Consider the following 244,137-nt stretch of genomic DNA (forward strand, 5'->3'; position numbering starts at 1 on the left):
ACAAGATCCCTTTATCTTGGTTCAAGCCAACTTGTGCTCGGTGCTGTGGTTACGGTTTAGAGAAAGTATCTGGAACTCAGTAATTTATTTGGTTGTGCCATTGTCTCAGTGCAATTAAATAGCAAAAGCCAAATTAGGTGGCAACATTTTCCGGATTGCACAAGAAAAACACTAAGTTGCAAGCATAAAATACATTTGTGCTAACAGTGCAGATCAGACTGCGTATTCTAAAATTTAGTACGTGTAATATTAATATTTTATATTGTACTTTAATCATTTCAGCAATGTGGTTTACCACAGAGCAAAAGCATATAGCTGGAGGTTTACCTGAGGACATGCTAAGGATAGGAGGATGCCAACAAATAGGATAGATCTAATACTCTGCTGAAGGTGTACTTAGGAGTTTATTGCCTTTTGAAAGCTGATGTTTACTTTGTCCATACTGCTGTTTTGAAGTGGGGAATAATTTGAAGAGATTTTAATCTCTTCAGTAATTTGAAGAGATTTTAATCCTGCAAGTAGACACTCATGTCATCTTCTTAAACATAACTCTGTGACTTAAATTCATCGGATCATTGAGGTGCATTTTTAAACACTGTACTATAACAACTTTCTAAAAAGTTGTTGTATGGTTAGATTTTCCTCATAGAGTTCAGGAATGGGTAATGAGTGGCTAAAAATTATATGTATCTGTTTTTCTTGTGGGCTTGGGGTTTTTGTTAGAAGCAGTCATATAAAACAGATATTGTCTCATTTAAATTTTAAGAAATAATTTGTTTGAAAGAGGATGTTAAGGGAATGTGTGCCAGCCTGAGTCAATCTGATGGGAGAATCTGGCATTTTAACATCCCTTGGCATTCAGAATGCATTTCGGCATATAGCTAGAACAAGACTCAGTTAACAAAATCTACTTACTTGAAAACTAGGATCACTTTATATAAACAAACAGCAATTGTCATGCTCACCTTTGAGTCTTACCTTGGAAAAGGTATATGGATACTTCACCTGGATAACTCCAATCACATTACCTTTCAACAAGCAATGAGGTGGGTAAGGATTGACACGTTTGGTGGTTTGGCCATATGAACTGGCAGAAAGTTTTATTAGCTTTGGAAGAGTATATTTACAAGTTGGTGTGCTTAATATTGAAACCCTACAGTCAGATATTTGGAGCCAAACCTAGATGTGACAAGCAGAAAGTTCCACATGTTAAGGTATAGAAATGCCCTAATTGCGTAGGAAGATGGGAGTGGGTGCTAACATGTGATTTCCTCCCTGTCGCTTCTCCTGCCCAGCATTTCTTTCCTTGGCTGGACTAAGAGCGTAGCAGGAGAGGGCTGCAGGGAGAGCTGAGAACCCTTTTGCAATTTAAATGGTCTCCATCCACAAACACACACACCTTCCTACTCACTTAGGGAAGTCATGTATCTAAACATACACATCTGCTGGCATGACTTCTAGCTTGGCCCTTAAGTCTAGGTGGGCCTGTCTCTGCAAGGGTATTAAAAATCAAGCTGCAAATATTTTCCTCTTAAGTGCAGTTACGAAGTTGAAAAGGAGCCTTAAAAGTTGCAATTGTAGTGATAGATTCACACATGGCTTAGCATCAGGGGCAGCTCTGCAAGAAGGGACGTCTGAGGCTCCTGCCTCTGGCCACCACATCTCGATCTCTGGAAGCCGGAGCAGCTAATTCTCTTTCCCTCCTTAGGTGCTGCAGCGCCAGTCCAGGGCGTGGGGCAAGGCCAATGCCCTTGTGCCCTCCACTGGGACCTGCCATTTGAGATCGCCTCCACTTCTTGCTCATTGTAGAGACAGCCATATTTAACATTTCAGAAACCAAAATGACCTTTGAGTGGAAGGAACCAGCTAACAGTCATCAGTTCTTTGGTTGAACTAAAGGGTTATAAGTTGTGGACTATTCTGTCAGAAAACAAAGCGGTATATATTTCTCACCTTAGTATTTTTAGGGCAATGTTAAAAATGCTTATATATTTCAGTTCCTCATCTGTATGCCAATAATAATTATATATACACAGATTCTAAAATTTATATAAATATGTGTGTGTGTGTTTCATAATAAGTCTTATTCAGAATCTAAGCATGATATTAGTAAAATTATGTACTTACATTATTACCTAAAATTGGCCATGGATACTTTGAGATGAACATTTTTGCTTCATTATTCTGGCAATGATCTTGGGATTACTTCTACTTTGTTGAGATGGAGAACGCAAGAATCTAGTGTGAAAGCTGTAGCTTGAAGAGATTTAGGAGAAATGACAGCTTTTATCCTGCTGTATGTTTCGCACAATGAAACACTTCTGTCAGTGGGTGGGGGTGGTGTTTTCTGCTGATTTTCCCCAACTTGGTCCTAGGAACAAAATTCCAGAGGGCTCAGTGGGCTGCATTGGGAGGGAGAAGCAGGAAAGGCGTGTTCCGCACTCTCGTAGGATACAAGCCAACACATTAAAAGTGGAAAAGAAGAATCCAACATGTGTCTGATCACTACCTTATGATAACATTTCTCCAAGTAAATTATGATAAAGTGCTATTTTGAAATGGTTAAAAGGTACAACATTCAAATAGGTACTGTAAGGTCAACAGCAGCACCAGTATATGGATAAGAGAAACTATTTGTTAGTTTGCATGAACAATTTTATGCAATGAACGGCTGCATGAACAATTTTATGCCTCTTCCACATCCTACCTTATGCCTTGACTCTTAGCAATCAATGTTTCATGCACTTTTGGCAACGGAGCAAACCCATCTCACCATCAAACTATACATGTTGCTTGCTGCCGCTTCTCAGTTCAAATGGATTTGTAATATTCATTTCATTAACCACGTTAAACCTTGGGCGGGGGGAGGATGGAATCATGCTAATACTGTATGTTTGTGAATTGAGAAGTGTCATTGTTGCACATACAAGTCCTGTGTGTTTGTCTGGTATAATAATCACTGTTACATGAAAGATACCTTTTTGCAGTTATCTGTGAACAACATACAATAAAAGTCTAACAAAGATGCATTCCCTGTTATTTATTAATATCCTTATAACCATGGTGAATTCAGTAGCAAATCTCACAAGAAATAACAAGGGGAGAGTGGCCCTTCTTATGCCAGGAGGTTCATTGAGTTGGGGAATACTCTCTTGGCAAGGTTCTGCTTGAATGTAGCGTTGTGAGCCAGCATCCTTAAGACTAGCATCACTATACTTCTGTTAATACAGCCCAATATTGCATTTGCCTTTTTAGCTACTGCATCATACTGCTGACTCATGTACAGTGTTTGGTCTACTAAGATCCCTAGATTCTTTTCATACACACTACTGCTAAGATAAGTCTCTCCTATCCTATATGCATTTGATTTTTCCTACCTAAATGTAGAGCTTTACATTTAACTCTGTTGAAATGCCTATTAGTTTTAACCCAATTCTCCAGCCTGTCAAGATCATCCTGTATCCTGGCTCGGTCGAAGGAGGAGGAGGGAGACTTAAGGGAGACTCAAACCGGCTTACAATCACTTCCCCCTCCCCACAACAGACACCCTGTGAGGTAGGTGGGGCTGAGTGAGCTCTAATAGAGTTGTAACTTGTCCAAGGTCACCCAGCAGGCTTTGTGTGTAGGAGTGGGGAATCAAACCAGGTTCTTCAGATTAGAGTCCACCGCTCTACTGTATTTGCTATTCCTCCCAATTCAGTATCTGCAAATTTAATAAGCATCCGCTGAATTCCTTCATCCAAAGCATTCATAAAGAGGTTGAACAACAAAGGCCCAGGGCAGATCCCTGAGTCACTTCACTCATCTATAAACGCAGGCCCTTAACAGGCAACACCTCATGTTTTCTGTCTATTGACTGGTCTTTGGGATCTCCTCAGCCACTTCAGCTGGGTTTTATTGACCCTGGTACTGGCTGGAGAGGGATGGCTCTCCTCTTGTTATGTCAAGACCCCAGGCACTTGTCTGTTGCTACAAAGCCTCCCTTTGCTGTGGAGCCTGCTCGTTTTGTTACTACAAAACCTCCATTTGCTGCTGGAACTCAGCTTCAGGCAGAGATGCAAAACAGATAAAAGGAAGTATTTCTTCATATGATGTATAGTTAAATTGTGGAACTCCCTGCCCCAGGATGTGGTGATGGCTGCCAACTTGGAAGGCTTTAAGAGGGGAGTGGACATGTTCATGGTGGATAGAGCTATAACTGGCTACTAGTAAAAATTAATTCTAGTCATACTGCATACCTATTCTCTCCAGGGTAGAGAGAATAGGTATGCAGCATGACTAGAATTATTACCTAGGATCAGAGAATTAATACCTAGGATCAGAGAATTCTAGCATGACTAGAATTAATACCTAGGATCAGAGAAGCATGCCTATTATATTGGGTGCTGTGGAACACAGGCAGGATAATGCCGCTGCAGTTGTCTTGGTGTGAACAGACTGGTGGACTTGATGGACCTTGGTCTGATCCAGCATGGCTTTTCTTATGTTCTTACTGGAACAGCACCCTCATTTGTTCAATCCAGAGCTGGCTAACCTATCTGAGATAGCATAACTATTTCTGTTATAACTGCCAAGATCATGAAGTCTGAGTTGATAAGTAGGAGTGCAAACTGCCTATTAATTAACATCCTTGTCCCTGGAGTTTCATTAGGTTTATATGATATTTACAAAGTCCAGTCCATGAACGTGAGCTGAGGGCTCTAAGTGCTAATGGAATACAAGTAATAAACTGCTGTAATTACCTCTGGGAATGTAAGCTTCCATCAGTATCGGGATTTGCACTGGTGTGGGAATGATTCTTAAAGCTTGAAATGTGTCAGAACATGTCCAAAAGCTATGTACTATTTTACGGGAACTCCTTTCACAGAGATGGCGGTACCAAACCTCAGCATCTTGAATAAACAAAACAAGGAGTATACACCACATCAGATGTATTAAATATCTGTCTGTTAGCACACTGAAAGAAGCAATGCCATTCAGAGCCATTTAAAGTTGCACACACTAAAAGTACATTCTGTTAATATTCCAATCCTCTCCCCCTCCCATTTTGTGGCTGCATATAGGTTTCACTCTGTGTTTAATCAGTATGCTGCACCAATGGAAAACATTTACCAGCTGTTAAATTGTAGCATAGATACGGTTTAAAAGCTTATTTTGTATTCAGCCTTCATACATTCCTGTCAGATTGCTAAAACAGAAGCTAATGGATTCTACCACATTTAGTATATACACACACACACAAAACTGAAAGCAACTGAATAATGAGGAAGTGATTTTAGTCCCGTATGCTAGCATTCCCATAACTATTGTGTGTAATTTTGAACAAGATCCAAAATGTTCTGTGGGCTGTACATTTATACAAGGTCAGACCATGCTCCATCAATGAGCAGGTGCAGGTTGGGAGAAGGCTAACATAGGTTCAAAGCCCCCATTCCCTTCCTCCATTTTCCTCCATAGCTACCCTATCCTCCAGACTCAGCTGCAACACGGCGGGGAGCTGGAATGTTAAGAGGAGGCATTCAGAGCTGTGCCTTGCTGCAGCTGACTGGCAGCTCTACTGCTGCCCACCTGAAGCTGTAGAGAGGAGACAGGCAGCTCAGCCAGCCCTTTAGCTGGGAAATACAGTTACTATGCAAATTGCCAAGCCAGGCTCAGGGCCTCTGCTTAAAAGCTTGCTATGGCTGCCCTTCAAATACTAGTGCACCTGTTGTTTTCACCACCTACTGGGTTGTTGTTGTTGTTTTTTAATCATGGAGACAGAGAACATTAATTCTTTCTCCACTCCTCTCTGGCTATTCTTATTCAGAAGAGATTCTTGTGGTTGATATATTATTATTATTATTATTAATGTTGTTTATAGGACACCTTTCTCACGAAGACTCAAGGCAGACTACACAATGTGAGCCACTGGAATCAACAGAATAAGACATCTGATAAGTGAAGTGATAGGAGTAGGATTTCTGAAATCTGAGTGAAAGCAACACATAAGTATTAGACATGATATGTAAAAATTGGATGTGAGGGCGACCTGGCTGCGACATCTGTCACCCCACTGATCGCCAGGGTTGATTCGGCTGATCTGACTGGCTAGGCGGATGTCCCCTGCCTCCCTCACCGCTCCATGTGCATCCCTCCCAAAGCTGCGTGCTCGGTGGAAGAGGACAACCATCCCAGATAGGAGATATGTAAGAATACCAAAAAGTAGAATTACATAGGTATATCATAATGTAGTGAGAGTAAAGATAATACATATGGTAAAAGAAAAGGGGGCCCTGATAATCTTAGTTGGTGCATAAATCCATCTCTGACAGCTGAACTAGACAGGAACGAACTGGAGGGATCCAAACCATGGTTTGCAAATCCATTGCAAATCAAGGTTTGGAGGCAGTTTTTAACTGTATTTCCCCCATTCTTTCATCTTGGCAAACTGTAGTTATTGCATACCCTGTAAGCAGGGATGTTATTTGCCAGGTAATGTAATTTACCTCCACCTCATCAATAGCTTCACCAGCCTATTTCTGCATATTAAGCCTCTATTGAAGGGGCAGGGAATTTTGTTCTCCAGGTTGTTAGCAACCAACCAGCAAGAAAAGATGGATCCGAGCACAAGTGAAGGGAGCGGGAAAGCCCCTTTCCTTTCCCAGCACTCCAGCCATAGCAACTAGCAGATGGCAGGTGCTGGCAGGTGCTGCCTGTATGAATTGTAGGTATCAGATGTTCTGTAGTGCAGTCAGTCTCTTAATCTAGAACCATATGGACAACATAGTTGAAATTCTGCTGCACTCCTAGCTGCTGAGTTATTAAAGCAGCTCTAAAAACCAATGCATAATTTCAAGCACATGTAACAGTTTAAGGAACCGGAAGTGTTTTTGCTTGATAAATATGGCAAGAAATGGCTTAATACTAAGTCATTAATAACTCACTTTGGCAAAGAGTTTTCTGAAGACATTATTACTAATTTAAGCATATTATAAAACTGGGAATTAATATATTACAGAAGTATCTGAGAAGAATGTTAAACTTAGAGGCTAACATTAAAATGTCATATTTTTTTTCAGTTCAAAATGAACAGCATTTATTCAAAACATTTTAAGAGTCCAAATCATGTATTGTCTCAAACAGCCCTATAAATTAGGCCTGTATGTATGTATGTATGTATGTATGTATATGTGTATGTGTGTGTATGTATGTATGTATGTATGTATTTGGCTATTTCTACTTTGTTTTTCTCCCCAGTGGCTTACAACATTGTGCTTACCCTCCTCTATTGTACCCTCACAACAACTTTGTAAGGTAGATGAGGCTGAGAGAAAATGGCTGACCAAAGGTCACCTAGCAAGCTCCATTACAAATCTGTTTCCAGTTGGTTAACTGGACTATATTTATGTCCTTGCAATTTGGTTGCTTCATTGGAGTTAAGACAGGATAGACATTTTTGAAATAAATAAAATAATAAATAAATTGCTGTGCTACACCAGATGTGAGAAGCCGTCTGCTACTGGAAGGGGCAGTTGGGTACATACATAAAGAGGTAAAAAGTGCTGAACATTGAACTGAACTATGCTGTACTCTCCTTCCCTACTCAAAGGCTCATCACATCAGGGTCAAATAAATGATGTAACAATGGAAAACTTGTGGGTTTTTTCTAAACTTGGGGGCTCCAAGTTGGATCTGGCCTGTGGCACAGAATGAAGTGGTTTAGTACTTGTTTCCTCCCCTCACATTTTTTTTCAGTTGTCAGTCATAATCCAATCAATCATAAAAGTGAAATTCTATACACAGTTACATCTTCTAAGCCTGTTGAAATGCTTAGGACTGCACTGTGAGGCTGCTATTCACTTTGTAGAGAAAATACACAGGAAAACAACTGTACAGAGGCTTTTGAAATGATGGGAAGGTCACAGTGTGTCTTTGACACTCCGCTCTCCATGGCTCTCCTCATTGTATGTGGGAACATCCAGCTGTTTCATATATTAAAAGAGGGTTTTGTAATTTGGAAAAAAAATCAGCTTTAGAGTGATACATTATTTGTCATATGTCAAATCTGGAGAGTTCTGTTTTGGAAGAAATAAATATGCTAGTTATTTGAATATAGCTTACAACTACTTTTAAGGAACAGTTTTGAAAGAACAACAAGGTGAGATATGCTGCCAAAAGTCACAAAAGGTGTGTACAGTTATTAAAAAATTAGGCTGTCACCACTTTCTCAGAATAAGTATTAAAGTGCTACAGCAATTACCTTAATTTTTTTTAAAGCCCTCAGAAGTTCTTCTGATGGTGTGCAGTGGGGAAAATGGCAGCTGTGAGGGGCTGACAGAAAGAAAATGGTGCCAGTGTGGATGGGAATTCTGAAAATGTATACCTTCCTGTTCACAGCTAACTTGCTAACATGGACTGTGTTCTTTCAGAAAAGATCATAGTTAACCAGGTTGAGAAAGAGCATGCCAAAGACAGGAAAATTGTGGAAAGTGAATGACAGAAGGACATTATTGTATGGCTGCTTCCAAAAACAGCACTCCAGTTTGGAGCTGAGATGGAGAAAAACTTCCATATGGATACAGCTCTTGTACTTAATAATTTTGCACTTGGATTGTTCACCTAACCGCTGTTTTAGAATACATCCTGTTGTGTATGCAGCCAGAAGCAAGGCTCATGTTGAGCTTGAAGTTTTCCCCAGGCTCCTTCGCCTGCCTTTCCCATTGGACTACAGACTATAGCCACCCAATCACGGACTTGGTTTTGCCTACTTTCTCATTGGACCGTGGACCACAGCCACCCAATCACAGTTGGGTTGGGCATATAAGTCGGGGTGTCGTGTGTTACAGTTCAGTTCCGTCTTGAGTTCAGCAGGGCTCCGTTCAGTTCGACTCAGTTCAGCACAGTTCAGTTCTTGGTTGTTAATAAAGTGGTCGTTGTTGGAACTCCGTCTCCGGCCTCGTGTATCACCCACGCATATGTAATACATCCTGTCTCCTGAATGTGATAAGAAACATTGTGCCTTCAGGAACAGGGATCAGTCGTGGTTTCCCCCAAAATAAAATAGAGAGTGTGAGCTGTAAAAGGAATTATGTGGACTGTTCAGGGCTGCAGGAATAGTTAGCAATAAAGGTAAATGAAATACAATATACAAGCACAGAAACAGCTTATTAATTACTCATGTATACAATAATAGCATTATAGATCAATGCCTGGATACTGAGTAAAATGCACACCATAAATGATACCATTCAAATAAACTTGATTTGTTTCCCTCAGGATTAAACTTCTGTATGACTGATGCTGTAAAATGTTGTCCTTTAGCCAAACCAATTATTTAGTAAAATGCTGAAAGCCACAGAGATGCTAGCAAATTGAAAGACCATAGATTCATTCCGAAAGCTTTTATGCCCCCATTAATGCTTCATTCTCTTCCGTATTGATTTTTCCTTTCCCCGTAGCTTCTTAGATTTACATCAGGAAAAAACCGCCTGTTGTCTTGGATATGGCCAAGAACATAGGGGAATAGCTGCAGGTCTTGACTCAAAAATTATGGAGGTTACTTCTACCATAGAGTAGTCACTTTCTTCAGGGAAAATGAACTCTATAGTCTGGAGATCAGTTTTAATTCCAGGAAAACTCCAGTGTCAAAAGCTCACTCCAAATCTATAAACGCGACATATAGTTTACCTTTAGATGAAAAGGCATATTTTTTAACTAAATAGGCTAAGATCAAGCAATGGTCTCGAGGAGCAAAGTCCTTCCTAAAACCAATTTGTTCATGTCCTAATATGTTGTTAGAGGTTACCCATTCCTCTAATTTGAGATATAAATATGAGGTGTATAACTTCCCCACCAAAGAAAGGAGGCTAATAGGACAGTAGTTTGCTGGATCTGTCTTGGAGCCTTTCCTGTAATTTGGCACAGTGATAGAATGTTTCCAGATTGGGGGGAATCTTTCCCGTATTGTTGATTTCAGAGAAAACGGGCTAAAATCACAGCCCAGGGTGTTGTATTTATCTTAAATTATTAGGTACCAAGCCCAGGCCTGGAGCCTTTCCTGGGTATAAATGCTTAATCATACAAATTACTTCCTGCTTAATAATAGCAGGCCAAGAGGTCAATCGGAGTTGATACACATGATGAATGATCTTCAGATGAGAACATTTTCTTAAAGAATAGTATCCATTCTGATGTGGAAATGCAGGATGAGGGAAAGGGTCTGCTGTTCAGATTTCTGGAAGTCAATGACCAGAACAGGCTACAGTCATTATTATCAGCTGCAGAAATCAAAAGATCCCACACCCCATACATTTCCTCTCTTTTTTTCTTGTTTAATGTAATTCTGTATCTACTTTTAAGGCTCAACAAATCCCGAAGAACTCCCAACATGTTGTTCCTTTTAAACTCATGATGTTTATGGCGGATTGCTTTCTTTACAAATTTACACTCTCCATCAAACCAGCTAGTAGATCTATTTTCTTTTAAGTACTTAAGTATGGCTTGATATATAAAGATGCAAAAACATTCAATAGAGAATACAAAAGTGTGATCTTCTGAGTTACTCATTAAAAGTTTTCTTTGTCTTTCTTTGAATTCTTGAGAGTTAAACAAGCTGATTACTGCCTCCTCAACAGCTGGAGACCATCAAGTTCAATATGCAGATGATTGTTTATCGGTCAGTTTGCTCAAATGTCTATCACATGTGGTTATTTACAGAGGTATGAAGATTGAGGGAAATTGGGAGATAATCCCCTCCTATATAATCTTCCACTTTAACTCTTTCAACTAGATCTAGGTAGTCTGCTGCTATAATAAAATATTTGATCAAACTAACCCCCCTATATCTGATGAAGGTAAAGTCCCATTTCCCATCAATTCCTTTTTGTCCATTCAGAATAACCAACCCTCTTTGAGGGGGTGTTGATTCAGTTAAGTAAATTAATGGAGTTTTTGAAGCCTGTCTCTTTACTGATTCGAACTTACAACTGGTATTTTTGTGTGTTTTTGCTACTTTTGATGGTTTCAAAGAAATTTAATGGGGAGCAAAGGAGTAATAACAGTATTTTTAAGGAGACATTGATGGTAGATGCCATGACTAATTAGCCATTCCCGGTTAGATAAAATTAAAGATGGAAGTTTTGAAGAATGAATAAAAGCATTAATCTACAAGAGTGGGGGTTACTGGATAAATGATCATAATGTTTTTAATCAATTAAAGCTGGATGCAGATTTAGGAGGAATGCTAAATCTTCCTTTATGAGCCATTTATTGTTCCAGTTAACATCCAGCACAATACAGCAAAAGTCTGGTACAGAGGAAGGTTCTTTCATAATATTCTGGATTTTCTCCTGTTTCTTCATTAAGATACAGTTTGATACTTGAATTGAAAGCTGATCTATTTTTTCATAAATTTTATTTAAAGTATCTGCAATTAGGACAGTTTGTGATCCCAGCAGGCTCAATACTGAGTCACCATTTTTCGCTGTATCAAATTGTTGAGATATAGTCTGAAACTCACAGTGATCTATAGCTTCCTCCTTAGTCAAGGGGTCAAGACAGGGGACTGTGGACATTGTTTATATAGTTTTGCAGAGAGAGTTGATCTGGGGCTGACTGCAAATCTTCAGAATGGTTTTCAAAATCATAGTAGTATCTAAAGGGGTCGTCCACCCTACTTTGTTTGGGAGAGGGAGGTGTATGGTCATCAAAAGGGCAATTACGCTTACGATTCATAATAAAACTTGAACCTTTCATGTAATTTCAAGTCCCCTAAACAACTAGATATATTAAAATGTATTAAAATTTTCTAATTTAATTTTGATTGAATTTTACTTTAAGAAGTGCCTGTGCCTTAAGAGAAATAAGTTTGGCCTGGAAAAAAAGAAAGGAGATAACAATAGTATGGTAAAAATATAAAATATATAAATATATATGAGGGAATATATGAGAGAAAACTCTCCCTTCTCTATCCCTAATTCTACAGTGCTAAAATCCTAACCCTTAGAAGGAAAATTAAAAGTCTGCCTGCAAAATGATTAAAATCCTTATCAATATTGACACAAACTAATGAGGCGGGATAGGTACGGAAACAAAGTAAAACAAGGGAGATGACAAAACAAAGTAAAACCAAGTGAAATACTGCTTTCTCAAGTTAAAGATAGAGCAAAGTTAACAGCAGTTTTCGCAAGGTTTTCCTTCCATCGTCTTCATGTCACGCTGCCACACCCTAATGAAGGGGAAAAGGGGGATGGGAGATGAGTTAGGGTTATTATAACAGCTAATAACAAGCTAAACACTTAAAACTTGCTAAGTTACAAACAAAACACCTAAAAGTTATATGCTTGTCTCTAAGGCCAAAGTTACAACATTCTTCTCAATGTCTAAATACACAAAAGATTAGGTAAGGAACTGATAAGGCAGCAACAGTAAAGATTGTTTCCCTTAGTAGTAAATTACCAGCCAGCTCAATACCAGCTGGAAATCAGCAGATATCAGCAGAGCAGAATGGAAAAACAAAATCTAGACAAAATAAAACAAAATTTAAGTTATGTAAAACAACATAAAGCAAAATAACTCAGTACGTAAAGCTGAGTGCAATGTTTCCTTCACAATTAAATTCTAGAGTTTTACCAGTACACTGTTTCTGCTGCCAGAATTGTGAATGCCAAACACTGGAAGTCTGACACAACTCCAGATATCATAGGGTGGACTGATAAACTTTTTGACTTCACTTTGATGGCCAGGTTAACGCAATTGGTGAATCAGAAATCAATAGAAGAATCTGAACTGAAATTGCAACCTTTTAATGGTTATTATGCAAATAGCAAATAAAAATTCTTTAAAATAGTAGATGAAACTTGAAGTAACTATATTCAATGATGTATTAAGTGTAAGGTATGTTTAGTCTATGATTACAATGCAAACAGTAAATAAAAATTCTCCAGAACAGTAGATGAAACTTGTAGTAAGAATATCCAATGATGCATTAAGAGTTGTGTATGTTTAGCCTAATTGAAGGAGTAACAAGACGTTCTTAGGACTATTTTTTAATGAATATTGAATGATTATTAAGAGTTTGATATACTTAAGCCACTTGAAAGAGCTCTAAGATGTTTAGGCTATAGAGTAAGATTTGATTTTGATAAATTAAAAAAATGTTAATATTATATTTGGTTAAGGCTCGGAAGAAACAATTTTGTGTTATATGATCCCCTTTCTAACCTTCCTTTTCTTTATCCTAAAAACTTTAAAAATATATTTTTTAAAAGGAGTCAGTTCCCAGGAAATGAGACTGTGTGTTCAAGAAACATTTTAAGGAAGCAGAAAAACTGGGAGAAGATAATTTCAGCAAAGAAGATGAAATGGAAACATGAGACAGAACACTGAAGAGCCAAGCTTGCCAAAGAACCAGTCCCCCAACTCAGTGAGACTTAAAAGAGATCACTAGAGTACCTTCTGGGAGCCAAGGAAACAGGCCTTCAGATGTATGTGTTGACTGTTCACTTATGATATCACTCATTGTGAGTATCAGTGGGTAACTCCAAGGATGCCATCCCATCCTCTGCTCCTTTAGGAAAGAGTGAGATATAACTGATAAATAAATCAAGGGAAGAAAATAGTTTGAGAGAATTTTCCAGACATTTGATTTCTAAATTAAACAGGCATATACTTCCAGACATCTTTTATTTTTGAGAGCAGCCAATGAATGACCTTTTAACTTTCTTTTGATAGGCTTTTTGATGAGCTCTTCCAATGTCTCATTATAGAGTGAGTTTTACATTTAATCAATAATTTCCATTGCTCTTCTTTGAAACCTCTGTAGTATTTCCAATATCTTTCCAGAAATGCATTCACAGAGCAGGAGATGTGATATTGCTGTGAGAGCCATAACATCTCAGTATGCTATCAAGCCATCACATTATCAATTTCCATAGGAGTCATCATATACTAAAATGTGCATATATCTGCCAGTTGAAGGTAACACTTCATTGATGATGAAAAGGAAGGAGAACAGGAGGAACAGGAAGACATTTCTCTCCCTCTGACCTCTTTGAATTCTGTAAATTAAGCTCCACAGAAATTCATTTATTCATTGATTTTACATTGTTTTAATTGTCCAAACAAATGAAACAAATGTAGATTTTGTTTTGTTTCATTTTATTCATTTGGAAACAAATGCATGTCCCTGTCAAATTATTGTGGTGTGGAATTTGTGGCAAGTGCAGTCATCAATGAAGCTATCCCTGATGAATCCTTGATTCAAACTATGATTTATGTTAGTTGTGCTGTTGCCACTGAAAATGGCAACCATGCGTGTAGTTTTCCCCTTCCCCTCTGCAACATCTAGTACAATGTAACTGTATCCTAATGTCATGATGTTATGTGTTTGTCCACCTGTGTTCAACATCATTGACTGGTGAGGAGGGACAGGTCATAATGTCAGGACATGGGTAAGTTGTACTAGGCATTATGGAGGAAACTAGAAACATAGCTGCTGTTTTGGCAGCAACTGTGTGCTTTGCTTAAAGTCTAATTGGGTCCTTAGAGAGAGGCATGGCTCTTAGGCTAGGAACATGATAGTATTTCAGTGCTAAAAGTGATCTGAAAAAAGGATTTTTGCTGGTATTGTAGGTAAACATGGTTCCACGTTTTTTCAAAAATCTGCAATGTTAGACAAGAGGTGAGAGTAGTGTTAACGCCAAGCAGAGGGGTCTCCTTTTATTGGGGGAAATTAACTGGAGACTGGTAGAGTTTTGCAAGAGGTTGGTGTAGGGCTCTTTAAAACCAATTTTTACACGAATGAGCACACAAGTGGAAAAGGTTCCCAATAAAGAAGCATTTTGTAAATTTGAAGGGTTTTATTAAAAACAGTCCTATTCATCTGCTCATACACACAAAATTCCCAATACACACAGAGCTCAGAAAGTAAAGGTATGAGGGGATGGTCACAAGCACTGAAGGTACCCAGGGGAAAATATATTTACCTTCTGTGGAGCGAGGTTCCAGATAGAGGCAGCTGCAATACTTGCAAGGAAAGGAAAATGTATCATGGCACCTGTCTTGGATCCAGGAAAACTGTTAGCAATTTGCGAATGGGGATATATTTATACCCATGGAAGGAGTTGGAGACTATGGCAGTTACCGCACTACTCATTTTCAATATTTAATAAAATGTCTTCTCTTTGTGTGTTCACATCCAAAACTTCCCTTGGGTTTTGAAAATGATTTCACAGCGCTGATTGTCCATGCTTTCTTTTTTTAAAAAAATATTTTTATTAATTTTTTTCAGGGTACAGAATAAAAAGAGGGAAATGGGGAAATAGAAAAATAATAATTTAAAAAAATAGAACAATAGAACAGTCTCATGTACCGTGACCAGTATCATTCATATCTCATCTCTTACCCCCCGTGCTTTGCTTAAAATTTTATAAAACAAAAGACATTGGTGATACTTATGTTCATTTTCTACTCCTTTGGCTTTTACATTATCTTTGCATCTTTACATCTTTTATCTTTACATCTTAGTTCTAGAAAACTTATATAAAGCTAATTTATTCTTAAGTATTATTGTTCTCTGTTATAGTTATCAACTGCATCAAAGTTATATTTATCATCACTTCTAATTAGCATCATCCTTATTTAATCCAATCTAGTTTGCACATTTCATCACCCGTATCTATCATAGAATGGTTGCCGTCTTTGGTTATAGTCCTCTATCATTCTTTTTTGTAACAGACTCAAGAGTCTTGCCATGTTTGCAAGTTCATACATTTTTGTAATCCATTCTGTTATTTCTGGTGTGTTCATGGCTTTCCAATTCTTTGTGAATAAGATTCTCGCCGCAGCCATCACATGTTGGAAAAGTTCTTTATGTACTGGTTGTATTTAACATTCTGGGCAATAGCTGCTCAGAGAAGCAATGAGACACTGTGGTTGCAATCCTAAGAATAATTCCCATGAGTACGCCCTAACAAATAAAATAGGACTTACTTCTGAATAGAGAGTCTCAGGATTGTTTCCTGTGCATATTTCTTTGCATTGCTTAGCTACATGCATGCAAGGAGGGAAAAATACCTCTGTTATTTTATCGATATCCTCATTCAAGGAGCACAGGGTAAGCTAGAGTGGGATCCCCAATGTGATGCCCATGGGTGCCATGACACCCACTGACACCTTCCTGGTGCCTTCCAAGTGTTTTTACAAAGTGGGCAGGGTCAGGTAGGGCTTTTGCCTAGCAGAGCTTCTGATTGGCCATTTCAGATCTGATTTTGTAAAGTTGCTTCAGCAGCAGGTGCCACCACAACACAAGGATGTTCATTATGTGACTGAAGGTAAGCTGTGTGTATGCAATAAAAAAATTTCTAACAATATGTTCATTGTAAAAGTGTGTGTGTGTGTGTAAAGCGCCATCAAGTCGCAGCCAACTTATGGCGACCCCTTTTGGGGTTTTCATGGCAAGAGACTAACAGAGGTGGTTTGCCAGTGCCTTCCTCTGCACAGCAACCCTGGACTTCCTTGGTGGTCTCCCATCCAAATACTAACCAGGGCTGACCCTGCTTAGCTTCTGAGATCTGACGAGATCAAGCTAGCCTGGGCCATCCAGGTCAGGGTTCATTGTAAGAGGCAGTCTGTTAATCAGTGCTTCTGCCTGAAATGTTGAAGAGTTACTATCAGTTACACATATTCTGTTTGCCTGACATTTTGCGATTGGCTCTGCCTCCTGCAGCTGCCATTTTGTGATTGTGCCCACTACCTTGAGTCAGAATTCCAAAGGTTCCTGCAGGCTTGAAAAGGCTGGGGACAACTGGGCTAGATAGTTTTCTGCCCCCCCCCATTTTGTTCTTACAACTACTCTGTGATGTAAATTAAGAGAGAGATAATAGCCCATAGTTCATCCCATGAGCTTTAGATTGGGGATTTAAACTCCTCTCTTCCATGTTAGTCTAACATTCTAAACACTATACCACAATGACCACTGAAGGAGGGAAGCTTTGGGAAGCCAAATTAATTCCTCATTGCCTCTGCTCCAATGGATGATGTCATACTGCCCCAGTATATGTTCTCAGCAACTAGTATTAGTTGGCAGTGACAACTGGGCTACCAGTAAGCTCAACTCTATACCTGCTTACTCAGTAGTAAATCCCATGGAATTCAGTGCAACTTACTTCCGGTTAGGTGTGCATAGGATTACAACCTGAAATGTCACAGCATTATGAAAAAGAAGTAATGTTTTATGCAGAACTTCAGTGAGGGTTTACTGTGAAACCATAGTGAAATGTGAAATAGTATGTGAAACCATACCCAGTGTACAGCTTGCTAATTCACTTACGGTTACATAAAGCCTGTCATGAATTGCCAGCTACATTGTATTTACTGGGGATGTAAGAGGATTGTGCTGTGACACATATGAGGATAACAGTGCAATTTTATTCACCCATCAGTAAACCTCTTATTGTTTTTCTCTGTTGTACATTGTGACTAATCATCCTAATGTCTATTATTAACAGAGAATTGCTGGAGTGGAAGCAAACCCACATCTGCTTTCAAAAGAATGCAGCTATTTAGGCTTTGTATCAGCATTACTTTGAAAGCTAGGGTGACAGACGTCCAGCAGATTGATTCAAAAGGAAGTGAACCAGAGACCCACATAGAACTACAGAAGATACTTACTGGAAAAGTACCAGGGTTTAGTCAATGCGTATAACTCAGCATATCGGCAGTGCAATTCTAAACAAGAGTTGCACCCTTCTGAGCCTGTTGACTTCAATGGTTTTAGAATAGTCTAACTCTACTTTAGGATGGCACTTGTACATCAGCTGTTTTGAAAGACCTTTTCCTTTTGTTGTAGTATAATGTGGTGCATGGCATTGGCGTATGGCCTGCAGCATTGAAGCCACAAGTGGCACAGGTAGCCCTGGAACAGGAACCAAGGATGCATAAACTTGTTTAACAGCATATAGTCATGCTTCTTGGCATGACTTGGCATTGTAAGATACTTCTTTAAGAAACACAGTTTATATCATTCTATAGAATCAATTCCATCCAGAAGAGCTGGTTATCATGTATCTAAAAGGGGTATTCATGGCTATTAGTTGGAATGGATGCTGGTCATGCTGCATACCTGTTCTCTCTAGTATCAGAGGAGCATGCCTATTATTTTGGGTGCGGTGGAACATGGGCAGGATGGTGCTGCTGCAGTCGTCTTGTTTGTGGCTTCCTAGAGGCCCTGACCTGGATGGCCCAGGCTAGCCTGATCTCATCAGGTCTCAGAAGCTAAGCAGGGTCAGCCCTGGTTAGTATTTGGATGGGAGACCACCAAGGAAGGCCAAGGTTGCTATACAGAGGAAGGCACTGGCAAACCACCTCTGTTAGTCTCTTGCCTTGAAAACCCCATAAGGGGTCGCCATAAGTCGGCTGCGACTTGACGGCACTTTACACACACACACACAGAGGCACCTGGTTGGCCAATGTGTGAGCAGACTGCTGGACTTGATGGGCCTTGGTCTGATCCAGCAGGGCCTTTCTTATGTTCTTATCTATAACAACACCCAGGCACAGTGAAGATTGCCTTCTGTTTCATCAATCCAAATGAAGTACAACATAGGAAAACCTGTGCTTATGACTGCTTCTCCAGCACTGCATTTTTGCTGGTTCATATATGAGACTTGCCCTTGGGATGGGGTGGGATAAAAGCCCTATAAGTGAACAGAGGCAAAGCACACACAGCTAGGATGTTTTGTATTATTGCACTTTGCTTAAATAAAATAATAATGCTTTGCATTTCTATAGCACTTTTGTTGTTCAGAAACCTTTGCAGACATTATCTGATAACCCTTACAATGGCCCTGCAAATCAGCCAGTGTTGTTCTCATATTGCAGATGGGTAGTTGGAGAGTGCCTAAGGCCACCTTGTGAGCTCCTGGGAGAAGTGAAATTTGAACCAGGGGCTTCCTGGATCACAGGTAATTCCTTCTCTTAGCTACTTCAGCTCAATAGGAAACCCTGGAATGGCAATATCACATTGCTTAGATGGTTTGTGCCAGGTACCCTAAAGGATGTGACCACCTAGATCTGCCAGGCAGCAGTGGCATTAAATAGTCAACTCCAGATTCTTTGAGTTTCCTAGGTTGGGACTGGGCTGGGGTAAGTATGTCCAATGACTTGGCAGAGCGGGACTATAAAGTGCTATGAAGTGTCTTGGTTCCTGGCGGTGCTTTCGATTTAAAGGTCAAGGTCCCCTGTAAATAAGAGGGATCAGGTCATACTCAAAGCTATGCTATTAGCAAGCAAAGCAGTAATAGCTCTGGGTTGGAAGGATAAAAGTAAATGGACTATAGAAATCTGGCACAACTATCTGTTTGAATTTATACAGTCGGATATCGTCGAGACGATGCGCCAGAAGACTTAATGGGAAGACAAGAGCAGGGAAATCATGAGTAGATGGAAGACCTATTTAGATGGATATCAGTGGAAGGAAGAAAAGACATTCAGTGGAAGATACAGACTTTGTGCCCGTGGCTGGGGACACGAGACTAAAAATTACCGGAGAAGGAGTGGGGCTAGGGAGGGGAGGGGAGGGAACGAGAAAAGTATGTTATACAAACATTGTACATAGAATAAGAAATATATAATTGAAATGTGTATAAAAAGAAACATTTAAAAAAAAGGTCCCCTTTGCAAGCACCGGGTCATCCCTGACCCATGACGTCACATCCTGACATTTCCAAGGCAGACTTTGTTTTGCGGGGTGGTTTGCCAGTGCCTTCCCCAGCCCGCTATAACCTTGCTTGGGTGGGTAAGGGTTAATGAACGGGGCAGCCGGCCTTGCAGAGTTTTGCGTCCACCCTCGGCGAGGATACTTCTGCACCAAGCGGGGGGGGGGGGGGAGAGAGATTCCAGAACGGCATGAAAACTCCAGAACTCAATTTTTCGGTACCACTGTGAAGGGCGCTTCTCCGCCCACTTGGGCAGCGCGCTCCCAACCTGCTCAGGGGCACTCCTCCCAGCCACGAAAGCTCACACCCTGCCAGAGAAACATGTTCGTTCGTCTTTAAGGGGCCACTGGGCTCGGGCTCTTTCCTCCCAGCCGGAAACGTCAACCCGCGCCGAATAACGCCCAGGGAGTCACTCCGACGGCAGACCCCGCGCGCCGTCGGGAATCACTCCGGAAGGGAGGGCGCTCCAGAAAAGACCCCCCCTCTCCTCCCCTCCCCCCTCCTCCTCCTCCCCCCCCCCCATCGGCGTTTCCTTCCGCACTTACTTGGGACGCACAAAAACCGTCTCCGGGGACGCTGACGGTGGGCGGGACCCTTCGGAGACGGAAACCTCCCCTTTAAGCTGAGGGGGGGGGGGAAGACGGGTTCCGCGCGCCGGCACAATCCGGCGGGGCGCCTCCTCCAATCCCCTCGGTCCCAGGGAGCCGCCGGCCCGCCTCCCCTTTAAGGCTGAGGCGCTGAGGCAGCGGGCGCGCTGTCCCTCCCTCCCTCAGTGGCCAGGAGGGGCGGGGCGAGGATCCGCCTGCCCCGCCCCTGCCGCCTTCCGGGCTGCGTGGAGCCCCTTCGCAGGCCGCGCAGGCAGGTGGCTGGCTGGCTGGCTGGCTGGCTGGCTGGCCGGCCTGTCTGACTCCCTGCCTGCCTGAGGCCTGCTGGGCGGGAAGGCGGCTCCTTGTCCCGCGCCTGAGGCCGCTGCGGGGATGTGCCGTTGCCATGGCGAGGAGGCTCTTCCCGGCGGCCTGGCTCAGGAAGCCCTACTACAGCCAGGTAGGTAGGCGGGGGGGGCGGGGCAGGCCGGCGGGCGGCTCGGGAGGGGCCGAGGGGGGCTGCGGCGGGAGAGGCGCCGGCTGGGGCACTGCGGGGGGGGGGGAGAAGGGCCTCGTCGTCGGCGGGGAGGGGGCGAGGGCCGGGAGAGGCGGGGACGCTGGCTAGGGAGACGGGGCCTGCGCGTCTTGTGTGTATGCGTGCGGGCGTGTTCACGTGCAAACTCTGCACGGGCCGGGAAGGATGTTGGCTGCCGCCGAAGAAGGCGCCCACCCGTTCGACCAGTCCTTTCGAGCTGCTTTTTCCAAGCGTTTCAGACATTAAAATATTGTCGAAGGCTTTCACGGGAAGAGTTCATCGGTTCTTGTGGGTTATCCGGGCTGTGTGACCGCGGTCTTGGTATTTTCTTTCCTGACGTTTCGCCAGCAGCTGTGGCAGGCATCTTCAGAGCAGTAACACTGAAGGACAGTGTCTCTCAGTGTCAAGTGTGTAGGAAGAGTAATATATAGTCAGAAAGGGGTTGGGTTTGAGCTGAATCATTGTCCTGCAAAAAGTATCAAAGGTAATGTGCGAATCATTGTCCTGTAAGTATCAAGATAATGTGCTAGTGAGGGTGTGGTATGTTAATATGGAACCATTGTATCCTGAAGATACTGCAGACTTGGCCAACCTGAGAAATCAGCAGTGGCTGAACATGGACCGACACAAACAGGACACAGGGTCTTATTCCAAGACACTGAAATACTGGACAATTCTACCAACTATTTTGTCAGATTGCACAGAGAAGCCATTGAAATTCATAAACATCAGCACAACTTTAACAGAAGAGAGTTTAAGAATGAATAAGGCTTGGCTTCCTGTCCTGAAAACCTCCAGACTAACAAAGACTACAGTCCACAATAGCCATGCGGATTAGCTTTGGATTCCACACATTAACAGATCACTTCAGGATACAATAGTTCCATATTAACATACCACACCCTCATTAGCACATTATCGTGATACTTACAGGACAAGCACATTATGTTTGATACTTTTTGCAGGACAATGGTTCAGTTCAACCCAACCCCTTTCTGACTATATATTACTCTTCCTACACACTTGACACTGAGAGGCACTGTCCTTCAGTGTTACTCCTCTGAAGATGCCGGCCACAGCTGCTGGTGAAACGTCAGGAAAGTAAATACCAAGACCACGGTCATACAGCCCGGATAACCTACAAGAACCAATTTCAGACATTGCCAAAGGGAAAGTCATGATTTCGAATGGGCAGGTCGCGGGTGGTTGGATTTTTTTTTTTTTTTTTAAGTAGGCCTTGTGAATGAGATCAAACTGACAGGCCAACCCTTCCGCATGCCTTTTTCCTCCTTCCAAATCTTCTGTTCCCGCATCTCTTTTTCCTCCAAGTTCTGGCTTATTTTGGAGTGATGCAAGCTGGTAATGCATGTCCCTGAACCTTTGCCTTACTCCGCACCCATCCCCCCTTGCTATGTTCGAGTAGTCATGTAATTTACGTTTTGTAGCTTTTCTTACCACAAACGTGTACCATTCTTCAGATGTCCTATTTGCATACACTGGTTTGCTTGCCTCTGCAGTTCAGTAGCATTTGGAAATATGTTGCCCTGGCAGGCTGCAGCTGGAGGTTAGCTGTTGTTTAGGACCTTTGTAAGATTAGAGGGTTAAATGGAAAATGCTAACCCTGCAGAGAAGCTAGTGTAGAAATGATAAAAAGTGCTCCTGTTTTATCGGTCTCCACATCTATCTGTCTGTGTCAATATGGAGAGATGAAAGAAATACACTACTGGTCTGTGCTCTCAATCTCTCATTCTGGTGAGAAGTTCCATGAATTGCAGTGCCAGGTTTAATATCCTTGTTATGCTCTACTTTACAGCAAAGATTATAAACATAAGTGAATGCAAAGAGGCACTCCTATAAGGCAATGGATTTGCTACCCTCCATAACAGTTCCTCCATATCAAGAGAGGTCTTGAACCCCAAGGTACTTTACTTTTTCCAAGGTGTGATGGGAATCTTATTTAGGGAAACAGATTCCTCACCTGCCAAGTAGTCATCTACTACTGTTTGTTCTCACTGATGAGCCATCAGTTATTATTAAGCAGTACTTATTAACAATACTGTGTGTTCTTCTTATCACTTATCCACCCTAATGTCTAGACAGCACTGACCGTGATGGACCAATGGTCTAATTCAGGAGAAGGCAGCTTCATGTATTCATGGCTATGTCTGATTAATCACAAGTTTGTGGGAAAATGCTGCATGAGTGCTTGTAAGAATCATGCAGAAATCTGGGCAGCATGACATAAAGTGGGCAAACATTCTCAGAAAACTGTCAAGTGTAAAAGACGTGTGGCCATTAGGGATAGCATGGACATAATCCAATAGCCCATGACACTGTCAGTCACAGCACTCACTATGGCAAAGTGGTGGGGCAGAACAGGCGGAGACTGCATTTCCCCCTAGTTAACAGCATTTTGATGATTTTGAACTATCGGATAGTCTTTAGGAAGGACACCTGGATCACTTGTGTCAATTATAAAGTTGCTATGCCTGCTGCATATCACTGACTACTAAAGTCATTGTCACATCAAAGGAAAAAGTTTTATTAGCAACTACTGTTCATTTAATTTTTCCATGAGATGACTGCAAATCAATTGTTTTATGATGTGCCCCAATATTCTTTAACATGTTCTAGTTATCCTGACCCAAGTTCCCATTCCTAACCCCAGATGTATATATTTTGTCATTTTTTAAAATATAATTTTTATTGTTTTTTTCAAAAATACAGAAAAGAAAAGGGATAATAGGTAAAAGGGTAAAACTGCCATCAAAATAGGTAAAAATAGGTAAAATCCCAGATGTATATATTTTGTCTTATCTCATTTTAGTTTGACACCCTATTGGTTCTTAAACATCCTTGTACTTTTTAATCCCCCCCTCCTCCTCAGTGTTAGCCATATAACAATTGTTGGTGATGAGGAGGGGGGAAGTAACGTAGATCCTGTTTAGACTATGTGTTCTCTAAAAAGCTGTGCAGACACTGCTAAAAAGAGTGATATATTTACATGCAAGGTCAGATGAAAGTAATTCTCTGCATGGGGAGCAAGATACTTCGATTGCTTCTTTTGTAAGTCTGTCCTAAAAATAAACAGCATTAACAAAGATCTATATTTTGCTCAAGGCAAGAACTGTCTCTGGTTTCTGTAACCAATGCTTCTCATTCTGTATGTGTCTATGTACATTTACATATGGTATAAGCAGGGGTCGATGTAAATATATTATTCTAAAATGACTGAGCATAGATATTTCATTTGTTTGTACAGCCAAAATAATTGTTACACTGTTCAAAAAGTAAGACTATTTTTTATGAAAGGTGGTGATTGTTCTGGTTGTGCCTTTGTCCTCTATTTTGTATCATGGTTTGCTTTTCTTCTGGCATAGATTGTAAATCTAACATAATTAAATCTCTTCATCATTCCCTGTTCTCTTAGCTTGTTCTGAAATCTGTGTCCTTGGAATTGTTTCAAGCCCCTTTTTTCTCTTCTTCTACAAAAGACTTCTGTAAGTCCCCTAATCCAATGAAGCATTGCAACAATCTTTCACAGTCACTTATACCATTCTGTTAAGATAGATATTTGCTTCCTTTTTTGTATTTTAAACTGTTTTATAAAATCCTAATTGATCCTTTTAACCAACAAATGCACTTGGTGCAGTATCCGTTTCTGTAATGCATTAAAGGTTCTCTGGCAAGTATGCAGTCAGTATTGCAAGCATGCTGATCTAGTATACAGCTGCTGTTGTGGTGAACTCCAAAAGAATGAACAGGGTTTTAATATGGTAAGTATGCTTGAGATAATGAGCATGCTTTCAAACTCATAGAGCTACTTTGGGTAATAATGGTTTCAAAACAGAATAATACAGCTTTGCAGAAGATAAAAGCATAGTGATGAGATCTGTTTATGACATTGGACTATCGTAGATATAAGGCTGCTGCCAAATCAGCCTTTGTTGCTCTTAAGCAATGATCCTAAAAATCTAATGAGGGGAAAGTAGGCACCATTACCTATTGTTTATGATAGGGAAATGGTCTTCGTTGTAAGCTGCTGAACAGTTTATTGTTGTACTGGTGACTTCTCTGTGTGTTAAGTGCCATCAAGTCGCTTCCGACTCATGGCGACCCTATGAATCAATGTCCTCCAAAATGTCCTACCTTTGACAGCCTTGCTCGGATCTTGCAAATTGAGGGCTGTGGCTTCCTTTATTGAGTCAATCCATCTCTTATTGGGTCTTCCTCTTTTCCTGCTGCCCTCAACTTTTCCTAGCATGACTGACTTTTATAGTGACTCTTGTCGTCTCTTAATGTGACCAAAATACGATAGCCTCAGTTTAGTCATTTTAGCTTCTAAGGTCAATTCAGGCTTGATTTGATCTATAACTCACCGATTTGTTTTTTGGCCGTCCACGATTATCCGTAACACTCCTCCAACACCACATTTCAAAGAAATCTACTTTCTTCCTATTGTCTACACTTGGGTTAATAATGGTTTGGATGTAGGAGAGCTGGCGTCTTACCAATAGTTTAAGTATAACTGTAATCATGCTCATCCCTATTGAATGTCTTAAAGTTCTTAACTCTCTGTTCAGATGTAAATTGACTCATGTTCTCAATTTTCTGTTCATAGATTGTGGGGCAAAAAGTCCTATTAAATCTCTTTCCAGTGTTTGTGTGTTTTAAGGGGTAATAAAGTAAATGGTTTTAGAGGTGCTGACCTATGACTGAAGGTGTCCGGACTGATTAAAGTTCATCCAGTTTGACTAGCTAACTGTGCTATCCTATGCTGAGTTACTGCAGTCAGATTTTATAACTAACTTACATTTATGCGAATTGATGTGACTTGTCATGGATTGAGACTTTGGCACTATATTGAGTGGTATAGGGTTTTATTTGGAGGCTGTATTACAAAGATGGTTACGTATATTATTTGCAGTGGTGCATTCTAAGCATTGGTTGGTTTTTACCATTACCACCCCAAATGAGCAGCTAATAAAAGCATACTTGTGCCTCCCTCCTGCCTGCTTTCTTGTGCTACTCCTGAAAACACCATAGAATTGTGGAGGATTTTCTGCATGGAGCACTGGCTGTTGCTTACCTTTTCTGTTGTACAGAAGGTTATCAGCATCCCAAGCATTGCTGTGTTGCCTTGGCATGGGGGAAACTTTTTTTTCCTGGCAGAGAGCTCAAAGGCAGCAGTAGTACCAGGGGTAGAGGAAGGTAGGGCAACCAAAGTATGCATTAAATTGCAAGGCTACTTTAAATTTTATAGTCCAATAATATTCTTAAATATTACTTTAATGTACTGTGCAACATTTAATCTCATTTTCTCTCTAGTACTAGTATCAGTGCATTTTTTGGAGCCCATCCAGGATCAACCTTTCCTAGAAGTGGTACTGCTTGAGATGCATTTCACTTGATGAATAACTAATTACCATTCAGGTCACACTGTTTAGCAGGATATTGACTCTATAGATGCCTTGTTAGGTGTCCTTATGTTTTTCTTTTATACTCTTGTTTTCTGGTCCATTTCCAAGAGGAGGAGGAGAAGAGCATATGCTGGTTCTGAAACTGTTCTATTTGTATGTTGAAGTAATCTCGAAATACTTGTTCTTCTACATTGCCATGTCATGACTGCTTAAAGCTTTCTTGAGAGATGATAGTTAATTTTTATAGTTGATTTTTGGGAGACTAACTACACAATATAGCATTGGATGATGTCTAGAATTCTTAATTGCTGGGGCTAAATTTGTGTAGGGGTGATATGCTCCCTGCTTTCAGCCATACTAATCCATCTAAGGATACACCAACAATGGGAGTGCTTTGCCATTTGGTTTCTGTGACATCTCCATTCTCAGAAATGTTTTCATGCCTTGAAAACTTGTTGGGTTCCATTTCTGTTTGTTTGTTTTTTAAGATCAATTCAGATATCTGTCCATTGTTTTCCATGCATGGAAGATGGCAGATTTTCCTGAGTGGATGAGTTTTCACCAAATGAAATCAAAATATCAGGAAACCAAGTCCACCCTTTCTCCTGAAGACTCAGCAAGTTTCAAATGAATTAGACAAAGGGGTCTGATTTTTATAGCACCTGCATATAGCCCCTCCAGTGGTATGGTTGACATTACTAGGTTGTGTAATGGACCCTGCAAGAAGTTCAGATCCCAGCTCTGTTCACATATTGATTTGGTAAACCTTATTTCCTGTGCAATTATTTCTGTTAGATGCTGTGTTGTTGCTAGTGACTTTTTGTCTTTAATATAGACCTAAAACCTTTAGTGACTTTGATCTAGGCCTAAAACCTGTAAGAGAAGAATTTATTTACTTCCTTTCCCCCCAAGGGGACTCAGAGTGGCTTACAGTATTCTCCCGTTCTCCATTTTATCCTCACAACAGGTACGTTAGGCTGAGAGAGTGTAACTGGCTCAAGGTCACCCAGCAAGCTTCCATGACAGAGTAGAGATTCAAACCCGGGTCTCCCATAACTTAGTCGGACACACTAACTATACTATAGTATACTACTATCATAAACTATAAAAAGTGTGCATGCTGATAGTGATAAATTCTGCGTGGAATTTATCACACATACTTATTATCATAGTAGAAGTACAGTATGAAATTTGTGCTGACATTTTTTCCTCATCCCTCTTGTCTTTTCCTCTTTCTACTTCAAGGTTCGCTTCTCTTATATGAGAATGAAGTATCTCTTCTTTTCATGGCTAGGAGTATTTATTGGCAGCTGGATTATTTATGTTCAGTATTCATCTTACACGGAACTTTGCAGAGGACATGACTGCAAGAAAATAATAGTAAGTATAATGGCTGAAATATTTTAAAAATTTCTAAACACTTTTGCAGATTGATCCTGTTTGCTCAGAAGTAAGCCTCATTGAGTTCAGTGCGATTTGATCCCAAGTAATATCCATTTTATTCAGTAGTTGTCTCAAGTAGGTATATCAAAACAAAGACTATAAACTGTTTAGTCTAGAACCATTAGTACCATTAACACCAGTTTGACGACTGTGTAGCTTGCTGATTGCAACCAGGTTTAGTGTCTTGACTGTGGTCCTTGTGCCAATAGCATTTATCCTCCTTTGTAAATATGGGTGGTTGCACCAGACGGGGGATACAAAAAGAGTGAATGTGACACTAGGCGGAGGTCTATTGCTGATGGATCTTGGGCGGGGGGAGGAAATACCAAGTGTCCTAATGCAAGGACTGGATCAGATGGCCAGGAACCAGTTGAGATCGAACAGATCCCACATGATAACTTGAAACTGAAACACTTCAAATGCTAGTCCTGTCTAATTTAATATAGATTATATGTAGCCTATATGTAGGAAAAGATCTACCTTCAAGCATTCAGAATAATCAGCAAAAGTCTTCTTTATCATGGAATTATTAGGTGATCCTCAGGTGGTCTGACATTTGCTTCTTTCCCCCCTCCCCCCCACAGTGTGATAAATATAAGACTGGAGTTATTGATGGATCAGCATGTAGTAGTCTGTGTACAAGGCAAACACTGTATTTTGGAAAATGTTTGTCAACCAAACCTAACAACCAGGTATGACTTTATTTTTGCCAAATTCAGAAAATATTAAATGATAAAATTGCAAAGATGCTCAATTCCTGTATTACTGTTAAAATAGATGTAAAATACGTTCCAAGGTCTTTGTGTTAAACAAGCTTCTTCGTATTGCTAACCTCCAATGTTTCAAAATTACATTCTGATAAACCTGGCCAACCTGACCACAATGATTACGTAATGCCATTTATATATCCTTACTGTGAAACAGAAAAATCTGAGTGTTTTATCTTCTCAGCCTAACCTACCTGGCCCAGTGTCACCCAGTGAGTTTCATGGCAGTGCAGGGATTTGAAACCAGGTCTTGCAGATCCTAGTTGGACCCTGTAGCCACTGCAGCACACCAGCTCGTCCCATTGTTTAGCCACAGCCAACATCCGCTGGAGCAGGGCCTCAAACTTAGTATGCTTTAAAATATCTTCAGTAACATGTTATAAAGATGATGCATTCATTTAAGACAACTTAACACCTGTTGACTCCTAAATCTGAGTCTTTTTTGTCTCAGGAACAGGCAATTAATTATGATACTTTTGCAAAGTTTTTGACTGATAAAATATTACAGATTAACTGTGATCTGGATACCAGTTGTAACATAGGTCTGTAAGGCAAAATGTCTAATATGTTGCCTGATCTAATTTTGGACCATTTTGACCCAGGGCTCTCGAGGGGCCACTGTTGGGCCCTGGACCCTTGCCCATCCTGGCTGCTGAAATCAAGTAAGGTCCACATCTATGAGCCCTTTGTGTCTATCATAAATTAATCACTAACTCAGGGCGCATTCCCTCAGCCCCTCAAAGAGTCAGCTGTCTGTTCACTACTTTAAAAACCATCCCTGCAGAAAAATGATGCCCCCAATTATCACTTGGTCTGCAATGTGCCCTTTCTAGACAAAATAATTGAGAGAGCAGTAGCAGAATAACTCCAGGTCTTCTTGGATAACTCAACTGCTCTGGACCCTTGTCAGTTCAGGCCAGGCTATAGAATAGAAACAACCTTGTTGGCTTTAGTTAACTACCTCCGTTGGAATGTGGACCAAGGCCTTGGCTGTTTGTTGCTCCTACTGGATTAATCTGCAGCCTTTGATACAGTGGACTATGCCATCTTGTTGATGTGTTTGGAGGCAGAAGTTAGTATCAGGGATATGCTTTGGACTAATTCAGATCTCTTTAGCTCAATCTCCTGGTGATGTGATAGAGGTCTTGAATAGCTGCCAGGCTGCTTTGGTTAAATGGCTAACAGTAAACCAATTGAGACCAAATGCTGGAAAGACAAATGTAATGCTGGCCGGAGATCTTGAAGGACATTTGGCTACTCACTTTTGATAGGGTTCAGCTGACCTTTTCTGACTCAGTTAAAATCCTAGAGGTTATACTGGATCAAACATTACTGCCAGAAAAGCAAGTTAATGCAGCTGTAAATAATGCTTTCTTTCAATTCAGTCTAGCACAGAAGAGAACATGGTCGATCTGGCCACCTGGATTCATGCCATGGTAACATTGAGACTAGATTACCTAATGCACTCTACATAGGTCTCCACTTGAAGATGATTTGGAGACTCCAGTTGGTGCAGAATGGCATAGCTTGGTTATTATCAGGAGCTGGGTGGATCATGCATAATTCCATTCTGCAGTCACTCCATTGGCTGCCCATCATTTACCAGGCTCAATTCAAGTTATTGGCTACATAAAGCCCTTCATGGCCTTGGTCCTTGATGTCTGTGAGACTGCCTGTCCCCCCCTATGCTCCGCCATGTCAGCTTTGCTTAACTGAGGAGGGCCTTTTGCAGGTACCACCCTGCAAAAGGGCAAAACCAACAACTGTCTGTACGTAGGCATTCTGTGTTGCGCCTCCCACACCTTATGGAATGGTTGACCTGACAAGGCTTTTCAGCAAACCTTGCAAAACCAAATTATTCAGGAGGGCTTTTTAAAAGACAGGGCTGTATTATAATGAAATAGCTTCAAAAGATGCTTTGGTAAAGGGATAGAGACTGTGGAGTATATGTCTGTGCATACTGTCCATTGCTTTAAGTATGATCCTACTAAATAATTTCTGTATTGTTTAAATTTATGAACTATGCATGATATGGCTATAGTAGGAAGAGACATATAAATGAGAACCTTAGCTTTGGTTTTGATTTGATTTGCACAGTCAATTAGGTGAAATCATAACTTGATTTTTTAAAATATTTGTATCATGTGTTTATATCCCTCCACTCCACCCCATTTACAAATCAATAAAACATACATGTACTGTCTCACATAATTCCTAGGGTAGTTACTTGGAAAAATGTTAATCGGAACTCTGAAACTGCCAAACTTGGCTAATACTGTATTAGTAATAGCACCCTTTCATTGTTACCAATTTTATGAAACAATCTGTTCTTTTTGCATGTGCATATCACAGCAGGTACAATTTTCTGCATGTGATAAAAGGGGAAATGCCTCTTCTAGAATGGCATCAGTGTCCACCCCGTGTTTTGTAAGTGCTTGTATTAAAAACTGAAATTCTTTTTCAAGTCTGCAGCTAATTGATCAAAGCACCTATTTAATCAATCAAAAGGTTTTTCTTCTTCTTTAAACTGACTTAATTAACTAAATATTGCAGTCCTAATGAGAGAGAGTTCTTTAGTGTCAAAAAAGATTTCCTCCTAGAATCTCCTAGGATTTTCATTTTGTCCCCTCTGTCTTGTTCAGATGTACCTGGGAGTCTGGGGTAATCTACAAGGTGTTCTAAAATGCCAGATGGAAGAAACTGCCCATATTGATCTCGGAACTGAACTGGAACCAAGGAAGGAAACTGTTCTATTTGATAAACCAACTAGAGGAACCACTGTTCAGAAATTCAAGGAGATGGTCTATGGGCTTTTTAAAGTAAGTATATTTTCCACATGAAGCCTGCTGGGTGATCTTGGCCCAGTCACAGTTCTCTCAGAACTCTTTCAGCCCACGTGGGGGCAGGCAATGGCAAACCACCTCTTCCCTTGAAAACCCTATGGAGTCACCATAAGTCAGCTGTGACTTGACAACACTTTCCACCATATGTGTCCCCCAATGTCCCTAGTGGTGACAGACTGGTAGGCTCAGTATCTAATGGACCTGATTGTAATGCTGAGGTATCTGTGGCCCAGCCTGTTACCTATTTTGTGAGCAGGGAAAGTGACAGGAGAAAGCAAAAAGGCAAGGTATTGGAGCATGGATGTGTTGCATATAGTGTCCTGTCACACACGTTCTGCTTGTCTGGAGATTTGTAATTGTTTATCTCCAGTAGAGTTACCTTGGGTTACAGAAAATTCTGGCCTGACTTTTCTGGTATTATTTTGTGACATTCCCTTAAACCAGAAGTTCTTGAAGCAATATACGACTAGATTTTCAGAATATTCTCTTAAAACATTTCCTTTTCTAATCTTAATACTTACTGCATGTGGAAACTGCGTACCATTAAATAGTTGTGTAACTGGCATTCTCCCCTGAGGCAAGGGCATCCTGATCTGTAAGCTGTGGGTTGTTTTCCTCTCCATCCGGGTAGGCAGGACCAAAACTTTGACTTCCTGTCTCCCTTGGCGGGAAAACAGCCTGCAGGAAGCCAGTTTTTGTCCTGCCTCATCGGGTAGAGCAGTCACCCTCGCACAGCTCTGTGCCTACGATTCAGATAGGATTAGATAGGAGAGTGTTTGTTACGTCTTTCTTACCTTCTCTCAACGTGAGTTACTTCCATTTCTTACCACTATCTTCATTCCATTCTAATACCTACCCTTTGTGTGTCTTCTTTGTCTCTTCTCGTATGGCATAAAGCAGAGTAGAATTCAAAATGGCCGACGCCTTTAATATCAGGGAGGACAATCTTCTTTCTGAGAATGATTATCAGAGTGGGCTGGTTCAGAACCTCCCAAAAGCTTCCGGCTCTCTCAACGGCCGTGATTACGGACCATTAGGGACTTTGCCGCAATCGGAAGATCCCCCGATTATGGAGCCGACACAGGTGCAGCCAAAAACAAAAAAGGCACAAAAAGCCGTGCCGCTGCTCCAGGGCGGCAAGAGAAAAAGATGCGGCAACAAGATGAGCGCCGGACAGAAAGCCAGGTGCAGCACGTCCGACTCTTCTCACAACTTCCCCAACTATCAGGCAGCCTTGGAGACGGCGGCGACTGTATTCCCGACGGGAACGGGTAATGCTGCAGCGGGGTTCTTCCCACCGGGAGTTGGCAACCCCCCCCCCTCAGTCGGCGGCGGGCGGCCATTTTCTATCTTGGGAAAACGCTGGTGATCTCATTAACTGTGTCCTTCAGCGTCAATGGTTAGCCTTCCAAGCATACCAGGCGCGTTAACCCCCCAACCCCTGGTTGGCCCCCGGGGTTCCCCCTCCTTCCCCTTTAGTTCAAGCTCCTTCCCCTGTAGTCCAAGCTCATGCAGAGGAGGTTTATGGTTCCAGTAGCTTAGTGAACCCCAGAACCTCCACATGGCCCACAAAGGTGGCCATGAAGGCAGCAACTGCTACCCCCAGGGAAATACACGCAGATACTTCCAAGCCAACTGCCTCCTCCCTCGAGGATGAAGGGGAGGAGAAAGAGGAAGGCGAGTTTGACTCGGATGAAGAGCCCCCCAACCTATAGATCAGCATAATAGGCTTTTCTCAGGGGAGGACTATCAAGGGCTACTGGCTAAGTCCATTTTAGCTCTTGACCTGAATGAGGACATAGAATCTGCCGAGGAACCCAAGTCCAATCGGAAGCAGGGAGTCAAGGAATGCTTTTCTAGATCACAACAACACACCAATTCGGTCCCCTTCCCTGAGTTCTTCATTAGGGCAGTTAGGGAGGAGTGGGAAAACCCTTCCTCCAATAGACAGGTCCCACCCAACATTAAGAAATTGTACACTCTAGCGCCTCACGCCATGACCATGCTCAAAGTACCCCTCGTGGACGCCCCGGTGCTGGATCTCCAGTCCCTGGGCCTCGTACCAGAGGATGGAGTGGGTTCCTTAAGGGACCAACTAGATAGAAAATCAGATTTCTTAGCTAGAAAAGCACATGAGGCCTCAGCCTTAGCCATACAGGCTAGCGCCACCACCTCCATCTTTGCCAGGTCATCATATCTCTGGATCAAAAAGATTTTACAGCTTGTTCCCGAGGACAACCTCAGAGTAATCGGTGGACTTGAAAGGATTTTAAACGCCACCACCCTAATGGCTGACGCCTCACTTGACACGATGTCATTCATGGCAAGATCAGTGTCATCGGTTACCTCACTGAGGCGAGCCCTCTGGTTAAGAGCTTGGCCAGCTGATTTCAAGGCCAATACCACCCTGATGTCTTACCCAGTTAAAAAGGGCGCCTATTCGGGGAGAAACTCGACAGCATTCTTGTCAAAACTAAAGATAAAAAACAGGTGCTCCCAATGCAACTTAAGAAGGATCACAGACCTTCATACCAGTCCTTTTGTCCCTCAAGGCCATCACCCCGATTCAGACCTAACTTTCGGAGAGGCTCCTGGGGGCCCTCTAGAGGCTCATGGGGCACCCGACCCTTTCGAAGGGGAAGGAGGTTCCAGAGTACACAAGGACCACAATCCAGAACGGATAGGGGAGATAAGTTTCCCAAAAATAACCCACAGTGACGCCAATCACCTTCAGGTAGGAGGGAGACTTCAGGAGTTCACTGCAAGGTGGACTCTGTCCAATCCGGACAAGTGGGTCTCCAAAATTATCACACAGGGCTACCTTCTAGAATTTTCATCCCAGCCTTCAGACCGATTCATATATTTCCCCAACCTCACACAGGAAGGGAAAACACAGCATAACCCTTACAGCATACAGTAGCTACTTCACATCAGGGCCATTGAGCCGGTCTCCGCCCTCCAAAGGGGCCAGGGAGTATACTCCATTTTCTTTACAGTCCCCAAGAAAAACGGGGACTGGAGGGCCATCCTCAACTTAAAATACATCAACAAGAGGATGGCTCACAAACATTTCAGAATGGAGACAGTCAAGTCAACCGTGGAGTCCCTTCTCCCTGGTACCTTTATGACGGCTGTAGACCTTACAGAAGCATACTTCCATATACCCATCCACCCTTCCCACAGGTGTTATCTGCGCTTTGCATACGGACACAGTCACTACCAATTCAGGGCCCTTCCCTTCGGCCTTACTTCCGCCCCCGGGGTCTTCACCAAGAGCCTGGTCACCATCATAGCTGTCCTCAGACAGGAAGGAATCCAGGTACATCTGTACCTGGACGATATCCTGATCTGTGCCCCGACTCTAGACCTGTCCAGGATACACACTGCCAGGGTCATTCAGATACTCCAAGAGCATGGCTACATGATAAATTTCCGCAAAAGCTCCCTCACACCATCACAAACCATGATTCACCTGGGAGTGCGGATCAGCTCAAGAAACAACTCACTGTCCCTACCCAAAGAAAGGGTGGACAAACTTGTTGCACTGTCATCTGCCACAGCCAGACTAAAGACTGCCAGGCTCATGTCACTAGCAAGGCTCATGGAGCTGATGGTGGCCTGTATAGCAGTCGTCCCATGGGCCAGATTCCACTCACAACCACTACAGTGGCTTCTTCGACTGCATCCACTAGACATTGCCAAGAAAAAGATCAAGACAATCCCCATTTCCCCTCAGGTCAGACAGAGCCTTCGCTGGTGGTCCAATCCATCGAACCTTTATAAGGCAACTCAATACATACGCAAAGAGCTCATTCAGGTCTTTACAGCCGCCAGCCTAACAGGTTGGGGAGCCACCCTGGGCGATCAGTTAGCCCAGGGACGTTGGTCACAACTAGAGTCGAGCCTTCACATCAATTTACTGGAACTCAGAGTGGTAAGGCTAGCCCTGTTAGAGTTTGCACCAATTCTCAAACATCACCACGTCCTCATAAGGACGGACAATATTTTGACCAAAGCTTATGTCAACAAGCAGGGAGGGGCCAGGTCCTCCTCCCTCCACAAGAAGGCATCAAAGATATTCACGTGGGCCCAGGTAAACATTCCCTCAATTCGCGCAGAACATATCAAGGGAATCCTCAATGTACAATCCGATTGGCTAAGCCGCCAAATAGTAGATGAGGGAGAATGGGAATTAGATCAGGAAACATTTCATCAAATTACAGAAAAATTTTGGCACCCCTTTTGTAGATTTATTTGCTTCAGAATTAAACCACAAGGTACCAAAATATTACTCAAGGTTCTTCCATCCAAAGGCGGAAGGCACAGATGCTCTTCTGAGCTCATGGCCCAGGGGCCTCCTTTATGCTTTCCCTCCCATTCCCGTTCTTCCCAAGGTCCTACGCAAAATTCACCAACAAAGGGCCAACGTAATTCTAATAGCGCCTTATTGGCCACGCAGACCATGGTTTGTGAACCTCAAGAGAATGTCTTACCAGGAACCATGGCAAATACCACTAAAGCGGGCCATTTTACACCAGGGTCCCCTGATGCACCCAGACCCTCAATGGTTTTGTTTGACCGCCTGGCACTTGAAAGGCGGTCTCTTCTAAATCGAGGCTATTCCAACGATGTGATCAATACCATTATAGAAGCCCGTAGACCTTCCGCTCGCCGCATGTACAACACATCCTGGAAGGCCTTTGTTAGATGGGCCAGGTGAAAGAAGGTTAACCCACTCCTACCGGACTTATCCACCATTCTAGAGTTCCTGCAAGAGGAAGTAAGACTTAAACTGTCAGCTCCACTCTAAGAAGGCAGGTTGCAGCATTGTCAACGGTACTACCCTTTTCAGAAGGGTGTCCCATAGCAAGACAGAGACATATCACAACATTTTTAAAGGGAGTTTCCCAAACTCGTCCCCCAGTAATTCACAGGTTCCCTTCCTGGAATCTTAACCTTGTCCTGAAGGCCCTTACTACCATGCCCTTCGACCCACTTAGGACAGTTCCACTAAAGTTCCTTCACATGAAGGTACTCTTCTTAACTGCCATTACTTCGGCAAGAAGAGTTTCGGAACTCAGAGCTCTGTATCAGAAAAGGCCTCTGCATCTTTCATAAGGACAAAGTGGTGCTGATTCCAGACCCTACCTTCCAGCCTAAAGTAAACTCCCGTTTCCACAGGGCTCAGGAAATTAGCCTCCCATCATCCTGTCCCAAGCCATCAGGAGCGAGGGAAAAATCATGGCATTCTTTGGACTTGCGGAGAGCTATCCAAATATTCATCGATCGCACAGCAGAGTTTAGGCAGACTGACTTCATGTTTGTAGGGATTTCAAACCCCATCAAAGGGAAAAGAATGTCAACAGCTTCCATTAGCTACACTATTAGACAGTGCATCTCGGAGGCCTACAAGGCCACTGGTACTCCAGTCCCAGGTGGAATCACGGCACACTCTCTCTGAAGCATGGCTACGACGGCAGCGTTCGACAAGCAGGCCCCGGTAGAGGAGATCTGTCGGGCAGCTACCTGGTCCTCAGTGTCGACTTTTGTTAAACACTATAGAATCAATGTTTGGTCCTCAGCACAGGCGGCCTTCGGCCGTAGGGTTCTCCAAAACGTCATTGAATAAACTACTCCCCACCCATATGGGAGCTCTATGAAGTCCCACAGCTTACAGATCAGGATGCCCTTGCCTCAGGGGAGAAAATAGAGCCTTGGATACTTACCGTAGAGGCTCATTCTCTTCTGAGGCGAAGGGCATCCTGCCCACCCGGGTTTCAATCAGCGACGTATTAGGATAAACTAAGTACTGTTAATTATCAGTGACGGTCATTAGCTCAGGTTCCGCTATTTAGGACCTTATAGGTTTCTCCTGTTATAGTTCTCTTGTTAATTTAAGTTCTAACAAAGCTTTTCTTGTGAGTTCGTTTTTGTTACTGTCAACTTAGCTAGACTAGACGGTAACTGGCTTCCTGCAGGCTGTTTTCCCGCCAAGGGAGACAGGAAGTCAAAGTTTTGGTCCTGCCTACCCGGATGGAGAGGAAAACAACTCACAGCTTATAGATCAGGATGCCCTTCGCCTCAGAAGAGAATGAGCCTCTACGGTAAGTATCCAAGGCTCCATTTCGTGGAACTGAGACCAAACTGTACTTAAGCTGCTTGTTGTCTCTCACTGTTGAGATTGGGGAATTATGGTATGACTTTTAATGTGTTGTTATCATGTATACCATTCTAAAGTTAATTCATTACATGTTTTTCCTGACCTATCTTCATGCTTGAACACTTGAAATGTTTGAATATCACCATGGCATATAGTTCCTTCATCCTTGGTCAAATAATCAGAATATTACAAATTGTGCTTTTTTGATATCTGTTAATGTTAGAAATGGCGATTTGTAAAGTGGCCTAAATAATTCACTTGAGAAACTTCAGTAACACAGAAGAGTCTCTTGCTTTCCTGTGATTGACCAGGGCTTATATCAAGGTTTTATTAATGTCTTCCCGTGGTTCCCAGTTATGTATAGTGTTGGTATCAAGCAGCAGTTTAGTTGCTGGAAGAAATAAATGCATATGATATTTGACTATGTATACATGACTTCTTTCTAGGCAAAACTAGGTGAGCAGGGAAACCTTCCTGATTTGGTTAATCTCGTCTTGTCTGTTGCGGATGGAAACAAAGATGGTAGAGTTTCCTTGCCGGAAGCAAAGTCAGCATGGGCCCTTCTTCAGTTAAATGAGTTTTTGCTAATGGTAATCCTTCAGGATAAAGAACATACCCCCAAATTATTGGGCTTCTGTGGGGATCTTTATGTGATGGAAAAAGTTGAATATACCTCTCTCTTTGGAATAAGCCTTCCATGGATCATAGAACTTTTCATTCCCTCTGGTTTCAGAAGAAGCATAGACCAGTGGTTTACTCCATCATGGCCAAGAAAGGCAAAAATAGCCATAGGGCTGCTTGAATTTGTGGAAGACATTTTCCATGGACCTTATGGGAATTTTCTTATGTGTGATACAAGTGCCAAAAACTTGGGTTATAATGACAAATACGACTTGAAAATGGTGGATATGAGAAAAATAGTGCCAGAAATGAACTTGAAAGAACTAATTAAAGATCGTCACTGTGAGTCTGACCTGGATTGTGTGTATGGATCAGATTGTAGGACTGTGTGTGACCAAAGTAAAATGAAATGTACTACAGAAATAATTCATCCAAATTTAGCAAAAGTGTGCCATTTACTCAAGGACTACTTGCTTCGTGGGGCTCCTTTGGAAATACATGAAGAGCTAGAGAAACAGCTGTATTCTTGCATTGCCCTGAAAGTCTCGGCTAACCAGATGGAGATGGAGCATTCCTTAATACTCAACAACTTAAAAACTTTACTGTGGAAAAAAATATCTCATACAAATGATTCTTAGCTTGTCTCTGACAGAAACACGGCTACTGCTGTAGGAACTGACCACTTTGTCAAACACAATTTCAACATATTTTAAATACTCCATTTAGCTTCACTTTCATCAGTACTCCTTCAGTCACTGCCACCCCAGTGATTTTTCCAGTTGAAAAAATTGTGTGTTCTCTAGCATCTATTTTGACAGAGGCTACTGATGTTACAGCACTCCCATGTGGGGAGAAAGAATGCAGGCTCCATGTTCTCCTCCTGCCCTTACCCAAATTAATATTTTTACTACAGACATTTTGTTGATCATATTTACTGGGCTCCATCAAACTTAATGATTTGAACCAAACTTGCACATTCAGAAAAAGCATGGGTTCAGAGCTTCTGCAGCTGTCCTGTTTCAAAATATGAATACAGGATAAAGTTTGAATACTTGGCCATTTCCACAATTCCTGCAAAGAGAAGGTTTGTAAACCTCCCTGGTGTGCTGTCTTTCCACAGGCAGGGAGTTTTGAAATAGGAGACTGCTGAAACTCATGAGTCCTACCTGCACTCTTAAGTAATCCAGCCCCAAGAGGGCTTCAGTCCTTTAATACTGTGAGAAGCTGCATTCTTCCACCCACCCACCCCCCGCCACAATGGGTTGTGGCTATTTCAGAAGTTTCTTTTGGAGTCTCAGTTTTTACACATACTTAGCCTGAAGACCCACCGCTATTAGAATCTAACATAGTAGAATCCAAGCTGCTGTTTGTAAATGAAATGAATATTTTCAAGGTTGTCTACTAATTTTAGCAGGGCAGAATTTGCACATTAGTGATTTTTAAGAGAAAATCAATATGATGATTGAAAAACGTTTTAAAGAAACTAGGTTTTTGGAACCTGATTTTGTTAGCTGTTTACATTTGTGCACACATTTACCTCATGCATACATTGAATGTTACTATGTTAGACGTTTCCTAGTTAAACATGCATTGTACCATGCTTGCAGTTAAAATTGAAAAGCATGTTGCACGTACACACACACAGTGTAGCAGCAATATTTATTGATACCTACATAAAACAGATGAATTACGCAAATTTATAATAAAAGAGTTAAGGGGTACACAGTTTTGAAGCCAAGGATTTGGGGGGGGCGCTTTAAAATGAATTTTGTATGCAATTAAATTATTTTAGTGCAATTAATAGTCCAATCATAGTTGTTGCTATTTGAGGTGAAATATTTAAAACCACAGGACATGGTCTGGTCAAAGGTCTAATAGCCTGTTCTCATGCATGTTTTCTCCGAAACTTCCACGGAATTCAATAGGAATGTGCATAGGACTGAGGACTAAACCAGGTTGGCTTCAACAGAGAAGAAGTTCTGTGCTTAACCCTCTGAAATCAGAGGAACAATCGTGCTTAATACTGACTGGCTCTTTCCCATAACTACCAGCCACATTGGTAAACTATGCCATAGTTGTTGGATCCAAGTATTTTCATCCAAAAGCCAAAATCAGTGAAGTGCTCTATCTTAGTGAATTGTGGGTCATTTTTGTGTGTCCTGAAATTGTGGGTATTCGATTAACTTCAAAGGTTCCCATCTGGTAAGGACAATCTTCTCAGTGGAGGAAGGGGACCACTGGATCCAACTCACTATTTTAAAATTGAATTTTGAATGAATGTTGTGTAATGTCTAAACTTGTTCTGGGACCAGGGCAGCCTGGTTTTTCAACCAGGGTTTGCCTTACATTAGGGGCGCTGGGTGTTCTGAATTGAAACTTTATCTTTGCTTTACTTGCAAAGCAGCAAATAAGACAATTATCAGATACATATATGTTTAAGAGCACTTCTCCTAGTTCAATTTTTGGAACTGTTTGGTACTTTTTTGAATATTTTGTATATTTCACAGGGCTACAAGCATGGCCTCCACTTCCGAACAAATATAACAACTTTGATTACAAATAGATAACCTTGGTGTCCTTTTAGCTTCTAGCTATCAACACTGCAGTTCGGTCCAGGTGGATAGTTCGCTAAATCTGCTCAAATGACCTGTAATTGTTCTGCAGAACTCTAGTGAACCACTTGTGCGTATGAGCCTTGATACTAACACATATTCTCACCTCTTCACTTGCTACATCGGTATTTCTATTACAAGGGGGAGAAGCTAAATAAAATTCCTTCATTTTAAAGTTTCTCTGCCTTTTTAAATTTAACATGTCATAACTTGGTCTAACTACATAATGAACATGCACTCATAAAACAATGGTCTGTGATCCCTATATTAAATAAATGTGAAATACTAATTTGTTTTACAATCATATGCATTGTTGCCTTGTATAAGTATTTTTTACTAAACCCAGTCTTGCACAATGTCCACTTTGAGTTTTTAAATTTACAAATATTCTTCAAGAGTTTAATATTTGCAACTACTAAGGAGCCCACATCTTCCCAGGCATATGTTCATGCCAAGTAGATCTGAATGTCAGTATTGTTACAATCATTGCTCAGTGGGGAGGGGGAATATTGAGCCAAATATTTCTAGACATTTGAAATAATTTTGGAGTAACAACTTGTTAACGAAGCAGTTTGTACTGTTTTATTTTGATTGCTGTTACACCATCTTCAAGAGTTTTCATTTTGAATATGAATTGTTTACAATAAACTGGAATTATTTCCCCTTTTCAGAAGTATTGTTCATTTGATAAGCCTTAGAAAGACAAAGAATATGACTTTATAGTAGAGTGAAAAAGAGAACAAATATTCCTTTTTGTCTGAATACACGGAAGCATTGGAGTTGTAAATATGAGGTACCAGTCCTGAGGAAACTGCTTTTTCAGAGGGCAGCCATGTTGGTTTGCGATAGAACAGCTACATTACAGTCCAGTAGCACCTTAGAGATCAAGATTTTCGGGGTATAAGCTTTCAAGAGTCAATGCTCCCTTCATCAGAGTCAATGGTCTTGTTAATTCAATGCTCCTTTTAGGCATTAAGCTAAGCATTTATTTTGATCTTTTACTAGCTTAGTGTTTTTTGTGTATGTGGCTTCATAGTAATCAAAACTGTACATAAGGTTTATTAGGCCCCACTAAATGACACGTAACAGGGTGTAAACATCATCATCATGATGGATGTTACACACACACACACACACACAAAAGATTAAAAATAGGAAAGTTCTTCAAGACATGATGGTCTTGAGCAAGTCAAGTCTGTATTGTGTGCAGAGCTATGATTCTTGAAATCCTCCTTTTCTTTACTGGATGATTTCAGATATCATTAACAAGTTGTTAGCCGCTTGGTCAATCCCAAAATAACATTCAAAAAGCAGAATACACTCCACACATACTTTTATTAGGACCAGCTAAATAACACACAACTCTGTTTGAGGTTGCATGGTCACTGGCACTCTCAAGTGTCATCCTCTTGTGCCCCTCCCCAAATCTCACCAGTGAGTTACCAAGAGTGCTTGTCTATGTTTTTCTGTGGGTATCCCAACCCCTTTTTGATAGGGAACTCTTTGGTTCTGTTACCAGTTAGGGTCCCTATCCTTTCCCCGTTCCCTGAATCACTAGGCGGTGGGGTGTGCATGAGGATGAGAACAAACTCCCTTCTCTCTCTCCCTTAGCTCAGACTATAGGCGAAAACGCATGGCCGCTTTAGCCTCCTTTATTCCGTTTCAGCCAGGATCGAAAGCACATTGGGCGAAAACTCATGCGTTCAGAAAAATTTGATCCTGGCTGAAACGGAATAAAGGAGGCTAAAGCAACGATGCGTTTTCGCCCTATCTATCTAGCTTGGCTAGGCCTTGATAATCCTGTGTGATTGAGTGACTAGGTGCAGAGAAAAGCTGCAGAAGTGCCTTGTTGGATCAGTCCAATGGTCCATCTAGTCGAGCATCCTGTTTCATTCAGTGGCCAACCAACTGTTCTGGAGGGCCATACCACAGGGCAGAGAGTCCATGGCCTTCCCCTAATGCTGTCTCTTAGTGCTGGTCTGCAGAGGCTTACTGTCACTGAATGAAGCAGTTCTCTTTGGTTATGCTGGGTAGTAGCCATTGATAGGCCTCTCCACATAAATCTTTTTTAAAGCTTGTGGCTATTATTGTGTACTTTGGCAGTGAATTCCACAATTTAGTTTATGGTCCACATTACAAAATTTGAAACACAGATTAGGTGTAAGATCAGGGGTGTGTGTGTTTGTGTGTGTGTGTGTAAAGTGCAGTCAAGTCGCAGCCGACTTATGGCGACCCCTTTTTGGGGTTTTCATGGCAAGAGACTAACAGAGGTGGTTTGCCAGTGCCTTCCTCTGCACAGCAACCCTGGACTTCCTTGGTGGTCTCCCATCCAAATACTAACCAGGGCCGACCCTGCTTAGCTTCTGAGATCTGTTGAGATCAGGCTAGCCTGGGCCATCCAGGTCAGGGCTAAGATCAGTTATACATAATATTAAAGCCTTCTCTCTAACCCCAACATTCAGCATGGGTATACTTTTTGACTGTCATGCCAATACCTGTGATGGGTAAGGAAAACAGGCCAAAGTGATTACAACACCCTAAATAATCTTCTGGTACTTTTCCTAGTACACCACAAAAGTCCCAGTAGGAATTTTTTTTTAAAAAAATAGATGGGATAGTCTCTGGGGCTGGGGTATAAACTTCCTCTCAGCCTGGATTGATAACTGAAGGGTAAAACTGTTCTGTTGCTAAGGTAATTCTCACTGCCCTACCAGTCTGTCAGTGACACTCAAGGTAAGTGGAAGGCAATGAGATCACAGTAATTAAAGTGTATAATTCTATCAAGTGTATCTGTATTTTTTTAATAGTAGGCCACATGATCAGAAATTAATGTGTGCTAGCCATATTGTTTTATTAGCAATGGTGGTGACATGTTACTTCTAAAAATCCATATTTTTAATAATGAATATATAAGCAGTCCAAAACACTTTACAATCAACTTTATTTGTACAAAAGGGCACAGTTAACAGGCCTAGTGCTAGGCGTTGGTCAATAATAGTAATACATTTTATTTATATCCTGTCCTTCCCTGGCAAAGCCAGGCTCAGTGCAGCTAAAATCAGTATATATAAACAAACATAAAAGCAGTGATAAAAAATATTCATAACAGTTTAAAATATTAGATTAAAACAGTGTTGAAGATAATAGTACATCAAGTGGCATCTTATCCATTCCTACTAAGAAGTGATGTTCTTCCAGTGGCTTCAACTATCTTTTGGATGTCCTGCTTCAGGAGGTAGGAGATGAACAGGAAAAGGGACAGGGGACAGGAATAGGAAAATGGGGAAGGGGAGGTCGGGGGGAGGGGAAGCCAGTTTCCAGTGGTACCCGTTGCTGCCCTCAACCATAGGCCTGCGAAACATTGCAAATAAGACCGCCACCCTGCAGCGTTTTTTGTACTGTAGGGTGTGGACCTGACTTGTGTGATTGAGACCTGGGTGAGAGAGGGCGAGACAGTCGCCTTGAAAGAGCTTGCTCCCCCACGTATCTCGGTCCTCCATCAGTCTCGGTCTTTGGTCAGGGGTGTGGGGGTACCGATACTCATCCAGAAGGCGTTCTCTGTCAGGGCTCTACCTGCCTCAGAGATCTCCAGCATTGAGAGTGTTGGTCTGGGAAGTTGAGGAGACCGTGGTTTTCTGGCTGGTATACTGGTCACCCAATGCACCAGCAGATACCCTGCTGAGCCTGGTTGAGGCGGTTGCGGGGTGGAGTTTCCCAGGCTTATAGTCCTGAGGGATTTCAGTGTCCATGCTGGTTCCATCTTGTCTTCTCAGGAGTTGGATCTAGTGTGATCCATGCTGGTGCTGGGGCTCTCCCAGATTGTATTAGGTCCCACACACCAAGCAGGCCACACATTGGTCTGATCTTTGGGTCAGGGATAGATGTAGGTCTGATATCCATGGGGAGGGTGCCATGGTCAGACCACTTGGCCCTGAACGCCCAGATTGACTTCTTGGCCTCTCCCTATTTGGGCATCGAGCGGATTTATGCTCACCAGTGGAGGCTCATGGATCCAGTAGGATTCCAGAGCGCTCTGTGGGATCCGATTCCTTAGATGAGCTTGTGGAGGACTGGCATGGCTGTCTCCGCAGCCATCAACAAAATCACTCCCCAATGCCCTCTTTGCCAGGCCCCATGGTATACAATGGAGCTCCAGGGTAAGAAATGGGAGCTTAGATGGCTAGAGCGAGTTTGACGGTGAACTCATGATCAAGCTGCAAGAACATCTTATAGGACGCTTATAGGATAGCCTATGAGGTGGCAATGAAGGCCACTAAGAAACAGTATTATGCGACCTCCAATGTGTTCGCTAGCTCTTGCCCAGCTCAATTGTTTAGAATAATTAGGTCTCTTACGTCCCTTGAGGAGGGACAATCAAATTCTAATTTGGCTATTAACTGTGAGGCTTTTGCGAGCTATTTCGCAGATAAAATCATGTCGCTCCACCATGACCTCCCTGCCAATATTGCCAATATTGATACAATTAATGAACTGGAGGCCTCTTGGCCATCTTCTGGTCCCACATTGGACCACTTCAGTCAGCTCGCCCAGGCCGATGCAGACAGGATCCACCTGCCTCCTGGACCCGTGCCAATCCTGGCTGGTCAAGGCCAGTGGGGATGCGGTGTGATCATTAACTTGTCCTTTAGCACAGGGGTCTTCCCAGGGAGTTTGAAGGAGGCAGTGGTGTGACCACTCTTTAAAAAACAAATCTTTAGATCCTAGTACACATCAAGCCCTGAAATTAAGCCAGAAATATGTCTGATTACTGGGGGTTTTTTTTTTTAAGTCTAAGTTAGTTGAATACGTTATTTAAAGGCTATTACCATTTGAATTACAATTTCCCTTTTGTCATTAAGCCTACATAACGCCCCAGATACATGATGCAATTGTAACGGAATTAGAACAGTTCAAATAAATGTTTTGTTAAAAAAATTAGGTGAGGTGCACCCTAGGGTCAAGTCCATGGGCTATGTCGGACACCAATATACTAGATAGGCAATATAATTATCCACCTAATCCTAGGTTTCAGGCAGCCGACTCAAGGTTGACTCAGCCTTCCATCCTTCCAAGGTCAGTAAAATGAGTACCCAGCTTGCTGGGGGTAATGTGTAGACAACTGGGGAAGGCAATGGCAAACCACCCTGTAAAAATAGTCGGCCTGGTAAACATCGTGATGTGATATCACCCCGTGGGTCAGTAATGACCAAGTGCTTGCACAGGTGCACTACCTTTACCTTTTTAATGCTAGATACTACTTTTGATTTTTACAAACTGAGGCTGCAGTTCGAAATACAGTTGCTTAGAAATTGGTTTCACTGAAATTAAAAACTTAAAAAAAACAATTACTGAACATTTCTGATACTATAAATAAAACTTGTGCAAAAGTCAGACTCTGTTCTTTTAACATTTAGACCATACTGTCCCCTAGTGTAACACATTGCTATGTAATTGCTTATACTCAAGTTTATATATAAAACTCCACTGAGGAAAACATAGAAGCCTAATAAAACTGTGTCATTCCAAGGGGCATCTCCATCAGTATGTTGCAGTAAGCAGTAGTATAAGCTCACTCATTCCTTTGTTCAGTTCTCAATTTGCAATCAATGCCCTGTCACTTCAATAAATGATTTTTTAAAATGAAGTTTGTTAGAATTGCATGTTTCATCTCTTCTCCTGTCACCTTGATTTCATTTTTGTAAAAAACATATGTAATAAAGAGGTTTTTGATAGAGGAGGGGCTACATGACTCTATCATTTATAGCCAGGCCCATGTTGCCTGTGCATGCATCCCTTGTACTGTCCCTTTACCCTACTAGGGCAAAAAGCTGCCAAGGGAGAATTAAAAGAGATTCAAGAAATCATGTTAGAATGCATGGCTAGGAAATTTAACTAAACTACCACAGTAAGCAGCTGCATTTAAAAAATGCAACAGTATAGGATCATTCTAGAAGATATCTGTTCTACATAAAATACACCAAATCTTATCAGTACTGTTCTGGCGTGTGTGGATTTACCATGTACAAAATGGGCTTTTGTTTAAGATGTGATGTGTCTTTCACTAGCACATTCTCTTCTGGTGTTTTTATTTAGGGGGGAGGTGCCTTTCAACTATAGCTTTGGTGTGCCAAGAAATTGAGTCCAATTTAGTACTAAGAAACTAAAAACATTGGTTCAGGTTTGGGCCTACAGCAAAATAAGAGTTTAAGATGGAAAATAACTGTGCAGTACTTGGAATTCAGCAAGCGTTGACATTTTGCAACTGAGATAAGATTCCAGATGCAGGGAAGAGGCAACCTTGACTCCCTAATCTCCAAGGCCAAGAGCTATGGCAGTGCATCCTAAACTAATTAGCCACATTCCGTTCAATTTAGCGAAAATTATGAACCTTGTCACCTGTGAGAAATGGGAAGGGCGTGGACTACAGCTGAGCCCTCACCATTTATCACACTTTGGTCACCTGGCTAGCAACAGGGCAACATAATTCATCGACATAATCAGCCACGGATCTGATTGATCAAGAGCTCAGGCCATACTCAGATCCTCTGACCATAAAAGTTTAGCATTTCCAGACTACTTTTGTTCTTGGTGCCTAAGCTATAGTTCCTTGATCCAACTTCAGACCTTGTGATTGCTTTATGGGCCAGACAGACTTTCTGCTCATGCTGACTCTGGAAAGAGTGGACTTCAACTACTGGAAGATTTCAGCAAGAAGGATAACATCTGGTAAACTGAACTGTTATTACTGTGTACTTAGTCCTTTTGATCTAGTTTTGATTCCTCATTGCTTAATGTTCTCTTTGAAAATATTCTTGCACAATTTCAATAAATCCCTTTAATTATGTCTCATGTTTTTGTCTTCAGGTGGCTTCAATCTAATTCCAGTACCTAGGCTAAAGCGGCTACACCTACCAGGTTGTTTTGTGAAACTCACACTGCAAGTGGTCTATCTTGCAGGGGTGACTTTCTTAACTTAAATCCCAGGAAGGCTGGAAGCTTGCCCCTTGGCTTCTGGTTGTTTGAGTAGTGCAAATGGGCTGGTGGAAGCTACCAAGACTGAGGTGTGAGGACTCACATCCCAGGGTTTAATAATTTTGTTTTGCTAGCCTATCCAAGAGAATTCTCTTGGACTAGAGGTTCTTGACATGGAGTATTTTCCCTAAGACTGAAATTATTTTGTACTTCCCATCCTATAAAAACATGTTAGCTAAAATGTCAATGGAAAGAACAAGTAACTACACCCACTATACAGAACGGCACAGGAAAGGGTAACAAACTTACATAGCCACTCCAGGATAGGATTTCCACTGCTTTTGTAGGATATGGGTTGCTGAGCCTTACAATAACATATCAATACATCCTCTACTTCAGTGGTCTTCAACCCCTGGGGCCAGCACCCTCCGCTGGATCACAAACCCCAATACAGCCACTTTGTGGAAGGATTGGCTTGCCTAGAGAACAAGGGTGGCATACTTCTTGCATACTAGGAAGTGCAGGGCAATGACATGAGGTCACTCGGTGGTGAACTTTCTTCCATTGCTCTGCCTTTTTATTTGCTCCTCACTATATAGTATACCTCCTGCTTGGTTTGCATTTCATATTCCTTGCACTTTTGGTCTGCTGCCATTCAAAGGGAGGGTGAAGCATGCTGTAAATTCACTGAATACTTTGCTGCCCTGTAAAGCTAAGAGCCCCTTGTGTGGGTGGCATAAAGATTCTAATAAAGCTGCTTTAGTGCTGCTGTAGTGTCACTGATGCAGCCCACAGCATACTCAACCCCAATTATAGAACCACTTTCAGCGTTTAAACAAATAGTATAGCATTCACATGGAGGTGCAGTGGACTCACAGCTGCTCCAGCATACACCATTCAATACTGGTAGTACAAGGAAGCTTTAGATGGGGGAATGTAGGATTATGGGGTAGGTGAGCCATAACAGAGACACAATGGATACAGCTTTTAGGTGGTGGGAAATCAAAAATTGTAGGGATGGCTCAGAGCAGCAGCTGTGCTGCTTCACATTTTGGGACAGGCAAGATATGGAAAAGTGGTACAATGGAAATGGACGGGGTCTTTATTTTTTTAAGTGGTTAACCCATCACTGTTCCTGTCACTGGCTGTTTTACCATAAAGTGTAGAAAATTTCAAATGGAAAGTTAAAGCAATAGCTTCACAAGAAGATGCACATGAGATATACCTATGAATAAAATGAAAAAGCAAAGGAAGGAATCCTTTATGTCAAAAAGCACATCTTGCTCACACTTCCAGTAAGGCATAAAAGACTCACTTTCCCCACAGGCGAACACTTAAAATGGATGCGGAATTGACATTACCTCAAGTTTGCTTACATAAATCAGTTGTAGTTAACATTGTGCAGCCTCTCCCCCACTGCCAGGTTGTTGATCTTGTGATACTTAGAGGGGTTTCAAATGTTTAATAGGGATAGTCGCAACAATAAAATTAATTCCATCTTCTCATCGGTAATTTTTTATACCAGAATGAAGTGGCAAAGGCAGGAAAACCAGCAGGTTCAGCAATCCATTTAAAGAAGCTATGATTCCATGTCAGTAAATCAACATTAACAACACTGGTTCAATAAATTTATTGTTTTTTCCAAAATCTTCATAGAAAATTATGGAATGAATCTTAACTATCGGCTGCACGCTCCTGGGCCCTAAGGAAGCTGGCTTTCTTCTGAGCCACCCGATCTTTCTTCTGGGCAAGGGACAATTTGGGACGGTTCCACCTGCACAACAAAGAGTTCAGTGTTACTGCCAATCAATTTTTTAAAAACCTGACAAGCAAATCTGAGCTGTCACTCCAACCATTAAATCTGTCGGATGCCAAAGCACGGTTCTCTAAGAGAACCCACATTGGCTTTGTCTCCTCTGTCATCCAATTCTATGTAGCATCAGTGCTCATAATTACTTACAGTGCGTCATGTAGTTTGGCTTTTGTCAGTTTACAAGTTACTATATGCTAAATAAACAACACTGTAATCTATCAATGTAATTTATCCCCAGAACAAGCTGGCATTGTGTAAATAAGGCCTGCTGTGCCTCATGCACAAATTGTAGCTGTGTTCAACATTTTAGCTGTGTTAACATCTTTGGGATATTGTATGTCTTAACAGGAAGGGAAGGAGGTGACTACTACTATCCCTTTTTATGTCAGAAACCACAGGGTGTGGCTGTTAGCAAGTCCACGCAAGATTTCTCCTACCCACCTTCAAGTACACAGCAGTACCAACCCTAAGCCACTTAAGAGTAGACAGCCGTTAGGCCTCAAAGAGAGACGGGCATATCTGTTCAACCAAGTATTTATTGCTAGACTGACCAATCTCTGATCAGAGGAGCCCTCCCTATATTCAGGTATTTACTCGCTCTCCTTTCCCTAAGCAAATCATACATCGGGGGTGTCGAGCTCATTTGTTAGGAGGCTCGGATATGACATAAATGTCACTTGGTAGGGCTCTGTGTAAATAAATACATACATACCATAAAATGTAATGCCAGATACTGGAGATACAAACTTTACAAAAGACACAGGCAAAGTCAATTAATGATATTGCTTTTTACTTAAAACACAAACAAGTTTACAACAATAACGTTCTTACAGTATTTTCTTTTATTTAGCAGTGTTATTGTTATTTTGTAAAGCATGTTTGTATTTTAAGTAAAAAATAAAGTAAAAAAATATTAATTGATTTAAAAAGTGTCTTCTATGAAGTTTGTTTCTCTAGTTCCTGCCATTAATTTTGTTAAAAAATTTATACTGGGGGATAGATGCCTTGGCTGGTGAACCTGCAGCAGGCCCACCAGCCCATATCTGGACTAGGGGAGGACTGGCTGCCTTGACTGGTGAGCCTGCCACTCTATCCCAGTCCAGAAAGACAGGGAGAAAGAGAGAGAGAAGAGAAATAAAGAGGGAGAAAGAGAGAAAGAAACAGACAGGAGAGAGGGAGGGTGGGTGAGGGAAGGAAGGGAGACAGAGAGAAAGAGAGAGAGAAAGAGAGAGAAAGAGAATAGAGAGAAAAAAACAATGAAAGAGGGAGAAAAAGACAAAGAGGGAGGGGTGAAGGATGTCGGCTGGGCTTGCGGAGCCGCTCTGGCCCCTGCGACCCTGGGAAGGGAGGGGGGAAGGCTTCTGGCTGGCGCGCAGGGCTACAGCGGCCCTGGGAAGCCCAGAAAAGGTCGGGGAGGGGGAAAGGGGGACTAGCTGCCTCAGCTCCGTGGGCTGGAGAAAAGCCCTCCATGGGCAGCATGTTTGACACCCCTGTCATACATCCATAAACTAACCAATGAACAAGCTTGTACTGCAAAAGCTGCTGAATGATCAGAGTGATACCCAATGCAGTAGGCATGGAGACCACTATTAACAGTTTGTAAGATACTTTGAATCAGCATGAAGCCCAGGGCACTTATGGCATAGTTATGAATTAGGGTATATCACAGAAACATCTAAGAGAACAGGATAGATGCTTTTTGAGCAACACCTGTTAGATGCACTTTCTACTAACAACTCAGAAATGCCATATCCATCATGTTATTCTGTTTTAGACACTGGTGAGGGATGGTCCACAGACCACCAGTATTGCTAACTGTTACACAGGAACCTCTTGTGTGTGAGTGTGTGTGTAGGGGGGTCCATCATACCTTTTCTTTTTGACTTCTCTCTTGGGTTTCTTTTCATGGACTGGATTCTCACGTATTCCTGCGTGGGCTTTTTTATACATTTCTTCCATCTGAAAACACCATAATATTTGCAAATCATTCAGCAAGTCTGCCTTACAGACTTTGTAATGGATTTCTAGAGATAAAGCTTTACAGTGAACTCGAGGCGTGACCTCATCAACCCACCTCAAATCTATTCCAAACAAGGGTACAGAACCAGTCCAAGAATACTTCAGTACAGAATAATCAGCATGCTGGATTTTCCTCCAACATTTTAAATAGACCAGAGGCCTGCAGTTAGAAGAGCTTTTATACATTACATTAAAAAGGGAAGACAAATTTTATTTACTAACACAGGCATCATGCATGTATTCTAATTGAAGAGCCAGGGTTAAACTTTCAGTGGCAAACCAGGTAAAGTGTGAAACAGCCTTAAGTCACTGACTGAAGGCAACCTGCATAAACCATCTCTGCAGCAGCAAAGTTACAAAGAGTGTGGTAACCAATTTGGCCCACAGCAGAGTCAGCGTGGTGTAGTGGTTAAGGTGTCAGATGAGGACCTGGGAAACCCAGGTTCAAATCCACACTCATGCCATGAAAGCTTGCTGGATGACCTTGGGCCAGTTACACCCACTCTCAGCCCTGAACCTGGCTTGGATGAGAGACCCCCAAAGAATACCTGGGTCATGATGCGGAGGCAGACAATGGCAAACCCCACCTCTGATGGTTTCTTACCTTGAAAACCATATGGGGTCACCATAAGTCAGCTGTGACTTGACAGCCAAAAAAAAAAAAAAGAGCGAGAGACTCTCAATTTTCCCACAGCTCCATCCTCTTTATATACTGAGAATGGAGGGAAAAAGGAATGCTTGGAGCATAGATACCTGACCTCAGTTCTAAATGAGCCACAAAGATCACTCATTTACATTTTCCTATACAATACAGACTCAAACTAGGACCTGTTTTGAATTCCATCCACGATTAGCAGGAAACAATTAACATCTTACCATGTCGGGCGTCACATTGTTCTTTATATACTGGGAGAACTGTTTTTTGTAAGCATCTTCATCCTCCTCCATCAAGTAACGCATGTAATCTGCAACATTCTGGCCCATAATGTGCTTGCGGTGGACCTCTGCGTTAAATTCTTTGCTCTCGGAGTCATAGCCGGGGAAGCGCTTGGTACTGTGAGGCAGAAGTAGAGCAAACTTTAGCAAGGTGTGGGAAAGACACTGTATAGAACAGTCATCTCGTTCTGTTTTTCCAAGCTAACAGCAAGAGTCAAAAGTCTCAGCCACCATCAGTCCCGTCTTGAAACACCGACATCCATCATACACATACCAAGGACCAACTACAGAATGCTCAGGAAGTGGGATATCATCACACAGTAGCCGAGTTAAAAAGAAACAATAAAAAAGTGGACTATTTATGTTCTGGCTATCCTTTTTACCAAAGTGTGAAACTCATACAAATACAACCAGACTTTTGCTAATTATGGCAAAAGTCAAATGCATCTACGATAAGCAGGTTCTACAATTAGGTTTCTGACTAAACTGGGTAAGCAAAGATCTGTACTTCCTTAAGGAGTTATCTGAACAAAGGGAAAAAAAGGTTACCTGTGTGGGATTGACAGACCACCATCCACGGCTCCTTTGAGAGCTCCAAAGACCTTGTTCCCAGTGGTAGTTCGTGCCAGACCGGCATCCAAGTAGCACGTAAACGCACCAGGTTGACCGTCCACACTTTCCACGTTGTATTCATCACCAGTTACTTCAACTTGGCCTTCATAGATCTTGTCAAGGCCAAATTTGTTCAGCAGCTACAAGAGAATTTTTTTCCAACAGATCTGGGATTTTGCTGAAACAGCTATAGATTTTTCAGTGAAAACTTTCTATACTGCATCAGATACAAGTAAGCAGACTGAAATCCCTCTTAAGAGCCTACTGTGGCTGGCTGTAAGAAAAATACAGAGAGCAAGCAAGAACAAACGCCAAGCCCTTCAAACCCAAGCATGGAAGAAATAGTTCAAGTTTACAGAAATTAACAATATCCTAGTAAATAGCCTTGTTCAGGGCACGACAAAAAATCCTCTGAAACTGCATTTTACGATTCTTGGTTGCCCCACTCCCTGTAATTTTCCCAGACCTACTCTGTGGCAATTAGTGATGCAGGGGATTGTCAACAAGGTATGGGATATACCTTGTGAGGCCACCCTCTTCCATTATAGCAGTATTAAGTTATTAAAGGAAATGAAGCCTGCCACAATTTCCCCCTATGGTACACAATGCCAAGGACTGCAAGGAAGGAAGACTATCTCAGTGGCTACAGAGAAGTGAAGCCCCCCACTGAACAAATTCTGTTTTTGCTGTAAGACCTGATTGTACTTTTATCACAGAAACATTTAGCAGCAACAGGAACACAAATTCCTTGATCCCAATGTTTATTTCTTGATCTTTTTAATAACGTGCTGGCTTAATACATACAAGCAATGTATTTATACCTGTCAACATTTAAGAAGGCAGACTATCCATTTTCTACATCTGTTTTTCTAAGGCAGCATTATGAAAACTGCATTGTCAGTGGGACTGTGATTCTTGAAATGGCACATTCTAATTGGTGTCCCACAAGAGTCTGAGGCGGCTTTCAACAGATACATACCCTGCGGGCCAGCAGCAGGCCCGTGCAATAGGCAGCAGCATAGTTGGTCAAGCCTACTTTCACGCCGTACTTTGGCAGCTCGTGAGCATATGCTGCACAGACAATCATGTCACCTTCAATTCTGGCATATGCGATCTGACAACAAAAGCAGTGTTAGTGGCCGCAAACCCCAATCCACAGTAAAATGCAACACTGTATTACCTGCTAAACAAGAGGATTCCCACCAAACCTAGCAGACCACAAATGGTCATTTCCCGAGTCAGTCGAAAAATTGCTGGTGACAGTGTCGATCCACTCAGGGAAAAAACGATCCCCTCTCAACACAGCGATTTGTAAATATAACGAGAGACATATGTTTCTTTACTTCTGCAATCTCAGTTACAGGGACTGTGGGTACCTGTAAGTACTGGGAATAGGTTTTTTGTACGTTGGTCCATGGCAAAATCCAAAAACATAAGTTACGTAATGCCTCTTATTCAGACCGACCAAAATAACACAACACAGTGCACAAGCTTTTGAGTTCTCCAGAAATTATCAAATCGGATGTTTAAAAAGAACTTTAGGGCTTCTCAGCATCCTCTGCAGGATGCTTTACTGGATTCATGGGCACAGGTGTGTCTGGCTGGGGTCAGGCTGAGCCCTTGGGATGCTGAGAACAAGCTGCAAAAAAGTATATTCAGCTAAATGGCTAACAACCAATAGTTGATCAAACATCCTTGCCACAAATTTCATTTACTCTGCCCCCGCCAACATTGCAAGAGCACCCGCCTTTCCCCAACCATGATAGCTCCCACCTCCTTCCTCTATTGCTGTGGCAGTTTCTAATGTATCAAAGCAGAGCTCTACAGAAGATTGCACATGCACGCTCTCCTAGGTCTAAAGATCAAAAGCTCAGTGAGTGAGGGTGTGCATACATGAGCACATGCAGCTGCAACAGCGCTGCACTTGATTTCTCCAACACAGAAGAAAGGAGGGAGATGCTGCTGCCTGCTACTCAGCTATCTCCTAAGCAGCTATTTCCTCAAGCTACTCAACAGGCAACAATATTTCCCATAGCTGTGGAAGGCACACAAGCAATCCTGTGTCACAATGTAATACAGGAAACAGTTCTCCCATTTAAGATAAGCATAATGTTGCGTTCGTATTCCAGATCTGGCATCACAAACTATAGGACATTCATAAACGTAGTTAAACAAGAAAATAAGAAATGTGCCAAAGACGTACATTTCATTTAATAAGATAGAAGAATCAAGTCCACCCTTAACGCAAGCAGTTTACTGATGACAAGTCACCAAAAGTAACTTTGACAGTTTTTTAAAATATCTATTTTGCAAACTCTTTCTTCAAGTAGGTGAGCATAATTAAACAATAATGCAACCTCAATAGACAGGATGAAAGACCTATAGTTTCACAAATCACTTACACCAGCTTAGATATATTACTCAGAATGACACCTGAAAACATACATCCCACTCCTTAATGAATTCACAAAGGGAACAAATACACTATAAACCAACAGTTGTTTGTCTTGGGCTTCAAAAAGATCCACCATGGAAGCCCAGTTTGGGACAGACACACAGAACTGTGTTAGTGACTACCAACCCTTCCACAAAACTACAATTCTCATGCTCACCTACTTGAAAGGTTTGCAAAACAGATATTTTAAAAAACTGTCAAAGTTACTTTGACTGTCATTTGACTGGAGCACAGACAGTTCCAGATTTGAAACAGGCTTATATTTACTGTGAAGGATTGCCCTAAGGCCAGTGATAACTAGCTTGTGGGTTAATGCTTCAAACAGTTGCTTTTGCAACAGTGTAATGCAATAGGCAACATCCAATCAATTTCCTATCTATGCACTTAGCTTGTTTTCCAGACGTCTCTCTTAAATGGAGACAGAATTGGAAGAGCAGCTTTTAGAAGAATTAGGAAGATGCTATGCCAGGATTTATGAAGGCTTAATTTTGATTTTGCTCCCTCAGCATTTTCTGCAGATGGGTAGTTTTTTCCCCTAGTGAAAACCACATGCACTCTTTTCAAACACAACATGCGTCAAGAAAACACTAGCAATCTGACATCAGTACAGGATGTCTAAGATGCATAAAAAAGTAAGTGGTGTAACACAGAGCTCAGCGTCGGCTTAAGGGAGCTACAACAGTCCCCTAGACTGCTCCAAGAGCACTTTTACACTTACTCTAAAGCTTTCTTTGTGGAGAGAATACTGAAAGCAGTTCCACAAGCACATCATTTAAGAGAAACTCAACTCTGCTTCCTATGCCAGCTAAGGTATGCTTCGCGTCTTACAGAACTCCTACATGGAAGTCATTTCTGTGAAAAAGATTGATGATGCAACCCCTCACAGTATGGTGAAGGACAGAACAGCAACCTTACCTGGCAAATTATATCTCTGTTGGTGACACGTACAATCATCCTATATTTAGGAGTGTTGTACTTGTTTTTATCTTGAATCACCAAACGTTTCCGAGCATAATAATCCGTCTTTCCCTCTGAAAGAAAAAAGTACCAGAGCATATTTAGAAACTGCAGACTCAGGTCTTCATCTAGTTAAATGGACTGAAAGATGCCAAAAAAAGTGAACCGTACCTCTCCTTCTTCTGAATTTTACTTGATACCTCTTGAAGTAGGCCTTATTCTTGACAACTTTGACGAACCCCTGGACCAGACAGAACACAAAAGTGTTAATATCAAAGACGAATTCCTGAACCGGAAGAACTAAATGCAATAAAAAGCTTTTGAAGCTGACAAATGTAAAACAACTTTCTTGGCAAGTTATCAGTCAATTCTTTAGACATGTGGTCTTAAAACGCATATGCTGAATTAGATGCACCTTTTTCACTGCTGTAACACTGGGAATAATCCACAATACTCAATTTCACATGGAGCTAAACCAGTTTTCCAATTTTTTTTGTTAACTTGTACTCCAAAACCCACAAATGTTTAGTGAGCTGTAAGTATGTATAAACCTTTAATGGGCAAACACGGCTTCCCAGCACAAGTATCAATCAACACACAGTCCCAAAGCACTAATGTCAAGGACGAAACACTGGTCAATGCTACGTCACAAGGGACCAAACGGTAGATCTATAAGAAACCAGGAGCCCAGAAATCAAAGTTATCCAAGACTCCAGACCTATATCCCAGCCTCTGGAAGAAAGGGCAGGTTTTCCCTGCCATTCTGTAAAGCTGCTTCACATGTACTACCTTCAGCATAAGGAAGGCAGCTTAAAGCGAAGGAACATCACTTCCCATCCTGCATTTGTCATTTGTAGGCTCTCTCATTTGAGTACATTCATGCTGTGTTATCTTTGCGCTGCATTTACTTCTAGACTGTATAACAACATCCACACTAGAGCAAATATCTTGACATGGCAGCTGAAGCCAACTTTCACTAGTGAAACGACACTCAGCAATGAACCACTCTTTAGTTCTGACTTTGTAATCACTTGTTTGTAAATATTAATTTGTCTCCATAAACCTTTCTTACTTTTATTTTTAAGGTAAGCATATATTTGAAAATGTAATGGGCGAATAAGCCTGAAGGGAATGCGCGTTTCATGCACTGCAAAGAACGTAACTTGCACATGCCACAAAACAAACCAAGAAACCTTTGCAACTCTCCCCCCTCCACCAAAAAAAACTTTTAAAACCAAGAAGAGATCTTGCAGTGCCAGCTTCCATAGGCTTGCACAAAAGCTTTACACCAACCTGTCCTTAGGTCTTTTAACACCCCTTTCTATTTTTTGCTGAAACACCTCAACGCCATCTACCCTTCTGGGCTTTCTAACAAGTTTGCACAAACTGGAACAGAACTGCGGTCATGCCTCCCGAAAGACTCAATAACGGAGACCTGCGATGCCCTCGGGTCACCCCCCAATTTAACCCACCCCATTACGTCCATCCACCCCTTTCCCCGAAGCAGGAGCACAAACTAGGCCGGCCGCCATGTGTGCCTTTCAAGGCGTTCAGGGCCTGCACTCTCTGCCTCTCCAGATGTCAAAGGGGAAGGGGCAAAGCCGCTCTATTTGGGGCGGGTGGGGGGCTTGAAAGAAGAGGCCATGGCCCGAGAAAGGATCGCAATTGGGGAGCAGAAGCAGGAGCCCGGAAGCGGAGGAAGTCCAAGCGCCAACCCCGGGAATGTAAGCTCGGACGAGAAGGTGGACGGGGGGGGGGGAGGCCGTTCTCCTTGCAAAAGCAATAGCCGCAAGCGGGCAGCGCAGCCATTAGGCCACGCTGGAAGCGGCTTCCGCAGCCAGGGCCGCCACTTCCCAATCCGACTCCATCCGACCGGCTGGAGACAAACAGGAGCCGGCGGCGGCTCCAGAACGCCGAACCGGGTCTTCCCTCCCCTGCCCGGCCGGTTTGGACCCGGTACTGACCATGGTTCTCGGTCCGGCCCGCTTTCGCTGTCGAGCGCGGCCCGCTCGGCGAAACGTCTGCAGCCGTGAGCGCTGAAGGAAAAGGCCGAGGCCGCTGCGCAGGCGCAACACGTCACCGGCCTGACAACGCGGAGCCGACCCGGCAAGAGAGGCTCTGGCGGAAGAGGAGGGTGCTGCCCCGCAGAGGCCTGGAAGAGAGCGAGCAGCCGGCTCCTTGCCTCCTGCTTGGCGGCGGGTTGGACGTCGTGGCCTTCAGCAGACAGCCGTCTCCTGCCCCCTAGCGGCGGTTCGCGTTAAGCAGCCTCAACGCTGACAGGCACGTTCCTCGTTAAATCCGCACCTTTCCAAAATAACCAAGGGCGAAACCGCACGGTCGCTTTAGCCTCCTTTATTCCCTGTTTCAGCCAGGATCGAATGCATGCCTTTCGCCGAACGTGCGTTCGATCCTGGCTGAATCCTGGCTGAAACACGGAATAAAGGAGGCTAAAGCGACCGTGCGGTTTCGCCCTAACGTAAGAACATAAAGATCATGATTTCTCCACACCCATCTCTCCCCTGGACATCACAGACTCTTCTGCACACCACACCTAATCCCATCACGCCTGCTATTCACATGTACGTACTGTTAACATTTACATACTAATGCCTGTCTGAATTCACTCTCCTCTACTTAAAGACAGATGGATTCACATTCTAGCTGTATGTGAAGAAGTGAACTGTGGCTCACGAAACCTCACACCCTGCCAGAAAATATTTTTGTTAGTCTTTAAGGTGCTACTGGACTCTTGCTCTTTTCTACTACTGCAGACAGACTAACACGGCTACCCGCTGGGAATAAGAACATAAGAAAGGCCCTGCTGGATCAGACCCAGGCCCATCAAGTCCAGCAGTCTGTTCACACAGTGGCCAACCAGGTGCCTCTAGGAAGCCACTAACAAGACGAAATCATTGTGGTGTAAGCGTTTGTGAACCAGAGCCTGCTATTTATTTATTTATTTATTTATTCACTCATCCATGCACTTATACCCCCACCTTCCTTCCTTCCTATCCCTGCCTCTACATGTGAATGCCTGAAGCTGCCACTGATCTGTCAAAAGCCAGTATTGCATATTCTGACTGGCAGGCCTTTTCGAGGGCTGGAGGAAGAGACCTTTTAACTTCACCTGCTACCTGATCCTTTTAGTTGGATCAATCCCCGTTCCTTCTGCATGCCCTACCACCGAGCCATAGCCCCTCCCCAAAAATAGCTGCAAGGAGAGACAGGCATGCAGCTGCAGCTGGTGGAGTGAGTTTTGTCCCACAAAATGCTTATGCCTCAGTAAATGTAGGGAACAGCAGCCATCCTCTATTAGTCTTGCTAAACCCAGAGGACAGGAATACTTTAGGAGCTGTCAAATACATGACAGCCAATGTGGTGTCGTGGTTAGGGTGCTGGGCTAGGATCTTGGAGATCCTCTGCCATGGAAGCTTGCTGGGTGACCTTAGGGCAGTCACATGCTTTCAAAGCCTACCTACCTCAGAGGGTTGTCATAAGGATACAATGGAGGGCAGGGGAACAATGAAGGACAGGGGGGAAAGATAGGGTGTAAATGAAAGATATAAACATGTTTAAGCGCCACTCCCTGTCTGAGCATGTGTCCTCAGTCAAACTTTTCAGTTCAAGTCAAGCATCCCATGACCCACCTTTTGGCAATGAAAAACTGCAGAGACACAGGGCTACGGTAACATTATCACTGAAGGGAACCAAAAAAAAACAAACAAACCCAGAAACGTAAGGACAAAGGAAACCCAAACCCAGTGAGGTAACTTAATACCATGTCAATGTGGCAGCAGGGAGAATACAGTTAAATCCTCTCCCAGGAGATGCTGCCAATTACTAGCCTAACCCAGCCACTGTTGATGTGATCATGCAGGCTACAGCATATATTTATGGGACTTCAATTGGCATCCAGTAAACAATCATTCTGAAAAGTGCAAACTCAGCAGAAGTAGAACAAACGAGCCAATTTGAAAGACCCCCGCCTACCACGCATGACAGTAAGTCAGGTACAGTGGCAAGTACAATCTCCACCTATAGCAGCATCCCAACAAACACAGCCCATGACAAGCAGTCTGAGAACTGAGCTTTAATCAAGGCCCAGCCTCAATAAAAGGAACAGAGTGGCACAACAGAAACGTTATACAAATGCAAGGCTTTTATATCACATAGCAGTTCTCAAGATAGCATTTGAACCTTACTGCAGAGTCATCTCACAGTACAATCCTGTCCAACAGCGTTTGCCCACTGGGTGAAAGCATTGCTCCTGCCATCCTCAGAGAAATCACAGCCTTCTACATTCTTTGACGTCAATGGGATTAGAAGGGTGTAACTCTTCCTAGAAGTATGCTGTGTGTGAATCCCCTGGTACCAGTGGAACACAAATATATGCCAATGCAGTAAATTTGCACTGGAATAGCATTACTATCACATTGATAGTTGGAACACATGAACGACAGAAAATGAGTAATAGAATCCTATGTTTCCCTCCAAATGACTTGTAGGACTTCTCTGTGTTTCCAAGGGCCTTTGGAAGACACTAAAGCAAAGATGATTGATTTATCACAAGGTGATCTTCAAGGACTGTCTCCAAATGGCAAATTCAAAATGCCTTGAGAGATCATAATGTCTTTTCCTGACATTAACACCTAAAAGGATTCTACATGCATACCATATTCAACACAATCAGTTATTGAGTGTAAACATTACAATAAACAAACAAACAAATAAAAAAAATACCAAGACTACGGTCACATAGCCCGGATAACCTACAAGAACCAATGAACTCTGACTGTGAAAGCCTTTGACAATATTTTAAACAAATAACAATTTATTATCTGGTTGATTTAGTGTAATTAGTATAAAGTACTGTGTAACTAGTATAAAGGATTGTGAAACATGTCATTTTTATTAATTTTATCATATCTAAAAACAGTCTTTTTGGGGAAATTCCTCAGTGAAATGACAATCAATAACCATTATCCAGTTCATAACAAGTTTTATTCTTGAATTATTGTGTATGTAAAGTGCTGTCAAGTTGCAACTGACTTACGGTGATCCAGCAAGGGGCTTCCAAGGCAAATGATTAATCAGTGGTGGTTTGCCATTGCCTTCCAAGTACCGACCCTGCTTAGCTTCTGAGATCTGATAAAATTGGGCCACTTTCCATCCCTAAAGAAGATTCACATTTGTGATTGGACCCTATGGTCCATTTTCAGTGACGAAAGGGCATTTCCATTTGCAAAGGAGAGGGGATTTCTGCTGATTTCCCCTTTCCACTTTTACCTTTAAACCCCTAAACTATCTGGGACCATCGTATCTGCAGGACCGCCCCTCCCAATATACCCCCCAAAGAGTGCTGCGTTCAGCTGGAACCAACCTGCCGGTGGTCCCTGGCCCAAAACATATCTCGCTGTCCTCAACCAGAGCCAGGGCTTTCTTGGCCCTGGACCTGGCCTGGTGGAACTCTCTGTCGAGTGAGACCTGGGCCTTGCAGGACTTGATTCAGTTCTGCAGGGCCTGTAAGACGGAGATGTTCTGTCAGGCCTATGGGTGAGGACAGTGACGGCTGTACATCAATTGGCCTCCTCTGCTGGACCCCTCTAGGATTTATGCCCCCTGTTGTTTTGCTATGTCCCCTGCTGCTCACCCATATGATAAGGGTTGCCAGGTCCCCCCTCTCCTCCAGCGGGAGGTTTTGGGGCGGAGGTGAGGCAAAGATCACACGTGTAGCTGCGCCGACGCAATCACGTCACTTCCAGTTTACACCCAGAAGTGCTGCATCACAAGGGGCCTTTTACCACTCAAACTGGGAGTTTGAGTGGTAAAAGGCCCATTGTGATGCGGCGCTTCCGGGTGTAACCGGAAGTGAAGTGGCTTGGCGGGTAGGGGTACACGTGTTGCCCACCAACCCTCAGCTGGTCGACGGGCAGCCAGGTGGATTGGTGGGGGTTTGCCCACCTCCACCTGGCACTTGGCAACCCTAGAGAAGGGGATTTACTATTTCAGCACCATCTGTTAGGATTAGGTTTTTAAATGTTACTATGTTCTAAGTATGTTTGATATTTATTAACAAAAATGACTGTATAGGATTGTTTGCTGCCCTGAGCCCGACTTCGGCCAGGAAAGGGCAGGGTAGAAATTGGGGGGGGGGAGAATAAAGATCCCTGCACTGCTCAAAACAGTCCCCTGCACTACAGAAAGGAAAATTCAAGACAGTGGACAGAAGGGAAAGCCCTACTTTTGCAAGTTTCACTGAACTCTAAATATTACAGGATCTAAGGCAGTATTTTTGAGACATGCTTATTTTATTAATTTTGTTGCCTCCCAAACCAGGTTCTGAACAGGATTTCCGGTGTTGGCCAAAAACAAGTGTTGCAGCTGTTAGCTAGTATAGTGCAGCCTTATGATATTCTGGGTATGTACCATGTTCTTGCCAGAATTACATGGGTCATTCTTTTCCAAGTGGCTGCGGGGTGGGTCCTGTAAACCTAGGCCTATGATGGATTGTTAGAGAACATTAATGATGTTCCTTCTTTTCATACCATCTACTCAAGAACATACAGAACTGAATGACCCATAATGTCTACTTGATAGCCAAATGCAGAATTTGGCAGTTGGGGGGTTACTTTGAATCATGGAATGAAGGCAGCACAACATCTTTATCATGGAACTAAGTTTCACCATAGCAAAACAGAATTTTAGAAATGCCCTTGCACCATAATCCCTACATGACTGGCTGGACTTTTAATCTTCCAATGCAAGAAATATTTAGGATATGTCAGGGGTTATCTGGGATGATTTCTCAGGGGAGCAGAGCATGACTTGCTCAAACTGCAAGGACCCTAGGATCTAAGAGTAGCATTAGAGAGCTGCTGCTCTATCCCTCAAGCATTCCTCCCATGAGGAAATGGGGGATTGTTCCAGTGTCTCCAGTCAGCAGTAGGTCTTCGGCTGGACTTTAGTAGTTGCCTGACCATGACTTCTGATATGAACACTGGGTAGGGTTGCCAACCTCCAGGTAATAGCTGGAGATCTCCTGCTATTACAACTGATCTCCAGCTGACAGAGATCAGTTCCCCTGGAGAAAACGGCCGCCTTGCCAATTGGAGTCTATGGCATTGAAGTCCCTCCCCTTCCCAAGCCCCTCCCTCCTCAGGCTTCACCCCAAAAACCTCCCGCCAGTGGTGAAGAGGGACCTGGCAACCCTACTGATCATTCATTCATGGCTAAGCATGCAACTGCTCCACCAAAATGTGTCCAAGAAGCATATGTTTTGCTCTTCTGTGAAGAGCTCCTGAAAGCTGAGATCTTCATTTACTTTAAAGATTTATTCCTTGCTTTTCAATCAGGTGTTCCTCAAAATACCTTACAAACAACAGATTATGTTTTAAAAAATTATTCAGCATCCCTTTGAATTCTGTATTTTACCAAGGTATACAATCTTACACATACCTGAGTGAGGGCCACTGAGCACATGGAACTTAGTCATAAAATGCCTAGGTTTAGGTTGTACAGTACCCATCAGAATCACACACAGCACACCACCTCTTTTTACTGACAAACACCAAGGCCTGGTGATACTGTTATGATTGCCTAGCAAACCCCACAATGACCATTGAAAGGGCATTCATTTCTTAAAGCTACAAGCGCTGCTTCTATTATATGGGAGAGAATTAAAAACTTGGGGCTTTTTCAGGTTTGTATAAAGATATGTTTGTCTGTCCATGGCTTCAGTCTCTGGATATAGGTATCCACAGATCTGGCCACGTTGAGAATTAGATATACTGAAGAAACAAATGTGACATAAGATATAGTAAAACCTCTCTCTCCCCTAAAGAAGCAGAAACAATTAATATTTACTTTAAAAAATTCCAGTAATACAGAAACTACTCTCAGGGCGAAAACACATGGTTGCTTTAGCCTCCTTTATTCCTTGTTTCAGCCAGGATTGAATGCATGCATTTTGCCAAACGTGCGTTTGATCCTGGCTGAATCCTGGTTGAAACAGGAAATAAAGGAGGCTAAAGTGACCGTGCGTTTTCGCCCTCAGTCTGTATGAAGTGCATGTTTAGTGAGAAATATTATTCTGAATTCAATGGTGCTTACTCCTAAGTAAGCAAGGATGGGATTGCAGCCACCTAGCTAACTCTGTGTGCTTTTACCCAGGAGTAAGCCCCATTGAGTTCCTGCTCTAAATTCAGTATGCAGACTGAGGTGTATAACCTTTAAAAAGTTATTATTTTATTCCTATATCAACTCAACTCAGTGCTGCAGACAGGAACTCTAGAAAGAAGTCTATAGGCAAAATTCAGTGATGCTGCCAGCTCCACCCCTCAGAGGGAGTTATAAATGTAAACCAAGCCCACTTTTCTCCTCCACTCACCCAACCTTGTCTAGGAAAAGACTTGTGTCTAGCATGGCTGCTTTCTCCAGGCGCCGTCGTAGTTGTCCACAGGTAAAAGAATATTTCAAATAGCCATTTTTTCTATCAAACTCTTTAAAATTAATAAATGTTTTTCTGTAGTTGCTCTTAGTCCTAAATAGTTAGTTTTTGAAAAAAATTATAAGTACCCCATGGGTATATTGGGATGATGAAAAATAACCCAGTTATTTAAAATTCTTTTTTTTCCTGCAGAGGTAGCTTTAAACTTACTAATGAAAAGACCACATACCTCTGAGTTTAAAGTAATCTTGTCATCTAAGTGTAGCTGTTAGCAATATAAGCACACATGTGCATGTAATAATAATATGTCGCCAGTATTTAATACTGCCTTGTAGGCTGATTCTTTGGTGATGAGATGGGAGTAACATCAAAAGTGTTTTCTAAAATAACAAGGACTCTTTGGCCTTTAGTAGAGGTCAGACAAGTTTGTGTTGCTGTTTCGTGAAAAAGGGGAATGATTTGAACCAGTTATAAAGTCACCCTTGAAATAATAGCTTGATAAAACATCCTTATTTGTAGCAATTCACAAAAACATCAAGAGTGTGTATTGTCATGACAATAAACAATTAAACTGTTAAAGAATTCACCATGTTTATCACATTAATCATCCACCTTTTAACCAGCTGATTACATTTAGACAAATGTGCAAGTCTTGATACAGTTCTTTTTGCAGATACTTTGGCAGACACAGGAATAATGAGAGTTTATCTTAATAAATAAAAGCTACCAGTCACCTTTGATATCCCTCATACAATAATGTAACAGAGCCAAAGTAGCTTCAAGAAATAAATATGTTCTAAACAAGGATAAACGGTTTGCCCTATTTGCCCTAGATTTTTGCTTTAAGTAGTAACTTTCTGCAGGCATTGGGAAGTGATAATGTATAGCATCAAGCTATTTTAAAGGCATAGGCACTGACCTCACTGTGTGTTCCCTTGGCAACTCTATCTTTAATTTAAGGGCTTTCCAATTATACTTTACTCTTGCTCAGTGATCAGTAAAACCTGTTGTTGATTAATTTACTGATTCAGTTTTTTAGAGCTTCCAGTACTAATACAGTAATCTCTGGATGAAATACTCAACCCATAGGTTAAAGAGCTAATCCAGTTGTTGAAACATATATCTGCTCTATGAAGGCTTGTGCCTTCTTGGTGCCACAGCATTTTTGAGGCTTTTTTTGCTACATCAGTCAAATTTGGTGACTGTTCAGGAAACTGCTTGTAGATAATCTGTGGAGTGAAATAGAACTTGCTCACTAAAACACTGTCTATGATAGGATCTTCTGTTACTTAACAGTAGTACAATCCTATGCAGCATTACTTAACTCAAGGATCATTGATTTCAATTGGCTAAGACTGGAATGAGCCAGCATGGCATACTGATTAAGAACCAGATTTGATTCCCCATTCCTCCACATGAAGCCTGCTGGGTGACCTTGGGCCACTCACAGTTCTCTCTGAACTCTCTCAGCCCACACAGAAAAAGGCAATGACAAACCATCTCCAAGCATTCTCTTGCCTTGAAAACCCTACAGGGTCACCATAGGTTAGCTGTGACTTGATAGCACTTTCCTCCACCACCACTAGGGTTATCAGCTCTGGGTTGGGAAATACCTGGAGATTTTGGGGGTGGAGCCTGAGGAGGGCAGAGTTTGGAGAGGGGAGGGACTTCGATGCCATAGAGTTAAATTGCCAAAGCAGCCATTTTCTCCAGGTGAACTGATCTCTATCAGCTGGAGATAAGTTGTAAAAGCAGGAGATCTCCAGCCATCACCTGGAGGCTGGCAACCCTAACCACCACAAGACTGGACTAACTCTGTATAGGATTTCACTGTTACTCGACTAGTTGTGCATAAGAGAGCAATCTGAACTGCAGCAACTAATTAAAGTATAGTTGACTTGCTTCCCATCCTTGTGTTAATATTATAAGGTGTGTCTGTTTTCCCCATCAGTAAAGATGTTATTTAGGTACTTAATAAAATATACTATGAATGTAGATTGAGGAAGACTTCAAATAACTGGAGAATTTTTGGTTACTAGAATTCATTGCCAGAGGATGTAGTGATGACCATAAGGACAGACGACTTTAAAGGGGAACTAGATAAATCATAGGAGCCCTGTGGCGCAGAGTGGTAAGCTGCAGTATTGCAGTCCAAAGCTCTGCTCACGACTTGAGTTCGATCCCAAAGGAAGTTGGTTTCAGGTAGCCGGCTCAAGATTGACTCAGCCCTCCATCCTTCCGAGGTCGGTAAAATGAGTACCCAGCTTGCTGGGGGTAAAGGGAAGATGACTGGCGAAGGCACTGGCAAACCACCCCATAAACAAAGTCTGCCTAGTAAACGTCGGGATGTGACGTCACCCCATGGGTCAGGAATGACCCGGTGCATGCACAGGGGACCTTTACCTTTAGATAAATCATGGTGGAAAGATCCATCAGTGGCTACTAGCCATGAGGAAACCTCCATGATCAAATGCAGTAAACCTCTGAATACCAATGCTGGGAGGTAATGCTAGGGGAAGGCCTTGGCCTCTATGCCCTGTTAGCTGGACTAAATGGACCATTGGTCTGATCCAGCAGGGCTCATGTTCTTATGAAACTTGTTCTAGAGTTATAGTAGAATTAGACTTTTATTTTGGACCATTTATGTTTCAAAGAAATAAAAAATGCTTGAGTTCGTCAGAGCTATTTATCTATTAGGCCATTCCTATGCCACTTTAACCAAAATGTCATAGTTAGGCTGGGCTAGCTATCATAGGCCCCAAGCTGCAAGCTGTGGTCAAAGAATGAAGGAGCCAATAGCGGTTTTGCTCGCCTGTGGCCAGAACTATGTTTAAGAACCTACAAGAAGAAAAGAAAACATAGCCTGTTCTGGTGCTGTCAGCAGGATCTTTTCAGTTCCCTTTCCTACCAGCTGTTTTGTCAGACTAAGACTAAAAACAAAAAGCAGGACAACATCCTTTTTATCTCTGACTCTTTTGTTTCAGCTTAAATCGGATGAATTAAAAAACATTCTTCTAGTTTACTAGTAAAGAGTTTTGTGGATTTTGGACTTCCCCCCAATGTATCAGTCATCAACAATTTTGTCAAACCTTGTTTCTTCCAGGGGACATCCTCTGAATAAGAGAAGATTAACCCAGTTATGAAGTTGGTGCTGCTAAAGGCATGACATTTATAACATTGTAAAAGTAAATGGATAGAACAGTGGATGCATGTGCTAAAGACCTAGTAAAAGTGTTTTATAGCCATTGCTTAGAAATGCACACTCATGAAATATTAGTGATACTTCCAGAAAGTAAAACCAACTATAATTCACGTGAATTATATGCCAACAACATTAAAAGATACATGCCAAATGCTGTCAAAAATACAAGCTGTCATTTGACAATCTTGCCCAAAATTTGCTCAGTTTTGCGCCATTTGGATATGCACTGCAGAATATCTCTTCTGCCAAGAGGAGATATTTTATCTTATTTATCTTATTTTAGAAAGTGTTATCTATCTCTTCAGAGCTTGAATTTGCCCCAGCAATTGTGCTTACTGATGCATGCAGAAGATTCTTGCTGGGTAATCCAATCAGATATGTCCTTTATCACCAACTTTTGGGAATTTTGTGAGAAAGTGAACCAGCATGCGATAATGTAGACTTGGACTTTAAAGAGGCCAGGGTACCTCACCAAAGACTCATGAGTAAGCTTAGCCTTTATGAAATAACAAGATGGGTCCTGTTATGGATTAAAAATTGGTCAAGTGACAGGAAGCAGAGAGTAGGAATAAATGGACAGTTCTCCCGATGGAGGGAAGTAAGTAGACAGGTCCCACAAAGATCAGTATTTGGGACAGTGCTATTTAATTTGTTGAGGAGGCAACATCAAGGGAAGGCCTTGGCCTCTGTGCCCCTGGCTGGCCACTTAAACGGGTTGCTGGACTAGATGGATCACTGGTTTAATCCACCAGGGCTCTTCTTATGTTCTTAAATGCTCTTGTCATTTTGGATTGCTCCTACAGCATACTTGCCTTCTTCCATAAGAGTTCCTGCTGTGGGGCTGTATGGGTGTTTATAACTTAGTTGCACTGTCTCCCCTGGTTTTACATTTTTCTTGCAACTTAACCAGTGTTAAGGAACATCTGCTTTCTTCCCTGGGTCAGTGTCTTGCTATAGTTGCCTAATTACTGTGGGGGGGTGCAGGAAGGTGATTGTCTTGAGAAATAAGGAAGTTGCTGATTGGACTGGATGGCTGGAAAATTTGGGTCAAATTTCAGGAGCAAAGATTGCCATTGGAATGGGGGACTGGAAACAGGAGACCTATGTACAATTTAATGGCTCCATGAAGTGCATCCTTCAGAAAAGGGGGCATTGGGAGAATATACTTCTTTGTAGCTGAAGAACCAATTTCTAATTTACTGTGAACTTTTCCACATTGTATTTCTAATGGCATGAAAGCTGTAGTCATAAACATACTTACCATGGCTTGTCACAGGGCCTGCTTCCAAGTATTAATTTTTAAGTGGAGTTGCAATGTTTAATTGATTTGGTTAATTAGATTAACCAATTTGGGTCAATAAATGATGCCCATGATTAATTTGGTAGCAGTAGGATTATAAGGCTGTGCCTGGCATCTTGTGGTGTTGTGCTTGCCATGATGTCACTTCCAGGAAAAACGGGAAATGACATGTTGTTCTAGGAATCCCTAGACACTCTATGGTAAGGCTATAGAGTGTCTAGGGATTCCTAGAACAACATGTCATTTCCCGTTTTTCCTGGAAGTGACATCATGGCAAGCACAACACCACAAGATGCCAGGCACAGCCTGATTTGTTTCTGGCAATTCCTAGAGCTATGTGATGTCACTTTCGAGTGTCCTCTGGACATGGTCTCATGCCATGCACAATGCTGGCAGTTTAAAAAAAAATTCTCCTAGGTGGAGAGTCTCCTGCTAGCAACCCTTATTGCCTGGCAGAAAAAAGCTGTGGGCATCATTTGTAGCATGACATCACTTCTGGATAAATACAGCAATTGTGGAAAGAGCAAATTCTTTCTCACGCAGGAGGGAATGCATCTTCTAAGATGGTTCCTTCTTTGAAATGTGTGTGCAACATGAAAAACAGTGGAAAGGTTAGGACTAGGTTTTGTGTTAGAAATAATTAGAAAAATTGGTTATTGACCTGACATAGGTGGCTTTAAAGTGAGATTAGACAAATTTATAGAGGATAGATCCATCAATAGCAATTAGCCTTGATGGCTAAATGGAACCTCCATGTTTAGTAGTATGCTGAAGGGAAATGAACTTGGCCTTTGCTTGTGGGCTTTTCCAGGGCAATTGGATGCAATAACAAACAGGATGCTGGATTACATGAACCATTGATCTCATCAAGGACTCCCATATAGTTAAAGAGTTGTTTCAGGAGATGATAGAATCACAAGTATGCAGTTTGTAGTAGTTTTAAAATGGAATACAGGATATGTTGCAGATATAATAATAGCCTGTGCTTGGTAGAAAAAGAAGAAGAGTTGGTTTTTATATGCTGATTTTCTCTACCTTTTTAATGAGAATCAAACCAGCTAAAAATCTCCTTCCTTTCCTCTCCGCACAACAGACACCATGTGAGGTAGGTGAGGCTGAGAGAGCTCTAAGACAACTGTGACTAGCCCAAGGTCACTCAGTTGGCTTCATGTGTAGGAGTGGGGAAGCCTACCTGGTTCTCCAGATTAGAGCATGCCACTCATGTGGAGGAGTGGGGAATCAAACCTGGTTCTCCAGATTGGAGTCCACCACTCTTAACCACTGTACCTCGCTTCCGACCTATGGTGACCCTATGAATTAATGTCCCCCAAAATGTCTTTATGGGTTGTTTATGCATGGGTACTTTCACTCACGATCGCCCCCCGGTCTGCCTCAGTTGTTCCTTGGAGTTATGCATGAGTTTTCTGTCCATTACAGATGACCTTGTGGCCAGCCCTCACAAATCCTGGGACATCCCGTTCCTCTATTAACCTGATTCTTCAATATTTTCTGAGATCAGCCCGGGTGAAGTCCCCATGTATAAGGCAAAGCGCAGGACATGGAAGCTTGGGGGAGTGATGTTTCTCTCACAGAAAGCACTACAGCCAATTACAAAGTAGCGTGTCAAGGGGCGGAGATTCAAATGCTTCTTGCTTCCTAGGAGTTAGTTCTCTCTGAGCAGGCATTTAAAAACGAGGCTTGGGTTCCCCCCCCCATTCCTTTAAGAGAGCTCTGTTTTGTTTTCTTTTAATGCTTTTTAACAGGGCAGTTGGGTTTCCATGGTGGGGGGATTTTTCTCTCACAGTAAGCACTACAGCCAATTACAAAGCAGCGTTTCAAGGGGCAGGGACTCAAATGCTTTGTGATTTGAGCTTGGAGACTGCTGGTGCATTGATTGGCAACAGGAAAGTGTGGGTTCAGTGAGTGACGAACCTCATGTAAAACTCCTATGCGTAAATGACCACTGTTAACAGCCTTGCTCAGCTCCTGCAAACTGAGGGCTGTGGCTTCCTTTATGGAGTCGTTCTAACTCCTGTTGGATCTTCCTCTTTTCCTGCTGCCTTCAACTTTTCCTAGCATGATTATCTTTTCCAGTGACTGTTGGCTTCTCAGAATGGGGCCAAAGTACAATAGCCTCAGTTTAGTAATTTTAGCTTCTAGGGAGAGGCCAGGCTTGATTTGATCTTGTCTTGTTGGCAGTCCACAGTACCTGTAAAACTCTCATCCAACACCATATTTCAAAGAAATCTATATTCTTCCTGTCAGCTTTCTTCACTGTCCAATTTTCACACCCATACATAGTAATGGGGAATACTATGATATGAATTAATTTGATCTTGGTCATCAGTGACAAATCCTTACAATTAAGAATCTTTTCTGGCTCCTTCACGGCTTCCCTTCCCAGTCTCAATCTCCTTCTGATTTCCTGGTTGCAGTCTCCCTTTTGGTTAATGATGGGACCAAGGAACAGAAAACTGTTTACAACTTTACTTTAATACTTCTGTGTTACTACAAAACCCTAGCACTGCAATCTGGTTTGGGATTGCCCCTGTCCTAAACCAGGCTGGCACTGCGACAGGCTGCCCTCTGCTATACTCATTTGCCTCACAAACAAAAAATTTCTAGCTACGAGCTTTTGGACTGCACATTTCCGCATGCTCTCAAATAGGGATGCACAGGACAGGACTGCATCCTTAGACATGTGTAGTAATTTCTACATTGCTCCTGTCACTGCTAGCTGTAGATGTGGTGGTCAATAGGTCTGATGTGTGATTTGCGCAGAACGAGGCTTATCTATCCAACCCATGTTGCCTGAGGCTAAAGAAATCCAGGAGAACTAGCAGAAGAACGACCTCCTTTCCCCTGCAAGTCCAGGCTTGCGATTGTGCAAATACTCTGTTCCATAAATGGTTACAGTGAGCTTGGAGGGGGGGGCTTCAGGTGGGAGAGCTCACTTTCTCCCATCCTAGACCCCACCTTCCCTGGAAAACGGCCTTTCTTGATCACATGCAATAAGATGAAGCGGGAAAGCAGAGCTAATGTACACATAGGCCAGAAAATAGCGTAAAAACTATACCATTGAGGTAGGTAGAAAAGAGCAAGAGTCCAGTAGCACCTTAAAGACTAACAAAAATATTTTCTGGCAGGGGATGAGCTTTCGTGAGCCACAGCTCACTTCTTCAGTGAAGAAGTGAGCTGTGGCTCATGAAAGCTCCTACCCTGCCAGAAAATATTCTTGTTAGTCTTTAAGGTGCTACTGGACTCTTGCTCTTTTCTACTACTTGGACCAGAAGGTAAACAATGAGGGGAGAATCATCCCACCTTTCCTCGCTCTAAGCTCTTTTGGGGGGGAGGGCTGGATAATAATGAGATAGATGTGAGGCATTCACTTTAGTACTTTTAAACCTTATCTCTATGCTTGGCACTGCAGATGGGGCTAAGCCTCTTGGCTCCAATTAAATCCTATGGAAAAGACAGGAATGTTCTGTCCTGTGTCTTGAGGCAGTACCAGAGAATTCAGTCTACTGCTGCAGACAGACTAACACGGCTACCCACTGTGAAAAATACCACTGAGGTTCTTGTGGGTGATCCGGGCTGTGTGACCGCGGTCTTGGTATTTTCTTTCCTGGCGTTTCGCCAGCAGCTGTGGCAGGCATCTTCAGAGGAGTAACACTGAAGGACAGTGCCTCTAAGTGTCAAGCGTGTAGGAGGAGTAATATATAGTCAGAAAGGGATGGGTTTGAGCTGAATCATTGTCCTGCAAAAAGTATCACACCGTCACTAGCACATTATCTCGATACTTACAGGACAATGGTTAGCACATTGCAATTTACCTTTGATACTTTTTGCAGGACAGTGATTCAGCTCAACCCAACCCCTTTCTGACTATATATTACTCTTCCTACACGCTTGACACTGAGAGACCCTGTCCTTCAGTGTTCCTCCTCTGAAGATGCCTGCCACAGCTGCTGGCGAAACGTCAGGAAAGAAAATACCAAGGCCACGGTCACACAGCCCGGATCACCCACAAGAACCGATGAACTCCGACCGTGACAGCCTTCGACACCACTGAGGTGTGTGTTTGTGAGAGAGAACGCCACAAAAGCAGTCCCGACCTTTTTCTCTCACGTCTCAGGGAACCTAACGGGGCTTGCTCCCAGATCCGCGCGCCTCCGTTTCCTTTCCCTTTTTAAACACGCACATTTCTTTCCGGCCCAGATCGGAGGGGGAGACCCGGCCCAGCTCGGCGGCCGAGGGGGCCTGCGTGGGGCGTGTGCGCCTGCGCGCGGGGTCCGTTCCAGGGACGCGGCCCGGTTCCTTGAGGGCTCTAGAGCGGGCTGGGCTGGGCTGGGCTGGGCGGAGGAAGGAGGCGGCGGTGGCGGCAAGGGAAGAGACAAGAAGAGGGAAGAGCCGGGAGGTCCGGGGCGGGCGAGTTCCGACCAAGCAGCCGCGGCGACGACGGCGCCGGGCCGGGCCGCACAGGAAACCGATGTCCCCCGGCAAACGCTGCCAAGGTGAGCCCAGGGGAAGGCGGCGGGGCGGCCCCGGCTGAGGGACTGGGGGGCCGAGGGTCAGGAGAGGCTCTGCTCGGCCTCACCGGTCACCGCCGCTCCAGTCTGGGAGGCCGGGGGAGGTGACCCCCCTCCCCTCCCCTCCTTAGTTAAATCTCGGCCACGGAGTGTGTGTGTGTGTGTGTGTGTGTGTGTGTGTGTGGCGGGGGGGGGGAAATAGTGTTAATGGATCCTTTGAGGGAGGCGCCACAGGAACTTTTTATTTATTTATTTATTTATTTTATATATATATATATATATATATATATATATATATATATATATATATATATATATATATATTTATAAATTTTTATATATAAATAATATATATATATATTAAAAAAAATCAGTTCCAAGTGCGGGGAAAGAGCTCTTTTCTAGGCCAAAACAGGCCCGAGGAGGGAAAACAGCAAGACCTGAGAGAAACATCCACTCGCTACCTAAGACCCAACACACATTCCCCCCCCATTTTATTTACACACACACACACACACACACACACACACACATATATATAATGGGGGGGAATGTGTGTTGGGTCTTAGGTAGCGAGTTTCATTGTATTTCAGACAGTCAAGGGTTAAACTGTTTGTAACCAAGCTGACCAGATCAAAAGGTGATGTGACCTGGTGATGGAAGAGTGGGGGGAGTGCCCTGTGGAGGTGGCTGTTCCCTCCTTGGGAGCTTATCCTTGCTCAGGGATAAAGGTTCAGAAGCCGAAGGTCTTCAGAGACCTTCCTGAAATTTCCAGGGTTTTTTTTGCATAAGGGTAGATTATGTGCAGATGGAGAGAGGATGCAGGTCTTAGTTTGGATCCTGGCACAGTTTGGGACTAGGAGGGAAAGAGGCCCCTGAACATGTACAAAGCACCTCTCGTTGCCAAATAGTTGCAACCAGCTCCTGCATACGGGGTGAAGGGACAAGGGCATTCAGGTCATCCTTGAGTTGTGTCAGATATGTTTTTGAAATAGGTTTTCAAACCATGTGGTATTTGGGGGAGGGAGGACTCTGCTGCAGGAGCAGCCACTCTCCCCCCCCCCAAAAAAAGTTTAATGGTTCTTGGCGCGTGTGTGTGTGTGTGTAAAGTGCCGTCAAGTCGCAGCCGACATGGCGACCCCTTTACAGGGTTTTCAAGGCAAGAGATTAACAGAGGTGGTTTGCCAGTGCCTTCCTCTGTATAGCAACCCTGGACTTCTTTGGTGGTCTCTCATCCAAATACTAACCAGGGCTGACCCTGCTTAGCTTCTGAGATCTGACGAGATCAGGCTAGCCTGGTTCATCCAGGTCAGGGCGGTTCCTAGCATTGATGACTTTAATTAATCCACAGTGGAAGGAGTAGGGGAAAGCAGCCATGCCCACCTTTTGCTGCTCCAACATCCCAATAGTATCTTGAAAGAAGGCAATTTTTGAAGAGATTTTCTCTTCAAAAATTTCTCCTAATATATTTCCCCTGTATGATGTTTTAGAAGAAAGATTGGAGGTATTCTAGAAAAGATTAGTGCTGCGATCAGATTCTTGCACGCAGTAGTATACTATATATATGCTCATGCACAGGTACTTATGTATATATGCTCATGCACAGGTACTTTTTAATGCGAGTTTACCCATTTTCCTGAAAAAGATGCTTGAGATTTTTTAGTGATATTCGTATTAACAAGAAATAGAGATTTTATCTTGACTTTCCTCCCAAGAACTCAGGGCAGCATGCATGAACCCTTCCTGCCTACTTTATTTTCACAACAGCCCTGTGTGATAGATTAGATTGAGAAACAGCATCTGATTTAAGGTCACCTACTAAATCACCTACTAAATTTGGCAAAGGGAGGATTTGAACCAGAATCCCTGGCATTCTAGTATGATATTCTAACCACCACACTGGTTCTTTCTGGTGAGGAAGAGCCTAGAAGAACTTGAGACTCCGGGGTTAAAGTTCTTCTGGTTTCTTCCCACCATAGAGCAGTTTGAGACATAGGCTATAGAAACATTGGCCTTTGCTCAGCTCAGGCTCCCAAGGTGGTTTTCCCTGTACAGCCTTTAACCACTCTTCCTTGAGCCAATCTCCACTCTGACACTTTTGCTATACGTTTAAGGTACTATAGGATAAAGAAGGGTTGTAACAGTAGTACTGCTCATCTGTATAAGGAGCTACATACCTGCAGAACAAGCAAGACTCTGCTGGTAATCATGAATATTCCCTGACCTGGGTGGCCCAAGCTTGTCAGAAAGCTAGGCAGGGTTGGCCCTACTTGGTATTTGGATGGGAGATCACCAAGGAATACCAGGGTCACTATGCAGAGGCAGGCAATGGCAAACCACCTTTGAATGTCTCTTGCCTAGAAAACCCTGTGGGGTCATCATAAGTCGGCTGTGACTTGATGACAATGACAACAACAGCAAAGACATAGTATATTCGATCCTTCTGAAGGGAGTTCAAATGGGATGACATAAATGTGTTGATCAGACTTGGGTGTGCCAAACTCTGTGTAGATTTGAGCTGTTCAACTGAAATGCAAGTTGGTGCTAAGATGTGTATTTTTTTTAAAGCTGTGACTATTTCCTGGAGTGTTGGACTCATTGGTCTCTTGCATAAATTTTTGAAGGGGGAGGCTATATTTTGATGATTAAAATAATGTATTTTCTAGTGTGAATAAAGGCTTGTATACCATTTTTTTCTGTTGTATGCAATTTAGGCAAATCTGATACAACTTTCAAATTGACATACTCGATCTTATAAGGCAAAATATTTATTGAGCTTTCATAGACATACTGCCCTGAATTGTGTAACAGACTGAAGCTTTCCTCTGTAAAAAGTGTTTTCAAACAAAATCCCCCATCAGCAACTATTATTCTAGGCTTGCTGTCAGATACCCAAGGACAGCTTTACAGGATGTTTTGTTTGAGGAAGAAGTAATTGTGACTTAAATTCCTCTGATAACTCAGATAAGGGTATACCTTCTGTAAGAATAAATGAGGTTAAAACTTACTGTAGCTGATAATTTAAAGCACAACTGAAATGTATGAGAAAGTAGCTTTTGTATTTTTAGTAATGCAAGCAGCATCTGTATGTTAACCACAGTAAAGCATTTTTGTTGCAACTGTTTTTTAATCTGTTCCCCATTAATTCCTTCCTTCTCTTAGCTCACATCATGGGGCACAATCTTCTCTATAGGACTTCTGGAATCCTCCTTTCTGTTATCAGTGCAGGATGGCTGGCTGCAGTAGGCTGCAAAAGTGAATCCTAGGAGAGGAGGAACAATGCAGTTGCAGTGATGGCAGATACTCTCCCATTCGCAGTACCACTTTTGATGTGTTTGGCCTGGCCTTAGATGTTCACACAAATATGGGAAAGCCACAGATAATGAGTGCTTGAGAAGGGAGCCCTGTTGTATAGAGACAGTAGGATGTTAAAGCTGACTTTCAGAAGAAAACAACTGTCACAAGGTTATGAAAAAGGGTCATCTGGGAAATCTGTCCCACAATGGTTAAAAGACTCACTAAGGTAACAGCACAAGTTAAGATTTCCTTGAGTTTTGTATTTAGGTTTTTACATGTCATGGTTTGGAGCCAAGCTAACGAAGCTCCCAGAAGCTTTGGCAGAATGAAAATCAGATACTTTCGACAGTAATTTACTGTAGGTTTCCTTGACCCAATTTTTACATCTGCATGTATTCTAAGTATTTTCCTGAGACATAGTTCTTTTATATGTTGAAAATTTTAACACTTTTGTAACAAATGTGAATAGATTAGGAACATGTAAAAGGGCAGGAATCACATTCTGTTCATCTAGTTAGTATATTTTTACACAACATGCACACGTATTAAAGTTGTGAATATACAGAGCATAGAATGGTAGAGAATTGAAAACAAAGTTGTATGATTTAAGGTGTCGTAAGGCTCTTATTTATTTCGACTAAGCCTTGTTCCTTCCAGCAAAGTCATGCTAATATCATGGTTATAGTGGGGTAATGTTATATTGGTGTTGCATCGCAGTTGTGCCAGTGTGTATTTGGACTCTGCTGATGTACTGGTAGTCAAGCAGAAAACAAGTGTGCACAGAACAGAAACCGATGTAAGAAACTAACAGCACCATCCCATCCTCAATTTACACCACTGAACAGGAATAGGACAGCTGTGCATCAGCCGAGTCCAAATACATACTGGTGTATTTGTGCCTGCCTAACTAGACCATGTTATCTGATGGACCTTTTTCTTGAAATGTTGGCACTTTTCCTATCCACCTTTGTTTGAGTTTATCCTGCTTAAATGGCTTGTTCAGGACCACGATGATAATTAAATAAATCTATTGATGATTGCAAGTGTAATAATATGCTAAATAAATCTTATTAAATAATTCATCAGGGTCTTAATGTTTGAGTAAAAGTATCATTAAAGTAATAAAACATTAGCTAATGAGTGGGCTTTATAGCTCCATTTGGCTTAAGTGTGCTTCAACTTACTGGATGTAAAACAAAATGTAAGAGAATAAGTAAAAATAGGTTAATGTGATACTACTGGAAATATTGAAGAACTAAATGTGGAATGGGATAATTGATAGCTCTTTAAAGGCATGGAAGAAACTCAGGCTGTTCAAGATATTCTGCATTCCTGTAATTTTCTGGTAACTTGCTTGGCAAAATGCTCTGAACAGCATCATGCATTTAAAGAAATTGTAATAGAAAGCTCATGCTGTAATATAATTTAATAGTTTCAGCTCCTTAATTAGAAAACTGTTAAGTACGTTTAGTATTCCTTCCCCATATCGGAATGCAGTAAGATGACCTCTTCTAATCTTTCTCAGGCTCTCAATAAATACACGCTCACAGTACAAACAAATATAATACTATTGTGAAGTCTAAACTTCACTTGAAGTTTAGTCTTCAACTTTATAGTTCCCTCTCTCTCCCAGTAATGTACATTGCATTTGTAGTTCTTTTTAAATGAAGTACTTGCAAGCTAAATGATATTGGTTTCCTCTCAGAACAGCAACAGAGTTCATTGGAATGTTACATTTTTAAAAAATGGCTATAATTAAATGGAGTAGAGTAACGATTCGTTTGTTTTATGGCAGGCAAGGGCATTTGCTCAGTGTATGTTAAACACATTTGTGGCTTAGTACATCTTTCATCCATTTCTAATTCTGCATTGGATCTTCAGCTTCATATTATTTTACTTTTTATTGTTTGTAGAGCTCCAAATATTTGCTACTTTCTTACATGAATATTTGTTTTAAAATTCTGTACTTCAGAGTGGCATGCAATCAGTCACCCGAAAGCCCTGTGGAATAGATTAGTCTTGCATGTTCTATAATATATAATGATGAGGAATCACGTCTCTCCTTGGACAGCCTTTTCACAAGGCAACAGTAGTTAGTGTCTTTACTGTGGCTGAGCAAACCTTAAGTACACAAGCCCACTGAGCTGATTTTTAATTGGCATGTTGATACTTATGGGGAGAAGCTGAACTTTGTATCCCTTATGTGAGAGGACAGAAATGAACTAAGGCTTATCTAGCTTTTCCATGAAGATGGATGTAGCTGTTAGTTCAGGTGGCACGTTCCATAGGGGATGCTTCTGCTTCCAGTGTTGATCTCCGGAGTAATTTTTTAAGAAGTCCAGAGTGTGGTGTTATGTAAGTAGACAGCAGAATACCAGTGCAAGATACTCTACAATTACTATTATTGTAGCTTTGTCAACAGTGTAATTTGGAATTGTTTGGCCCTGTGACATCTGGCAAGTAGAAATTTGCTTCTTTCACCCTTGCCTATGAGAGCCGGAGTTCAAGGCTTTGCAGCAAATATGTGAGGATGTCCTGGGTGCTTGGAGATTAATCTGATAGTGTGTCTGTATGTGGGGGGCTTCTCTTAAATAGTCTGAAATATTTTTACCGTGATCTCATTTCTTTGCTTTACCTGCTGGGAATCAATGCTATGTTTCCTGCAAGGCACGTCTTCTCAGTTTAGCTGTGTCAGCTAGAATAAAAGATGTTTGCATTGAACTCTGATATAAAATAGTTGAACTCTGATGTGTGGATTCCATTAGCCTCATTAAGTCATGAAAAATGGTATTTGAAAGTATTAGCTTTTGGTAGAAATTTTCTTTCTGGCAGAAATTTTGTTAGTCTTTTGTTAGTCTGGCAGAAATTTTGTTAGTCTTTAAGGTGCTACTGCACTCTTACTCAGTTTTGCACAATTTATGGAAAGCCAGGAGAGTGGGAGCCTTCCTCAGGCATATTATTCCATAAGGTGGTGGCCACAACAGGGAAGGCATGTGTATGGGCAGTTGTTGATTTGCCCATTTGCAGGGTGGCACCTGCAGAAGACCTTGCTCAGATGAGCAAAGCTGTCATAGTGCATAGGGGGGGAGGCTGTCTCTCAGATATGAGGGTCCAAGGCCATGAAGGGCTTTGTATATGATAGCCAGTGCATTAAATTGAGGCCAGTAACTGATGGGCAGCCAGTGGAGTGACTGTAGAATGAAAGTAATATGCATGCTCCATCAAGCTCCCAATAAGAGCCAAGCGGTGGCATTCTGATCCAGCTGGAGTTTCTGAATTGATATTGAGGGGAGCGCAGTGTACTGTGTATTACAATAGTCTAGTCCAGGGGTCTGCAAACTGCGGCTCCTGAGCCGCATGCGGCTCTTTGGCCCGTTGAGTGCCGCTCTCCGAACTTGGTTCGGAGCCCCTGCTCTTGCACCGGCAGCCGGGCACCCCTGAGAGAGAGAGCAAGCAAGCGTGAGAGAGCAGGCGAGCAGGCGCGCTGTCTCTCTCACCCCCCCCAACGTGGAGAATGGCCGGGTCCCCCTTTCCCTTGCGCTCAATGGTTGGGAGGCTAAAGCCTCCCCTCTAGCCGCACGATTGGTGGTTCCTGCCCCCCGCCTATCAGCTGTTGGGCGGAGCAGGCTTCCTTTGGTAGACCTGGCCTCCGGCTGAGTCCCATTGGGAGGCCATGTCTACCCACTGGCTTTCTTGGCGGTAGACCTGGACTCCGAGGAGGAAAAAAGTCCCCCTTCAGAGGCCAGGTCTACCAATTGGCTTCTATGGGCCTCCGGAGGCCAGGTCTACTGCCAAGAAAGCCAATGGGTAGACCTGGCCTCCCAATGGGACTCAGCCGGAGGCCAGATCTACCAATAGGCTTTTATGGCGGTAGACCAGGCCTCCAGACGAGGATTCCAGACAGGGAGGGGGAAATGGCAGGGACTTACAATTTAATTTTTATCAATAAATAAGATCACTATTAAGTATGATATCAAGTTTTATTCAGTGTACCTATAGTTTAATTAGGACTTAAAACTTTAATTAAAGGTTATTAAGTTAATAAACAGTGTACCTACCTATATAGTTTCAGTTTAAGAAATTTGGCTCTCAAAAGAAATCTCAATCGTTGTACTGTTGATATTTGGCTCTTTTGACGAATGAGTTTGCCGACCCCTGGTCTAGTCTCAATGTTACTGTGGCGTGGATCCAGGTGGCCATATCAACCGTATCAAGGTAAGGGGCCATCTTTCGGGCTAGGCTAAGGTGCAAGAAAGCCTTTTTTTGCAGCTACATTAACTTGCTTCTCCAGCAATAACATTGGGTCTAGAATAACCCCAAGGTGCTTAACAAGTCTGCAAGGGTCAACTGAACTCCATCAAAAGAGGGGAGCACATTTTGTCCTTCAAGATCTCTTCCTTCCCACCAGCATTACCTCTGTCTTTTCAGGCTTTAGTTTCAATTAGTTTGCTCTTAGCCAGTTTACCACAGCAGCCAGGCAATGATTTAGGAACTCTACAGCATCACTAGGGGATTTGGATAAGGATATATAGAGCTGAGTGTCATCTGCATATTGATGACAACCATATTGAGGACAATATGCATAGGATTGTATTGTAAGTGGGAGGGGGAGAAACTAGACTTGATACTTGATCAGATTTAATAAATCAACCACAATATTTTACTTCCAATTAGGTTTCCCATCTAAGAGCACAAATATATATATAAGAGAAGTGAGGAAAGGGAACTGGTCCATTAAGCCTATATTGTACATTTTCCCTTGACATTTTATCAGAGCATTCTTCTGTGCAAAGAAAAGCCTTCCTCAGACTGAGCCTCATTGCTTTTGTTCTACAGGACCTCCCTGCAGCTGTAGGAACTCTCTTTCGCAGACAGAGTAGAGACACATTCCCCATGTTCACCTGTGAAACACTGGAGCACCTGTGCACACACATTGAGCTGCTTCCAGTTTTAAACAGGCATAAGCAGGCTCCAGTGGCTGCAAATCTCTACAGTGGACTTCAGGCTGTGTTCTGTAGGCTTGTACTAAGTAGTGATTACGGTAAATAGATTGATCGATGTAACAACTTCTGTATCACACAGACTTAGACACTTCACTTGAAAGTAAGTCCAGCTAACTTGAATGGATCACATAAGAGTGTTTAAGATTGCTACTTGATAATCCAACAATTTTGTAAGGCAGGTCATTCTTGTTCCCATTCTACAGATGGACTGAGACTGAAAACTGCCCTTTTTCTGAGGCCGTCTCCCCTACATATATATCACATAAGGAAGATGAAGTGTAAATGGATAGATGGCATAATACTTGTCAAACAACCATGGGAAGCTGCAATAAAGTTTTGCAGATAGTTACGTTTCTAGAATTTGCTTTGATAAAAAAAAATTGTTGCCATTACAGGATGTCAGCAAAATGTAGCATCTTAGCTTTTTATTGTTTGAGTTATTTAAGATTTTCATCTTAAATAACCACAAGGACTCTTTGTTCACTCACTGCATGTCATTCATGGGACTCTGCAAGATAGCATTAACATAATAACAAATTCTGCAGTGACCAGAGTTTCTGGACAGGCCTACTGCAATATCTCAGTTGCTTGCCCCCAAATACTCAAAAACTGGCCAGGTTCTTTGAATTTATTTTAGTTGTAAAAATCTACACAGTTTAAATTTGAGTGATATATACCTACTGGGAGTTACATTAGTCTCCAGGTAAAATAAAATTAAGAGTACCTTTTATTAAGCTCATGTTATGTACGAGATACTAAAATGTAACATAAAGTGTAATTAGAAGCTTGTTAAGCAAGCAGCTGATATCAGTACTTACTGCATGAAGTGCTTAAATGACCATGGCGCTTTGCATGGTATGCTAGTATTACATGATGTGGTATTGAAATGGCTGTTTCAATACATAACTTTGACCACTTCCACACAGTGATGATTCTTTGCATTGCTTTTTTTGCCATTTGCAAATGCAGAGGTATGTGTATTGGTGATGGAGCTTCCATATCTGAAGGTGCTCTGCATACTTTGTCATCCCGTCCCCCCCCCTCAACTTTCACACATGTGCCGCGTAGACTCTTAGGGTATGGGTGTCATGGCAGTCATTGAATCACAGAGTTGAAAGGAGCCATACAGGCCATCTAGTCCAACCCCCTGCTCAATGCAGGATCAGCCTAGAGCATCCCGGACAAGTGTTCGTGCAGCCGCTGCTTGAAGACTGCCAGAAGACTACTTGAAGACTGCCAGAGACGGGGAGCTCATCACGTCCCTAGGCAGCCAATTCCACTGCTGAACCATGATGACTCAACTTCCTGTTTTTGTTAATCCATGCACTATAGCACTGGAACAGTTTTATTAAAATTTGAAATAGAAAAGTGGCAATAGAACATTATAATGCTATAACACAATGTTGACACACTGATAGTATCATTGCAGCTATCTTGCAGCTTCCTCTCTCCATTTCTTTTCAGGAAATTGGGATGATTAGAGTACAACATCCTCTGGATGCTCCAAAAAAGATGTTCCAGTTTAGTAGCCAATGCAGAGATAAACCTCTATGTACAAACTATTGTCTTTTGATACTTTTTATTGAGTACTTTAAACCAGTATTTTAGATTGCACTCTCTCTAGCTTTGTGGAATCCTTTCCACGCTGATTTGTCTGCCTTGAAACTCTGTGTATCTGCCATGGAACCCTTGCTTGTTCCCAATGGTTCAGGGAAATGTTCTGTGTTCTCAGTTTACAGTGTTTTGCCTAAGCTTGTTAGATTTTCCTGCATGAACTGAGAAAGGGCCCTAGTGCACATGTACTCCTCTGCAGCTTTGCATTGTGGGAGTAACATTTTAGTGCTGGGCAAATCATCATTTGTGGACACCTGTTTACTATTACTAGTACTAAGAACATAATTGAAAATCTGTGCTTGCCTACTTTATTTAAGGAAATGTACAGCAGTGGTTCTTAACCTTTTGTCTGCTACTGCACACCAAGGATGCAATATTTTCATTAAATCCCCCCCCCCCAGTTACCAGTTTAAAGGTCAGGCTCTAACAGTACTCTATATGAGGCTTTTTAAATAGCATGCATGCCTTGAATCTGTCTATCATGTACACATTCAGTGAGACCTTTGTTCTTGATGTCCATCAGACAGCTCCTCAATTTTGTTATTTGTTGACAACTTAAGCCTCCCTGATACCCAAGCAACTCCATTTCTTACTGAGCAGAAGTGTGTTGGTGATTATTGTGTTCCAGATGAAGCAGTGAAATTGGGGGAGGAGGTCAGGCACGGGCATGGAGAAGAGTAACGGAGAAAGGTGCGTGAGTCATCATGTGATTGTTCTTAGGTGATGGAATACAAAAATGGCAGAGATGAGAAAAGATGGACTGTGAGGTGGTAGGTTCCGGAAGCTCATAAGACAAAGAAACAGGTTTTCTAAAGTGTTACCGGTAATCAGACTTAAATAGAAGTTGGCTCATTTGAGAATGTGTTTCTTCCTTGTCTGTCTGTTAAATACATCCTATTTGTCTGCAAATGTTTTGAATGGCCTTGCTTAAGAATTACTTATATATACCCTTTCTATCCATAAATAGCTTGAGGCAGCCTTAATGTTTGACACCTAACTTTAACTCTGACACTTGAGAACCAGAAAGGAGATGATCTGTCTCTCTCTCTCACTCTGCCCCACTTGAGAAGCCAGGGATTAAACCTGGGTGCATAGCAATGTACAGACTGTTTTGAGGAATACTTCTATGTTGGCAAATTCCAGAGGGTAGCTGTATTAGTCTGCTATCCCAGTGTAACAGTCTTGTGACACCTTGAAGACTAACAAATTAATTGAGGCACAAGCCAGAGCATTTGTCTGGAGCTGGAGAATACTCAGCAGCATAAATTGGAAGCAGCAGAATTTTGTGTGCACAATGCTCTCTGTGAATGTATAATGTGAGCCACCTGTAAAATAAAGCAGTAATAATTACATCATGTATCTGAAAAGGCCTGGTTTCCCAACCCCCTGGTCCTTGCAAGGAAGATTTTATTCCCTTGTCCTAGACCAGGAACCTGGAACAAATCCCCTTCTGGTAGTTTGACCGAGACTGGGTTTGGACACCAGTATAAGCCAATCAAGAACATGATCCAAAGGATGTTTTACGAGGAGCAAGACTTCCCCCTCCCATCTGACATTGCTGAGAGCAGCTATGTCAGATCACTTTGAAATGCAAGGTGCGATCTCAAGTTTTTCATTTTGGCTTGGTAATAGTGGAAGGGTTGCAAGAGTTTGATATGGAACCTTCCCCCCCACACACACACACTTACTCTTTACTCTTGAATGACACATCAGGATACAAGCTATTGCTATAAATTTATGACATGGCCAAATGGTGATGTTTAAACTGTCAGGCTGATTGATGCAGAGGTGACCATTTCTTGACAGCTGAAATTTCATATAGAATTACCATTAAACTGTTAATCTCATGTACAAAATGGAAAATTAAATTAATACTTTGGTTTAAATAGCCTGTCCTGCAGGTACAATGCAGTACAGGTTGAGTATACCTTATCTGGACTGCTTGGGACCAGAAGTGGTCCGTATTTCGGATCTTTCCGTATTTTGGAATATTTGCACATACATAAATGAGATACCGGTACCTTGGGGATATATGTTTTATATACACTTTATACACATAGCCTGAATGTAATTTTAAACAATCTTTTAAATAATTTTGTGTACTTCAAATCATCAGAAAGCAAATTGGCGTGCTGCTGAGGGCCTGTGAGTAATGCCTGCATGCTGGCTCAAAAAGTCTGGTTTTCGGATGTCCGGATAAGGGATATTCAACCTATAATACCTGATATCAGATGTCTGGATAAGGGATACACAACATGTAATACCTAATTTGGTAACAGCAGGGTTATATTTAAGTTTTATTTAAGGAAAGGAGAGCAGCAGCATAAACCATCTATCAGAAACAGTTTATGTGAACTAAAACTTTTTTTAGGAAGGGTTAACTGTCTTATATCGTGCTAGGTCTTAAAATAGAGGGTAGCTTTGTATTCTTTGTTGCCAAAGCTTCAACAAGCCCATCAAGTTAATTAAACACATCTGCCATGTTTGTGTTCAATGACTCCACTTGCAATAAAAGATGGTCAAGACAATACTTGTGCGGGCGCCTGTGTTGGAAGAATCCCAGTTGCCTTTTTGCCTAAAACCTGTAATGTAGCATTGAAGATTTCCAGGAATTATACTCTTCCCTGGGATCCTAAAGTACAAATTGAAATTGGATCCACAGTTCACATTTATTCAGTAAAAGAGAAAAATGAAGTAAGACACAGTTGTCCTGCTGACCCATAGCATATAGTTCTATGTTGCCTTTTTTTAAAAGATGGGAATAAGAGTACATTATTAGTTTCAGAGCTCCGATTTCTTTTGTCTTTAGTTCAAAGTTTTGTTTCAATTTTAGCTAGCCATTCATCTTTTAAATTTAATTTCAAGATATTGGATTTTTGAAATGCTTGCACTGAGAATATTAGGCTGCATCAAAGGAAATAGGGAAATCAGTTTTTATTTGTGAATTCCCACTGGATGGGAATTCCCACTGGATGGAACTCTAGTCTGGTTTGGGATGTCTGTCCTGCCATATAAATTATTCTTATGGCTTTCTGTTTTCAACCATGCATTGCTCTGCTACCAAATTTTCCATAATGAAGTTAATGAGATTATTCCTAATGTTTAACACTGGTCTTATGGCTTCATTCTTCATCCGATTTAATTGATAATTTTATATACTATTGTTCTCTAGATATTAATGGCTAGAATACTGGCTAAGAAATCTGTAAGACTTGTGTGTATGTTTCCAATATGTATTTTGTGGCGAAACTAGTTCAAGCTTTTGATATTGCTTTGCATTGATGCTCTGATAATCCTGGAGGGCTTTTGTGTCCCCATTTCATAGGAATTTAAGTTCTTGTTCATGCAGCAGGGACTGGATAGTATTTAGCAACTCCCTGGAAGGCAGTTGGTTCCGGACATCTGATATTTGCCCTACCCCAATTGGAAAGCAGTTGCAGAGAACCCTGAAGAGGCATTGCTCGTGTTTATATAGAATCTTAAAGCTTTCCCCAGGTCACTGACAGAGATGTTTCCGTGCACTATACCAGTCATTACACTATCAGCTCAGTCCTCTGTGGTGAAAGTAGTATGTATGCACTGTATTGCTCATTGTGCTTGTCACTTACATTTATCTGTTGCGTCCCTCTCCTCCTTCACTCTTGAATAGGAACAGGTCATCAATGATTTAGGTACTGCAGCATGTCTAACAAGATATATTTGGCTCAGGTTTTGATTAGTGGACATCCCCCTGATGACATAAAGTTCAACAGCATTACACTGGTGCAGGAGTTTCACTTTAGCCAAGCCATGTGTTCTAAACTTTTTAATGTCAGAAAACCGTATCCTTTTTGCCTGATATGTTTGAAAACTGGCAGGCAGAATCTATTCCACAGTGAATGTGATCTGGCCAAATTTCAGACAGATCAATTGAATCATGGCTGAGTTAACAGCAGCTTAATTTTTTTTTTACCTTGAAGCTATGATTTGCTTAATAGTAAGAATGGTAGCATTTGCAAGTAAGAAGTGACTGTATTTTGCAGTTCTGCAGAAGCTTAAAAATCAAATGAGAATGTTTATATATCATGCAAATTGAAAAATGTATAACCAAACAACTTCCCCATATTTCTAAAAACTAGCTACTAAGAAATAAATGCCCACATTGTTCCTCTAAAAGAAGAGGGAAAGAACATTAGCTGCTATTCTTAAAAAGCCATAGGCACTAGAAATTGTACAGAAGAACTTCTGCTGCTTTTGCATTCAGCCCGTGGCTATTTAAAAAAAGGTTCTGGTGGTGCTGGATTCCATTAATTTAAAAGCAGGGTTGGTACAGAGCAATTTCTGCCTTATCCTCAATTGCCTCTATTGTGTCAAAGAAAACAAATCTCTTGGCTTGTAAAGGAGATCCAGCAGGAAGAAGCATCTTGCATGTAAATACTCCTGGCAAACACAGTCTGAGCTGGGCTGATCTTCTCTATAATCAAATCTACAGAGGTGAGTTGAGACAGCCCTAGACTTTGCCTTTTTCAGTGCTATAGCAGAAGGAGCTGCTGTTTCTAGTGAGCTTTTTACCCTAACCCAAAGATATTTTCTGGAGTTGGATTATCTTTGTGTACATATTTATTGTTCATTTATACCCCACGTTTCTCCTCAGTGGAGACCCAAAATGGCTCACAACATTCTCCCCTTCTCCATTTTATTCTCACAACAGCCTGTAGGTTAGGCTAAGAGGGTCTGGCTTGCTTTTCATAACCTCAGTGAAAGTTCTAATGCCCAAATGAGAAGACAGAAATATACTTGGTGAAATGCTGAAAATGGAACTTGGTGAATGAATGTTGCTTATGCTTAAGGACTAATTGACAGCCATGCTTTGGATAAGGGTTAGTGTGTTGCACAATGATACTGGAGACCCAGGTTTGAATCCCCATTCTGCCATGGAAGCTTGCTGGATGACCTTGGGCCAGTCACGTACTCTCAGCCTAACCTGCCTCGCAGGGTTATGGAGAGGGGAATGATGGAAGCTGCTTAGAGCTAAAGGCAAGGTATAAATGAAGTAAATTTAAAACGCTTTTGTTTAGGTAGAACTGGCAGAGATTATTGCTGCCCAATCTTGTGCCATGTGGCTTTCTAATAAACAAGGTTTCATCTTCAGCTACATGGCTTGTAAGCACTGTCTGTGGGGAGCCCATCTTTCTTCTTGTATGGTATGGATGGTGTAGGTTAGTCTGCAGAGGGTGCTGATGAACATATGGCCCTGGCTTGTGGCACGGGACTAGAAGAGGTAAATTACTTTTAAGTCCACTGTATACTTTGTTTTCCTAACTCGCCTAGTGCTTCAGTATTATAAGGCCTTCTGGATGTGACATTGTGGATGTGCTGTCTGCTTGCTATTGTTTTGTAATTGGAATAAATTGATACTTCAGAATTTCTCATTGCCACTTGCCATATGGTTTCTGTGTTGCGCTACTAAAACTTGACCTTTTCTTCTTTTCTTGGCTGGTTGTGAAATGCATCTAAGCCTTGTAAATAGCCATTCATTTATTCTGTTCTAACAAGTCACCTCTAAGTGGTGAAGAAGAGCTATTATAAATACAAAATTGTTCTTTTCAGGCTGTTGATAAACCACAATTTACTGACCTGCTGGTAAAGCTTCTTTAGTAACTTTTGTGGACTAGTGTATCTGCTAGTCTAAAAGTAGACTACCCTGAATGTGCAAGACTTCTCTGTGTTACTTTATTTGCTTTGTCTCGTTTATTTTATTTTATTAGATTTATATCCCGCCCTTTCCCTACCAAGGTAGGGCTGAGGGCAACTCACATCCAACATTAAACATCCATAAAAGTTAACATACAATATAGTAAATAATTAAAATCTAAAATATATTCTATGTAACAATTTAAAAGAGCCCCGTGGCGCAGAGTGGTAAGCTGCAGTACTGCAGTCCAAGCTCTGCTCACCACCTGAGTTCGATCCCGACAGAAGTTGGTTTCAGGTAGCCGGCTCAAGGTTGACTCAGCCTTCCATCCTTCCGAGGTCAGTGAAATGAGTACCCAGCTTGCTGGGGGTAAAGGGAAGATGACTGGGGAAGGCACTGGCAAACCACCCCGTAAACAAAGTCTGCCTAGTAAACTTCGGGATGTGACGTCACCCCTTGGGTCAGGAATGACCTGGTGCTTGCACAGGGGACCTTTACCTTTTTAACAATTTAAAACTAGGCAGTCTAAAACCAGATGGCTCTATAACAACTTCTGTGTCAGTAGTGGTGGAATTTTCAGATGGAAGCGGATGCACGTCAGTAAGAATACATTACGGATGGAACAAAAATGGTGTGGGGAGGTCAGCTGATGATGGAACCATTGCTGCCCTCAACTATAGGCCTGGCAGAACAACACGGTCTTACAGGGCCTGCAGTACATATCTGAAAATGTGAATATATTTAAGAACCTTACATAGAACAACTAAACATTTAGACAAACTGCCCCTTCCTCTTTTTGCTCTATAAACAACATAAGGCAAATTGTGCATATGTTACTCTATGCAATAACAGAGAAAGAAAGGGGAAAAAAGTTTGCTGGTATGTTGTCGAAGGCTTTCACGATCGGTTCTTGTAGGTTATCCTGGTTGTGTGACCGTGGTCTTGGTATTTTCTTTCCTGACGTTTCGCCCACAGCTGTGGCAGGCATCTTCAGAGGAGATGCCTGCCACAGCTGTGGGCGAAACGTCAGGAAAGAAAATACCAAGACCACGGTCACACAACCCGGATAACCTACAAGAACTGTTGCTGGTATGTGTTGTTATCCAGCTTGAATGCCTATGAGTCTGCTTGCTGTTGCTGATCAGACAGTTGTTAAATACACTTTTATCTTCCACCCCCCCCTTAGGTGGCGACAGACAAGGTTGCAGGAAAACTGAGTTCTACTCTCTCATGGGTGAAGAACACTGTCAGTCAAATGGCCAGTCAGGTGGCAAGTCCATCTGCCTCGTTACACACTACATCCTCCTCTACCACAGTCTCTACTCCAGCAATGTCTCCATCATCACCAGCTGAGTTGAGTCCTGATGACTTAGAGTTATTGGCTAAACTAGAAGAACAAAACAGGTGAGTGGAAACTGGGCCTTGGCACTTTTTAAGAATAAAAAACGTGGTTCTTGGTATTGCAAGATTATATAGTACAGTTTGAAACACAGGCTTGGAAAGGGCCTGGGATCATAGTAGACAGATCAATTAAAGTGTCAACCTAGTGTGCTGCAGCAGTGAAAAAGGCAAACAGTGTTGGGGATTATTTGGAAAGGGATTGAAAATAAAATGGCTGGTATTATAATGTCCCTGTATAGATCTGTGGTGCGGCCTAATTTGGAATACTGTGTGCAGTTCTGGTTACCGTATCTCAAAAAGGACATCGCAGATCTGGAAAAAGTAGAGAAGCGGGCAACCAAGATGATTAGGGAGTTGGAGCACCTTCCCTATGAGAAAAGACTGAAGAGTCTGGGATTACTAAGGGGGGACATGATAGAGTTTTTTAAAATTATGCATGGGATAGAGTTGACAAAGAACTTTTTCTCCCTCTCCCCAAATATGGTAACTTGAGGGCATCCAATAAGCCGATGGGCAGTAGATTCAGGACGGACAAAAGGAAATACTTCTTTATACAGCAAGTGATTAAAATGTGGAATTCTCTACCAGAGAATGTAGTGATGGCCACAGGCATAGACAGGTTTAAAAGGTGATTAGTTTATTGGAGGATAGGTTTATCAGTGGCTACTAGCCATGGTGACTAAAGGGAACTTCCACATTCAAAGGCAGTAAACCTCTGATTACCAGTGCTAGGAGGCAACATCAGGGGCAGGCCTCTGCCCTGTTACTGGACCTCCAGAGGAACTGGCTGGCCACTGTATGAGACAGGATGCTGGACTAGGTGGATCACTGGTTATCCAGCAGGGTTCTTCTAATGTTCATAAGTGCCACTGAGCTCCAAAATGGTTTGGAAGCATAAAATCAACTACCGTATATTTGTGTACCTTTGCACTTGATCTGTCTGATCATCAGCCATGACCCATATACCGTAATTACCTGTATTAGGTGATAAACTCAACTTGGCACTTAGCCAGATGCCTGGGGTGTACCAATTTCTGTGAGCTGCATTGCTTGCAGGTGTGTGATTTTAGGACAGCTGGCAACACAAGTATGTGCAGGTCTGGAAAAAAAATCTTGTGCTTTCTTTGAAAACTGGAATAGCAGTATGCAAGGCTGCAGAGCATTTCCTTTGTTCCTGTTTCCATTTTAGTTCAGAGCCTTTGGGGAAATGTTCCTGGTTATCCCCTAGCCAGGTTATATTCCTTCTATTCAGGCTGAGCCACACACTGCTCCCTGGGCACCCTAATCATAGCTTTACTTGAAAGTATATCAGCATTACAATCTCACCAAAATAAAATAACTTTATTTTGAGGGGGTGGAGTTCCTTATTTTCTTCTCAGTTGATTTGAATAATGTCTTCATTCAGTAAGAGCCTTGTGTTTTAGTATGCGCAGGGAAAGGCTAATACAATGTTGACTTGTGTCCTTATGGTAATGATATATTCAACCATATCACATAAAGCTCAGTTTGTACACAGTGCCTGATTATTTAGCATATGGATCAAAGTTAATTTAGAATAAATGAATTGAGTTGAATAGTATTTCCAGTCAACATTAACTCAATAGCCTTGAAGGTAATTAAATGTCTCTCTTGCCTTAACAGGCAGCAACTATTTTAACTACCCTCTATGTGTACAGGGTGTTCAGCTGTCAGTGATGGAGAACAGAAGACTTTGAATCTTGAAATATCAGAAGGGGTCTTTTAAACTAAACACATGGGCTTCTGCATAGTCCTTTCATGTTTTGGAAGATTTGGTGTACCTGCCAAAGAAAACTAGTGCTGAGTTGGATAAGTGGAAGACTGGGTGCCCTGAGTGCTGAAAAATCTAGGTTCAGTCCCTGGCATCTCTAGTTAAAGAATCTCGGATAGCACGGATAGGCTCTTGTGTCCGTCCGTCCCCCGCCCCCCAGTTGAAACTCTGGATAGGCGCTGCCATAGCAGACAGTACTAGGAAAGATAGGGTAATGGTCCAACTCGATATAATAGATTTCATATGATATGTACATCAGGGTCTGAACAAAGGAGATTTATAGTGAGCAGCAGAATATCTGATGAATGAAGTGGGAATTATTGTAAAACAGGATTTTTTGTAGTCTTGTGTTTTCAAGGTTGCATTTCTGCTGCAGGCATATTACAAGTTGCCAACAAAATACTTATATCTGAACACTTGAAAAATGTAGAACAAAATGGTAAATGCCAGCAAATATGCAGCTATGTACGCAGTCTCCTGCTGCCTTTTTCATCATTAACATTTTCCATTTTTTAAAAAGTTATTTTTGGTAGGTTGACTTTTCTTTTTTCAGTATAAAAGGGCATGTTGCTTATGTTGCTCAGCTCCTAAACCATTTCTGGTTAGGTTTCCGGTTTGTACCAGGGATTTGTTAATTTTACAACTCTGTCTTGGTTTTCTGACTAACACGCTTTGGGCTAGTTGTTTTCACTAAGTATGTCTTCTGAAATGGGGGGATAACCTGCACAATTTAATAGATCTCTTTTCTGTATTTTAAAATTGAAATTGTTCTATACTTCCAGTTTTGCAGTACAACAATGTTAATCAGCTGGCTTATGTGACAGTTCTGCTCCTTAAAAATTTACTGTCTGAGAAATTAATAACTATTTCTTTTCACCAAGCGTTTGAGCTAAAATAGCTCTTCACTACTGTAGTTTTATATTACTCACATCAGGGAAAATTTGCCCTGGGAATGTGAAGAGTTGACAGGAACAGGAAGTATGACAAAGAGAAATGGGGAAACTTTCTCTGGACAAGTAATACAAATCTTTACTTTATTGGTCTACAATATTGGTCTAAGAGAGCTAAGTTCCCCTCTAGAATGTGCTTGAATGGTTCCGTCCTCTAACCACCAAATTATCTGTTTGCGAAAGTAAATCATTGATGAGAATGAAGTTGTTGGTTTCCTGTTATATGCTTAACAGTACGGTATTTAAAAAACTGTAGTTGTCGAAAGAAAGAGCAATGAATTTATCAAGGTAAGGTTTATGCTACAGAAATGTGGTAAAGGTTTCAAAATATTAAAGTTCCCTACAATTCAGTTTTACAAGTTGATACTTGCTTTGTTAAGCACTTTGTTCATTATGTCAACACTCCGTCATGTACTTTCTCAGTTTATCTGGTGTTTGGACTTGTTTACCATGGGAGTTGTAATGGAAGTTCCCTTAAACTTATGCCATTCGGCCTGTGAACCCATAGAATGAAGAGCTTTAATAACTCTGTGACCCAGTAATATTTAAATTAAAACATTGTTGCTATTATGCTGCATGTCTGATGCCCCTTCACCTTTTCTATTTAATACGTATTTGAAAATAATCCCTGAGTTTGCCTGTGTAATTGAAGAATTGTTTAATTTAACAAGAGGCTGCCTAAAAAACTGGATTAGTTAATGTATGAGATTTAAGATTATTTTAAATACCAACATACAGAGGAAGTGCAACATGGAGCAACTCCTACTGTGAGGTCAACCCAGGAGCCTTAATTCCAGCTTCCCCAGAGTAATCTTATACTTCTCAGTTAAGAGCCTGTCTTATCATACAGGTGACTTTGTGCTGTTCTCTACCATTTGGAAATTTAGCAGTCCCTCTAGATTAACAGCAACGTTTAAGCAAACAACTATTACACATCTGTTAGCCTTACTGTAATACTATAATGTTTAATTTATTGATGGTACATCAGTGTTTATATTGCATTTTTTCCACATTTAAAGTATTTTTTAACAGTTGATTTCCATGAATGAAGACAGAGGAAGCTTAGCATATCTGCATCTTTAGTCAATTTATTTAGAGTGTAGTTCTAGTTGAATGCATTGAAAAAAGATTGATTCTGAATACAAACGTATCAAGCAATCCAGGTATGTCTGCAAGTAATGTTTACGAGCTTCCTGAGGTCTTTGATGTTCCTGTACCATGCACAATTATCTCGTAGATTCCCATAACATGCTTTTGACATCTGCTTCCCTGTAGGGGTTATAATTCTGTCTTTGTGAAATTGCTAGCACTTGCAACTTTGCCATTGTAAGGCCTATACTAACCTGAAGCTTCCAATAAAGTTCCTTGTTTCTGCATGACCGTCTGAGCAAGTGATTTTATGGAGTTTGCACAGGGAGGTTGGGAACCCTCACAAACGGTTGGATTGATGGAGTTTTTTATTGATATTGAAGGGTATAATTAGCAGGAGTGAGGATGCTTAACTCTGCCTATACTTGCTGATTCATCCCCATTCTTGGAGCCCAGCTGGGAAAAAATATAGTGTATATGTGTGAGACAAGAGTCACTGGAAAAGACAATCATGCTAGGAAAAGGCAGCAGGAAAAGAGGAAGACCCAACAAGAGATGGACTGACTCTATAAAGGAAGCCACAGCTCTCAGTTTGCAAGACCTGAGCAAGACTGTTAAAGATAGGACGTTTTGGAGGACATTGATTCATAGGGTCGCCATGAGTCGGAAGTGACATGATAGCACTTATGTGTGTGTATATTAAAGCACACTTGAAAGGGGGTATTTGCAGGTGATCCAAGAGTTCACCTATCAGTTGTCTCTGGTTACTTCTATGAGAAGACTTCTTTCACTCCCTGATTTGGTACAGAAAATAGATATCTTCAACTATTTATTTATAGTCCACCTTTCTCACAGGGACTCAAGCTGGATTACACAGTGAGTCAGTACAGTCAACAAAATAGGACATTCAGTAAATATCCCTTATTCTTCTTAATGACCTTTAGCTCCTCATGTACTAATTAATTAAATTTGTTATTTTTCGGTTATTTGAAGTTTCCCTTTTAAAAGTAAGATGCCATTCTAATTCCAGTAATTTACTTATTTGTTTATCAAAACATTTATAGCCCACCTTTTTCGCACTGAGGAGGAGGGCATCTTCAATGTGGGTGTTTTCCTTTGCTTGCTTCGGGAGGCAGGAACCAAACTTCCACTTCCTGTCTCTTGAGGGAAAACATCCCCTTCTTCCTCAGTTTGTTTCCTGCCTCGCTACTGGAGAGCAGCCTTTTTTTGCAGCTCTCTGCCTTTTGCTATTAGGAAACCTATTCTTGTCTGTTTCTAGTCTAATCTACATTTTACTATCTCAAATCTAAGTTCTGTTATACTATTCTGTTATATTTCTAAGTCTAACTCTACTTAGTTTTTAGCGGGGGGAAACTATTCCCGCCAAAACAAAATGGCCACACTAGAGCCTCCACCAGGCCATGGGGAGGGAATCCCTTCACAGTCCCATGGGCAGGAAGGCAGCTGCTGGCTTACTAAGGTGGCATTAAAAGCCCAACCAGGAAACAATCGGAGCACAGTGCTTTTCCCTCTTCTTCTGGGGATGAAGAAGCAGAGAGGGAAGAGGACAAGTTCTCCTCAGTTGAAAACAAGCAGACTAGACTTTTTAACGCAGAGGACTTTCAACCCCTCCTAGCTACAATGCTCGCAGCCCTCGATCTGACTGACGATGCAGAATCTCTCTCTGCAGAGAAGCAGAAAGGGTCAAAAGAATTCTTTCACATGCATGACATCCCCTCAAGGGTTGTACCAGTCCCAGATTACTTTCTAAGTCTGCTAAAGACCGAATGGGAAAAGCCTATGGGCAGTAGACAGTTTCCACCAATCATGAAGAAGTTCTATAATCTGACTAGCAACACCACAGACATATTGAAAATCCCACTAGTGGAAACCCCAATAATTGTGTTGCATTCATCTGATCTAGTTACTGAGGAAGGTCTAATTATGATCAAACACCCAGTGGATAGAAAGGCAGACCTGGTCTGTAAAAAGTCTCACAAAGCCTTGGCCTTAGCTATAAGTGAGTCCATCACCTCGGCCCTGGTTTCAAGAGCAGCTATGGTATGGACAAAAAAACTCTGTCAGCTTATACCCAAGGAAAATAGGAACACCTTAGAAGGCGTATCTCGGTTTTTAAAGGCAGTCTCCTTCCTGGCAGACTCCACTTTAGATACCATGTCCTTTGCAGCTAGGGCCATGGCTACTGGCTCCATGGCCAGAAGGGCCTTGTGGCTACGCCCTTGGCAGGCAGAGCCTATGTCCAAGTCAGTGCTCATGGGCTACCCCTATCAGGAAAGAAAACTCTTCGGTGAAAAATTAGAGAGTATCCTAGTAGAGACCAAGGACAAAAAGAAGTCCTTACCTAAGAATCCATGCAAGGATCAGAAAGGGTTTTCAACCCAGGCGCCCTTTCGTTCCTTTCACACATTACCTCATTACAGTCCAGACCAAAAAAGGAATCAGTGGAGTTCCAACCGTGGTTCCTTTCGTAGGGAAGGGCGATTCTCCAAATCACCCCACTTCTCCAATTTCCAATCTGAATGAGGGGATAAAAATCCCTGTCAATCAAAACAGTGATGCCCTTCCTCAGCCTGTGGGGGGCAGGCTCAGTGTATTCCAGGATCAGTGAATATCCTTCCACCCAGATCCATGGGTACTACAAATAATTACACTGGGTTACCAAATAGAATTTGCCAGGACTCCGCCAGATTGTAAGGTCTTTAGTCCACACTCTGGGAGCAGCGAAAAGCAGCTGAGAACATCTGCAGCAATCCAACACTTATTGGACATCAAAGACATCGAGAGGTGAAACCATCGAAACGCTCATCGGGAATCTATTCAATATTCTTATAGTGCCAAAAAGAGACAGGAATTGGCGTGCCATTCTCAATTTAAAATACCTGAACAAGCACATACGCCAAAAGCGATTCAGAATGGAGACCCTGAAATCAATCACGGAGGCGCTGCGACCAGGAGACTTTCTTACCTCCATCGATCTGACGGAGGCCTACCTCCATATTCCAATTGATCCACTACACTGCAGGTTCTTGTGTTTCCTCCACCAAGACCAATATTTCCAGTTCCAGGCGCTCCCCTTCAGATTGGCATCCATGCCACGGATTTTCATGAAAGTTCTAATAACATTAGTAGCGCTAGCCCACAAAAAGGGCATACGGATCCATCCGTATTTAGACGACATACTGATCTGTGCCCCGTCAAAACACCAGAGCCTATCCCACACAGAATTTGTCTTAAAGATGCTATCAGACCACAGATTCTTTGTGAATCACAAAAAGAGTAAATTCCAACCTTCCCGACACCTGGGAGTTCATATCAATACAATCTCAAACTCTCTCATATTACTAGAGGACAAGGGTACACAAGAAGTGCTCTATCGCCAAGAGAATGATACGCCTCAAAGCAGCTGAGGATAGCAACTGATGGCTTCCTGAAGACCATAGTTGGTACTCAGGGACATATGGAAGAAGACGGTTCTTCAGATATGTGGGATCCAGGTCATGAAAGGCTTTAGAGGTCATAACTGGTACCTTGAATTGAACTAAGGAACAGACTGCCAGCCAATGCAGCTGTTTCAAAATGGAAAGCAAATGTTCCCAGTGGCTAGCCCTTGACAATAGTTGGGCTGCCACATTCTGAACCAGTTGTCATTTCCAGGTTATCTTCAGGAGCAGCCCATGTAGAGCATGTTGCAGTAATCCATCTGTGATGTTACAGAAGCATGGATCAGCATGGCTAGATCGGCTGAGTCTAGGTAATGAGATTGGCTGAATTTAGGTTGGCAGATCAGATGTAGCTGATAGAACATGCTACTGGCCACCAAGCCAACCTGCTTTTTCAAAGAACAAGGCAGGGTCCATGAGCATCCCCACCCCAAGTTCTTAACCTGCTTAATTAAACATTATAAATTTAATTTCTTCTGTTGATGTTGAGGAGTGATCAATAAGGTCAGATCAATAGGTGTTTCTTTGGTTGGTGGTACTGTTTTGCAATGGAGAAGTTGGACTACCATGCATTTCAGTAGGGACCATAGACTCACTGTTTGTATTTACTGCAGATTGCTAGAGACCGACTGCAAATCACTGCGATCAGTAAATGGGTCAAGAAGAAACAGCGGCTCCTCACTTGTATCTAGTTCATCAGCTTCTAGCAACCTCAGCCATCTTGAAGAAGACTCCTGGATCCTCTGGGGGCGAATTGTAAATGAGTGGGAAGATGTACGCAAAAAGAAAGAGAAACAAGTTAAGGTTTGTATTGATCAAACCTTCTTTTTATTTTTTTCAGTTTGCTTTGGATATATTGCCCTCTCTATAATGCCAGATGTGGAAAGATGTCTAATGTAGTCTATTACTTAAAACATAATAGTGGGTGAACATAACTGTAGAGATCTAGACATCCATATGTATGAGGCAAATATTATCTTGGCAGAATGCAATCAGTCTTTATCTTAGCAATTAATGTAATACCTTTGGGGACTCTGTTATTTAGAATGTATTCGGATTAGAGCTTTTTGTTCTCTCAGTTTTTTGGAAACAGAATCTTCAAAGCAATTTTGTATTAGTATGTACTGTTCTGAGAGAAGGGGCTATGAACCAATTCATCCAGGGCCTTCATGGCACTAGAAATAAGTGAAGTGCATTGACATGACAGCCTTGCAGCCCTTGAGTTCTCTATGTTTTCAAGTGAATGTAATTTCTGCCTTATAGCATGGGGGTACTTTTGCTTTGGTTGATTTTATTTACAATTTCCTGCTGTTCAATCCACGTTGGGGACTCAAGGCAATTCATGTTAAAACCACAAATAAATGATAGAAACTGCAAACATAAAACATTTAAAAATGTAGTATAGAGAAAACTACAATAGGAAGCAAGAAAGCAGATTGGAAATGCAGTAGAGAATCGGCAGCAAAGGATTTAAAAATTAACGGAGCCAACCCAAACCCTCTGTGACACGTTGGCTCCAGCCCTGCGCCAGTGGCACTCCTAGACGTGGTTGGGGCCCAGGCCAAAGGAGCTTCCTCAGCCCACTCTCAGTGAGTCGGAGCTATCGTCTCCCCCAGAAGATGTCAGGGTCTTGCCTGTAACAGCAACAGCTAGCAGGACCCGTGGCTACTCCTCCCAGGCTTCAGCTCCTTTTGGCCTTACATATGGGGCCAGCTCCCAAAGCCCCTCCTTAGTCCCGCCCCTGGCTCTGCCCCCTCAGAGGCTATGAAAAGCCCTTCCGGGGAAGTTTGCAGCCTTCCCCCAATAAGCAGCAGGAGGCTGTCTCAGCCTGGCCGTACCCCGCCCTTGCGTGCCCGTCGATCAGCTGTTTGGCGGCGGGCAGGGCTCCTAGCAGCAGCAGCGGGCCTGCTGCATTCTTGGCTGGCTGCCTTGCTTCCCTTCTGGCTGGCACACCTGCTTCCCCTGAACTAAAAGGAGAGGCCGTGGCTCAGTGGTAGAGCATCTGCTTGGCATGCAGAAGGTCCCAGGTTCAATCCCCGGCATCTCCAGTTAAAGCAACTAGGCAAGTAGGTGATGCGAAACACCTCTGCCTGAGACCCTGGAGAGCCGCTGTCAGTCTGAGTAGACAATACTGACTTTGATGGACCAAGGGTCTGATTCAGTATGAGGCAGCTTCATGTGTTCGAGCTTCATCGGTCGGGACTTTGGAGCGTTGGGAGAGAGTGGCTGCCTGTGGAGGAGGCCTGTTGCGACCTTGGGTGAGTCTGGGGGAGTTGGGAGGGCCCAGGACGCTGTGAGTGGGAGGCATCTCAGGACACCCCTGTTCAATGAAAGATTTTGGCCAGCAGTTTTAAAATCTGGAAGACCTTCCTAGCATTTCATGCTGAATGTGCTGTCACTAAGAAAGTCCTGAATGTTTCTGTCTACAAAATCACCTCTAATGGTAATGGAAATTATTTGGGGACCTGAGCAAATCAGAGGACTTATGGAGGGAAGAATAATTCTACATGGCAAAGTTCCCAGGTTCATCCTTCAATATCACCAGATGAAAGTATCCCTTGGATGACATATCTTCTCTTCACCCATTTCAGTCTGGCTGCAGGCCTGGATTTGGGAGGGTTTCAGTGATTTTTGTGATATTGGTTTGGCCAGCATTTAATTTATTTATAAACTGTCTTTTAAATATTTTTCTGTAAGCCCCTATGGACCCCTTTATGGCGGGTAAGTAAGGTAGAAGGTATAGGGAATAAACTCAAGACCCTGGGAATAGACGATAGTATCAGGCTAGCTGGACCATTGGTTTGACTTGGTATAAGTCAGCATCAGTTGTTCATATGAAGTGTGGCCCTGAAAAAAGATGTGCTGTTTCCTTTGCCCACAGTGCTGCTCTGTATTTTAGAGAACATTACATAGCTTCATGAAATCAAATATTGTAGAACAGACCTGTACACGCAAAGTGTCTCTTGGTCACTGAGCTTCAACATCCTTCCTCCACTTTAGAGCTAGGCAGTGATGGTGTTCTTGAAGCTGACTGATGAGGAATAGAGGAACCAGAGGGGCTGTGGCAGTTTGAGTACGTAATGAGCTTTCAGAAGTTGGATGGGAAAGCAAATTAATGCAACAAATATGGGTTGCTTCCTCATGGAGCCCTTCCAATGCGTTCCCTCTCCCTGGCCTGCAGCTGTTCTTTTGGGGGCTTCTGCAGGACATCATGCAGTTGTCCACCTGTGAGAAAGGCAGCCTATAAATAACAGAAATAAAAATAAATAAATAATAGAAGTACTCTGATACTGAAAAATACTCATCAGCTTCTTTCTTCATGCTTTAGGAACTTGTTCGAAAAGGGATACCCCATCACTTCCGAGCAATAGTTTGGCAGCTTTTATGTACAGCTCAAAATATGCCAATTAAGGATCAATATTCAGAACTCTTGAAAATGACCTCACCTTGTGAAAAACTTATAAGAAGGGACATTGCTAGAACATATCCTGAACATGATTTTTTTAAAGAAAAGGACAGTCTTGGACAGGAGGTTTTATTTAATGTAATGAAGGTAAGTCCCATACCTCTTCATTCAAAACTAATATTAAATTCTTACGTTGTTTTGCATTCAGCTGTCATAAAGTGCAGTCATGTTGAAAGGCAGTTACCTTTCGTTGCTTGGGCTGGTAAATCAAGCAACAATATACTACTAGCCCCTCTTCTTGTTTCTAGGGCATATGGCCACTGTTGGGGCAGAATGCTGAACTAGATGGTCCTTTGCCAGATGCCCATTCAGACAGCTCTTGTTCTTGTGTTTCAAAATATGCAAAATTATAAATACAATGGCTTGTTTGACTTGTTTACAGTGTAGTAATAGTTTATGGAAGGCAAGTTACCTTCATTTGAAATATTGTAGTATGTGAGGATTGCTTTGGCAGGTCTACCATCTTGGATACTTTTGATTGCTTTCTTAATTTACAGGAGTGTTCTGTGAGCCCTGAGTTCACAAATCTTAGTCTCAGTGATCTGCCATCTGTATGTTATGTCTTAAAACATTGAGGATTGCAGGTGTTGCTGCATCTGAGATCTGTGAGCTTCTGACTTGCATTTCTATGGTTTATAGAAGGAACTTCCACTAGTGAAGTATTAGAATATAATGTGTGAACAGGCCCTTGGAATTACTTGTTTTCAATGGCATTGCAGTTTTTAGTAGAGCTATGAGATCAAGGGAACAATTAGCCTATTGTTTAAAGTTGGGCCATCTGTTGTAGACATCTAAGACTGCCAAGATAGTGAGCTCATGTAAATTGTCAATTGACTTTACTCCATGAAAATGCACTCAAACATTCCCTGTTGGTTGCAGCTTCCTTTCAGTAAAAGCATCATAGCAAGATGGATTCTCTGTGTATTAAAATTAGATGCATTTATATGAGCTGGCAAGAACACAAATCAAATGTGCAGCTGGGTGGTATGCATGGGTTGTAGAGGCACACTGATGGCAACAAAGGTAGAAATGTCAAAATCTAGTGCTGGTGCCAAAGTATCTGTTGCATAATAATTTAGCCAATCATATTACTAGAGCCGTAATGATGGGGAGCTTTGTATAACTGTAGCAGTAGAAAAGACCAAGAGTCTAGTAGCACCTTAAAGACTAACAAAATTTCTGGCAGGGTATGAGTGGCGTTAAGAAGGCGGCTAAGGGGAGACATGATAGAGGTCTATAAAATTACGCATGATTTAGAGAGAGTGGACAGGGAGAAGTTTTTCTCCCTCTCCCATAATACTAGAACATGAGGTCATCTGTTGAAGCTGGAGGGTGAGAGATTCAAAGCAGATAAAAGGAAGTATTTTTTCACACAACACATAGTTAAATTATGGAACTCCCTGCCCCAGGATGTGGTGATGGCTGCCAACTTGGAAGGCTTTAAGAGGGGAATGGACATATTCATGGAGGAAAGGGGTATTCATGGCTATTAGTTAAAATGGATACTAGTCACGCTGCATACCTATTCTCTCTAGGATCAGAGGAGCATGCTGAACATATTAGGTGCTTTGGAACAAAGGCAGGATGGTGCTGCTGCAGTCATCTCGTTTGTGGCTTCCTAGAGGCACCTGGTTGGCCACTGTGTGAACAGACTGCTGGACTTGATGGGCCTTGGTCTGATCCAGCAGGGCCTTTCTTATGTTCTTATGAGCTTTCGTGAGTCACAGCTCACTTCTTCTAGCTGTATCTGAAGAAGTAAGCTGTGACTCACAAAAGCTCATACCCTGCCAGAAATTTTGTTAGTCTTTAAGGTGCTACTGGACTCTTGCTCTTTTCTAATATTACTAGAGAGTCCTGCCCACAAGTAATGCACTGGTTCAAATTTGATTTTATATATTTGGGAAGGAGGAATAACAGAGCTAAGGAAATAAATTAAGCTTAAGTGGTCTTGTCTTGAAATACAAGAGTACCTTCCATTTAGGCAGGGCCACCAAGAACCGGATAAGATGTATTTGCAGCAGTCAATGATAGGTAGGTATTGATAGTTATTTACTATGGTAAATTTGTGTCTCTGCAATTTAATGGAATATGGTCAGGGTATTGTCTATTCTTCTTTTATATCCTTTTTACGTATTCTGGTATATCTTCTGTATAATTATAAAATAAAAAATATTCATCTTCAGTTTCGTGTAGCATCTCGTTTGTGGCTTGCGCCTGCACACAGGCCTGCCGCTGGAAAAGACTTTTAGCTCCTAGCCACAAGGGGGCACCATAACCCTGTAAGCTAGTCAGATGTTTCCCACCCAAACATCACATGCTCCAGGGAGGTGCCCCCTTTCCCTCAGTTCCTTTTCTGCCACTGCCAAGATCGAACACTTCTTCTAGCTGTTTTCTTCTTCTGACTTTTGTGAGTGTGTGGGCAGTTCTTCTTGCCTAATCTCCCCGATTATGTGTACTCTGCTCAATTGGATTTGCTCTTACAATGTCCCCCAAACCATTATTTTAAAAGTGTTCTGGTTGTGGAACTAAGATGCCACACTCCAACGAGCATGAGGAGTGTATTTTGTGCCTGGGCAAAGCCCACCATGTATCGGCGTACAAGGTGTTCCAGAAGTTCACCAATAAGGCCAGAGGAGACAGGGAGGCCAGACTAAGGGCCGATCTTTGGAAAAGAGCTCTTTTGGCCGCACTCCCTCAGACTGGCTCCAATACCCTTAACTTACCATCCACTTCGAAGTTGGTTCCATCCTCAGTTCTCCCTGTGGTTCTGATGGATTCGACTGGGGCCCGATCAGTTCCGATCGAACCCAAGTCCACCCGACCAGCTCCTCCAGCGATGGAGCAAGCATCGGTGTCTGCTAAGGCGACTTCTTCGCATGAGTGCAATTCCTCGGACAAGAAGCGCTCCAGTTCGGAGCCCTCGTCCAAGAAGCGAAAGCAGAAGCTCAAGCACTTGGAACCTTCTGGGGCCAGGCCTGAGAAGTTGGTTCCACCTACCGGTTCTGAGACACCTCCCACTCCTCCCAAAACACTGTCCATCAGTTCCGCCTCCCCAGTTCCATCGTTCTCCAACATCGACCTTGAGCCCCAACTGTTGGGTCAGTTCAGTCTAGAGCCTTCGTTTGACATGCAGGACTTCCCTTCCTGACAATAGCCACCCTGACAATAGCAGGAAGTAGCCTGCTTTGACCACAACTTCATCAAAGAGACTTGAGAATCTCTACTGCATCAAGCAGGAGTCTGCTGAATTCCTCTCTGTTCACCCACCACTCTCATGTATAGTGGCCACAAAATGCAATCCCATCAGAGATTTGGCCAACATTCAACCCCTGGGGACAGGGAGAGCCATCACCTTAGACACCTTGGGAAGGAAGGCCTACACCTCTGCATCCCTCAATTACAGAATTGCTAACTACCAGGTCATCATGACGGGCTACCAGCTGCATTTATGGGAGAAGCTTAACCCCTCCTGGACCCTTTCACAGAGGATTCCAGAGCCCAGATTCAACAGATTCAAGCTGAGGCTCTTAGAGTATCAAAGCATGAGATCGCAGCTGGCAAGCATGCCACCGAGACATCTGCCAGAGGCCTAGCCACTGCTGTTACCATCTGATGCCACTCGTGGTTACGTAACACCGGCCGTTCTGTAGACCTCCATGCTGAGGTCGAAGACCTTCCATTTGAAGGTTCGACTCTATTTTCTGCTAACACCACCGAATTTCTTACCAACATCAAGAAGGACAAACAGACCGCTAAGTCTTTAGGCATCACTCCAGTACAGCAGCAACAGCCCAGAGACAGATTCAACCAGCACAGCTTTGCCACCCCATTCTTTTGAAATCAACGTCCGTTTCGTCCTCAGTATCCTCCCCGCCAGCTGAGCTATCAGCCCAACTAACAGTCATTCAAGGAGGCCAAGCCTCCTAATAGGCCTAGGTCAAACCCTAACCCTATGCCCCCTAAGGAGCTTTAGCAGCAAGGCCAACATTTCTGACTATCTCAACCTGCACCCTCTGAGCCTATCCCCTTTTTCGATAGGTTAACTCAGTATTTTTCCAAGTGGTCTAAGATTTTCTCGGATTCATGGGTCCTTAAGGTTATCAAGTTTGGTTACCGCCTTGAGTTTAAGAGTGTCCCCCAATGTTCCCCCCATGGTTCTGCCAGAGGTAATCCCTTCCCTGAGCTCACCTTAAAGCTCAGTGAATTGTTGTTGACGGGTGCAGTCCAACAAGTTGCTTATGGTTCCCCTAGTTGGGGGGTTTTCTCTAGAGTATTTGTAGTAGATAAGAAACATGGTGGGCGCAGGCCCATCCTCGATTTGAGAAATTTGAATAAATATTTGTTCATTCCAAAGTTCAGAATGATTTCTTTACCTTCTATAATTGAACTTCTTGTCCCAGGTACCTGGATGGCTGTGCTTGACCTCAAGGACGCCTATTTTCACATCTCTGTTCATCAAACACATATCTACGTTTCAGACAAGGCCCTAACATTTACCAGTACACTGTGTTGCCCTTTGGTCTGGCCACAGCCCCTAGAATTTTCACTAAGTGTATGGCTGTAGTCATGGCACACTTATGCGCCTTAGGTTGTACTATTTTTCCTTATTTGAATGACTTTTGGCACAGTCCTTTCGGCACAGTCTAGAGACCTCCTTTTATCACAAGTTAATTTGGTCGTCTCTACTTGTCTTAGGCTGGGTTTGGTCATTAATTGGGACAAATCTAAGCTTTTTCCTTCTCAACATGTCCAATTTGTAGGTGCTGTTTTGGATTCTATAGCTGGTAGGGCTTTCTTATCTCCTGAGAGAATCCGGACGTTGAAGGATTCTATGGATACTATCCAACACGATCACCATCGATCGGTTTGGTTCATTCAGGGGGTTCTGGGCCTAATGGCCTCGACCACTGCTGTGGTCCCACATGCACATCTCAATATGAGACAGTTGCAATTATGGTTTGTTGCTAAGTACAACCCTTGCTGCCACTCTCCGTATTTCCATTTTTCTATACCCAGGCAAGTGGCCAGATCCCTTTCTTGGTGGTCAGTCGATTCTAACCTAGACTGTGGTATACCTTTCGGTTATTGGTCCCCTCATCATACCCTCATCACTGATGCTTCACTCTTAGGATGGGCGGTTCACTGCCTTGGCCATTCTATTCAGGTGTTTGAGAGCTGAATTCACCTCTTCCTCACATTAACATTCTCGAGCTACGTGCAATCCGATTCGCCCTTCTCACTTTTGCAGATATTCTATAGGGTTCCTGAATTTTGATTCAGATGGACAACACATCTGCCATGTACTATTTGAACAAGCAGGGCAGCACAGGCTCCAGGGCACTGTGCCAGGAGGCTCTGGCCTTATGGCAGGTTGTGGTAGACCACAAGATGTCACTTCAAGCCGTACACATTGCTGGAGTTCAGAACACTCTCGCAGATCAACTCAGCCATACCTTCCAGACCAACCATGAGTGGTCCATATGAGAAGAGTTCTTGGCCCCTCTATTTTTGGAATGGGGGACCCCTCAAGTGGATCTTTTCGCCACTTTCAAAAACAGCAAGGCCCCCCAGTTTTGTTCCCTAGCCGGTTGCGACCCACGCTCCCTAGGGGATGCATTGTTCCAGTGAGGTTGTCACCCACCTCCTTTATGCAATGTGCTAGTTATAATCCCAATGTGGGGCTGCAGGAAACCGAAGATGAAAATAAGTTGCACTTACCTGTAACTGTTGTTCATTGAGGTCATCATGCAGACACACATTCCCTCCCTTCCCTGCTGTTGGCTCCTTACCATGTTTTCCTTCTAGGTTTGGGCTGACGGCTGCATCCAGGAACTGAGAGAAAGGGGTTCCTCCCCGGAGCACGTGACGTTTGGCGGGAAACATCTGATTAGCTCCAAGGTTTATGGTGCCCCCTTGTGGCTAAGAACTAAAAGTCTTTTCCGGCAGCAGGCATGTGCACAGGCGCAGTCCTAATGTGTGTCTGCACGAAGACCTCGATGAACAACAGTTACAGGTATGTGCAACTTAGTTTTTAAAAGCATTTGTGGCCTGCTAAGGTGTGTACAACGGTGAAGCACTGCTTTATATCTTAATCCTTTAGCCAGCTTGTTAATTTCTCAAAGTTGTTATTTCTGGTCCCAAGGCTGAGCTTGGGCCACCTTCAGTCTGTATTTCAGCCATTATCCTTTAAATTTTCATAAACTTAATTTGATACAGTGCTGTATATACTCTATCAAAAAAATCTGTGTCTAGAAAAGCTATTCTGTGACTTGTATAAATTAAGGCAAAGTGCTTACTGTGTATAATTCTGCCTTTGTTAGTCATGAGACATGCAGGGACGCTGCTCTGCATCCAGTCACATAAGTTCATTAAGCTTTGTTATGCTCTTTGAGCATATTTTCATAGCAATAAGTGGAATGTTGTGATTTTCAGGATACATAACACTCTGGATATAGGAAGTGACCCCACTTCCTTTTCTGTTTATGAAAAGAGTTCTGCTTTTCAGTGTCTTACGAGTTTTGTATCTTGTAGGCGTATTCTTTAGTGGATCGTGAGGTTGGCTACTGTCAAGGAAGTGCTTTTATTGTTGGATTGCTGCTTATGCAGGTAGGTAAACTTATGCAGATAGCTAACACTTTTCTTTACATATTATTCTTAAAGCTCTGCTTCATTAAAGAGAGCAGAGGAACCATGAGTAGGGAATTTTTTGGTAATAGCATAATTGATCTTTATATTATTGTGCAATTCTCACAGAAGTTTAGAACCTTCTGAGATGGCTTTTTAAATCCTACCAAGTAGTCATAGCTAGCCCAGGGTAGGTTTCCTAATCAGGATATTTGGCTTCTAGGAAGGCTTGTGAAGTAGCACTTATATCTAATACTGAACCAGGCCCTAGAGTGCGAATTAAAAAATCCACAGGAACAGATACTGTGATTCCCCCCCCCCCTACAAATCCTAGATTGGCAGAAAATCTTAAAAGTCATTGGGGAGGTTAACCCCGCTTCCCCGACAAAAAACCAAAGCAATATATGTAGATTTAAGATACCATAAGATTAAGTTCCGAGATCTTTTTCTCCCTGCTTCACCCTTGCCATCCCAGGAGCCAATGCATCTCTTGGTAACCCCCTTCCATCATCACTAACAGTGGCAACAGGTCTGGCGGGCCTCCTTGCCTTGCTGCTGGGCCCGCTGCAGCTTCTTCTCCCCCCCCCCCCATTGCCACTGTTATCCCCACAGCCACCACAACCCCTGCCCCCAACCATTGCTGACAATGCCCGCGGGCCCAGCACAAGTCCTGGCCTTCTGCAGGTTCTCTCCCCATCACTGTTGCTGATATCACAGTGGCTCCCATCTAACCCCCACCATTGCTGACTAAGCTGATAGGCACAGCACGGCTCCCAGCTACGCAGCCAGGCCCGCCGCAGTTCCCCCACTTTGCCGTGGGGCCACCACAGCTCCCGAGCACCAGCCCATCACTGCCGCAGATGCTTAGAGGAAGTATGTGCATTTTCTGCACATGCAGACAACACTTCTATTTGGGGGGGGGTTAAACCCCCCAATGTATTTTTTAAAAGATTTCAGAGTCCCCCAGGTTTGTAGGAAAATCTATTTAGTGTTACTGTGACCCGACCCACAGATTTAGATATCCGCAGATGGGGGCCATAGTTCACTACTAATATAGGAGTTCTAACTGTTCTTTCCTTCAAAATAGATGCCAGAGGAGGAAGCGTTTTGTGTGTTTGTTAAATTGATGCAAGATTATCGACTTAGAGAACTCTTCAAACCTAGTATGGCGGAGCTGGGCCTTTGTATGTATCAGTTTGAATGCATGATACAGGTATATTTGCAATCAGTTATCTCTTATGCATTGAATAGTTTATAATTTCTTCCTTTTTTGTTTTTTAAAGTTGCAGAAAGTTCCCCCTGTTCTTCCATGTAGACCTTTATCTTGCTAGGTACAAAGATTCACTGCTTTAAAATATTTCACAGAATTATCTTCCTGAAAGTCTTATAAAAAAACCCACCCACTTTACAAATTCATTTTTTATTAGCATTCTTAACTGTTTTATTGTTTCCCCCCTGTAATCTGCCTTGAGTCTCAGTAAGAAAGGTGAGCTATAAATGAAGTTAATTATAACATTCTTTATACCTTTCCAGGAGCAGCTGCCAGAACTTTATGTGCATTTCCAGTCCCAGAGTTTCCATACCTCTATGTATGCATCATCATGGTTTTTGACTATTTTTCTTACTACTTTTCCATTACCAATTGCAACAAGAATATTCGATATCTTTATGTCCGAGGTAAGCCATTGTCTAACATCACTTATGACACAGTGAAGAATTATAATGACCCAAGCTGCTGTTTCTGATGTAAAATGTGGTGGCTGCTTGGGTTAAATGTCTATTACTCATTTTGTGTTGCAGATTCAGTCCCACTTACTGTAAAGTTTAGCTGTGGTGCTGAAACAGTTTCCCTTTCCAGCAAATTCTTAGAAATCAAACCATAACAAACATTCTATAAATATTAGAAATGTTTATCTAATGTTTACATACCTATTTTTTAGGGTTTAGAGATTGTATTTCGGGTTGGCTTGGCACTTCTCCAGATGAATCAAGTAGAATTAATGCAACTTGACATGGAAGGGATGTTACAGGTAAGAAAAGTTTACTGTATCCAATTGCAGCTCACTGGAAAATCTAACTATAGATAATGCTGATATTATTCACTTGTGACTACATGCTGTATTTATGATTTCCTTTTTAGCAATTTCAAAAGGTCATTCCGCGTCAATTCGACAGTGGGCCAGACAAGTTAATCCAAACAGCTTACCAGGTCAAATATAATGCAAAAAAGATGAAAAAGTAAGTATTAACGGTGTGCAAACATTGCCTGTATTTGATGGTGTTACAAAGAGGTAGAGCCTGTAAATCATATGCTGGGTTTTGCTACTGACTTACATCATCTACTGACTTACAATATCTGTGTAGGAAAAGAAGCTGATTCTGAGACTTCTGTAGATGGAGCAGCTTTGAGGAACTAATTTTTACTGCTTTCCCTTTCCCCTCTGCACACCATCCCAGCTGCTATACAGAGCAATATGTCATATTGCGGGTAGTAGCAAAGGGTGGTGGCTGAAATTCTCTCCTTCAGTCACTCCTGCACAAGAGGAGCAAGCTTATATACATGAACAAAACCTTGTGGAAAGGAAGGGAGTATTTCAGCTGATTTTCCCCCCCTTCTTGCTGCAGCCCCCACTGCCTTACATAGTTCTAACTCTGCAGCTGAGGGGCGAGGGAGCAAGGGTGACGGGAAGAATGAGACCACGTTCATTTGGTGAGGAAATGGCCATAACCTTTATTAAACATAATCGCAGGAGCACTGGCATAGCATAGGGCAAGATCCATAATCGGGCGACCTGCCCGTTGGCCAATAGCACAACCCATCACCCCAGCCCACTAGCTGGGGGAGCACTGCAGGATGGCAAGTCCAAGGGTCCCACTTGACTGTCCGCCATTGTGTTGTTCCCTGTTGCCTGAGGGTTGGAATCATGCACCAGCCCCAAAGCTGGGAAGGGCATTTCGGTGAGCTTGCTCCATTTGCAGATGTTTGGATTCAACCCAGTTTATGAAGCAGCCCTAAGTATACCATAAAGATGGTGCTGCATCTTGCCTTTTTAATGCTTTTATTTCACTAGGGTAAGGCATGTGTGTGTAGTGCCGTCAAGTTGCAGCTGACTCACGGCGACCCTGTAGGGTTTTTAAGGCAAGAGACAAACAGAGGTTGCTCGCCATTGCCTGCCTTTGTGCTGACCATGGACTTCCTTGGTGGTCTCCCAGTCCAAGTACTAACTGGGGTCAGCCCTCCTTAACTTCCAAGATCTGACAAGATTGGACTAGCAGGTCAGGGGGTAAGGCATAGGGGAGAATTTTTTTTCTGAGTTACTTTAGTGAACATTCTGGTCACCTTTTAGGCAGCCAGAGAAATGAAAGATTTCAACAGTTAATCTACATGTTGCCTGTTAAGCAAAAACAAGCAATGCTAGTGGCTTGTAATGGGTTTCCATTTTTCTTCAGGTTAGAAAAGGAATATACTACTATAAAAACAAAGGAAATGGAAGAGCAAGTTGAAATTAAAGTAAGTGGAGGATTGTTTTGGTGGGATAAAGCTAAGACTGTCATTATTCAACAAAGTACTTAATTATGGGGTATCTTCTTCAGTTAATGAAAATGTGTGATAATTTATTTGCTTCATTTTTACCCCACGCAAAGTGTGGCTTTAAAAGGTAACTAAGGCTGCATCCAGACATCAGTGAATAGTGTGCTGTTGCTTTACTTTATCAGTCTTTTGCAACTGAATTATCCTGTGTGGACAAGTCAATCCAATTGCAAATAATGGTTACCATACAATTATAGCACAACACCCAATGAAGTGTGACTGCAGTCCAGGATGCTATAATTGTAGAAGCAGATAATATATGTTTATCCAAAATTGTGTATAGTACTTGTGCCTTCAAACAGTTCAAGATTGCATTTAAAGCAAAACTGCAGAAAGATACTTATTTTAATACATGTATATGCTATCTTCTCTCATAGCTCAAGGTGTATGCATAGGATTCATAGGAGGTCTCACATCCCAGGCACTGACATGACAAGTAACTCCTTAGACTCAGCAACAGTATTGTATCAAGAGACTTCCGACCCTAATCTGGGTGTGCACTAAGAAGTGTATTGAGGATGTGGTGTTGTTGTAGATTCCTGTTTTCTTCCCCCTTTCCAATCATTGCTAGCTTTTCAAAAATATCTTCATTTTAAAACTGTTTCCAACTATGTGGTTTGGGAAGCATTGCGAAGCTTGCACATACTCCAAAGTGCAGTAACGCCACTTATTGTAGAAGGCTCATGCTTGGGCCTACTCTGCTCTAATTGTTTAGTATATGTGCTGCCTTTTGTACAACTAATCCAAAGTTAATCAGGTGGCGAGCATGTGGCACAGATATCACAAAACAAAAGAATGCAGATTGCAAAGGAAGAGTGTATGGAGGAGAATGGGCACTGCTTTCACACACTGCACTCTTGTTTCACTATAGCAATCATTTGCAACTGGAGTTTCCTGTGTGAAATGGGAAAATCCAGTTGCAAATGATTGCTATATAGCACTGAGAGTTTAGTAGCCAATGTGTATGAAAGCAGACCTGATGAAAGCAAAAAACAAACCCACTCTACTCTTATTTTCTCGGATTTAGTCTTTTTACCTGAATAAATTGCTCTATTTCAAGCTCAAGGCCGGTCAAAGGAGCTAGTAAATAAATGGCAATGGAATTGCTCTATTTCATGGGGTAATAGTTAATGTGCGCATTAATTTCACTGTGACCTTGTTTCTATAGTAAAAGGGATTTTGCTTGCTTTTCAGAGATTACGAACAGAAAATAGACTTTTAAAACAGCGCATTGATACACTAGAAAAAGTAAGTATTCTAATAATTGAATCTCTCGTTCAAAACTGCCTTCATTCTCTATAAATTTATTTTAGTATTGGTATAGCTGCACTATGATGAATAGCATGACAAAGGGCTACTAACTTTTGCTTACACTGATGTTATCTTAACAGTTGAATACAATGTTGGATTCTAAGATTGTGGGCATCTATCACCTGATATACCGCTAAAGAAATTACAAACACAAAAAGAAGTTCTGTAACACCTTGGATTAGCAGCTTCATTGTGGCATATGTTTATGGGGCTGCTGACAAGTTTAAAAGATATTAAGCTGAAATGTTTATAGAATTAATTACCTTCAGAAGGGATGTCCAGCTTCCTCAGATGAGTTCCCTGTTGAAAGAAAAACTGCTGTGTCACACTGCATTAACTAGTAGTTAATAGGCAAGGTACTTCCATTCTGCCAGCCGTATTTTCACATTGTATTTTCACAATGCAATAAGAAACCAAGCCAGGTGTCAGAAATGATTGGGCAGGCTGTGTGGTAGACTGGTATTTCCCAAGTGTAAAACAACTGCAGAAACTTGCTTTTAGTTTCTTTTCTTTTTTTCTTTTTGGAGCAATACACAATGGAAGCTGTAAGACTATCACTGCATTGACTTGTAGCCTTCTTCCTTAATTCCGTTACAGTTCTCTCAAATTCAAGTCTTGGGTCAGGAAGCTTGGCTAAAAATAAGGAATCTTATTCTTCATCTTTATTTAGATTATGGCTGTTAAAGTGGTTTAGCTTGGATCACGCTGGTTTCCTAGCAAAACAGGAGCAGAACACCCATCCTTTTCCTTAGTTTTCCATAGAGAAGCTGTGGATATTAGAGGGGTTAGCTGCCATGCTGCTTCGGTTGTAGCTGCTAAGCTCCATCATCTGTCCTTTTCATCCCAAGCCTATGGGCATTGCTGTTCATTGCCCACTCTCTTCTCTGTTTGCCCAAAGATGTTACAATAGGGCAAGTGACCAACAAAGGAAATAGCCATTTTATTATAGTTGTTAGGATGAAACAAGTATTGAACAAGAAAGGAATATGAAGAACTTTATCAAAAGTCAAATGCAGGATGTTATGTATGCTTCTGCTGAAAGTGCTGCATACTTGCAGATATGGCATTGTCCCTCATGTTTACTTTGGTTTGGGAATCCCCCATTTTCCCCTACCTAATGAAGTACGGCAATGTATAATAATGGTATGAAATGTGCAGACTGTCTTCCTGTCAGTGAACAGTCTCCTGTCCTTGGGATCCTTAAAATGCTGACCATTAGACAACTGGTAGTCCATTCCTTTGTGCTCATACTAGCTGTTCCTTGATGAAGACTATAAAACCATACATCATGTAGTAGGTTTGCCGTTCCTTCAGCCTTGCTGCTTTTCCTGTCCTATGACTGCAACATTTTGTTCCCCACTGGAATTTTACCTTGTTTTTTTCCCTGCGGGCAACAGCAGCTGGGAAAGAAAACGAATCCATTTAACATCCTGTTCTCTTTGCCGCTGCATTTCTTTCAATAGCATGAGACTGTTTGTATAATACTTTCCTCCTGTAGGCTGGGTGAAGTTGCGGCATACTTTTCCATATTGTAAATAATACAAAATGTTCTCAAATAAGGAGTCAGTCAATTGCTTTCTTTAATGTTTAAAACCCTATGGCTTTCAAATCTGCAAACTTCTATCCCGATCTGGCCTTATCCTAGTAGACTTTTTGGGGTAGTTGGAGCATATTCTTCCCAGCCACCATGAAATATGCATAGGACTTGGTCTTTAACTATTTCTGGTATGAAGTCTCTGAATGGTAGATTTGAAAGACCTCTTAGCAATTAAAGGGTATGGGGCCTTCCAAAGCTTGATCTAGGGCAGTGGTTCCCAACCTGTGGGTCGCGAAGTGTTTTCTGGGGGGGTCATCGCCACGTCGCGCAGGAAAGCAACCCAGAGTGAGGCGAGAAAGAGGAGGAGGGTCACCGAGGCGGCAGCAGACGCCTGTGCCCGGAGCCTCGCTCGCGCCTCCCTTTACCCACAGTCGCGGGGCCGCAGCGACTAGCAGCCGGCCTCCCCTCGCCGCCCCCAGCTGCTCACAGGCGCTTCAGTGCAACTGGCCCGCCGCCGCCCATTGTTTGCCCCCGTCCATCACTCCCAGCGCCCTGCCCCACCCCGCCGACTCACGAGGAGGAGGAGTGAACTCTGGACCGCGTGGCGCGGGGAAAGGCGCGCTCCCTCGTGTCCTCAGGTGATGTAGACGCGCCGTTTTGCATGGAAGGGAGCAGGGGCCCCGGCTTCGGCGGTCGCCCGAGTCATTTGAACTAGTGGTCCCTTTGCTGCAGTTTGACACATTGGCTGGTTTTTTGCCCGACTGGGGCAGATCTCAGGGCGGGCCATTTATGCAGGGTTGGTTTTGACGCTCGCTATTCAAGGTCCTGATGGAAGAGCAGAAAGTCAAACAAATTCCACCAGCACCATCACCACCACCCCGCTCGCCTGCTCCTTCCTTTGCATAGCCGTTAGCAATGGTCGTTTGATAGCTAAGCCGCTGCTGTGATTTTTCATGGTTCCTTCAGTAAATGCTTCGATGCGGGGCGAAGCAAATACAAAAGGTCACCTTAAAGGGGCTCTTAAGAAATGCGAATGAGCCCCGTGGTTCAGGGTGGTAAGCTGCAGTACTGCAGTCCAAGCTCTGCTCATGATCTGCGTTAGATCCCGAGGGAAGTTGGTTTCAGGTAGCTGGCTCAAGGTTGACTCAGCCTTCCATCCTTCCGAGGTCGGTCAAATGAGTACCCAGCTTGCTGGGGGTAAAGTGCAGATGACTGGGGAAGGCACTGGCAAACCACCCCATAAAACAAAGTCTGCCTAGTAAATGTCGGGATGTGACATCACCCCATGGGTCAGGAATGACCCGGTGGTTGTACAGGGGACCTTTACCTTTTACCTATTGAGGATGTTGAAAATGGCATGAGGTTGGCTTTAACAAACACTCAGCCACGAATTTTGAAGCTGGTTACCCAGATACAAGCTCAACCATCACATTAAATATTAATTAATTATTTAATGAAATTAGTTAATTAAATATTACATTGGAATTATATTCTGAAAAATCTATTTTTAATGTGTTTTCTTTATCCTATTGAAAATGTCATTTTATGGCCTTATGCAAATGTTGCGGGGGTCGCAGGTTACTTGGCAATTGTAAAAGGGGGTCGTGACTCGAAAAAGGTTGGGAACCACTGATCTAAGGAGATCAGATTACCTTCTTGTGTTGGAACATATAAAAAGTGTAGATATTTCAAAGAACTTGATTCCTTTATCTCTTTTAGTCATTCCTCAAGTGAAAGAAGCAGCCCAAACCTACCTATAGACCAAGAATAATACTCTTCTCCAGTAGAGGCAGAATTCTAGATCCTTGTGAATGAATGACCTCTGTACTTTAGAGGGACTCCCATTCCTTAGGTGGCAATCTACTACCTTGTGCTTACCAGTGGCACCAAAATAACCTCAGAGAGAGTTACTATGACATGCCCTAGAATTCATGAGGAGGTGCAGAGACAGGTTGCAACCATCAACCCTGTTGAGGCACCGGGGAAAGAAATCTGCTCACAAAGAAGGCGATTCAACTTCTTGTAGAAATAAGCCACTCAACAATGGTCCTGCTTTCTGGTTCAATGGCAGGGGGGGTACTCTCAAAGAATACTCACTTTCCTTTCCTGAGAACAGGAGTTCACGGTAAGAAAATTCATGTGTCCTGTCTTCCCTCCCTCCCCACACACACACTTTCTAATAGAGCCACTGTATACAGGTCACTTAAGGAATGCTTATGAATAGCTTTCAGGGCTTTACGTTTTCTGTATCCTGACAGGGTAACATCGCATTCTTATAAAGAGGGCAGTTTCTTTCAGAGCAGCTCTCTACTTTGGAAGGTTTGCCAGGTGACTAACCTATAATCTTCATTACATTCCTTTTATAAGTTATGTATCAGGTTGCCTGCCTAACCTTTGCTAGGAGACTGCACTTTTGATTCCCAAAGCAGGAGTCACTTAGGTTGTCTTTGTGTAGAAACCTCCATCCCTGGATGGTGATTATTTACTCCACCCCACTCCCTAATGGCCTTCACAGGAAGATTCTTCAAATACATTCTTTCTGTCCTCCTGTGTGGCAGTACTTCTCTTCCCCTTTATTGCCATACTGCCACTCATCCTATTAAGGAGCATGCTGTACTGCCTAACCTCCTTTAGTTTGGGATTGAAAATGCTGGATAGGAATACACAGGCTTCCTTTTTCTCATTCCAGTCTCTAGCACTTCAGCCTTTAGGTGGCTGTTGCTTTACAGGTTTTGTTACAGTTGCCCAGTACTATAAGGCTGTAGGTTAACTGTACCTTCGTTAAAGACTGAAATATATGTACATGAAGCTTATTGTATAAATATGGAAAGTAGGTAGAATTTGGGCATAATTCTCCCCTTGATTTTGTCATTTTGTTATTTTGTTTTCCCTCTTATTCCTATTTGAACATTTCCTTTTTGTTGGAAAGTGGAGGTAGTAAAGCAAAAGGGGATTGAAGTGCAAAGATTAAAATGTTGGGGGGGGGGAAATAGAATATGATGAAAATCCTATTCTTAGGTCATTTCATTTCAATGTGAGTTCAGACTCAACATCAGGATACCTAATTTCTCTACCTGATTTATGCAGATTGAAATACTTCTAACCATGCTGATACATTTTAGTATAATATATGAGCTAGCAGTTGTTGCCCTGGGTCTGTGGGGTTACAGAGCAGTAGGAAAACCATTACCGGTAATATCTAATATCTTTTCAATGTTGAAGTGAACCTCATTAGACAGAAATCTTCTCAGATGCTTTGTTCTCTAGGAAGACTTCTTACTTTCTTTTTAAAATGCTAGTTATCAGGAGCTAAAATGTAAAATCACAAATGGAATTACTACTAGAGCTGGCTGAAATTATAACAGTATAACTAGCATATTTTGGTTGTTCATATCTGCATCACTGAACTGTCATCTCTTAGATTCTGCTATTGCACAAATGTCTCTGTCCTTTGTTAGCAGTACTTTAAATGTGCTCAAATTCTACCTTGTTTCACTTCACTTAGTAACACTTGTGACAGATGAGTGCTGCCTGAAACATTATAATTCCCTCTGCAAAGAACTGCTGTCTAAGGAGAAAGGAAAAGCAATCCCATTTTTAAACAAGTTATGTTGAATTTGGAATGTTCCCTTCCTGAATCAGTCACACCTTCAGTATATTCCCTGTGCTGATGAAATGCTTGGCTGTAGGTTAACTGTACCTTCATTAAAGTTTGAAAGATATATACATGAAGCTTATTGTATAAATATGGAAAGTAGGTAGAATTTGGGCATAATTCTCCACTCTTGATTTTGTCATTTTGTTTTCCCTCTTCTCTTATTCCTATCTGAATGTTTCCTTTTTGTAGGAAAGTGCTTCCTTGGCAGATAGATTGATACAGGTATACTTCTTTAGTATTTCACCCTAAAACTTCTTTCCCACCCTCAAAAAAACTTTGTTTTTAATGCATGTTCACTACATGCATTTTAAATTAAATATCTACCCTAGCTACTTAAAAAAAAACTATTTAATAATCGTTAGAATAAAATTTAAATTCACGCCTGCACGTTACGTCTAATGGCACCTGAAATTCTAGTAATTGGTCAGCTCTAATTCTGCATTAACACTAATTCTGTAGTCCACTGCAAACTGGTAGTAAACATGTGCATGCACAGTGGAGTAATACATGCATGAACAATTTTATTGAATGCAAGTACACAATTGACCTTGCAGTGGGAGGGTACTAAACATTTTAATGTGATGCAGTTACTAAGCTGCTATACTTGACTAAAACTTAAAATACTGGCTTTGATGGTTCAATGCTGATTTGCAAGATTTTAACAATATGGCAGAGTAATTGTATAAAGCTATCAGTCTTTCCTGGATCGGTCCTTCAATTGCTTTAAAAAGAAAATTATGTCCTAAGGGACAAGTGACAAGGGCCCAAGAGGCTGAGGAAAACTACCTCATAAAACGGGAGCTGGCCACCATCAAACAACAGAGTGATGAGGCCATTACTAAACTGGAGCATGCTGAGAATACCATCAGGGAGCTCCAGCAGCAGCAGCAATGGGTAAGGCACCTGGTAGCACTTCATTCTCATTCAATTGTGTTTATTTTTAATGGTCATGACATGGTCTCTGTGTGGTTCTTCCAAATGGATTGCTTGTTGTGCTATTTGCATTCATAAAAAATGGATCAAATTGAACAAGTCTAGTATTCTTAATCATTAGATAACCATATACTTGCAGCCTCTTGCTAACTTTATTTATTCGGGAACTGATACCAATGGGATGTTCTTTCAAGTAAATATTCTTAGGGTCACATCTGGTTGTATGTGCAGCATAGCAATATGTTCATTGTTAGGGAGTCATATTTCTCCTTTTCCTCTTTTCTCCTCTTCCTGTGGAATAGCCAGTGTGTTGTAGTGGCTAGAATGTCAGATTAGGGTGTTAGAGACCCATGTTGAGGTACTCCATTATCAGGCTTCCTGGGTGACCTTGGGTGGTCACATGCTCTCAGCCTAACGTGCCTCACGGTGTTGTGAAAATAAAATGGGGAAGGGAGACCCCTGTATATTATCCTGAGCTCCTTGGATGAAGAGCAGGATGTAAATTAACTAGGTATACTTGAAGTTTGTCTTGAGTTTAAAAAGCAGTTGGGACATACATGTGTCAAAATAGCATTGACAATCCATTTCTTCTGTTTTCCATAGTTAATCTTATTTGTTAGATTCGAGTCCAGTAGCACCTTAGAGACCAACAAGGTTTTCAGGGTATGAGGTTTCGAGAGACAGTGCTTTCTTCATCAGATACCTTGACTCTCGAAAGCTCATACCCCAAAAATCTAAGGTGCTACTGGGCTCGAATCTAGCTGTTCTATTGCAGACCAACATGGCTACCCTTTAAAGCAGTCTTATTTGTGGCACTGATGGCATGTGTTGATTCAGGACATTTATCTACTGGCTTCCTGTGTAACCTGCCCCAAGGATGTTGTAGGCAAGGGTATGAAAATGTGGCCCTGGTATGTCCAGAGCAGCTGTGCGCAGCCATTCCTGTGCAGGTGCAACACAATTTAGGCCTTCTCCTGAACCAAACATTTTGCCTTTCCCAGCTGGGCCATGCTACTCTTCCATAAACCAGTGCCACAGTATCTATTACATAACATTCTGCAGAATATCTTGCACCCTCATTGTATCTTACTCTGAATGTGGCCAAAAAATATGGATTGAAAAATGACCAAAATAAAACTATATTCAAATAGGGGAGAATTTATCTACAGACTTGGTGGAGTTCCCAAGGAAAAGCAACTACTTTGATATTAAAATAATGGTCTTTCACATAAAGGTAGTAATTCCTTTAGATACCCAGCAGGGAGCAGCCAACTGCCTGAATACACCAGAAAAACATTGATCAGTAAAGCTTCTTTGATCCTTTAAGCCCCTCTCCTCTTTTGGCCATAAATAGTCTCAAGATTGCAGGGTAATAAACTCTTGAAATAATTCCTCAATGTAACAACCAGGAAGGGTAACTCACCCATCTCCTGACCTACTATCAGCAGATCCATGTCACCTGTTTTGGATACACTTCTTATATTTATTCAGGTGCCCCTTCTACCATAGGTTAGTTACTCATTCCTATTGCAGCCTGGATCTTGAATTTGCACCAGTAGTGTCCTAGATTGAAAGATGCATGAATAGGAATGCAACGCAAAGTTTGCTGATGGGCAACTAGGTTTGAAGGTTTTGGTCCAATACCTTTGTGGATCTGTACCATATTGGGTAAATACTGGGTTTCCTGTGGCACTCGGCTAAATTCAGGTGCACAAGAAGGGCATTGCAAGCCTCCATTTTTGTTGTTGGTTGTGCCCTAGAACCTTCTTCCAGTACCAAGAGCACAAAATTGCTGGAACCTCCTTGTCAAGACAGGTGGGATATGATTTTCCTCCTTCTGCCTCTTACTCTCTTCCAGAAATTCAGCCTCCATGTTTCCCTAGCCACTCCTACTTCTTAGTTTTTCCCTTTTCCGTTTGCATCTGGTTTGCTGTGGAGTAGCCAAGTGGAAGGAAACAGCTTAGACTAAAAGTAATTTTACTTACTTAGCTTAAATAATACAACGTGAGGGTTGAACCAAACGAGAGGGTTGAACCAAATGAATGGTTTCCATAGGATTGCTATGCACAAATTGCTGCTGTATTGTTGCCATTGAACAGTTCAGTCTTGCTTTCTTATGCTGTTTCACTCCCCCTCTGTACCTTGGTGAAGATAATAAAAAAATTTAAGCCAAAACTATAGTATACTGGGGGAAATGAAATAATGCAATGGTATGTCACAAGATCTCTGCCACCATTTCGAAGGTTGCCTAGCAACCCCACAAACATTGCAGGCAGCCTTAACATAAGAACATAAGAAAAGCCATGCTGGATCAGACCAAGGCCCATCAAGTCCAGCAGTCTGTTCACACAGTGGCCAACCAAGTGCCTCTAAGAAGCCCACAAACAAGACAACTGCAGCAGCCCCATTCTGCCTGTGTTTCACAGCACCTAATATATTCGGCATGCTCCTCTGATCCTGGAGAGTATAGGTATGCATCATGACTAGTATCCATTTTTACTAGTAGCCATGAATAGCCCTCTCTTCCAAGAAACATGTCCACTCCCCTCTTAAAGCCTCCCAAGTTGGCAGCCATCACCACATCCTGGGGCAGGTAGTTCCACAATTTAACTATGCGTTGTGTAAAGAAATATTTCCTTTTATCAGTTTTGAATCTCTCACCCTCCAGCTTCACCTGATCACCCCGCGTTCTAGTATTAAACCACCACCAGGAAAATAGGAACGAGGGGGGAGCAGTGATAATAAAAACAACAGGAAGAGCTGGCAGTGGATGCAGCAGGCAGGCTAGCCGAGCCTGCAAGCAAGGGAAAGAGAGGTATAAGAAGGAAATAAAGGCAGCAGGCAGACAACCAAAGGGACAAGGCCATGACAGAAGCAGTAGAAGGATGAACCATGTGAAGGAAAGAGGATGTAAGCATGCTAGAGTGAGAGAAGCAGCAATTATGAAAGGGGTTGCAGGAAGAAATCAGAAGGTGGAGGATGGTGGGGGAAGCAACAGGGGGCACAAATGAACAGGAAGAAGAAGTAGGAACCTGCAGGTGTAAGGGGGATCTCCCCTTTCACACATGAAGCTGCTTATACTTAGGGTTGCCAACCTCCAGGTACTAGCTGGAGATTTCCCGTTATTACAACTGATCTCCAGCCGATAGAGATCAGTTTCCCTGGAGAAAATGGCCACTTTGGCAATTGAACGTGATGGCATTGAAGCCCCTCCCCAAACCCCGCCCTCCTCAGGCTCCGCCCCAAAAACCTCCAGGTATTTCCCAGTCTGGAGCTTGCAACCCTACTTATACTGAATCAGACCCTTGGTCCATCAAAGTCAGTATTGTCTACTCAGACTGGCAACAGCTTTCCAGGGTCTCAGGCAGAAGTGTTTCACATCACCTACTTGCCTAGTCCCTTTAACTGGAGATGCCAGGGATTGAACCTGGGACCTTCTGCATGCCAAGGAGATGCTCTACCAGTGAGCCACAGCCTCTCCCCCAAATTTATCATGGCTCCCTCCTTGAGCAATTCTGATGTTCAAGTTGTAGCTTATTAAGACTGACAAATGGAAGCTGCCTGATACAGCTTTTTAGATTTGTGACTGTTTCAGGGAAATAATGGTTTCCAAAATTGCAGGGCGCCACCTAGTGGAAATAACAGGAATCATAGCTTTTTAAACTCAGGTTGCAATTCTAAGCATACCTGTGTGTGTGTGTGTGTGTGTGTGAAGTGCCCAAGTCGCAGCCGACTTATGGATCCTGGCCTACACCTTTTACCAGCTCTGGCTTTTTTGCCAGCTACGGCTATTGATCAAAAGGCATGATCTGGCCTTAGTGATCCACATTTTCATCACATCTAAGGTAGACTACTGTAATGTGCTCTACGTGGGGCTGCCTTTGAAAATGGTTTGGAAACTTCAACTGGTCCAATGCAGTGGCCAGGCTATTGTCAGGGGTTGGTCACAGAGTTTATATCACCCCTGTGCTGAAAGATCCAGTAGCACCCCCACACTCCTTCAGGGGGAGTGCCATCTCCTCCAAGACAGGCTGGCTCTGCATTCCCCAAGCAGCTTCTCTATTGACCAACAGCACCATAGTCTTGTTTGGATTGAGCTTCAGTTTATTGGCGCTCATCTATCCCAGTACCTTCTCCAGGCACCTTTTCAGGAGTTCCAACTCTTGTCTGTATAAAGACAGTATAATTTGCATTATGTTAAGCACTGAATCAACACCCTGAGTTATTTCCACAGATGAAAGCTGGTAGACAAATGCACTTGATCTTTATTAGGTTCCATATCACAGTGGGAGTGGAGAATGAGTAGTATTAAGTGTAAATAATTTGGATTACTTCACTGTGCCTGGAGACTGCTAGATATGCAGAGGACTGGAACTGATGAAGGTTCAGTGTTTGGTCTACTAAGACCCCAAGAGCCTTTTCGAACACACCACTGCTAAGACAAGTCTCCCCCATCCTATAATTATGTATTTGTTTTTTTCCTACCTAAATGTAGAACTTTACATTATCTCTGTTGAGATGCATTTTATTAGTTTTGGCCCAATTCTCCAGCCTGACAAGATCATCCTGTATCCTGGCTCTGTCTTCTACCGTGATTGCTACCCCTCCCAATTTAGTATCATCTGCAAATTTAATAAGCATCCCCTTTATTCCTTCATCCAAATCATTTATAAAGATGTTGAACAACACATGGCCCGGGACAGATCCCTGAGGCACTCTACTAGTCACTCCTTTCCAAGTGGTTGAGGAACAAGCACTCTTTGGGTATGATCTGTCAACCAATTACAACCTGTGCCCCCAGGTCCTTCACTTTCTTACCCAGATCCTCATAGTCTCTTTTAATATGTTCTGGGCTGTGTCAGGCAATATCATTTGTTCCCACATGAATGGGCAAGAAAGGGTAATAATCTGTGGGCTTGATGAGTCTTCCTGCCCTTTCTGTCACATCCTGGATGTGTGCATTGAGATACCGTCGTGTTCAGAGTTTCCCCATCCCCAGGTCATTGATAGTCACTTGCAGTGAGTGGGGAAACATCATCAAATTTAACACCTTATGTATGCCACTGGATGTTAGCGAGACCCAGGCAAGATGCACGTTGGCGATTAGCTGCTCATCCTCTAACCTCAGCATTAATAACAATAGGAGAAATACATATCTGTCCGTAACTGTGAAAAGAAGCATCTTACTTATCATGAGTACTCTTTTACACTCTGGTGGTTTTAAGAAGAGGGTAGTTCTAGGTTCCAAATAAAGATGGCCTTGGAGCACAAGGCTGGCCTTTCATTAGTCACCGCAGCAGACTGGCTGACTCAAATTATCTATACTTGGGTGAAAAAAACACACACAATTACTTAACAGCTAGCTGGAGAAGTAAATATATTTAAGTCTTAAAATATGTCTGTCCTGTCATGAAGATTGGGTCAGGTAAACAAAGAGTGCTACTTTCAGAATGAGCTAGAATGTATTGAATCTCAGGTTTGGAGTATTATGAAAAATCATCGAAGGATTGAATTCTTCAAGTTCAATTCAGGCTGATGGTATCTGACTGCTTCTTAGTGGTATCTACAATCCTATGTTTGCATGCAGTGATGCTGTAAGTCTGGGTAGAGATTTGTTAGAAGGACTGCATAGTAAGCTACCATTCTCCAAGTGTCACACCTAATGTCTTTTTTGCGGTGTGGGAGGTGGGGAATCCTGTGTTGTCACTTTTGATTTCTGAGCACGTAGGGCACTAAATATATGTGTTACTGTTTGGGCTTTACTTACGTAATACTAATATTGGATTTGCTCACTTTATAGCATAAATGCAGTTCCCGCTATAGTGAAGACTTCGTGCTGCAGTTGGAAAAAGAGTTGGTGCAAGCGAGGCTGAGTGAAGCAGAATCCCATTGTGCCTTGAAGGAAATGCAAGATAAGGTTCTTGAGATGGAACAGGCAGGTCAAACCAGGATGCTTTGTAGAATGAACCAGAGTTTCTCTCTAGTCAGTCTTATGAGTCCTTGAGACATGGCATAACTTACTATAAAATCCTTTTAAAGAGTGGGTCTCCGTTTTGCTATGCAAACTACTCTAGAAATTTCCTTGACTTGCAGAAGCAGCTTGCCATGTAGCCCCAAATAAAGTGTTGGGAATTCCCATAGATTTCCAGAATTTGTTGTATGATTCTCTGGATTGCTTGCTTTGAATCCTGTGGATCAGCTGAGTTTTTGACAATTTTTTGTCTTTTAAAATTTTTATAATTTTAATTTTTGTCTTAATTAAACATATAAATAAAATCAAATGTAAAGTATAACAACTGATACAGGACAAATAATAAAATGCGTTCTACATTATCTCCTGTCATCTGTTTGTATTCTGCATATTTAATCAATTTCTCAATGTTTTCTTACACGCATTCAAAATAAAAAATAAAAATCATGCAACCTAGGAATACCTCATGCAAAAATATAATATCACTAACACCTGTCATCTAACATTTTCCTGTGGTTTAATGCTATTCTGGAAACTCATGAAAAATTGCCAGTTTCTAATGTAGGCTTTCCCTTCCTATATCTTTTTAAAAATAAGTTAAATTATTTGTCATTGTAATTTGTGAGATCCTTCTCCACTCATCCATGGTGGGGTCACTTTTTGCCTTTTACAAGTGTGTTCCTTGCTGCAGCTTAGCACTACATTTCAAAAAGTACAAACACACACAAGGGAAAAGTTGCATATTGTAATGCACTTTTAAAATTTATTATCCGTTAAATTCTTCCGACATTGCTGTTATCATTAAATAATGCCATCAGGTACACAAAGCTTACTTCTTTTTTATTCTTTCAGCATTGCTCTGAGGCATGTCCAGACACCCTTTGGTATAGGAATATAATTACGCTGTGGTATATCTTTTTTTACCCATATTGCTGGAGTGTTCTTGGCAGTTTTGTTCATGGGACTGTTTATAAGTAATGAGTCATTCTCATGACCTGTTTTATACAGTAAATGCAGTCACAGAACACAGCATTTAGCATGAAATGATTGTGGGATCTCTGATTGCTTTCTTGATTTGTAGGGAGTAAAAACTATAACTGGAAACTAGTACAGAACTCTCAAGCTTGGGTCTAGAAATCCTGCCCTATCTTTCTTTCCACCACTCTTCTTCTCCCCCCCTCCCCATTTCTAATTCCTATGTCTGATGTGGCTTGCAATCTTCAGCTAGAGGAATATCATCTCTAACATTTAAGCTTGTAATGCAACTGTGGAAGTCTCAGATCATCACAAACCTTTTTGCATCTGCCTGCATTAGCATACAAGGCTAACAAGTATATGAGGACAATGTAGACTTCCAGAGAAGTAAATAAATGTCCGCTCTGCAGTATGCAGATGAACAGTGGGCCTGCAAATTATTGATTGGGGGGGGTGTCTACCTGCTTTGGATAAATTCCAATTACTAGCTGTCGTAATGCAGTGCCACCTGTCCAAAAATAATATGTTTTTCCCCTTTTGGAATCCTCATCCTATTTTGCAAGTTGGAGAGGCAGATGAAGGCTAGTTGCATGTTTTTGTTTATGGGACATTGTTTCCAACACACCCTTAGCTGTTCTTTGATCAACATCCTTCTTGTTGACATGTAATACTAAACAGGAAGCATTCGCAAATTGAGGCATCTTCTTCCGGGGAACTTCAAAAAAATGCATACTGTCATAGTATAAAAATGCATTCTAAAAATAGAAGAACATAAGAGTCTTTTACTGCAAACTTATTGGATCATAAATATAATATCAAAGTACCAAAATGCACAGAAAAAATTATGAAATGGAAATGATAAAAATGTATCATTTCAAGAGCATGCCTTTGTCGTGTATAAAATTCACATTCGATGGGAGGCAAGTCAATTCTCCTTTTTTTTAATAGGAAGTTATTCATTCGCATGTAAATGCACATGTGATGAGGACCTGACTTGCAAGCAATATTGGTACCTGTAAGCAGGTGTCTTGTGACAATGTCCCAATAAACTGGAGTGAATTAGAGGGACATACAGTTCTATCTTTTATTTGAGTGTCTAAAGTATGTATTGAGTATATATAAATATTCACAAGAAGGTTGCTAATTACTTCTTCTATTTTAACTAATACTGGTTTTCAGAGTCTTATCACAAGAGGTGCATATAAAGACCTAGCTGATACTCAGTCCTTATGACAAAGGAGGTTTAAGAAATTGTGCCTCTTGAAATATCAGTTGTGACCCTATAGAGGCAGGTCAGCAGCTGCCTTTACCCAAGCCTAGTGCAAAATATACAGGCCTTGTTATAAAATGGAAAGAGGGCTTTTAAATCCGTAATTAATACTAGTTTGGTGTGTGTTTTCTTTATTCTGCTGTGAATACTTAAATGACTTGCTGTCCAGAACAAATATTTCCTACTAGCGGGGAGGGGGGGTTATCTTTGTTTTCTCTACGTTAGGTTTCTGAAGCCCTTTTCTGCCCATGTTTAGTTTCTTGAATGTCATTAAAGGTAATTAGAAATCCAAAAATATACTGTACTTACAGACCAGTTTGGGCAAGATGAGCCTTGAGCCTCTTTCAGTTCTGTTTATGAATCATACAGTGCCAACAACCTCTCTGCGCAGTCAATTTCTTAAGAGGTTATCTTGTTTCAGAGAAATAGTTCTTTGCCTGATGAGAATAATATTGCTAGACTTCAAGAAGAATTGATTGCAGTGAAGCTAAGAGAAGCTGAAGCTCTGATGGGTCTAAAAGAACTTAGACAGCAAGTTAAAGATTTGGAAGAACACTGGCAGGTAAGTCTAGAATGTGTCATGATGATGAGAAAACACTACTATTTAATAATACATTGTATAAATGGGATTTAGAGGGGAGCTGATATGCATGGAGAAAGGGTCCACAAGGAAGGATAGCAAATGAATATAAGAACTGCTCTTAGATGCCAGAAATCACCCCCCGCCAATGTGTTCTGGTCCTTTAGCAGGTATGTAGTGCAACCTAAGCAGTTACTCCCTTCCAAATCCATTTGCTTGCATGGATTTAGAAGGGTGTAGGATTGCACTGGTATTCTTCATTCTTTGTTCATACTTTCTGGGGACGTGAAGATTTCTAAGCAGAAAGGCTTGCAGTCTAGTTCTCAGCCTGTTTACTGAGAAGTATCTTCCACTAGGTACTAAGACTTAATCTCAAGTAAGTCTTTATGAACATTGAAGCTTGGGAACAGCTTCCTTATACGTCTCTCAGAAGTGTACACAATCGGTTTGAAAGATGAATCTGAGGATGGCTCCTTTGTCTTTGCAAGCTTTCATGAGGAGTCTTCGTGGACCAGTTCTATAGTGGGAACATACATGATTTTCAAGATGGGTTCTGTTATTAAAAAATAGCAATGTTTTTAGCGCCATCTAGTTCGCACCAGTGGAAGATGGAAAGATCCTCCTAGAAAGAACACTGTAAATGAATTGCAAGATGAACTCATGACAGTCAGACTTAGAGAAGCAGAAACTCAAGCAGAGCTGAAAGAGGTAAAACAAAGAGTGATGGAAACAGAAACACAGGTAAGAATACAAATGGTTTGAAGAATATTACATGTTAGAAAGTAACGCTATCAATTGTGCTGTGGTACCAACTTTGAAATCTGCCTTTCTTGTGTTCTTGGTTTCTCTTTGAATTCCACTTTCAGCGTGACTCCATTCATTTCCAATAACTGTTCTCTGAATTATCCTCTTAAAAATTAAATGTTAATAAGCAACTAGATTTCCATGGTGAATACCAGTGTGCAACTTGAAGGGCTATCATAGAGGATGGTGCCGAGTTGTTTTCTGTTGCCCCAGAAGGTTGGACCAGAATCAACGGGTTAAAATTAAATCAAAAGAGTTTCCGTCTAGACGTTAGGAAGAATTTTCTAACAGAGTGGTTCCTCAGTGGAACAGGCTTCCTCGGGAGGTGGTAACTTCTCCTTCCCTGGAATTTTTAAAGCAGAGGCTAGATGGCCATCTGTCAGCAATGCTGATTCTATGAGCTTAGGCAGATGATGAGAAGGAGGGCATCTTGGCCATCTTCTGAGCATTTGGGTCACTGGGGGTGTGGGAGGGGAAGGTAGTTGTGAATTTACTTCATTGTGCAGGGGGTTGGACTAGATGATCCTGGTGGTCCCTTCCAACTCTATGATTCTATTCTATGATTCTGTGTTCAGGGTAGAAGGCTCTTTCCAGAATGCAACACCTGAATTGGGGATTGCAATCTTAAATGTATACAAATTATTAATTTTAACGTGCTACTTACTGATAAAAGTGATTACATGTATCTACACTCTTACCAGAGCATGTTGGCCACTTCTCCAAATCACTTCTTCAAAATTCAGGGTCACATTTTACAGTTCTGTGGAATTTCATGGATGAAGGTCTATATTATAGATATTTTGGAATTAACCATTTGAGAACTCTAGTAGTACTAGATATTCTGTTGCATTATAAAAGCACACTCCCTAATGTAGCTTCTGTTTTCCAGACTAGCAAGGTGAATGGTTTAAGTATTATCAGCTCTTGAAAATGTAATGTCTCCTAATTTAAAAAAAGTTGTTTTAGCCTTAAAAAGGTTGACTCACAATGTACCTAGTGTATTTATGTGGTTGGTTGTGGTTATCTATGGAGGCATGGCAGTGTTTTTTGTTTAATATAAAACTGAATGTAAATCCAGAGAAAGTAAATATTGCCAGTATATTCATTCTCTGGTAATGAAAACATTATCAGTTAATCTAACTTAATTAAGTGTCATGTAACAAAGAGCAGCTAGCTTCCTTAACCCCTTCAGCCAGTAGGAGGTGTACTTGTTCTGTTTGATCACAGGCAACTTATGTCCAGCAAGATAGACAGATGTGGGTGCAGAGTATTAAGTACAAATAGCTTACTTTGAATAAAGATTGCTTGCTTGAACATTTCATGTAAACGTTTGTGTGTGTAACATATGCATCTAAAACACATGCTGTTCTATATGAACCTAACTTTTAGTTGAGTCATCCCCCCACCCCAGGAAGGAGAAATCAACATAACTAAACTGATATTTTTGTAGTAACTTTTGTCCACATTCCAAGACTTTCCACAATATATTACTCTGATCAAACCAAATACTTGGCCATTTCAACTTGCAAGCAGTGATGTTCAGTCTATTTATGTAGGTATGTTACTGTTCACAATATGATATTCTGGACGTTAAGAAAAGGAGTGGGAATAATCAGTTTTATGCATAAAAGCCAGCTTCTGAATATTCCACACAATTAAATTCCTATTAATTCACTGTATTTGTGCATGAAACTGAGATAAAGTCCTGTGAGAAACTTATTTCTGTAGTCATAGAATCCATGATCTGCTAGTGGCCATTCTGAAACAATTAGGTCTTATATAAAGAGAAAATATGAGACAAACATTCTGTCTGTATTTGTAATGCAGAGGTGTATGATCTTCCAGGAACTTTGTGGTAGCAGATTCTCCCCTCCACCCCCACACCCCAGTGGCTGTGTGATATCCTGCCAACCCTGTCTGTGCCTGTTGCTACTACTAGCAGCTGCCTCCTAGCACCCATTTTTTTCTTATATTAAGGTGATGTTCATCAAGGATGAGGTTGCACAGCTTAGATGGAACCAAGTACCCATCTACCTTAAGCTGTCTCTGGACTTGATAAGAGGGCAGACCTTATAGATGGCCATGGGGGCACTTTGGTGTGGCAGCTCTTCTGATAGGTATATTCTCTAGTCTTGAAAGTCACTGCTATGGTAGATACAGCTTGACAGACAAGTAGGATTCAAGGATGCGGCAACAACTATTTTTGTCTTTAGTTGTGTTTTGTTGGCAATATCAGGGCAGGCACCCATTGCTAGAGCTAGCTAGAATGCTTGACCATCTATATCTGCTAACATTCTAGGGTGAACACTGAAATTACAGCAATGTGTAAATGCTAAGGGTTTGCTTTGACAGCTGTGCCAGTGCAAGCTATTCTACTCCTCCCAGCCAGGAATGCCCCACTTCATCTACGGGCACAGCATTCTGTTCAAACTGTCGCAGACCCTACTATAGCCCGATATCACAAGTTAAGCGCCAGTGAATTATTGATGCTATATTTTATTATCTACAGGGCCTTTTTAACAACTGATTTTTATGTGTTTATGACTTTTTATTATATATGGTATTTTTATTATTCTGTGAGCGACTCTGAGCCTGGCATCTGCCGGGAAGGGTGGGCTATAAGTCGAATAAAATAAATAAAAATGATAAATAATAACATAATAATAAAAACACAAAGTATACATAAGCCATTAGGTATTTGCTATGACAAATATCCTGGACTTGGGTTAAGGCTAATGTATTCCCCTTTTTTCCTAAATGTCAGAACCAGATAAATAGTAACCATTTACGGAGGGCAGAACAAGAGATTGCCAGTCTGCAAGAGAAGGTCCAGTATCTTTCTGCACAAAACAAAGGACTTCTGGCTCAGCTTACTGAAACAAAGAGAAAGCAAGCAGAGATTGAATGCAAGGTACATACAATGGATAAAGGAAATGTAATGAATATAGGATATGCATACACTGTTAAATAAAGCAACAGAATGTCCGACTGAATGCAAAATTATGGCTATAAACTTCAGTAATGGAAAAGGTGAACAAGAAACATGTATCTTAAGAAAATCACTATGAAGCCAATATATCAGTCTTCTTACGGCATTTATTTTGTTCACATAATGGTTGGTATCCGTTTGGCTTCAGACCGGTTGTGTTGAAATGAAAATTGGCTAGACATTTGCAACTGCTTAAAGAAAAAGCTGGCTAGCAAACTTTTTCTAAAACTTTCCATGTTTGTAGAATAAGGAAGAGGTGATGGCTGTTAGACTCCGAGAAGCAGACAGCATAGCAGCTGTGGCAGAACTCCAGCAGCATATCGCAGAACTAGAGATCCAGGTAGGAATAAAAATAACTTCTTCTATCTTCAGCATCACAGACAGCTGGAAACTTTAAACATTGCCTCACAGTATACATGCAATGGACCATGGGATCATGCATTTACTCCCTTTTCTGTGAATTCCATCCTTATGTTTTTACCCATGGTTTGATGTAATACTCTCACTGGCATTCACTGTGGCTTAAGTTTATCATAGTTTGATCTGGCCCCAGAACCTGAAACTAGAACTGCATCTATCATTTGGAGTGCTGCTACAGGTATACTTTGAGCAGTAAATGTAAATTGGCCCATTTTTAACTGTTGCCTACAGTTTGCTTTTAGACATCATGTGCTGTACATAGCTAGGAAGGCTGGATGAGAACACACACCCTGATTTGCATGACACTCTAGGGAGGAGTTTCAGGGGGCTTTCATTTTATTTTAGCTTCCCCGCTGCTGCAAACCGCTCAGGAGGTGGTGCAGCTAATCTGTCCCCGAGCCCATTGTAAGTAAACCCCCCCCCCCGTTAGTATTGGGCTGCCCATGGGGAGAAGAACTTATTTTAACAGGTCTTGCCGCTTTGGTGGATGACCTTGTCACAACACAATATAAGACTGTAAAGAATGAGAAGGGCAGCAATGAAGGAACTAGAAAAGATTCTTAAGTGGAAGGATGTGTCACTGGCAACCAAGATCAAGTTAATTCATGTCATAGTATTCTCCATTACTATTTATGGGTGTGAAAGTTGAACAATGAAGACAGCTGACAGGAAGAAAGTAGATTCCTTTGAAATGCAGTGTTGGAAGAAAGTTTTATGGATACTGTGGACTGCCAAAAAGACAAATTAATGGGTTCTAGATCAAATCAAGCCTGAACTGTCCCTTGAAGCTAAATTGACTAACTGAGGCTATTGTAGGTTGGTCACATTCTGAGAAGACAGGATTAACTGGAAAAGATCCATCCATGATGCCTAAATGGATCTTGCATCTTCAAAGGCACTGAACATCAGTTGCAGAAGGCAACACCAGAAGAGACTACTTCTTGCTATGTCTGTGATCTTTCCAAGGCTTCTGGTTGGTCACTGCAGGAAACAGAATGCCGAGCTAGATAGATCCTTGAGCTGATCCAGCATGGCTCTTATGTTTTCATGTGGGCTTTAAAAATAACATTTTCCAGAAGCTTGGTGGCATATGGCAGAAGAATATAACATTGTGCCTTTTGAGAAAATAGAGTTCTTGCTATGTCTGTTCATATCTAGAAATCTGATTTTCCTTGGGTGATGCTTTGGAATAACTAAATCCAAGAGGGCAAGCATATTACAACTCCTTACATTACTGCATGACAGATTCAGCAACAGTAGATATATGAAATTTTTCATTTTAAAATGTTTTAGACAATTTAGAAATTTGCTATTTTAATTTGCCTCAATCTGGGGTGCTTCATAAACCTTTTCTGTATGAGAATAGCATTTTGCATTAGAAGCCTAAACTTAGTTGATTCATCAGGACAGTTATGGGGGACTTGTGGCCTTTCGGTGACTCTGATGATTCATTCTAGACTTTCAGAAAACATATCACACTGCTGAAGAGTAAAAAAAACACGTTTCCTGTAATTGCAAAGATGGAAATTATTTTTTAAAACATTAGAACTCATAAGGCATTTAAGGGAAACACTACAAATATATTTAAAAGGAGGGTGTTAGATTACATTTATTTCCGTGGCTGGTATTTGATTAGATTTTAAAGACAGGCTTACTTCCATGGCAGGTGATTTCACTGAGTGATGTTAGGGACAGTAACTTTATTTTTCCCATCAAATATCATTTCACTAAGACCACTGACAGTGTATTCCACAACACACACTAAACAGTACTGACACAAAATAGATTCATTATGTGAAGCTTAACAGTTCTCACTTGAAAGGTATATGTACTAACAGGACAAAGAAGAAGAAAGCAGAAAGAAAGCAAACAGATGTACAACAATAAACTTTTGCTGCAAAATTTAGTAGTTTGCTATGTAATTAACTGCATTGATGGAAAAAGCAACATTTAGAGCAGAAGATCTAGTATGAATTCTGTCAAGTAAATTAAAAGCTGCACAGCTAAGCCTATTATGAACAATGCATACAACAAGAAAGCTAGAACAAGAAAGCATTCAGATCACTGGATGAACTGTGAATTAGAGAAATGAAAACTTATTTTAAAATATTGTCAAAGGCTTTCACGGTCAGAGTTCATTGGTTCTCGTAGGTTATCCAGGCTGTGTGACCATGGTCTTGGTATTTTCTTTCCTGACGTTTCGCCAGCAGCTGTGGCAGGCATCTTCAGAGCAGTAACACTGAAGGACAGTGTCTCTCAGTGTCAAGTGTGTAGGAAGAGTAATATATAGTCAGAAAGGGGTTGGGTTTGAGCTGAATCATTGTCCTTCAAAAAGTATCAAAGGTAATGTGCTAATCATTGTCCTGTAAGTATCAAGATAATGTGCTAATGAGGGTGTGGTATGTTAATATGGAACTATGTATCCTGAAGTGATCTGTTAATTAGGGCTGTCAATTCGGTTCGGCCCGAACTGAAAATCAGCCGAATTTCCCTTGATTCGGCGGTTTTTAGTTCGGGAGGAACCGAACTCAAAACTGGCGGGCAACCGGGGGGGCCGAATTCAGCGAGTTCGGGAGTTCGCGAATAAATTCGGCCAATTCGGGGCCGTCAGTAAGCAGCATAACCTTCAGTAAGCAGCATTCTCCTCCCCCGGCCAATCGGTGGCCAAGCTGGGTCTTCTTCTGGCCAATCAGTCAGGATTGAGTACTGGAGGAATCAGCTGATGTGCGGCCGGCCGGGGAAAGAGAGAGAGAGAGGGAAATCCTCATGTGTGTGTGAGGGGGTGCTTGTGCACATTCGCTCCTTTCTGTGGCTGCAGGGGGCGCATTTTTTGGGGTACTGATCCCAAACTTTCAGGGGATATTCAGACACGTTTTCTTAAGAGACCACCCAAGTTTTGTAAACATTGGGTCAGGGGGTCCCGAGATATGGGCTCCCCCCCTTTTTCTTTCCATGGCTGCAGAGGGCGCATTTTTGGGTGTGCCGACCCCAAACTTTCAGCGGAGCATCAGACAAGGCTTCTTAAGATACCCCCCAAGTTTTGTAAACATTGGGTCAGGGCCCCCCGAGATATGGGCTCCACCCCTTTTTCCTCTCCCCCCTTTTCCATTTTCGTGGCTGCAGGGGCGCTTTTTGGGGGGTGCAGCCCCCAAACTTTTATCATAGCTTCAGAGAATCCCTCTTAAGAGACCACCCAAGTTTTGTAAAGATGGGTTCAGTGGGGGCTGAAATATCGGCTCCCCCCCTTTTCTCTTTCCGTGGCTGCAGGGGGCGCATTTTTGGGTGTGCCGACCCCAGACTTTCAGCGGAGCTTCAGTCAAGGCTTTTTAAGAGACCACCCAAGTTTTGTAAACATTGGGTCAGGGCCCCCCGAGATATGGGCTTTCCCCTTTTCCCTATTGGGATGAATGGATCACCCTCGAGAGATGCATACATATGGATCTTATATTGGATACAAATGGAATCATATTGGATTACCCAGCCTCCCAGCCCCTCCTGCTGGAACAGAAGACAGCCACAGTAAGACCCCTTTGGGGGCTTTAATCTATATTTTTTCTTTTCTGTGTGTGTGTGTGGGGGGGAAAGCAGAGTCTGTGTGTGTGTGTGGGGAGGGAGCAGTTTCTGTGGGTGAGGGGGGGAAGCCAAAGGGGGCTTTTGCCGGTTCTGCCTGGGGTGTGTGTTCCCCCTCCAGTCTCTCTCTCCCTGGTTTGAGGGCGGGCTTCATTTTTATTCTTCAGGTTTTTCCTCATTCATAAGATCAGTTAGGTTATTATGATGCTTGCTCAAAACTGGTTTTCAAATGGTGACTTAAAGAATGCATCTGCCTGGTCCCAAGTCCAATGCAAAAGGAGAAATTCCACCCCCTCCTGCTCATTATGCATAGCTAGCTGCCTCTGTCCCTTTCCATGGTATGCAAACTCCCAGGTGTCAGGTGTTGCTTTGCACTGTTGCAAAGGTGTTGCATTGCGTGCTTGTGTTGCTTTGCAGTTGTATTGTTTTGCAAAATTCTTCACACCTGCCCCGCCCTTTGCATGTTTGCAAAGGTGTTGCTTTTCAGTTGTGTTGCTTTGCAAAGTTCTTAGCACCTGCCCCGCCCTTGCTCTCATCAGCTGTTTGTCGGGCCGGGAGCTTTGTGCGTGGGCAGCAAGCTCTGCTGAGAGATACACATTAAGGGTGGGGGGGACCCCTTTCAGGGCCCATATCTCAGCCCCCCCTGACCCAATCTTTACAAAACTTGGGGAGTCTTTCAATATACGTCCTTTGAAGCTCTGCTGAAAGTTTGGGACCTCTAAGCCCAAAAATGCCCCCCCAGAGCCACGGAAAGGCGCGGTTGTGTTTTTAATGGCTTTATTCGGCCGAATTTTTTTCCGAACTTTGAATTCCCGCCGAATTGAACGGATCCGAAGTGGGGGAGTTCGGACTTCGGCACGTACCGAACCCACAAGGGCCAAATTCGGCCGAATCCGAACTGTACCGAATTTTTTTTTTTTGACAGCCCTACTGTTAATGTGTGAAATCCAAAGCTAATCCGCATGGCTATTGTGGACTGTAGTCTTTGTTAGTCTGGAGGTTTTCAGGACAAACTCTCTTCTTTTCTGTTAAAGTTATGCTGATGTTTATGAATTTCAATGGCTTCTCTGTGCAATCTGACAAAATAGTTGGTAGAATTGTCCAGTCTTTCAGTGTCTTGGAATAAGACCCTGTTTCCTGTTTGTGTCAGTCCATGTTCAGCCACTGCTGGATCAGACCAAGGCCCATCAAGTCCAGGAGTCTGTTCACACAGTGGCCAACCACTGCTTGTAGTTAAGAAAGTCCTGGACAGTCTCTTGAGAACAGCATAATCACAAGGAGAAATCAGGAAGTGCTTGAGTCCCCACCCCTTTAAACGCTGTATTGTCATTGGCAGTAGTGCTTACTCGGACAAAAACGTAACCCTTTCCCCCTCCTCTTCCCCCCCATGAGTGGCCATTTCACAACAAAAAATGAAGTACAGAATTGCATCCACAAGAGTAAAATGGGGGAGATTCTAATTTCTACACACACTGCTGAAACTGAGTAGAATCCCTGTGAATCGCACAAATGGAAAGGTGGGCGGATCTCCGCAGTTGAACACACAATAACTTGAATAGATGGGCAATTTCGCCGTTCGTCCCTGTGATTAGCACAAAAAGAAAGGGGGGGATCTCCACGGTTGGACACACACTGCTGAAAATAACTAAAATAGAAGCCTCCTTCTCTGTGCCCCCTTGCTGTGCTTTTTAATATTTTTTCTACCGCTCCGATGAAATACCGATATATCATCATATCTGAAATACTATTAAAAATCGCAGAGAGAGCCAGTGGAGCCTAGGATCGTGCATTTGCTTGTGCCCACCCCGTGGGAGAGTGAATGTATGATCCTAGCCTCTGCTGGCTCTCTCTGTGATTTTCTATAGTATTTTGGATGATATGATGATATATTGGTATTCCATCGAAGCAGCAGGGAAAAAAATTTATGTGGCGAGGGGGAAAACCGAAGGAACCGACCACGTCTCCGATATGGCTTCCTGGGGCATTGTGGAGGGGGTGGCTGAAGGAGGAGGGGTAGGAGAATGGGGGTGTGTCGTGATATGGGAAGATCAACCTGTGGCTGGACTATGCACTTACATCCGAGATAAGCTCGGAAGTAAATTTATTTTGGGGATAAAACAGGGAATGGAAGCAAGCTGAACCCCGAGGGAGGGGAACGTCATGCATAATCCCTGCAGAGAATCGGGACACTCATGGGAGAATCGCAAGACAAGCCAGCCATGCATAACCGACCATACTCTATTCTTCTGCAGGTGTCCCAAAACTGTGATTTAATCTAGAGGCAAGCAAGTAAAATAATTACTGTAGTAATGTGGGTGTAGCAATATCAAGCATGCCTTACATGTTTAATACCAATGTGTCTTGCACTTACATCTAGATATTTCACAGAAAGCAGCATGGTTAGGGTAACTAGTAACTGTTGTGGCTTAACTCAAAATATAAATACTTTAGCTCTTTTAGGAGATTACAGCAATCTTAAAGAGGAAAAGTTTCAGGTAAAATTTTGTTTCATGGCATCTTTACCAACATTAGACACATAGCAAATTAGCTGTACTCCACTGAAACAAACCTACATTGCTCAAAGGCATCAACCTTAATTTGCAGTATGATCTCTAGTTCCTCTTCCTTTTCTGAATCTAGTTTGAACATCAGGCATATGTTCCATCTATGTCTTTGCACTTCCAACGCCAACTATCATATGACTCGTCCATTTTTTTATGTCCATCGGTGTGATATACCATCTAAAAAATTGTTTATACCAGTTTTTACGTAAATTGTTACGGGCCATAAATTTAATAGATTTAGTCCAAAGTTTTTTCCATTGATGAGAAGTTATCTTCTTTTTAAAATTATCCATCCATTTAACCATGCATGTCTTAACTTGTTCTTGTTCTGTTTCATTTTTAAGTAAAAGCTTATAAATTTTTCCTAACATGTGGTCTGTTTCCTTGTTGACTAAGTCTTCAAATTCTGTATTTTTTTCTTATTCCATTTGGTAACAGACAATCCTGTCGTACTTTCATAATCATGCGATTATAAGTCATCCAATCAATATTTTTATTTCTCTTGACTTCATTCCATGTTTTTATATCTCCTTGTTCAGTTAACATATCCTGGTATACAACCTTATCTACTTTCTTTTTCTCTCCCTTGGTCAAATAGGCATCTGTAGGAGACATTATCGTTGGAGGAGTCGGGCTTAATCTGTTTTTGTTTCTGAGCCATATCTTCATTAGTCCTTCTTTAATTACATGTTTCACTTCAAAAATCTCTTTGCTCTTAGCTTTCCATAAATAATAATGGAATCCTTTAGTCCAGATACCCTTTTCAATATTCAAGGTTGTCCAATCTGGCTTCTTTATCCATTCCGCTATCCATGCTAATCCAGCAGTTGATAGTAAAGCTTAACATTCGGTAAAGCTAGCCCATCTCTTTTCTTCTCGTCTTGCATAATTCTAAAGTTGATTCTTGGTTTCTTTCCTGCCCAGACAAATTTGTTAATCTGTCTCTGCCATTCTTTTAGTAACTTATCTTCAATTCAAATTGGTAGCATTTGGAAAAGAAAAGTCAACTTAGGTAGTAGATTCATCTTTACAGCTGCAATCCTTCCCATCCATGATAAATTAAGTTTAGTCCATCTTTTTAGATCTTCCTGTATTGTCAACCACAATTTAAGGTAGTTATCTTTCACCAATGTATGATTTTTCCCAGTGATATATATTCCAAGGTATCTAACTGGATCTTCCGTTATCTCGCATCCCATGAGAATTCTTATAGTTTGTTTTTCCACATTGCTCAAATACTCCAAAATTATCTTTGTCTTGTATTTATTTATTCTATATACAGAAACGTGGCCATATTTCTCTATTTCATTCATAAGAAGTTAAATTGATTCGGTGGGATTCTCTAATGATAACACCACATCATCAGCATAACATTTCAGTTTGTACTCCTCTCCGTCTGCTTTTAATCCACCAATCTTGTCATCTTGTCTTATTTTATTTGCCAGTATTTCCAAGTGCCATATTGAATAGAAATGGTGAGAGTGGACATCCTTGCCTAGTACCTTTTTTGATTTCCATCCTTTCTGATAGTTTGTTGTTAATCACTAGTCTCGCTGATTGTTTTTGATATATACTCTGTATCCATTTATAAAATTTACTACCACAATTAGACTGTTGGAGAGCTTGTAATAAGAAATCCCAATGAATATTGTCAAATGCTTTTTCAGCGTTGATTGGATATTCTTGTTAAGATTTTGATGGACTCCATTTCTGTGGCTTGGGATAGCTCTATTGTACTCTATTGTAGCTCTGTTGATATCCTATCTGCTCCTGGTGATTTGTTTCTCCCAACTGCTCTCAGTGCAGCTTTCACTTCACTTTCTAAAACTGTAGGTTCTTCTTCAAAAGATTCTTCTTGGAAGGAATCGGTCGTCTTTTCATCTCTTCTGTATAGTTTTTCAGTGTATTGTTCCCAACTTTTCTATATTTTGTCCTGTTAAGTTAATGTATTTCCAAGTTGATCTTTCAGCATACCTAACTGTGCTTTAGATTTCCCTTTGATTTCTTGGATCTTTCGGAATAGCTCTCTTGTTCTTCCTTTTTTGTTGTTCTCTTCTATTTCTTGTAATAATAGTTCTTTTTGTATCTATGTGCGCATCATTGGAATGCTGCATTTAGACTTTTGATTCTCTTTCTGTCACCTTGTACTTTTGCTTCTCATCTATCTTTAGCAATTTTAAGAGTTTTCTTAGTCACCCATCAAGCCCCAAGTAGAACGCATTGCAGTAGTCCAGTCTAGTTATAACTAAGGCATGGATCACTGGCTAAATCTGAATGACCCAGAAAGGAAGCAGCTGTCACACCAACCAAAGCTGGGCAAAAGCACTCCAGACCAACACAGCCATCTGGTTTTCTAAGGTGACCGCTGTGCTGAGTAGCACTTCCAAGCTGTGAATGGGCTTTTAAAAGGGAGAGTAACCCCATCCTAGACAGGAGAGATCTGAGGTTCCTGGTATGCCTTTCTACTAACCTACGGAACCTCTGTCTTGTCAGGATTAAGTTTCACTCACATCCTATTTTCAGTCGTATCTTACATGCCAACATTAAGGAAGCAAGATAAATGTCCATAAGAAGGGTTTTCCAAATCTCTGAACTTCCACCAAAATTATGGAACCTGGCTGTGGAATGATGCCAATTTGTAGACCTTGACATTATCATGGAGAGATACAAAAAAACAACCCCCACCACATGTTTTAAAGATGCTTATAAGAAAAGCATTGTAACGTCACTTCATGGATATCTGCTTTAACGGTATAATAATATATCATTATACATCATAAGGCTTCATTCTATGCACATTTATTTATTAGTACAGCTACACTGAACTTAGTGGAATTTGCTTCTGTATAAACATGCAGTGGAACAAGGCTGAAAACTTCACAGAGGGAGTTAGCTTCCTTAAAGCTCTATTTATTTATATCCCACTCAATTTCAGTAAGTTTATTTCTCTAATCAGTGTATGAAAGATCCAGAGTTTCTGATTCTAACCTTTCACTTTGAGCTTCAGAAAATGGATGGTCTGTATGAAATAAAAACAGATTCTCAATTATTTCACTTGAACGTTGTTCCTTGAGTATGTGTTTCCAAACATTAATGTGTTTATTTCAGTTCATGGACAGTTCTTACTTGCCTTTGATTCCTCTGAGAGGCCATTTGTATAATATAATTGCCACCATGTTTAAGAGCAATATGTGTGACAATTCCTAGTTTGGATTCTGCAGCTTATGGAAGTACTTTTCCAACATCAAGTCCTAAAAATCATCATTTTTATTAATCTAAGCAAATGTAACCCAAATGCGGCCAGACTGCTGGTTGAGGTCACCTATCGTGAGCCTGTGACCCCAGTATTTCAGCAACTACACTGGCCTCTGATCTGCTCCCGAGCCCAATTCAAGGTTTTAGTTTTGACCTTTTAAAGCCCTACATGGCTTGGGACCAGGGTATCTGAAGGACCTTCTTCCCTCATATGTTTCTGCCCAGGAATTAAGATCACAGGGAGAGGCCTTCCAGACCGTCCCATCGATCAGAGAAGCTTGTTTGATAGGCACACGAGAGAGGGCCTTTTCAGTGGGATCTTCATGATTATAGAACAACCTCCCTGTCACCCGGCCCCCTCACTTTCAAACTTTAGGGGGCAGCTGAAGACAGTTTTATTTAGGACTGCATTTGATTAAATGTGATTTTAAAGTTTGGTTTTATGTTTCTGTGTAATCTATTTGATGTATTTTATTAATATTGTAAGCTGCCTTGAACTCCATGTGGAAGAAAGGCAGCTAATAAAATATTTTAAATTAGTAATAAATAAATAATGCTGCATATAGCCCTGAATAATGATTAATGTCAAACGTCACTGGTTTTTTTATTTTTTTCCTTTGCTGTTGTATAATAGATTGTGATGTGTTGTTGTTGTTTTACTGTTGTATTTTGATTTTTAAAATTCTGCGAGCTGCTTTGTGGATTTACACTGTGCTGTGAATTGTTGGTTCTTGTATCAGTCAGACAACCATCTCTATCCTTCAGCCCATTTCAAAGGAAGGGGGATAATCATGCCTGGCACTCAAACGGCATGGCACCACCTTCTTTTCACCCCCCCCCCCACTTCACTCAGTTTGAGGAACTGTATTGTTGGTATGGCAGAGGAAGGGACAGAACTTGCTCTACAGCACCCTCTTCTCTGTCATGCCCACCCCACTCACTTCCATTACCATATATGTTTGTTTCCAGCCATAAAGGTAAAAATATTCAGGAATATAGTCCTTGATCATTTTTTTCTCTCTTCTGGAACAGAAAGAAGAAGGGAAAATTCAAGGGCAGCTAAATAATTCTGATTCTAGTCAGTATATAAGGGAACTGAAAGATCAGATAGCAGAGCTGAATCATGAGGTAAGTAAAAAAGTAAGCATTTTTGCTTCACTTTAAAGTTTCCTTGTATCTTGGAAAAAATCAGTTTTTGTTGATTCTGGGTGACTGTTATAACACAGTTTTTATCTCCATCTGTGATTCCTTTCAACTACAGACTTTTGTAAACTTGACAATGTGATATGTGGGGGGGAGGGAATCATAACTGAAAAGCCAGTAATGAGACCTTGGATTGAACTTACCTGTACTTCCACCTTATATGTGAAAATACTATGCAGATCTCCCTGATGCGTAAAGGTATCAGCATTGCCAATAGTTGGTGTATGTGATGAGATTATTCTATTTAAAGGAATTTTGCAATTACTTTATTTAGCTCTTTCTGTTCATTCTGAAAATATTCTTACATTAAGAATAACAAATGTACAGGGAAGCAATGCACATAACTGGGAAATTATCAGAGCAGAATTTATGAATCTTACCCATTTTTCCCTATTATTTACAATTGTGGTCTTAATTATAACCTGATAAAATTTGAGCTCCATTCCATGTCTGTCCAGATTACTTCTGTCACCAATAAGTAAGAAATGTCTGTATAAGTAATTACTCGTGTAAAGATTATTGTGCTGTTAAAATACAGCAGAACACATAACAAATTTGTTATTTTCTTAATTGAACCTGGTAGAATACATCCAGTTCCATTTTTGCTCCTACTATTTCATTTGGCATTGCATCACTAAATGAACAGTAAACAATTGGAGATTCTTCGAACTTCCGTTGAGCCCACTTGAGGTTATCTTTGCGTTTATCAACAGCACAGGTGATAATCATTCCAGTACCTTTAGCAACCACTAAACTCACTTGAAAGAAATCAATACCCAGCCATCTTGCATTAAACATTTATGTCCCAATCCAGCTAAGGATATCTGCATGGCGGGTGTAAGTTCTTCCATCACACAGAGAATGGCCTCTTTTTTCATCATAGCATTTAAACTAAGGAAAAGGTTTTTAATAGGTCTGAAATAGGTAAGTTATGGGTTGAAATGGTCCACAGTATGCTGGTAAATGGTTTTAATGGGAGGGGGAAGTCCTTGTTTTATTTCGATGTGTTGCAGTAGATGTTGTTGTGATTCTGGGATTAACATATGCTGTGGGTTGAATTTTTTGGGTATAGTTGGATTATTAAGGTCTTTGACCACAACATGAATAAATTGATACTGATACTGATAACTGCACACAGAATTGGTTTATGCATGTGTATAATTTGCTAGATTGAGAACCACTAGCTAAAATTGGGTATGTTTCAGAAATTCCTCTTGATTCTGAATTTGTGTGAGGAAGTTCTCTAGCTAGGTGGCCTGGCATTGGATTTTGACTAAATGGCAGCTTCCACCCATTCCATTTCCCTATTGCAGACCCCTTTCCCTTATGTTGTTCTTCGGTATCCCTGAGCCCCCTGGTCGTGGAGATCAGTGGAGTGCCATGGGAGAAGAGAGACAGGAAAATATCATTCCACTGATGGAAAATGTAGTCTGGATTCAACCCATTGTTTTGAATAGGATGTCCATCCTCTCCCATATTCTAATGCATCTAATTGCATATTATTACTTGGGACTTAAGATGGATCAAGCCTATCAGCCTCTTCAATAGTAAGAAAAAAGAAGCAAAGAAGAGTTCTGGTCTGGACAAATGCAAGCTAGTTGAAAATAAAAATAAAATTCTATTATATTTCAGTTGTTTGGATGAGTGAAAGTTACTAATAGCTTCTGAAACTGCTGCATACACTACAGATTGCTGCAAACGCTCGGAGTCCAAATCAAATTTGCAACTACGTACATCTTGTACCTGGTGTTGTATGTACTTGTAATGGGGACTTTTACATACAGATAGCTCCCTTTAGCATCTGCTCAAGGTACAATAGAGTCATAACTGCTTCAGTCCTGATAGGTACACAGTGTATTCTCCTCATTCATACTGTGTAGGTAGCCAAGTGTGAGAGATGCTTAACAGTAGCTAGGCTTAGAGAGAACATCTGACCTTCTGGATATAGGGTAAAATTATGGAAGGGAACACTCAACATAATCTGCTGTTGAGATGTCAAGCAAAGACTTGTTAGTTGGGACTTTGTCAGTCATTAACTGTTAACTGGCAGTCTACAGGAATTATCCTAATAATGTACAATCCCTATGTAGGAATGATGGTGGTATTAAAAAGTTATGCATTGTTATATGGTAGGTACTTCAAGAAGATAAACTCTGTTTTTGTAAAACTTACATAACGGTTTACTAGCATTCATCAAAGGAGGACCCAAAATATGTTTTTATCAAAGAAGTTGGAATGTCGAATGTTTTAAAGAAGAAAATTACATTAACACATGTCATACAGACACAGATTATTTACTTGGGATTATGAGAATTTCAGCATATTATTTGGGATCATTTCAGCTCTCACATTTGTAGAGTAGTATAAAATATGGATTTGACTTAAGTCTCAGTACCCTGAGAGGGCCTGGGGAAAACATACAAGGTGGTCAAGCAACGGAGATTTTCAGTTTAGCACAGCAGCTTGTTTCTCGTACAACTTGGGCTGCCACGCTGTCTTTTGCCTGATCTTAAACTTTTGCAAGAAAGATTTTGGTTCCATGAAACCAAACATTACAACTTCAAAGGATGTGCATTAAGTTAATAGACATGTACTGCACAGTGAGATTCCCCCCCCCCCCCGACCTACTGAAAGTTCCTTTCTGGCTGACTGTGCTCCTCCAAACATTCTTAGACATGCTACAATTAAACTTTTACGTTCGTCCTGTTTAAAGATGTGATATGTGCGATGTTACCACAGTCTCTCTGACCAGCTAGATGTGGGACAAATTAATAAATGACTAAGAAAACATTGGGAGTCAAATGGAAGTTTCTTCACTGTGCCTGCAGCCTTCAAACTGAAAAACACTGTGTGGTTGCCCTTCTCATTTATACTGAAAACTTAAGTATGCTTGTGTGGATTTTAAGCTTGTATAAATAATTTTTCACTGTGTTATACTAGTTCCTTTATTCCTCCAAGATCTGAAATGGTATGTTTGTGCTTATTAAAAAGTTTAAGAGCCACATATGGCCATTTTATAAAATGCTAAGGCTGCCTGTAACACCCATTGTTTACCTGTGGCATTCTTTGCTTTTGCCAGCCTTGCTTACTAAAGTGAGTTTTTGCAGAATGGCTGTTAGTCCCTAGAACATTTACCCTTGGTGGGCTAACATTTTATTTTTAGTGAGTTTTTACATGGAGGAACATCCTGATCCTTTCTTCCTGCAGTCTGAAGTGGTACAGCCCATTCTACCACCTCATTTTGCTACATGTGTAAGTCACGCTTTTTTTTTATTTTAAAGTTACAAATTACACAAAAAACATCAACACAACACACAACATATGCTACATAATATTTAACATATTACCAACTGTGCCTTGCTTTAATCTTAGCTAAACATCTATTATAATTGTTTTCTACCATCTATTCCACATTATATCTTGTTATCTCTAAGTCGTCTACTTATGGTTAACCATAGGGCTTATATTGTATCTGCCTAGAAGTATAAAAAGAACTTTAGTTATAGTATACCTACAGTTATTATATTTCTAAATTAACTATTAATATTATACATAGTGTTCGCCTATATATTTTTAATTTATAATCTTAATTATCTAAAATAAACTATTTGTGTTTAACTTGTGTATTCTCTTAACATACATATTTTTATTGCTAGTATTCAGAAAGTCACACTATTGTTGCTTAAAAATAAACTGATGGTATTTTTGCCATTTTGTTTGGATGTGCGTTTCATTGCTACTTCTCTTTGGTGCACAGGAAGGTGGGTGCACCAGTGTGCTCGTACCATCTCACCTTTTCTGATTAGACATTTGTTCACCTGACTTCCTTTCAAGGCCCATAGTTGGATGGGCTCACCCAGTCTGGACTAAAGGAGGCTTTTAGCCAGGGTAGAGTGTTCCCACTTGAACAGTATCCTAGCTTGGAATGAATGGCTTATACTAACCCAGTTTAATAAATCCAGCAGCATCTTAAAAAACAGCAAAACCTGTTTCAGCATAAGGTGCCACTGTGTGGTGATGGAAAGTGCCGTCAAGTCGCAGCTGACTTATGGCGACCCCATAGGGTTTTTGAGGCAAGAGACGTTCAGATGTGGTTTGCCATTGCCTGGCTCCGCGTGGGCTGAGAGAACTATGAGAGAACTGTGATTTGTCCAAGGTCACCCAGCAGGCTTCATGTGGAGGAGTGGGGTATCGAGCCCGGATCTCCAAGTCCACGGCTCTTAACCACTACACCATGCTGGCTCTCAGAGGTGCCACTGTACCTCTGTTTTATTTTTGCTGCAACAGATTAACATGGCTACCCCTCTGTACTGTTTCTTCCTATGTTCTGTATTTCCAAGCAGCTGGCCTGGTTTCCTGATGTTGTAAGGAATGAATGTTCTACATAGATTACAGGACAGGTGCATAAGATTAAAAATGATATATGCTTGCCCACAGATGACACTGACGGACCACAAAATACCTTAGGAGATTGAAGCAAGGAATAGTAGTAGTGGTGCAAGAATTTTGCATATAGGGTGTGTGTGTGTTTTGTACATTTCGCTTAATGTTCTTGATTGTGCAGATTCTCACTTTCAATCTTTGCGTGCCGTGTGTGTGTGTGTGTGTGTAGAGTGCCGTCAAGTCGCAGCCGACTTATGGTGACCCCTTTTGGGGTTTTCATGGCAAGAGACTAAAAGGTGGTTTGCCAGTGCCTTCCTCTGCACAGCAACCCTGGTATTCCTTGGTGGTCCCCCATCCAAATACTAACCAGGGCTGACCCTTCTTAGCTTCTGAGATCTGATGAGATCAGGCTAGCCTGGGCCATCCAGGTCATATGTCTGTACAATCAAAGCAGCTGGCTTTTCCACTCTAAAGTTAATAACAATAGTATCTTATTTATAATGTGGAGAATCTCATCATTAGGGAGGCAGAGTGAACAGCAAGCTTTTCATGTAGTGTGTTCAGGATAATTTAAACTAGTTTCAAGTTGCTGGTAAATCACAATCCATCTGACATCAGTTATCTTTTTCTGAAAACTGCAAGCAGTAATGCTTGGATTAAAAAAAAATAGTTTTCCTTTCCAATTCGTTGGATGTTCACACAAAGTATCTTAGAGAAATTTAGAGCCCTAGGAAGACTATACAGGCATACTTCAGAGGTTCCAGACCATTTCAATAAAGCAGATATCGCAATAAAGCGAGTCACACAATTTGTTTGGTTTCCCAGTTATGTTCCCATAAAAGTTATGTTTACACTATACTGTAGTTCATCTACTCTGTATGGTCAGTTTCTGTTTCACCTGTTTTATCTGGCATACGAGCCGCAAATAAAATTTATTATTATTTATTATTCTACACTGTAGTCTATTAAGTGTGCAATAGCATTATGTCTTTAAAAATGCACATACCTTAATTAAAAAAAACACTTTATTGCTAAAAATGTGACACAGAGACACGAAGTGAGCACACGCTTTTGGAAAAATGGCACAGATAGACTTGCTCGATGCAGGGTTGCCCACAAACCTTCAATCTGTTTAAAAATGCAATATCTGCGAAGTGCAATAAAATGAGGTGTGCCTGTATTTGAGTTATTCTGCTTTATCTATAATAGCTTTTTATAGAACAATTTTCATAGAATCCCCACATCTTTTCATGCATTCCTTATGCAGTATCTTATTTCCCTGCCACAGAGGAAGAGAGAGGATTGCCCTGAAACTGCAGGAGATGGAAGTGCTTCTTAACTGTAAACTTCGTAAATAATTATTGAGTATTTAGAACATACTCACTCTGTGGAAGGCTTTCAACCACATCATCAGTACTAGCATAGATTATTCAAGCAAGGAAGGGTTTTTGTGCAACAATTACACTTCCTTTTTCAGCAAGCAAGTCTTTCTCCTATCTCCCTGCACCTTATGCTCCAACCCATCTGATATTTATGTCCTAACAATGTAATGCAACTGGTTACAGATTCTGATATAAGCGCTATCTCTTCTTTAGATCATGCTTCTGTTGAGCTAATACAAGATGGACTTAATGAAAATCGACATAAGCTGAAGATCAAATGCCAGGCTTTTAAACGATTCTAGTTGTAGAAATAAAATTGTAAACACTAAGTGATTACTCTTAGATAAATAATTCATACTATGTAAGCAAAAGCCTGCTTTGGGATGGGACTAAATAGTATGCGTGTAGAACTTCAGTTTAAGGAAACGGTAATCTAGAGAATTTTGTAAAAGAAACAAAGGGATTCCAGTGTAATACATCAGAAGATGCTAGCTGTAACAAGAAGAGTTGGCCTATCTAGATGTTCTAAAAGGGGGCTTTTTATTATAAATTATTCAGCTGATACACTGCCTTTTCGGAGATATACATATTGTAAAGATCAGGAACGTTAGAACTGTTATGCAGTCCTATGGAGAAACACATTAAGCCTTATACTTTGTGGCCAGCCAGATGCCCCAGAGACACTTGCTAACATGGCAAGAGAGCTAACCCATGCTGTTACCCCCCCCCCCGGTGGCATCAGATAATTGAGTATATTACTTCTGAACATGGAGGCTTTATTACTAGCTACCACAGTTAATAGCTACTGATCAGATTAACTAGTGGAAGTTATTGGTTCAGTATTATACAAACGTGGGCCATTGACGTGCTGTACTTATAATGTGGTTGAGGGAGCTGCTTTTTTGCTCTCCTTTAAGGTGTCTGCATAAATAAGTGGTTGTCTGCAGGGGTTAATGATAGTAGTACCCTGATCTGTTGTTTTCTATTCTGAGATCTGTGGCACACTTTTGTGTAGAAGTCAGTATTACTGAAAATGGAAAGATGTTTAGAAGGTGATCAAATTACCAAGTGGGTGTTCTTTTTATATCCAAGTTGCTAACAGTTGGAAAGAAACAGTTGGAAAGAAACTCCCTCACAAGGGCAGTGTGCCTCACTCTTTCCCTATCAGTGTTTAGGCACCAAACTAAGACGACTTCTTCCAAGAGAATGTTTTGACTGCCTTAATTTGAACCACTATCATTGTTTTTTTTCTGACTGACATATACTGCTTTCTTTTGGCATTGTTGGGTTTTTACATGATTTTCAGTGCAATCCCGAAAAGAGCAATACTTCTTTGAGCTCAAAAGACATAGAAGGAGATAACTCCTCATAGGATGGCACTGTTTAGTTTGTAACTTGATTCTTGCTTGATCCACCTTGAAGATTTTAATTGAAAGGTACAGCATATAAATACATAGCAGCAGTTTAAAAAATTCAAATAAAGTGTGTTTTCTCCTCAGTTTCGTCTGGACCAATAAAGTATTAATCTACCTTCTATAAACAACAGTGTAGCCTATATTATCTGTGGAAGTTCACAATGGGAGAACCACCACAGGGAAATATTCTGCCCTTTTTTCCTGGCTAACCACATCGGACAGTTCTGATGCACAGAGTAGGGTTCCTTCTGACTCTACCAAGCACACAGACAAGTACAAATTTGCAGGAGCGTTCTTTAAGATACCCATAATTGTCTAAGGTTTGTAAAGTGCTTTGGATTGTTCTCAAAATATTGGTAGGCAATGTAAATCTATTATGTGTTCTTCATGACCTATGTCCCCTCTTCTTTCCCTCCACCCCAAGAAAGCAGGTCATCGTACTTTGAACAAACTAAGTTTCCAGCTAATCTTTAGATTGTGTGACAGGTAGTTCATCTTGGGGGTTACCTAAGAATGTATGACAATTTTCCAGATCACATTTCTACTTGAGCTGCTGCAGCCCAAACTGCTAACAGACTTAAGCCATCACCCAGGGTTCCTGAAGGAACACACCCACACTGCATACCTGGTTCTTCAGAAAGTGCATAGTGCCATTTGGAACAGGGGAACCACTTCTTCCTGGATCCATTAGGCTGTTTACCATTACGTAGGCTGCATGAGGACAAACTCACTTGAGTTCAGTCCTAGTATCTTGACTCAAGACTCAGATCTTCATTATCTTTACCTGAGTCAAATGGAAGCAGAGCTAAATGTCATCAGTCTACTACAATAACTTCTGCCAAATCTCCAGATGTATTATCCCAGCAATTTTATATCGATATTAGGTAATGAGGGGGGCAAGACTGAATCCTTGTGGCACCCCCATGGGCTGGAGCAGTACTCCATCTCTACCTTATGAGTGGTAGGAATGAGGGCTGTGCTTTGCGGTTGCTCAGATAGCCAACCGAGCCCCATAGCCCAGAAAGGTAGTGCCATGGATGGTCTCAATACCCATTTTGTTGCATATAATGGAGTTCCATCAGGTTTGCAAGCCATATTATAGTCTTTCCGTTTTTCTCACTCTGCGTGCCCTTGGACTCACTGTAACAGAGTGATGCTTGTCAGGCTTTCACGACTAAAGCGTTTTCAATACATTGGAGTGCACCTATTGTGATAATCTAAGATAAGCATTTAAAAGCTTTCCCTTAGCTCAAATGATTAAAAATTAGATTGCTCTCTCTAAGCAAATAAAAAGTAATGTGTAGTTACTCTTCATCTAACAGAAGAAAGATTTTTAAAAGCATGTGCCATGTTGCTTGAGCCCACATTCGTGGGAAAAGGGCTATAGAGAAGTACTTTTAAATAAATATATGTGCAAACACTGTGGTAGAAAGTAAAGCTTTTTTTTCCTGCACCATAATCCTCTGCTTGACACTGAAAGGAAATATGTTAGCTCTCAGATTTAAAGTGTGAGCTTTTCAACTTGTGGTTAAAGCTTGCAGAGCAATAAATCATGTGCTTTCCTTGTACGGTATCTTGCAAATGCAGTAAGACAAGACCACCAGATTTGCCCTCTCACAAATCAACAAGGCTATTGGATAGCTCAAAAGTTGCTGTTTTTCTAGTACGTGTCAGATAGTGAGCATCTATGCTGGTGGAGCCTGATTTCAATGGTTGTGGTCAGTCTGAGGAACCTGTGATGTGATAAGATAGCGCTTGTGAGGTCATGTGGTTAGCAAGCACCCAACCTCTCACAGCAGTTTTGTTGACCCAGTAAATTTTAAATAAATAGAAGCATGCATATGTTTGTGTGAGTGTGTGTGAGAGACCCTCCTTATAAATATAACACCTTAGCTGTATGGGTAGCATGGCTGGGGGCGTGGTCAGACCCAGGGATGTTCATTTAGACAACTATGAGGATGACGATTTAGTAGCAACTTTTATGATTGTCTAGCTCACTTTGTACTTTGCTAACTGTGCACTTATTTATAGTGTTGAAATGTAGCAGATATGGACAGCTATAGAGTATCAGCAAAACATTATGGACTTCTAGAAAACATGTTACTTGTATTAGCCATTGACTAAGAGTTTTAACAAAATATGAAATCTGCTGTCATTGTTTCCTTCCTGCTGAAGTTCCTTGCCTTAATCTAATGGAGGGCATGGTTTTTAGGTATCATGAACAATTCAAATGGTATTCTTTTCACAGTTGTCATGTAAAAAAAAAAAAGGAGGGAGAGAGGAACAAGTGGGGCAAAGTGTCAAACCAACACCCACATTCTGTAGAAAAAATTGAAAGGGGGAAATATTGACTAAAAAAGAGACTGAGAAGCTATAAGAATCTGCCCACTTATTCCAGAGAAATTGGTCAAGTGAAGTGGGTCTGACCTCTTTATTTTCGGTGTCTGTATCAGGAGATGTTGCTTCAATACTGAGATATTTAGAATGAGGTTAAGGCAAATGGATTTGGGACACAATTTTAGTATTGAAGTGTGGACACTGATTCACCATTGGACTTTTGGCAATCCATTCTTGGAATGCTTTAGGAAAGTAGGACTCTGTGTGCATTGGGGGGCATCAGCAACTCTTCCCTTGTTTGGATATTCTCCAATATGCAAATATTCTAGATGAAGAAAACTTTCATTTCCTTTTTTCATGCTGCAACAGATGCAAAGGCCATAATTTGTTGCAATCCTCGTAATATTTTTCAATTGGAAGGATTGAGTTCTAGAAACCGAGGGAGCAATCTTTCCAATTATTTTGGGCAGTTGAATGCTTGGTAAGGTTCATAAATGAAACTTTGTTCAGAATCCTAGGAGGTGGAATTAAATTGAACTTACTGTTAACAAATATGGATGCTTACAGAGTGCATTTTGGAAGCCTCTTCTTCTGACTTCTTACTATCACTTCAATCATCTATTTATTATTAAGAGTTCAAAACTTTTTAAATGTTATGGTAATAATGCAGTGATCAAAAAGTCATGACTCTGCCTGATCATGTTATGGTTTTCCTGTTCTGACTTGCTTGAAAACTTTTGGTCTCCGTGTGTCACTAGTCTTAATCTTTGTCATGTTAGCAGTATAGCTGCCTAGTCTTAGCATCTTGTTTCCTTTTGGCTGTTTAGCCCCTGATGAGTGATAAAAGTTGCAAAATCCCCTTTTGTGTTTCTTTGAAAAAGGAACAAAATTACTCAAAGAACAATATTAAGGAAATTTAGAAACTCAGAATTAAGGCTGTTTAATAACTTTTAGAGCTATCGTTTTTGTACTTTTGTTGACCTATAAATTGCAGTTCTTAGGGAAGCTACTTTACGTACTACATTATGGACTGTGAAACCAATTACAAATACACATGGCTGGCATGGTTTGCGTCCGTCACACCAATACAAATTGCAACTGAAGACCCAGGTTTGAATCCCCACTCTGCCATGAAAGCTTGCTGGGTGACCTTGGGCCACTCTTGCACATACACCCTAGCCTCCCTCACAGGGTTGTTGTGAGGATAAAATGGAAAAGGGGAGAATGTTGTAAGCAACTTTGGGTCTCCATTTTGGAGCAAAGGGGGGTATAAATGAAGTAAAATATTAAAATAAACTTTTGCCTGCAAAATACATATGAGAAGCTTCTAGGCCCCTATTGTATTACATGTAAAAGCCATTCATATGTAACCATGCATGCATATTTGGTTTTAAAATTCCCATTACAAAAATAACGCCTCACTAAATCTTAAATCATGTTTGCATTTTCCTATTTGGCCATTAACTGATTCAATAATCCTGTACTCATCCATTTTAAAACTTCCCGGGGGGGAGAGGGGGTTACACATACATACCAGCAATGACAGAGGGCTGAAAAGCATCTTAAATGGCGCAGATGAATTTTCTGTAAGTCACCACAACAATTAAACTAGCCTTTCTGACGTTCACTGTGTTTTCGCCTTGTCCTTGGGAGCAAGATTCTTTTAAGCTAATGGAGCCAGAGCATCCATTTCTTGGGCCACGAGAAACCTTAGAACCCATGCTATGATACAGGGGTCCCCAACCTTGTTGAGCCTGCTGGCACATTTGGAATTTTGACACTGTATGGTTGGCACAGCAACAAAATGGCTGCCACAAGAGTCAGAGCCAGCCCCAAAATGATCGCCACAGGTTAATTTCAGCAACACAGTGTAGATCCTTGTCCTGTAGTGACTGCTGCCAAAGCAACATTTTAAAAAATCTGCACAGCCAATCAGATTGCCTGGCAAAAGCCCTACCTGGCCCCACCCACTTCCGAAAAACACTTGCCGGGTGCCAGACCCCTGCATGACGGTTAAGGTCTGTATGTCAGAAGTGTTTTACTGTCTGCAACAGTATTCAACCGATAAATATTATGAGTAGGATTTAAACTGATAACCAAAAACTGTTCCATATTTATGCTTTGGAAGCCAGTAACACAGTGGGCTGTGCACACGTGATAACTCTAGTGCAGTATATGAGTGCATTTCCCCAGATTCCTAGCATCCCTGAATGCTGCCAAACATACTTGCCACAGCATCCAGAGTTTAAGGGAGTCTCTGTCACAGCAATCTGCTCTGAACCCAGTCCAGAGTTCAAGTTATATTTTCCAGAGAACATCTACTAAAATAAAGTTGCTTCAGATTATTTTGAGGGCAAACAAAGCCAGGGCTGACCATCAAGAGATATTAATGGTACAATATCACAAATAATAATACAATCTGCAAGCATTGCTTTGCAGAAACTCAACTGCTCTCCCTTCAACCAAGCAGCAACCACAACTTAGTGTCATCCTCAAATCTCTCAGTTTTAAAATGGTGGTTTTTGTTTCATATTGAGTGGGCTTGGTCTCTAGAGGTCATTCATGTGCAGAGTCCTAGCCTCAGTCTTTAAATATGGATCTAACACAGCTTGGTTCTGCTGAATCGTTTTTTTACAACAAAATGTGGGGAGTGGGAGAGACTTATGTTCATTGTCCTCAGTTCCTTGAAGCGAGGGAGGCATAAAAATGCAGAAGTTTGTTCTTTCAGTCTATGGTAATTATGCTAATCTGTGACTACAGATCATTCTCTCTCCCCAGCAGAACGTTCCAATAACAAGAAAGTTCAGCTAATGAGAGGTAGGAGGGGTGATTTTTGTCTTCTCCCAACTCAGCTCAGCCATCTGACCTATGGGGCTGTTGGTCCACATTGGTCCCACAGCCGGGGAATGACTTTTCCTAGTTTTGGGAAGGACTTGGAAGAGGGTGGGGAACAATGCAAAGATCTGCATCATTTGCCACTTTCCGTTAATAGATCATAGAATCCCACCCACCATTTTTGTCTTTAGCCACAGTAGAATGAAGTTGCTCAAACAAAACACTAGACTTAATTGTTAAACTTCTTCTTACTTATAAGGAGGAAGACATCTTTAGATCCTCCTTTCTACATATCAAGGCAGGACTTCTAGAAGCTTCTTTCATTTCCTCCTGAGAGATGGTCCTTTAGTTTTGGAATAAAAATAACACTGCCAATGTGGGAAAGAGAGAACAATTGGACTGTTAAACATTGTGAGCAGCCCACTGTTATGAGGACCCTCTTGTGGTGAGAAGATATGACTAAAGGATTCTAATTATTATTTCTATGGGACAGTCACTCGTTATTGTCTGGGATGCCACTTGTGGAGAAAATTCCTTCAGGAAAGGACAGGGAGAAGTTTTTCTCCCTCTCATAATACTAGAATGCGGGGTCATCTGCTGAAGCTGGAGGGTGAGAGATTCAAAACAGATAAAAGGAAGTATTTTTTCACACAGAGCATAGTTAAATTGTGGAACTCCCTGCCCCAGGTTGTGGTGATGGCTGCTAGCTTGGAGGGCTTTAAGAGGGGAGTTGACATATTCATGGAGGAGAGGGGTATTCATGGCTACTAGTTAGAAGGGATACTAGTTATGCTGCATACCTGTTCTCTCTAGTATCAGAGGAGCATTCCTATTATATTGGGTGCAGTGGAACACAGGGAGGATGGTGCTGCTGCGGTTGTCTAGTTTGTGGCTTCCTAGAGGCACCTGGTTGGCCACTGTGTGAACAGACTGCTGGACTTGATGGGCCTTGGTCTGATCCAGCAGGGCCTTTCTTATGTTCTAACTTGGGTTGAAGGTAGCAGCTGCCTGGGGAAAGAAAGATGGCCTGGTTCCATGTAGCAGTTGTGGCTTATTTTTCTCTGTTGGAGGTTTCCAAAGTGCTTTGCGGGGGATTCCTGCAAAGATGGATCTTCAGGCATCCTTTGTGGAAGTGACTCCTGAGGCTTTACTGCCTTGCTTAGGCCAGGGAAAGTAATCTCTGTTTGAGAGTGCCCTAGAGACCTTTGACTGGCTTCAGAACCTACTCTATTTCTGCACTGTCCTTAGCAGAGAAAAGAGTTTACCTGCTTGGTGGAAGCAGGGCATAAATGGAAGGGCCTTTTCACAGAGGAAGAAGCCTCCAGAACTCCTGTCACCACAAGGGGAGGAGGTTTTCCCCATCTCTTGATGTAATCCTCTACCAAGAGGAATAAATCCCCTTTCCCCAACATATAAACAGATTCAAGCGGAAATTGAAGTAAATTGGGACCCTTGAAAAATTGCTTGGCAACATCAAGAACACAGGCCATATAGGGGGAAACTGTTGTCCCAGTTCTCAGATGTTCAGCTGGCAAGGGGAAGGGCTGAATCATGGGCTCCTGCCACATAACTCGGAATTTCTGATGTAGCCTGAGTCATTCAGGAAGGAGCTGTGCTACCAAAGGAACATCAGAAAGCAGCTTTAATTATGAAGTTCCACCTGAATTTTTCATCTGGTTGAAAGTTGCTTAGTTCAGCATGCCCCTATTTTTTTCTGTCTATCTCCTCTCCTGCAATGTTCACTGGGGCAGGAGAGTGAGTTTTCCTTGAAGTTTAATTCCAATTTTTATCAAAACATGGAGAAATCTTTCTGGAAGATGGAAAGCAATTTTTCTTTCTGTTTTCTCTTTCCCTGTCTCTTTTTAGCAAAGAGCAAGAGTCCAGTAGCACCTTAAAGACTAACAAAAATATTTTCTGGCATGGTATGAGCTTTCATGAGCCACAGCTCACTTCTTCAGATAAGTTAGCTGTGGCTCACGAAAGCTCATACGCTGCCAGAAAATATTTTTGTTAGTCTTTAAGGTGCTACTGGACTCTTGCTCTTTTCTACTACTGCAGACAGACTAACATGGCTACCCACTGTGAATTATCTTTTTAGCAAATACATATAAAATGAAAAGCTATATTGGCCTGATCCTCCTGCAACCTACTTAGAAAGGTGGGAGGCATCCCAAGTAGATGGGTGTTGAAGTAAGGTTTCTTGTCCTTCTGCGTTTCTTGAGTAAAGAGAGATGAATATGAAATGTTAGGCAAATACTATGGCTATTCTAATCCAACATTTGCAGCCTAAATTTCTTCTTATTTTAAATGATGTATCTAAAACCCTCTGTAGTAGTCTGACAAAAAGTTAAGGAGGGAAAATATAAAACTTTACCCTGTATGTTTCCACTGTTATTTTCAGCATGTTTGTATGTAACTTGATTTATGTGATATTTTTATTATCTTTGCTATCAAAGTGGAAATGGTGTGCTTATCACCATGGAGTAATTTGGTTGAATTTGTAGCTTTCCCTAGTAATTCATTTTCTAAAACCTTTGGCTTCCTATTTCTTTTTAAAATACATGCATAATGCTAAATAGTTGAAATCAAACATACTGCCACTTACATGTGAAAATATTGTTGATAGTATTTTTTTAAACCATTTGCAAGATTTTTGTAAAGTGCTTGTGAAAGGGCTGATACTTTCTGATCTCTGCACATATAAATTTTGGAAGATGCTATTAAAAATGTATGTACACCTCACTTACTAGCACAGGATGTATTTTCTACTCTGATATCCTATCTAAGGAGGCAGAGGAGGAGAGGCCTGTTTGAAGTAGCCCTAAGACATGTGGTAGTAACAGATAATGGTGGCTGTGTTGGTGTTTTATCTCTAAGGGGGTAGTTCCACATCATGATTCAAACCAAATGCAAACCTGTGTCTGTCACAGCTCCCAATTAAGGAAGTGTACACATTACTGGAGTGCTCTGCCCTTTCCATACAGTTGGGAAAATAGAGTAGAGCTACAATTCTTAGCATTTTACATTTTTTAAAAAAAAATTACAGGTATACAAATTATTAAGAGATTTTGGAGGAAATTCTACACATTCTACAACCAAAACATTTAAAATCTGCAACTGCCCGTGTAGCATAAAAACATAAACTCACACTTTGCTTGGTGAGAAATTCAGCATTAGGTTAGAAATGCAGAACTTAGTCCCTTTCCCCCCCCCAAAAAAAACCCCATCTTTTAATTTCATAAAAGTGCTTTTTAAAATTATTTTAAATATTCTGGCTTGATGTGCTGTATTTTTAAGCTGGACAATTTAGGATTGTTTAAAAACCTCTAAATATTTCTCTGCTGTCTTTTTCCTTTTGCTTATACTTGGGGTGTCAGCCATCAACAGGTAAGAGCATGTTGTGAAGATCAAGTGGTATGTTTATAACTATGGCTGTTCTTTGTGTTCTCAAATGCTTAACCCACAATCCCAAAAAACGTAAAAATATATCAAGTGGGTGGCATTGAGTACCTTGGGTCACTTCTTAATTTTTCCCTTTTCCAAAGGTTCCAGAGACTATTGATGGCCATTTCTGCAGGGCTGGCAATGGGCAGGAATGACAACAGCAAACCTATTGTTACGATACTACTTCACTACTCAAGTTGTGCAGTCCCACGTGCTGGCTGGGCTAGAACTCCATTCAGATGCCGCATTTCTTCCATTACAGCTGTGACATGACTAAAGGCACATGAATACACCATTTAGATAGCAAATTGAATCTTGTGGTGTTAATGTATCAAGAGACATCTGGTGGCAAACTTCTGACAAGAGCAGAGTGATCTCACTTAGGCTATAACACATAACCCCTTCCCTCAGGACAGTCAGATAACATGGCTGTTAGGACTGTGTTCTTAGGTATAGGCTTGGAAGTGGTGTCCACAGCCCACTTGATGTTTAAACAGGTGCAAAGAGTGAGTCCTTCATAGAAACTGGGGATGAGTACCACACATAGACGGCCTCTATATGAGAGGGAACAGTTTCTTTCTGACCACACTTGCTCTATTCTCCTTTTAGGATAAACACCTAACTTCTGCCTCATTAACCTGGAAAGAATGGCTTCCTTGCCACATCTGAAGAAAATGGACCTTCTAATCATTACAAGCCTGTCAGCTCAAGAATGTGTCACAATATTGCTCTACCTCTTTGCATTTGAGGCAAATTTTCCAGTTCCTTGCAGTGGTTTTGGTGTTCATATATGTTTATTCAACTCCAGAATTGTGCACTGTCTTGAATGCACAGTAATCTGTGCAGGCTTGCACTGTGGCAGATAACCACCATGCCTTTTCTTAGGAAGAAAAGCATTATATGAATATATAGAAAGCTTTCTTACTGCATTGTTCTTTTTAATCAGCTTGGAATAGCATTTAAGGTAGTTTGTAGGCAGTTGGCTTAAAGGTAGGCTGGATGTAGTGAAGTCTCTTTTAAAGCTAGAAAACATTCAAAACTTAACAGAGCATTCCTGACTTCTGAGGACGAAAGTCCTCAGGAGGCCAGGAAGGGGCTACTCCAGCGTTGCGGCCCCCACGCTGGTGTCCGGGCTACTTACGCCACCATAAGTGGCCCCAGTGCCGGTGGGGAGGCTCGGACACCAGTCTCCTGGCACTGCTGCAGCAGCGCCACCCCCGTGTCGGGAGAAGAGTAAGGCTGTGCCTACTTTTAGCAGGCACAGCCTCGCTCTTCTCAATGGGGCGAAAAGCCCCAATTAAAATGAAAAAAGCCACGAAAAGGCTTATTTCAAGGTTTCAGCAGGCAGGGAACTGCTTAGGGGGCGCCGCAACTGCGCCTCTGCCATGCCTTCCCCACACGCCGAAAGCTCAGGAATGAGCCGTAAATCTTAGAATCGGTTGTTAAAGTCTCTATCACTACACAGAATTATGTACCTTCCCAGCTTCGATTCTGGTATATATGAAAACAAAAATAGTTTTGTGAATCTTCAGTGTTCATATCAAGTAAATAGTTAAAGTGGTAACCTTGAAGTTGTTTTTTTTTTTTACATAATAAGGATCAGAACTGGGAAGGTCCATGGTTTTACTTAGGAGTTGTGAGTTTGTAACTTGTTTGGTTAACCACCGTTTGTACCAATTGTACTGTTGTGGCATCTGAATTTACAATTCAAAGTTAGGGTAGCTCCAACCATTACAGCCACCTGCAGGAATCCCTTTTTTCTGGGAGGCAGGAGAAGCTAACAACTCTGTTGCACATCCAAACTCTGGCCATTTATGCATGGGAGGTTTTGCCTTTGATTTGCCACTCTCTAGATGCACATTTTCCCCATCCAAATTCTCAAAACTCAAAAATAAGGTCCCCATGCAGAGTTTTGAGAATTTGGATGGGAAAAATGTGCATCTAGAGAGTGATAAACCCAAGGCAAAACCTCCCATGCATAAATGGCCTTTGATGCACAACTCAAAGATTAAACTAAGCAGTTTATTTCAGCTATGCAGCTGAAGTGTCACTCAGAGCCCAGGCAGCAAAACAGTGTCATAATTTGAGACTTCTTGCAACCTATCACAAAAAAACTGCACAGAATGTTTAGTTCTGTATCCTTCTGATACCATCAAACTATATGCTTTTATACCTATGAAGTTGCACACTGTTTAAAAAAATTCTAATGAATAGAGCTCAGCAGCACCTGAAGAGTAGCTTCTTTTCACATTGTTGAATGGACTGTATACTCGGGTTTTTTCTGAATAACTTGGGCAGAGGTTGGTACCATGTTTAACACAAAGTTCAACTGACTGTACTTTTACATTGGATATTTCTTCAGCAATATTGTATTAAGTAGAAACACTGTGAAGAACACGCTGTTTCTGAGTAAAAACTTGCTTTCCATTCTATAGTGAAATGACATTTACATTGGGGAATAATTTTTGTAAAGTCAGAAGCTCCATTCCTAATATCAACCCCCTTATATCAAGAGTCACTGATTCCCGTGTCTAATTCTGTGTTGTTGTTGTAGTGCATAGGTGGCACTTCCAAGTAGCCTTCCTTTTTAATGTCTTTTGTGACATCCAGAAAGACAAAAATGCAATAATTTCAGTAGAATAGTATTGTATTTTTCAGTACACTCATACTAGTTGTGGGGCTGGATACAACACAGCATTTCTGTGAGCAGAAGGACTTCTGCCCATTTAGTTCCCCTAGGAACAGCATATTGTTGGGGGGGCATTTCAAGGATGAGGGAAGCTGAGAAGGTCATACTCCATGGTTGGAAGTCCTTGCGCCTGTCATAACACTGCTGGTTTCAACCCATGATCTTGTATTTATAGCCTTAGTCCAAGGCGGAAATGAACAGTTGAATACGTAAGTATATGTAATTGTTGATCAGGGATGATATGCCTATTACCTATTTCTTATGTTTGTGTGTTTTAACAGATCAGATGCCTAAAAGGCCCAAGAGCCTTCTCAGGCCCACACAGTTTTGATGGGATTCATATTGTGAACCATTTGATAGGAGATGATGAGTCGCTGCATTCGTCAGATGAAGACTTTGTATCGAACCATGTCCAGGAGGCTGGAGTTCACTTTCACTTGCACCGAAGGACTGGTCAAATGGGCTTGAATCCGATTGTGGTAGACAGTAGTGACAGCGAAACTGAGGATGCTACAGATCCTGAAGCACTGGGTGGAGTCACTCAGAAGGAAAAGAACCAAAAAAGAATGGAATCCTATTCTACTACTGTGTGATCACTGTGAATGGTGCTGGTCTTAATTCTCTAAGAACTTGTTCTGTGATCAAGTGAATCAGCACTAAGCTCTTGGACAGACTGTGTCTTGTATCTCATCTGATGTATGATGGAGTACATCTTACTGTCTGCCTCTTATATTTGCCAAATCTTTATCCCTGACTTGCCATTGCCACACAGTAAATTGGGAAAAGACTAGATGGAGGACAACTCTTTAACAGTATTAATTAATATTCCTGTACGCTTTTCATGCTAGAAAATGTGCACTCACAGTTTCTTCCTTCTCAAGAACCATATTGTAGTTCATAAAGATGGGGAATCCTTGTTCTTCAGAATAAGCTGTTCTTGTGCAATATTTTAATGCTCTGTGAACAAATGTCCTTTTTTACATAAACAATTTGTGATCAAGATGGGCGTATCAGATACAGCATATATCCAGTTGTCTTGAGTGTCTTATTTTTAATTAAAATAACTTCTATTATTGGAGACCCCCAAAGTTTCCAAACTAAAGCCTTTATCTGCTATTTTATACAACAATTAATGGCCATACTTTGTTCTAAAGGATTAAAACAAAACCCTTTTGTCAACTTTTATGTGTATCTGCTTTTGATGTGTTAATGAACCTGACTGAGGTATGTTAACTACAAATAATGTCTGTTTTGTATATATTTATATATATCCTACATAAAAAATGTACATTGAATTTTGTATGGGAAGTGTAAATGTTCAATATGACTATTCTTTAGCCTTTTGAAAGGAAAGCAAAATTCTGTGTGTACACCATAAAGAATTTAAAAGTTTATGGGCAAAATGGCAAGAACACTAATGCTAGATTTACAATTGTTGCTTACCAAATGACACAAACAGGTTCACGTCTTATTAAAATATATGTTCCAAAAGACACTATTGACCGGAATTTTAACTGTGTGTATATGTAACTATATAATAAACTTTTTTTCATGATTCCACTGTTCTAGTGTGTTGTCATATATAGCCATTCTACTCTTGCAGGATGGCCACCAAATGGTGGAAGAATGCATTAAAACGTGGCTGCAAAGATTAGCTGGACTGGGAGAGGGAGACTCAACCCAGGGTTCCCCTGCTGGCTGTGTTGCACACTGCCTTTCCCCTTGTTCCAGCCTTCCTCTTGTTCCTTGTACTCCTAACTTCCATCCATCCTGCAGTTGAACCCTTTTCTCTGCTATCTCCTTCCCCTCTTCCCTTATTCAGCTGTAGCCATCTGTGTGGCCATATTAACAAAATTTCCCCCAAATGGTCTCTTGAAATACAGCCTAGAAATGCATAATGACTAGAGGCTTTTTCTTTCTTTTTGTCTGTCACTCTCCTTAGGGGGTGGTGTATTAGTCACTAAACATGCAAATAGGGTGTTGAATGGTGGTAGAGACTTGTGCTGCTACTCTGTCCAGGAGGATATTTAGGGGGCTACCTCTCAGAAGAAGTTTCCCAAATGTAGTGTATTATTTTCTCCATTGCAGCTTTGAAATTCTTTTGCTGCTTACACCAGCAAAGCAACTTAAGAGGAGAGATAATGATATGATAGAGCTGTATGGTATGAATTCCCCAAACATTGGCTGCAGTCGCATGAGAGCAAGCCCTTCCAAGCAAATATGCATAGGAGGGGAATAGGTCACATGTATCGAATCAGTACAGCATAACCATAAAACACATTCATGCTTTGAAATGCAATCCCATTTAGTCCTCATGAATTATCATGGGTATCCCCTGTGCCCTAAACTGCCATCAGTTCATGTTCAATGTTTTTATGTGGGTGTTGCTAAGCTGCAGAGAAAAATGTGTTTTCCATAAAGATGGAATTCTATTAAAGTCTTATGTAGCAAGGTAACATAATAATGGTAAATATGAGCAGATCTTGAGTCCTGACCTTTATTTCCGCCTGAAAGACATACACACACACACTGAATTTCAAGAGATTTCTGAGTGGAAACACACTGGGCTGCATTGTTGTTGTTAGCCTTCCCCCCCCCCCCATTACTATGGTTCAGAAGGCCAGTGCACCTAGTTTACTGAACAATGAAGGCTTGTCAGTGCAAGAGAAGAAATAGGTTTGTCTGGAAGGCTCATTCACATAAATAGACTGTATCCAGGAAATTCTTAAAACAACTTTAGAGCTGCTCTAACTTTCAGTTTTTGCTTTGGTCTATTTCTGTCAGTGTACAGGAATCATTTCTGTCACTTCTGAGAAATATGTTTTGCTGGACAATGGGGTGAATGTTGTACTCTTCAAATATGCAATGATTCAGTTTCCCAAAAGCAAAAAAATAAGAGTTCTATCTCTCACTTTCTTTGTAGATTACATCTGCTTCACCTTCCCCAGTGGGAATTCAGATAGAAGCAGCTGACAACCTCTGCACCTGGCGCTGGGCAGCTGAGGTTGTCTAGAAAGTCTCTGCCATCTATCGTTGGCAGCACCAGCTGCAAGGCTTTGCAAAAGCAATGCTCTTCAATCGGTGGCATGAGAAATTCAGTTGAAGGTTGGCCATAAAACACATTGAACAGTGAAGTGTAATGATCTTACTCTAACTGCCGTTGCACAGGTGTTAGTGAATGAGACTGGGGTTTTTGATGCTCATGTTTTCACTGAAAGGGAGGGTTGCTCTGTGACATGAATGATTTCCATATTTTTTTAGCTGCAATCTGGATTTTAAAAAAAGGTAAAGGTCCCCTGTGCAAGCACCGGGTCATTCCTGACCCATGGGGTGACGTCACATCCCAACGTTTCCTAGGCAGACTTTGTTTACAGGGTGGTTTGCCGGTGCCTTCCCCAGTCATCTCTCCTTTACCCCCAGCAAGCTGGGTACTCATTTTACTGACCTTGGAAGGATGGGAGGCTGAGTCGACCTCGAGCCGGCTACCTAAAACTGACTTCCGTCGGGATCGAGCTCAGGTCGCGAGCAGCGCTTTTGACTGCAGTACTGCAGCTTAACGCTCTGCGCCACGGGGCTCTTTGCAATCTGGATTGGGGGTCACTTAATTCTTCCCCGAAAGACCACTTTCCTCAATTATTAAAAAAAAAATTGTGTTTTGTTCAGATGGGAAAATATGCTATTCTCTCCCACCCACCCCTATTCATGGTGCTAAAACAGGTTCTATCATGGGGAAAGCAAAGAGCAAGAATTAAGGGGGCCTTGTATCCACACCTATGGACAGAACTGTACCGACTCACTACTACTGCTAAAAACTGTTAAATTGGCCTTTTCTCTGTAACCTACAGCACAACTTGCCCTGTTGTCATTATGATGTGCATATGCTTGCCTCCCGCAGTGGCAGCTAATGATGCCAATGGAGGAAATACACAGCATCAGAATATTGGAACATGGGGTAGATTTGCTGAATGTGTTCACTTACCTCTGTACTTTCTCTGTAACTGCAATATTTTGGTGACAGGAGGGTTCTGTGCTTCAAACAATTATATCCTGCCCTTCTGGACAAAAAAGCATGACAGCTGACCATTTAAAAACTCTAGCAATACAAAAACTGAAAGTTCAACCCAAACCGCGTGTAATCAGTGTATCTTTGCTTACAGTCAGCAATGATGGTTTTAACAAATTTGAACTTTGTTTCCAACCAGTTTGTGGGGGGGAAAAACTTCAACACACACAAAAAGCCAGGTCTTACAGACCTTTCTGAAGACTATATGAGAAGGCTCTGGCACATAGTGTCCAGGAGACTGCCCCTGTAACAATAGAGTGGCAACCAAGAACTCTTGTCCAAAGTCACATGGGCTTCTCAAGAGGTGAAGATGGTTAGCAAAGGTTGGTGAGCAGACATCAGAGTGTACACAGGTTTTGCCTTTCCTAGAACATTTGTTTTATTAGAGGAATTTATGTTCTAACTCTTATTTCAATTAAGTGTGTCTTACACTAGAGGAAATAATAGGTCAATCACTAAATTAGTTGTTACCTGATATACTGATGGCTTACTCCCTGGAACATGGAGTCTCATTTGGAGATATCCAAAGAATCCAAGAAACTGCTCAGAGTCTCAAAAGGCCTCTGTAGCATTGCCTTTTTATGTCTTGAACAGTTGATGCACACACACTATGCCATAGTAAACTGCTTTGGATGCTTTCCTCATTTTGTTGATCAGTTTTGCACACAGCATGTTCAAGAAAACTACATCAGATGCCTCTTGGGCTCATGTACTAATTTCGTGATCCTTTGGATCCTGGACAATTAATTCCAAGATGGTAGATTTTTGAAAGTCTGTTCTTTTTTGTCAGTAAATAAACGATTTTATTTTAAAAATGAAGCTCATTTTAATGTTCTTTGCTTGCCGCTGCCACCTGTCCGGTAATCCTGCCTAGATCTCTCTGCTCCTGCGGAGTAAGCTTGGACCTCCATCCTGGTCTTTCTCCACCATCTTGAGCCTTTCTAGATCGTGAAGGACCCTCCTGGCAACACTCTTGGACCCTCCTGGCAACACTCTTGGAGCCTAGGCTGAAATGGCTGGGCGTCACACCACTGTGCCGGCGGCCCCCCTAGATCTTGGTCATGGAGCCGACTCCAGCACCACCATGGACGTACAGGTGCCGAGCTGTGGAGGCAGCTCTAGGTAGAAACAGTATTCATTGTAGGGAGCCAGTTCTTTGTGCTTGGCTAGTTTGACAGTGTCCACCCATTCTGGTACTTTCAGTTTACCTCACTTTTGGGGGAAGGCAGCGAGGGCCCTCACAAACTCCTGCTGGTTCACGCCTTTTACAGTTACACCAGGCATTGTGCGGCTGCCTCTGTGCTCCCGGGCAGGCAAAAGAGAAGGAAGTCTGTTCTGGGATTTCTAGTACAGATGAATGAGTTTGGTACGGCTGCCTTCCAATTTTGATCCAACTTTAAATGTTATTCCTTACAAGTTTTTGTTCCTGAAGAAACCCTTATATACCTTCTTACTTATATCAAATGAAATTCTCCATGTGTGTCTTTATATAAGTGGAAGTTACAATGAATGGGTTTCACATTCAGGAGCAATATATCTGAGTTTCAGATGCTGAAGACAGACTAGCCAGTCCCATCATTCCTTGCCTATGAGCTTGTGCAGTTAGGAACAATACTGAGCTAAACAGTCTGATTCTGCAAAAGCACTTCTTCTGGATCGTATATGAAGCTGAGTACATCAGGGATCTATAATGGACATTTGGTTCCTTTAAGGAATATGAACCACCTTTCAAAACTTGGTGCATCCTATCTCCTGCAGAAGGCATACCCTAATACTAGTGTTGAGGAACTAAACTAGTCAAAGGGATACAGGTGGGAAGACTTCAACTCTGCCCCAGCCCAAGACTTCTGAAAGTAAGGCTCCTATGCCCTACTTTAAACAGGCATTTTATAAAGAAAGAGGTATGCAAGTTATAAGGCACATAAAATATGTACATCTCTGAGGTTGCTCAAAATGTTTCTAGTACTAAGCTCCTTAGGTTCCCTTTCCCTGGGAAATAGTTCTAGAATTCTTCAAATCCACACAAGCACTGTCATTTCCTAATATTGTCATAAACTCCAGTGTCTGTTACAATTTTAAGAACTCTAGATTGTGATCTTTGTCTTATTATTTCTCAGGGACCCTGGTTCTGACAACGGAAGGCTCAGCTCAGGTCATGAGCAGTGTGGGCTGAGGGTGTGGCTTGCTGAGATACCCCTTCATACCATTTTTGATTTATTTCACAAAACATAGTTTTCTCTCAAATACTGTCTTTTTACTGTCTAAACTATATCCCATGAATTCAGCAACCACAGTTGAAGGGAAAGGAAGAACTCAGGACCATCCAAACTTCTCACAAATGTGAAGCTTCCGGAGATGCATTTGAGGTCATAATGAGGTCTGTAGCATTTTCAAACTGCTTATCATGTGGATCAGCCTACTAGTAACAGGGTGTCTTACAACTAAGGTCAGACACTATCCAGGTTGCATGTTATTGTTGTATAGCCCATGGGAACTGTTACACAAGAATTGGCCCTCTATAATAGGGAGGAGGGAACTAGTGACCATGTGTCTTGGAAGTTAGAAATACAACGAAATTTGGAAGTCTCCTTAGTTTAAACTAGATACAGTTTCTATAATGGTGCTCTGTCATTCTTGCTTCAAACCAGTTTTCATGACTGACCTGAGTCTGTTTGTAAATGTGCTGATTTTCTTTCAAGTTGACATTACTGATAATGCTTACTGATACAACTTCACAGCTTGATAAGATTTATTTTTTGCTAAAGCAGAAACTGAATATGCAGATGGATATAGATTGCTGCAATACCATCACCTCGGATTGACCCTTCAGATAGTACTCTTTTTTTTTTTTACTTTATTTTGATTCCTAGCTTTATATGGCTGCATGTCACCAACTAGGGTGATTTGTGGTCATTCCTGAATCAATTGGAAAGCGTGTTCTTGTTTTTGTAATTGCTTCTTTTCTAGCATCTGGGGGAGGCAAACTTTCCTGGACTGTTTTGGAATCCTGATCTTTTTAGAGAGAAGCAGGTCTCTTGACCCAAAAATGTCTGCAGAGCACGGAATCTGTCTGGCAAGCTGAGAACAGCTTCCTGGGCAGGAAGACAATTGTAGCGGCCACACAGTGTGACCTGCCGCAAAATGGGGATATTAACATACTAGCTTTCTAGCATGTTGTACTTCAAAAATACTAAATAAATGACAGATATCATAAAATAAAAAAGGAATCCAGAGGCATTGGATGAGGTTTAGGGATTCAGAGTTCAGCATACCCACCCATATTGTTACTTGTAAGTCTAAATATAAATCACTGCTATGGATGAAGATTCTAATACATCTGATGAAGTGGACTCAGACTCACTAGAACACATGCCGGAATACATTTTGTTAGTCTTTCAAGTACCACTGGACTCCTGTTTTATTTTGCTGCTAGAGCTTAACACAGCTACCTATCTGATATGATAAACTAAGCTGAAAATGTGATTCCTCACATTTCATCATCATGTTCCCAAACAGATCCTTTAAAAAAAATCACTGATGTGGGATAATTTATACACAAGGTCCTGAAGTGGCTTTTCAAGTCCTCAGGCAGAGAAAATAAGCAGGAGCTTTGTGGCATCTTAAGGACTAGTGAGCTCTTTATTTGAGCATAAAGGGAAGCTTCCCTTTCCCAAATCTGGATATGACAGAGCCTTGATCCCAGGCCTTTCTACGTGCAACACATGCGCTCTTCCACTGAGCCAGGGTGCCTCCTTTTAGCTGAATAGGATGCTGGGTCATCTTTTCTTATTGCTGTTGCCCCACAGAACGCTTGTGTTCTTAACATCTTCCCAGCAAACTTGAAATCCACAGGGAGATCAAACAAATGGGTGTTGGTTTCCCTGGGCATGGAGGGGTAGGAATAAGGAAAGCTCAACCTATTGGGTTTCTGCCTGTCCTACCAGTTACAGGGTGAGGTGCAATGGTGGCATCAGGGCATGGGGGGAACCCTTGACCCATTTTCTAGTAATTTACTGGACTGCTCCTTCCTCCAGCCCTTCCCCCCCCCTCCAAGCTTGTATGCCTGTTTGGAGAGGAACCAGGGCTGCTAATGGATGTTTTTTTCTTTTGCTCTGGTGAGTTCTGTGGTTTGAGCCCTTCTTCTAATTTTACAGGCAGTGTGATTTCATGCATGGAGTGAAGCAAAGCTCTGCTAAAATGGGGTAGTCACAACGATCACTCACCAAGATGTGCCCCCCCACCACACACACACACACCTTCCTTTCTGCTGAAGCCATGATGACTTTGGCCAGGCTGCACAAACCGCAGGCACCTTGGGAGAGTTACCAAATTGGCCTCCCCTCCTCCAAGGACAGGCAGGGGGAGAAGGGTGGCAGCTTTGGATAGGAAGTGGTTTCTCTTTCTGTTGGGATGCTTGATTTCTTTCTCTCCCTCCCCAACTTCCCCTCCCCAGTGGACATAAATCCTCCAGGCAAATGGGGAGGGAGACGGGAGAAACCCGCCCACCTTTTCCAAATTTAAGCCTTACCTAAATTCCCAAGGGAAGTGAGCAAGCCTGGAGGACTGGGTGGGTGTCAAGGTATTTTCAGCCTCTGGGTGTGTTTATCCCTGTAGACTTTCCACAACAAGCTATTAGGAGGCCTGGAGAGGGTTTGCTCTGGATTGCCCTAAATTCTAGGGTTCTCAGCTTTATGATTCCCCCCCCTCCCCGGGCTCTTATGTCTTCAAAAATGCAGATCAGTGGGCAAACCTTTCTCTAGCCTCCAACCTCCATGCTTAGTGAAACTGCACTTAACAGAGCTTTATCTGCAGTTAAAGCCACAGGATCTCTGCTGGGGCAAATGGGGCAGCTCAGCTTGGAAAGTGTGAGGTGTTGTTGAGAGTGCCTCTCCTCAGCACCTGCACAGTGTTTTTTCCCCCTCTCCAAGTAATCATATAAAATATTGAAAAATCAGAGTGTGCACACATACACACAAAGGCAGAGAAAAGGGGACCTCTACAAATGTGCCAGGTCAGCCCCAACATGGTCCAAGATATTGTGGTGCCAAAGGAAGAAAATAGTGATAAAGTTAAGCTAAATCAGGGGGATTTTGCCTCTCCTTGCTTAAGGATAGGTCCTGTTCTGCTCCATGATTTCACATGGCAGGCAAGCTTTCCATTGTTTAGGAACCTCACATGCAATCTTATTTACACATTTATACCCCATTTTTCTCCCCGATGGGGAAGGCAGGGGCAAACCACCCTGTAAGCATAGTCTGCCTAGTAAATGCCAGGATGTGACGTCACCCCACAGTACTTGCACAGGGGACTACCTTTAGCTATACCTTTTTTCCCCCTCCCCAAAGCAAGTTATAACATTCTCTCATCCATAATATCCTTTCAGCAATAACTCTGGGAGGTAGGGTGGGCTGAGAAAGAAGGCCAAGGCTCCCAGCGAGCTTTCATAACAGAGAAAGGATTTAAACCTGAGTCTTCCAGATCCTAGTCTGACACTGTAACCATTACACTACTCTGCTTCTGATCCATGTGCCCAGAACCGCTTTCATTTCTTACTACCTCCTGCTGCCAAAGATGGAGCCATTGAGGCTTAGGCCCCAAGACACCCCATTTTGGACAATATTTGTCTTTCTGCTTAGCATGCTCCTCTGGCAGCAGAAAGGAAAGCAAGATGGCGCCCATTATGTACACTGGATACACAAGATCACTGATGTAATTCCTTTAGGTAGCCTACATTTGGTGCACCACCTGGCCTTTTCACGTCCTTCCAGCTTCCTAACCTCTGCCAGCACCATAAGAAGCTGGAACTGGTGAGTGTTTAGGTAAGTAGTGTGGTTTTTAAGATAAAAATCACCACCTCATGGCACTCTCTGAGGCAGCGTCTTCAAATTACCTGATCACTAGGCCAGCCGGGTTTGGGAAGAGAACACAGGCCTCATCACAGACCTCATCCTGAGGATTGACTAGTGCTTAGCTTCCATGATTCCGTGGACTGCCAAAAAAACAAATCAGTGGGTTCTAGATCAAATCAAGCCTGAACTGACCCTAGAAGCTAAAATGACTAAACTGAGGCTGTCGTATTTTGGTCACGTCATGAGACGACAGGAGTCACTGGAAAAGACAGTCCTGCTAGGAAAAGTTGAGGGCAGCAGGAAAAGAGGAAGACCCAACAAGAGATGGATGGACTCAATAAAGGAAGCCACAGCCTTCAGTTTGCAAGATCTGAACAAGGCTGTCAAAGATAGGACATTTTGGAGGACTTTCATTCATAGGGTCGCCATGAGTCGGAAGCGACTTGACGGCACTTAACACCCACACACACAGCTTCCATGAACACATGTGTAGTGATAAGAAAGGTGCATGCCAGGTGCCAGTTCCTTTATATTGTATGTATTTGGGACTGGAGGTACAGCCTTTTAGGGCAAAACATGTGATTTCAGATAGATGTCAGCCCTGACACCTCAGGTTTTCAGCCATTTCTACCATTTTTAAATTGACTACCCCTCCCTCCCACTTCTGCTATATATAATTCAGATGTAGCACTGGGTAGGAGGTGTGATTTTATTTTAGACCATTTTCCAGTGACATTTTCTTTTCATTTGCAGCATCTGTTGGTGGGCCTTTATCAAATGTACTTGAATGTACCATTTCTAATTGCCCGTCTCTTGTTTTCTGTTCCACAGTTTCCACACTGACATGTGGGCATAAATAGCATTAGGGAAGCACAATGATATTATTACTGTCATGGGTGAACAGGATTTTCTAGAGCCATATCCCTTTCTGTCCACATTTTACTAAGACTCGCTGTATCCACAAAACTGGAAGGACTAGATCCTCTTCCCAAGCTCCTCTTTCTAGGCTCCCACCTGCAGAGGTAAGGCAAGTACCAGAAACCATGTTTTTTAAGTGGTGACCCTTCACCTGTCGCAAGCCCTCTCCCTTGAGGATTACCTGGCATATACCATTCTTTTCTTTAGGTGGCAAGTCAAAACATTTCTATTTCCCCAGGCTTTTAACTAAGGGGTTTCCTCTTTTCTTTTCTTTTTAGTTGCTTTTAGCCTGGGAACTGTATTATTGTAGGCTGCATGTTGTTGTTTTATTGCTTGTTTTAATATTGATAATTTTATGTTGTCCCCCCACCCATTGTATTGATCTGCCTAGAGCAGATCTCTGGAGAGCAGCATATATATTTTCTAAATAAATAAGCATAGCTGCTGGAGTGCTGGCCAAGCACTAGTCAGATTTTAAGGCACACCCTACAGGAGGACAGTTTCAGAGGGCAGCCATGCAGTTAGATTTGAGTCCAGTAGCACTGTAGAGGCCAACAAGATTTTCAAGGTGTAACCTTTCAAGAGTCTCAGTGGGACTACTTCTAAATCTGCATACCCAGAATAGGCCTATGAAAGAGCAATCAATTCATTAGTTTAATCTATTTTGGATCTTTAACACAAGGCAACACCTTTCCTGCTCTCCCAGTTTGTAGGTATAGTAAGGTGGATTGCCTGAAGTGGCAGATTCTGAGGGTCTCATTAAAAGTCAGCAAGTCCTCCATTACTGAGTTGATTTTTATAGGTTTAACATCAAGTTGATATGTATACATTTGCCAGCATTTGGAGAGTGGGTACCAAAGTTTCTTAGGCTGTCTGTCCTCTCTCTATAAAAAAATGTAGTAATATACACAGAACATACCCCAATAAAAATCTGAGAGGCAAAGCAAAGGAAATCAGTGAAATAATATTTTTTTTCACAGGTCTTCAGAATATTTGGTGCTGCCTGTATGTTCCAGCATTGATGGAATCTTCTTGCTGGTGGAAACCAAATTATTTCAGAGCAAAGAAGAGCCTTCCCCCTTCTCACCCCAGCCTTTGGTTGACACACCTTGGGAAAGGGATACCGAAGGGAGAGAGCAAGGGAGCTGTGAGCAGAATTTGGTTGGAGTTTTGCAGCAATTGTTAAAGCCATGTTATTGCTGCAGCAGAACCTCCTTAACACTCAGGAAGTGGAATTTGTGGTTTTAGGGGCTGAGCTCAGAAAGGGTGTTTAGAGAGAGAAGAGTCCAGCGGCAGACACCAAGGAGGAGGAGGGTGCCGTACACCCTGACGATCTCCAGAGGACCAGGAGAGGGAAAAGAGCAGCGGTCTCCTTCTACTCATGGTAAGCAACGTACCTCTTTCTCCCCTGGCCTTTTAGAGTTTCAGCCTTTGGGAACTGAACCAAAAGAACAAGAGGAAAGGAAGGAATCATCTTTGCGTGCATTTGCCCCAGGGCAAAGGGCAGATCAACTATGAGTCCCGCCCACTGGCTGGTGTGATGGCTGTAAATGTTCCTGCAGGTGAAATTGACCTTGCTTCCCATCAGAAAACCCCAAGGCTTGAGTGGAGGCCAGAGTCTGAGCACAGAGAACCCTGTTCTTGGTGCCTTGGAGCATTGGAGCTGGTTATGCTTGCTAATTTCTGAGCTTGAGTAAAGTGTCCATGGTCACATCCTTTTCAGTAGAGAGGGAAGGGGTTGAAACTGGAGCCTTCTGCATGCAAATCAGATGTTATATCCCTGATTCAAGCGCCCCCGCACCCAAGTGTCTTGACCCAGCCCACCACTACTGAGCACCCAGTCTTCCTTCACCTGGGATTGTGTGTGTGTGTAAATTGCCCTCAAGTCGCAGCCAGCATATGGCAACCCCAGCAAGGGGCTTTCAAGGCAAGCAAGAAGCAGAGGTGGTTTACCGTTGCCTTCTTCTGCAGAGCCTTCCTAGGTGGTCTCCCTTCCAAATACCGACCTTGCTTAGCTTCCCAGATCTGAGAGATCAGGCTATACCACGCAGTCTTCTTTCCCTCACCTGGGATTAGGGGGGGGGCATTGTTTGTGTGGTTAGGTGGAGTCTCCCCCCCCCTCAAAACATGGCTGGGGAGAGACACAGAGGTGGAAACTGCCGTGCCTTGCCTGCACCTGGCTTCTTTGTCATCAAAAAGTCTGTTTGGCAGGAAGGAGGGAAGGGCAGCCAGCATGCAGGGCCTGCCAGTGAGCAGCCTTTGATTTGACTGAATCTTGCAAGTGGGAGAAGCCTCCGTGGGAGCTTTCCTGCCACCCTGGGCAACAGCCTCCCGCCTCTGCACTGTCAGTCCACCTCCCCCCCGCCCCCCCAGATCAGGAGCCAGAGAGAATCGTCTTCCCCCCTCTGCTTGGGATCAAAGGCCGAGAAGGGTGGGACGGTGCGAGCAATTTCCCACCTCTGCTGCCCCGCCGGTGTTATTCCTGCGCAGCCTGGCGAGCGTAACTTGGGATCCTGCACCAGTTCACATTCACACCTTACCTGTAGATGCGTGTCATAAAAATCCTTTTTTTAAAAAAAGCTTTGAAAGCAAGCAAGCTGTTTAGAGGAACGTTAACCCTTTTCCTGCCTCTCTTATGCACTTCAGATCACTCCCCCCCATCCACCCCCGACTTTGATGACATGTTTCCCCTCTATTTTATTTTCCCGGCCACTTTCTGTTGTTTGAATACCAAGTGCTTCCCTTCTTGAGCTGTTGGCCATTTATGCAGGGGAGGTTTTGGCCATTTATGCAGGGGAGGTTTTGCCTTGGATTCGCTGCACATTTTCCCCATCCAAATTCTCAGACCTCTGCAGGGGGGCTTCTTTCGGAGTTTTGTGAATTTGGAAGGGGGAAAGGTGCATCTGGAGAGTGGCAAATCCAAGGCAAAACCTCCTGTGCATAAATGGCTTTAGTGTGTCTCCACCAGCTGGTCCGGGTAAGCCGTTTTCTCACACTTGTCCAGGCTGTTTTATCTCCACGCTTCAGCTTCGGCCCTGAGAACTGCTGAGAACGGCTTCTGGGATCGGAGCGGGGTAGCCTGGAGGCAGGGCCGATCTTGGGGAGGGGGATGCTGCTGCTGCAGCCGCTGCAAACAGGCTTTTTTTGGGGGGGGGGTAGTCACTCCCACCCTCTCTCCATCAGCAGGGAAAAAGAAATGTAGTCCCACACACAAACCACACCGATCCAAATTGCAAGTACCGATTCCGATGCAAGAGCCTGGGATATTCACTTGAGTGTCAGACACATTATGCCCGGGAGGTTTTGCCTTGGATTTGCCGCTCTAGATGCACCTTTTCCCCATTCAAATTCTCAAAACTCTGCATGGGGGCTTATTTTGGAGTTTTGAGAATTTGGATGGGGAAAAGGTGCATCTAGAGAGCGGCAAATCCAAGGCTAAACCTCCCCTGCATACATGGCCTTAGTAATTTTTTGTACACATGGTTTTAGGAAGCATCTTCACCTGTGTGGCTTTTTCCTCCTCTTCACAGGGGCTGTGTGTGTTTGTGGGTAAAAAAAAGGTAAAAGTAAAGGTCCCCTGTGCAAGCACGGGGTCATTCCTGACCCATGGGGTGATGTCACATCCCGACGTTTACTAGGCAGACTTTGTTTTTTTATGGGGTGATTTGCCAGTGCCTTCCCCAGTCATCTTCCCTTTACCCCCAGCAAGCTGGGTACTCATTTGACCGACCTGGGAAGGATGAGAAGGCTAAGTCAACCTTGCGTTGGGGTCGAACTCAGGTGGTGAGCAGAGCTTGGACTGCAGTACCGCAGCTTACTACTCTGCCCCATCATGGGGCTCCTGTGTGTGTGTGTGGGGGGGGGTAAATCCCAAGCATACTTGGGCAGACTGTCAGGTGTGAAGGTCTCACTTTGGAGAGCGGGAGGAGCCCGTCTGCTGGCACATGATTCCACATTCTCAGCCCAAAAAGAAAGACACGTGGGGTCGTGTGTACACATGACAATGCACCGGTGTTCTCCTCTATAGCCTGCCTGGCCTTTCCATTTCATCAGGGCCCGTGCTTAGGATCATTGTGTGTGCTTAGGATCAACACTGCTTCTAGGCGTTAAAACAATCCCTGTAATGAGGGACCCTCTACCCCAAGAGAGAAACTGGAGAACCCCAAGTGTGCCCACCTGCTGGAACGGAAGGCCGGAAACCTCATCTGGTTGGGGAGGGGGGCTCTTGGTGTCCAGCCCTGTCCCTGTCCCTGTCCTGGGTGGGCCAGGCTAGCCCCATTAGGCAGATCTCGAAAGCTGAGCAGGGGCGGCCCTGGCTAGTGCTTGGGTGGGAGACCTCCAAGGGATTTTCTAACAGAGTGGTTCCTCAGTGGAACAGGCTTCTTCGGGAGGTGGTGAGCTCTCCTTCCCTGGAGGTTTTTCAGCAGAGGCTAGATGGCCATCTGTCAGCAATGCTCATTCTATGACCTTAGGCAGATGATGAGAGGAAGGGCACCTTGGCCATCTTCTGGGCATGGAGTAGGGGATCACTGGGGGTGTGGGGACGAGGTCGTTTGGAATTCCCTGCATTGTGCAGGGGGTTGGGCTAGATGACCTTGGCGGTCCCTTCCAACTTTATGATTCCATGAATACCAAGGGCGGGAGGCAGAGGCAGGCAGTGGCAACCCCCTCTGAAGGCCCCTGACCTCGACAGCCCTGGGGGGTGGGGGGGGGCGCCAACCTTGAGCGCCCCTGTCGTTTCCCTGCCGGGAATCAGAGGAGCAGGCCGGAGATGCTGAGCCAACCCATCGATCCAGGCGCTTGGCTCGGCCTCCCCTCCTCCCTCTCAAGGATGAATGGAGGGGGGGGGGAGGCAGGTGGGGCCAGGAGGCTTTCTCCCACCACCAGCCGGCCGCGGCAGCAGCAGCTCCGAGGCTCAAGGCCAGCCAAGGCTCGCCACGTCCGGGCAGGCAGGCGGCGGCCGGCAAGAGCCAGTCCTCTCCAAAGCGCTCCTTGGTTGCACCTTTGCAGAAGGAAGGGAGAGGGAGGAGGACGCGGAAGGCCCTGGGCGCCCGGCAGGTTTGGCCTGGGATTCGCCCCTCTTGAGAGGCGCCTTTTCCCCACCCCAACTCTCAACCCTCAGCAACCAGCCCCCCAGGCAGGGGAACCCCCGACGCCAGGGAACCCCCCCTCCCCACCTCTGGCCCTAAGGACCGCGCAGGAGAACCCCCGGGGCCGAGGGCGATGCTGCGGGGCAGTTCCTCTGCGCGGGTCCTGCCACGAGTCCGGGACTTGAAAGAGGAGCAGTGCCGGATTGACCTAGAGGCTGGGCAGGCTGAAGCCCAGGGCCTCCAGATCTAGGGGGCCTGTGGCCGAGGTGTATAATATTTTTGTCTTTTAGAATATAAGTATTTTAAAGAATATCACAGTAAACTCACCATTTCATTTCCCTACACATTCCTGCTTATTCCACACAACTTTTACAAAGTTTGATTATTGCAAACGTTTTCGACAGTGTTCGTTTTAACATTTATGCTTCCCCCCCCCAATCTCTACAGTCTTTAACAATAACATCTTATTTAACAGTAACACCTTTAAAGGAGGAATTGTGAATTGCAGAATTTTAAACAGCAGTCATCATCCTCGGCTTCACTGAATGTTGTTGAAAACATTCTTCCATCTTCCTCTAACCATGAGGGTGGGGGGTTGGAAGGGGCCTCTCTTCACCTAGTAGCTTAGGGCCTCTCTTCATCTAAATCCGGCACTGAAGAGGAGGGTCTTGGTGAAGCGCCCCACTCCGTCAATTTTCTCCCTCTCCCATAATACTAGAACGCGGGGTCATCTGCTGAAGCAGGAGGGTGACAGATTCAAAACAGATAAAAGGAAGTATTTTATCACACAACGCATAGTTAAATTGTGGAACTCCCTGCCCCAGGATATGGCTATGGCTGCCAACTTGGAAGGCTTTAAGAGGGGAGTGGACATATTCACGGAGGAAAGGGGTATTCATGGCTATTAGTTAGAATGGATAATAGTTATGATGCAGACCTATTCTCTCTAGTATCAGAGGAGCAGGCCTATTATCTTGGGTGCGGTGCAACACCGGCAGGATGGGGCTGCTGCAGTCGCCTCGTTTGGGGGCTTCCTAGAGGCCCCTGGTTGGCCGCTGGGTGGACAGACTGCTGGGCTTGATGGGCCCGGGTCTGACCCAGCAGGGCTTTTCTCGTGTCCTTAGGTTCTTCATGCCCATCAGCCAGACTGGCTCAGTGGAGCTTCCATGTTCAGAGGCAGTGTAGGCACGGCGGTGCCTGCGGGCGCGGAGGGCTCGTGGCTTTCTCCGGGGGGGGGGGGCGGGGGGGGGCGCCGGGTGGGCCCCTGCGAGCAACGGGCTGCGTCTCCGGGAGCGACAGGGGCCGTGGGGCGGGACGCTTTCTCCTCCCGCCGGGGGATCTGCCGCTCCCGGAGACGCGCAGGAGTAGCCGGGCTCCAGCCGTCCGTCCGTCCGGTGCGCTCCTGGGCGGCGCGGACTGCGCTGGCCGGTCCTTGCCGTCGACGCGTTCATGCGGAGGGGCAGGAACGGAGGGGGGGGGACCCCGGCCCGGGCCTCGGGTCCTACGGCGTCTGACTCGCGGCGCAGCTGCTCCAGAGGTTTCCCCTCGGAACGGGGCGCCTCCTCGAGTCCGGGAGCGGCACCCCGCAGCCCGCTTAGGCGGCCGGCCGCCGGGCCCTTCCCCACCGGCCCCCTCTCCCCGGCTCACTCCGTCGGAGCATCGGGGCCACTGACGCCTGGGATCTGCCGCTCTCCAGACGCACATTTGCCCCACCCGACTTCTCCGAGCTCCAAAACCAGCCCCCCCCCCCAAGGCAGAGTCTGGACACCTCGGGTGGGGGAAACGTGAGCCTGGAGAGCGGCAGATCCGAGGCAAAACCTCCCCTGAGCCAATGGCCGGAATCCGCGTTACTCTGCGAGAAGGGGACTGCAGTGTGTGTGTGTGTGTGTGTGTGTGTGCAGGGGGGGATGTCGCCGTCGCTCCGTATTAATAGCAAGGCTTTGCTTTGATTAATTTATTATTTTTATGATTACGTTGAGGATCTTTCCTGCGCGCCCTAAAGGGGGGGGGTCTTGCTTGCCCTTTTGTATTATTACAAGGTCAGGATTAATCTCCTCTCGGCGGCTGAAATCCATCGCCTTAGACGGGGGCTTATTGATGCCCGGGAGGTTTCGCCTTGGGTTCGCCGCTCTCTCGACGCGCGTGTTCCCCACCCACACGCACCGAACTCAACCATCAGCCCCCCAGGCGGAGGTCTGAGGATTCGGATGGGGGGAGCGGGCATCCAGAGAGCGGCGAACCCAAGGCGAAACCTCCCGGGCATAAACAGCCTGGGGGGGACTGTGCCTCGAATTGCACCTGCAAGCCTCTGTGTGTGTGTGTGTGTGTGTGTGTGTGTGTGTGTGTGTGTGTGTATTAAGTGCCGTCAAGTCGCTTCCGACTCATGGCGACCCTATGAAGGAAAGTCCTCCAAAATGTCCTGACTTTGACAGCCTTGCTCAGATCTTGCCAATTGAAGGCTGTGGCTTCCTTTATTGAGTCCGTCCATCTCTTGTTGGGTCTTCCTCTTTTCCTGCTGCCCTCCACTTTTCCTAGCATGACTGTCTTTTCCAGGGACTCTTGTCGTCACCTTCAAGCCTCTCTCAGTTTAAAATCCGAGCCAATACGAGCCCCCCCCTTCCCTTCCTCCCTCCCTCGTCTGGCCCGCCTTTCCTTTTCCACCCCGGCAGTCGACAGACGGCCTCCGTGCTCTCCCGTCCAAATACAACCACGCTCGGTGGATGGGTCGTGACAGCGCCAGGCAGACCTCCTGGGCGTTTTTGCACCACTCCCAGGGCCGGTGCCACCATTCACCATCCACGCCAGGGCGCAGACCTCAGAGGGGTGCAGTTTCTTGAAAAAATGCGACTGACAATTTATACATATATATATATATATATATATATATATTCATTTTAAGAGAAGTACCACAAAAGTGATATGGAATATAATGAATTATAACGTCTTATAAAAAGGTTTGTAGGAATGCATCAGGCTTTTATTTTCCCCCGCAAGACATCTGTTTTTGAAAATTGGTTAGCAGTGGGGTGGGGGGGCACAAGTATTCAGCCTTGCCTAGGGCGCAAAAAAGACCGGCCCGGGCCCTGACTACACCATCCCCAGCCGAGGACTCTCCGGCACGCCGCCCCCGTGCAAAGCTTGTCTCGGCTCGTTTGTTTCCAGAAGCAGGCGACCGGCCATCGGTGGCCTGGAGTTCCACAGGCGCGGCAAGATTCGATTAGAAAAGATCGTCTTGATGTTCCACCGTGTGTGTGTGTGTGTGTGTGTGTGGACTGACACAAGGCAGCTTCCGGCACAAAGTTAAGCACTGTGATGTCCTTTTAGATTATGCACGTCCTTCACTGTCTCTTGCTTTAAAAAACAAACATTGAAACATGCTTAGCTTGAGCAGGATCACACCCATAACAGGTAAAATCTGAGCATCACAGAGATAGATTTCTAGTACAATGTGTTTGTAGACCTTGGTGGGGTTTTTTTTTTTAATACATTACATTTTATTCTTGAACGAATTACAATCGTGGAATTAAACCCCTGCTCTTGTTTCGCATCTTTTTGGGTAACGAATCAACGGATTTAACAGCCCGGTTCTAAAGGCTGAAGCCGAAGTCCATTGAAATAATCCAAAATCCAGCGGCCCCGTAAAGACAAGCAATTCCAATGTAAGTTTTTGTGACATAAACTGGGCGTTCACGATATTTAGTATCGAGGTGTAGGTTATGTGCCTGTGTGTAACACTAAACTAGTTCCATTGAACTCAATGCTCAGTGTTCTTAGTACTGGAGATTAGGTACTGTTACCCCGCTCTCCTATGCAGATTCCTTCCATGGATTTAACTTGGCGGAGACTGTTAGGACAGAAAATGGGGAAAGGGCATGGTTTCCAATGGGAAAAGGAGTCAGACAACGATGTATTTTATCTCCTTGTCTGTTCAGCCTGTTTGCAGATCATATAATAAGGAAAACTGGATTAGGTTTAGATGAAGGTGGAGTGAAAATTGGTGGAAGGAACCTCAACAATTTGGGATATGCCGATGATCCGACATTACTGGCAGAAAATGGAGAAGACTTGAAAGGACTATTGCAGAAAGTGCCAAAACAAGCTTTCATCTGAACATCAAAAAGACGAAAGTAATGAATTACACAACTTTCAGGTTTACAATGAAGAAACTGAAATAGTTCGAGACTTTCTATTCCTTGGCTCAATCATCAACTGAAAGGGAGACTGCAGCCAAGAAATCAGAAGGAGATTGAGACTGGGAAGGACAGCCATGAAGGAGCTAGAAAGATTTTGAAGTGTAAGGATACCTGACTGGCAACCAAGATCAAGATAATTCATGCCATAGTATTCTCCATTACTATGTATGGGTGTGTGTGAAAGTTGGACAACGAAGAAAGCTGACAACAAGAAAGTAGATTCCTTTGAAATGTGGTGTTGGAGAAGAGTTTTACGGATATCGCAGACCGCCAAAAAGACATATCAGTGGGATCTAGATCAAATCAAGCCTGAACTCTCCCTGGAAGCTCAAAGGACTGAACTGAGGCTATTGTACTTTGGTCACATACTGAGAAGACAAGAGTCACTGGAAAAGACAATAAGGCTAGGGAAAGTTGAAAGCAGCAGGAAAAAGAAGACCTAACCATGAAGTGGATCTGACTCAGTAAAGGAAGCCAGGGCCCTCAGTTGGCAAGACCCGAGCAAGGCTTTTTGGAGCTCATTAACTAGGGTCGCTATTAGTCCGAAGCGAGTTGGCCGCATTTAGCACACATAATAAAGAGGGTGGAGCAACTCTGCATGGGATTACACCGAGTCCTTCAGGCACCTCAGACATCCATTTATGCACGGGAGGTTTTGCCTTGGATTTGCCGCTCTCTAGATGCACATCCCCCCCATCTGAATTCTCAGAACTCGGCATGGGGGCTTATTGTTGAGTGTTGAGCATTTGGAGAGGGGCGGGGGGGGGTGCATCTAGAGAGTGGCAAATCCAAGGCAAAACCTCCCGTGCATAAATGGTGTGTTTGCTGCCTCAGAGGCACCAGATTACTACCCTTCCGGCACCTTTAGCCCCTCTTCCAGGATGCGGCTTTCTCTTTTTGCCCCTGGACGAGAAAGCACCCGGGTTGGTTCCCCTGCGCGACCATCACGCCGCCAGCCCTGAGGCCACAGCGCTGGATGGGGACCAAGCATCGTGGCGTTTAAAAGGCAGGACGGAAGCTTCGGGGTTACACAGAACGATTTCCCGAGCTGGACGGTCCAGAGCTTGGGGAGGGAAAAGGATAGGTGACAATGGACAATAATAATAATGGACAAACAAAAAAATAATGGACAAACAAATAATAATAATGGACAAACAAACATTTCTACCTCCGGCGTAGCATTTACTCCCCCCCTTTCTGAGGTGTGGGGGGGTCTCTCTGGCTAGTTCAAGGCTTCACGGGTCGAGCCTTGGGGTTGTGGCTTCGGCTTCTTTCCCAGGGTTGCGTGTCATAGGCACCTTTGCTCAATGAGAACGGGGAGGGGTCATCTTTGACCCCGAGGAGTAGCCAGGGTTGCTCTTTCGGAAAGCCACGACTTGAAACGCTGGGCAGGGTTTTCTCCAGGGCCAGCCCGGACTCCGAGCGCCGTGCCCGGGCCAGATCAATCCGTCAAAGGGACTCCAGCCAGCCTTTGCATCCGGACAGACCGTCTTAGCGGTGGGGTGTGGGGGTGTTGCTTTTGGGTCCTTCCAAAACAAGGCAGGTGCCCCCCTCCCAGCAGTAAAATCTCACTCCCCCTCCCGGGCCAGCGCCCTCCCACCCCCACCCCCACCCCCCATCAGAGAGGGCGCGATCCGGGGCTGGGCTAGACGGAGCTGCTCCCAGCCCACCTGCGCCGCAGCCACCTGGCCGACGGCCCGGCGGTCCCGCCCCTCCGCCGGGCTGTGGGCCCTCCTCCCCGCCCCCCGCCCCGTCCCCGCCCCCGCCGGGAGCTCGGTAACCGAGGGCTGGTCCCACGTCTCCGCAGATCCTTTCCAGCCGGGCTGGGGCGTCCAAGGGATCCGCTCGGCGGGGCGCTCCGAAGCCGCCTGGACGGCGGGACTGAGTGGCGGCCGTCGGGGCCCAGCCAAGCCAAGCCGGCGCGGCAGCGGCCTCCCCCCCCCCCCCCGCGCGGCACCATGCCCAGGTCCTTCCTGGTGAAGAGCAAGAAGGCGCACAGCTACCACCAGCCCCGCGCCCCCGACGGGGAGGGCAGCCTCAGCCTGGAGAGCGTCCTGGCCCAGATCTGTGCAGGTGAGCGCCCGAGGGGGGGGGGGCAGGCGCGGGGAGGGGAGGGCGGATGCCACCCCCTCCGGACGCCCCCTCGAACTCCCCGGCTGGCGGAAGGGGGAGCGACCCACCGCCTGGCTTGCTCGGGGCCGGCTGGGGGGCGGGCGGGGACCCCAGCGGGCCCCAGAAAGGGGCCCGCTCACCTCGAAAGGAGGGGGTGCGCGCTGGCATTTGGATGGAGGTGCCAAAGACGCGGCTTCTTTCGCCTCCCTTGGGCAGCTGGGGCAGCTGGTGGGTTTGGGGCAGCGCCTCCTGGGGGTGCTGGGTCCTGATTCCGGGACAGACCCGGGGCTGCCGTCGGGGGGGGGGGGCTTCAGTCCGGATCGGGGAAGGACAAACGCCCACCTCGCTCCCTGTCTCTTTCCCTGGACAGACACCAAGGTGCCGGGGCAGATGAATCTGGGCCTCCCCGAGCCAGAGCCCGAGCCCGAGCCTGCCCAGGGCCGCTTCTCCCCGGAACCGCAGCTGCCCGAAGGGACGGACGGGGCCTCGGACTCGGCTCCCAGCTGCGAGGGCAGCTTGTGCGACCGAGCCGCGGAGCTGGAGGATTTCTGGAGGCCGCCCTCTCCCTCTGCGTCTCCAGGTAAGGGCAGAAGGGGTCCGGGGGCGGGGGGGGGGGAGAGACCGGCCGGGGTCTGCGCCATAAACGGGGGCCTCACACGCAGGGAAGGGAGGGGATCCCGTCCTCCTCCCGGTCGGTCGCGACGGCACCGAGGTCGAAGGGGGGCTCTTGCCCTGGGGCAGGGGGAGGAAACGGCGCGGCTCGCCCGCAGACGGGCATGGAGGTTTGCCACTAGTCCAAAGGCACGGCAAGAGTTGGCAGCCTTCTGGAAAGGGAAAAGATTGACAACCACCACCTTGCCAAGGATCCAAAATGTACCTTGTGGGGGGGGGGGGAGAGCGGAGAAAAATGCACTCCGCGTTCAAAGGTCTGGATTTCTTAACCGGCTTAGGTGCCCGTTTCCCCCGATCCGAATTCTCAACAATCAAAAATAAGCCCCCATACAGACTTTCGAGAATCTGGATGGGGAAAATGCGCATCTACAGAGCGGCAAATCCTCCCATGCAGAAATGGCCACGGACGTGACGCTTGAATACATACTTTTACAAAAGTGTTGCGAATTTAATCGGAAGGAGCTTGCTTCTTTCTTGGGGGCCCTTTTTCTCTCTCGACCAAAAGCGTCCCCCCGGTGCTGATTTCCCCCGGCAAAAGTGATGCACGGTGTACGCACCTTTGCGAAAGGGACGGAGATCACCTTGGTTGCGCGCGTAAATGCGCAAAGGAGAGCGAGACGGGGCGCACGGAGAGATCGGAGGGAGAGACGGGGGTTTTCCAGGGGACGCGCTTGGACAGAAGCGCTGCCTGGGCACCTGCTTGAGACGCTCGACTTTAGTGGGAGAATTGCAGGTAGTTTTGAATGGCCTCGCCCAACAGAGGATGCTGCGATCTTTTCTTTCTCTAGCCCAAACGAGAGGCCTTTCCCACCAGTCCGCCCGTTCTTTTTGGTGACACCCCCCCCCGGACCGGAGCAGCTTCTGGCTGCCTCTTCTGGCCTTTGATGTGGTCGGACCCGAAAGGAAGCTACGCGCTGCCTGGCTTGGCTTCAGGGTTACCGCGTTCAATAATACAGTCCCGAGGAGTTAGAACCATTTTTACTGTCGGGCTCCTGTTTTCTAAAACAATAAGTGTTTTTTAAAAGGGCTCTTCAATAATAACAACAATAATAATAATAATAACAACAACAACAACAACCGGCCAGGGAAAAAATATTAAAAGCTCGAGAGATGGAATAAGTGCCCATCTCAGTGGCAGTGAAAGTGAGCAGAACAATGTTTTTTTTCTTAATTCCAAAAAAAGCCAGCACTATTTTTCCATAGCCTACCACTAGAAAATGTCTTGTGAAGTAAGAATTCACACTCTCTAGTTTATATTACTACTACTACTACCTATTTACATGGTTGGTGTATAGTCCATGCATAGTCTTCGGCTGCTGCTAAATAGTGAGCATTAGTATTTGATGGATGGACAATTTGATGTCCATAAAAAGGAATAAAAGACATATAAAAATCAGGATGAAGAGTCAACGAAGTCTCTCTTTCATCCCTCCCATAACTTTTATATCTTACCTAGTAGGGAAATAGTTTATTGCATATCCAAAGATGGAATCCCAGAAAGGAAAAATGAATAAACTGATAACACGATGTATTAGTGAGAGATTCTGGAGGGCTGGATCCTTCCCACTCAGATAGCAGAGGGGACTCAGCTGCCTAAAATTGAGGCTCCCTCGCTCTTTCCCAGTTCCAGCCTATTCCCCATTTGAGGCTCAGGGCGAAGTGCATTGCCTTTTGTTTAGTTTTGTTTTGAATTGCCACTGGATCTGTTATTCTCTTTTGCTGAGGAGCAAAAGAAACAGGGAAGGGCACAGAAGGGAATAAAGACGACTGCGTTTCTGAGCACATAATGACAAATTAAGTATAAGGTTACAGAGCATATAGGGCACACTTCCCTGTAATACTTACCTAACACAAACACACACACAGTTTTAATGGCATCTCTCTCTTTCTATGGCTTGGTATTTGTAGCCACCTGACCAAGTGTACGTATGGGTGGGAGTACCAATAATGGACCCCTGATGCTGCAAATAGCGGTGCTTGCTTGCCTAGAAGAATACCCGCTCAAGAATATCTAATCTTCGCTACTAGCCCGAGCCCATTTAAACCCCGTAGTCCTCATTTCAACAGCAGCTAAAGTGAGTGGAAAGAGCCATGCCTCCCAAGCGAATAGTGTATAGGGACGCTGAGAGCCTTGGGGCGATGGAGTCACTTGGGGCTGTACTAGAGCACTAGGGCTTGCTAGGGGGGAAGTCCCACCAGACTCACTGGGATTTACTTCTCAGTGTACATGCTGAGGATGGCAGGGGAAGAGATTCAGCACCTCACAGTTCCTTTGCGGGATGGGACCGAAGGTCCCTGGAGTCCGCCAGCAGCCAAGCTGCAATGGCCCGATAGACTGCCTCTGTCCATGGAGGTTATCCCACTGGTATGTTCTCTGTTAAGGAGAATGATATTTATTGCAGTGGGAAGGGATTTCTTCATGGGAGGAGGGGCTAGGGAAATTTGTTTCCATCTTTCTAATGTTTTAACTGTGGAGAGGGAAAGACATGAGCCTGCCAGCCTTCCATTCTCAGTCAGTAAGACTGGCTTGATCGTGTTCTGCTTGTCTACTGGCAATCCTGTACCCTCCCCTCCCGACATTGGCTGGCTGTCCATAACTTCCAGCATGAGCCCCTCCCTCCTCAATGCTCTTTTCTCCTATCCCGGGGGCTGTATGGCATCCACAAAGCCAATCTCACAACGTTCGGTCCATTTGACAAAGGTTTGCATTTTTAAAAAATATATATTTGTTTTCAGTGTGGGTCTGAAGTGGAAATTGCTGACAGATTTGAGCATTTCCAGTAGGTGCTCTTGAAGCTGTGTTGTGATGGAAGATGAGAGTGCAGCATGACCTTTTCCATTCTTGGGGGGTGGGGGGAGATTGTGAAGTTCAGGCTTCCTTTCTGGACCAGTAACCTGCAAAACTCAACAGGTTAGAAAACTATGACATTCATTGCTAGACGTTCCAATAGGTTTGAAGGCCTGGAGCAGATCGTCCAAATGCTGCCCCTCCCAGACTAAAAAATGACAATAATGAAATGGTGCCTTTTAATAGCATCCTAAAATCTGTTACCTTAGACGGACTGCCCTAGTTTGCTTTGTGGCCAGGGCACCCCTGCTTTTATTGGGCCAGTTTGATTGTGGATACACAACCTAATACCAAAAGCACCCCTATGTTGAGTTACACAGATGTTGAGTTACACAGGTCTTTTGAAAGCTAAAATATCCAAATGGTTTGGGAGAGCCTGAGGCAACACTTCTGAAGCTAAGCAGGTGTGAACACCTGCTTTTGCGTGGGCATATAAATATTTCTTTAAAATTTCAAAAATATTTTTTAAAAATGTTTAAAATACTACACTGGCACCACCCATCCTCCTTTTTGTCATTTAATCTTTTTTTCTAGTAATGAGTTAAATAGCTGAATCAAGTTCAAAGACACATTGCTGTTATATTCGGATTAGGACTATAATAGGTTTTTTAAAAACTTTGTCGGTAAATCCATGAATGGATTACAAGATATGATAACATTTGTATCTAACAGCAAAGATTTCTAGTAAGACCAGAAAACGCAGTTGGGCTGGGACTGTAGAAGGGGGCCTGGAATCCAAAAACAATGTGAGGAACCATCCATTTAAGGCAGCAAGACAATCCGTATAGGAAAAACTTCTAATATCGTCTATTAAAAATTGCCACCAGTAAATTGTTTTCCCTTATGCACACACCCCTACTTTACTAAACTGGAATAGGGGTCAAATACATAAACTGTACACAAAGAAATATATTATTCCAATTTAATGTAAAAATATGCAACTGGGTTATTATTTGAAGTATAGGCACAAAACTCTATGGAAGTGGTATCTGGCTTCATAATGACCCATACTGTTTAATTCCTATGGAATCCCACTAATTTGCAACAGCTGAATCTTTCCCTGTCAACTCAAAGCATCCTGCAGGTATGAATAAAAAAGAATCTTAAATGATGATAGCTCCTTACTGAGAATGGCTGCCTCAGGACTGGTTATCATTGTGGAGTTAAACAAGGGATTCCATGTGTTTGCTTTGCATGTGCAGCGTTTTGTGTGTCAGGGTCTTGTCTCCATTTGATGTTTAACTTGGAACAAAGAGACCCCCAAAGCCTTTTTAGTGAAATAATCAAAACACATTAGTGCAAATGTATAACAGGGAAATACTTGAGGTATGAAACAGCATAGTTCAATAAAAATACAAAACAAGAAGAGCCCTGCTTGATCAGACCAGGGGTTCGTTTAGTCCAGCATCTTGTCTCACACAGTTACCAACCAGTGACTCTGGAGGTCAAACCACAGGGCCTAGAGTCTGAGGTCTTCCCCGAGGTTTACTGCCTCTCTATGTGGAGGTTCCCTTCCACTGTTGGCCTTGGCCACTGGTAGACCTGTTTGCAACAGGGAAAGAACATGTCTGGATCACATGCAACAACTTTATGTGCTTTATGTTCATGTGTACTAAAACGGATTTGGTAGTGGGAAGGTTCGTGCAGTGGAATCCAAAGAAAACTTTCCAGGGAGCAAATCGCTGTTGATGAAATCTGAGTATGACTCTGAGTAGACCTGCTTAGGACTACTGTCTTGGTTGCTGTGTTGACTCCTCAGAACAATAACGTCAGAATGAGCAATCCTAAACAGATCTCCTTGGAAGAAAGTCCCATGTTATTAAATGGGTCTCATTCCCAGGAAATTGTTCTTAGGATTGCATCTAGCAGAGGTGAAGTGATGCTTTTACTAGGTCAACTAATGTTTGAAATACTAGAAGCAAGGTTTTTTTTAATGGGTAATGAAGACTTCTTTGGGGCTCGTATAAACACTTATAGTGCCAAATGAGAAGAGATATTCAGGCACGTCATATTTGTACATTTATAATATCAGCAACATTAAGTGGCAGACTTTCCTGGATGGGGCAGAATCAGTTTGCAGGTGGGAAATTGCCTGTTTGAATGTTCCCCTTCAAATAAATTTCATGCAGGTCAAGGGGAAAGAGTAAGGCTATCTTTCTAATGGTTGTTCCATTTTTCCCAGGTGAATTCTCCCCCCCTATATGAGACACTCACACACCCACTGACCTGCAGTTTGAAGCAGTACAGGGAAAGATTCTGCCCAAAGCTGGCTGTAGAAAAGGGAAATATTTCAAAAGCAAACTATGCCTCAGCACCCCTGGAACAGCTGAACTCCTACTGGTCTTCATGTAATTTTATATTCTGAGGCAATCATGTTTGGCTCAGAAATTTCAAATGATAGCACTGATGCAGAGATCAGCCATCAATTCCTCTTTGCTATCTTAACTATTCAAAATGTTACTGAAGATTGTTTGATTTTACATTGATGGCTAGACTAACACAGTTGATAAGAATGAATTCAATGGAAGAATTTAAGATACAATGGCAACCTTTATATGATTATTACTAAGAACATAAGAAAGGCCCTGCTGGATCAGACCAAGGCCCATCAAGTCCAGCAGTCTGTTCACACAGTGGCCAACCAGGTGCCTCTAGGAAGCCACTAACAAGACGAGTGCAGCAGCACCATCCTGCCTGTGTTGCACCGCACCCAAGATAATAGGCATGCTCCTCTGATACTAGAGAGAATAGGTATGCAGCATGACTAATATCCATTCTAACACAGCCATGAATACCCCTCTCCTCCATGAATATGTCCACTCCCCTCTTAAAGCCTTCCAAGCTGGCAGCCATCACCACATCCTGGGGCAGGGAGTTCCACAATTTAACTATGCATTGTGTGAAAAAACACTTCCTTTTATCTGTTTTGAATCTCTCACCCTCCAGCTTTAGCAGATGACCCCGTGTTCTAGTATTATGGGAGAGGGAGGAAAAACTTCTCCCTGTCCACTCTCTCCAAACCATGCATAATTTTATAGACCTCTATCATGTCTCCCCTCAGCCGCCTTCTTTCCAAGCTAAACAGCCCTAAGTGTCTTAACCGCTCCCCATAGGACAGTTGCTCTAGTCCCCTAATCCTTTTGGTTGCTCTTCTCTGCACCTTCTCAAGCTCTGTAATATCCTTTTTTAGGTGTGGTGACCAGAACTGTACACAGTATTCCAAGTGTGGTCTCACTATAGATTTGTACAAGGGCAGTATGATATCAGCAGTTTTATTCTCTATTCCTCGTCTAATTATAGCCAGCATGGAATCTGCCTTTTTTACAGCAGCCGCACACTGGGTTGACATCTTCATCGAGCTATCCACTACCACCCCAAGATCCCTTTCTTGGTCTGTCGCTGCCAGCACAGATCCCATCAGTGTATATGTGAAGTTGGGATTTTTTGTCCCAATTTGCATCACTTTACACTTACTCACATTGAATCTCATTTGCCATTTTAATGCCCATTCTTCCAGTTTGTAGAGATCCTTCTGGAGCTCTTCACAGTCCGATTTTGTTTTAACCACCCTAAATAATTTGGTGTCATCTGCAAACTTGGCTACTTCACTGTTTAACCCCAACTCCAAGTCATTGATGAACAGGTTGAAAATCATCGGTCCCAACACAGATCCCTGAGGCACCCCACTGCTCACATCCCGCCATTGTGAGAACTGACCATTGATTCCTACTCTCTGCTTCCTATTTTTCAGCCAGCTCTCAATCCATAAGATTGAGAGCTGGCCATACTCATGTGCCTGAAATATTATCTAGAGAATAATTAATAAGATGGTAAAATTAGTAACTATTTAGAGAAATTTACGGAATTGTTTTAATGGTTCCATTGCTTAGATCAACTGATGAAGTGATGAGAATGTACATTATTTTAAAGCTCAGATGCTGATACATTTTGGATATATCTTGTTTCCTTTTTTATTTTCCCCTCCCCCTTTTCTTTTTTCTGTATCCTATAATATTAAAAAAATGTTACTGAAGAGAGCTGAATGTTTTAGCTCAGGCTAAAGTGAAGCCACCAAAACGGCCCCTTCCCTTTGTTGTGTTTTCAAGCCAGTAGAATCTTACTGCTGCACATCTAAAAGATGAGGGCGGGGGAATGCATTACATAGCTATAGGGAGCAGGTCCTTAACAGGTCTGCTCAGAAATCCCATTTTATTTAATGGGGAAAATGCCCTTAGGGTTGCAGCTATAATCACGTAGGCTGTGAGATAAGCAAATCTCATGGTTTTATCTCAGAAGCAAAGAAACAAATCCCATACTTATCATCCTTTAATCTCCAGTATTTAGGAATAGAACAGTGCAAATGTGAAGCTTTTACACTAACAACAATGAAGTGGGTTTTCAACCCATCACTTACTTCACCCAGCAGATATACCAGAAGGATTGCCTTTATGTTTGTTTGCTTATTTATTAAAATATTTATATTCTGCCTTTCCTTTGTGGCTCAAACTGGCTTACAATTCCAAAAATTAAAAACCTATATTACACAGTAAATTGTCATTACTGTCCTTCCCAGGAAAATGCCTGCTGCTTAACCCCCATTAAAAGCCATTTTATAGTGCCCCCCCACTTCTTCAGGGAGCCCATTCCACAAGGCAGGAGCCCTATACAGAAGGAATTGCTTTAGTACATGCCAAATTGGTCACTGCTAGTGGGGCAACAGCTAGGAGGTGGCAAGAGTTGTTTGGAAATCATAGTGTGAGAAGTGGCCCTAGGTGATGATGTAATGTGAGATCATACTGGCACAGAAGAATCACAGTCCAGTGTTCTCCTGATGGAGTCAGATGTCTCTGAAGCCCTATGTGTCCGTAGAGGTAAGAGCAGTCGGGAGAGGAATGTAAGCGATGTTGTGTAACACTGTGAATTCCAGTCATTGGTTTCGCCAATTTTTGTCTCTGCAGCTTCCGAACGTTCCATCTGCCCCTCTTTGGATGAGGCTTCTCCTTTTTCACTGCCCTTGAAACCCTATGCATGGAGTAGCCTGGGAGGTTCAGAGCTGAGACATTTGGTACAGAACTACAGGCCCTGCCCAACACTGGAACGTAACTCATCCCTTGGTCTCTTCTGCGAGCGGGGATCTGAGCCCGCCCTCTACGGAACAGAGCACAGCTCAGCTCTGGCACTCTATAGTGACTTTAGCTCCCCTGGACTCTTTGACCGGCCAGCAGCTACCCCCGGAATCTATGTAGAAGCCCCACCTGGACTCCAACAGGAGAAAAACACAAGCGGCATCAAGCTGGAATCAGAGCTGCTCTGTCGCCCTCTGTTGATCAGCACTGGGTCCTACAAGTGTGTCAAATGCAGTAAGGTAGGAACTATGTTCTATGACCACCCTCACCCTTCAGCAGACTGTGTATTCAGATTGTGCTCTCAGACTTGGCTATAGCCGAGTAAGCAAAGTACAGAGTAAGGCAGAGGCAGGCCTGGCTTAGAAACTTCTGATAGGGATGTCTGGGGCATTTCACATTCCTTGCCCTGGCCGATTAGTGGCTCACATCGCCTGAGAAGGTCTAGTGCAGTGATGGCGAACCTTTTAGAGACCGAGTGCCCAAACTGCAACCCAAAACCCACTTATTTATCGCCAAGTGCCAACACGGCAATTTAACCTGAATACTGAGGTTTTAGTTTAGAAAAAACAACTCATACATTCACATATTTTGTGTTAAAAGAAAAACACAATAACAGAGCTTTCAATGATGCAAACAACTTTTTATTGAAAGGTAAAAGTTTGCATTTGGCACGCATCTCTCCAGGACTCGTCCTCTGCTCAGCCAGTACATAAGTAAACAATTAGACTGTGCCTGAACCTCCTCAAGAAGTGATTGAAACTGTCGACAATTCAGAGCACGAGCCATGATGTAATTCACCATTTTTGTGACATCTTTGAGGACATCGTCAAATTTTTTGAACAATTAATGTGATTTTTGCTGTTGTGTGCATGCTGGTAATTTGTCTACCCTTGGCTCATACTTTGTAAGTTTGAGAGCAACACATGCATCACTCAGGTCATCTGTTAGCCTGTTACTGGTGTCAGATTTGATATAATTCAAAGCTGAAAACAGCTGCTCACAAGCATAAGATGATCCAAACAAAATAAGGAAAGCAATCCCAAGTGCTTTCATTGACTTAAAATTATTTGGCAGAGAATTCCACACTTTTAAAGATTTCATTTTCAGAACGAACTGTGCTGTCCTTTGGCACCCCTTCTATCTTCTCAAGTGTTTCACCCAGGTCATAGAATTTATTTTTTCAGATAGAGCTTTCTTGAAATTCTATTAGCTTCATTTCCAGATTTTCTAAATCTAACCAGTGTAGGCAGGAAAGATCAAGTTTTTCAAATTTGGCTTTATCTGGAGAAGTCAGAAAACACAGGGTTGTCTCCATCTTAGGGAACTGTAAAAATCTGTTACTAAAATGCACCTTTGCAGCTGCTACAATGCTGGAAAATTCCTTGTAGATTTCCTGATGGCTTGTACGATTGTCTGCAAATGTTGTAGAATTTTCTAAATGCTTTTTTAGACAGGCGGGGCCCCAGACAAACTGAAGACAGGCGGGCCCCGACAAACAGCTGAGCTGCCCCGCAGCTCAGCTGAGAGGGGGGTTGGCAAGGTGCTCGGCCACAGCCTCCCCCATCCAAACTGAAGACGGGCAGGGCCCCGACAAACAGCTGAGCTGCGGCGGCAGCTCAGCTGAGAGAGAGGGAGGGCGCCGGCGCAGGCTTGGGGAGCATGGGCTTGGGGAGAAGGAGCACCGCCCTCAGCGCCCTCACCACGGCAACACGGCACTGCCCTAGGCAGACGCGACGGGTCCACGCGTGCCCACAGAGAGGGCTCGGCATGCTGGCTGCGGCACGTGTGCCATAGGTTCGCCAACACGGGTCTAGTAGGACTGCTTGCACTTTTTATTCTTTGCAGTAATATTTTAGAGCATTTCTCATAGAAACTCAATGCCATATAAAGTATTTTACCATTTATTTATTTAAAATCTTTGCTAGGTGGCTTCACAGATCCTTCAGAGTAGCTTATAACAAAATATACTGTGATTATGAAACAAGAAAACGTCTCCATTCAAATATCCAAAAGCAGCAAAACAAACAAAAAACCCCAAACTGTACATTTAGCAGCAAACAAATACTAGCTAAAAGATCATCCATTACCACCACCAGCAGAGCACTTCTTAGTCTGTTGCCTTTTTGGCCAGAGATAAAGAGATAGCGAAAAGAACAACTTTCTTCCTGCCGTTTCCAAGATCCTAGGGTCAGCATCCATGATAGGTTACAGTCCTGTACCACCATATTCTTTATCTGTCTTGCCTTTCTCAGGTCTTCTCCACTCCTCATGGCCTGGAGGTGCATGTTCGTCGCTCACATAGTGGCACCCGACCCTTTGCTTGCGAGATGTGTGGCAAGACCTTTGGCCACGCAGTTAGCTTGGAGCAGCATAAAGCTGTGCATTCACAGGTGAGAACGCCACAGGGAGACAACAATAATAGGCCTTTCATTCTTAATAGCTCATCCGCTGCCTGATAGTAGTTGAAGTAGAAGGAGATTCCTTAAAGGGCCAAGTTAAATTTCACATGTTACAGCCTTCATGAAGAATTGGAGTTTAACACGGGCCATACCGTTTGAGGGCCTCATGAAAAGGCCTTTGTCACAAGGAGAATCTTCATCATGTTCCTTGCTACCAGCAGCATTGGTGAGAAGGCTGTCCATGAGATCACTTACCCATCAAGACAGCCACTTTGTGGAAGTGGTATATAATGTAATATTTATTTATTAGCAGATTGATTTGATATAGAAGTTGCCAAGTCTAAAAAGCAACAATATGGGGGCATGGTTACTTCTCAGAGGCAAGCTCAAGAGAGACAAAAACCTTACCCATCAGATAAAGTCACCAAACTTCTTTCCAATTTGTAGGGTTGCCAACCTTCAGGTACTAGCTGGAGATCTCCTGCTATTACAACTGATCTCCAGCCGATATAGATCAGTTCACCTGGAGTCCAATTCACCTGGCAATTGGACTCTATGACATTGAAGTCCCTCCCCTCCCCAAACCCCACCCTCCTCAGGTTCCACCCCCAAAACCTCCCGCCGAAGTTGAAGAGGGACCTGGCAACCCTACCAATTTGCCAAGGCCGCAGGTTGAATGACTTTGGCTCTTTTCCCTCCTATGATAATTGCCGCTGTCTTATGATTGGCTGGAGTTTGGAGGTGTGAATCAACTATCACCAGTCAGCCATTGCTGAGAACTTGCTTATTGCATGAAATTAGTCAGACTTACTTTGGAGCATCAGGGTGAAAACAAAAGAAAAAATATGTGTTCGAATGAACCCTCACTTAGGTTTGATTGTAAATATTTCTGTAAATAAGTATGTATTTAAATATGATTCCTGTTTGTGCAGTTGCTCTTCACTGATGTAGAGAGAAATACCTGGCCAATGATTAAGAGGAAAAAAGCAGCTTTGCAAAATGGGGAGAACATTAAAGATAACTTATATTGGAACTTGCCCTGACCTGGATGGCCCAGGCTAGCCTGATCTCATCAGATCTCCGAAGCTAAGCAGGGTCAGCCCTGGTTAGTATTTGGATGGGAGACCACCAAGGAATACCAGGGTTGCTGTGCCGAGGAAGGCACTGGCAAACCACCTCTGTTAGTCTCCTGCCATGAAAACCCCCCAAAAGGGGTCGCCATAAGTCGGCTGCGACTTGATGGCACTTTACACACACACACACACACACACACACACACACACACACACACACACACACTGGAACTTAGTTCAGGAGACTTCTTAATTTGTGGCAGGAGAGGGAATTCTGAAACATGTGCTAAGTTCTCCCACACCAGAAGGTTCCTCCATTTATTACAGTGGGGTGGGTTGGCATCAGGATGGGAAAATAGAGCTGCAACACACCTTGAAAGAAATGGAGAAGCAAATTTATACATAAATTCTATTCTACTACACACAGGGTTCTGGATCAAGAACTGGATCAGCTCCATGTCTGAAAAATGCTAGTGCATGAGATCAGGGGACTAAAACATCAACTTTATGAAGAAAGGCTCAAAAGTTGCCTCTTCAGGGGGGACTTGATAGAATTTTGTAAAATTATAATGATCTGGAGCAAGATAATTAAAAAAGGCTATTCTTTTTTCCAAACCACAACATTGCTACCGGATTAAATTGACTGATAGCAGGTTCAGGACCTGCAAAAGTAAATCTATCTTCATAATTTGCTTTATGCTGACCAGATGTAATTATGGCCACTAGTTATCATGGATTAGACAAATTGGAGGAGAACTACTGCCTGTTAGCAAGAATATTTAAAATGGGTCCCTTCTGTATGCAGAGGTAGATGTGGTTGTGAACAAACCTGGGGTAGACATTCTCATCATGCCTTGCATTTAAACTTCCCAAATCATCTGGCTGATTGCTGTTGAAAACACCATGCTGGCCTAAATAGATTCTCATTCGGATTCATTTTGAGACATTATCTATCCCACTGAAGAAGGGCTGTACAGCCCAGGACTTTTGACTTGTCTCTTGGATTAATCAATTTTCTGCATATCTTGTATATTGTGGCAGCAGGTCGGGATGGCATCATCTGAATTTGTTATTTCATATAATAAGCTGTGCTTGCAGAACCCCTGTTTTCTGTGAAGTTTCTAAATGTGCAGGCGCTTTCTCTAGCACATGGTCACTGTGTCCTTCAGGGTGTCATTTGGAAACCGGGGGTGGGGAGCAGAATGGCACAGTGGAGGATGGAACTAGACTTTCAAGTTGGGCTGACTTTCATGTTTGTTCCACTTTAGCAGTTCAAGTCACCACAAAATGTGTAAGAAATTTTGGCATAGTGGAGCATTAATGTTCCACTTGCATGAATGTTCATCTTGTGCAACTACATAAGGTCCTTTCTCTTCCCACAGGAGCGCAGCTTTGACTGTAAAATCTGTGGTAAGAGTTTCAAGAGATCCTCCACCTTGTCCACCCACCTTCTCATTCACTCAGATACCCGGCCTTATCCATGCCAGTACTGTGGGAAGAGGTTCCACCAGAAATCTGACATGAAGAAGCATACTTTTATCCATACAGGTAAGTCCAGTGTTCTTCTCAGCTCCCTCCCAGGCATCATAGATCCTTCTCCTGCTGTTTGGACAAATGAGCATTTATTTTCCTTGCTGCATCTGATGAAGCGGGCTCCAGTTCATGAAAGCCTATATCACAGTAAATAAATCTGGTAAGTTCTGTTCAGATGTTATGATTTTGGTGATCCAATGATGCATAAGGGCAGATTGTATAATGTGCAGTGCTCTCCGTTCACACAGCTGCCATTTTGTGCAAACAGGGCAATGCATGCATTTCCCATCTTTATGTGTACTGAAGCTGGAAAATAATGTGTTGTTCTATTCACAAAAAATGGCAACCACAGATATCTCAAGAATAATGGGTAGCATGCTTCTTTGTTGGAACACCAAAATCATAATGACTGAACCGGGCTATAGTCTTCAAGATCCTATAACATGCCTTTTCTTTTTCTTAATACGATTCACATGGCTACCATCTAGAATTTGTGACCATTATCATGTGGTAAGTTTTTACATGGCAGGGGCAGCCATGCCCGTGCAAACATTTTATTGTGGGCATGGCATAGAGAAAATGACTACAAGTCTGGCAAGTCAGTCCACAGGAAGGGCTCACCACATGATAATAGCGGTCAAAAATAATGGCTTAAATCTGCTTCTATGTGGCTGCTGTAGCATTCATATTAAAGCCCAAAGTACACAAGATGGAGCCAGCTTTGCACATCTGACCCATTCATGAGTATAGTAGGGGTGGTGGTGGTGCTGTTGAAAGGGCCAAAGTTGTGCATTGACAGAAGGATTCTTGAATCCCTACTTTCCCTGCCTGCAGCTGTTTCCTTCAGGTGCTTAGTTCCCATCCAGGCTCACTACCAGTTATCAGTGCCCATGTGGAATAAAAGCACCTGAAAGGATGGACTGCAAGGAGTTAAGAGCAACAGCTGACATGTCCTTGAAATTTCCCTACTCTATTTTACATGTGACTGGGACAGGCCCAAATTGAAAGAAGTGTGTAACTGTAACGTGGGTCCAGCTTTCAAGTTCAGAAGGGAAGGCAGAAAGCGCTCCTTATTTCTACTGAGAGGGCAGGAACTTTACTGAAGGGGTGGGGGGTGTCCCTTGGATACCACATTAGTGAAGGGTTTGACTCATGCTGAGAAAAGGCCAAGCACAAGAGAGGGGCAAAAAGAATGAATTGAACTTGATTTGCTTGTATGTTTTATAAGTTGGGAGACCACAAGGAATCACAGGGGGGTGGGATGGGGTAAGGATATAAGCAGTAGGGAAATTCCCCCACCCCATAGCTTAATAATGCAAGACTGTTAACCTAGAAAAATAGCTTCCTGATCATTTTGCCCCAAACCTCAGCAACTGCTGTGAACCATTGAGTGCAGAGATTCGGGGCTAAGTAAGCAGTGTAGTGCAGGCAGGGTTTTGATAAAAACCTTTCTTTCTCATACTATAAGGGAGGACTTGATAGGAGGGAACTAACAGTTGCTCTGCTGCCCTCAGCATTCGGACAATAAATATGCTCAGCCTTCTTCAGATTGTTTTGAGTTGGGAGATTTACTCTTCTTTTTAATTCACAAGCTAATACAGTTCTGCATTTGTGTGGATTCCCATAGCCGTCTCTCCTTCTTTTCTAGGATTGCCAACAGACCTAGAGAAATACGCCATATGCCATTAATGGGATGTAGTTTACCTGACAGTATTGTTCCCCTGCCCCATGCCATGAAAACATCACCCATTAATTCAGGGCTGTAGCTGGGGGTGGGGGGGCAAGGAGGGAAGCTGCCGCCCCTGTGGCATGCAGAGAGGGCAGAAGAACTGCCTCTCCTACAGAAGGAGTGGGCTGGGTAGGAGAGGCAGTTCTGCCGCCCTCTCTGCATGCCACATGGGTGGCGGCTGCCATCCTTGAAGCTACGGCCCTGCACTCATTTCCAAACATTAAGCCTCTATTAAAGGAACAGAACGTTTTCCTTCAGGCCTGTTGGCAACCTTATTTTTGCCCCTGCCCCACCTCCTGTTGCATGGTTTCCCTTCCTCCCTAGCACTCTCATCATATGGTTCCCCCTTTCCTCATATGTACCCCTCTCCCCCCTTTTTGCGGACTTCTCAACTTGACTGCTTGTACATGCACAGATACCACTAGTTACTGGGGGAGGGGGGGTTGAACTCATGTATTCCCCTGGGTTTGTACAAAAATCTCCCCTGTTCCATTGTGTGGAGTTTTTGATTTACACAGTGGGATTAAGTTCAGAATTAGAAAAATGATGCCATGCTTCTATGTGATGCTCAGAGCGGCTCACCTAGGACTGTTGGAAGATGCCCATCAGAGCTGTAGCCAGCCTCCACACAAGAAGGCCTGCCGATGTTTCTTCTGGGTGGAGCTTCAAAGCAATTAATGGAGAATAAGTGTTCTCCTCAAAACCAACAGAAACGTCTAGAAATTTGTCTCCAAGCCTAAGGGGCTTCGGTCCAGTCATTGTTAGTATCAGAAACATCAGGTTGAATAAGAGCATTCATTTTGAAATCTGGAAACTTTTACCTAGTTAAAATTAACACTGTTCTTAAATAACACCCCCCTTAAATTACCCCTCATCCCCTTTAAATTACCTGCCACATAAGAGTCACGGCGTAGATAGTGGGGACCCCCCCTCCCCCAGATCACTTAAGATATGACAAAGGCGATAATGATTTCAAAAATCCAGTCAAAGTCAGGAGGAACCTGAGTGGCAAAGCTGGGGCAGAGATCAGGTAGGTGGGGTTTGAAGCACTACCCTTTTGGATGACACTAGCTGTCACTGGCTGTTTCTTAGCCAGAAATGTTGCTGTTCTAAAAACAAGCTTTCATTCTTTAAATAGAAGCTGTCATATCATAAATTAAAGAGTCTGCTTAAAAAAATTATCTGTGTGAGGCAAATCTGTGTTCAAGGTGGGGTGGGGTGGTGCATCCTGGCTACGGCCTTGTCTTCTATCTAGCCACTGATGTTATCATGCTGGGTGTTCCCGGACTATTTCCTAGGTCCAAACCTGGTGTTTATAATCTGTCTACAATCTCCTCAAGAAATGAAATCCTGACAGTCCATTCAGAATTGCTTTAATAGGATTCACCCTGTATTTTCTATGGTTGCCAACCTCCAGGTGGTGACTGGAGATCTCCTGCTATTACAACTGATCTCCAGGCGACAGAGATCAGTTCCCCTGGAGAAAAAGGCTACTTTGGCCATTGGACTTTACGGCATTAACATCCCTTCCCTCCCCAAACCCCGCCCTCCTCAGGCTCCACCCCCAAAATCTCCAGGTATTTCCCAACCTGGAGCTGGCAACCCTAGTGTTTACTTAGGGTAGAGTTGCCAACTCCAGGTTGGGAAATTTCTTGAGATTTGGGATTGGAGCCTGAGGAGGGTGAAGTTTGAGGAGGCAGCTCAGCAGAGATGTTTACCCTCCCAAACTGCCATTGCCCCCAGGGGAACTGATCTCTGTAGTCTGGAGATCAGTTGTAATTCTGGAAGATCTCCAGACCCCACCTGGGGGTTGATAATCATCTTTGAATGCAGTTATATTCCCATGGCTGTTGTTTGAGCTGGGCAGATTCTGGTATATACTGGTGGTGATTACAGGTCTCAGCCCAGCTTAAATTGCTGCGGCAGCTTGTCTTTCTAGTTTCAATACCAAGTTGGAGGACTTGGCTTCAGAGCCATTTATACATGGGAGGTTTTACACCTTAGATTTGCTGCTCTCTAGATGCACATTTTCCCCATCCGAATTCTCAAAACTCTGCATGGGGGCTTATTGTTGAGTTTTGAGAATATGGATGGGGAAAATATGCATCTAGTGGCAAATCCAAGGCCAAACTCCCATTCATAAATGGCCTTACTATCAATCTAAATATTTCTCAGTGGTAATCCGTCTATTGATTTCCTACCTGGATTTTCCGATCAAATGGCTTTTGGGCCAAATGCAGTGGCAGAAAAGGAGCCAGGCTGTGAAGTTTCACTGTCTGCTATGGTGAACAGAGAAACTGACAAACTGCAAACGAATAATTGAGGAAAATAAGCGGAAGACTATTAAATGATACTGAAGATTTTATCAGAGATTTTTCACTAGGGCTGTCTTCCTATCCAGTAGGCTGTCTGTCTTGGTAGCAGTGATGGTTAATTGAAAAAATTGGTGCGATGGAGAGCTGTTATTGGCTGGGAAGAGATGCTATTCATTTCTCCAACCCTCTGTTGGCATCACCCAATGCAAAGCCTTTCTCCTCCTCCTCCACCTTCCCCTCCCCTCCCGTCTGTGTCCACCAATCATTTTCTTTGCTTAATTTTTTTTTCTTAATTGGCCCTAGTCGAGGACAGCCGGACAAGCTTTGGGCCAGGGACCACCAACAAGTTGTTACTTGAGGAGTGTAATCCTCTCTGGGGAACGTCCAAATCTGCTCTCCAGATCTCTCAGAGTTGCATTTTGGCTGTGGGATTATTGCATTTTCCCAGCAAGAAATATTCTATGTTTTGTACCTGGGAAAATGCAGTCCTTTCTACAATCAGGTGCTCTTGTGAACCCCAAATAGAATACACGTGCGAGAGTGTCACAGGCCCCTAGTAGCTATTGTCCATTATTTATTTATTACGGTATCCTGCCTTGCCTTCGAGGAGCTCAGAGGAGCGTACCATGGTTTGCCCTTCCTCCATTTTGTTCTTATTCTTTGGGCCTGTTTGCTAAAGTTTTTGTCTTTCTTTCTTTCTTTTTTTTTTGGGTTCCTCCTCAGGTGAGAAGCCCCACAAATGCCAGGTGTGCGGCAAAGCTTTCAGCCAGAGTTCCAACCTCATCACCCATAGTCGTAAGCATACCGGCTTCAAGCCTTTTGGCTGTGATCTGTGTGGGAAAGGTTTCCAGAGAAAGGTGGATTTGCGGAGACATCGGGAGACACAGCACGGTCTGAAATGAGAGCCATGGGGAATCGCAAAACCGCAAGAACACTATGTGAACGGACTTCCTCTCCTTCCTGGTGGGCTGCCCTGCCCTGCTTGTGGTCTGGCCCTTCAGCCGCTTCCTGCCATAACCTCACTAAACAGGAAGTCAAAGCTGGCCGGCCGGCATCTTGCAGAACTTAACTGAAAGACCTTGGGGAAAAAATGGAAAGCCAAGGGCGAAGGAAGGTGGGGCGAGGAGGCCTCTCTTTCTCTGGGTTTCTTCCTTTACAATTAAACACTGGAAACAATAACCTTCCCCTGCCACCTTGAAGCCCCAAACTCCCTATATGGATAAGCTACCTGGTGCCTTTCTGTGAACCAGAAAGTCCTTTTGTTTCATGAATTCCCTAGTTTGCCCTGTTGTTGTTGTTTTTTATGTTAATTTTCTGGGAAACCTGAACTACATGAGGTAATAGTAAACACTGAGTAGCAGCTCGACCAAGAGCAGAACAAGGGGGGGGGCTTGCTTTTGTACACTGTAATAATGAATAGAGGTTCTAGTTCACTATTTCTACTGGGAACACAAATCCTTACCACTTTTCAGTGACAACTGCTTCACTTTTCAGAGTAAATGGAACCTGTGGGGATATAGGTCTGCTTCTGTTTTTATATTTCTCTTTTATTTTTGCAATGCTCAGAACATCAGGCAAGAGTCAGACATGCATGAATGGTAGAGAAGGCCAAATGTGTGTTTCAGACTTGCGTTCGATCATCCCCACATTACAAGGTGTCAGTGTATGGCACATTTCTGGCTACCTTTTGAAAAGGAGGTAGGAAAAAGCAACGTCAGAAGCAGTATTCTGGATTTATTCACACAGGTTTAAATATTTGCTGAAGCCTCATCTGAAGAGGGCTCTTTGAGCCTTTCCTAGTTCTGTGGCATGGAGACATCCAGTGTGGGAGGAATGGGAGAAGATATAAAGCTCCAGAAGTGTGTGACCACACTTCAACCGTTACTGCAGTCTCCTCTAACTCATAAGCTCATTGGCATCGACTGTCTGTGACAAAGAATTGTGGATCTTTTGAACCTCTTGACAAGCAATTGCTAAGGCAGAGTAGCAACCAATAGGATGGACTCTCAGTGAAATCCTAAGCAGAGTTATGGTCGTCTAGGTCCATTGAAGTCTACAGGCTTAGTAGGCTGTAATTCTGTTTAAAATTGCACTGCCGGATGGTTCTCAGGCTTTGGTGATTGGGATGAAGAACCTAAATATTCTCTTCCAGATTCTGAACAGCAGCAGCTCTTACCAGGTAATTTACCAGGCCTGCTGCTGGGCTCCCAGGTTTGGGATTGTTAGGGAATCAGCTCCTTTGCTATGTCAGCAATGCACAATATGGACCAACCTAAGCTAATACCAATTACTAGCTATTCTAATGACTAGTGCTGACAGAGTAATATGGCAACCAGCAATAAATGGCTGGGTGAGACTCCAGCAATACCCTAAATGGCCAATGCTCTGTTTTTACAAATACAGTATCCCAAACCATTCACATCTCCTTCAAAGTTTATTCACAGTTGCACATTGTTTAATAGTTCCCTTCAAGTCAGGAATTTTCCTTAAGGAAAAGTCTATGCTCCTTCTATGGTGTCTTCCAAGAGTTTCTGTCTGTTTGGTAAAGTACTGGTTGTTATGTGTGTGTATGGCCTTTATGTGCATCTGTTTTGTAGAGAACAATCTATGGAGGATTCAAAAGGAAGACCCAAATGTGAAGCAAGTGATGCCTTAGTGATTAGAAATGAATGTGGTTTGCCCTGGAGAGGGAAAAGGCAAACTAAGGGACAACTACTGATTTTCCTTCCAAAATGTCAATGGTGTTCTGCGCTAGATTATGGGTTGGAGCCCACAGATCAGTTCTGGTAGAGGAGATGCTCTCCTGCAGTGGGAAGAGCCTTCCACTAATGCAAGACATATGCATCAGGAGAAGGTTCCTTCTACCAGTGGAAAGTGCTTCTGCTAGTGGAATGCATCTCTGGTGAGCTGATGAGCTCCTAATATACTGGTGTGAATATTTGGATTATTGGTCTTGTGCCTGGAAGGACCCAGGAACTATTATCAGTGTGTAATAGTATGAATTTGCCTTAATTAATCCTGTGCATACCTCAGTGGCAGAGAAAAGTAACATGTTTTTACTTTATCAATAGGACTGTAAATGCCTTTATTTAGATTTTACAGTGTGTCTTATGTCCATTGTTACATATTTATTGGAATAACATTTTAAATTAATAAAGTACTGAGGATAATCAGAAGTAGTATTTATTTCAACAGAAATCCTTAACTAAACCAATGTCCTGGTCCTCTAAGCACTTACTTGGAAGTATCATAACCTGAAATCAATGGGGCTTATGGTTCCATTGATTTAGGCATGAATGTGTATAACATTTTTTGTGCATGTGTACACAGTTTGTGTGCACTGATGTTATGTAATTCAGTCATGCATGGTGTTCAGAAACAATGTAGACGTGATCTGTGGCTCGAGGGGGCTTTCTGGGCCTGGACTTGCAAGCACATTTTTCATTTTCAAGTAAATAGATAAAAATCACAGCAGGATCAAGATTCATTGATATTATGCAAGGGGGAGGATTAGAGAGAGGGAGCAGATTATCCAATGTGGCATTACTTTTTGTCATACATATTTCTGACATGTCAGTACCATTCATCAGTTTGTTCAGCATATCCTTGCCAAAATTTGCCAAACAGTACAAAAGTGCAGGCAGTTGTTTAACAAAACTGTCTACCTTCTTCATACAGGTGTTCCTGTTGCAGTAAGTGGGGTGGACTGGCCCTTTAACTACCCAGGAAACTTCCTGGTGGGCCACTGCCTTGGAGGGTTGCTGGTGGTCAAGAGAAAGCTGAGCCAAGTGGCTTCTGTGATTCTCCCAGCATGGCAGGGGCCACGTGGCTCACAGCGTGCTCCTAGTCTGCCCCTTGGCAGTCACCACCCTGACAGGTGTTTGACATGATGAGTACAAAACAAAACCACTCAGAATGGCCCTGAGCCAGACCACAGATGGAGCAGTATTTTTAAAGAAAAGTAATGACCTGGTAACCTCTGCAAATATTGTCCTTTGACACTGCTGTCTGCATGTAGCTTTGGTGGCTTTTGCAAAAACCTGTAGGGTGCCAGAAGAAGATTTTTCAGGCCGCATACCAAGATTATATTGTTAAGTGGAAGGGAGAAGACATCTAAAGAAGAATAAGTTGCAGCCAAGGACTGGATGGCCACACATTTTGATTACCTTTACTTTACTTGAAGAATTTGATGCAGAGTTAATGAAGGCCAGGTTGATGTAATTTGACTCAAGAGGAGAGTGTGGGGCTGTCTGGCTCCTCTCAGTTTTCATTCCCCGTCATTGCTGTTTAAAAAATCATGAGCATGACAAGCAATTCTGGATCCAAAGTGTAACCCAATTTGGTGAGCCATTTAACCAGTGGAGTCTGATGGCATGCTTAGTTTTTGTGATAGTCTCTGGAACCAAATCCCGCATATGCCACAAAGTGCTTTTCAGCCCCCCGCCGCATTGGTGGGAACGTAAGAAAAGCAGTTTTACATGTGCATGCTTCAGGTTTCTAAATCAACTGATGGCCAAGATAAAAGGCTGATTTATATTTGTGTTTCAGGCTTCCAATATTCCTGAGATTTAGGTCTTTGTACTAAGCTGTACAAAAAAAAGGAAGAACAAGGAGAGACACTGTCCTTCAGTGTTAATCCTCTGAAGATGCCTGCCACAGCTGCTGGCGAAACGTCAGGAAAGAAAATACCAAGACCACGGTCACACAGCCCGGATAACCTACAAAAACCAACAAGAGATCTGTTCCACAAGATTCAAGAAATCAAAGAGAAATTTAAAGCACGGTTAGGCATGCTGAATGATCAACATGGAAATACATTAACTGAACAGGACAAAATAAAGAAAAGGTGGGAACAATACACTGAAGAACTATACAGAAGAGATGAAAGGATGACAGATTCCTTCCAAGAAGAATCTTTTGAAGAAGAACCTACAGTTTTAGAAAGTGAAGTGAAAGTTGCACTGAGAGCAATTGGGAGAAACAAATCACCAGGAGAAGATGGGATATCAATAGAACTATTCCAAGCCACAGAAGTGGAGACCATCAGAATCTTGACAATAATATGCCAACAAATATGGAAAACAAAACAGTGGCCCACAGACTGGAAACGATCAATTTACATTCCAATTCCCAAGAAAGGAGACTTCAAAGATTGCAGCAATTATTGGACCATTGCATTAATTTCTCGCGCAAGTAAAGTGATGCTCAAAATCTTACAACAAAGACTGTCACCATATATGGAACGAGAAATGCCTGATGTTCAAGCTGGATTCAGAAAAGGAAGAGGCACTAGAGATCATATAGCAAATTTACGTTGGTTACTGGAGCATACAAGAAAATTTCAGAAGGAAATCAGCCTGTACTGCAAAGCTTTTGAATGTGTGGATCACAAAAAGCTATGGCTGGTTTTAAAGGAAATGGGTGTGCCACAACATCTGATTGTTTTGATGCGCAACCTGTACTCTGGATAAGAGACCATGGTTAGGACAGAGTATGGAGAAAGGGAATGGTTTCCAATTGGCAAAGGTGTTAGACAAGGATGTATTTTATCTCCCTATCTCTGCAATCTGTATGCAGAACCTATCATTAGGAAAACTGGATTAGATTTAGATGAAGGTGGAGTGAAAATTAGAGGGAGGAACATTAATAATTTGAGATATGCCAATGATATTACATTACTAGCAGAAAATAGCAAAGACTTGAAATGACTACTGCTGAAAGTTAAAAGAGGAAGTGCCAAAGCAGGACTACAGCTGAACAACAAGAAGACAAAAGTAATGACTACAGGAGAATTGGAGGAGAGTGTTAGGGATACCATGGACTGCAAAAACAAACAAACAAACAAACAAACAAATCAGTGGGTTATAGATCAAATCAAGCCTGAAGTGACCCTAGAACCTAAAATGACTAAACTGTGGCTATTGTACTTTGGTCACATTATGAGAAGGCAAGAGTCACTGGAAAAGACAAACATGCTAGGAAAAGTTGAAGGTAGCAGGGAAAGAGGAAGACCCAACAAAAGATGGATTGACTCTATAAAGGAAGCCACATCCCTCAATTTGCAAGACCTGAGCAAGGCTGCTAAAGATAGGACATTTTGGAGGACATTGATTCATAGGGGTCGCCATGTCGGAAGCGACTTGACGGCACTTAACACACACACTAAACTGTATGTATTGAACTAGAGTTTAGGTAGTCTGCTTGGACTGCAGGCAGTGAAGATGCAATCTGATTTGAGGACAGGTAAGTTGTACTCTTTGGTCACAGAATTTATGTGAGTTCTAAAAAACAACAACATTTATTTTGAAAGCCTCTGTTTATCAGTTCAGTTCAGTCTTTATTACGGCCCACAGGTTATTCAGAAGCAGAGTAAAACAAGTAACACGAATATAAAATTAATTAACTACATAAAACCTCTCTATAAACCATGTCTTAAGATACTTACAGTTAAAAGGTTAGAATTTGAGTAAATTATGCCCTGGACGTTATCTCAGCCAGTTTTGTCCTTGCAGAACACAGAAACTTCGCCACAGAAACAGTAGTTCTTTGGTCAACCACTGCCAATTAGATTGTGAGAGTTTTCTGATCGGATGACATTTTCTGCCTCTGTTTAGAAGTACTAATTATTTTTTTAGCACCTAACCAGTGTGCAAAATGTTTAAAAGATCTTGTTTATACCTATTTTATTTCCATGGAATATGTTACATTTCTGCTCCATTTGCAGGTAGTGACATGAGAAAGCCCAGCCTCAATACAGAGCCAAGGATTTTAACTGCTTTATTTTGCACATTCAGTAGAATTTTATGGGTACAGCCTACACACCAGAAAGCAAGTAGGAGACTCCATGGCTGAATATTCTTCACATGTGGGAAGCCAGTCTGTTAGGGGTATGGATTCTAAGGTTATTTTCTAGGTGCAGAGTGGTTTTTTTTAATGTAAGGAAATATTCAATAATGTGATCTCCCATAGCATTCTGAAGTTGTAAAAGTCCAGGATGTCTATACCACAGGGTTTTTTTGGAACTTGTAGATTGGCCTTTGGATAATATTGATACAGAGGGGTTTTTTAAGGTGCTGTAGCCATTCACTCAGCATATCTGAAACTCACAAACTACACGTGTTACCCATTGTAACTTCTATTCAGTCTGTACGGCAGACCACAAGGATCATGGGACCAGGAGTAGTAATGCCACAAAATCCTGTTCTTTCTCATACTACTTCCTGCATGCTCAGTTGTGTCACAAAGCTCCTTTGGAGGACACCTGTGAAGACTCTGGCTATCTTGTTCTAGAGAACCTTGGATTGTCAGCCACTTAACACAAGATTACGGCTTTTAAAATGTCTTAAGTGGCAAGCTGTGGCTCCATGGAGATCTGAGGCCCTACCACACTTGGGGCAGAAAAGCAGGATGTATGGTATGACTCAGGCACTGAAAGTCCCAAGTTTAGGGAGAAGTGCTCCCCCCCACACACACACACACAGTAAGAGCTGCCAAGCAGACCATTTTCAAAATCAATTTCACATGGGATCTTTTAAAGCAGTGATCATGTGAGAAGTGCTCACCTGTCCTCATCTCAGATAAGAATGAATGCCTTTGGGCTTTAGATGGCCAGTTAGCTACCCGCTTCAAAGCTGCTGGGTGGGTGACAGCAGTTTTGTCACTAATGTGACCTGGGGACAGACTAGTATCAAAAAGAAAGAAAAAAAATGTCTGTTCCAAACAGTGAAACTGGGGGAAATGTCTTAATAATCTTCCCAGTTAGCAATCAAAACAAATTATTACAAATGTTAACAGTGTGAATTTGAAGATTTTAAATATCTTTCTTAATGTTATGACTTAGTTGCATTAAAAATGTATTATGTATATTATGTGACTCATTATTCATGAAGTAGGTTCTATACCTTTTGTCTGCCAGAGTAACTGAAGAAAAGGGTAAAAGGAGATGCTGCAGTGTACACCTTTGTTTCTCTCTCTGAATTTTTAATAACCCCTCCAGCTAGCCAGTTGGTAAAGCTCTGGGCCCACATAAGAGTGGAACGGCAGAGCTATCTGAGAAAGACTAACCCTTTCAGGAGCTAATTTGAGCTTGTGTTCATTCACGCCAACAATGATTGAATTACCTATCAAGTGTGCCGAGCTATCATGATTCAGGGCATTGAAGAACAAGGTGGATTTCACCTGATTGATTTAAAAGGCATGGGTAGGGTATTGTGGTTGAGGACAAGATAAAATCAAAACTTTAACGAAGATGGCATCCCTTGTATCATGATATTACCACCTGGTCTTGACATAATCTGTGACTTTTCCCCCTTGTAAATCTCCAAAATCCATGATAACTGGATTGTAAAATTAATTATTGGGGGGAATACGGCAAAACGACTTTCCATCTCCAAATGATTTAAACCAAAGCAACAGGCTACTGAATACAGCCTAAGATGAAAGATGTTTAATGCCAGATTCTTCAGCACAGAGGTTATTTTTAAAGGAATTTAAAAATATTTATATTACTCTTAGAAAATCAGCCATTAAAAGCAATAAAATTAATGATTAAAAATAATGCCAATAAAATCTGTGAGGTGTTTTCCAATTATTATAAAGCTTATATAAATAAGATACCTAGTCCTTTGACAAATGAGATACCTTGTCCTTTGTATTAAGAACTATACAGATGCTACCAATTCTAAAATGTTAAAAGGAGCCATGACATTTTTTTTAAAAAGTTACAGAAGAAGTGGTTTGGAGATTAATTAAAAATACAAAGAAGCAAATCCCTGTGTCAGACAACTTCATAGATGACTTTCACAGGAAATTTAAGGATGTGTTGACTACTCAATAAACTTCATATTATCCAGGTTCCATCAGCTGCTATTTAGAGTCAAATAATAAAATTAAAAGTTCTACTCATGGAACTTGGTTCTCATGAGTTTTAGACCTTGTAGGTTTATTGCATTGATAAATCAGGACTCAACAAAACCCAGTCCTTCTTACCTACTGATTACAATTATTTCTTTTTAATGCTCCTGGCTCAAATAGATTTTATCCAAAGGTAATGTATGGCAAATATGATTGAAGATCCCTTGATCTCTCCAAGATGCCTGGACGGACCATCTCTTGTCATTCGCTACCTCACGTTAGCAGTTTCCCTGACAGATGGAAGTGGCATTTGTCAAGGCGAGTGAAGATTTTAACAATAATCTGAGAGCTGAATCCTGGTTTCACAAACAAATGATAGCTTATTTTGAATGACATCAACCATAGTGTTGCATGACATCTGAACTGAGCCTATGCCATCCAGCCCTTCTGCATCTATACATCATAAATACAAGCCCTCCCCGCAACTCCCCAGCTATCAGTTAAGCTTCCAATAGGTCGATTTTCTTTACTGTTTTTAACCTGTTATATTGTTATACTGTTTTAGATTGTAATGGCCTATGGACTTATACAATAAACTTGACTTGATTTTCTTTACTGAGATGCAGACATTTACTTATTTATTTATAGTCCACCTTTCTCATTTTGAAATGCCTGTATTATTGTATCAATACCCAATGACAATAAAACAGCAGGAGATTGAAGATTTGAAGCAGTTTGTTTATTGGCCAATACACAAACGGTTGAAAATTGCCCAAAGCACAGGACAATTCACACAAACATCAAAGGATTGCAAGCACGGATATAATCTTTGGTAAGGGGTGGTACAAAGACGCAATACATGGCGTCAATACACAAATAACCAATAATAGATACTTAAGAATTAGCATACCCTATTAGAGATTCGGAGGCGTTGCAGAGAAGTGGTGATCTCATTCTCACTAATGAGCAGTGAAGACCCACATTCCCAGGTGCTTTTCTGTTTGATCCTAAATTACTGCTGTCCTTCTTATCTTGGACCTTGGCTTCTGCCATAGCTAACTAAGGGGGTTCCTAGCTGGTTCTTATCTCTGGAAAACCAGCTTATGAAAGCATACTAAGACCATCTATGGATTCTTTAATTAGCTTCTAACTAAGGAACAAAACTGGGCCTCTTATACTTGAGGCCTGTAACATATGCAAGTGCTTGGTGTAACTATAGTAAGGGATGCCACCTCTTATATACTGAGAGTGGCATGTTTTAAGTGCAGATATGCTTTATTGAGTACAAAGAATATATTTCAAATCAAAGAATACATTTCCAATACATTTCCCATAGCATATAATAATTTCAGGCATTACAATTTGAACTCAAGGCAGATTACACAGAGTCAGTCAATACAATCAACAGGATGGGACATTCAATTAACAATACAATCAAATTAGGGTTGTCAAACCACTCAGAAAACAGAACTGAAGCAAAGCAGAAGTAGTAACACAACACTGAACACAAAGGGATCAGTGTGTCTGTATTTGTGGATCCTCAACTCTGGAGGACTCTTACCTCACTACATCCTATTTTGCCCATTGTATGCTGACCCCAGGGTTGAATTTTTGGCAGTAGTATTATTTGGTATTAATACACACTCGGATGCGGAGAAAATTACATTTCTGTTATCTGATACTGATGCATATGCATCATATAGAGTCTCTTTGTTTGCTCTTGCAGCAAAGAAAATAAGGGTTAATGTGGTATCCGAAGGAGCAGCTACTTATCTTTTAAATTGAAATGTTTCAGGATATTCCATTTTCTTTTTTTGCTAATCCACCGTATTAGTATTATTATTTATTTGTTGTAGTAAATTTTGATGGCCAATGGCTATATACAATAAAATTTTCACTTTCACTAACATGACACATTAAATGATGCAAAAATTACATAATAGGATCCTAGTTTCAGCAAGCTAAACACAGTAGTAAAGACCACAGTTTCTAATAATTTTTCTAAGTACTTGGTGAATCATTTTTTACTGTGCAACTCTATTGCTTGCATAGAAAAGCTCTCTTTAATAATTCAGTTTTGTGTTGTTTGAGGAAAGCCAGGAGAGTGGGAGCCTTCCTGACCTCCTCAGCCAGGCCATTCCATAAGGTGGGGGCCACAACAGAGAAGGCAGGTGTATGGGCAGTTGTTGATTTTGCCCATTTGCAGGTTGGTAGCTGTAGAAGACCCTGCTCAGATGAGCGAACATAGAGAGAGAGGCGGTCTAGCAGATATGAGGGTCCAAGGCCATGATCGGTTTTATTCGTGATAGCCAATACCGCAAATTGAGCCCGGTAACTGATGGGCAGCCAGTGGAGTGACTGTAGAATGGGAGTAATGCAGACATATGGGAGGGAGCAGCCAAATTGAGTGGAGCGGCATGGGGGGGGGTCCCCTAGAGCTAGAGTTCTGTTAAAAACTATCCCCATAGCTGCTTTATTGCCTATAAGGCAAAAGAGATGAGAATCCCAATTCTCCCCCTCCAGAGGTAGCAAAGCATCAGAGTCCCCCTCCCGTTTTGATCCTATGGCCAGGCCGATAGGAAAGGATTAAGTATCCACTACAGCTTTAATCAAATTCACAGCTTCCCTCTCCAGCTGGATTTAAGTAAAAGGGGGGGACCTGTTTAGAAGACTGTTCGTGTGTCTCCTGGCATCCAGTCTAGCCTGGCCCTCAGAGTACCCAGTAAGTCTTTCTCACACCTGCTTGTTATATACATACAGAGAGCAAATATCAAGTTGGAAGAAAAGTCATCTGTACCTATAAAAATGATAGGCACACCTCATGTGGGGCACATTTGCCACCCATTGTCTAACAAAGATTAACTTGGTGCTGGTAATAAAATCTTTCATAAAAAGGGAGTACGTCGAGGTGGAAAATGCTCTAATACGCTTGTGTTCAATTTCTTCAATGCAATAAAGAAGAGGGTGGAGGGAAAGGAGAGTGTCCAAAATGTAAAGATTTGTTCATTTGTAGGTCTGAATCCTTCCTTAACATTTCTGCTCCCCAGGAGAAAAAACATGGAAACAGTTTCACAGCTGTTTGATGCTCATTTGTTCCGCTCACTACTGCTGCTTGTTTGGTGCCTTTTTCCTTTTCTTTCCAAATGCAGTGCCATGACATCTGTGAAGGAATGGACGCGTAAGCCTGATTTCCTCAGGTCCTGAGTGGTCATAAAAGCCCCAGAGCCATGCCAGGTCTCTACCCAGAGGCAACACCCCTTTTCCTTATTCCTAGGTGCACCAAGGCCTCTCTGGGTATTAATTGCGGCCACCAGCAAATTTGAAAGTGTATCTCCCGCTAAAGTCTCTACATCAAGTACTCTGTATCTGCATTACCAGTTAAAGGCTCCGCCCAATTGCCATATCTCCTGCTTCACTTGTACTAGTGAATGAGGGGATGATCTATTGCACTTTCCTACTTTCACACCTTAGGCATGGAAAGCTCAACCACTGCCCTTCCTCTTTGCCGTTACTCTTTGGAAAGAGGGGCCAAATAGGTATGGTGTATTTACAGAGACCAGGCTATGAGCATTCAGAAATATAAGGAAGTTTATCTAACAAATAAAAAGAGTACACATGGTCCGTAAAAGTATCAGGCTGAGCAAGAATAAAAAGAAATGGTGAAAATGTGTTATGTGCTGTCAAGTCACTTCCAATTTATGGCGACCCTATGAATTAATGCCCTCCAAAAAATCCTGTCATGAACAGCTTTGCTCAGGTCTTGCAAACGAGGCTGTGGCTTCCTTTCTTCTAAATCCTAAACTCTATACTTATCTTAATGTTGTTGCTAGGATAGGCTGGTAATTCTTGAAGTTGCAGCATTTTAAAAGTCCATTATTATCGTAGTTCTCAGAGCTGGGACTTCTCTCATTGTCCCTCAACATATGGTCAAGAGGGAGTCCCTAGTTAAATGTTTAGTCCTTCATAGTTTGTGCTTATCCAAGGGAGATGAACAAAGGGAAGAGAGCTTCCTTAATGTGTCCTGAGGGTTTATAATCTCCCCTTGGGAGTCAGTCCCCCTCTGGGGTCACTCCTGATGTTCCTAACCCAAGTGGGTGGAATGCCTTATGGATTTCTCAATCTCCATCTTTCAGGTATGACAATGTAGCAGAGAGTTAGATGGTAAACCTTTTGTCTCACTTCAGCCAGAGCCATTTGCATTTCACAGCATTGGAGAGCTTGGTGCTTGGGGGACTTGGAACCTTTCCTTCCTTGACAGATATGAACTTGTAGCCATACTTCAATACATAGACAGAGTGCAGTCCCAGTTATTAGAATACAAATCTGATTTCTAGGGTGGAGGGCATATCTCCACAACGCCATTGACAACAAATCACTTGTGTTATCACAGCCAGCTGGATTAAATGGCAGCCAGAGCCAATTATGCTATGGACAGTGAGGTGAAAGGTAGGAAAAGGTACTGAAAACAACAGCATTGAAATAACTTGAATTACATTTGCAACAGATGTCAAAATTACTGAACATGAGGAAGGGCTTTTCAATACTCATGAAAACAACCTTAAAATGAAGCAAGTCATTTTGAGCCAGCTGTTTTGAAGTGAAATTTATCAGAATGTATTATGCAAGTGTATTAGGTTTGTTTTTTTTCTTTCTTGTTTATCTCATAAGAAAATGTAGTGGGGTAGCCCAAGTCCCACCTCCCATAGGATAAAAAATGTGAATAAATACATAACCAATTGTCCCCACATTTTATGGATTTTTTAACAGATCAAAATTAGCGAAGCAATGTAAGATGTTGTTTTGAAATTATATCCCAAACCCTATGTGTTAGGCAGTGTGATTGCTCATCAATACAGTTGCTACAAAAGAAAGACACCTTTTAATTTTCTTATAGTTCTGAATATTTTTTCTCTTACAGCTAGAATGTTGAAAAGCTCGTTCCCATTTTCAGCAAGTATTCCATGCTGTCACTTTGAAATGTATAGCGTCAACTCACTGAATAAATTATTGAAATAGCTGTACAGTATAATCCTGTGCATATTTACACAGAAGTAAATGCCAGTACATTCAGTGGGAATGCTCCCATGGAAATATGCCTAGGATTGCAACCTGAGAGATAAGCCATGAATTCCCACAATTAAAATAAACCTTAACATTCAAAGCCAGTATTCATAGTCTGAAAGATCAGGCAATGCAAAACAGACATGAGCTGAGATTCTCAAGTGACTACTCTCAGGTATTTAAAGTAAGGGATTGTTACACATAGTATGCAATGGCAATTCTAAGTTTGACAGCAAACACATGCATGACAGGAAGCCGCTTTCCACCGAGAAAATTTTCAGAAAGCGTCCGTTTCTGCAGCAGTGTCTCCTCAGATGGTTACAGAACATATATGGGTGGAGGTGTTTCATCAGGTACTTAGGGTTGAAACTGTTTAGGGATTTAAAGGTCAAAATCAGCACTTTGTATTGGGCCTGTTTAGTCGGTACAATATAGAAGTTGCAAGTGGGAACCTTCTTTTTTTTTTTAATAAATTTTATTGATTTTTTTAAAACTATAAATTCTCCATAATTTTGACAACAATGTAAAAATAATATCACAATCACAATTATATTGATTGTTGTCTTAATTACCATTAAACACAAAAGTATAACAACTTCCCCATCACCTCCATCTACCTCTTAATAAAGTATTATTATCCTTCGTTAGCATGTACTGATCCTAGCATTAATTTCATTCTAAAGTTGCATATTTTATAAAGTTTTACATTCTGGATCAGAATAAAAAGTAACCTTCTATTATTCCCAGATCTTGTACATTATCACAATGATTCCTTCAATTCTCCCCTTTTCCCTAGTTTCTCCAACTCCACCAGTTCTAACATTAAAATAATTTAATCCCTTTATTCTGAAACCTTTGTCCCTTTCCATTTGGCTGCATCAAATTGCAGCCATTATAGCATAAATTTAATCATACTAAACAACATTCTTTCCAGTATTTTGGGGATATTTCCTGTATAATCAATCTTATTTCAGTGTAAATAATATCCCAGATCCATATCAAAAGTCTACCCATTCCAGTATACCTTTATATCAATTGATAATCTATATTAGGAGGACTTATTTATATAATCCAAAAGTGATGTCTTAATCTTAATTCCACTACTTCATTAATAGCCATGCCACCCATCCACACTGTCAAAACCTTCCAATCCAGCAATCATATTTAAGTCAATCCTTTAACCATGGTCTAATACTTCCTTCTGTAACTGAAATAAGCCAGTCAGGTATGGGAACAGGATTTTTTTGTTCTCTCTCATTTCCTCAGACAAGGTGCGTATCCAAAAATAATTCTTTCTGGGCTTCATCTTCATCGTGGCTTCAATCTGTATTCCTTGACCTGCTCTCTTCTTCCTTATATCCACACGTCCTTCCATGACTTTTTTAGATGAAAAGTCCATTTCATGTATGTCTGATCTCTTTGTCGTCGGCTGGTTACTTTCTTGAACTTCTGTCTTCTTCTTTATATCCTTATGTTCTTCCGTAACTTTTTGGGCAGAAGGATCCATTGCTTGTATGTCTGTATTTGTAGTCATCATTTGAATTTTCAAGGCTTTTATGTCTTCTGTAACCAGATTCAACTTCTGATTACATACCTGTGATGATTGGTCAAGAATCTTCATCATTGAAATCAATTGAGCCATCTGTGTTGAAATCTGTTGTAATTGTTTAATTGTCGCCTCAGAATGTTTAGCAAGCATATCCTGTACTTTTTTTTCCATGGTTGAATTCTGTAAAATTCCCTTTGATTTCATAAGAGCAGGGCTATATATTTAGCCAGATCAGGGAGAGGTTCCAGAATATATAGCTTAATTAAATTTGATGTTCATCTGGCAGGAGACCACTCCAGGTGATAAGTAATAGTGGGTAGTTCAATGATCAGCTTAATAATTTTTTCGGATTGAAAAGAGCCAAATTTGGCTTTAAAAAAGCTTAATAAAGTTTTGAAATACCAGCGAGTTTTACTGGACGCTCTAGGTCGGATCTACCAGGAAGTATTCCGGAAGTTGAGTTTGCCATGGACTTTCTACCGCCTCATCTCGATGGTTGTTTCCTTCAGGGATTGTTTCTGTGTTACTCAAGTGCGATGTGTATTCGGTCCTACGACTTGCTTCCTGTTGTTGTGACTCAGATGATAGAGAGGGTGGTATAGAGTGACTTCCGGTCTGATGAATCCCTTGCTGCTAACGTGGCAGGAAATTCTTTTTCACCAGAGAATCAGGAAGAAATTCACCCTCCCCTTCCCTCAGAGTTGCTTCTCATTGGTGGAAATTTTAGTCCATCATCTAAGCGTCCTTCCAACTCTTTGTTTTGGTTTAAGCTGATCTATTTGATAAGGCTCCTGCTGCTAATCCTGATGGAATTTACGAATCAAACTTTCCCGATTGAAATAAGGGAGGAGCAGAGGTACTGGGAATATCTTCATCTACCCCCCGGTAGACGAAGGGTTCTTTGTACTCACTTGGGCATCGAGAGGTGAGGTTCTTTTCTTAAAATAGTCCTTATGTTGGTGTTAAGATGGTGGAGGGTAGAGCCTTATGCCAAAGTTGCGTTTTGGCGATTCCTTTCCCTAATTGCCCTCGCAGGACCGGCGTCCAAAGCTCTGGGGGACTTATAAAAAGCTCCCTCAGAGTCTTTGGGAGGTCAAACCGCGTTTGCGGGCTGCAGGGAATTCCTGCTGTCCGACCCACTTGCAAGGGTCGGATTGGGGTGCATATATCACCCCTAAATTAACGCAAACTTGGATTTCCCTCAGGACAGCCTGAGGGAACGTCGTACTCGTCCCAGCACACCACCGGAAGTTCCGCAAGTGGGAACCTTCAAGGACTTGCGGGAGGCACCTCATTTCCTCACTATTTCCTCTTTCCCGAAAGCCCTCATAGCCTCTCCCCTTTTCCTGTTTCGTTCTCTCATCCTAGGGTTCCCAACCTCCTGGTGGGGCCTGGAGATTTCCTAGAACCATTCCCAACATCTCCCAACTACAGAAATCAATTCGCCTTAGGGTTGCCAACTCCAGACTGGGGGATTCCTGGAGATTTTGGGGTGGAGCCTTGGGAAGGCAAGGCTTGGAGAGGGAAGTGACCTGAGCAAGGTGTAATGCTATAGAGTCCATCCTCCAAAGCAGCCATTTTCTCCAAGGGAACTGATCTCTGTCATCTGGAGAGCAGTTGTAATTCTGGGTGATCTCTAGCCTACAGTAAACCCCCCTCCCCGCTATTGTCATTCCACATCTCTCTGTGTTTCTGTCTCTTTATTTCCATTTCAGCCATGGCTCCTGTCATTCCTATCCCCCACACGGCCACTATCATTCCTTCTCTGTTTCTGTATTTTTTTTTATTTCAGCCATGACTACCGTCATTCCTTACCCCCCACCCCGCTACTGTTATAACTTCTCTCTCTCTGTTTCTCCCCAGCTGATAGAGTTCAGTTCCCCGAGAGAAAATGGCCATTTTGGCAATTGGACTCTATGTAGGGTTGCCAGGTCCCTCTTCGCCACCAGTGGGAGGTTTTTGGGGCGGAGCCTGAGGAGGGCAGGATTTGGGGAGGGGAGGGACTTCAATGCCATAGAGTCCAATTGCCAAAGCGGACATTTTCTCCAGGGGAGCTGATCTCTATTGGCTGGACGTCAGTTGTAATAGCAGGACATCTCCTGCTAGTACCTGGAGGTTCAACAAACCAAACAAAACAGGGTCGACTCAATTATCAAAAGCTATATTCAAAGTTAACAACTATAAGACACAAACATGTGTACAAATTATTGTTCAACTATATACAAAAATACAGAGATGTGAAGCTGTACAGAAAAGTAGCAAATACAGCAAAAAGCTCAATGGCGGTCTCCAAAGAGAAACGAAAAGCAGTTCAAGGATTGGAGCGAGTGGAAACCACGATCTTGCCACTGCCAAAACAAGCAAGGCGACACAACCTCCTCCTCGTTGGGTCACCTTGCTTGTTTTGGCAGTGGCAAAAAAATACATCTCTGTATTTTTGTATATAGTTGGAACAATAATTTGTACACATGTTTGTGTCTTATAGTCGTTAACTCTGAATATAGCTTTTGATAAGTGAGTCGACCCTGTTTTGTTTGGTTTGCATTTCTAGTTAACAGTGGTTTTGAGTCTTTTTTGTAGAGTACCTGGAGGTTGGCAACCCTAACTTTATGGCATTGAAGTCCCTCTCCTCCCCAAGCCCTGCCCTCCTCAGGCTCCTCCCCAAAAACCTCCCACTGCCGCCGGTGGCCCTCAAAGGCCCTGCATACACAGGCAACACTTCTTTATTTTTTTGGGGGGGGGGATTTAACCCCTTATATTTTTAACGATGTCAGATTTTTCTGCAAACTTGGGATGCCCCTAGGGTTGCCATCCTCCAGGTGGTGGCTGGAGATCTCCCACTATTACAACTGATCTCCAGGCGATAGAGATCAGATCCCCTGGAGAAAATGGCTGCTTTGGCAGTTGGAATCTATGGCATTGAAGTCCCTCCCCTATCCAAACCCCGCCCTCTTAGGCTCCACCCCCCAGCATCTCCAGGTATTTCCCAACCCGGAGCTGGCAAACCTAGATGCCCCCCAAGTTTGCAGAAACATCTGTTTTGGGTAAGTGTGTGGCCCCCAGCTGTGGATTTATAAATCTACAGATGGGGGGCACACTTGGGAAATAGATACGGGTAGAGTATCCCTTATCTGGCATCCGATATCTGGACTGATCCCAAAACCAGACCTTTTGAGCCGACATGCAGGCATTACTCACAGGTCCGCAGCAGTTCCATTGATGGTTCAATGTACACAAAATTATTAAAAATATTGTTTAAAATTACATTCAGGCTATGTGTATAAAGTATATATAAAACATATATAAAGCATAAATGAATTTTGTGTTTAGACTTGGGTCTCAACCCCAACACATCTCATTATGTTTATGCAAAAATTCCAAATTACGGAAAGATCCGAAATGGGAACCACTTCTGGTCCCAAGCAATCCTGATAAGGGATACTTAACCCTGTATATAGATATCTTCATTCCAGAGAATGTTCCATTATCATTCTGACTGCCACATTTTGAACTAGCTGAGGTTTCCAGACCATCCCGACATCAGGAAGGGTGGTTTGGAAGAGGGATTTGAAGGGTGTATCACACAAGTGTTTTGAGGGGGGAGTTCCATCCATAAGGGGAGGCATGGGAGTGGACTTATCTGAGGGAACAGGGTATCTTCAGATTGTTTAGGGTAGAACAGGAATTATTCAACAAGCACCCACCAAGGTAAAAAAATAAACCATCCCCAAATATGAGGAGGGTTGATCCAATATCAGAAATAAGCAGGTTTAAATAAAAGATTGGTAGTGGAAGTGATTTATATCAGTTTCACCAAAAAAGGAAGGCTAAAAGCAATATTCAATAAATAGTACTCTACAAAAACACTGCTAAAATTACCCAGGGCATGGAGATTATAAAAGCAGTGAATGTGGCATTTGTTGGATCCCAGCACTGGCTTGATAAATGCCAGGAAACTGGGGAGGGTGCCTGTACTGGGTGGAGTTTGAGGACAATGTTATGTCACTTCTGGGTCACGCTCTAGGCATCCTCTCCTAGTGTCTATGGTCTTTACCAAAGAGACTAGGGGAAATTCCTAGAGCACATGGGGACCATTTTTTCTCCCATTCCTCAATTCTTTGGGATCAGGAAAATGGGGCTGGGTAATTCCCTGCCCAGAGTGGGTAAATGGGAGACCTAGGTATTTAGGAGAGGGCTAGCAGGTTTCCATGTAGAAAATATTTATTCAGAAATTGAGATGCTTCCAAAACAACAGTACAACTTGGGCAAAATGCATTTAAGTTGAGCTCTACAAATGGAAAACAGATGCACAGTTAATTCCCTATTTCCAAAAGTATGGAAAAGCCATGTGTGTTTTTTATGCCAAATGCAGCAGTTTTGTATTAATTATGCCATACACTGGAGCCAAGAAAGCCATTTTAGTTAAGGGGAGGTCTCTTTTGGATAGGTTCAAGATTTTTGAAAAGGAATGTACAAAGCATTTATTGTGATTACTTTTAATGCTTCATAATAACATGATACAGGTTTTCCTGTGGAACTGCAGGTGACCTGGCCCACAGTATGGGCAAAGGGAGTTATCATCTCAGTTCAGAAGTAATACAAAAACATTGTCGAAGGCTTTCACGGTCAGAGTTCATTGGTTCTTGTAGGTTATCCGGGCTGTGTAACCGTGGTCTTGGAATTTTCTTTCCTGACGTTTCGCCAGCAGAAGACATTGTCCTTCAGTGTTACTCCTCTGAAGATGCTTGCCACAGTTGCTGGCGAAACGTCAGGAAAGAAAATTCCAAGACCACGGTTACACAGCCCGGATAACCTACAAGAACCAATAATACAAAAACCTTGGCTTATTTTAACTCAATTATTTGGCTTGGTTCAGAAGCAAAGGGGCCTTTTAACTGTGGGAAATGTATTCAAGAAATGCTCAAATCTCATGTTTCAAACAGTCACCCAAAAAGGCAAGAGAGAAAGGGCAACAATAAAAACACGCCACATTGTTCACAACTGGAGAGGTTTGTCATGAATATTTGTGTAGGAATCGGGGTCAATAATGCTAGATGGTGGCTAGGTTAAGTTGGTTAGCCAGAAAGAGTAAAACTAGGGAGGCAAACAGACACACGATGTCTTCAAGCCCTGTGATGCAACCTAGATTGGGGAAGAAATTGGGAAGGAAATACACATTAGAACATATCGCCACTTGACTGGAATCAAAGGAGAGAAGACAAACGGACAGCCAAGTAATCACACTGCCCACAAAATCAATTTGGAGATTGCTAAACCTGTAGGAAATGGAGTGTTAAATGAGCCCCTCCTGCCTAGCACCTGACAGTGAACAAACTAAACTGTTTTGCCACCGCAAATTGACTCACAACAGAGAGAAATTGCATGGGATAGAAAATCACACAGAAAATAATAAACTGGGAGGGGGGAGAACACCACAGTCTCTTCATACTCAACTCAGAGGGAAAATCCAGGTCAAGGCAAAATTAATTTTTCCACTTAAGGAATTCAAATGTTAAATTGTTGACAAATGATGGAAATGCTGGTGACTGAAGGCAAAACTGTTAAATTATTACTATTAATGCTGATGAATAACAATATGCTCAGAAAGGTCTTGTTTTGTGTGCTGCCGTCATCACTCTGGCATATGGATTACAAAGAGCAATGAATCTGGTATTTGGAAGAGGCCTAGCAGGTTCCCACGAACAAAATATTGTGTGTTAATAAAATGTTAACTTTTAAAAAATGTTTGAACTTATTGAATAGCGGCGTTCCTTTTAATTAACCCTGGGTCAGCAATATTGTTTGCACAGTTCGTGACATGAATTTTAATAGCTGCTAACTGTTTTACATGTGGCTGCCTTGCACATGCACATTCACCATTCAATGGAAGTAATGTGATGACTTACTTGTGCACATGGGCCATGAGAGGTCGAACACTGAAGGCAGAACTTCCATACCTTAGAGACACAATGCTTTTCAATGCATCACCTCAGACACTCGGCTGTCAGTCATAGAAGGGCCCTGCTGCTGTCCTTCTCCACTTTTCTCAACTTGTGAAGGATGGGATTGTGGTCATAACAGCAAGCCTCTCCCCTTCCATGCATTGAACATGACACCTGCATAGAGCATATGCATGTAGGCATAAGTTGTTTAACACTGCATTATTTTCATTTTATTTATAATGTAAATTTGTGCCTGCACAAATTAGGATCCATGTGCATAGATCCCATCTTTAGAGCTTTCACTTGGCACGTGGGCTTCAGGCACTACTCATACAACTTGGAGAATCCCTTCTTTCCATATGTTTAGAAGAATGTCTATGAAAGGACTTAAGTATACCATAATCAAGAGATTTTGATGTATATGTGAGCCATACCAAACCTCATGAAAGCTCCATCTCAATCACTTTCCCCCCAGAAGAGTCTGCCTGTATTAATAATCTGTGCATTTTCTTCCTTGCTCAAAAATGCCCTTCCCTTCAAAACTCCACTCCACTCTGTCTATGTAACTATGAGTTAGGGTTAGATTTTTATTTGTTATAATTCCAGGTCATCATCTCTGGATACAAATATAAAGCAAACAGCTCTGCAAAGTAAACACATCCACCCTGTGCTTTATTTTCCCAAATCACTCCTTTAGCTAATGTTTCAAAGATGTACCACGCGACACATCTGGTGCAAACCAAACATTTTCAGTCAGTTGGCTCGCAAGGTTAATATTTGTCCATGAAACTGCAGAGACAATTTATGGAGTTCTCGAGATATGAGACCAGTCAAAGGGCCATTATCGGAGCTTTGGCAGCTTTCAATCAGAGCTGGAACTGGGCCCACAAGTGTGCTAAATATATATAATCCTAGGACTTCCTGGGTAAAGTTTGACTCTTTGAACACCCATGATTCACTTAGGCCTGTTTTGAACTTACTCCACCTTCGGCCCTACTCCCATTCCAACACCAACAATCTCTTCCACAGGTGCAGAAATTCTCACATGCAGTTGTTTGGCAGCCTGTTGTTGCTTGCAAAAATCAATGAATTAATTTCAGAACGGCAGGAGAAGAGAACTAGAAACATTTGACTGCAGATTCCCTTTTCCCAATTCAGATTGGGATGATGGGGTAGTGGATGCCACCTCCCACACAAGTCCAATATGGATCTGTGTGGGTTCCCTAACAGGAATTATGCAATCCACCCAGATTGGGAGTGTGTGTGTGTGTGTGGGGAAGCACCACTATCTTCAGGAATGTATCCTTCCTTGGAACTGGGCAGACTTCCTTCAGGTGTTTTGTACCCACTGGGGGAAGGAAGGACATCCTGCAGGCTGAGAACCATTGATATAGGTCCCCAAGTATCCCCAGGAAAGAGAATAATGTTGGTAGTGTTTTTTTTTCTTCATTGGTCGTGTCTACTTCCAGGTGGGTAAATAAAGGGAACTGCAAATTCATCAAACACACAGTGATAAGTATATCCTTGGTAGCATAACTGAGGCTTAACCTGAGGCAGGATTAATTACGGCTCAGCCTTCTACTGTATCTCGATGCCTTTCCCAGCAGCAATTCTATATGATTAAATGCCCACACCTAGCACAGCTGAATTCAGGCACATTTGTTACAGTTTTGCAGCACTTGGGTATACGGCTTTGCAGGAGTTGTTAGTTCATGCCGAAGCATGAGAGTATAAGCGTCTGAGCTAGGCTCGAGGATAGAATGGGGTGGGGTATGGATGGATAAAGGTAACGTTAAAGATAAATGTTAAGTTTGTGTTGACTGTATAAAGTTTTGTCCTAGATTCTACTAAGATTCTGGTAATTTAGAAAATTAGCTCTTAGGCTTTGTTGACACTTAGAATGTAAAAATTAGATCTCATGGGCCATGCTAGTTCATTAAAAAGAATTAAACAGAAGCAACAGAAACAAGCCTTATTTATTAAGGCTGAAAGTCACAGCTAGATTTTGAATTTTATTTCAAAAATTAATTTCCTCAGGATTTCATCATAGATCTGCAATTTAAAATTACTTCAGAATGTAATCTCAGATGGTGGTAATCTTAGAAGTACATTGCGTCAGAAAATCACACACAGTCTGTTTTGTGCACAAATCTTGGAGCTTCACCAAGTAGCACCGAGCCATCTCAGCTCTGTGTCAACTATTCACTATCAATAGGGTTGCCATTCCCCCGCCAGTGGCAGGGGATTCCCCACTCTGAACCCCCTCTGAGCCCCCACCTCCCAGTGCTGTTCAGCCGGCCGGCAGATAATTTACTAGCTGCAGAGGGAGGCCACTGTTGATGTGCCAACATTACTTCCAGAAGTGACATCATCACATTGCTGACAGTTGTGGGGACACTCTGGTATTTGGGGCAAAACTCTATGCTAAAATGGCTTCTACCATAGTTTTTGGCCAAATACCAGAGCATCCCTGTGATTGTCAGCGACGTGATGATGTCACCTCTGGAAGTGATGTTGGTGCATTGACACCAGCCTTCCTATGCACCACCCTTACCCCCCATCTGCTGCCGGTTGCCAGGGGGTACCCGGCAACTCTAACTACCAAAGGTATAGGCAGAGGTACCTGAACATTTCTGCTGCTCCTGGGGGCCATTATTCCACTTGGGCAGCTGTCATTCCTTCATTTTAGTACATCCTGTTTTAGTACATCCCACAGCAAATATACCAAATCAGTGTGTGTGTGGTGGGGGGTGGAGGCGTGGATGCGTGTGTGTTATGTGTGTGGGGGAAGCCTCCCTTTCCTTCCTTCCTTCCTTCCTTCCCTCTCTCCCTCCTCTGCATAGCTTCTTCTAGGGTTGCCAACCTCCAGGTGGTGGCTGGAGACCTGGCAACCTTAGCCTGCCTTCCTTCCTTCCTTCCTTCCTTCCTTCCTTCCTTCCTTCCTTCCTTCCTTCCTTCCTTCCTTCCTTCCTCTGAATAGCCTCTCCTAGGGTTGCCAACCTCCAGGTGGTATAGCTAAACAAACCACTGTGCGATAAAGTGTGGCTATCAAAAAACTATCAGCACGCAGCTCATTTTCCAAACATATATTATATAGAGAGACAGGTAGAATCCAAAAGACAGTGCTACAGTATCTACAAGTGAACAAACGTCAAACAGAGAAACAATGATCCAATCACAATATACATGACTTATATACAAAAATCTATGTCGAGGTTTCCCTATGAGTCCATGGGACTTTCCGTGAAATGTAACAGTCTTCGTAAGGGCTGGTCCGTGCAAGTAGAGGAAAGAAATCTTCGTCGTGGGTCCGTGGCAATGAACAGGCGCCGCAAGCTGCTAGCAATGGATGCTGCGGAAATTGTCCAATGGGGACCAAGCTGGCACTAAGCAACGGAAATGTCTTCCAGGTAATAGTCGCTTTCACCAGTAATGGCTTCTTCAGCCTAAAGTGCCCAAATAACAAGCTTACTGTAACTAAGTTTATACAAAAATTAAAACATAGTATAATATTACTTATCCAAACACGCTATGCATATTATTAATATATTTACCTTAGCTTCTTGTTTGCTGCATGGCAGTCTACAGAAAATTTCCTAGTCTGATCTAACTTCACCTACATTTCCCTTGTAAATAGCTCTAGCTCGCAGGTGATGCTATGTCTGTACTTTGAGCTGGTTAAAACAGTATTCTTATTGTGAGGGCCATGTGTCTCTGACTCCCCTTCCCCATCCCTGCTTCCTCTATCTCTGTTCCTTTGAATTCGTAAAAGCAGTTCACACCTCCCTTGCCTTCCCGGGCCCCGGCGCCTCATCCGTTTTTCCCAGGTGCCGCTCTTGCCCTCCCCAGCTGCGCTTCCTGCATGCACTCCCTCGGGCCGAATATGGCCTTGGGGATCTGATAATCCTAACAGTCTCTCTGGGACCTGTTTGATGTTTTGTATTGCACCAATCTATCTTGTAACTTCCCACGACAAAAGAGACTTGTAGTAGATATATACTGTAACCCTGATAAGCCAGCTCACTTGCAACTTCAAACCCGTGTCTGTCTGGTACTATCTGAAGTCTTCAATAAATCCTTTGTTTCTGCATCCAAGTCTGAGCAAGTGATTTTGCGAAGTTAGCACAGCTAGGTTGAGACTCTCACATTAAGTTGCAAGTCCTTGCCTTTTCGTTCTGCATCTGTACCTTAAGGGACAGTAATGCCAGGCGATGAGGATACCTCAACTCCCCCGGGTTCGCCGGACAAACCCGAGGTTCCGGAGAAACCGGACCCTAAGGAAGAGGGGGCCAAGCGGAAGGTACCCGGTGCCCCCCACCTGGGACCGGGCTTGGGTACGAAGCCCAAGAACACCTTCAACTCCTGGCTGGACTCTCCTAGGGGCTGGTCGCTTTCCCGGACCGAGGCGAAGCACCGCCGCCTGGGGCTGTCCGGTACGGGACTCGAGGACGACCCCGCGCGTAGGGAAGTCCTGATGGACGAGGAACGGAGGCAATGGCAGGAGGAACTCCAAGCCATGCTGGAGCGGATGGATGCCATGCAAGCCGTGATGGGTGAGATGGCTGCCGCCATGGACGCACTGAAGGTACAGCCTCCCCCCGGTAACCCTCCGGATGGAACGCCGGCGGCTCCCCCCGTTCCTCCCAGCGCTCCTACCCGCCGTGACCTGAAGATCACGTATGATGGGTCGGGAGATCAGCTAACCTTTTTTATGGTCCAAGTGGATATTTTTATGCGGGAACAGGCCCGGACCTTTACCTCGGAAGAGTCCCAGGTCCAGTATGTGGCCTCCCTTCTACAAGGCGAAGCGGCCGCGTGGATGGTGTTACAGTACGAGCTCCGCTCCCCTGTGCTGCGGAACCTGGACGAGTTTATGATTGAGCTCCGCAACAGGTTCGAGGACCCGAACCTGGGGGAGCGGGCCAAGGCCACTCTGATGCAACTGCATCAGCAGAATTCTGGATTGGAGCGAGGCTACCCGGGTGCAGTGCTTCAGGGAAGGGCTAAACCCGGACCTGCAACATTGGGCCTTCATGCAAGGTAACCCCCCGGACGTCGAGGGCTGGGTGCGCCACGCCGCCGACATCGAAAATCGGAAGCAGCTTCTGACCTTGTCCAAACAGCGCACCGGCCGCGACTTCAAGCCGAGGGGAGATAGACCGGGCGGTACCAAAGACTCTCGCACCCCGGGCGGCGGCGGCCCCTCAACGGCCGAACGCCGTAAACGCTTCGAAACCGGGGTGTGCTTGGTGTGCGGAGGTAAAGGCCATTTCGCCTCGCAATGACCGTCCCGTTCCGGACGCCCGGCTCCTCCTCGCCCAACCCCAACCGAATCGGAGAAGACCCCGGCGGAGGGCCAACCTCGACGCCGAAGCAGCGCTCCCGGACGCCGGAGCACACCCACCGCGCTGCACGCGAGCGCCCAAGAGGGAGCCTCCACCTCCACTGGTCCATCGGGACCCCGGATTACAAATGCAGCCTTCGACTCCGCCGAGTCGCAGATTACAACTACCACGTCTCCTTCTTCCAGCGAGGAGGAAGAGTGGGAGAGGCCGGCAAAAAATGCCATCGCTCTGCTGTAAGAGGGGCTCCCCAGCAGACCGTGCCTATCGTTGTGCAAGGAGCTCCACCGATGGTAAGCGCCCAAGAGGATAATGTGTACGTCCGGGTCCACCTGTCTCTACCCAAAGGGGGGCTAGTATTTGAATTTCCCGCGCTAGTTGACTCAGGGTGTGCCCGTACCTTGATTAGTGAGGAGACTGCCAAGAAATTACGGGTCCGACGCAAACGGCTCCCGGGCCCTCTCCGTTTTTCTCAAATGGACGGTAGTGACTTTAAAAAGGGGCCCGTCACTCACCGTACCACTGCGGTGGTCATGGTGGTGGGAGAACACTGGGAACGACTGTACTTTACCATTGCCCCCATAGTTGCCCCCGTAGTTTGTCTATGCTAAAGGGGCTTGGGAATCAACATGTCTATATGATGAAAAAATCTAAAATCAATCAATCAGTCTTTAATTTACAGTCATTTGTCCAAATCAAAATAACATGCTCTCACCATAAAACAATATTAATTGCTCAACAAATCCATAGATAAAAATTATCGACACGATCCCAGTAAAATCCCATTTCTGAAATGGACCATATTCTAACTTCTAAAGGCTTATCTAATAACTACTCTTCTGCAACCAGTTCTCTATCCACCTAACTATCCTAGGGTCCAGTCCACAGTCCTCTAGTTTACCCATCAGAACATCATGGGGAACCCTGTCAAAAGCCTTACTGAAATCCAGGTAAACAGCATCAACCACATTCCCTCGATCCAGTAAGCTCGTCACTCAATCAGAGAAGAAAACAAGGTTGGTCTGGCAGGACCTGTTGGGGACAAATCCATGCTGACTTCCCCCGGATCACCAAGTTGTCCTTCAGATCAGCAAGTTGTCTTTCCCTATTGATTTTTAATATCTGCTCCAATATCTTCCCTGGGATAGAGGTCAAACTGACTGGCCTGTAGCTTCCTGGGTCATCCTTCCTCCTTTTTTTGAAAATTGGGATCAAATGGGTACACATTTTCTTCCTACATGTACATCATGGCAACTGGAGCAGAGGTCAACCATAGATTCTTGCAGTATGGTGCATGTTCTGGCTTCATTTAAATTTGGATCTGAGGATGTATTTTACAAAGGGGTTCAGGATCTCTGATAGTATTTCTTTTTTATTTCTTAAAAACTGAGCAGCAAATTCCCATTCTATATCTCATAGTGCTTTTTAAAGTCCGCAGAGTTCCAGAAGGCCCCTGGCCCCGTGGCACGGGAAACTGCTGTTTTAGAACACAAGCCCAGAGTTCATTGGTGCATTTCTTTAGTTCCCAACAAGGATTCATGTTCCACTGTAACGTGTGAAGTGCTGCATGCTCCTTATGCGCCTATAGATACATTTACCCAGGCAATTGGGGGTGCATTGTATTCAGGGCATCTCTTCCTTATTAATGATTCCCTCCCCTTGTGTGTTCTTCCATGTAAAGACTCCTTGCAGTTAGATGAGCCAAGTGCAATGTTGTTGTAACTCTGCTGAAATCAGGGGTGTTGCACCATACATGTGTATGGCTCAATTCTTTCCTCCTGGGTGTTATGTGTGGAAGTTTCAACTTCCCCTGAAGCACCAGGCTTATGGATTTTTTTAAATATATATATATATTTTCCTTGTCTTAAAAGTACCTTTACTGTGGTGCAGCTCTGTCCTGCCATTTCCTTGGCGACAACACTCTATAATCGTTTTGACCATGGATGTTCACATATTGATGAATGGACTGGGAACCACATACTGAAATGGATCCAAGCAAACAGGGCCAGAATGGGGGCATGAAAGCAGCCCAGGAGCAGGCTGCAGGACAGGGGCTGCTTGGCTGGCAATGTGTTTCCGCTGGCTGGGTCTGAGGCCAAGCAGCCCATGTGGTGCTGCCAGTGCTGCTCGAGCCGTTTGGCATGTCTTGCTCCCAGTTGCCAGGAGCCCTCCAAAGCAGCAGCCCATTGTGAACTTTCCTGGTAAATTAAAGGACCAGTCTGACCCTGCAAGCATGGTTCCAAGAGCATGAAGCCAGAGCTACATGCGTCGTTCTCACGACTGGATACAAAAGCATGCCTGTGGCTACAATTCTCTCTCTCTGGCCCTGGCTATCTGTCAAACAGAGCGTAGCATCATCAGCGATAACAGCGCCAGTCACCTGTACAGGGGATGCATTGGAGGCCTGGCACACTCCTGGAACAATGACATTAAAATCAGCAATGCCAATGATCAAACCAGTGGCTTGCTGTGGATAGATGCCTATGTGCACTGGCAGCCCATTGCTTTGTGAATAGGGTTGCCAGGTCCCTCTTTGCCACCTGGAGGCTGGCAACCCTATTTGTGAACATCTATATCTGAATCACTGCCAACTGGCCCAAAGGAACCAAGAGTGGTATCTAGCTTTCCTTATGATATTTTGGTGCTTTTTAGTGAAGTCTGTGTGAATCAATTCTCCCTTGTATTCACCTAAAGTTGAAATGAAATGTGCATTTTAGGGAGTTCCACGTTAGGGAAAAGGCAGATTAAATGCTTCTTTGCCTGCAGCAATTTTACTGGAAATCTGGACAGTTACCGTAAGACCTCATGGAATTATTATTTTTTAAACAAACAAACAAACAAACAAACAAACATGTTTTCCAGTGCTCCCACTCTGGAAAGATTTGATGTGGGTCTCCAGTTTGATCTTGTGTGCTTACTGACAATATGCTAGCACTTTTACTGGAGGCTAGAGAGGTTGAAGCTCGCTGTAATTTTGATTGTCAAATCTGAACTTTTGCGCAAACTTCCTGGAGTTCAGTCAGCCCTGCCAAAGTGGGAGCATGTGGTTGACTCTAGCTGGAGAAAATTACACACCCGCTCTGAGACTCGAATGCAGGCAAATGCTCAGTGAGTCACTGCACCCCCTTTTTCTTCATGCACAGCCCCTGTGTACTGTGGAGCTATTCACAGGGTGCACAGAAGCCCGGGGGCTGTGTACTTTTATGCCCCTTGCCCAGTGATAGGCAATTCATGAGTTGCCCCAGGTTTCTGCATGCGATCTGCCTTGCCCCTTGCACTACAGGCTGTTGTTGGTGGAGGGTAGTGCAGTTTTCTGTTCCCGGGTTATTTTGCTGTTTTAAGTGCTTTTACCATTACTATATATTACTATAATGTGACTGTGATACTGCTTAAAGATTATTTCTGCTGCTTTTTTTGCATCAAGGATGATTTCATACTGTTTCACTGCTGTAATTAAATGCTCTGAGCTACCCTGGGCATTTTGATGGAAAGCCAGCTAATAAATGTTTTAAATAGATGCACAAATAAGAGTCAGCAGGGAACTCTCCCTCATCTGGGCCTTAAGGTAGTAGGGTTGCCAACCTCCAGGTACTAGCTAGAGATCTCCTGCTATTACAATTGATCTCCAGCAGATAGAGATCAGTTCATTTGGAGAAAATGGCCACTTTGGCAATTGGACTATGGCATTGAAGTCCCTCCCCTCCCCAAACCCCACCCTCCTCAGGCACCGCCCAGCCACCACCTGGAGAGTGTCCAAAAGTCATTTTGGGGTCTCTTTAAGAGGATGTGGGTATGTATACATTCATTCCTCCAAATGCCTGAAAAGGGGAAGCTAACATGTTTGTCTTTGCAAGAAAAGATGTGTGGTGGGCAAGATTCCAGATGCAGGTTTAAATTAGAAATGGCATATCTTCACTCTCCCCACATTATATGTTTTAATTATAGGGCATCAGTAAGTCAAAGTGAAGCCTTTATCTTGTACACTATTATCCCACCTGCCCTCCAAGGAGCTCAAGGCAGCACACATTGTTCTTCCCTGTTTTCTCATGACAACCCTGTGAAGTAGGTTAGGTTGAGTGTGACAGGCTCGAGATCACTGGGCAAGCATCTCAGCCAAGTGGGGATCTGAACTGAGGCCTCGCAAATTCTAATGCAACAATCGAATCTCTAAACCAGACTGGCTCTTGGAGGTAAATCCTGGTGGGTTCAGTAAAGCTTGTTTTCTTGTATGTATAAGATTGCAGCTCAAATCTATGCATATTTACTTAAAAGCAACTCCCACTGAGTTCATTGCTGCTTACTCTCCAGCAGTTGAGCCTAGAACTACAATTTTATTCTCAGCAATTTTGATGGAAGGTTAAGGACACACGTAGCTCTTTCCAGATGAAATCAGTGTGATTTAAAGTGTTGGCTGAATCATGGCCACAGTCATTTTATTTCTGATCTTCTGTCAAACACATCCCGCATTGTATCAGATGGTTAAGATTTGTAAATGTTTTCACATATTTCAGTTACTCTGCATGCTAGAGGTGATTGTCAGGTTCAATCATTGTACAAGGCTGCAGCACTTGCAACACATGCAAGTAAGCCCCATATAATTCAGCGTGACGTAGTCTGAGCAAGTGTGTACATAATTCAGCTGCACATGTGTGCCATGAATTGGTAGTGCACGTGAAATGGCTTTCTGACAGACTTTCCAGGGAAAACAGCAGCCAGCGAGTGAATACGTGAGCCTTGAGGCATTTCTGTCATCTCACCTGCAATGAGTGGGCAAAGTGAGGCAAGTGGTTTTATTGGTTTTGCCTCAGGGGCTGTCTTTCTCGGATCCAGAAGATCAATCTGGAAAGAGCATAAGAAATACCTAGCTTTTGAGTGTTGACTGCAGGCATCTTAAAATATGGATGGGCTGACCCAGAATTCAGAAGTAGGAACCTGTACTGAAGAATGAAACTACGAGAGCCCAATGATGAAATCATGCACGAACACATAAACACACATGAAATTAGCGTCGAAGGCTTTCACGGTCAGAGTTCATCAGTTCTTGTAGGTTATCCGGGCTGTGTGGTATTTTCTTTCCTGACGTTTCTCCAGCAGCGGTGGCAGGCATCTTCAGAGGAGTAACACTGAAGGACAGTGTCTCCTTCAGTGTTACTCCTCTGAAGATGCCTGCCACAGCTGCTGGCGAAACGTCAGGAAAGAAAATACCAAGACCACGGTCACGCAGCCCGGATAACCTACAAGAACTGACACATGAAATTGCCTTATACTGAATCAAGCCATTAGTCTTATCAAAGTCAGTGGCTCTCCAGGGTCTCAGGTAGGAGACTTTCACATCATCTACTATGATCCTTTCAGCTGCGGACTAAACCTGGGACCTTCTGCAAACAAAGCAGATACTCTATTACTGAGCCAAGGTCCCTCCTGTCTTCTTGAAGGAGGTGCAGAAGCAGTAGCTTAAGGGCTATTGTGTTTTTATAATGCTTTAGTTATATTGTAAGGCGTCTTGAGTTCTGCAAGGAAGAAAGGTGGCTAATAAATGTTTTAATTAAAAAGAATATTAGAAGTTCCTGCTTCAGATCTTGCCTCTGCCATGAACTCAGTTCCCTCAGTCATGAACCCTCAGGCAACCATTTGTCTTCCAGCTGGATCTCTCTTGTACAATATTATGGGCATGCTGATATATCTTACAGGGTTGTAAGGCTCATGAGATAATACACGTGAAGCGTTTTTAACTCTCAGAAGTACCATACAAATGTACTGCTGTATGTAAAGTCTTTTTTTCAGACAAGTGGCAAAGAAATACTATGAAAAAAACAGGTAAAATTAGTATTATACATAAAGTTTCCCAGTTACTTCTGAGTAAACATACATAGGAATGCACTGAATATCAACCAATCTTAGTCCCCTGAACTTTTGAGGCTATTTGATAGACACCTTCCTATCTTTGCTAACATGTTCATAGTGTGCATAACTATGCCAGTGTTAAGGATCAGACTATGAGGGCATTTCCAGGAAAACTGTAATGTCTTTAGTTGGTGCAAGGACTATGCTGAACTCTTAAACTGCTGAACAGTTGAACTCAGCTGTGCTGAACTGTGTTGAGCTTGAGGTTCTGCTCCAGTCTCCGTCGTCTGTTTCTCCTATTGGACGGTGGACTTTGGCTGTCCAACCACGGGCTGGTGGGTGGTGGCTCTGGGTGGTTGGGAACTGGATATAAGTTGGGGTGTTTTGCAGTTAAGTTAGTTCTCTCCTCCCTGTTAGCTGAATAAAGCGGTTGCTGTTGGAGCTCCGTCTCTGGCCTCGTGTGTAACCTATGCATACATAATAAAAACTCTGTCTTCTGAGGCTGAGGAAGTTGGCTGTCCCTGCTCTGACTAGAAGAAAGTACATGAGAAAACGGATCTTGATCACGGCCTCATGTGACACTGTGGGGAAGCATGGGGTTTCACTTTGAATGGCCTTGCTGAGGTCAGAGGCTCACATCTGGGGGGTGGGGGTGGGTGGCTGTTGCAAATCCATAGTTTTAAGCAGAGTTGCCAGCTTCTGTCCTGAAAATTCCTGGAGATTTGTAACTAGAGCCTGGGGGTAGGGGAGGGACTATAATGCCATAGAGACCGGCCTCCGAAGCTGCCATTTTCTCCAGGGGAACTGATCTCTACTGAAGATCAGTTGTAATGCCAGTAGATCTCCTGGCCTCACTAGTAGACTGGCAACCCTACTTTTAAGTAACGGGCAGCACAGATATAGTTTAGTGGGCAGAGCACATTCACTGTATGCAGAAGGGCCCAGATTTTCCTCCGCTGTCTCCAGTTGTCTTTTTATTTTAATACCTCTTAGATTGCAGGGCTGGCTGCCTGGAACCCTGGTGTAGGGTTGCCAGCTCCGGGTTGGGAAATACCTGGAGATTTTGGGGGTGGAGCCTGAAGAGGGGTGGGACTTCAATGCCGTAGAGTCCAGTTGCCAAAGCGGCCATTATCTCCAGGGGAACTGATCTCTGTCGCCTGGAGATCAGTTGTAATAGCAGGAGATCAGTTGTAATAGCAGCCACTATCTGGAGGTTGGCAACCCTATCCTGGAGGGATGATGCTATTTGAAGTAGACAGCCCTGAGCAAGAAGGACCAGTTCAGTATATGTACACAGTACTCCAGGCTTCAAGGCTCTTCCTTCCCATGTAAAACTGATCCAGATATTCTTTCAGGAAATGGTGTGCATGAACTCTTTAATTTTCAAAGCAAAATGTGGTTTTCCTCCTATGCTGCTTACTTCTTGGTTTGATACATGGTACAACCCTTAACTGTTTTGAGATTGGGCTTTTGTTTTCTCTGCAAGAGGATGCATCTGTGGTTATAGAAAAAAAATACTCTTCAGAGATTAGCTGTATGAAAATCAAAGCCTGAGAACTTGGTTTTTTTTTAACATAGGAGAATCTGATTCATTTCCCCTTATGCGTGTGGCATATTTGGTTGATGCCATGAAGATTTGTTGATGAAATCTGTTCATAATCATTGGGGAATCTTCACCATGACCCATCCTGCTCCCTTGTTAGTTGCTTGTGCTATGTTGTGTGTGTGTGTGATTTGCCATCAAGCCACAACTGACTTATGGCAACCCTGTAGGGTTTTCAAGGCAAGAGACTTTCAGAGGTGGATTGCCATTGCCTGCCCCTTTGTAGGTCTCCCATCCAAATACTTGCCAGGGTCGAGGCTGAGAGTGTGTGGCTGGCCCAAGGTCACCCAGCAAGTTTCCATGGCAGAGTGGGGATTCAAATCTGGGTTTCCCAGATCCTAGTCCAGCACCTTAACCTCTACACTACACTGGCTGTCTCTGTGCTATGTTACCATGTAGATTATTATGGTTGAATCTCCTGGGGTATTTTGGTCTGGGTGGTGTTGCTTCAGCAGAAGGGGATGGATAATTGAACAAAAGAATTAGCAAACTCCTGAGCATGTTTACCCAGGAATAAGTCCGCTGGGACTTAATTTTTCATGCATACGCTTAGGATTGTAGCCAGAATCTCCCTTTCTATGTATTGTATGGCCTTCTTAGATATCATCACCTTGGCCATTTTGTGCTTTCCTCTCTGCAAGGTCATTTGTTCTCAGTATCCTTCATTTCCCCACTTTTTTCCTCAGTGCTGAACCTTCTGTTTGTGAATAGCTGATCACGGTTACCATAAATCTTTTCCTTTCTCAAACTCACTTATTCTATACACCTTTTCCTGGACCATTGCAACTCCATGTTTTCTCCCAAGCCTTCTATCCTGCTAATCCTTGTTCTCCTTTCTTCGAGATTCTTCCATCAAGCTTTGTCTTGTCTCTTTATACACTGCACTTTCCCTTTTGGATTCTCTCTGGGCGGAATCATGACATGTTGGTGGTCTTGATAGTACTTGCCACACTGCTGAAGCTCAACTAAAGAACTTGCATTCTTGTACCCGGTGCATGTGGAAGCTCCCATTAGGTCAATGTACAAGTAAGAGGCATCACATTCTTCTTCCAGCATACTTCTGAAATACATGATCTATTTTAAACAGCTACTTTCCATACTGCTGACTCCAGTCAACCCACATAGTCCCCATGTGATCCACTTAACCCGTGTGGTTACCAGGTGCAGAAGCAGCAAACAACTGTAGATTTTAAAAAATGAACTGATCTTGAGAAGCAACAACTAGTGGGTTGGATCCAACCAGCTTTTCCTCTGGTTAACAAGGGAGGAGAGGTCCCCTTTAACCACCCAAAAAGGCTATGCTGGGGAAATGACACATGTATGGCCACAGCCATCTGGGATGGGGGCTATAGCATGGAAAGGACTTAGGTGAGACTGAGCAAAACAAGTTGGCTGGATCCAACACAATGTTTCTGAAATGCAAGGAAATAATGTCTTTTGTCAGAAAACTTTCCTCCTAGTTCTAAATAGGTGGGTGTTTTTAATAAAGGAAAACACCCTACAAATGTTCAGAAGCATTTTTCTGTTAATCACTGAGGCTATTGATTACATATCTAGATGAAATCAACAGTCTTACATTGGAGTAACTCTGCGCAGGGTATACTGCAAGGCTGCAGTCCTAAGCACAGTTACTAGGGCATAAGTCGCACTGAGCTCAGTGGGACTTAGTAATCATGTTTAGGAAAACCCACTTCTTCTGTACACCTTTTCCTGGACCAATGCAACTTCATGTTTTCTGCCCAGCCTTTGACTCTGCCAGCCCTGATGTGTCTTCTCTGATTATGGCTCTGATCTCAGGATTTAAGTATCCACAGATTGGGCCATGTTGAGAGTTAGATATATTGATATTAATTTTCTTTTTCATGCATTATTGCACTAAAATATGAGAGCCAAAATAAACAGCTATGCTTTTAACCAAATAAAAACACTCTGCCATCAATTAGTTAATGGGAGTCAATGTGATGTAGGGTTAGTGTTATGATGGGGTCCCTGAACCCCATCTGTTTATTTTCCCAAGAGGGGAGAGGCAGGAAAACAGGAAATGTGTTTCAGCCATTTGGGCCTACCTGCCAAAGGGGATGTGATGGATGGGCATCATAAAATGTGATGAGGAAGAGAGATACGAGGTCTATATGTCCTAGTGTCCCATTGGCAGAGAGCAGAGCAGCTCCCATGAGGGGCAGGATTCCTAACTCTGGATGGGGGTGGGAGGTTTTCACCTGAGCTGGCTGGCAGAAGTGTTAAAAGGCGAACTCTTCCTTTGTTCTGGGTTCCATCACCTCGCCAAGAGGTAGTGATGCGGACATGTTTGCTCCATCTGAAGATAACTAGCATAATGCAACACTGTTAGAAATATGTTTTCCTTTTATTTCCTTAGATCTGTATTTCTCCTACTGTAATGGCTATTCTCCATGGATGTGCTCTAGTTTAATCTTTAGTAATAAAGCTTCTTTCCTGTTTAAGAAAGCAGACTGTGTCTGAAATCCCACCCACACACTAAGACCACTCATATACTCTAAGGACATGCACCCACAGGGGGAGCTGAAGTAATTGAAAGCGCTGTCCTTTGTACTAGCTCAGAGGCAGCCTTACCGGTGTACCCCAAGGCGCTGGTTACTGAGAGGCTGGAGTTTATATTTTGGGGTGGTGGCAACAAGAGGAAACGTGACTTTACATGCAGGCAAACATGCAACACTCAATTAAGAATGCACAGACCCAGTGTGGGAATGTGACAGAGTGTCTGACTAGGATCTGGGAGACCCAGGTTCGAATCCCCGCTCTGTCATGGAAGCTTACTGGGTAACCTTGTGCCAGTCACTCGCTTTCAGCCTAACCTACTTCACAGGTTTGTTCTGAGGATAAAATGGAGGAGAGGAGAACAATGTCAACTGCTCTGGGTTCTGATTGGGGAGAGAGGTGGGGAAGAAACAAAATAAATAACTCATCGACTAAAGCCTAGCTGCTTAATCTACTAACTAAACTCATCAGTGCCCACAGCTGTATTATTTTTCGGGCTCCAGGGCAGTTATTGAGGACTGAGACTAAGTCCTGGTACAAATCTTGAATGGGCTCTGCACTGTGACAGGCCAGCAGCCATCCACCCCTCCCCCTACACTCACCTTTCGCAACTCAATGGAGGACAAAACAATTCAATGGCAGTAGCTATCTGATTGGCATCAGCAGTGAGACTTGATTCTGTACCTCTTGTCTGTCATTGCTTTCCTTAGAATGTGTGCAAGTTTTATGGGCCTGAAATGTTTATAGGAAATCCTGCTGAGTAGTAAATCCTGATTAGGAAACGTTATCATCTTCTTTGCATGAAGGTAGGTTCAGCATCTGGCTGTCATAAAAAGAAAAAATGCTTTCAATGCGTCAGTGTAGCTACCAACGGTGAACAGCCAACTTGCTTGAACTCCTTTGATAATTGAGTTCTTATCATCTTTGGTGGCACATTAAAAAAAACCTCTATCATTGTATGCATGTATTATAGCAACTATAATACATTTGAAGGGTGTCTTACATGGGGATCTGAAACGATCTTAGGAAGGGGAAGGCAAATTTATGAGTTAAGCTTTTATAATCTGTAATCAATATGAGGATATTAGGGTTCTCTCATTTGGGGGGGAAAGAAAGCCTTTTCTTTACTGCATAGGAAGTTTATGGGACCTTCAAGAGAATCCCATCATTCCATGTCACATGTGAAGGATGTACTTTTCATAATTAGCAGCTCCAGGGGTCTTCTACAGCCAAAATAATTAAGATTCCTTTAACTATTTAGATCCATCTGTTAGAAGTGGTCCATACCCATTCTGATTGCATACCCATTACTCTTTTGACTGGATCTTTGTTTTCCCCTGTGCTTTGCAATATCATGGAAAAGAGGAACCAACATGAGATGGATTGACTCTATAAAGGAAGTCACGGCTCTCAGTCTGTAAGACCTGAGCAAGGCTCTTAACAATAGGATGTTTTGGAGGTCATTAATTCATAGGATCCACATAGGTCAGAGGCAACTTGATGACACTTACACACACACAAGAAATTAGGGTAAGAAATATAATGTGTTATACAGCAAATTTTTGCTGCATCAATTGGAAGAATGTGTGACTGAGAATCATATCCTCCACCTGCACTAAGCAGGATTTAGAAAGGGACTTTGCACAGCCAATCACGGCCAAACGCTCCATCAACTTGCATTTTCAGGCATTAATGGTCCAACTAAAACATTGGCCAAACATTGTATTGGCTGGGCGCTATTGTCGGATGCTAAAATATCAACACTTTTGTATTTGTGGATTGCCTGCTCTGGAGGATTTACATCATTATATACTCGACTGCCCTTTGTATGCAGAACCTAGGGCTAAATTCCTTGCCGGGTTGGTTTCTGGTTTAAATACTAGCTCTAGTGTTGATAATATTTTTGTTAACAGACTCTGATGGGTTTGTTTCCTATATGACCTCCCTGTTTGCCTTGGCAGCAAAGAAAATAAGGTCCAACATAGCTGCTAAGAGAATCGATACCGTGAGCTGATTTTAAATGGTTCATACATAGCTCTTACTGGTTTGCTGGGATTTTGTTGCAATTTTTAGCTAACATTATTTTGCATTTTACTAATTTAGCTAACACAGTTTTGCATTTTACTAATTTAGAATATTTTCCTTTTTTATTATGTATATTTATAACTATGAGAGGTAATTGTTGGCATGTTTGTAATGGCCTATGGCTATATGCGAATAAAACTCATTCATTCATTCAAATATAATGTTGTCCTAAAAAATTAGGTCTTCTCTCTCTTTATAATACCCTCCCCCCTGCTGTTTGTAGCTTTTGCTATAAAACTATCTGCCAACTGAATGTAACGCTACATGCATCACAAACACTTATGCCATAATAAATAAATTAATCTTTAAGATGGTTGCAAGACTCTTCGTTACAACTAGTTGCGATCTCATTATGACCGCTGGCCAATGATTCATTTGTTAGGCTAATCGTTCAGACTGGTTGGATTAAGAGACGACAGCTCTGTTTTTGAATGAGTCACCAATCAGAGCTTGGAGACGGTAAAGGAGAAGCCAGCATCTGTTAAAAAATGGGGATTTGGAACAGACAGATATGCAGACAAAGTGCTCTCTGGGGCATTAAGAGCTCTCTGGGGAGCTGCTGTGAAGCAGCAGATTTGCTGCCTTGTAGGAGCACCTCTTTGCCTGTATATTTGTAAATATTTGAGCCTGGCCTTTGGCCGGGGAGGGCGGGGTATAAAGAAGTTAATTAAATAAATAAATATTTTGAAGATGCTACAGTGCTGCCTTATCCAAATCAACCACACCTGGAAGCGGGGCTCCTGACACTTCTCACAGCTCGGAAAAGTGGGAAATGACTAACGCTGGTGTGAGGTGGGATGGTTTTTCCTGTGAGTTTATGTGATTGAGGAGCAAATGATAACCCTGAAAGTAATTAGAGCATCCTAGTAGGTGACAGAGAAGCCACAACAGTGCTACCCTATTATCTGTGTAGTAAAGTCCTCTTGAATAATTCAGTTTTGCATAGTTTGGTGAAAGGCAGGAGAGTGGGGCCTTCTTGACCTCCTTAGGCAGGCCATTCCACAAGGTGGAACAGATAAGGCACATGTATGGGCATTTGTTTATTTGCCCATTTGCAGATTGGCACCTGCAGAAGGCCCTGCTCAGATGAATGAAGCTGATGTGGTGGAGCATAGGGGGAGAGACGGCCTTGCGGATATGAGGGTCCAAGGCCATGAAGGGCTTTGTACATGACAGCCAATACTTTAAATTGAGCCCAGAAACAGATGGGCAGCCAATGGAATGACTGCAGAATGGGAGTATTATGTGTGTGCCGACCAGCTCCCAATAATATCTGAGCCATGGCGTTCTGCACCAACTGGAGTTTCCAAATTGATTTCGAGGGGAGACCAATGTACAGTGCTTTACAGTAGTCTAGTCTTGATGTCACCATGGCATAGACCCAGATGGCCAGGTCAGCCGTTTCAAGGTAAGGGGCCCTTTTTTTGAGCTAGGCTGAGCTGGTAGAAAGCCTTTTTTGCAACTGCATTAACTTGCTTCTCCTGCAATAACGTTGGATCCTGTATAACCCTGAGGCTTTTAACTAAGTCGGCAAGGGTCAGCTAAACCCCCTCGAAAGAGGGGAGTATAAGAGGGGAGCCATCCCAACCAGCATTACACCTGTCTTTCCAGGATTTAGTTTCAATTTGTTCTGTCTTAGCCATTTAACCACAGGTGCCAGGCTTTGATTTAGAACCTCTACTCCATCACCAGGAGATTTGGACAAGGATATATATATAGCTGTGTATCATCTGAATATTGATGACAGCCAACCCCAAAACTCAGAATGATTTGGCCTATTAGAACAGAGGTCCCCAACTTTTTAAAGCCTGCGGGCACCTTTGCAATTGTGACACATGGTGGTGGGCGCAGCTACAAAATGGTTTCCAAGGGAAGTGGAGCCAACCACAATAGGCTGCCATAGGAGGTGGAGCTGACCACCAAGTGTCAGGGAATGAGGTTATGCATAACTCTAATAGCAAGTTTTCAACATTTCAGGCAGAAGCTATGCGTAGAAATGAACCTATAGTTTAAAAAGATTTTCTTGCATACACACCGTTTACCTTCAGTCATGCAGTGAAAATCCTTGTCCTGTGTTGGAACTACTGCTGAAGCACTGTTTTTAAAATCTGCACAACCAATCCAATGGACAATCAGAAACCCTACTGGACAAAAGCCTTGCCCACTTTCTAAGAACAGTTGGTGGGTGCCAGGAAATGGGTTGGTGGGTGCCATGGTGCCCATGGGTAGCACATTGGGGACCTCTGTCTTAGAATATATTCATCCCTCATCAAAATGTTTTGAGGGTTGTGTGTGTGTGTGGATTAATTTACAGGGTCACAATTTTCAGCATACCTGGTGAATCCTCCAAGTAGGTAGAGACCCCTACCTTGTCTGCTGTGGATAGCCTGGTTTTGCTGCTTTCATTCTCTTCATGGGGCAGTTTACTATTAGCTCATACTGCCTTTTAAAGAAATAATCCAGTGGAACTATGAGAAAGGGAAAGAAAAAGCACAGAACCCATTGGAATTATGATTTAGTTCCAAGTGAGTGTGGAAGTTTGTCCAGACCTCTGCAGGGTAGGCGGGCAGGGGTGTTTTTGTAACACTTGCCACAAAAAGTAGCTGCAACCTTTGAAACCTGAACTCTAAAGGTAAAGTCTGTTTTCAGATGAGATTGGCCAATGAAGCATGTCTAGACAAGGCCATTTAAATGGTGTTGGGTAATACCTTTTGGTGTTCCCACATTGAGATGTAGTTTGCACCAGACCAACAGAAAATGTCAGGAAATCTTCCACGTGGGTGGTATTAGCACATATGGACTGGCTTGTGCTTAGATTTTCTGGGGATGTTTGTGATGAGACTTTTAAGTGATATTACTTTAAATGCTAATTTAAATTATCTGAATTTTTTAAAAATAAAGTCAAATACACCTGCAACAACATATATACATCAGACAATAACAATAGATGTGCCTAAGTGAACCAATTTGGGTTGGATCCAGCAATCTGTAAGGTCAAGGATTGGAGTTGCCAACCTCCAGATGGGTCTTCGAGATCTCCAAGAATTGTAACTGGTCTCCAGACTATACAGATCAGTTCCCCTGGAGAAAATGGCAGCTTTGTTGGGTGGACTCTATGGCATTATAATCGACTGAGGTCCCTCCCATCCCCAAACCCCACCTTTCCCAGGCTTTACCCCCAGATTTCCAAACTGGAGCTGGCAACCCTAAGGACTGCAGATCTTTTCCACATTCCCATCCTGCCAACAGTCCTTTCCAGCCTTGAGAAAATTGATTCCTGGGGTTGTGGCACTCATGGGAACTAAAAGCCTTGTGGGTTGGGGGCTGATCTGAGGAAGAGAAAGGGGTGAAATCAGCTCCCTCTTCTGGCAGCCCAGCTCCACTGACAGAAGAGGCAACAAGCTTAATTTCATTCCCTTCCCCTTTCACATTACATGCCCCCCCAATAGGGTTGCCAACTGCCAGGTAGTAGCAGGAAATCTCCTGCTAATTCAACTGATCTCCAGCCGATAGAGATCAGATCACCTGGAGAAAAATGGCCGCTTTGGCAATTGAACTCTATGGCATTGAAGTCCCTCCCCTCCCCAAATCCTGCCCTCTTCAGGCTCCGCCCCCAAAATCTCCCGCCGGTTGCGAAGAGGGACCTGGCAACCCTCCCCCCCCCACATGCTAGATTTTTATCCCATGTGGGTCTGGTGACCCTTAATTTTCCCAGGGTCAGATGAGACTGCAGGGGGCGAGGAATGCAGGAAAGATCCATGACCATCAGTGTCTTCTGTTGGCGGATGACCGAATCCAAACCTTTAGTTCCAGTAGCAGAATCTGGGCTTTTCTAACATAATACTCAGGACACTCTCTGCACTTCTGTGCAGTCATTGGCTTCTTACCATATAGAACAATCAGAATAAATTAACTTTGTTGTTTCTCTCCTGTTCCATTACATGTGACAAAAGTAGTGATGCATCTGGGGGCCCATTATTATCTCACAATTATTGTAATATACAAATTCATAAATC

General features: G+C 42.8%; 3 protein-coding genes, 1 non-coding gene and 1 pseudogene across 7 annotated transcripts; 2 read left to right on the forward strand and 3 right to left on the reverse strand.

Moving 5' to 3' along the window:
• The first annotated feature begins 20,677 nt into the window (after window positions 1-20,677).
• On the forward strand, window positions 20,678-162,510 carry LOC130473537 (divergent protein kinase domain 1A). Of its 2 annotated transcripts, XM_056845080.1 has the most exons (21): window positions 20,678-20,738; window positions 27,479-27,613; window positions 90,695-90,912; window positions 98,813-99,002; window positions 101,527-101,751; window positions 108,196-108,270; window positions 109,376-109,501; window positions 109,822-109,965; window positions 110,229-110,318; window positions 110,429-110,526; window positions 111,739-111,799; window positions 113,075-113,128; window positions 118,576-118,608; window positions 119,134-119,280; window positions 125,120-125,254; window positions 127,957-128,097; window positions 128,698-128,856; window positions 131,684-131,830; window positions 132,153-132,248; window positions 142,750-142,845; window positions 161,687-162,510. In XM_056845080.1, exons 1-21 carry the CDS (start codon window positions 20,685-20,687, stop codon window positions 161,996-161,998), a joined length of 2,736 nt encoding a protein of 911 aa, XP_056701058.1. In that variant the 5' UTR covers window positions 20,678-20,684; the 3' UTR covers window positions 161,999-162,510. The 2 variants fall into 2 exon arrangements, with proteins under 2 accessions (XP_056701058.1, XP_056701057.1); XM_056845079.1 differs by lacking the exons at window positions 90,695-90,912; window positions 98,813-99,002; window positions 101,527-101,751; ... (14 more) ...; window positions 142,750-142,845; window positions 161,687-162,510 and adding exons at window positions 28,261-28,368; window positions 31,086-31,262; window positions 37,893-38,772.
• Window positions 49,268-58,465, reverse strand: RPL5 (ribosomal protein L5). Its single transcript, XM_056845081.1, has 8 exons — window positions 58,408-58,465; window positions 56,615-56,684; window positions 56,402-56,517; window positions 54,011-54,145; window positions 52,969-53,171; window positions 52,360-52,537; window positions 51,335-51,423; window positions 49,268-49,425 (listed from the first exon to the last, which is right to left on the reverse strand). Exons 1-8 carry the CDS (start codon window positions 58,408-58,410, stop codon window positions 49,326-49,328), a joined length of 894 nt encoding a protein of 297 aa, XP_056701059.1. The 5' UTR covers window positions 58,411-58,465; the 3' UTR covers window positions 49,268-49,325.
• LOC130474049 (small nucleolar RNA SNORD21) lies at window positions 52,646-52,741 on the reverse strand. Its single transcript, XR_008933198.1, has one exon. It is a non-coding gene; the product is annotated as a small nucleolar RNA SNORD21 (small nucleolar RNA).
• A 3,784-nt stretch (window positions 162,511-166,294) lies between the features above and the next one.
• LOC130473880 (40S ribosomal protein S19-like) lies at window positions 166,295-166,773 on the reverse strand (annotated as a pseudogene).
• A 16,703-nt stretch (window positions 166,774-183,476) lies between these two features.
• GFI1 (growth factor independent 1 transcriptional repressor) lies at window positions 183,477-202,229 on the forward strand. 3 transcript variants are annotated; one of them, XM_056845225.1, is made up of 6 exons: window positions 183,477-183,617; window positions 184,054-184,210; window positions 192,109-192,515; window positions 194,529-194,666; window positions 197,131-197,296; window positions 202,049-202,229. In XM_056845225.1, exons 1-6 carry the CDS (start codon window positions 183,477-183,479, stop codon window positions 202,225-202,227), a joined length of 1,188 nt encoding a protein of 395 aa, XP_056701203.1. In that variant the 3' UTR covers window positions 202,228-202,229. The 3 variants fall into 3 exon arrangements, with proteins under 3 accessions (XP_056701203.1, XP_056701201.1, XP_056701202.1); XM_056845223.1 differs by having other exon boundaries at window positions 183,477-183,591; window positions 184,001-184,210; XM_056845224.1 differs by having other exon boundaries at window positions 183,477-183,575; window positions 184,009-184,210.
• The last annotated feature ends 41,908 nt before the right edge of the window (window positions 202,230-244,137 follow it).

The sequence above is a fragment of the Euleptes europaea genome, chromosome 2 (assembly GCF_029931775.1).
Source record: "Euleptes europaea isolate rEulEur1 chromosome 2, rEulEur1.hap1, whole genome shotgun sequence".
In the NCBI taxonomy this organism is placed as follows: domain Eukaryota; kingdom Metazoa; phylum Chordata; class Lepidosauria; order Squamata; family Sphaerodactylidae; genus Euleptes; species Euleptes europaea.

What these genes read in the sequence shown, in the direction of transcription:
- LOC130473537 (XM_056845080.1), top strand. Translation starts at nt 20,685, where the DNA reads ATGGCGAGGAGGCTCTTCCCGGCGGCCTGGCTCAGGAAGCCCTACTAC. An exon ending in ATGACTGCAAGAAAATAATA is followed by an intron (nt 27,614 to 90,694) that starts GTAAGTATAATG and finishes CCCCCCCCTTAG; the next exon opens with GTGGCGACAGACAAGGTTGC. An exon ending in AGAAAGAGAAACAAGTTAAG is followed by an intron (nt 99,003 to 101,526) that starts GTTTGTATTGAT and finishes TTCATGCTTTAG; the next exon opens with GAACTTGTTCGAAAAGGGAT.
- RPL5 (XM_056845081.1), bottom strand. An exon ending in GCCTGCTGCTGGCCCGCAGG is followed by an intron (nt 53,172 to 54,010) that starts GTATGTATCTGT and finishes ATTCTCTTGTAG; the next exon opens with CTGCTGAACAAATTTGGCCT. An exon ending in AGAGAAGTCAAAAAGAAAAG is followed by an intron (nt 49,426 to 51,334) that starts GTATGATGGACC and finishes TTTGTTGTGCAG; the next exon opens with GTGGAACCGTCCCAAATTGT.
- GFI1 (XM_056845223.1), top strand. Translation starts at nt 183,477, where the DNA reads ATGCCCAGGTCCTTCCTGGTGAAGAGCAAGAAGGCGCACAGCTACCAC. An exon ending in CCTGGCCCAGATCTGTGCAG is followed by an intron (nt 183,592 to 184,000) that starts GTGAGCGCCCGA and finishes TTCCCTGGACAG; the next exon opens with ACACCAAGGTGCCGGGGCAG. An exon ending in ATAAAGCTGTGCATTCACAG is followed by an intron (nt 194,667 to 197,130) that starts GTGAGAACGCCA and finishes CTCTTCCCACAG; the next exon opens with GAGCGCAGCTTTGACTGTAA.